The 264119-nt window shown below is 35.4% G+C and overlaps 20 protein-coding genes and 1 non-coding gene across 42 annotated transcripts; 8 read left to right on the forward strand and 13 right to left on the reverse strand.

Annotated features, from left to right (window-relative positions):
- Positions 1-33943: 33943 nt before the first annotated feature.
- Positions 33944-39960, forward strand: LOC104886042 (RNA polymerase sigma factor sigC). The gene is made up of 7 exons (XM_010670600.4): positions 33944-34264; positions 36021-36175; positions 36246-36794; positions 36905-37135; positions 37757-37897; positions 37977-38177; positions 39531-39960. Exons 1-7 carry the CDS (start codon positions 34165-34167, stop codon positions 39810-39812), a joined length of 1659 nt encoding a protein of 552 aa, XP_010668902.2. The 5' UTR covers positions 33944-34164; the 3' UTR covers positions 39813-39960.
- Positions 39961-56414: 16454 nt separating this feature from the next.
- On the forward strand, positions 56415-76823 carry LOC104886031 (uncharacterized). 2 transcript variants are annotated; one of them, XM_010670593.4, is made up of 22 exons: positions 56415-57866; positions 63168-63283; positions 64216-64424; positions 64813-64932; positions 66137-66265; positions 66351-66476; positions 67416-67471; positions 67559-67658; positions 67742-67859; positions 68185-68394; positions 68730-69063; positions 69765-69858; positions 72225-72333; positions 72548-72819; positions 72971-73098; positions 73508-73742; positions 74698-74886; positions 74995-75284; positions 75389-75593; positions 75716-75958; positions 76165-76250; positions 76354-76823. In XM_010670593.4, exons 1-22 carry the CDS (start codon positions 57040-57042, stop codon positions 76499-76501), a joined length of 4344 nt encoding a protein of 1447 aa, XP_010668895.2. In that variant the 5' UTR covers positions 56415-57039; the 3' UTR covers positions 76502-76823. The 2 variants fall into 2 exon arrangements, with proteins under 2 accessions (XP_010668895.2, XP_057248652.1); XM_057392669.1 differs by lacking the exon at positions 63168-63283 and having other exon boundaries at positions 57738-57866.
- A 1170-nt stretch (positions 76824-77993) lies between these two features.
- On the reverse strand, positions 77994-83043 carry LOC104886011 (glutamyl-tRNA(Gln) amidotransferase subunit C, chloroplastic/mitochondrial). Of its 3 annotated transcripts, none has more exons than XM_010670587.4 (6): positions 82901-83043; positions 80858-81085; positions 80697-80737; positions 80055-80110; positions 78477-78528; positions 77994-78384 (listed from the first exon to the last, which is right to left on the reverse strand). In XM_010670587.4, the coding sequence occupies exons 2-6, from the start codon at positions 81059-81061 to the stop codon at positions 78309-78311; spliced, it is 429 nt and encodes a 142-aa protein (XP_010668889.2). In that variant the 5' UTR covers positions 81062-81085; positions 82901-83043; the 3' UTR covers positions 77994-78308. The 3 variants fall into 3 exon arrangements, with proteins under 3 accessions (XP_010668889.2, XP_048495779.1, XP_048495778.1); XM_048639822.1 differs by having other exon boundaries at positions 80858-81088; positions 82901-83042; XM_048639821.2 differs by lacking the exon at positions 82901-83043 and adding an exon at positions 81730-82030.
- Positions 83044-87882: 4839 nt separating this feature from the next.
- LOC104885963 (photosystem II D1 precursor processing protein PSB27-H2, chloroplastic) lies at positions 87883-97483 on the forward strand. Of its 7 annotated transcripts, XM_057392671.1 has the most exons (5): positions 87883-88021; positions 89214-89283; positions 89845-90242; positions 91092-91263; positions 97092-97483. In XM_057392671.1, exons 1-4 carry the CDS (start codon positions 87935-87937, stop codon positions 91227-91229), a joined length of 693 nt encoding a protein of 230 aa, XP_057248654.1. In that variant the 5' UTR covers positions 87883-87934; the 3' UTR covers positions 91230-91263; positions 97092-97483. The 7 variants fall into 7 exon arrangements, with proteins under 7 accessions (XP_057248654.1, XP_010668850.2, XP_048495772.1 ...); XM_010670548.4 differs by lacking the exon at positions 97092-97483 and having other exon boundaries at positions 91092-91393; XM_048639815.2 differs by lacking the exon at positions 97092-97483 and having other exon boundaries at positions 90882-91232.
- LOC109134723 (uncharacterized) lies at positions 93338-94381 on the reverse strand. Its single transcript, XM_019248782.3, has one exon. The coding sequence runs from the start codon at positions 94379-94381 to the stop codon at positions 93338-93340; it is 1044 nt and encodes a 347-aa protein (XP_019104327.3).
- Positions 96905-116605, reverse strand: LOC104885994 (calcineurin-binding protein 1). Of its 2 annotated transcripts, none has more exons than XM_057392670.1 (19): positions 116407-116605; positions 116186-116260; positions 115032-115151; positions 114903-114943; positions 111152-111363; positions 109128-110980; positions 106988-107203; positions 106334-106900; positions 105988-106208; positions 105671-105881; positions 105360-105515; positions 104451-104608; positions 104154-104346; positions 103401-103786; positions 103018-103198; positions 99733-99965; positions 98896-99541; positions 97401-97479; positions 96905-97240 (listed from the first exon to the last, which is right to left on the reverse strand). In XM_057392670.1, exons 1-19 carry the CDS (start codon positions 116407-116409, stop codon positions 96990-96992), a joined length of 5802 nt encoding a protein of 1933 aa, XP_057248653.1. In that variant the 5' UTR covers positions 116410-116605; the 3' UTR covers positions 96905-96989. The 2 variants fall into 2 exon arrangements, with proteins under 2 accessions (XP_057248653.1, XP_010668870.2); XM_010670568.4 differs by having other exon boundaries at positions 96905-97243.
- Positions 116606-123508: 6903 nt separating this feature from the next.
- TRNAE-CUC (transfer RNA glutamic acid (anticodon CUC)) lies at positions 123509-123581 on the reverse strand. Its single transcript has one exon. It is a non-coding gene; the product is annotated as a tRNA-Glu (tRNA).
- Positions 123582-125593: 2012 nt separating this feature from the next.
- Positions 125594-126452, reverse strand: LOC104885955 (oleosin L). Its single transcript, XM_057393105.1, has one exon. It carries the CDS (start codon positions 126336-126338, stop codon positions 125811-125813), a length of 528 nt encoding a protein of 175 aa, XP_057249088.1. The 5' UTR covers positions 126339-126452; the 3' UTR covers positions 125594-125810.
- An 8092-nt stretch (positions 126453-134544) lies between these two features.
- LOC104885944 (serine/threonine-protein kinase Aurora-2) lies at positions 134545-137297 on the forward strand. The gene is made up of 9 exons (XM_010670526.4): positions 134545-134722; positions 135199-135315; positions 135696-135842; positions 135935-136030; positions 136127-136222; positions 136324-136420; positions 136520-136637; positions 136731-136803; positions 136890-137297. The coding sequence occupies exons 1-9, from the start codon at positions 134552-134554 to the stop codon at positions 136989-136991; spliced, it is 1017 nt and encodes a 338-aa protein (XP_010668828.2). The 5' UTR covers positions 134545-134551; the 3' UTR covers positions 136992-137297.
- Positions 137298-138093: 796 nt separating this feature from the next.
- On the reverse strand, positions 138094-142869 carry LOC104885936 (histone-lysine N-methyltransferase, H3 lysine-9 specific SUVH5). 4 transcript variants are annotated; one of them, XM_057392673.1, is made up of 2 exons: positions 140759-142869; positions 138094-138626 (listed from the first exon to the last, which is right to left on the reverse strand). In XM_057392673.1, exon 1 carries the CDS (start codon positions 142442-142444, stop codon positions 141377-141379), a length of 1068 nt encoding a protein of 355 aa, XP_057248656.1. In that variant the 5' UTR covers positions 142445-142869; the 3' UTR covers positions 138094-138626; positions 140759-141376. The 4 variants fall into 4 exon arrangements, with proteins under 4 accessions (XP_057248656.1, XP_048495756.1, XP_048495754.1 ...); XM_048639799.2 differs by lacking the exon at positions 138094-138626 and adding an exon at positions 138772-139408; XM_048639797.2 differs by lacking the exon at positions 138094-138626 and adding an exon at positions 138772-139475.
- Positions 138949-139374, reverse strand: LOC125494898 (AP2/ERF and B3 domain-containing transcription factor At1g51120-like). The gene has a single exon (XM_048638778.1). The coding sequence runs from the start codon at positions 139372-139374 to the stop codon at positions 138949-138951; it is 426 nt and encodes a 141-aa protein (XP_048494735.1).
- An 8028-nt stretch (positions 142870-150897) lies between the features above and the next one.
- On the reverse strand, positions 150898-151302 carry LOC125494899 (uncharacterized). The gene has a single exon (XM_048638779.1). It carries the CDS (start codon positions 151300-151302, stop codon positions 150898-150900), a length of 405 nt encoding a protein of 134 aa, XP_048494736.1.
- Positions 151303-154702: 3400 nt separating this feature from the next.
- On the reverse strand, positions 154703-165163 carry LOC104885917 (ATP-dependent 6-phosphofructokinase 6). The gene is made up of 13 exons (XM_010670508.4): positions 164827-165163; positions 162540-162586; positions 162408-162447; positions 162139-162201; positions 161910-162047; positions 160997-161155; positions 160838-160891; positions 160389-160457; positions 160135-160264; positions 157775-158031; positions 155845-155890; positions 155599-155753; positions 154703-155339 (listed from the first exon to the last, which is right to left on the reverse strand). Exons 1-13 carry the CDS (start codon positions 165034-165036, stop codon positions 155163-155165), a joined length of 1545 nt encoding a protein of 514 aa, XP_010668810.2. The 5' UTR covers positions 165037-165163; the 3' UTR covers positions 154703-155162.
- A 1592-nt stretch (positions 165164-166755) lies between these two features.
- Positions 166756-173500, reverse strand: LOC104885897 (NAC domain-containing protein 40). Of its 3 annotated transcripts, none has more exons than XM_048639792.2 (6): positions 173202-173500; positions 172195-172317; positions 170332-170581; positions 168065-168318; positions 167611-167877; positions 166756-167406 (listed from the first exon to the last, which is right to left on the reverse strand). In XM_048639792.2, exons 3-6 carry the CDS (start codon positions 170525-170527, stop codon positions 166966-166968), a joined length of 1158 nt encoding a protein of 385 aa, XP_048495749.1. In that variant the 5' UTR covers positions 170528-170581; positions 172195-172317; positions 173202-173500; the 3' UTR covers positions 166756-166965. The 3 variants fall into 3 exon arrangements, with proteins under 3 accessions (XP_048495749.1, XP_048495748.1, XP_010668790.2); XM_048639791.2 differs by having other exon boundaries at positions 167587-167877; positions 170332-170600; positions 173202-173497; XM_010670488.4 differs by having other exon boundaries at positions 167587-167877; positions 173202-173496.
- On the reverse strand, positions 172213-182678 carry LOC130590528 (uncharacterized). The gene is made up of 4 exons (XM_057393010.1): positions 182659-182678; positions 182480-182590; positions 182059-182347; positions 172213-172317 (listed from the first exon to the last, which is right to left on the reverse strand). Exons 1-4 carry the CDS (start codon positions 182676-182678, stop codon positions 172213-172215), a joined length of 525 nt encoding a protein of 174 aa, XP_057248993.1.
- Positions 182679-199225: 16547 nt separating this feature from the next.
- Positions 199226-202759, forward strand: LOC104885886 (profilin Sal k 4.0101). The gene is made up of 4 exons (XM_010670479.3): positions 199226-199676; positions 200294-200431; positions 201902-202044; positions 202323-202759. Exons 1-3 carry the CDS (start codon positions 199548-199550, stop codon positions 202034-202036), a joined length of 402 nt encoding a protein of 133 aa, XP_010668781.1. The 5' UTR covers positions 199226-199547; the 3' UTR covers positions 202037-202044; positions 202323-202759.
- A 4664-nt stretch (positions 202760-207423) lies between these two features.
- On the forward strand, positions 207424-210380 carry LOC104885874 (profilin Sal k 4.0101). The gene is made up of 4 exons (XM_010670472.4): positions 207424-207641; positions 208253-208390; positions 209394-209536; positions 210115-210380. The coding sequence occupies exons 1-3, from the start codon at positions 207513-207515 to the stop codon at positions 209526-209528; spliced, it is 402 nt and encodes a 133-aa protein (XP_010668774.1). The 5' UTR covers positions 207424-207512; the 3' UTR covers positions 209529-209536; positions 210115-210380.
- A 6418-nt stretch (positions 210381-216798) lies between these two features.
- LOC104885868 (early nodulin-93) lies at positions 216799-221152 on the forward strand. The gene is made up of 4 exons (XM_010670466.4): positions 216799-217120; positions 217282-217343; positions 220256-220331; positions 220659-221152. The coding sequence occupies exons 1-4, from the start codon at positions 217012-217014 to the stop codon at positions 220742-220744; spliced, it is 333 nt and encodes a 110-aa protein (XP_010668768.1). The 5' UTR covers positions 216799-217011; the 3' UTR covers positions 220745-221152.
- A 467-nt stretch (positions 221153-221619) lies between these two features.
- LOC104885860 (endoribonuclease YBEY, chloroplastic) lies at positions 221620-230033 on the reverse strand. Its single transcript, XM_048639760.2, has 12 exons — positions 229446-230033; positions 226564-226815; positions 226395-226490; positions 225909-226086; positions 225704-225772; positions 225517-225617; positions 224861-224953; positions 224065-224136; positions 223844-223963; positions 223632-223682; positions 222229-222417; positions 221620-222094 (listed from the first exon to the last, which is right to left on the reverse strand). The coding sequence occupies exons 1-12, from the start codon at positions 229860-229862 to the stop codon at positions 221927-221929; spliced, it is 1806 nt and encodes a 601-aa protein (XP_048495717.1). The 5' UTR covers positions 229863-230033; the 3' UTR covers positions 221620-221926.
- A 5365-nt stretch (positions 230034-235398) lies between these two features.
- Positions 235399-247566, forward strand: LOC104885839 (nuclear poly(A) polymerase 4). Of its 7 annotated transcripts, none has more exons than XM_010670440.4 (13): positions 235402-235967; positions 236061-236138; positions 238777-238884; positions 242709-242771; positions 242906-243067; positions 244036-244149; positions 244246-244308; positions 244382-244711; positions 244806-244970; positions 245109-246071; positions 246172-246267; positions 246786-246868; positions 246961-247566. In XM_010670440.4, the coding sequence occupies exons 1-13, from the start codon at positions 235833-235835 to the stop codon at positions 247067-247069; spliced, it is 2469 nt and encodes an 822-aa protein (XP_010668742.1). In that variant the 5' UTR covers positions 235402-235832; the 3' UTR covers positions 247070-247566. The 7 variants fall into 7 exon arrangements, with proteins under 7 accessions (XP_048495704.1, XP_048495706.1, XP_048495705.1 ...); XM_010670447.4 differs by having other exon boundaries at positions 235404-235967; positions 246786-246822; XM_048639747.2 differs by lacking the exon at positions 238777-238884 and having other exon boundaries at positions 235399-235967.
- Positions 247567-255681: 8115 nt separating this feature from the next.
- On the reverse strand, positions 255682-257058 carry LOC104886291 (uncharacterized). The gene has a single exon (XM_010670753.1). The coding sequence runs from the start codon at positions 257056-257058 to the stop codon at positions 255682-255684; it is 1377 nt and encodes a 458-aa protein (XP_010669055.1).
- Between the last annotated feature and the right edge of the window lie 7061 nt (positions 257059-264119).

A 264119-nucleotide genomic window follows, 5' to 3' on the forward strand; every position in this document is an offset into this window, starting at 1 on the left:
TACGATTCCCCTCACTACTAACCCTAGTAGTGACCCCCAACACTTAACTCTAAGTGTTGACACTCTTTATAATGTAAAAGTTACAAAAAGAACGATCCTCAAAGATGTGCTTCTTAGTCAAGCAAATAGAGGACAATTACAATTATGAAATAGTAACTTAAACCTAATTAGCTCAGTGCTATGCTCAGTGCCAAGGAAATAGTTTTCAGCTTTTTAATTAGACTCGATTATCTCTCTGAAAACGTAAGATCTAAAAGTGAATTATGAATCCCTTTTATAGAGTATGGACTGGACGAATATCCTTCCAAGGATATCTTCCAATTTCCTTAATTCAAGGGATTTAATTCTCTTTTAGAAAAACAATCTTTATCTTTTTCCTCTTTATCTTTAAAAAGATATGTTTTCCATAACAGATTTTCTATTCAACTCAAAAGATATTTTCCTAAACAAAATCTGATTTTATGAAACTCTTTACAAACACGTTTTGGAAAATCTGGTTTTATAAAAAATCTTTTTAACAACGTTTTAAGGAAACGTGATTTTTGTAAAATCTTTTTCCTTAAAACACGTTTTATAAAATTCTGTTTTTATAAAAAATCTTTTCTTTGAAAACACGTTTTTATAAAAACTTGTTTTATGAAAATCTTTTCTTTAGAAAAACACGTTTTTATCAAAAACTGATTTTTATTAAAATCTTTTTCTTAACTCGGTTTTACAAAATCTTTTTTACAAAATCTTTTTCTAAAAACTCATTTTCCTTAATCCCTTTTTATTTCTGATTTCGAAAATCTATTTCCCTTATTTTGAAAACTAATTTCCTTTTTATATAGACATATAACATTAACATAATTATTTATTTCCTTAACTCTAAGAAAATAATAATTATACTAATATCATATAATCTATATTTCGACACATAGCATATCACCAAGTTTGAGCATATTACATTTTAATCTAAAGTTACTATTCTAAGAAATTATAAACTAAAACTTCATTCTTGATTCTTCTTTGATTCTTCTTTTCTTCAAAGTCTTCGTTTATCAATTTCTTTCTTCATGCATCTGTTGCAACTGTTACATACTTTCATGCTACAACATATTATATTAATTTTCATCATCAAAACATAACATGTGCATAAAACATAACATGTACATGCACAACATTAGACTAGTTATAACGATGATGTTTGACATGGTGATAATCCTCTATAAATCTTCGATTTGATTGTAACGGATTTTCCATTTTGCGATATCTAATTTAAGTCTACCTTTCACGCACCTTCAAAATAGCATTTAAATTCAAATGTTAACTAAATGATCATTTATTTTTATTAGGAAAGATAATTGGTCCAAAAACCAACCCCTATTAGCTAGGCTACTATCCTGCAGGGTACACTAGTTCAGAGACTGGAGTACAAGGTTAAACAGCTCAGAATTAAATGTCCAACATATTGTTGGGATGAGGATTCAAACTCTAGACAATGCTCTAGAACTCAGGGTGATATTCCACTGAGCTACCACTATCTTCCTTCTAAATGATCAATTATGAAATGTCATAATCAATGAACTTGAGCTTTCAGTTTTGATAAAAAAAACTTGTGATCTTTTAGTTTGTTAATTTGACTTCTGGCTTGGAGAAATTATTTTCTAAGACCATGAAAAATATATTATAACTTTGACTATACCAATTGCAAGTTCAATGGATTCTAACCATAGTTTGAGATTTAGGACATAGATATCTCGTCCGACCATGACATTGAATTAGTTGGGGATTTGGCCAATCAGCTTCACTTATAAGTATATACTGCATATAAAAAAAATTCTTTCTTCATAAAGTTTCATATAGAAAATAGAATATACTATTCCCCTGGTATTAATGGATTATTTTTTCGGCGATTCTGTCCAATACCAGACTACTAAAATTTGACAGCTTCTACAATCTACATGGCAGCGCTGGCAAATAAATTGGCTGAAAAACTGAAAGTATTTTTGACGAGATATCATAGCAACCACAATTCTAGGTTGTAGCTTTGGTATTCACATCAAAATTTGAAATTATAATAATTTCAGTTGGTGTTGTAAGCCACAGTATACTTTTAATTTAAAAATAGGCGTGGTTCAAATCCAAAATTAAGAAGAGAATGAAACATCTTTTTTAATATAGTGACTACTTTAATCTATTTAGTAATTACTTTAATCTATATAGTGACTATTTTAATCTATTTAGTGACCAGCTTAATCTATTCAGTAATAACATTCTTTAATTCATTTAGTGTATGATTTAATCCATTTACTAATTAATTTAATCCATTTCGTAAGAATGTCAGACTATTTTTAATAATTGTTTGTTGTAATTCGAGATTCAAAGGGATAAACAAAGGAAGGAGAAAAGAATGGACGATTAGGATGGTGCAAGATACCGAGAAATAGTGTTAGGTTAAAGTGAAATGAAATGGACTTGTTAGGAGAATGTAAGCTTGGGTTGTCTAATTTTATATTAAAATTAGGCCGTCTATTATAATAATTTGTGATAATATTTTCAATCTATAATCTCTATTATATAAGGGAAGGGGGGAACAATGGTGTCCTCTTTTGAAACGCCTATTTTGCCCCCCTTTTCTTTCTAAATTACAAAAGGAATGTCAAAATCAAAATACCTAAAATAAATCTACAACACTCACTCATAAATCACTTAAAAGAAGAAACTTTACAAATCACCCATACAATTGAAAAAAATCACGTTATAAAAATCACGCAAATCACTCAAATAATCAGAAAATTTTATTAAAACTTAAAATTAATATACAAACTAAAACTAATAACCTAGTATGTTATGGTGTCCCCGAATGAAGAGACTATCTTACCCCCTTCCCATTCTAAATTACAAATTCACTTACAAATCAAAGAGGGCTTCAAACAAAAATATCAAAAATATAAATATAATAATCACTCACAAGTCAACTAAAATCATAAAATTGCATAATCTACGTTATGCAAATCACTGAAATGAGGAAACTTTAAAAAAAAACTTAAAAATTCACTTACAAACTACAACCTATGAAAAAATTGACTTGAAATCAAAGTGTCTACTTTCTTTACAATTTATGAAGTACTGTACTTAATTCAAAAATCAACTAAAAAATTATAATATTAGAAATCATAAATAAATTCAAATAAATTTCTATTTTATTCATAGAATTTAACTTTGAAAAGTAAAAAAAAAAACAAAAAGAATGGTGAGAGACTTAAGTGACAGATTCTAAATCAATCAAATTTCGCAACTAAAAACAATTATAATTCATATGTATAATGTTCAAATTTTGACTTTTATGTCGAAGAAAATTGAGTTTATGTTTGAAAAAAATTCAAGCACGCATCGCGTGCAAAAAATTCTAGTGTCTTCTAATGGAAAGCCAAAATCATTTTGATATTGGTATACCCTCTATGTTATGTTGAAAATAATTTTCAACCAAAGTTATGTGATTAAACATACAATCACGAATCAAACTTTCAAACTTTCCTTCTTTAAGAACCTATCGTTAAGGCGTTAACCATACATTCAATAAAAGATTTTTTTCAACAACATTTGTTAAAGTTTTCAAGAAAAGAAAAAATAAATTAAAATAAAACACTCTTTTCATTCATTCAAAGTAGTTTTTAGGTCTGGGTTATGCTCCAAGTACTTATATTTTTCATCTATTAATAATTTAATTTCAAAATGATTATCATATACCACTTGGTGTAGTGGTAAATGTATCTTAATTTTTATTAATATGTCATTTGATCTTTTGAATATCATCTCGTGATTCGTATTCTTGAACAACAACAATAGGATTTGATTAGCATCAAGAATAATTTATAACACTACCCCATTAATCTATGAAGTAGAGGACTCTAATGATCATGGTGAATTTCGAAAGGAGAGATGGATCAAAGGGATGATTGCAAAAAAGAAATCAAATAAGAAAAATAAACTTCATGGTTAGAAGTAGGCATTAACTGCCACATTACTAATTACAACACATATCTATAGTTTTGTGGAAACATGAATCACAAAAGATGTTAGATTAGATGGTAAATCTTTAGACATCCCTGCTTGAGGTCACGAGTTCGAGCCCATGCTTCAACATATATATCACTTGACTTATTGTTGGTTAAGACACGTGGCAAAATTCTAGTGGCAGGTTGAGGGTGCCACGTAGCTCATAGACATTGTCACGCACGACTTTTAATATATTTGTAGAGATATCAGTAGACAATAGTTAGTACCCAACACCTTTATGGGGCTTCACCAATACTACCCACCTTTACCACTCTTCACTCAAACAATCAAGACCACCCCTTCACTTCATTTAAAATTATAAGTAATACAAGATACCATTATATCAACACCATCGCCGTCACTTTATTTCACCATCATCGACGTTATTTACTTCTCTCTTTCATCTCTCACTATATCTAATCATGTTGGGATGGTTTTAATGAGCTACTTATGGAGATTTTTTACTTAAGTGGGTATGATTTCAAGTTGAATAGGACAATTTTTCTAGTGGTAAGGGCTATTTGGGGTGGTGGTGTTGGTTTTGGTGAGTTAGGTTGTGTCGTTTTGAGGGTTGGGGTTGGTTTCACGTTTCAAGGTGGTGGAGTGGTTTAATGGGTGTCTAAAATTGTTTTCGGGGTGGTATGGGTGGTTTTTGGTGGTGATTTGGGTGATTGTTGGGAGCGGTTAGTGGTTTATATATATAGTGGTTTTAGGGGTGGTTGTAGTAGGTTTTATGGTGGATGTTTACGACGATGATTGAAGGGTTTATAAAAGATGAATACTTTTTTTAACAATTACTAGTCGTGTATGCATGTCATGCGTGCGTCAAAAAACTTATCTATGAATGTACATTTTTTTTTTTTGATAAGTAATAATATTTGATTGCTTAAACACACATTACATCCTAACCTACCAAGAAAGCTACAAACCAACTAGGTTGGACCATAGCAAACCAAGGAGGCAAAACATCTACTCCACCCTTACAATTTCAGAAACCATTCATGGTCTTTGATTTCCTACTTATTTTCTTAGGCAACACACTGCCAATGCGAGCTCTAACCATAGTTCTAATCTGCTTAACTGTACACCCAATGCTAGGTATACATTGTAACCAATAGATTTCTCCCATGCCATAATATTTGATTGCTTAAACACACATAGTATACCACAACTGCAACTCCATCAAACATTACTTGTTTCATGAATTTTGAATATCTGCCGTTCATGATCCATCTGATTATGCCAGCCAATGATCTCTCTATTGTCTTAATTTATAGCCATTGATTAATATTTGCATAACATTCCCTGTTGTACCTACACAAGAAGAATAAATGGCCATGTGTTTCTGCTCCATTGTTCCAAATCAAGCACTGATTAGAGTTTGACACCCCAACTCTACGAATGTACATATTTTGTTTTAATCTAAAATTACAGTAATGTAAATTATTGAGGTTATTTTGTAAATGTTATTATCTTTTTAAATTGAATGTGTCCGATTTTTAACTTTTCAAAACCGTCATTGAAAATTTGGTTAATGATTTAACAATTCCTTGTCAGCGACTTTAGTATAGTTCTTTAAGGATTGTAAAATGTTAATAAACGATATTGTTTGAACTTTGTGGATACGAAATATTATGTTGTCAGGATATCACTAACTTTTTTTGATTGAAGATTCTAATTAATTTTACGAATTTATTGTGTCAATCTATTTTGTCAAGTTATTAAGTATCAAATATTTCATTTTTGAATTATTTCTTATGGCAAGTTGCATTAATTCACATTTTTTTTTAAAACATTGTTTTAATTTATTAGAGCGTATTCTAGTCATTTCAAAGGGGAATACAACACCTCCTCTCTTCCCTTATATACTAGAGATTAATTCTATTAATATTTTATTTTTTTTAAAAAAATCTTAACTCAAGAACCCACCCCGTTAACTTCACAATAGTAAAAAAGTAAGACTAGCCATGAGCTGCCCTCCTCTCTAAACCCTAGTTTCTCTCTAGCCTCCTCCTCTCCTCTCCTTCCCTTTCTTCACTAGTTAGGGGCTGCCATGAATGAAATCATCCATGGTAATCCCCTTTTTCTCTCTTATTTTTTATTTAATTTTCTTGTTTCGTTGAATAAATTAGTCTTTCTTTACGAGTTTCTTGAGCCCTTCTATGGAGATTTTAGTCTTTATTATGAAGATCTCCTTCTCCCCTATGGAAGTTGTGAGTCTAGTTTGTTTGTCTTTAGGTATGAAAAATTATTCTCATTGGTTGAAATTCAAGATGATCAACGTGAATATATTGCAAAAAACTCAAATGCAGTCAATAGGGCTCGATCAAGAATGTTCTTCCCCATTCTATGTTATGATATACTTTCTCATCAATAGCTGCTTAATTCAACAAATACAAGGGGGTTGCAATGTATTGCTCGATCTGGTTCATTTTGATTTTCTTTGAATACGAATTTGATTTGATCTTTTTTAATTGTATCTTGTTATTCTTTCATATTTATTATAAATTTCGGCTCGGTTGCCCGTGGTCCGAGATTTTTTGCCCAAAAAATCGGACGAATCGGACCCGGTCAACCGCGGGTTAAAAAAATCGTTCCCAAAACCCCCTCATTTTCGGCCGACCCGGACTCATCTTGATCACCTCTACTCTTAAGCCCAACAATGTCTATCAAAGTATCAAACTAATACTTTTATTTCTCCTATATAAAAGCTTCTAAGATTGCTTGATGGTAAATGAATTTTCAATCTTTTAGTTTGCTAAATTATTATAGGTTATACAAAACAATTGCAAATGTCATTATACTTATTGTTTTTTACCATCACTAGTAGAATAAATGTTATTTGCTGCGATAATATTGCTGCGGTTTTACCCATACGCAGCAACATATCACGTAAAAAGAAAAAAAAAAATATAAAATAACGATATTGCTGCGGTTTCGACCTAAAACCGCAGCAATATGTTGTTGGCAGGAATTTTTTTGAAAATAGTTGACTATTTGACCAGACATATTGCTGCGGTTCGTGACAAAAACCGCAGCAATATATTAAAGTAATATTAAAAAATAATATTTTAATATATTGCTGCGGTTTTTGATAAAAACCGCAGCAATATTATTAAAAATATATATATAAAGCGTGTTAGGGTTTTTCTGTCCTCTTTAATTTCATCTCTCCTTCATAACTCGCGCGCCTCTCCTTCTCTTTCCTCTCAGGCCTCAGCCGTTCTCTCACCATCACTCTCTCCTCTCTCATCCTCTCTCTCTCCTCCTCTCTTCCTCTCGATCAACGTTCGTCCACCAATGTTCGTCCGCCAGATCTTCAACAACCACGACAAACGCTCAGAGCTTCAACCACGACCAACGTTCGTCCGCCAAAGCTTCAACCACGACCAACATTCGTCCGCCAAATTCAACTGTGGTTTGTCGCTCGCAAACCGTTCTTCGTCGCTCGCAGACCCTTCGTCGTCGCTCGCAGATCCTTCGTGGTTCGCTTGAAGATCGTTGGACAACGTCGGCAACCGTTCGACAGCGTCGGCCGTTCGATCTCTGTTGTTCCTTTTTTATTTCATTTCCTTGTTTTTTCGTTTGGGGTTGTTACTCTGTTAGAGTGCTTGTTCTGGCTTGTAATTATGTTTTGATAATTTTCGTTTTAGTGCTTGTTCTGGCTTGTACCTTTGACGAGACCGTGGCTGTTCATGGCATTTGTAGTGGGTAGATTTCTATTTTGATAATTTTCGTTTTGTTTTGATAATTTTCGTTGTTAGATGTGTGTAGATTTTGTGTTTTAGTTTCTGTATATCAGTTTCTTATTTCTTTTTTTATATATTTATTGTTTTTATTATATTTTTTTTTGAAATGAATCAGTTAGTTCTTAGCTATATTGTATTTTTTTACGTTTTGGAATTTTGTATAATAATTTTTTGTCATTAATTTCAATCAGTAAGTTGTTTTATTTGCTTTAACCTTTTTGTCTTTCAAATTTGATGGCAAAATGCAAAAAAAAAAAAAAAAAAAAAAAAAAAATTTACCTGTACAGACCCTATTGCTGCGGTTTTACTTAAAAAACCGCAGCAATATGTCTATTTTTATTATTAAATATAGCAAATTGCTGCGGTTTTACCTAAAAACCGCAGCAATATTCTTTCTAAATCTGATTTTAAAAAAATATATTGATGCGGTTTGGCATAAAAACCGCAGCAATATTTGTCAATATTGCTGCGGTTTAAAACCGCAGCAATATAATTAATACCTATTGCTGCGCCCTTAATTGCTGCGCGCCCAAAACCGCAGCAATAGGGCACTTTTTAACCGCAGCAAATAACATTTATTCTACTAGTGCATTAATATATGGAATGTCATCTACCGCACTAGACAAAAATTGATATATCCACCCATTGAGTATATTACCCACTTAAAATAGACAATTATTATAAAATAATTATTTGTGCTGAGTTGTACTCTACTAATTATTAATGTATTTCGACTTACCCACTTGATAGACAAAGTTTTTCTACTATAAGCATACAATTCAATCAGGACCTTTGGCCTTTGATCTGAGACCTATTGTATAATTGAGAGTTATGGTCATATTTATTAGTTTGTACTTCCTCTCTTTGTTTTTAGTTAATTAACCCATTTTCTTAATCACATTTGCTAATCCAACGCTTTAATCTTTAATCCATCACTATTGGATTGAGAGTTCTTTTGTTTTTTATTAGTTTATAATTCCTCTTTATAATTAGATTCATCTTCTTAATCACATTTGTTAATGTAATGCTTAATCTTTAATAGTCTAGTTATTAAGAAGAAAAAATTATTAAAAAAATTAATATTTTGATAATATGTATTGAGAAATCTAATAAGATATCATATAACTATTGTTGTAGCCTAAAAAATAAACGGCTCTGGTACCGACACGTGGCCTCATCTGAGCCCAACATGTGGCATACATGCAGGGGAATAAAAGTACAAAAGGGCCTGAAGGTGACAGGCCTAAAAGTACGTTTCTCTGAAAACGTACTAAAAAGACCTTCTTCTGGCCCCAAAAACTGTACTTAGGCCCAGTAAGTCTGATTTACACCTTTATATGAAAGTGAGGTGTACTGACCAGTTAACAGCTGCCACGTGTCCCAAAACTTTGATTAGCCAATCAGATGCTCCCAAATTAGGGTGACATCAAGCACAGCAGTCATTTCAAACAGTATAAATAGTCCTTGATTTCAGGGTGAAAGGTACGTTTTTCAGAGCATAGTACTGTTACTCTGTCATAAATTCTTCTCTCTCTCTCTCTACTTTCTCTCTCTAAAAAGTTCCTTTACATTCCTGATATCTGACTTAAGCATCGGAGGGGGAAATACCACCCAAACCTCCAGGGTGGGTCCCTTTTTTGCAGGTTGCTGGTCAGGAGTTTGCTTCGGGATTTGAACCAATCTTGTTGCACAAGTCTCCAGTTCTAAGAACCCATCTTTGGGAGTTGTGATATAAATTGCTAGTTTTACACTACATAACATTTGGCGCCGTCTGTGGGGAGACGCAACAATGACGGACTGTCACTCTTCGAATGTGGCAAGGAACAGAAGTTTTAGAGTTCAGGTGGATGATACGTTGATGACGAGAGGCCACCTCGAGGCAGGGATCAGGGCCATGCTGCGTTCACCTCGAGGGTAGGACTGTAACTCCAGTCATCCAAGAAAATCTTGACCGTCCAGTGACTGCTGGTCATTTGGAAAATGTGTTAAATGACTTCCAGGCCAGGATGGCCGCTGTTATGGAAGAGCAGATTAAGAACAACATGCTATTTTTTCAGATGAGTCCGAGAGAAGAGGCAGCTGCGCCACTTAAAGGGCGATCCCAAGAGGGTCGTCCAGGACCTAGTCGGCCCTCGGCCAGAATTGACTAAGCCGCCTTCCAAAGGAAAGCAGCCGGCAGTCAGTGATTCTAGGAGGAAGATGGACTGGAAGCTGGTGGTCCGTCCAGCAGATAATATCCCTCCTACTGGTCACATGATGGAGACTGATGCTCGGGAGTACTTGGAGGCCAAGAGGGCGGCAGCGCAGCAGCGTTCAGCCTCTGGCTCCACGCCATATATGAAGGATCCGTCCTTAAGGCTCCCGTCCAGAACAGTGGTGCGAAGCCGTGGTCCATCGGCTTTCCAGCCCAGGCAAGAGAAGACAGTTCTGCAGCCTATGGTGTACAGGCGTCAAGCCTTAGCTAACACCTCATCTAATCCGGTTTTGAAAGAGTACCGTCAGGAGCACATACCCATTGAGGGGCAGGTGGCGGCACTCCAGATCAATTGGCCCACTCCTTTCTCGGTCAGGATCATGGAGTCCCCTCCTTTCCCAAAGGTTAAGCTCCCTACCATTGATCCTTTTGACGGAACTACTGATCCGGACGATCACCTATCAGCTTACAAGCATCAGATGTATGTCCAAGGGGTGGACGATGCTACTTGGTGTAAGAATTTCCCAGCTACTTTGAAAGGAGTAGCCAAAAATGGTTCAACAACTTACCGCCTAATTCAGTGAATAATTTTACTGAACTTAGATTCTGTTCACCAGTCACTTTGTGGCTAATCGGCAAGAACAGAAAACAAGCATGCACCTAGGTAAAGTCATCCAAGGTCCTAAGGAAGCCTTGAGAGGTTATGTGAAGAGGTTTAATCTGGAGGCGTTGCAGATCCAAGATTTGAATGCGGGTGTGGCTTTGACGCCTTCATCAGAGGTCTAAGACCAGGAAGTTTTAAGTTTGATTTGGTGAAGAAGAAAATCACTACTTTGACGGAAGCACTGAGGGAGGCTGAAGCATTCATTCATGCCACAGAGGTCTGTGCTGAGGCAAAACAGCCAGAAGTGAAGAAAGTGGAAGAGGCTGTTCAGCCAAAAAAGAATCCGCCCAAGAAGGCTGAGACTTGGGCCATGACTACTATGACCACTTCGTCCAAGAGAAGTAGGCGGTCAGAGCCGGCGGCCTCTGTTGAACCAATAGAGTTCAACAAAGATCAATATTCCATTTTGATGGAAATAAAAGATCAGCATGAACTAAAGGCGCCGGCCGAGATGAAGACGCCTTATCGTAACAGGGACAAGAGCAAGTATTGTCACTTTCACAAAGATTGTGGACATGAAACCAATGAATGCAAGCATTTGAAGCGAGCACTAGAAGAGTTGGCTCGAAAAGGAAAGATGAACAATTACCTACCCTCGTCAGGAAGGAAGTTTCAGAAAAGGGATAACCGTCAAGGAAGAAAAATGGACGGAGATAGCACGGATGATGATGTAGTGATGGTCATCTCAGGAGGATTTGCAGCTGGAGGTCCGACAAATGCGGCCACAAAAACTATTTGAGGGAACTCAGCCAGGTTATGCTCACCAACCAGGCCGAGTCTGATCCTTTTCCAAAAATAGTGGTCAGCGAGTTGGACCGGGGGAATATTAGGACGCCTCATGATGACCCGCTGGTTGTGGAAATGAAGATTGCCAATCTAAGGGTTAGGCGAATTTTGATTGATACCGGGAGCTCAACTGACATCATCAGTGCTGATTGTTTGTCTCGTTTAAAGTTTGACAAAAACGATTTGATGCCGGTAAATCATCCTATAATTGGTTTTGGCGGCGGGGTCATACACCCTATGGGAACCGTCACCTTGCCGTCAGAGTTGGAGAAAAAGATGCGGCCAGGACGCTTTTTGTGAAATTTTTGGTAGTACGAGACTTGACAGCTTATAATGTCATTCTCGGGCGACCTACCTTAAATCACATCAAGGCCGTCATTGTGACCCATTTAATGCTGATGAAGTTTGAGTGCGAGGTGGGAAGATTGGATCTCTTTATGGAGACCAGCAAGCTGCCAGAGAATGCTATCTCACCACACTCAAACCATCATCTTGGAAGGAAAAAGCAGAGTGTCCAAGGGCACAAGGAGATGATTCGGCCAAAAAAGTTAAAGGCCAGATTAGTGAGCTTAAGGAGGAAATTGAGAAGGTTCAGGAGTCGCCTTTCCTGAAAGCATCCGTCCATGCTTTTGCCTAGCAAGAAGAGAAAGTGTTTGGTATTAAGGAAGAAAACATTCATCTGAGATAATGGCTATAATGAGTCTGGGACTAGAACGTCCAGACCTGTGGAAAGTCCAGTAGAGATCTGCTTGTAATCCAAGCGTCCGGAAAGGACATTGAAAATTGGATCAGTTTTGAGGTCAGGAAATTCAGGACGCCTTAGTTGCGTTGCTGCGAGAATTTGAAGATGTGTTTGCCTATGCTGTAGAGGAGATGCCTGGGATAGACCCTGAGGTGGCTGTCCATAAGCTCAACATTGAGCCGGGGCAAAAGCCTATTCGGCAGAAGAAGAGGCATCTGGGGCCGGCCAGAAATAAGGCCGTTGACGAGGAAGTTCAAAAGCTGCTCAAATCTAAATTCATCCGGGAAACATACTACCCAGATTGGGTAGCAAATGTTGTGATGGTTCCAAAGCCGAATGGCACTTGGAGGATGTGCGTTGATTATACAGATTTGAACAAGGCTTGTCCTAAGGACAGCTTCCCGTTGCCAAAAATAGATCGTCTGGTTGATTCTACGGCCGGCCATGCCCTCTGAGCTTTATGGATGCCTACTCTGGCTTCCATCAGATTCCTATGTGGCCGGATGATCAAGATGACATCCTTCATTACTGAGAAAGGGCTGTATGGATGGCTCAGGATGCCTTTCGGCCTAAGAAACGCTCCGGCTACATTTCAGAGGCTCATTAATACAGTATTTCAGCCGCAGCTCGGCCGAAATATGGAAGCTTATATAGACGACATGATCGTCAAGAGTAAAGAGGAGAAAGATCATCTGGACGATCTGAGGGAAACCTTCCTCACCTTGAGAAAATTCAAGTTGAAGCTTAATCCGCAAAAATGTGTGTTCGGCGTAGTTGCTGGGAAATTTCTGGGATTTTTGGTTGATCAGAGAGGGATTGAGGCAAATCCCGACAAAATTCAGGCTATTATGAATATGTCTTCGCCGTCCAAAGTCAAAGAAGTTCAGAGGTTGACGGGCTGTTTGGCTGCTCTTGGACGGTTTCTCTCAAAATCAGGGGACAAATGTCACCATTTCTTTGCTACCATCAAGAAAAATGCCAAGTTTGAATGGTCAGATGAAGCTGAAGTAGCCCTTCAGCAAGAAAAGATCATCTTCGGCAGCTGCCTAGGCTGATCAGTCCGGCCGAAGGAGAGAGGTTGTATGTGTATCTGGCTGTATCACCCTTCGCGGTAAGTGCAGTCCTTTTGGCTGAAAGAGCCGCGGTGCAAATACCCGTCTATTTTGTGAGCCATGTGCTTAAAGATGCTGAGAACAGATATTCGTCCATCAAAAATTCGGCCTGGCTTGCTGATGGCCAGCCGGAAGTTAAGCCTTACTTCTTCCCATAGCATTCTTGTATATACAGATCAGCCGCTTAGGCAAGTGTTGCATAAGATGGATGCCTCTGGCCGAATTTAAAATGGGCTGTTGAGCTGAATATGTTTGATTTAACATTTGAGCCTAGAAAGGCAATCAAGGGCCAAGCTTTGGCTGATTTCATCGTAGAGCTTACACGGCCTACGATAGAAAGCGTCCAGGATCCAGCAGCAGGAAGGCGTCATTGGACCCTTATGGTGGACGGATCTCAACTGCCAACGGATGTGGGGCAGGAATCATTTTTCAATCTCCAGAAGGGGATAAGTTTGAATATGCTATGAAATTCAAGTTCCAGGCGTCCAATAATGAGCAGAGTATGAAGCTCTCTTAGCCGGCATAAAAATGTGTAAAGCGGGGGGCCTGGAAATGAGCTAAACGACTCTCTGCTGGTTGTCAGTCAGTCAATGGTGAGTTTGAATGCAAGGAACTGTCCATGAGCAAGTATATGAATTTGGTCAAGGACGAGATCAAGTCTTTAAAGAGGTTCGTCCTAGATCAGGTGCCCAGATCAGAAAACCATCAAGCTGATGCCCTCTCTAAACTGGCCAGCTCGGCGAAGGTAGTTCCTAGAACAGTCTTTTGGGAGGTGAAGGCGGCCAAGAGCATTGAGGCCGGAGAAGTGCTGTTTCTCAGCCGAGATGATGAGTGGATGAGTCCAATCATTGAGTTCAAGAAGACGGCCGTCTGCCTCTTGATCCCATTAAGGCCAAGTATGTGAAGCTAGGGACAAGTGGTTTGAGTTGTGGAATGAACCTTATACAAAAAGTCCTATAATCGGCCTCTTCTCAAATGCATCAGCCGAAAGGACGGTCTGGACGTTTTGAAGGAGTTGCAGAGGGAGCTTGTGCTTCTCACATTGGAGGAAGAGCTTTGGCGAAAGGGCTCTCAGGACGGGCTACTTTTGGCCGTCCTTAAAAGAAGATGCACTCCTCTATGCCAAGAAGTGTGATAGTTGCCAAAAGCATGGTAATATCCATCAAAAGCCGTCCAATTACTGACGCCCATTCTCTTTCCTCTTCCCTTTGCTAAATGGGGGATGGACATCTTGGGCCTTTTCCTATTGCTGCTGGCCAGAAGAAATTTGTAATAGTAGCTGTAGACTACTTTACAAAATGGGTTGAAGCTGAAGCATTAAGGGGCATCACCACCAATGATGTCAAAGGGTTCATCTGGAAGAACTTGATTACAAGGTTTGGCATGCCCCAGTCCATCGTCTTTGATAATGGGCCGCAATTTGAAACGCCCAAGCTTCGTCAATGGTTGGCCGATCAAGGAGTTAAGGCTCACTTTGCCGCAGTAGCTCATCCACAGGCTAATGGGCAAGTAGAGGCCTTTAACAAGATCCTTTCGGCCGGGATAAAAAAGAAGTTAGACAATGCAAAGGGGCTTTGGGTAGAAGAATTGCAGCTGGTCTTATGGTCAATTGGACGACGGCCAAGAATTCCACAGGAGAGACTCCTTTATGATGGTTTATGGTTCTGAGGCTGTCCTTCCTATTGAAGTTGAGGAACCCACCTTAAGAGTAATGATGTACTCAGAAGATGCTAACTGGGCAGCTCTTAGGACGGCTTTGGACTTAGTTCCTGAAGTCAGGGGCAATGCTCTGCTGAGGATGCAACTATATAAGTTAAGAATGGCTAGAGACTTCAACAAAAGAGTTGCTAGACGTCCACTAAAGATGGGAGACTCGTCCTAGAAAGATGGAAGCGGTCGGCCGAGCAAAGAGTTAGGCAAGCTTACTCCTAACTGGGAAGGACCCTATAAGATAATCGAAGTCGTTCAGAATGGTACCTTTCGTCTCGAAGGATTGGACGGACGTCCTATTCCTAGGACGTGGAATTCTGACACTTTGAAGAAATACTTTGTTTAGAGCACCCAGCTAAATTGTAATCTTTTCCTAATGCATTACAATGAAAAAGTAGAATGTAGACATGTACCTTGACTATCCGTCAAGCAAACTTCATATAATACAATTCTACTTCTCTATGACTTTGTTTTAATTGTTTGCTTAAGTTACATACTAACGTCAAAAGCTAACTAATTTTCCAAAGCAAAAAGACAATGCACCTTTCATTGGGATTCGGCTGAACATGTTATCATTCTTAAACGGATAAAACATGTCAGATTTGGCCGATTGTTTACTTAAAGAGTTAAACATCTCCTGAACAAGGTCGGCTGGAAATAAGACGCCTTAGTAAAGGATCTTACTGTCCGTCCAAAAGCCACAAAACTTCGAAATAACAACCTTAGTAAAGGAACAAGTTATTTTATGATTTCACAAAGATGGACGAGGTTTTCCAAAGAATCAGTTCGTCCAACTATCATTCAGACGAGTTGCTCTCCAAAGAGGCAGCCCGTCAGAATATTACCTGGACGAGTTGCTTCTGGCATAAACGCTCGTCCTAGTTGTTTAAAAATTATCTTCTAAACTCCTTCTTGAACAGGGAAAAGTTATAAAAACTCTTCGTCCAAGAAGGGGGGCATATAGGGACATAATTTATAAAATGACTAAGTCTTTGTCCAAGGACGAACGGCACCAAGGTCTGGCCGAGCAAACTTTTATACTTTTAAAATCCAAAAAGTAAAAGCAAGTCTTTGCTTGAGCATCTGGTTATGAACGTCCAGAAAAGAGCTACTGAGTCAGATCAGAATGATTGATGAGATACTTTTATACTTGGCTTTAATGATGGTACTAGAATGAAATCGGCCAAAAGAGTTGATTAGACCAGCCAAATATTAAGACGAATTACTTTTATACTTGTACTTGGTACTTGGTATAATCGGCCAAAATGTTATGACGAACTACTTTTGTACTTGGTATAATCATGGAATTGTAAGACAATGCGTCCAAAACAGTAAAGCATAGAACAACAGAGATTGAAAAAGTTAGCTTCCCATAAATATAAAAAGATGATTACAACCTAAATTCATCTAAGTACAAAAGGAGAAAAGTTACAAGTGGCTCACAGCCAAATACAACAAAAGAACTAGGCGGCAGGAGGATCGTTGTCCTCTTCGTCCTGGGCCTCTGCATTGTCCTCTCCCTCTTCATCCTCAGAGGATTCTTCAAAGACGGGAGGTTCTGCTTTAGTTATGGTGGCCTTATGCAAGGCTTCTTGGAATTCCAGCCGACGAGCATATCTGGGGATATCCTCCTCCTCGGCCATCATCTCAAAAGCCTTCACCGCCCATTCTTTTGAGGTATCTATGATGGTGTTCATAGCCTCTTTGGCGCCGGCAATTGTCTCTGCAACCTCAGTTCGAAGGGCTTGGTTTTTGACCTTCAGGACGAGGTTTTCCTTGAAAAATCGGCAGCCATAGTCATGCTGAATTCCTCTCGTCCGTCAGAACCGTTCCAACGAAGCCCGTTCGTCTATCATCTCCGTCAACCGAAGAAGATAGACTTTGATCTGAGATCCAGCTCAGCCGACCTTTTTTCCAAAGCAACTTTGGTTTGCTGGTGCAACACCTCTTGCTCGGAAATGACGAACTGAGCATGGTCGGCGGCCGCAGTTACGTCATGGACGAGCTTTTTATTCTTTTTCTGAGCTCCTTCGCCCAGTCTTCTGTTATCATGCTGCGAGCAAAAAGCTGAAAACATAAAAGGATAGGGCATGTCAGGACGGATAAAAAAAAGTAAATGAAGACCAAGTAAAAAGCATAAGCGTCCGAAGAGGAAAGAATGTACCTCGGCAGCAAGCTGAGACATGTAACCTACATGCCCAGACGATGCTCCCCTTAACCCCTTGATATAAGTTTCGGGAAAGCACTTGAACAGCTCCGTCTTGAGCTTCTCACGATCAGACGACGACATCTTTCCAAAGGCTGGAGAAGATTCATCGTCAGAGAGGCTAGGGGAGCCGACAACAGCAGGACCCTTCCCTTTATCTGAAAGGTTAGACTCGTCAGTACACCTGATGGGAATAACCACGGTCTGTTTGTTGGACGGACTCATCGGACGCCCGCCAACCCGTAGTGTTCTAACTACGTTGGAATAGTAGGACTCACCAGAAGAACGGGAAGCCGTCCTATAAGCGGCCGGCATCTGGCCTACCAGTTGGGCCACTGGCCCAGAAAAGGCGGATCCGTCCACAGCCGCGTCCGGCTTAGAAGATTGTTCAGCGTCGTCCAGAATGACAACCTCGTCAGGTTGCGAAGATCGGGTTGCTCAGCCGGACCAGTATAGGCCACCAGGGCTCGAGAGTCAACTTCAGCTGGCTCCTCTTTGTGCCTCCTCCTTGGCCGGAAGGTCGATCACGACCTTGGGAACCGGCCGAGTGGTCTTCTTCCTCTTAGCAGTAAACCCTTTGCCTTTTTGAGGGAGGGGCTTCACTGGTGCCTGCTGGCCGTTTCTTTGCAGCGGCTTTCTCGGCCAGAGCTTTTGAAGTTGGGGCATTTTTCTGAAAAAGATGGAATGTCGTCAAGATATCAATCAGGACGAATTGATCCTCAAATAAGCAACTCGTCCAACACTATTCTAGACGGACTGCCCCTCGAAGAGGCAAACCGTCAAGATATCAACCAGGACGGGTTGCTGTTCAGATGAGTAACTCGTCCTATGCTACACCAGACGGACTGTCCTCCTAAGAGGCAAGCCGTCAAGAATTCAACCTAGCCGAGTTGCTTCTTGGGAAGTTAGCTCGTCCTGTGTTTCTCTGGACGAATTGCCCCATGGGTAGACAAGTCGTCCAGGCACCATCTTGACGGGTTACCCTCCAAAGTAGCAGACCGGCCGGCAAAAAAAAAAAAAAAAAAAAAAAACAAACAAAAAATATAATACATATACAAAGCTCACCAAGGTGTCGGCCCTCTTTTCGGCACCTGACTTGCTGTACTCCTTCCATAGAGTGTCCGCAAATCTGGATGAGCTCATATCTCCTATCCAAGACTTCCTGAGTTTGCTCCTGGCTGAATCTGAAAGAGAGAAAACAAATGTTGGACGAATGATAAGTAAGTCTAGAAATTTGTACTTGGAAGATTCTCAGTTGATATACCTCTGTCCTCGTCCTGCCTTAAGCCGGCAGCGACCAGGAAGTTGTCATGGTAAAACATTTCCTTAAAAGGAATCCAATTGGACGGACCTTTGAAAGAAACATCTTCCATAGTATACTCCGAAACCGGAAGTACTCCACCATCTCTTCGGCAGAGTTACTCTCCAGTTCCAGGTATGAGGCCATCCGTCCAGTTTGTGGTTGTCCGGCTAAAATACCGAAGACGGTTTGCCACCGCTTTATGGCGCCTGGACAAGAGGAACTCGCCCTTCCATGAGTGCATCTTGGAAGTCTTATCCCAAGACGTCAAGAATCCTTGACGATTGCACACGCTCAGCCAGCTTCCTTCAATGGTCCTAGGGACCTTGGCAACATAGTGAATATGGGTGAAAGCGGCCAGAGAAGGGTCCTTTCCCTTTAAGTTGCAGACGGCCAGAAAGGTGAGGATATTTTGCCAAGAGTTAGGGGCAAGCTGGTTATGTCCTATGCCGTAATACTGAAGAAGTTGGCTGATGAAGGGTGAAGGGGAAAGCGCAGGCCGGCATCTAAGGCCAGCCGATAAACTGCAAAATGGCCTGGAGGAGCACTGAAAATAGTGTCCTCTCGGCCGGGAAGGACAAAGTGGTAGCCGGGCATGGGCATTGCCACCGAAAAAGGACTAAGGTCGAGCCTAATCGTCCTAGCCATGAGTTATCGGCCAGGATGAACCTAGGGTCAGAAAGGGGACCTAGCCGCCGTCTTATTTCAGACGAAGTGGTTGATGGCTCCTCTGAGCCACTAGCAGGGTCAGAAGAGCTAGCCGTCCTCGGCTCATCTGAGATCGTCCTATGTATGGACGGGCTGGCTTCTGGGAGCCCCTGACTTCTGGTTCCTCCTCGGCATGTTCAGGAGAAGGAGTGTGGTAGACAGGACGAGCGCTTTGGTCTCTCGTTCTCCTTCGGCCGGAATTCGCCCAGTGGATTCCTCCCTTTCAGAGCTAGAGGCCGGCATGGTTACCCCTCTTCTGATGCGAGCCGTTTGCTTGACGCGCGCCAGATTACCCTGCACAGGTAAAGACTGGGTCGTCTGACTTTGCCGTCCATGGCTAAAGATAAAGAATGCATGCCCGGCCAAGATAGGACCAACTCTAGAAGATGCCGAGGAAGTTAGGCCCTCTGTTCTAGGGTTAGCACCAACCCTGAGCGGCCGGAATTGTTCGAGGAAGAGGACGAATCCATTTTCTTAAAATATGTGTGCAATCAAGAAAAGAGTTGAGAATATACCTGTAGAAGAAAATTCGGACGAATGTGAAGATGACTTGAAACCTCGGACGAGCAAACAAACAATTGCAAGAGCTTGGACGGGTTGTTCTTCTCTCTAAAAAGTTCAGTAAAAATTTGCAGAGTCTCTCTCTCTAGAAAATTTCTCAGCAAAGTTAAAATGATTCCAGGAGCGACTAAGGCACATATTTATAGAGGGGTGAAAATGACCCCTCATCCGGTAAAAGTAACCGTTGTTCATAGGAAGTTGACCTGTGGAGACCGGCAAAATGGCGCCTCTTTTTTGAAAAAGAGAAGAGCAGTTCCAGGTCGGTTAAAAGAGGAAGATTAACCGTCTTGGCGCCCAAAAGATAATAACTCCCTCTTTTAAGGGGCAAATGTTGTAGCCTAAAAAATAAACGGCTCTGGTACTGACACGTGGCTCATCTGAGCCCAACATGTGGCATACATGCAGGGGAATAAAAGTACAAAAGGGCCTGAAGGTGACAGGCCTAAAAGTACGTTTCTCTGAAAACGTACTAAAAAGACCTTCTTCTGGCCCCAAAAACTGTACTTAGGCCCAGTAAGTCTGATTTACACCTTTATATGAAAGTGAGGTGTACTGACCAGTTAACAGCTGCCACGTGTCCCAAAACTTTGATTAGCCAATCAGATGCTCCCAAATTAGGGTGACATCAAGGCACAGCAGTCATTTCAAACAGTATAAATAGTCCTTGATTTCAGGGTGAAAGGTACGTTTTTCAGAGCATAGTACTGTTACTCTGTCATAAATTCTTCTCTCTCTCTCTCTACTTTCTCTCTCTAAAAGTTCCTTTACATCCTGATATCTGACTTAAGCATCGGAGGGGGAAATACCACCCAAACCTCCAGGGTGGGTCCCTTTTTTGCAGGTTGCTGGTCAGGAGTTTGCTTCGGGATTTGAACCAATCATTGTTGCACAAGTCTCCAGTTCTAAGAACCCATCTTTGGGAGTTGTGATATAAATTGCTAGTTTTACACTGCATAACAACTATGTTTTATCTTTACCACAAAAAATGCTCAAAGTAACATATGTGAATAGTATAAAGTCAAAATATTGGTTGAAAGAAACGAAAGAGGTAGGACTAAAGTCTAGGAAATGAACTTCAATTATTCTTCTACATTGTGTACCGGTTGTGTGGATCCCCATCGGAAAGTTGCTTTGACATTGATGTCAAATAGTTTTGGTTATTAAGATTATGACATAGTACTGGAGACAGGCATAAGTGAAGCTACTTATAGAATTTAAGTTAATATTTACATTGAAATTATATACTTCTTTCGTTTCATTTTAAATGTAATAAATGAATATTTTATATCTCACAAATAATACCCTTTCATTGCATTTAAAATGAAACAGAGGAAGTACTTGCTTTCCGATAGGGGAATATTATTATATAGTATCATCAACTCGTCGAGGTTATCTGTATTCAGCATCTAGTAGCTAACTTGGTAATATTATTGTTAGACCCTGTTCTTTTGATCAATTAATTAATTGTCATATGCAATAACCAACATTGGAGGGAATAAAGTTAAATTAAAAATTAATGATTATGTTTTGCTGCAATAATTGCAGGTAATTTGGGGCAGTTGAGTTTTGATGTTGCCCTTTACTACTATTAGAACTCCTAAATCAATTAAAGTGATACCTTTTTGGTCCATTAAAATGATAACTTTGTGACTTTTGTTGAGGATCACAATACTAAAGATAGGCCTCACTATGTATCCGTCAATCCACGGGAGTCGGAGTGTCAAGAAGATTAGCTTAAGATATCATGAAATAGGAGTCTTGATAAAACTATATTAGATATAGGCAATTTTACCTATATCACCAATATAAAATTGAAAAAGTAATGTTGTGAAAAGGCAGAAGTACAAAAATAATATATTAAATTCATAAAACATATTTTATTCAACTTTTTGAATGTGAGAAAGGGGATAGAAGGGGAATGGAAGGGAATGGGAAAAAGTAACCTCCCCTCTCTCTCTCCTCTCCTACAATTGACCTGACCAAACAGAAAGTCATTCTCAAAAATTCTTACAGTTAACTTTATTTTTATTATGGAGAGAAATAAAAACTAAATTAAGTGGAAAATTAAATGTTGTTGAATTGTGGAAAAAAGGCCTCGTCATTTTAGTTGTTTTGAAGATATTGTGGAAATTTGGAGAAGAAAATTGGGCTTTCATGGAGGTCGAGAGCTGGGAGAAGAATCAAAAATCAGATAATTTAGAGATGAAAAATGCAATACAAAAATCAGATAATTCAAAGATGAACAAAGCATACGTGGAAAATGTTCACATGAACATTATTTCTATCAATTATGACAATACATGACAATACAAAACACAATATGTTGCAATTATGAACACCATTCCTATCTATTAGTGTATAATCTTAATTTGTGTGACTTATCATCCAATAAAATCATATATATACTAATAAACCTTATAACAAGTATAAATAACCACATGAACATTATTTCTATCAATTATGACAATACATGACAATACAAAAACACAATATGTTGCAATTATGAACACCATTCCTATCTATTAGTGTATAATCTTAATTTGTGTGACTTATCATCCAATAAAATCATATATATACTAATAAACCTTATAACAAGTATAAATTACCCAAAACGAATATTATATTGAACGTTAATGGAAAAAAAGTTTACGCATTTCCTTTTTCCATCCGAGTGATTGACTACTAATAACACTATTTTAATGTCACATTAATAAGTAATTTACGATGTGGTTTATTAAGAAAAAAAGCATGCGTGAAAAATGTTCACATGAACACTATTTGTATCAATTATGACAATACATGACAATGCAGAAACACAATATGTTGCTTCGGTGGACAAAAGTTTTTTGAACTTACAATGTAATGCCACCTTAACATGACATTAAAAGGTTTTACGACGCCTTCATTAGTTAACAAACCGATACTAATTACACTAAACATATGAATGATAAACTTAATTATTGGTTGTCAGTTTTTTATACGCCAAAACCATCATTTCTTCAAGATAAACAATATCTATTAGTGTATAATCTTAATTTGTGTGACTTATCATCCAATAAAATCATATATATACTAATAAAACTTATAACATGTATAAATTACCCAAAACGAATATTATATTGAACGTTAATGGAAATAAGTTTACGCATATTAATTCTTTTTTCACATCTAAATGATTGACTACTAATAACACTATTTTATTGTCACAATAATAAGTAATTTACGACGTGGTTTATTAAGAAAAAAGGCATGCGTGGAAAATGTTCACATGAACACAATTTCTATCAATTATGATAATACATGACAATGCATAAACACAATATGTTGCAATTATGAACACCATTTCTATCAATTATGTAAACCCACGTAATTTTCAAGTAATTAAACATACCTTCAATTCACGAAAAACACAGTTAAGCCTCTTTCTGGCGAATTTTCCGGCGAATTCCGGCTTGAAACCTTCCGGTTGCGGTGGGTGGGTCTCCGGTGGGTGGTATGATGACTGAGGTTGAGGAGTTAGGTTGAGGAGAGAGATAAAATTATTATTAAACTAGCTTATGGAATGAGAGAGAATACCCCATTCCCATGCTTTTGCACTTCCATCCTACTAAATCACTTAAAATGACAAAATTGTCCCTGATATAGGCAAAGTTGCCTATATCTAATATAGTTTTATCATTACTCATGAAATAGGCCCCCAACGCAAATCTTTCAAATATAAAAATAATTCACAAATAAGGAAGAATTAGACTTCTGAATTCTTATATGTATCACATCAGAGTTAAGTTTTCTAATTTATTAAATATATTTTCTTTTTGAAAAATGCACCATATTTATTAAGTTTTATATCTAAACTATTTTAATGAGAATATTTATAGTACACCTGGGTGTACCATGCTCATGATGCACCCACAACTATTTTCTCCAAATAAGCAAAATGAGCGAATGAGCAAAATGAGCATAATGAGAAAATGAGCAAACATTTCTACTCATTTAAGAAAATAAGCAAACACTTTTATTACAAATGAGCAAAATGAACAAATGAGTAAATGAGCAGAATGCCCATATGACTAAATTTGGTGTCAAATGAACACCTAAAGCTCTAATTTATTACAAAAATACCCCTAGGTGTACCATGCTCTTGATACACCTGCAAAGTTATTAAAATCGCGATTCAAATCTTAAAATCTTACGATTTTACGATTCAAAATATGGTAGACGATTTGATTCGCGATTCTAGATGATTCTATACATTTATGTTGATTAGCGAAAACCTCGCAAGTTTAAATCATGCTAACAAAGAAAATAAGAGATATATATTGTTAACTATTGCCAATATAGTGGGTAAACAACTATTTTTTCCAATTTTTAGGTCTTTTAACTTATAATTTTAGCATGTTCAAGGAAGATTTAGTGCAATATCTTGATTATACATGTTTGTAGAATCTTACGATTCTAGGATTCGATTTTACGATTAGATTCTAAAGGTTGTTTTCGATTCAAACTAGAATCTCGATTTTAACAACATTGTACACCTGGGTGTACCATGAGTGAACTCTATTTGAATAATACAATATTCAATTGAAATTATAAATTATGAAAATATTGCATAAATAGTAACTACTTTTCATACTATTTGAACATTCCTCTTTACTATAAATATAAATATTTATGGGATATATGGTTATTAGTACTAAACAATTCCCATATATTACAACGTATTATATCTCCCTCCCAACCCACCCCAGACCAGCGCAGCCTCAAACCCCTACCACCGCATCACCTGCCGCCACACCAGACCCCACCACCGCACCAGATTAAACCGCCACCACTACATCACCACACCAACCTTCTTCTCTCTCATTTCCCCAAACCTCCCCCCTCTTCTCCACTCCACCGCCGCAACCCCTCTCCAACCCTCCCCCTCCACCACCGCTACCCGTCCCCCACTCCCCCCCATCGATTTTCCGCTCCCCTTCTCCGTCGAATTCCCCAGCCAACAACAACAACAATGATAACAGAGGGTCGACGTCCCAGCACCACCCTCGAAAAATAGAGGAGAGAGAGAGAGAGCGCAGCACCACCCTCGAAAAACAGAGGAGAGAGATAGCGCAACACCACCCTCGAAAAACAGAGGAGAGAGAGAGAGCGTAGCACCACCCTCGAAAAACAGAGGAGAGAGAGAGAGTAGCACCACCCTCGAAAAACAGAGGAGAGAGAGCGCATCACCACTCTAAAAAAACAGGAGAGAGAGAGAAAAAAAAAAGAGCGTAGCACCACCCTCGAAAAATAAAGGAGAGAGAGCATAATACCACCCTTGAAAAACATATTATAGATAGAGGGGTGGGGGTGCTGCGTTTTTTCGGCGAAATCAAGGGAGACTAGGAGGTGGAGCGGAGGGGGACGGGTGCTGCGCCTGTAGGAGGGAGGGGGACGGGTGCTGCGCCTGTAGGAGGAGGGGACGGGTGGGGGTGGGGTGGGGGTGGGTGGGGGGGAGGGTTAGGGTGGGTTAGGGTTTACATTAGGATCAAGGTTAGAGTTAGATTAGGATTAGGGTTTAGAGTTAATAATGGCAAAATGGTAAATAACGCTAACGGTGAGCTAACGGAAGTTAGAAAAAGGGCATCTGGTGCACATTTTCGAAAAGTCAAGGGTATATGGTGAATTTTTGAAACTGAGGGTATATGGTGAATCTTTTAATTTGTCGAGGGTATTTGGTGAAAAAACCGTATATTAAAAGGCGTATCTGACAACATATATACGTCAGATGACACATTGACACCTCTCATACTCCACTAGAATTGCCCAATGCGTACAAATGTCATGTCAACTATAAAAAGTAAATTGGCTCGCAACAACATTTGAACGCATGACATCTTGCTATTAACATAACACAATTATCATCTCAACCAACTTTTAATCATGATTTAAATGTCCATATCATTATATTTGTACCTTTTAAATGTTGATTTTTTTTTTATTGTAGTTTAATGTGAATGGAAAAAAATGCATATCAAGTTTGGAAAAAGTTTTCACCGGAGGCAATGCCGAGACCAAATACTAGTAAAATTATTGTATATTGTTCATAATCGAGATTATTCTTTAAAAAAAAATTAAACCTAGCAAAGTAAGTGGAATAGAGCATAAAAGTTGCTTATTTTATGATATCATCTTTCTTCATTCTCCAAATAATTGCGGATTTGGATTCTTCAAAGTCCATATTACAACTTTTACAATCAATCTCAACAATATATAAGAAAATACAAATCACGTGAGACTTCCTTAATTTGTTGTTTTCATGTGTATTATCAAAATATAAACTTTATTAATATTTTTATACAAAACTAAAAATATTAATGGTCAAAAATCTATACTAATACTCTATTTTCATGTCAAACCCCTCAACTAAAAAAAATATGTCGTGTGGTTAGAAGGTATCAAACACGTGACCTTTGATTTAGAAAGTGAAAGCTTAATCATTGATCCAACATAACATCATTGTTTAATATTTCAAAATAAAATATAATAATGTCTTGTAATTATATCTCATTAAAAGACTACACAAGTAGTTGGATACCTAACACATTAATGGTAATGATAGTAGACATTGTAGACATAAACTTTTACTCCAATTTCTTGTATTCTTCAAATTATGACGTCAAATTTTTTCCTCACAAGACAAAAAATTACGAAAAGAAACCATCCGGAGCATCGTCCAGGACACTCACTAGTGAATCTTGAAAACAAGATCAAATGTACAATAATTTCAGAGTTAGTAACTTTTTTTTTAAAATGATGTGATATTATGTAATTTAACCTTAACAATAATGATTACTTTTAAATGCAATATTCATTAAAGGCATGTTGCAATTTGAGTAACATACTCCGAAAGATAAAACCTCAAAATTGTTAAATTACAAACTAAAGAGACTCTTATCTAGTCAGATTGCATTTACAAAATTATTTCTAATATATATATATATATATATATATATATATATATATATATATATAAGTTATAAATGCTTATAACAACTGTGCAAATATTAATCGAAATATTATTTTCGCCCCTATAAAGTAACCCTTTCCCGTGTTATATATCATCACCCTTTTATTTTAAAGTCAAAATTTGTAAAATTTTAACTTTATTCTTATTTATATATGTAAAAGAGTATTATCACGTGATATATTGTTTAATTTGTTATAATATTAGCCTTTATTTTATAAATTGTTTAATTTATAATATGTTAGCATGAATCTAAATATATTGATGGGCGATGGTTGACGTACATAAGGAAAAATAAAATAAAGTGGGAGAATAATTTTGTAAACGGAAGATGACTAGGTAATTGGAACTTGGAAGATAAGAGACTCCTCGTACAATGATCTATGGGCTAGGCCCTAGGGTGGCCCAATGGTGAATTTGCTGTTTAGCAAAGAGGAAACACAGTGAAAGGGAAAAATGATTAAAAAAGAGAGATGCAACTACTTTTGAGTTTTGACCAAGCAACTTCACCTGATTTGTCATTTAGGACAAAATTTTCTGTTCATGGATGCCATGGAGCTACAATGTGCCAGATTTGATAATTATTGTTTTATTGTCCATCATAAATATTCATAACCATGGCCATTCATGAGGGAAATTAACTCTTTAACACTTTCTTCTTTATTTATTGGATTATGCTATATGCAGCGCTAATAATTTTATATAAGACATAAATATATCGATTTTTTTCCCAAATATCCTTGACAAATCGCGAAATTCACCATATACCCCTCATTATTTCAGATATTTACCATATACCCCTGACTTTTCAAAACTGTGCTCCATATACCATTTTTCCAACAGACGTTAAGTCGCCGTTAGCTTTATTTACGATATTGTCATTATTAACCTCTAACCCTGAAATCTTAATACTCTAATGCTAACCCTAATCCTACCCCCTAAATTTAACCTACCCATAACCCTAATCCCCTGCAAACCCCTCCCCCACCCCCTCTTCCTCCACCATCGATTTCTCTGTTTTGGTTTGCCCAAAATCGAACCACCGTGCTGCCACCCAACCTCCGACCACCTTGTGCACTCCCCAAACGCGTTCCCCTGCTCTCGCACCTTCTCTATCCTCTCACATAAACTCCATGAGAAATCATTGCGAAAATTCAAGGGGGGGGGGGGGTTTGGCAGGCTGGGGTAGCGGTTGCGGCGGAGGGGGAGGGGGGTTGCAGCGATGGAGGGGTGAGGGAGGGGGATGCGGCGGTGGAGAATAGGGAGAGGGTGGGGGTGGAGGGGATGGGAGGGGTGGTGGGCTGGGTGGTTTAGGGTTTGGGGAAGGGGAGGGTGGGTTAGGGTTTGGGGGAAGGTTAGGATTAGGGGTTAGGGGGTTAATGATGGCAATATTGTAAATAACGTTAACGACAACCTAACATTCGTTAGAAAAAAGGTGTTTGGTGAACATTTTCATAAACTTATGGGTATATGGTGAATATCTGAAACATTGAGGGTATATGGTGAATTTCGTGATATGTTGGGAATATTTGTTGAAAAAATCGTAAATACATTGCTTAAAATGGAAATTAGTTGTCAATTTATGACAAAAGTTTGCATTAATCTATGTAATAAATGATCAGTTAATGTCTTTTTTTTTCCTCATTTTTAGCTTTTTCCTTATTTATTAGTTACAACGATTTGACTCTCATACTTATTAATACAATACTTTTAACAAAAGGATCATAACTTGAGACTTTAAATTTTATATTGACATAAATTTAATAAAATCTTATATGATTAAATTTTTTCATTGTGTATAAATCACAAAATATGGTCAAACACTAGTGAAAAAATAAGGAAGGGTTGCGCTAAAAAAGACCCTTAGGATTGCGTATTTTGACAGCAGCGCTTTCCATAGCAGCCCTTCACTTTTTAAGTAGGAATGCGTTTTTCAAACGCAACCCTTTACAACGGAGGGCTGCGTTTTTAACAACAAACGCAACCCTTCATGCTTAAAAGGGCTGCATTTTTTTTACCTAAAAACGCAACCCTTTAGAAGGGCTGCGTTTTTAGGTAAAAAATGCAGCCCTTTTAAGCATGAAGGACTGCGTTTGTTGTTAAAAACGCAGCCCTTTTGAGCATGAAGGGCTGCTAAAAACACAGCCCTTTTGACCCAAAAAAAGTTTTAATTTTTTTTTTTTTTGCCTTTTTTTTATCAAACAGCATGATTATATGTATAAACAGCATGTTGATAACCCTCAAACCACTTTCATTCGAACAGATGAAACAAGACTAACATATTCCACAATAAACCAAAAACACTATACTTACCCTTCTGAAATTACATAAATTCAGCAAAACAAAGATGAGCAAAAATGAACAAAAATGAAAACAACGAACGAAAAACAAAAGAGAAAAATTATAGATCTGAAATTACATAAATTCATCAAAACAAAAATCAAGAAATTCTAGATCTGAAAAACGAAAAATCTACAACTTGTGGTTGTCGTACGATAAATTTCTCAGATCTATATAAAGACGACGAAAAATCTAAAATTTCTCAGATCTGAAATTCTAAATTCATCTATAACAAAAATTAAGAAATTCTCAGATCTATGAGCGAAGCTTCCTCGACGATAAATTTCTTCTGGAGTACATTGTAGGGTAGGATTCTTCTGGGTCACAGTTTGGTGGTGAAGTTGCTATGAGCCGAAATTATTGCTTTACCCTTGGTTATCCTACGATGCGCTCCCTCCCTCTTTCGTCATCTCATTCTTCAGCCAAGATTTTTCCGGTGGTGGTGGTGGTGGAGTCATTGCTCATAATCATGTGGTAACTTCCCATATAAAGGAATGGTTACGATACCCATAAACTCGGCTTGTCCTTCAAATGAAGGGCAGCAAGCCCTACCACTTTGGCAACGTACATTCGATCCACAAAGCAGAGTTATTATCAACTGGAATCGTTTTATGTTTGTCATTTTAATAATCAGATAGGAAGCTCTTTTTACTGATACAAGAGGGAGGGTGAGAGAGAAGAGGGAGGGTGAGAGAGAAGCGTGAGAGAGAGAGAGAGGTGTGAGACAGAGAAGAGAGAGGGTGAGAAGGAGGCATGAGAGAGAGGAGAGAGTTTAAATTGTGAGAATCCCTTAGCCCAATAATTTTTTAAAATTAAAGTTACTTAAAAAAAACCCATAAAGGGTTGCATTTTTTAAAAAACGCAGCCCTATAAGTCATAAAGGGTTGCGTTTTTTAAAAAACGTAGCCCTTCTAACTTTAAGAAGGGCTGCATTTTTTAGACAAGCGCGGATAAAGGGCTGCGCTTTTATTTAAAAACGCAGCCATACTGTAAAGAAGGGCTGCGTTTTATTTAAAACTGCAGCCCTACAATAAAGAAGGGTTGCGTTTTGAAGAAAGCGCAGCCCTTCCAGCGCAACCCTTTCTTTTTTCCCCCTAGTGAAAGTAAAATGTAAACAAAGCCATTCAAATGAAACTAAATAAGAAGAGAGAAAGTATAAAAGTGTTACTAGAAAGCCATTTTCTCTATATCTTTTTAAAGCCTTGTAATTTGGTAGGTGGGAAATGAGATAAGGGGTTAAAGTTAATATCTCAATTTTATTCATAAAGAAAGAAAAGTTCATATCTCAATTACTCACAAAATCTATATACAGTAAGGAAGAATGAAAAAAATATGGGCAAGACAAATATTGGGACTAGACCCCCTGAATTTCCTCGATTTTATTATCTGAGGGGTGGTTTTTGGAGAAGAGAATACGGGAAGAGGGTGAATGACAATATTGCCATTTATGAAAATGAAGGAAAGTGTTTGTGAAAATAATTGAACAAATTTTTGATTTATTTTTCACCTTATCTTCATTGAATTGAGGATAACATATTACATTGTAATTTATGTTATAAAAAAACCTCATACGTATTGAGTCCCGTAAATAATTACATGAATCTCATGTTATTTGCTCATTTAATTCATGTCATTTGAGTTTTTAAAGCAAAGAATCAGTAGCTTTGATTAGTTAGGACATGTTCTCCCCAACTTATTCTCAGGTCAGTTCAGTTTAATTCAGTTCAGTTCAACTTTAGATAATACTTTTACTCTTACATATCATTATTCATTTCAGTTCAGTTCAATTCAGTTCAATTCAATTCAGTTCAGTTCAATTCAATTCAATTCAGTTCAGTTCAGTTCAGTTCAGTTCAGTTCAATTCAATTCAGTTCAACTGTTTTATCCTGAAGAGAACATGCTCTTACTTATGTTGTAACATACGTAGGGCCTGTTCTCTTCGGCATAAAACAGCTGGACTGGACTGAACTGAACTGAACTAAACTGATATGAATTGAACCGAACTGAATTGAACTGAACTGAATTGAACTGAAATGAAATGAATAGTGATATGTGAGAGTAAAAGTATTGTCAAGAGCTGAACTGAACTGAACTGAACTGATCTGAATTGAACTGAACTGAACTGAATTGAACTGAAAATAAGTTGGGGAGAACATTCCCTAACTATTATTCTTACATCCAAAAATTTCTCATCTCCAATACTAACCAAACAAAGGATTCATATATCTATTCACTAATCATACATTCACATCCATTTTTTATAATTTCCTATTATAACATACCAAATGCCTTGTTATTTTATTCTATTAGATTTTTTCAAAATATACTCCTGTTTGCCAATGCAGTGAGATTTATGATTTTTCTAGGGTCCTTGTAACAATAATTTTTTTTGACGGGCCTTTTAAGTTTTAACTTTTAACAATAATTAGGGTCTGTTCTCCCCAGCTTATTTTCAGTTCAGTTCAGTTCAGCTCTTGACAATACTTTTACTCTCACATATCACTATTCATTTCAGTTCAGTTCAATTCAGTTCAGTTTAGATCAGTTCAGTTCAGTTCAATCCAGTTGTTTTATGCCGAAGAGAACAGATCCTTAGTCCTTGTCATGGCTGTCAAAAAAAGAAAAAATTAGTCGACTTGTATTTGATCACCTACTATTCTACAAACAATGCACGTAAACTGGTCTGATGGGTGTATCTGATTGATCAACTTACTGATATGGGCTGTATGCTCTGGAGGTGAGATTTCCTACAGAAAGTAGCCAACTTTTTCCTATGGGCTATCCCTTGAATTTTTAGGTTTCAAGGCCCCAAATGGTATTCTAGAACCAAAGAGTTGCCTGATCTATTGTAAACTTACTGACAAGATAAGTGTAGGCCCAATAAAACAAAAGAAGGGATAATGAAAGAGCCCACAGTGTAAAAACGGGCATGGGCTCCTGGCATATAGATAAAACTAGAATTTTTTGCACACGATGCGTGCTTGAATTTTTTTCGAAACAGAAACTCGATTTTCTTCGGCATAAGAGTCAAAATTTGATCATTAGACATACGAAGTATAATTGTTTTTAGTTGCAAAATTTAATTGGTTTTGTTTCTGCCACTTAAATCTCTCACCATTCTTTTTTTTTTTTTTTTTTTTTTACTTTTCAAAGTTCAATTCTATGAACAAAATAGAAATTTCATTGAATTTATTTATGATTTCTAATATTATAATTTTTAGTTGATTTTTGAATTAAGTACAATACTTCATAAATTGTAAAGAGATTGAAGACTTTGATTTCAAGTCAATTTTTTGATAGGTTGTAGTTTGTAAGTGAGTTTTTAAGTTTTTGTAAAGTTTTCTCATTTTAGGGCCTATTCTCTTCGGCATAAAATAGCTGAACTGAACTGAATTGAACTGAATTGAACTGAACTGATCTGAAATGAACTGATCTGAACTGAACTGAATTGAACCGAACTAAACCGAACTGAAAATAAGCTGGGGAGAATAGGCCCTTAGTGATTTGCATAACGTAAATTATGCAATTTTATGATTTTTGTTGACTTGTGAGTGATTGTTATAATTATATTTTCGATATTTTTGTTTGAAGCCCCCTTTGATTTGTAAGTGAATTTGTAATTTAGAATGGGAAGGGGATAACATAGTCTCTTCATTCCGGGACACCATAGCTCCCCCCTTCCCTTATGTAATAGAGATATGTTGTACTTTAATTATTGAATGATATTTTACATAAACCTTTTTACCTTGATAATTAATCGCTATTATATAATAGAAAAAGATAGGTCCAAATATATGTAAAAGTTTCATTATATATAGAAAACACTATAAAAAGTAATTTTTTTTTCCTTGTCTAACTTCTAAATTCTGATTTCACTACAAATACACCTCTATTTTTTATCATGGCCCACCATTAATTGTGAATGATTCTTGAGAATAGTGATTTGTAAGTAAATTTTTGTAAATGTTTTTGTATGTATTGACGTTCTAGGTTATTAGTTTTAGTTTGTATGTTAATTTTAAGTTTTAATAAAGTTTCCTGATTCTTTGAGTGATTTGCGTGATTTTTATAACGTGATTTTTTCAATTGTATGAGTGATTTGTAAAGTTTGTTCTTTTAAGTGATTTATGAGTGATTTGTGAGTGAGTGTTGAAAATTAATTTTTGGTAGTTTTCTTGAGTGTCGATTTTGATTTTGACATTCCTTTTGTAATTTAGAAAGGAAAGAGGGGCAAAATAGACATTTCAAAAGAGGACACTATTGCTTCCCCCTTCCCTTATATAACAAAGATTATATATGTAAATAACGGTTTTTCACCAAATACACTCAAGTTTTCAAAAAAATTCACCAGGTACCTCCATGTTTTTAAAATTCACAGGGTACCCAATTTTATGTAAACACACCAGATATCCTTAATGACTAACGACGGTTAACGCCTTTAATTTTAACCGTAATTAAACCCTAATAAACCTGTCTTGACCCTAATTTCTAAGCTTATCCTAACCCTAACCCTAACCCTAACCCTAACCCCTAACTCTCCCACCTCAATGTTAGGGTTTAATGATGGCAAAATCATAAATAACGTTAACTGTGAATTAACGGAAATTAGAAAAAGGGCATTTGGTGAACGTTTTTAAATAATCAATGGTATATGTTGAATTTTTGGAACATCGAAGATGTATGGTGAATTTTTAAATTTGTCGAGGTATTTAGTGAAAAGTCGTAATTTAAAAATAGACGGTCTCTTATAAGACAAACTCGAAACAAAAACAACAATTGTAACCAAAGAGGGTAATATACAATTACACGTGGGGCAATTTTACATGGAAATTCGTCAATCAAACTGTCACCAGTCACCAGTTCTCTTGCCTAAAGATGAAGAATCGGTGGTGGAGAGCTGTAGCACCCAAAATTTGTCCATTTAGGGCTCATCAAAATACCACTATCATATCACCCTTTTCCCCCTTTTGCTTCTTAATCTTTATAAAGATGATATTTTTTTTGATGGGTTAAAAAGATTTTTAAGTATTATTGTTGTTTTTTGATGGGTTTGGGTTGCAAATTGAATATGATCAGATGGGTTCTTCCTTCACTTCGCTCTCCTTTCACTACCAATTCTTCTCCTCCTTGCTGTTCGACTTCTTGTGAGTTCAAATTCTGTCTTTTTTGTTTCTTTTTAGTGTCTGATTTTGTTGATTAGTATATAGTAGTTCTTAATTTGTTGTTGTTCTTTGTAGCAAAAATTATGGGAAATATTTGGTCTTTGCATAACAAATTTGCATAATCTCATTTTAGTATAGTAAATTTTTGTGGGTATAGTTTTGGTTGTCCAATTTATAACACATATTGCTGGAATTGAACTACAGTTGCTTATATCTATAATTGCTACAAAGTTTGGTACTTTAGTGTAATGCAGAATATATTTTGTATAATGATTAACCCCTCCATGAAACTGAAGGGGCTTTTCTTGTTCTTTTGACATGTTTCTATGCTTATTAGTGCCTTGGTGTGTGATCTGATGTAATTATTTAAAGAAAACATAATTGCCCACAATATTTTCAAATATAATATATAAAATTGTGACGTGGGATGTGATATAATCCTAAGTCTCATTTAAGACCGTTTTACCATGATCGGTAACTTGCTGTCTTAGAGGGGTCACTTGTACTAAGACCCGGGGTGACCCGTTATCTCAAATTTACCCCCTTAATTCATAGAGTGACTCTTTTAACTTACAAAGGAATCCTTTTCGGAGATAAATTAAGGTGGACTCATACTAATTTATGTAAGGCGGTCTTACACAAGACTTACTAGTGATACAAAGCACAAGTTGATCCTTTTGTTAATATCAATGAGATAATAGACTAATCACTGAGATTTGTGTATACTATCATGTCTCAGTGGCATGACTCAAGAATCTTGAAGAGGTATAAAAAGAGGGGATGACAGGGATCTTTTTGGAGATATTCTGGGGTGTGATTTGTATTGTTCACAGATGTGAAAGATTAACTAAGGCTTCCTCTTGATATCATGCTAGTAGGTTAATCAATGGTATATTGAAGTGCTCGACTGAGGCCTGGGAGCCATAATTATCGGATACTATAAACATGGCAGACGATTCCTTAGCTGATAGATTAGTCCATGAGCTATTAGGGTTGGTTGATCGTAGTTGATTGTTGTTAGTTGCTTGAGTTGTGTTACTGACGTGCAAGGAAATTGACGTTATTACTGTTGATGCTCATTTATAGTAGCTTTTTATCCTTTATAGCAAAAAGCTCCTAAATCTAGCTGTTCGAAATTTCGGGTTTTGAACCCAAATTTCCTCTGAATAGTTGATTGTCGAATACAAGTATTAGAGGTTTGACTATATTAAACTTTAAGACAAAAAAAGATGCCAATTAACTAATATTTGGACAAACCTGTCTTTACATGGCAGGCCTATGAATAATGATGCTGCATTACTGCTATTGTTATCTATACTTTCACAAAAAATGTCACCTTTTATTTTAAGAAAGCTGAGAAAGAATACCCATTGGACCACATACTTATAATTGAGAAAAGTGTGTCTGGTGACTCTCCTTTTACACCCTCCGGAGCTTCTAGTAGTTATGTTGAAATACTTTTGCATATCCTTTCCGACCTTCTTATCACGGAGATCTTCACATAATTGTGACTGTTTGATACAGGGTACATGGCTACCCTTGCTTAACCCTTTCCAAATTCATCCATTTAATCTGTTTTCCTGCCTGGCGAAATGTTTGTTGAAAGTTGAAACTTAATATCGTATGAGCTGATAATTCCATTTCAAGATTTGAAGTTATGTCTATAAAGGTTAGACTAGGTTAGCTTCAGTTCCTAGCTATTGTGTTGATTCTTTTTTAATAATTCTGCAACTTACAGTTCGCGGTAAAGAGCTTGATTTTGGCTCAGCAAGGCTGTCCCTCTTGACTATTGGCTTTGATGAGAGTGAAATGCTGCATAAAGACACATTAAGACCAAATGCAAGCTCACCTTCAGCTCCACAAATCCTTGAGAATGACTACTCAAACTTGGAGGTATTAAGGTTTATAACTGACTCGATTTAACGATATTTCGAGCATGCCTAATTTTTTTTTCCTAATCCAGATGACTATCAGTAAATCATCCTGCAAAAGTTTGCATAATATGATCAATGATACTCAAGTAATATTTGACAGAGACACCTCTGTGTATGTTCGAAGTGTACAAGCGTGTAATGCTTCACATTTTCATCTACTAATGGAAAATATTAATGTACTTGAGGATAAAGTCTCTGATTCGGAGCTAATGAAGCTCGAAAGAGATATTTTAGTCCAGTTAGGAAGGCTGGGAGCGCTGCAGCTGTTTCATGCATGTTTATCTAGGACCATGGATATGTCAAACTTACAAGATCAGGTCACTGAACATAGCCGAGTGGCTGATAGAAAATACAATGATTTGACAAAAAATGTGGTCTTGTCAAAGAGAAAGGAAGAAAGAAAATTAAGACAAGAGAAGAGGTTACAAGCCACCAGCAAAAGATGTGCTTGTAGATCAGAAAGCTCCAGTGAAAGTTCCATGCATCATGTAGTTTCTTCTGCGGCAAAGAAGACAAGGGCAAGGGGGAGAAGAGCAATGATTGCCAAAAATGAAGCAGAAATGTCAAGGGGAATTAAGGTTCTCTCTTCTCGTTATTATGATATGATTGTTACCTTATATTATTTTTTTACTTTTGATGCGTAGCATACTCTAGGCTGATTGCTTATTATGAACCCTGATTGTTTAAGGTAGTTGCACAACTAGAAAAGGTAAAAGCAACCTTGGAAAAGGATTGTGGGAGGGCAGTGACTCTAAGTTGCTGGGCCGAAGCAGCTGGTATTGATGAAAAGGAGTTGCAGCATGATTTGCACTTTGGTTGGTATTGCAGGGACGAACTCCTTAAAAGTGGCCGGTCCTTGGTGGTGTACCTTGCAAGATATTATCGAGGACTAGGAGTGGCATATGAAGACTTAATTCAGGTAATTGAATATCTCTTTCCTATCTCTTAAAAGGACTTCAGTGGAGTGCCGGGGAATATAGACCTTTGAATTTTTTTTTCTTTGATTGCTTCGGTTTCTAATTTGCAACTGCATTAGCCTTAAAGTTTGAGTATTCACCAAAAACCACTTCTTTGGGTCAGTTTCTGCGACTTCAGAATAGGTGATGGCATCCTGCCTAAAAGATAGGCACAAGTAATAAAGAAAAAATTACAAGGAGTTGAGCCTTAAAATTCCTTAATTCTGACACAAGGTACTTATTACATCGACTAGTACATTAGATCTAATAGAACGATTTTGCTGTATCCTGACCAATAACAATCCAACCCATTTCAGGAATAGACAGATTAACCACCAAAATTACTTGTTACAGATAACTTCTTGTTGTTGCATTGAAACATAAAAAATGCTGACTATATGGATTAGTAGTAAGCTAGTTCTTTTTTTATGTTTGAACCTTTTTTGGGCTTTACACAAAGATAATTGTTTGTTAAATGGGTCTAATGACTGGATTAACATATCCAGGCTAACCTTTTGTTTTTGGAGTTGTGTGCTGGTTTTCATGACGATAGCTCATAGCTGTTTGTTGATATCTTTCTATAGGCGGGGAACATAGGAATATTGCAAGGTGCTGAAAGGTTTGACCACACAAGGGGATATAAATTCTCTACATATGTTCAGTACTGGATCAGAAAAGCAATGTCTCAATTGGTATCTCGACATGGAAGAGGGATAAAAGTTCCTGTATGTTTGTTGAATATTATGGCTATTTATTTGTTTTCAGCTTTGTTCTTGAGTTTTATACTTTTCCTATTTCATGTAGCTGACATTGAGCACTACAATAAACCGCGTACAAAAGGCTCGAAAGATGCTTAAAAGAAGTCGTGGAAAACACCCAGATGATGTTGAAGTTTCAAAATCCACAGGTCTTTCTTTGGATAAAATAAAATCTGCCAATAATTGCTTGAGGATCGTGGGCTCACTTGATCAGAAAATTGGAGAGTACATTAATGTTAAATATCTGGTAAGACGCTACTACTACCTAGCTTGGTCCTCTAAATGATTTGTTTGTGTGTGGTACTCCATAATAGTTAAAACTGGAGCCATGTTCCAAGCTGCGTTAGTTTTATTTAATGTATATGAAAAGTTTGGGTATTCATAATTACACTTTTAATTTCAAGGTAAGTATTCAATTGGTATTAATAAATCAAAATTTAATAGATTATGCAGATATATAATTGGTGCTTTATAGTATGACCTATAATTAGTTTTCCAAGACAAATATGTAGTATTGATTCTTGGTGTTTAGGTGGAAAATTTAGGAGGGAAAACCTGTTTTAATGGCTTCCCAATGTAAGTATATAACTAGGTAATACCCGAGCAATGATTAGTCTTCTCATTAAAACTTCTATCATAAGACAACCTGGCTATCAAAAAGTTGTCATTAAGTGGAAATAATGTACCTAGATGCCTTTATTGTAAAAACTTGGTGAGTTTAGGAGGGAACTTCAGTGGATTTGGAATGGAAGAGACTGGCTCCCATATTAGTACATAGCATAGATATTGATATTGTATTGCTTAGCCTGAAATATCTTGCACGTACGCTCCGTTCTTTTTCGTAGGAGTAAGTAATTGTCATCATATCTGAATTTTGATCTTAATTTCCAGATGATTGAAATATTAATCTCCATATGTCCACCTGCATGATTTGAAATTGTGTTCACTTCCGTGAATCTGAGAGTTTTGAAAACCATCCTTCGATTTTTTGTCTGATTGACTAATCAAAGGGAAAATTGCTGTAATTTTTTTTAAGATGGTAAATAATGTGATTTACTTTTTGCTAAAAACCGGGCCTTTGTAGGTCGGTTCGAGCATATTCCTCTACTCCCTCCTCGCCCAGAGCTTTGTCTATCTTTCTGTTTTGTGATGTCTTGAATACCTTACCCATTTTCATTTTGGAGTTAGCTCCACTATCTTCACTCACATCTAATATTTCTTTTTTCTTAATTTTAGATTATTCACTTTTTTTAATTTTACTTTGTTCCTCTCTTCTCGATCAATTAATATTACCGACTATTGTTACTTTTTCCTCAATATCAAGTTACTCGCTATATTTAATCACATCTACTTTTCCTTTCTGTCTTTAGTAAAATATTACTCTTCCTAAAACTATGCGCCCAAACTAAAAGGGTACAATTAATTAGTAACGATCTTATATAGCTTGATTGGAGAATGAAGGTGAGTAAATAGAATCGAACAACAATGATTTCTTCCTTTTTTTCCTCGGGATTTGTTGTCATTCTTGTCTATAATACTAAATTTGATTCATTTTGGTTAATAGAGTAGAATTTAACTCCATTTGCCATCCGCGACACAGGAATGCACTCCGGATACTTCACTAGAGGTGCCGGAAAAAATTATAATGAAGCAGCATATGAAGAGTGACATCCATAAGCTCCTACAAGGCCTCGATCCTAAAGAGAGACGGGTTTTGTCTCTAAGGTATGGTTTGGAAGGGCATAGTATGTCACTTCATGAAGTTGGAAAGATTTTTGATGTAAGCAAAGAATGGATCAGAAAAATGGAGAAGAGGGCTCTCACCAAACTAAAGAGCGAAGAGAATCGAACAAGTTTAAGGCATTATATGAATCTGTATTAGAAATGGAACTTGCACAAATCAGTTGCTTTTGTAGTTTTTCATCTCTTGTATCTTGTATTATACAAAATTCCTTTGTATAGAAGCCTCTAGATTATATATTGTATTACTTAATATCCTTCAGTTGGTTATAATATAAGAATATACTTCATATGCTTTTGATGAAGAAATGTGAATATAGGACTATAGGAGTATTGCACTTGTGTCAGTTTGTTACTGAGATCTCTTGAGGAGCAATAGAGCAATAGAGCAATAGAGCATAAAGCATTTGTCACCACGTAATTGTATACGCGCAATAGTTCAAGTTTTCCAAGTTGGTCTATAGGAATGCCTAAATTCTCTCATGGAGGATCATAACAGATAATGTCCCATCCATAGCATCTTTGTAAAAAAAAATGAAGTATTTTTATTAGAATGGAAAGATATAAATGTATAAGTATTTAACAAATGTAAATCTCGTATGTTACCTAATATACCAACAAAACACCAAGAACAAGAATTAAAATACTTAGCTAAATAAACAATATCATCTAAAATTAAATGAAAACAACTGGTTCCTTCTTCCTTGCAGTTGATGGCATCAATCACTCCCAAGCTATCGTTCTCAACTATGATATCCGAATAGTTGTACTCGAAAGCAAGCTTCATTCCAAACAAAATTGCATTGGCCTCTAACAACTAAAGAACCCCAGCACCCAAGCCTTGGTACGCCGCACACACCAGCAACACCCCTTCGCTACTACGATCGCCACACCAAGCCTCGCTGCCACCTCCTTTAGCACCCCACCATCGAAATTCACCTTCCCCATTGGAGGAGCAGCACCGCAACCCGACATAGACCTCGGCACCCCCTCATTCTCCTCCCCCATCTCCAGCATCAAGTTTGACACATACTCCACCACTTGCCGAGGTGATTCCCTCTAATTCTCAAAAATTATCCAGTTTCTAGCACTCCAAATGACCCGCCACAACACCATTACCCACTCTTTCATCTCCCAGCCAACTTACAAAAAACCTCCAACACCCAGTCAAGAAAAGTCGGTCCTCGATGCTCCACCAGCCAGGACAATCCCGCAGCTTCCCACACCCCCGCAACGAACACACAACCTAGAAATGCATGTTGCCCACATTCCATCGCATCCCCGCACAACCCGCACGTCTTGTCAATACTCGACACTCGAATATGCAGCCCAACCTTGGTGGGAAGGGCTTCATGGCACGCCATCTATAAAAAGAAACCTTTGTTCTAGGAAGAACCTTTGCACTTCACACAACATTCCACACACGTTTATCCACCCGATGAGAGAAGGAAGGGACAAGCTCAATGCAATATAATAGTCACCAAACATAGCATGATACGAGACCGAACCGAGCACATACCCTTTTGACTAAGTCCCAGCAGCGTTTATCCGGAGGTTTTCTAGCAGTTAGAGGAATAGCTAAAACACGCTCACTCTCAAAATGAAGAAAGAGCTCACGCACCTTCACTTCATCCCACACCGCATACCCCTCCACCATTAACTCACTGACTAACATATTCTCCACACCTTGAACTCTAGGGGATAGAATACACCTCGATTGAGTGGTTGGAATCCACGGGTGACCACACCTTAATATGTACGCCATCTCTGACTCTCCATCTTCAACCTCTTCGAACAACCCATTTAGCTTCACAAATACTCCGCCAAGTAGGGATGGGCAAGGGTCGGGTCTGGGTCGGGTCCATCTGGACCCTAGACACAGACCCTATTTTTTTTGCAAACCCGGACCCGGACCCTAAGGGTCTGAAAAAATTGGACCCTGACCCAGACCCTCAGGTTCTGGAGGGTCTAGAGGGTCTGGAGGGTCTAGGCCTAAAGAATTATTTTGCCAAATTTTTAGCATTATTAATATCAATAATCATCTGAAATTCGCATGAAACAAACACAAAAAATCGCATGAATCAAACGCAAGAATTCGTCTGAAACAAACACAAATATATAAATTGAAACAAACGCAAACTTATAAACTGAAAAAAAAAACGAAACAAACACAATTCCAAACATACAAAATGAAAAAAAAAAACGAAACAAACACAAACATACAAGCTGAAAAAAAAAGAAACAAACACAACTTACATAAGAGTTCATAATGGGTGTTTTAGTCATTTAGAAAATCAATTTGTTTTTTTTTTAAAGTTAAAATGTATATATTAAATAAGTTTAGGGTCTAAGGGTCGGGTCTGGGTCCAAAATTTTAAGACCCGGACCCTAAAAAATTCACTTGGACCCAGACCCGGACCCTTAGGGTCTGAAAAAGTTGGACCCAGACCCTTAAATTAGGGTCGGGTCCAACATGGTCCGGGTAGGGTCCTGGACCCATGCCCATCCCTACCGCCAAGTATATAACTAGGGTTATTACCCAACATCGCCTCATCAAAGGAGCAATTAGGAAAAATATTTACCTTTCAATACCAAACTTCTAGAAGATTACCTCCCCCTAAATCAATACTCTTGCGCGCAATTATTTCCCCATAAAATTTAACCCCATAATAATTCCTTGTATATACCAGGCGACCCTAAGGGTCTAGAAAAGCTGGACCCGGACCCTTAGGGCCTGCGGGGTCTAGGGTCTAGGATCTAGCCTATTTCCTTTATTTTTAATACTCTTGCAATTATTTCTTGACTTTAGATAATGCCTATCTATGGTCTGTGGGTCTAGGGATCTGGGTACAGGATTTAGGGTGCAAATGACAAAAGTTGGAATTTTAGAATAAATACGAAGTTTTTTTTGAAATACAAAAGGCAAACATAATATTATGACTTTAGGGTTCAACCGTAGGGTTTGAGTAGCGTGTGGGTCTAGAATATTAAGACTCGGACCCCCGATTCTAAGAAATTCACCAGGACTCGAACCTAGACCCTTAGGTTCCAAAAAAAAGTTGGACCTAAACCCTAAAATTAGGGTCGGGTCCTAGGGTTCGGTTATGGTCCTAGACCCATTTTCATCCCTGGGTAGTAGCATCTACATCATGGCTACAAGATGTAAATTTTCTCAATTCTTCTTTTAGGCCATGTTTTTGTTTCAATCTATTTTTGTTAGGTCTGTGTTGTGATTGCTTTTGTGTGCAATCCTCTGATACATTTTCAGAGTAGTTCTATGTTTAGTTGGTATTGCACTTAACTGATATATTTATCAACGGATTGATTAGAATACTTTGCTATATCTCTATTTTATGTATTCTGGAGTACTCACACAAATAAAAATACAAACTTCCATATTGTAAAGCCCTCATACAAATTATTCCGTCCTCTTTGTAATAAAATATCTCAAAGACCCTCATAATAGTGATATAGCCAAGTATCTGTATTGTATACAAAATGTAAATGTATTTATCCCTACCCCCTATCGTCTTCAATAAACATGCGCATGTAAGTATAATTAGTAGGAATTGGGATTGACTCAAGTGGTGAGCTTTTCCATCTTTCTTAGCAAGGTTTAGGGTTCAATTCCTACCCCAAACATTTGCTTGAGATTTAAGGAGGGGGGAGTTAGTTGGGGGTGTCTGGCTTGTAATGGGCCTCTGGATGGGGACGACCTGTGCGAGGACAGCCTAGAATAATTCTTATTACCAATTTTTTTTAAAAAAATAAAAAATTTAAGTGTAGTTAGTTAAACTCATACTCATAGAATCAGTTCAAAATTCCTAATCCAAATGACTCAATTTCTCATCTTCACTTAATCTTTCTCGGATTCCAAGTATGTGTCGGAGAGAAAGAAATGAAAATTATGTCGAAATCTGAGGAGGGTCTCATGAATTATGATACAAAATTTGAGTCGACATCACCCATGATGAAAGTTGGAACAAGAAATTTTTCATGTGTTTTCCCCCACTAGGCTACATGGTGTTTGACAAGGAAAGATGGGAGCCGTGTATGATACTAATATTCTTGTTTTATGCGTTTAGCTTGACATATATGTCTCCTTTTACCTTTTTAGGCTATAGTATTATAACAGCATGATTTTCCAAAAAAATACCAACACAAGTATTTCACCAAATATTTAAAGAAAATTGACAATAGAGGTTTGAACACTAGGCGATAATTTTTAAAAGGTTTGAAATTTGAACTATTGATTAACCTGTGTAGGTCCCAACTTTAGGGGTCTTAACTTTTAGCGGACCTCGGTGACTTAAAACTGACGATTTTTTTTTAAAATCTCACCTAGTTCCTACTTCCCTCCCTCAATTAACCCTTCTGATGTGATCCAAGTTTTACAAGTTATGACATATTAAGCCAGTTTCAAGTCATTAAGGCCCGCTAAAAGTTAATATCACTAAAGTTGAGACCTACACAGGTTAATCAATAGTTCAGACCTTTTAAAAATTATCACCCAAAGTTGAGACCTCTATCGTCAATTTTTCCAATATTTAATCAAAGTTGCCTCCAACAAAAGAAAAGAATTTGATCAAAGTTGCTAAGTTATTATCAGCGACAATTGACAAATCCATGTAATTCTTGGAAATTGTCCATTTCATCTACGTGTTTTGTGCTTTTTTGTGTGGCTGAATCAATTTCAAAAGATTGGCATAGGTTTTGAGTATGGAGTACATTATAAATTTGATGCTGATTTTGCGTTGCTGTAATTACGTTTGCCGCATTCCTACTGCTTCCCAAGTTGATGAGATTTTGTACTCTTCTATGAGTTGGAATGTTGGGGCATTATTTAATGCTACGTGCATTTGGGATCTTTCACTTCCTTGATTGCTTTGTTCATGTTAGTATGATAGTATCTCATGTGATGCAATATTAAACAACTTGGATTAGTCTATGACATGACACTTGTGTATGTGGGTTAAGTCAAACTTTGCAACACAAGTCAGGAAACATCTACACCATATTTAGGAATCATTAGAATGGGATATGAATCATAATAATGATTAAAATGTATTTTATAGCTTTGTGTGTACTATGCTCTTAGCATATAGTTGAGTTATATTGGTGTCAATTTGTTTGCTTATTTAAAGAGTTATGTAAAGAAGTACATAAATGTAAAGGAAGAGTTTTATATGAGCAAATGGACCAAATATAAATCTAGGTGTACTTAGTTTTACATATACACGTCCATTCTCAATTAGTTACATTTTGCTTGAAATCTAGCATCAGTTTGAAATTCATGTTAGAAATTATTTTATCTTATAATGATATATGAGAAATTATATGAGATATACCTTTTTTTTAGGCTATTTTTTTTGGTGATAAATGAGGACCAAAGAACCCAAGTAGCTAGCCAAAGGCATACAAAGAAACGAAAGCTAGCAAACTAACTAACTAAGACACGAAGAAAAAGAAATCAAAAGCACAACAAGATGTTAGAAATTATTTTATCTTATAATGATATATGAGAAATTATATGAGATATACCTTTTTTTTAGGCTATTTTTTTTGGTGATAAATGAGGACCAAAGAACCCAAGTAGCTAGCCAAAGGCATACAAAGAAACGAAAGCTAGCAAACTAACTAACTAAGACACGAAGAAAAAGAAATCAAAAGCACAACAAGACCAAGCAACACTAACACACTCTAAAAACAAACAAAGTCAAAGGAAAGATAAAGCTACAGACACTCGACTGACTCGACAATAAAAACTTTTATCACACCACACCATTTGCGGCCACGCCATCCCCCCCTAAATCCTCCAATAAAACAGCATGAAGGTCCTTAGGGACCGCCTTAATTAACCATTTTAAATTTTTGGATCAAAGGTACCCCAAAGTTAGCCAACCAATCTGCTACTGATCTATTGGCTTCGCGATAACAGTGGACAATAGATACCTGCCACTCTTCTCGCTTCATGAGGGCTAAACACTTACGAACAATATGGATATAAGCAGGGGAGTTGGAAGGGGACTCCCCTCCAACAAACGAACAACTATCTCAGAATCTACCACCACTTGAACCTGTTTATGCCCACCATTCCAAGCCACACTTAATCCGCGCAAGTCTGCTAGTAGTTCCGCTCTTTTACAAGTACAAATGCTGCAATTCATAGCAAACATCTGAAACGATTCCCCTCGATGACCTCGAATCACACCTCCACCTCCAGCTGGGACCGGGTTGCTCTTGGCCACCCCATCCGTATTTAACTTTACCCAACCTACACAAGGTACACCTAATGAAAGCTTCCGCTCGCTCTTTCTTCGGTTCGCGCAACATTACTATAGATCAATTCAAAGCATCTTTAATCTCCTTCACTCAAGCAAAGAGAAAGCTAACCTGGTTTGCGGGTATTTGTGAAGGGAGCTACGAGCATACCTCCAACGCCAAAGCCATCAGCATGTGATACTGAACAAACGAGTCCAATTCCCATTACACGTATTTTCAATAATCCATGAAGTCAAGGAAGAGTACCACGAAAAATTAGTCACATCCACTCCCAACTTGCGCCACAATTGAACCGCAATTGGACACTCTCTAAGGATATGGAATGTATGCTCCTCCACCTCTCCACAAGCGAATCATCGAGGATCATCCGTCATTTTACAGATGAAACGGTCATAATTCTATTTCGAATAGCCAACCAAAGAAAGAAGTGAGTTCTTTGTGGGACATTCAGTTGCCGTAATTCTTTCCATCTAATGCCTCCCTGCTCACTTCCTTCGCTTTCATTCAAAATTATCTTCAAAGCCGAAGCAATAGTGAATGCACCCGACGGTGATCCATTCCAAAACAACTCATCCACTGCATCCTCGTCCTCAATTAAATCATGTGCTGCGATTTTACAAAGAACCTCCGCACGCAAGAAGCTTGAAAACATTTCCAATTTCCACCTAAGCGAAGCGTTCCACATTTCTTTAATTGTAGAATCTTGGATGTGCAACGGGGGCTGCGTAATAACCAACTCAATAAACGGTTTATCAGTCGCCTATATATGGTTCCCAAAAAAAGTTTTGGTGCCATTTCCCACAGTCATGTTAATTCCTTTTCGAACTACATCATCACTGCTTATGATTCCCCTCCATACATTGGACGCATTATTACGAGCCTTGAACATGTCAAAGTCGTACCTATTGTCACAAAATTTGGCTTTAAGGACCTTCGACCATAGGGATGAAGGTTCAACAAGGACACGCCACCCTAACTTCGCAATAAAAGTCGAGTTGGCTTGTCTCATCGAACGCAACCCTTAACTTGAGATGATATTTCCTCTCGCTATAATATGGAGTAATACTCATGTTTGTACCATGTCTGATATGGCTCGAGCAACCCTTAACTTGTAAAACTTAATTAATCAAATTTTGTGGTTTTTGGAGACAATAATGTTACAAATGTAAAGAATATTATATAACTACTCACCACACCCCACATTTTCTTTTCGAATTTTTTATTAGTATAACCTTGGATTACAAATACAACATTTTTATGGAAAAAAAAATGAAGATAAGAAACTTTAATATGCATATGGAATTTTCAAAAGAAGATATGGGTTGCAGAGGGTACTTATGTAAGACTCTTTACCTGTGTAATGTCGTCTTCAAAATTGTTAAGTTTATTGAAAATTTACAAATCCAATATTACTTGAGACATACGTGCAAATGTGAAGGACATTCTATAAATAATGTCAGGGTTACCATATGATTTTCCATAATATATTAGTATGATGTGAATTATATATGATGTTTATAAAATAAATAAGTATCATTATTTTCACCAAAGGGATTTTGGGTAAACTTTTCACGTGCTCAAGCTAATTGCACAAAGAATAGAGTAAGTATAAATTAAGGTGCCATTTTTGCTACACATATTACTTGTTTGAAAAAATTTAATATTGATCACAACAAGTCAGATATGACTATATATAAAAATAAAAGAGGGAGTTTTCTCAAATTAGTTATAACATAGACGTTATTATAGTGAAAGTTCATCAACATTCAATAATAACTATAAATAGTAATTGTTATAGGACTTCTCACTTATACAAATTAGCAGCCTTGTGTGGCTAAATACTATAAATAGTAATCCTTGAATATATTCAAATGTTTTTAGAAGTAGATTTAGTATTTGGTGATTAATTGAGAGAGTTAATGGCAGTATCTAATTAGAGTACCATAAAGCTAAGATTTATAAATCATGAGAGTGAATTTTTTTTTTTTTTTTTTTTAAAGAATCATGAGAGTGAATTCATATAAGAGTATTATAGTCATTTCATATTAAGATGAAAATAAACTTGCCAAGAATGATAAACCGGGATTATTATTATTTTTTATGCTGAAGAGAGGGAAACATCGAGAAACAAGAAAGCAAAAGCAACAGAAAATAAAACTACAACCAAAGCAAAAAGAAACGTAAGGGGGATTAAGCATGGTAAAGCCACTCCTACAGCATCCTCATACAAAATACGACCTAAGTTTAAAGGGGGATTTCAATTAACTCTATCTTGTTGTTCTGATTGACTCCTTAATTGGCTAACCAATTTGCTACACGATCTCCTTCCTGATAGTAATGGTTAGTATCTATTTTCCAGCTTGAATCCAATATCATCTGTCGGCATCTATGGATAATATGAGTGAACATTCCTCCATAAGCTTCATCATCTTGCAGTGCTAAAATTGTAGCCTTGTTATCCATTTGAACTTGGAGTTTCGAAATTCCTATACGTTTGGCTAAAATCTAGCCCAAATTCAACAACTTTTACCTTAGCTATAAAAGCATGACAACAGCCCAAAATTAGAGAATAAGCATGTTGGAGTGCACCGAAACTATCTCGAATTATTCCTACCCTCCCTAGCTAGGCCTAGAAAGCCTTTTGCAACCCCATCCAAATTTAAAACCAACCAGCCAGGGGGAGAAGCTAACCATCTTATGTAGAACACGAACAGTAGGTTGGGAATCATGTTCAAGCACACTGCATCCCAGATTGCGCCAAGCCTCTTCAAAACGAGTCATAAAAAAAGCATTGATAAGTTATAATAGTTAAAGAATACTTGTAACATTGATTATAATAGCTAAAGAATACTTATGACATTGATAAGTCATTAACAACTATCATGAGCGAAACCAGAGAGGGCCGGCAAGGGATTGACCCTTATAGCCCTTCCCCACGGCCCATATACAGTGGTCCTATAAAGTTTTGTTTATAAATCAAAGGATTATTTGTGAGAAACCACCTTTATAACCACTTTTTTTATGAGAAACCTCCCTTTTTTAAAAAAAAAGGGAATGCAACCACCTTTTTTGTTCTTTTTTTTTTAAGCCACCACTTGTCGGAATCCGGTGATTAACCTCGATTTTCCGGCGTTGACCATCATAGAACTCAATTTTGTTCTAGATTTTTGGCATTTCATCCACCTTCACACCTTCTCCCTTCTTCTTCTAGCATCTTCCTCCCTCGATTTTTTTTTTGAAATTTCAGAGCAAGGGAGGAGGAATTAAGGGCGAAAGAGGAAGCAGAGGAAAGGGTGGACACGCTGCGCGGGGGGGGGGGGTTGCCGGAAGAGGGGGTTTGCTGAGGATGCGAGGGGGGTTGTTGGGGGATGCGAGGGGGGAGGGGGGTTGTCGGGGATGCGAGGAGGGAGGAGGTAGCTGAGGATGCGAGAGGGGAAAGGGGTTGCCGGAGGTTGCGAGGGGGGAGGGGGTGTTGCCAGGGATGCGGCGAGGGAGAGAGGATTGGGGTTAGGAGGGTGGGGATGGTCGGGGGAGGGGGTTGCGGGGGGATGGGGCTGCGGGTGGGATAAAGCTGGGAGGGTGGGGCTGGGCGGCGATGAGTGGGGAGGCCTGAGGTTAGGGGTGGTGGCAGTAGGGGAAAAGGATATATGGTCGTGGTGGCGGCAACAATGGTGGCTTGGTGGTGGTGATTTTCACAGAAGAAAGATAATTGAGTAATAATGGCGAAAATCTGAAAAAATAGTTTCTATGATGGTCAATGCGGAAAAAGTTAGGTCAACGACTTAATTCCGGTAAGTGGTGGTTTCCCGCAAAAAATAAAACCAAAAAGGTGGTTGGGTACCCTTTTTTTTAAAAGGTGGTTTCTCACAAAAAAAAAAAAGTGTTATAAAAGATGGATTCTGACAAATTTTCCTAAATCAAATGAGGCTTCTATGGACTTGAAGTAGATGGTCGACTTGGTGGCTAATGACTTGGTGAAAAATTTAAGTGGTTATGAGGGGAAGTGCTCTTGACAACAAAAAATATATTCACTCTATTTTTTAAATTTATTACATCCTCTATACTCCCTCTGTATGTTTTTATCGGTTATTTCACCAAATACCCTTGACAAAAAAATTTATTCACCAAATACCCCAGTTTTTTTCAAAATTCACCATATACACCTGACTTTTAACAAAATTCACCAGATACCCCAAATTTTTTAAAAAATGACAAACAATGCCCTTAATGACTAACGGTTGTTAACTCCGTTAGTCATTAGTGTTAACTAACCTAATTAACCCTAAAAAACTTTAATTAACCTAAAAAACCTAACTAACACTAACCCCTCTCTCTCCCCTAACCCACCACCCCCAACAACCCTATCCCCACCACCCCTCCCCCTCCACCTCCCACGCAACCCTAGACCCACCCTCCTCCTACCCCACAGCCCCCCCTCCCTCAGCCCGCAGCCGCACCCTCCCCCTCCCCCAGTCCGAGCCCGAATCCTCCCACGCAACCCCAGATTAATTAGGTTGATTTAGGATTAATTAGGTTGATTTAGGATTAATTAGGTTGATTTAGGATTAATTAGGTTGACTTAGGGTTAATTAGGTTGACTTAGGGCAAACTTGTAAATATATACTAACGGAGACTAATGTCCGTTAACTTTTGGGGTATCTGGTGAATTTTGTTAAAAGTCAGGGGTATATGGTGAATTTTGAAAAAAGTTAGGGTATTTGGTGAATAAATTTTTTTGTCAAGGGTATTTGGTGAAAAAGCCGTAAAAAAAAAAACTTTGCTCTCCTTCTCCATCTAATAGTATTCTACCTACTCATTTATTGTGAACTTTTACCCCCATCAATCGGTAATTATTTGTAAGTTTAGAAAATTGCTAATTAATTTCAATGGGTCTTCACCTCTTACGAATTTTCCCCATCAAAATATCTCTATTACATAAGAGAAGGGAGGGAGCAATAGTGTCCTCTTTTGAAATGTCTATTTTACATCCCATTCCTTTCTAAATTACAAAAGGAATGTCAATACCAAAATGGGGGTTCTAACAAAGCCACCGAAAATTAAATTTCAACATCTCTCAGAAATCACTTATATCAGGAAACTTTACAAATCACTCATAGAATTGAGAAAATCACGTTGAAAAAATCACGCAAATCACTCAAATGATCAGGAAACTTTACAAAAACTAAAAATTAACTTACAAACTAAAACTAATATACTAGGACGTCAATACATACAAAAACATTCACAAAATTCACTTACAAATCATTGTAATAAAAAACCATTCACAATTACATAGTCACAAAAATTACCTATAAACACAAATCTGAGAAAAATATAAGATTTTGACAGTCATATCACACATTCGTCCCGACGATTTTCGAACTTTCAAATAGGTACGTACATAATTCTTTTAATCTTCAAAGTTATTTCATATTAGTCGACTGTTATGTAGTTGAAAAAATAGAGATAATAACAATTAGTTGAGAAGGACTTTTATATAATTAGACTTAAATTTGATTCATTTTCATATAAAATCAAAAAACAAGATGTGTATGAAATTTGATTCATCTATGACACTGATAAAAAGTAATGATTTTAGTTCTTTTTTTTAAAATTCCAATATAAAATTTTTACCAAAAACTTTTGCAAAATATCCATGTTCAGAAATAAATTTTGACAAAACAACATCAAACCTTTTTGCGAACAACTTCTGCAAAAATCCATTTTCAGAAAAATAAAATTACTTTAATTTGCGAAATCAGACTGTGTACTAAAAAATTAAAATTTCATTTCAAATATAATTGAAACTCAAAGTGTTAAAATTTAGAAAAGGAGAAAAATTAAAAATGACCATTTCATGCGATATTAGATTGTGTATGAAAAACTTAAAATTTCATTTCAAATATAATTCAAATGGTGTTCAAATTTAGAAAAGGAGAAAAATTAAAATCATCATTTGATGCCGAATTAGATTGTGTATGCAAATTTTAAAATTTCATTTTAAATATAATTGAAACTCAAATTAAAATGATGAAAATTTTAAATATCAATTTGTGAAATCAGAATTTGGAAGTTAGACCAGGAAAAAAAACTAAAATTGTATTGTACTTTTCGGTTACAAAATTACTGAAATCCATGATTTAAGAAATTACCTTTCTTTGTTACAAAATCGACCCAATTAGATCTACTGCTTCATGAGACTTGAATTGAAATGCTTGATTTTTGTATGTTGTTCTTTGACGTTGACTTGAAAATCTACTGTTGCATGTATTTCTTTGATGTTGTTCGCAAATTAGATCTACTGCTTCAGACTTGAAACACCTGATTTTGTTATTGTATATTGCATACTTTGATGAATTGGGTTCCTTCAAATATGAACTAGGTTCCTTCAAAATATAGGTTGTAGATTTGTAGTGAGAGGAGAGAGAGAATAATAGTTAGAAATGTACTGAAATTTTTAGGTCGAGAGGATAGAGAGAATGAATAGTTGGAGCATTGTTTTTTTTTTTGGTCTAATGATCTTGAGTTCACTCTCTCTCTTCAGCGATTTAAGTAGCAAGTTCTAATGTGAGTTCCTAATGTGAAATAATAAAGTTGATGCCAAAATCATTCAACGGTCAATAATGAAGTTGATGAAGCCAATGCACTGTAAAAGTTGGCTTCAAAATATAGGCTTGGAAAAGTTGGCTTAATTAAGCAACAATATATGTACTCACTGTCTTCTATTGACAACAGCCTCAGTTTATATTTAAAGACATTGACTATTGACAAGGAAAAAAAAAGTTCAATTTGTCAATAGCCTCCATTTATATTTAAAGACATTGACTATTGACATTAATAAAAAAAAGGTTTTAGTTTGGTTGTTATATAACATTAGGATGTGATTTTTTTTAGCCATGAAAGATGGCTAATTAGTTCAAATTAATCTATTTTTTAAAAAGTAGTGCTTCATGTCTACTCTTATGTTTAGACTAAGTAGTGGAATTAGAAATTAGATGGGTATGTATCACTTTTGACAAAGTAGTGGAATTAGAAATTAGATGGGGTATGTATCACTTTTGACAAAGTAGTGGAATTATACAGTGAGAGAAAATAATCTGATGAGAAAATAAATGAACTTTCTCGAGAAAGAAGAAGGTTTTGATCCCCTCGAGTATCTGGTTTGAATTGGGGGAAATTGATGAAGATGATGTTCAATTGAATAGAGAGAGAAAAAATATTACGTGAAATGCAGAAATATAGGTATAGTAATTGGGGGAGTAGTGGTTTGATTTGGGGAAAATGTCGTCGCATGCATCGCGTGCATTAAAAGCTAGTTATGATATAGGCCATAAATCGCTGCGCGGGTTGTAAGTAAGTTTTTTTTTAATACAAAATCATAGATTTATAAGTCACATGCTAATAATTTCTAGATCTATCTAAAATTATTTTCATAGTGTTCTTAAAGATTGTAAACATTGACAATAGGCCATGATATTGATGGTTTCATTCATATGGAACAATTGAGTAAAAACTTCTTTTCGTTTTGAAATAAGAGTCTGTTCTCTTTGGCATGAAACAACTGAATTAAACTGATTGCAACTTGCCCTCAAAAAAAAAAAAAAAAAAACTAATTGCAACTGATTGAACTGAACCGAATTGAATTAAATTAAATTATAACTAATAGTAGTGATAATAATAGAATAGAATATTATTTAATTAATAATAAATTCATAATAATAATTTATTAATAATAATAAGTCATTAAATAAAATAATAATAAATTATTTTAATAAATTATTTTAATAAATTATTAAATAATAATAAATTATTGTGAGATAGATGGAGTAGTCCTTAATAAACAGATAAACTAATAACTTGACGAACAAAATTAGAATATCGAAGTATAGAATGTACTTTATCGCCCAACGCTTAAAAAGAATGTTACAAATTTAATAGGATGTGTACATTAGCAATACTAAAATAATAATATTATTATTTTTAATAAAAATAATATTAAAAGCAATAGTAATAGGAGTAATAATAATAATAATTGTAATTATGATATTAATATTTATAATAGTAATAGTAATAGTAGTAATAATAATTATATTGATAATAATTATTAATTTTATTATTAGAAAATTAAATGACTGAACCAAACTGAACTGAACTGATTGCAACTAAATTGAATTGAACTTAAAATAAGTTGTGGAGAACATGCCTTAAGTAAAGACTTGTCTCAAAAAGCTCTTACATGGAGTTAAAGAGTCCTGTAAAAAAACGTGGAGTAAAGATAAGTGTTTCATTTATTTTAGAACGAAAAAAGTATATAAATGAGAAATATTTTTTATTAAAATAATTAATAGTTATGTCACATTTTTTCTTGGCTAAAATGGATAACATATTCCCATTGTGCTACTATCTATATAAATACTTCCTCTGTTTCATAATAAGTGAAACACTTTCCTAATTTGGAATAATCACAATCAGTGAAATCAAACTCCAAATAGTAGAAAAAAGTTCATTCTTATTACAAATATACCACAAAAAAGTGAGAGGAGACCACAAACGGAGGAAGTATATTAAAAGACGTGCATGATAATGTATACATTAGAGATGGCAATGGGTAGGATCTGGACAGGGTCCTCTAAGATCCAGATCCGTTTTTTAGGCAAGAATCCATATTCTACCCGGATCCATTGGGTAATAAGAATGAGGATCCAGATCCAGATCCATATGGATCCTATAGATCCGGGTCCTAAACGGATCCAAAACGGATCCTTGCTTATTTTCTTCAAACTACCCTAATTTTCACAAAAATTAAAGATTTTAAACAATAAAGTCATCTAATATCAACCAAATACATTTAATTTTTGAAAAATAACCATTGCGTATACTTGCAACTATTCAATTATCAAACTGTATGTAGATTAGTTATCAACCCGATTTTCGAACTTAACTATCTAATATATTCGCACAAAAATCACACATTAATTAGAACAAATCCGAAATTCAAGCGAAAATCTGTTTTACATGTAATAACTAATATTAACAAAATATAATATTATATTATAATAATATGATTTAAAACGGGTAAACGGATCTGGATCTGGGTAATTATTTAAGACCGGGTCCAGATCCGTTTTTTTCAAGGAGGATCCAGATCCTACCCGGATCTATAGGGTCCAAAATATGAGGATCCAGATCCATTTTTTACGGATCTGGATCCACGGATCCGGGTAGGGTCCATTACCCACTGCCATCTCTAGTATACATGCTACATGTCACCTCTGTTACTCCAGTAGAATTGTCCAATGTGTATACAAGTCACTCATGTCAATTAAAAAAAGTAAAATTAACTTGCAATAAGGTTTGAACCCGTGACCTCTTGCTGTTATACATGACACAATTACCATCTCAACCAACTTTTAATCATGCTTTAAGTATCCACATTATTATATTTGTACAGTTTAAATGTTGAGTTTCTCTTAATATATTTTAATGGGAATGAAAAAAATGCATATCAAGTTCGAAAAACAATACCAACTCGAGACAACATTCGAGCCCAAATATTATTATTTATTTAAATATAGTACAATGTTGAAGGCTTATATCATCACCTAACTCTATGTCATTAATTTTTGATTAATTATTCTAAATATTTACACCAGGATTTTATGCGAAAATCATAAAGGAAAATCTTGAATCTATAAAACAAAATTTTTTTTGCAACTTACACAAGTCTAAAAGCTAGTAGAGTTTTATTCTACATTTATTTTATCAAGCATTAATTATCTGAGATCTTTATTATATAAGCCAAGGGAGGAGGTGTGGTGTCCTTTTTTGAAGTGACTAAAATACCCTTAATGATCTAATAAATGGAATGAAAAAAATTACAAAAGCAAATCATTTAAAAATTCTCATTCCAACTTGCCATTTAAAACAAGTTTAAAATGGTATATGCATCAAATACTTCAATCAAAAATTAAATGGACAAAATATTTATACTTTATAAAAAAAGATGGCATATACATAATGTACACATGAAAAGTCTGAACATTCACTACCTTTGATACTCTTTAATCCAGTTAAACCAACTCATTGTTTTTGTTCTTTTTGTTCAATATTCATTCACAAAAAATTAATGTTAACAATCACTCATGACATTTTTTTTTTTTACATTGGCGAATTAATATATCTAAATTCATCTAACTGTTGAATTTTTCACATTTAAGTTTAATCATAAATAAAGTACGAATGGAGTATCTAATAGAATAACAAATTTTGAAATTAACGCACGCATCGCGTGCATATGAAAGCTAGTTTTATATAAGCAAACAACTTTGCTAAAGCAACAAATTTAAAGTGAATAATGACAAAATTTATTGTTGGTAATAAATATACAATTAAGTAAGCTATTTGTACAAGCTATTCAATTTTATGACATAAGATTTTCAAGATTTATACATCCTATTACTTTTCTAAATCAAAATTTTTATTACACAAAACTCTACTATTCAATCATATCTCAAACCCTACAATTTTAAAAAAATTCTAGAGAAAACATCATACATCACTTTCATACTACTCTCGCAAAAAAGTAAAAAAAAAAACGCATCACTTTGAAACATGTCACACATTTTCAATTCCATTTCTTAAGTGGAAATTAACTGTAATAAGAAATTAAAATAACTTAACTCGTCTTTCTTCTTTCTCTCTCCTCTCCTCCTGTTTTCTCTCTCCAGAATCTCTCACTCCAGAATAGCAGCAGCATCACTCGCCCTAGATTTCTCACCATTTCTAGGGTTTTTTCCGATGCTCTAATTTCATCTCAATTTCCACCAATTTCTACCTTAATTTATCGTTTTTTCTTCTAATTCCATCGAAATTTCGTTAATTTTGATGAACAAGTTCGTGATTCAATTCGGTTCGATTTGGTTTCACTTTAATGGCGAATTTCAGCTTTTCGATGGTTCAATTTTTACTCTTCTTGCTCTTCTCAAACCCTAGATTTTTTCCTTGTCTAGCATCTTCATCGTTAAATGGTGGTGCTGAATCTAGCTTAGTTTAATTTATTATATATATACATATATATTGCTACTGTAATGTCGAGTTTTCGTTGTTGGATGATACTACTGTTGCTACTGTTTTTGTTAAACCCTGGATTTCTGTCTCCGGTAGTATATGCTTCTTTGTTTACGGATGATATTGATGTTGAATCGAGTTTATTGTTATTCCATCATGATTATTCGCCACCTTCGCCGCCTCCGCCTCCGCCGCATCCCCCCACAGTATCATGTGAGGGGGATCTAGAAGGTGTTGGTACTTTGGATACTACTTGTCAGATTATATCTGATTTGAATCTTACTGAGAGTGTGTATATACAAGGGATGGGCAATTTTTTCATCCTCCCTAATGTAAAAGTGAACTGTTCTACAGTTCCTGGGTGTGAGATTGCTATCAATATTACGGGTAATTTCAGCTTAGGGGAGAACTCTACTATTATTGCTGGTACTTTTGATTTAGCTTCCTGGAATGCAACATTTGGTGAGGGGTCAGTGATAAATACTACAGGATTAGCTGGTGATCCCCCGTCTCAGACGAGTGGCTCACCTGCTGATCTGGATGGGTCGGGTGGGGGCCATGGTGGGCGAGGTGCGGGTTGTGTGATGGATGATTCTAAGAGCCCCGAGGATGTTTGGGGTGGGGATACTTATTCTTGGTCGTCATTGGATCAGCCTTGGAGTTACGGGAGTAAGGGAGGGACTACGAGTAAGGAAACAGATTACGGTGGGGGAGGAGGTGGGAGGATTAGGCTTCATGTGAAGGAGTATCTTGTGGTCAATGCACAGGTTTTGGCTGATGGTGGCGAGGGAGGAAACAAAGGTGGTGGCGGTTCTGGTGGGAGCATCCACATCATGGCTTACAAGATGTAAATTTTCTCAACTCTTCTTTTAAGCCATATTTCCTTTCAATCATTTTTCTTGTTAGGTTTGTGTTGTGTGATTGCTTTTGAGTACGATCCTACGATACATTTTCCCAGTAGTTTCATCTATTTCTTGCAGATCATATTTCTTGTGTTTAGTTGGTATTGCACTTAACGTTTATATTTACCAACGAATTGATTAGGGATACTTGACGATATCCCTTTACATGTCTTCCTTTTTAGTTCTATTAGTAGCTATAATACAATAATACATACAAGTCTCATGCAACTTCAATCTCTTTATTCTATTTTATATAGCTGCTATGTAATTGTCTATGAGGATTGTGATGTTAAAAACAAACGGTTCAATCTATTATCAGTTATGGCATTAGTTTATGTTTGATTCAATCAGGTGAGTTGCTGTTGGCCTATATTTTTAAAGTCAAATTGGGCAGTGGTGTGTACTCCTATGAAAGATCTGCCTTTCGATTAGCAATAGTCCTGACTTACTAGTTAGTCCAAAATGTATGACTAAAATGTTAGGTATGCAGCTCTAGAATTTTCTTACTTTTATCTTAGGTGGTTCAAATTACTCTCTCAAAATATGATGCCTAAGGCATATGTTTGTTATTTGTTAATCCTTTATGCTTTCAATTTTTGCTACTTAATAAGTTCTTATATGCAAGAGATCTTTGCTCGAACGTGTGAGTCTAGCATATGTAGATTGTATGCAACGATGGACGATTTGGTAGGGGTAATAAATTGCGGGTGGTGGTAAAAAATTTACATGGAAGTTTGGGTAAGAAAGTCAAATGCGAATGTGAGAATGTCCATGGTTTGAAATACAAACCTCAAAGTGTGTTTTTCTTCATAAATCGCCCTTACCACTTTCTTGTCCTCATCTTACTTGTATTAGGCAAAACGAGTTCAAATAAATTCTAATAAGTTAGTTCAAGGCTACTAAGTTTTCAGAGGTTTAGTTTAGATCATTTAAATTCAGGTGATTTAAGTTCAAATTCAATAAGTTTAGTTTATGAGTGCTAAGAAGTTAAGACAAGGGGAATCAAGTGAAGGAGAATACACTCCGCCAACACTGTCCTTTGAAGTAGTGATAGATGGTAATGGAAAGTGAGATATTTGGGTTGACAGGCATTACCATAGACGTTGGCATGTGAATTTCCTTACAAGATAAAACACTAATTAATTTCCGTTACTGCCTTTTATCACCAGTTGTCAAATGGGCCTTAAGGTGGGATGAAGAATTACAAATAAGTCCTGCATGAATAGTCAAAGGAGATGTTCAGGGAACTATGACAGCACTAGTTCATTTGTGATTGTCTTTGCTTGGGAACCCTATCCGGTTAAACTTGCTCTTACCTTTTCTCTGGCCACACAATTTGTTAAGAAATCTATCAAATCAGGAGCGTTTTTCTGTTTGTGTATAGGTATAATGAACTTAATTTATTGCTAAAGGTATTTTGAGTGCAACCTTACAAGGATGTCTGGTGTTGTTCAATTATTGTTATAAGCATTCAAGAACATTAAACACCTTGAGCCGAATCACACTAGTCACATGCAAGAAAGGCTAGACTTTGGTGAGGACACATTTGAAAGAAGATAAGTTGAGTTGTACACAAGATGTTAAGGAAGATGATTAGGGGATATTAAAACAGAGATTGTGAGTTGGGAAACATTTATGCTAGGGAATTGTCAAGTAATAAATTAATGCTTGAGTGCCAATCAATCATACTCCAAGGAACTTGCTGCTCTGCACTTATAAGTCTACCAGGTCATGAGAAAGTCAATGCTAATTATATAATTTAGGAGTTTCAAACTTCTAAGGAGTTATAACTTCTAAATCTAGGTATTACGCTTGATGATTATCTGCTATGATAGTTCTGAACTAGATGATTGCTTTAGACAAGTGAATGAGTTTGATATTGGTGGAATCTATGGTGCAGTGAGATGATTTAGAGATAGAATTAAGGCAAATGTACAAGGACCTTAAATGATCTTATTGTTGTGGTTCTGGGTTTGTCCATGTTGACTTGCGCCAAATGACAAATTATGATTTGGATTTCTTCTATTGATCTCTTTTGTGTTTAAAGTGTTAAATACTATTGGTTTCTTATTAAGATATTTTCTTCATAGAGTTTAGATCGCAATGTTGAAGGCTAGGTGTAGAACTTGTGATCTTTTTACCAAATTGGCTTAAGGTTGATTCTTGTCCAATATGCCCAAATTTTCCTTTCAACAAGAAGGCTTGATTAATTTATGCAAATAATTCATTGCTCTTGAGTCTTGAACGTTCAAACGCTATAAAAGTTAAGCCTTAGATGCATCTTGTAATAATAGAAGATTTAATATTTAAGTTACTTAGCCACGTGACAAAATCATGTATATAAGAGATGGAGAAGAAAATGAGACGATCAAAGTTTCTACTTTTTATTCATCTTAAGTACTTAGCATTTGATACTGACTCTTGATCAAGGGTAGGAATCTGTACTTTTTTTTTTTTGCAAGAGGGTAGGAATTTGTACTTAGCACTTTAGTTTTCATCCAACTTCTATTATTTGGATCCACATATTTGTATAATAAAAGGACAATATAAAAAGGGGGAATTTGAAGAGAAAGATATGCGATATATGCTCAAGAATGGGCGTAGTGATAATTATTTCAATGAGATTTTGCTAACAAGTTAAGTTACAATGTGTGGTTGTGTCTTTGTAATGTGAAAGGACATGTAAGTCATTTAAGGAGCATTCTCTTTACCTGAAAAAAATTAAGTTTGAAGAAAAATATGGTGGGAAGTTCCAATAATTTCAGATTAGTTCAGGTAAGTTCCAATATGTCAAGAGATGTGTTCCAATAAGTTTGCATAAGTTTAAATAATTCAGGTAAGCTCTGTTTGGCAAAATGCGTACCCGCGTTTCCATGCTTAAGCAACATGTTCATCCATAAAAAATAAATGCCGAATTTGGTGTATAGATTTGTAGATACATATTGGAAGCTGTACATCTTTCTAGACATTTAATAGGGTATGAATTAAAAGAATCTATGTGTCGGTTTTATTGATATAGAAAAGGATATGGTTGCTTACCAAGTGAATTGCATAGTTAGAGGGTAAGACTGTTTTGAGAATGTTAAGCAAATGTGCATTTACATTTCATGTCGATTTTTCTGAAGGATTAGCTTTTAACCCCTTTCTTTTGGTCATCGTCGTGAATGAGCTCACAAAAAATACTTCTAGGGGACAATTTTGCACCAATAACATGGCAATCCTTCTTAATAGCAAAGTTAGATAAGAAAAAAGGTGTCAGTAGATGAGCTGTAAGAGATGCAAACTGTTTTGGTTTCTAAGCTGATAAGAACTGTTTTTTCCTATATTGAAGTTAGTGTTTCACATATGTGGGCCCAAGTGCTCCAAATAATGGGGAGATCAATGACGAAATTGTGCTTTGTGTCAGTGTGGGGTGTTTAAATAGACATGCGGCAAACAGTGGTGCTAAAAGTCATGAGTGAGTCTCTGAGTCCATTGTGTAATTATTAGGCTGGCTATCCCCTGTGGGGATAAGTGTTGACTACGATATTGTTCCTCCAAGTCAAATCTTTATTGCTTGTGTTTGGCAATTAGCGGATTGCAAGAGAGGTCTGTATCCTATTAGTTTCTAGAAGTTCAGAATTTAGAAAATTTGAGATTTAAATGACTAATTTTATCCAATAGTTGCCTGCTTCAATTTTCTTATTCAATATTTGTCAAAATATGTCCTTATATGTCATTTTTAGGCCATCAAATAAACAACTATTAGTTATCTTTTGAGTCTTACCAAATTTTATCACGAAAATTATGGGTTGAAAATCAGCTAGTAGAATCACCTCAAGAGCTAAGAACAATCCGCTAATTAGCTTATGGGTATGGTGGAGAAGCATATGCTTGTTAAGTGTGCAACCGCACCGGAAGAGATAAAATTAGAAATGCTACACAGGCAGTAAGAGACGATTTAGGGGTGGCTTTTATTGAGGATTGAATGTAAAGGAATGTTAAGATGTAGAAGCATGTTAGGAGATGGCATATGAACACGTGAGGAGAAGCGCGAAAATCATTATGAGGGATGTAATAGGATCGAGGTGTAGTCAGGAGTCAAGACCTAAACAACTACGGAATGCAAGTCTAGGAAACCATGGTGTGTTGGCAGGTTAGAAGTCTTATAGCCAATGGCAAAGACAGAGTTAGGTGATATGCAAGATTTTTTCTCTCCCTTTTCCTCTCTCGATGCATCTTTTTCCCATGCATCTTTTGCGTGTCATGTTACCCAAAATGGTATGGAGTTAGAAGTCTCTTTTGCTTTACCCTTACTATTTGTTTTCAATTTTATTCTTTTCATTTCCCCAACCAAGCTAAGTTGCCTGTATCTTTGATATTATTGCTGATTATTTTATGTATTAACACAATGACTACTGCTACTGTCATTATACTAATGCTTTATTAAAAATATTGACCGTTATCTATTTTTATTAATACCATTTTTCATGTTTTGCCTTGCTTATCTCCGAAAGAGAAAGAAAAGCTGTTCAGTTCATACCTAATATTTCTTGTGGGACTTTCGGTAACAACTTGTCAAATAGTCTTTGATGACTTGTAAGGCTTAGGCTGTATTTGTTTAGACCTTCCTAGACCCTACCTCAGTTTTAAGATAACTATTGATAGAAATGGAAAGAGATGGAATTGAGGTTCCTTTGCTAAAATTAAATTGTAATTTCGTATTTTTATAAGCAAAGGTGATACACGTACCCCAGGCTTCCTGCACTGCTCAGATTGACAGTCTCCCCTCCAGTCCCAAGAAATAGATGGAATAAGGAAAACTACTCAGCATATGATTTGTGGTTCAGAATCCGTTTCTAACATTAAGATTTATATGGATTGGTGTGTTGTATTTACTCATGCCTTTGGTTTTCTTCTCTTTCTTGTGATTGTTGGTGAAGCTGACCTAACATTGAAATCATAATTAACCTACAAGAGATATGTGGTTATCTGTGATGGAACTCATTTCTGGTTGTTGGATGGTACCAAATTTTGATTATAAGTAATATCAGGTGATGGTCCATATCGATCTCTTTTTGTGGTTTATGCATAAAGTTAGACATGGGTGGCACATGGTTGTCGTCCCCTTATTGGATTTCCTCTCATTTCTTCTATTCTGGTGGCTAGGAGTTATATTAATGTTAGTTATGTGCTTTCTGTATTGAAGTTGTATTATGTTGATTTGCAAATGTGTAATTTGTGGGGGTGCTTTTGCTGATAAGCAGGTCAGGAGATGGTATGGTAAGTGCATGTGGGGGTAATGGTTTTGGTGGTGGAGGCGGTGGGAGAGTTTCCATTGATGTTTTCAGTTGGCATGATGAGCCAAAAAGTTTTTCTCATGGTGAGAAGATCTGATACTTCCTTATCTCTATTTAACTCTTGTTTCATAGCAATTCATTTCCATCGTGTTGATTGATATCTTTTTTTGTTTCAGATCTTTATTAATTTTTTAAGTTCTAATCTATTCCCTGCTGAGGCTTTAGATCTATGTACCTTTTGTGCTTGCTGTTGCAATAGCTGTTTCAGTTAATCTTTACCTGCAAAATAGTAGCTGCTTCACATTAATTTAAGTTAAGGAATTGAGAATCCGGATTTGGAATTTTCTACCTGATTTAGAAATTGATGCACATGAGGCTCTGTGTTCTTGAACTCCCTTTTTCTTTTCTGTTCATGTGTGTTTGCTGGAAGACTGTAGTTGGAAGAAGATTTTTGCAAGGCAGGTTTAATCCCACTAAAACCCTCACAAAATGGGGTGTGAAATCAGTAAATTTGCTAAATTCTTGGTATATTCCAAGAGATAAGAAGACATTTGAACCCCTTTAAAGAAAAGGCAAAGGTAGAATTAGAGTATATAGCTTTCATATCATTAAATGAAATTAAGTCACCAATTCATCATCCTATTCCTATATGAAGCTCAGATAATATCCTTGTAAACCTCCAGATTCTAACTACATATTCAAACAAAATTGCAAAGTCTGTGGCTTTCCTATCATTATCCCAAAGTAATTTGTCCTGAAACAAATATCATTATCCTTATTCTTGTGCCAACAAACTCTAACAAGACAAGACTACACATTACAAGAAACTGACTCGATAGAGAAGAAGAGCAAAATAAACAAATCTTACCACCCTAAATTTATGCTTTCTGGTTGTACTGCAAAGATTTTCTTTTATAACATGAAGGTCACCTTTTATGTTCTTTCTGATGATATCTGTCATGCAAATGATTATTGAAAGTTGAAGTATTGATGCCTATGTTATTATTGCATGCAGGTGGAATTAGTTACGGATGCTCAGACAATGCAGGTGCTGCTGGGACTCTTTATGATGCCGTTCCTCGCAGCCTTATTATTAGTAATCACAATCGTTCTACACAAACAAACACCTTGCTAATGGATTTTCCTAATCAGCCTCTTTGGACCAATGTTTATGTGCGAAACCGTGCGAAGGCATCAGTTCCATTGCTTTGGAGTCGGGTGCAGGTCAGTTAGGTTTCTGGAAGTCTGAAGCACTAGTGTTTCAGATCTCCACCCTGGTCAATTTATTTATTCTAGTAACACCCCTATATACAGTTTTATAGATAGTAAAAAGAATGAATGAGAAGATAAAAGATGAACTAGGTGAACGTGAATCATGTTTGATAAATATAATGCTGTTAGTAGGATTGTTTCTTACTCAGTGTTTTCACTCCTGCTTTTGATTTCCACTTTTGGGGGATGAAGCAGTTTTCTCCAACCTGATCATGCTTTTTTTATGTAACAAAAGCTCTCGTTTGTTACCTCAGCCCTTAGATACATGTCATAGGGTCTTTCTCTTAGATTTCTGCTTGTGGTGTTAATGTGTGAAGAAATTTCATGTTATACTTTGTAGGTTCAAGGCCAAATTAAACTTGAGGCTGGTGGAGAATTGAGCTTTGGGCTGGCACATTTCGCTACGTCAGAGTTTGAACTATTGGCTGAGGAATTGTTGATGAGTGATTCTGTGATCAAGGTATTTGTTATTTCAGACTTTCTGGTTTCATCAAGGAGTTGATTCATTTAATGAAATGTCAAGTTATAAACATCGTGTCAAATTTATTGCCCAATCTAATAGCTGTTTCTTATGCTTTCTTAAGAGAAGCGTCAAACAGTACTCTTCAACAAGTCCAGAATGAACTTCTTTAGCTAGCTTTAGAAAATGGGTAATCTGATATAGCAAGTTTCTAAGTGCTTTCCATTGTGGTACACGGGTTGGTAGCTCATGCATGATAGAAAGAGGCTGTAATTTATAACCTTGTAGGGTAAAGTGACACGGTTTTTAGTTATATGAAGGCATGGACCTAGATGGTCAAACTCCTTGTCTTTTTGGATTGGGATTTGGGTTATTCGATGCGTGCTATACTAGATATTTTACCTATGTAGCTTGGAGACAGAAGATGGAAATGTGTAATCTTTTGAAACACTGTTTTCATACGATTAGCAAACTTTGGAATGCAAAATGTAGAGGATTAAATAACTATTGTTGCATAGAAATCTGTTGTAGTTTTGTTTATTACCGACAAAAGATGTATATAATTGGGCATAGACTATAGAGTTAGCTAAGAGATTTTTAGTTGGGAAAATATCATTTGTGACTGAAGATCATTGAGGCAGGAAACTCGCTGGTTTTTCAAAGAAATTTTTGTCCTCTCAAGTTTTGGAAATGGGAAACATGATCTTCATGAGAGTTTCCATGCTTTATAGATTTTAGATTTTTTTAGTGTTTATTGATTTACACATTCTTACTTCCACTTCTGTAGTTCTGTAAGTAAGGTTTTCTTTTTCCATAATGCAAAGCGATGGCCTTCGGGTTTATTTTTACCAAGAGAGTCGATTCTCTGGTTGCTTCTTATCGTATTATGTCTTTTCCTAGATGGTAGTTTAAATTCTTGCTACTTTTATGACCTCTCACTAGTTTTTTTAGGCTTCGTAACTTGGTTATTCAATTTTGCAAACGATTACTAGGTGAATGATCCATATTGATGTTGGATTTCCTTTTCCTAGAGTATAGATTTATGAATAGTTTGATGTCTCTGGCTTTTGAGTTCACTAATTATTGGCTGTGTCCTTTACGTGGTAGAGTGAATAACTTATTATTGTATTCTCGTTCATCTAATTTTCCTTTTGAATCATGTCATATGTTAATTGCATTTTGCTTGATGCTTAATTATGTACAGGTGTATGGCGCACTTCGTATGTCTGTGAAAATGTTTTTGATGTGGAATTCTCAATTACTAGTAGATGGTGGCGGAGATATCACAGTTGCGACATCCTTGCTGGAGGCCAGTAATCTACTGGTTCTAAGGGTATACTCTTGGCATGTTTTTTTTTTCCTGGTATTTGTCAATATTTATTCATTTATTGCATTTTTTACCCTTATTGATTTGCCAGGAATCATCCTCCATACACTCTAATGCGAACTTGGGAGTTCACGGACAAGGTCTGTTGAATTTGACAGGTCCTGGTGATGTGATTGAGGCACAGCGTCTGGTGCTTTCTTTATTTTATGGCATCCATGTAAGTGACAAGTTCCCCCAACGCGACCCTTCTATACCTTTAGGTGCATTTCTTAAAAGTCACTCCTTTTAAAACACTCATGCTGGGGAGTAGTCTAAGTTAGCATACATCTCTTGAAAGGTGTATAGTTGCTTCAAAAACATATATTTCTGTTGAAGTTTCGCATTATTGGTCAAGCTTTATGATTTACTTTTTGTAACCTTCTCCTGTGTTATCGGGACGAACCGGAATACAGATCCATTTGAACTTGGATATGAATATGGGTCTGATTCTTCCCTTCACTTGGTGATCTGGCTCAGCAAACTGTCCATATTCAATGGGTTACACTCTAATAGCATGAAAGGCACCAAAATTAAGGAACTTATTAGATCTTGGGTTTGTGGGGTGCATTCACAACGTGTCATTTGAATGCAAGATCTACTAGTTTAATTTTTCTTTGAGGGATTTTGGTTAGAGGATATAGCATTTTGGAAGGTGTATTTCCTGTCGTTGTCTGGGGTAAATTTCTGTTGCTGCAGTTTTCCCTGTTAACAGTTGCTGCAAGTTTGCTGTCTCTGTTTCTGTGGGTTGATGTCTTAGCTGGCTTTTGGTTTTGGGGGGCGGGAATTTGTCTTGTAGGTGTCATCTCTGAAATATTTCAAAGTTGTTGAATTTGCAAATGATAACGGTAGGCAAATTTGTCTGTTATTGTGCTTTTATAAATCTTGCAGCTTTAAAGGAACAGAGAAATTTGTGTTGTTTGCTGCTAGAGAGGAGTTCTGTTGAAATATTTATTGGTCTTCATCTTTTTTGCACTTAACAATACCATTGAAGAAATGCCACCTTTTAGCAAATTTTTCTGTACCTTAGGCTTATGGTCCATTGATATGTTAGATTTTATTTTGTTGTGCAATGAGTACTATCTCATTTATGGGGTTCTCGCTTTTTTTCATTTTGTAGATCGGGCCAGGATCAATTTTGCGTGGTCCATTGAAGAATGCAAAGAAAGATGACATGTATGTTTTGGTGAACATTATTGTTTCTGTTTAACATGTTACCGCATTATTATGGCATCAAAGAGGTTTATTCTTTTTGTCTTGCAGGACGCCGAGGCTTTATTGTCATCGCAATGACTGTCCTATGGAATTGCTGCATCCCCCTGAAGATTGCAATGTCAATTCATCGTTGTCCTTCACTCTCCAGGTCTGTTTTTTAAATGTAACCTATTGATAAGTACCAGAAATAATTAAATGTTTATTCTAACTCACTCTGAGGAGTTTTGACAGGTATGCAGAGTTGAAGACGTAAATGTTGAAGGCACAATTCAAGGATCAGTTATTCATTTTCATAGAGCCAGGACTATAGATGTAGGCGCATCTGGAATGATAAGTGCATCTGGCTTGGGTACGCATTTTTTTAATTTTTTTGGCTAGCTCAGATGTTACATTTATTTGTATCTGGCTGATAGTACCTTATAGAGATTAGAGATGGAGACGAGATCAACAAGCTATCGCCTTTAGTTGTATCTCTCGTTCCAGAATTTGTGGGTTCTTTGCTCACTCTATGGGAGGCTTTATCCTTTAAGCCTTATACCCCCCCTTTCCAGAAGTTTTGTATCATCCCTTCCCTGTATTTTGTTCTTGTCTATGCTGTAATGGGAGAATGTGTCATATACCCAGTCAAGTTTTATGTTTATTTTGCGTGATTTTTTTTTTCTGTAATTGTACAGGGTGCACAGGTGGAATTGGCCGGGGAAAGGTTCTTGGTGATGGGCTAAGTGGTGGTGGTGGTCATGGTGGCAATGGCGGGGTTGGATGTCATGGTGGTACTTGTGTTGAGGGTGGGACATCATATGGAAGCACTTATTTACCATGTGAACTTGGCAGTGGAAGCGGAAATGAGAGCTTAACTGGTTCGACTGCTGGTGGTGGTATTGTTGGTAAGTCGTACAAGCTCAGGGAAAAGCTTCTGACTTGCTTGATTCATTACCTAGAGCTTTTCTCCCCAGCTAGGGGCAACCAAAGCCTAATGCAACTGTTATCTTTACTTCTGTAATATTATCTTAGCATTGCACCAATTGTTTTGTTGTTGCTTGATATAAATTGACATCATCCTTCTAAATTCATATGATATGAACTTCCAATTGAGTTTAAAGCAAGTTGTATTTGTTTCCTCACTCTTTGAGTGGCATGGAAGATGGCTTATAGCTGAATGTCATTGCTATCTATGTACTTCTCGAAAATTCTCTTTAATCCAATTGTCCTTGTGTTGTAGTTATGGGTTCCATGGAGCATCCATTGTCAAGCCTTTCTGTTGAGGGCTCACTGAAAGCTGATGGAGGAAGCTATCAAGATGGCAGTAGCAAAGATTACACTGTTTTTGACAGCCTTGGTGGAGGCCTTGGAGGTGGATCTGGTGGCACTGTTCTTTTATTCTTGAGGACATTGACTATTGGCGATAATGCCACCCTTTCTAGTGTAGGTGGCGGTGGTGGTCCACTGGGTGGTGGTGGTGGTGCTGGTGGCAGGGTCCATTTTCACTGGTCTGAAATTCCTACAGGTGACCTTTATCAGCCGATTGCCAGTGTTAGAGGAAGAATAATCACTGGGTTTGTATTAACTTCGAACTTTGATTAATTTTATTTAGCATGCAGTGTTTTGTTATTGTATTGTCATGTCTTGTGAGTGCTGTGAGCCTGTGAATTAAAACTAGTGCATGTAATAATTAAATCCTCACTTGCTATTCATTGATGCACCTGATTCAAAAAGCAACAGCCCTGGTTTTGTAATCTGGCATTTTACTTTGTCATACTGTTTATTCATATCTGGTTTGATTTGTAGTTGGGATATTCCTCTGGGATGAGCTCTAACTTTTTGGCATGGATAGTATAAGTTTCTGAGTTTTTATGTCAAAATCATATGTTGAAACACCACATTTTCCCCTACTCCATTCCGCTTGGATGAGCTGTAACTTCTTGGCATGGATAGTAGAAGCTTCTGAGTTTTGATGTCAAATTCATATGTTGAAACACCGCAATCTCCCCTACTCCACACCCCACCCCCTCAAAACAAAAAAGAAATAATTTGTGGTAAAGAGTGTCAGTCTCAAATATGAGTATGTGTTTGCATAATGAGACTTTTTTGCTCCCTCCCTCTTTCTCTCTCTCTCTCTCTCTCGAGATGGGACTGCTGTCTCTTTTAGTTGGTGTTTATGTGTGTCACTGTGTGTAAAATGTATGAGAGTTCCATGAATTATAGTGCCCTTTTTTTGCTTTTCCAGTGACATTTTGATGTAATTGCTTTATGGCAGGGGAGGATCAGGTGGTAATGAAGGTGGGGCTGGAGAAAATGGAACAGTGACAGGAAAAGTTTGTCCAAGAGGCCTCTACGGCACCTTTTGCAAGGTGAGTAAGGATGTAACTTTTATTGCGATTTGTTTTTTATATCAATCTAATTGGTATTACTTTTATCTGTAAGATGCTTAGACAAGTGGCTGCTGGGTCACTCACCATCAATCTCGTATCGAAGGCTTATCACATTGCTAATAGAGAAGTAAATAAGAGATGCTCACAGTACTAGCTAAATATCATTGGACCCTTTTCCTGAACCTGGAGATGAAACTTCTAAGATGGATAGAATCGCTTCTATGGTGGAACTCTAGTTTCTGTTATTCTCTGCACTTTAATTTTTCTGATCTTAAATTAATGGGATAAAGGGAATCTCTAGCTAAGTTCAGCTCTAAAGTCACATGGTAGACGTACATATATATTTTTGATTTGATGTTCGATTGGGTAGCAAACCTTTTTTTTTGGAGCTTTAAGGACTGTTTATACTCTGAATTTTGCAGATGAAAAATTGGGTTCTTTTGGCCTGATAAAATAATGACATTTCTTATAAGCTGTCTGTTTATTTAAGGGAAACAACTGAAACTCTGGTCCTTCAAATTATCTTATGTTTCACCCATGGTATACATAAATTATTATGGCTGATATTCTTAGTTTTTTTGAGAAAACTATTGGATGCTTCAAAAGTTCGAACAGCAAACAACAATTGGATCCAAAGCATAGGTCGGCTGAATTCGAAATAGATTCTCTCTCTCCACTCAGCCTATCCGACTCCGTATTTTCCTCAATCCCAATAGACTCATATCACTCTTTATTATCCGCATCCAAGTTCTCTTAGGTCTTTCTGTACCCCTCGCAATCCCATGAATTCACCATTCTTCCAGCCTCTTAACCGGTACATTACTTCTATACAACACTTATCTTCCTCAATCCTAAATAGACTCCTATCACTCTAATCATCCCCATCCGAGTTCCTTAGGTCTTCCCTTACCCGTCACAATCCCAAGTTCCCAACATTTCACGACTCTCCAAGCCTCCTAACAGGTACATCACTTGGTCTCTGTATCACATGGCTAAAAAGATTCTCCCTCATCTTATTCTTAAGAAGTGTAACCCGCAGTTTCTCCTAATTGCCTAATTCCCCTCGTTCACCTTTCAATTACGACAACTACCTACCTGTTCTTTAACCTCCTTGCCACAAGAAAATACTGAGTTGCATTTACCCCACTACAGAATGTCCTTGAATGATATCCCACTTTAACCCTGTGTCATGCCAAAAATGAATTCATATGACTGGGGAAAAACTAGATGGTCTCTTGCTCTTCTTTCCAACTTCGGTAACCCAATCCTCCATGAACCCTATCAATATCATAGTGACTAGCCCTCACATGTGCATATAGGTCAACGTGCCCCCTTTTGTTAGTTCGTGCTTAAGTAGGGTTATATTCAGAGGATGGATTCAATTCAGGCTATCTACTCTTTCGGCTTCATGTCGTGTTCATCCATCCGTGTTGGGTTTGGACGTGTTATTTTCTGGTTCTGGTGATGTTTGGTTGGAGTCATTATTTGGCCCGAGCAAGTTTTGTTTGGATCAAACCTGGTTTGAGGATGGATTCAATTCAGGCTATCTATTCTTTCGGCTTCATGTCGTGTTCAGTTCCATCTGTGTTGGGTTTGGACGTGTTATTTTCTGGTTCTGGTGATGTTTGGTTGGAGTCATTATATGGCCCGAGCAAGTTTTGTTTGGATCAAACCTGGTTTGAGTCAATTCTCAATCATATCAAGTTTTGTTCTGTTTATTTCTGATCTGAGTCAAAGTCCGAGCCATATTCAGATCGAAATCAGAGTCTAAGTCATAGCAAGAGTTGTTTATTGTTTTGCATCTCTTTTTTGGTCCAATCGGGCCGGGTGACAGCTCTAAACATAACCTCCTTTATCCTGGCAGTAAGTGACTCAGTGGTGGAGTTTATTGGTTGCTTCGGCGACTGTGCTTGAGTTTTTTTGTTTTTGTTTCAATGTGCCATCTCTGTGTTTCTTAGTGAGACGTCTTACCATCTCCTCAAGCTAAATATATCATTGGTCTTGGTACTAGGCTGATATGGCACTTACACATTGTTTGGATAGGAAGTAATATAGAGAAAGGGAAAGAAGGAAAAGGGAGGGGAACAAGTTCCTTTATTTGGATAAGAGATTGGGGGAAGGGAGGAGAGGGAGAGAAAGGATCCATTTTCCCTCCCTCTTTAATAAACATCATCCCTCCCTAATGGGAGAGATTTGGAGGGAAAATATAGCTTCATCTTCCCCCTACCTTTTGTTTCCCTTCCCTTTCCTCTATCCCTCCCCTTCCTTTCCCTCATATATTGCTATCCAAACAATGTGTTAAGAAATGGAATTGCTTCTAGTCCATTTAACATTTTTATTTACAGGAATGCCCCCCTGGTACCTACAAAGATGTCATTGGATCTGATGAATCCCTGTGCCATCATTGTCCGACACTGGAGCTTTCCCACCGTGCCATTTACATTAGTGTCAGAGGTACTTTTAAGTTGTGCTTAAAATGTGTTGAGTTTTACAGTACCTGTGCTGAAAGGTCTGTGTATCATGGAATTTTCTATGTGATGTGTTCTTGTTTTTATTCAAGATATTTGTTAGGATTATTTCTCACTTTCAAGCCACTTGGTAAACACAATAGGGGATGTAAATGCTTAAGAGATGCTAGCATCTTTAATGAATGCTACGCTTCTTATAGGTGGCGTCACTGAAGCTCCGTGTCCATACAAGTGTATTTCAGACAGATATCATATGCCACACTGCTATACGGCCCTTGAGGAGCTGATCTATACATTTGGAGGACCTTGGTGGTTTGGTCTTATTCTAGTGGGCCTCTTAATCTTATTGGCTATTGTGCTCAGTGTGGCACGTATGAGGTTTGTTGGGGTTGATGAATTACCAGGTCCTGCTCCAACTCAACATGGCTCTCAGATAGACCACTCTTTCCCATTCTTGGAGTCACTTAATGAGGTGCGTACTCCTTCGTTTTTGTTTTATTTGTTAGAGGGGTGGGGATTGGGTGTAGCTCTCCTCTTTTATAGGACATGTTTCGGTATGAGACTTGATGGACGTGATCTTCAAGTTACCTCCAATAATCTATGCTTGCTGTTTCTTCTTGTAGGTCCTGGAAACAAATAGAGCTGAGGAGTCTCAGAGCCATGTTCACAGAATGCATTTAATGGGCCCAAACACATTTGCTGAACCTTGGCACCTCCCTCACTCACCACCAGAACAATTAAAAGAGATTGTGTAAGTACATTATTTCCAGCCATCAGATATTCTAAAGCTGGGGAAGGGCCATGTAAGGCCCAAGGAAAAGTGATGGCGTGGTGGGACCAGGCCAATTTTCTAGTTGGGCGTGTGTGTCTATGCATGCTTTTTTGGCAGGCCTGTTTGTGATTTTATGTCTATATCTTTTTTGTTTAAACACTAACGGGCCAAAACGTGTATGAGCCCCCCCTTGCTTGGGCTGTTTTTCAAAATGACGTCCATGCACGACCCGTGCCTCTGGTGCTGTACTTGTGTTAGGCCTTCCTATCATGTCCCATGCCCAGCTCTAAACTATTCATATCAGCTGATTATCCTAAGGTGCCTTACCTGTTTAATAGTACATAAACTTTAATGCAAATTATTAGCCTCTATTGTTATATGTCTGCAGGTATGAGGGTGCATTTAATAGATTTGTAGACGAGGTTAATCTTCTAGCAACATATCAATGGTGGGAGGGATCAGTGTATAGTATACTTGGTGTGTTAGCATATCCATTGGCATGGTCTTGGCTCCAATGGCGACGCAGGATCAAATTGCAGCGACTTCGTGAGTTTGTTCGATCAGAATATGATCATGCGTGCTTACGATCTTGTCGTTCACGTGCCCTTTATGAAGGAATCAAGGTTAAGATCTATACCCAATTCTACTTTTCTTTTTCTTTTGGAGGTTTAGGAATATTGTGTATTGTGTAGTTGCCTGTTTCACTTTTGTTCGCCAACTTATATTAGATCTTCCTGTATGAATGACACTTCTTCTTTAAGTACTGTGATCTGCTTGCTGATGTTAATGCTATCTTTTTCCCATGATGTTGTACGCAATTAAGATATTGATCTGTCAAAATAAAGGGACGATATACTGCATAGTTTTGTTGTTTAAGTTGCCAATAGATATTTGTAAACATGACTCTGAAGAAATCATTGACTGTTGTTTGAGTAAAGAATCAGAAGTGAGATTGGTATAGCTGCTTGCAAATCAATTGTCACTTTCAGATGTTATTTTTCTCCTTGTATGGGTATATGCATTAGGTTTGTACCTTGAGAAAACATGTCGCTCTCTGTGTTGATCTTGTAAAATTGAACGTTGGTTACCTGATCGGAATCACATGAACGAAACTGTACAAGAAAGAAATTACACTACTTGATTTTGATCTAAACTGAAAATGACCTGACCTGAAAGTTAAAGTGACTAATGTCTGATTAATCTATTTTATATAGTTAAATTGACAGTACACACGAATATAATCTGGAAGTTTTTTTTTAACGGTAAGATAAATATCCCTTGCAAGGGGTGGGGTGTTTTTTTTTTTTTTTTTTTTTGGGGGGGGGGGGTGGTTGGGGATCCCACTTTGCAAGGGGAAAGAATCGAACCCTTATCACAAGGGTGGAAAGAGGGCCTCCAACCAACTAGGCCAATCTTGATTCTTACAAATACTATCTGAAAGTAACCTGTGCTGCTATATGCTGGAACAGAACAACAGCATTCACCCGTTGGCAATTATTTTATTGATTTAAGCTGAATATTATGTGTATAAAGTTTGAGCTATTGCTTGTATCTTTTAACCCCTCATTCTAATAATAGGTTGCAGCTACTCCTGATCTGATGCTGGCGTATGTGGATTGTTTCCTTGGCGGTGATGAGAAAAGGAGTGATCTCCCTCCTCGTCTACATCAAAGATTTCCTTTGGCTATACATTTTGGTGGTGATGGAAGTTACATGGCACCCTTCACCCTTCACAGTGACAATATTCTTACTAGCCTCATGAGTCAGGTAAGCTGTTATACAATCAAGTCTGAGGATTAATTATTATTATTATGCTATGTTTTCCTTAATGTTGATTGTGTGTTTCTGTGGTCTTTTCGGGTGTATCCACTTCAGTCTGTGCCGCCAACCACTTGGTACCGTCTGGTGGCTGGTCTTAATGCGCATCTACGCTTGGTTCGTCGTGGATGCTTAAGGAAAACTTTCCGACCTGTTATCAGGTGGTTTGAAAGTCATGCTAACCCGGTGCTGAAGAATTATGGTTTACGTATTGACCTAGCTTGGTTTCAAGCCACAACTTGTGGTTATTGTCAGTATGGTCTCTTGGTGTATGCTGCTGATGAGAACATTGAGTCTCTATCCACTGAGTGCCAAGATGGGAGAATGCGAGCTGAGCAACCTCCAAGGTATTTTGCCGGTTTATTCCTTTTCTATTCTAATTTCCTTGTATATGCTTCTTGGTCTTTTTCGTTCTGGAGTTGGTCTTAATGAATTTTTCTGATCTCAACAGTATCTGTGGAGGGAATTCATCAATAAACCACTGGGAAGATGCCCTCTTGGACCATGTTAGTAAGAGGAGTGAATATTTGATAAGGCAGAAGAGGTCATATGGAGCAATTCTGGACAACAATAATATACGTGATCTGGAAGAAAAGAAAGATATTTTCTTTCCCTTCTCTCTCATTCTTCATAATACTAAGCCTGTGGGGCACCAGGTAATTGATTGTGCTGATTGGTTTTGAATTTAACTATGCCAATCCAAAGTATTTAATGGGATCCTCTGTGGACAACTTATTAACACACATTCACACTTTTGTTTCTATTGGCCCTCTTGCAGGATCTTGTTGGTTTGGTCATCTCCATATTACTGTTGGGGGATTTCAGTCTAGTGCTGCTTACTTTACTCCAGCTGTATTCAGTATCGATGGTGGATGTCTTTCTTGTTTTGTTCATTTTACCACTGGGTATTCTTCTTCCATTTCCCGCTGGAATTAATGCTCTGTTTAGTCATGGTCCTCGGCGTTCAGCTGGTCTTGCACGTCTGTATGCTCTGTGGAACATCACCTCTCTGGTCAACGTTGTAAGTGAAAATTATCCATCTCTTTTGCTTAATTTACAACTAGAGTTGAATTGCGACTTCCAAACTTCAATTTATTTATGCCTGGAAAAGTATAGGGTTAAGTTGATGCTTCAAAGTAGTAGAAGTTCATGTCTGGTCGGATCCTTTCCAGTGTGCAAATCAGCGGAATTGAGACTGAATTTTACCTTGTTTTGTTTTCAACTCAGGTGGTTGCATTTATTTGTGGTTATGTTCACTACAAGTCTCAAGCATCACGAAGCAAACTGATACCTTATCTGCAGCCATGGGGCATGTAAGTCTACCTTTGACCACTGGATAGTTTGTTCTCACTGGTCTTGTAATAGCAGGTAATTGTGGTTGCATGCCTATGCCTCATGATGTTTTCCGTTTTGCAGGGATGAAAGTGAATGGTGGATTTTTCCAGTGGGATTGCTTTTGTGTAAATGTCTTCAGTCCCGACTGATCAATTGGCATGTTGCAAATTTGGAGATACAGGATCGCTCATTGTATAGTTCTGACTTTGACGTATTTTGGCAGTCATAAGTCATAACATCAATTTTTCTGTCTCTTGCCCGAGTATTTAGATTTTTTGTATGTTGTTCTTGGGCGACGATGAGAGAAACAAAGAACTTATAAGGGAAAAGGAAAAAAAATAGAAAAAGAAAACAACAGGAGTAAAAGAAATTATTAGGCCTAGGGTAAATGCCATTCTTTTGTGTAGCTGATCTTTTGTGTAGTCTTTTGTATCTCATTTTGTATATAATAGGTACATATGTGCTTCGCTTTTTGGCCATGTATCATTCTTCCTGACATAAAATTGGATGTTTGACAAATGTACCATATTTAACAAAATACTTGTGATTCATCTTGTCTCGGTTTTAAGACTTGTTCAATAGATGGTGATCAGAATTTAGGATTGATCTCGTCTCAGGACTTTTTAACAATATGCACAATACGCTCACTGCTGTCTTATACTTTTAGTTCTGATAGTTGAGGATTTTGTACTACCAACAGGGATGGCCACGATTATGCATTTTGAGCAGTTATTTGCTTTAATATTCCCAAGAGCATTTGCACCAATAACAATGAAAAGGGCCAGTTTACCTGAGAGTAGGAATGACTTCTGAAATATCATGTAATCTTTAAATTTTGGGAAATTTGCGACTTAACATTTTATAATTGTCCTTTTTTTCAATAAACCATCTTATAGAACTTTTTTGGCATTAAATCGCCTTTTATTAACTATTTTTTTGCGATGTGGAAACACCTATTGGATTTCAATATTGATTTCACGTTTTTAATCATTGACGAGCACATACAAGTCATAACTCATTTAATGCCTCAAAGTCTTTCTTTTACCTTTCAAATTTCACTTCATTTTCGTTTTCGGTTCTCTTCGAAATCTCTGGAAAAAGTTAATGTGGGGAAACAAGGGAGAAATAAAACGAATTTAAGAGATTTACCAGGTTACGTGACTTGCACATCTAAAGTCTGTGCCAAAAAGGTGAAATCAATGTTAGAATCTGAATAATTATTTCATCTCATATTTTTTTTTTTTCCCGATAAAAGGTGAATTAGGGCCTATTTTTTTTATAAGGTGCTTTCTCACAATGGCACTTATAAGGTGATTGCCAAATTATCCTTAAATTTTAATCAGTCATATTCCGAGGCGTATTGTATACATGGTATGTTCTAGGCTATTTGCTTGCTTAATTGAAGCTCTCTAGCAAGTTGGTATTATGGAACATAAACCGAAGATAGCCATGGATGAACCTTGTGATAAATTGCAAATATTTGCTTAAAATTGCCCTAGTTTTGCTACCATTTTCGCTTAAACTTTAGCAAGTACTTCATTATTTCAGTTGAAAAGGAAAGGGCTGCATTCTATCTTCACAGAGAAAGAGAAGGATCTTCTACCCACTGCGCGGTAATGAACTCAATTTCAATGAAATGAAGTACACGCAACTGCACCGAAACTTGGCATAAGCAGATAAATTAGGGACAGTTAGCGTTTAACAGAAAGCAAGTTAACACGTGAAAGTAAATAAATTTGTGTATACCATGATGAAAGAAACGAGACCAAGTATATCATGATGAAAGAAACAAACCCAAGAATACCATGATGATTGACATCAAGGAAACAATCTAAGTACAAGATCTAGGATTTCATGGCTTTCTATTCTTGTGAAATAAATCAGAGCGAAATAACATGTTGTTCAAACAAGCAGACTGCTCATGCACCAGTAGCAACACCAGTAGCAACAAGTTCAGGCTACTCTTCCCGTGCATGTTTCTGCCTAGGTATCCTAGAACAGCTGCAGAGTATTTGGATACGAGAACCTAGGTGTTGTTACTCTTTGTTCAAGACTTTGGGCACCTTGATATATGGTTCCTCATAGCTCGGAATTGCAGCTATAATAGCTTCTCTATAAGAGGAGATAGGAAAATGATTTTACATAATAATCTGCAATTTAAGAGTGAGGTGATTCAGCATGGCCAAGAAAAGATGAAACTTTACCTATTCTCAAATGTTCGAGGCGTGTCTTCCCTCAAATTGTCACCATCAATATCTGTAAAATGATTTTTGTTCCTAGTAAGAAATGAGACTTGTACATATCTATAATCAAATATATTTTTATTTCACATATAGGAAATTTAAAGCATACCCAATAACCAAATTCTAGTTTTCATTACATGGAGACAGAACCAACTCTTGCAATAGTTTGCTGATGCGGTATTGCAGTCTAACAAGTCAGTGCAAGTAAAGGTGCCACAAGTTTCCTCGTGACGTGGCGAAATCTTTAACATGAGTTGCAGGAGAGTGCATTGTCAGCTCATAAATATTTGAATCATCCTAAATGCACTTTCAGAACTACAATGAATCTTCATCACAATAGTAGTCTGATCCGTCCCAAATTAGTTGCTACAAGTTCCTTTCTAGAATGTGGCGGTATAGTGGCAACACAACCTGTTTGGTGAACTTTTTTTATAAACTGAGGGCACTTCATATCCACCCCGTCTTTTATCTCAACTTTCTCACTTCTCGTAAATGTTCCAAAAATAAATGAACCAACTATAGTATAGAATGGATACTAGTATAGTTTTCAACTTCAATACTTCATCCTGTTCAGAGTTGTGGCAGAGAGATGCACCACTTGACTTAATTTTAATTATGTCCAATCCGTCTATGTAGCGCCTCATCTACATGACAAAATTGGTGGTTCCTATCTGTCATGAAATCTAGTTTGAAGCTTCTAGAATATATAAAACAGAAAGAACTGAGCAACATCTATGAAATATATTTCTTATTATATGCCATAGAGAACAGAAACAGGATTATGGTGGTGCACAAACACACAACACCGACAACAGAGGATTCTAAATGCTACCAAATTTACCTAAGCTCTATAACCTTTTGCTGATTCAGAAATTAGAAGAATCAAGGTCATTCATTTAAAAACTCTATAAGCACCTCAAAGTCCCATAGAAAAGAAATTCTAATTCAATCAATCAGAGCATCATCTGGCTGCAACAAGGGTAAGAATGAGTACAAGCGCACAGGCAGCACACAGGCAGCGCATAAAAATCATGAGGGGAAAGAACATCCACTAAAATCAATTTACTTTTTTGTGTTCCATTTACATATACCAAGGCAGGGGTACTACACTACTAGTAAGGTGCAATGCTTGCCAGCTATCCACAAAAATGGCAGCAGAGAAAGTGATTGCCTGATCTCTTATCTAAGTTGATAAATCAGTTCTTCTGTGAGATAAGGAACTGAAAACAATGCAGATCTATCAAACCTGATTGTAATTTCTTTCCAAATTGTCATTATTGCAAAAACACCGGAAGCAAATATTTCCTATCTGGAAATGATTTCCGATATATATGAAAAATACCCTTCTCCATAAATTTTACATTGCTAAGAAATAGAGATGATATTCTAGACATTGTTATATGACAACATTTTTTTCGTTTGACAAAGATTATATGACTCTATGACCATATATGCAGTAAAGAAAACAAAACAAAATTCTGATTTCACAGAATAGTATTGCAAAAGCTAAAGACAGTCAGTAGAGCATATTTCAAATACCTGAACGAAGGGCTGGCTCAACGCTTTCAAGATTTACAGCTTGAAGTTGTCCAAACCTGGAAATTTGACAGGGAAGGAGAAAACCAAAACTGAGACAAGAGCACCAGGATGTAGAATAAAAAAGATATGATAGACCAAGCTCTTCCTCATTTCAGATTAAGACCTCCCTTATTCTAAACCAGGGCGCAAAATACAATAACCAAGATAAGCAGATTCCCACTAGGTTATGGCTATCAAATGAGCCACAAGGCAGCATCAATCTAATTCATCAGCATGAAAGAAACTTATAAGTTGTTGCCCACAAGAGATATAAGATAGATCAAATAACATTTGTAACTGAACATGAAGAGAGAGACTATTTTCCATCTATTCATTTCACCTCAAATACCCGTGTAATTCTGGAAATTCCAACATGGGTATGGAGTATGGACACTTGACACTTCATTGCCAAATAAACAGAAAAGTTTGATAAAAGAACAGCCTGATACTTTTGATGTCCAGCATGAGTAACAGGAAAGCACACAAATCAATCATCGAAATTCAAAAATCCAAATCAGAAAAAAAAAAATTAGCAATCAATAACATAAGCTTAGGGTGCAACTGAAAAACAGGTTCTTTATTTGGCAAGAAGGCAAAGATTACCACTCAACAACTTGATGAATTTTTGGACCAAAATCCTGAACCTACAACCAGAAAACAAACAACTAAACACAACCCAACTCAAATCAAATCAAGGCAAATAGTTAAATAAATGGGTGTGACGAAACGGCTGAAAAGAATTGCCAATTTGTTTTTTGGTTTACCTCCTGAGGAGTCAGAGAGATACGGGCGGTTTCAGCCAAACGACCCACATCAGGAGGGTCAAGAGAAGACGATTTAATGGAGCAATTGCGTTTTTCTCTCTTCAATAAGAGCAAACTAGGGAAGGTGCTAGTTCTTGTACTACCAGCTAACATGGTTGTTCCTGCTCTTAATGTAACCATCGCTCTGCTGCCACAACTTGTCATCTGCTTGTTTTCTTTACGTCAACGCTGCTAGTTTGTGAGAAACCAATCAGGGTCGCAAAGATACCGCAAATTAGATGGTAGACAAGAGCTATGTTGCACGGATACGGGTACGGGGACGAAAAACGGCAAAATCAAAATTGCAAAAAACGGGTACGGCATGGATTCGGCAAAAAAAAAATTAACTAAATTAAACATTCATACATAAATAGTTCAAAGTTCAAAATACCACAAAACAACAACTAAATTTAATGTCTTAAAGTAGATAAAGCTTAGATAAGGCAACACATCAATCATCAAGGAGCAACTCATTTTCTAAATCCGGCTCATCTAGTTAGAGTTCGACAAACTCTAGAAACCCAACATCCTCCAAGGAATCAAATGCTTAGTACTTTGTTGTTGAGATTGGGATGACATATTTTTCCTAATAAAATGAAAAATAAACATATTCAACACAACAATTCAACACAGCAGTTCAACAACACAACAATTCAACACAACAACAATTCAACCCAACAATTCAACTTTCAACACTCAAGTAAATTAAATAAACTAACAACACTAACTTACCGCCTTTCTTCCTCAAAACAAAAACAGAAAAAAAAGCAACAAAAGAACCCAAACATTTTACATGCGAAAACCGTAGAATTCGAAAGTCGAGAGTTGCTCACCTAGGCTAGTTCATCCGGCGTTCCGGACTCCTATGAGAGATGAAAACCGGCGAGTCGAGCTTCCAAGGAGAAGAAACAATTGGGTTCTCTAGGATCTCTATTATATAAGGCAACTAGAGGGGAACACCAAAATATAAAAACCCCTATTTTACCCCCCACAAGTCCACAACAAAACAAAACTACAAAATCCACCACAATTTAAATTTAAAATGGAAAGTGAGATAAAAAAAAAAAAGAGGGGGAACAAAACCCTTAACAACTGCTTAGCAGTTACTAAAATAACAAAAAGAACAACACGGCGAAAAACACGAAACTCTTCTTCATCCTCTTCCTCTTTCCAACCTTCAATTAACTGTAAATCCTCAATTATTCCTCTGCAGTTCTTCCTCAATTAACCGCACATTTTAGAATTTTATCTTTACAACAAAAAAAACCAACAAAACACGATAGAAACAATATCTTCTTCCCATCTCTAATCCATAATATTTCTCCACTTCCATATTTTTCTTGCTCTTCTTTTACCAATGCATATAAGAGACATTAATTAAAAAACTCTTTGTCAAAACTAATCAGGTAAGTTCATTGATTTAATTTTTTTTGGTACAAGTAACTCTTCCTCCTCTGACATTGTTTGTTTGGTATGATTTCATCAAGGAAACAAGGAAAAAGAAGACAACATTGACAAACATGGTAAATAACCAAGAAAAAGTTAGGGATTTTGAGAGACATTTACCAAGAACAACAAAAAGCACATACATCAAGTATTTGTTTAGTGATATTAAATTGTAAATAGTTTGTTTGAGTTAGCTCAAAACCAAAAAAGTAATATTTATAAACGTTGTTTACCGGCCATATAATTTATTTATTTTTAACAATGCAATTCAGTCCAAGTGAAAGTAATCACATAATTTAGTGAATATGAAACTAAAAATTAAGAGTTGAGGAACTAACTCATCACCTCATATTTAATTAAATAAGAGAGTGAACATATAATTATGATTTCATATTAATTCTCATATTAGAACTTTTAAATTTCAGCTCAAACAAAATCAAAGATTTCAAGAACACCATTGCAAATGTAATTCTCATGTTCGATTTGTTCAATAAAAGAGTTGAAAAAATGCAATTAAAGAGATTTGGAGTAACTAAAGCAAAACAATGTCTAAATTACCGAGTGGAGGGGATTTTGAACTCGCGAGAACCCCGTGAAAGGAAGGAGCAGGCGGCGACACTAGCACTAAAACTGCCGCTGACGAAGTTGCCGTCGAGGATTAAGAAGATATGGGCAATGGGGTTTTGTGGTGGCGTTTGGGTTTTATGGTGGTGGTTTGAGTTGGTGATGGCTGATTGTGGCTTTTTTTGTAGCCTTATAGAATTGCATTATGAATATCCCCAATAGCCTAAATTGGTAATTAATATACAACTGGTCCTCATATGCATGCAACTAGCCTCATATGCACGCGATGCATGCGTTAATTTCAAAACTTGTTATTCTATTACATAACTATATTTATGATTAAACTTAAATATGAAAAGTTTAATAGTTAGATGAATTTAAATATATTAATTCGCTAATGTAAAAAACTAAAAAAAGGTTGTGAGTGATTGTTAACATTATTTTTGTGAATGAATATTGAGCAGAAAGAACAAAAATAATGAGTTGGTTTAACTGAATTAAAGGTATAGATATTTTGCACATTTAATTTTTTGATTGAAGTATTTGCTGCATATACCATTTAAAACTTGTTTAAAATGGCAAGTTAAAATGAGAAAGGAAATGATTTTTTTATGTAATTTTTTTCATTCCATTACTTAGATCATTAAGGATAATTTAGTAATTTCAAAGGTGGACACCATCTTCCTTCCTCCTTCCCTTATATAATAGAGATATGATGTTAATAAAATATGATAATGTTATATACAATATAATGTTAATGAAATGATTGATGAAAAAAGTTGAAATTATGAACCCAGTTGACAAATATAGGATGTGCAATGATATTAGTTTCATTACTATTCACTTCATCTTCCTCTACGATCCATTTCTATTGGTAAGGATATTGACATATAATGTGGGTTTTTAAGAAATCTAGATTTTATTTCTTCGATAATCTATGTTTAAGCAACGATTTTGATATTTTAACGTACTTTTCTTAGGTAGCTAATAGTAAGTGTGTTACCATTGTCATTTACAGTTTGATGGTCTTTATATATTATCATAGATGTGTTTTTTTTTATCGATTATGCTTTTTATGAGCCAATTTTTTTTTCATTTTTCATGAGTTTTTGTAATTTTAAGAAATTGTGTTTGTGATTGTTGTTCATATAACTAAATACATTTTGAAAATGCTAAAATCATCATATAAATGGATCATATGAATTTTAAAAAATTATTATTATAAACTTCATAATCGTATGTATCAAAAATAGATAATCATTTTGATAAAAAATGCAAAAAAGACACTAAATACTTAGGTGAAATGATATCATAAAGTTATGAAATTGCATTTATTTGGATAGAAACATAATAAAAGATATACAAGAATATAACTCCTAACGAAGATAGAATAAGAGACATCAAATCCCTATCAAAACCCATACAATAATTAGTAAACTTATTCGTTGTTGGAACGTAATAAAGCTCCTCAAGGAGATAGAATAAAGAACAATAAATTCCTATAAAAACCCATATAATAATGATTAGTAAAATTATTCGTCCTTATAATATATAGCTAAAATTGGGTCGCTATATTTATACAAAATCAAATAAGCCTACTAACCATCATTATATCTCTATCTCTATTATATAAGTCAAGGGAGGAGGTGTGGTGTCCTCTTTTGAAGTGACTAATATACCTTTAGGGTGCGTTCTTTTCAACTTAAAAAATTAAGTTTCAGGTCCAATAAGTTCAGATAAATTCAGATAAGTTCAGATAAGTTGCAATAAGGTCTAATAAGGTCAATAAGTTCCAATAAGGTCTAATAAGGTCCAATAAGTTTCAATCAGGTGCAATAAGTTCCAATCAGGTGCAATAAGTTCCAATCAGGTCTAATAAGGTCCAATAAGTTCCAATCAGGTCTAATAAGGTCCAATAAAGGTCCAAATAGTAATTATTATAATTACAATATTTTGCAATAATAATTATAATTACATTATTTTATTATTTCTTTGTATTATGTCTATTATTTTATTATTATTTGTATTATGTCTATTATTTTATTATTCATATTAAAATTTTTGCTTTTCTACTAGTGTTTTATAAAATCAAAACAAGACTATTAGATATATTAGTGGTGAAAGTTATGTATAGGCAAATATATAAATAGTAAATTTTTTTGTTAAATTAATTATCATAAGAGATAATTAATAATCATTATTTTTTTTAAGGACGAATTATAATAATTATTACTCCATGAAAATTTTGAGGGATAGTATTTACGTTAGTGGTAATATTTATGTTATTAATGATCAATTTTTTTGTCTAATAAGGTCAAATAAGTTTCAATCAGGTCCAATAAGGTCTAATAAGTTTCAATCAGGTCCAATAAGGTCTAATAAGTTTCAATCAGGGCCAATAAGGTCTAATAAGTTCAATAAGGTCAATAAGTTCCAATAAGGTCCAATAAGTTTCAATCAGGTCCAATAAGTTGAATCAGGCCTCCAATCAGGTTTAATAAGTTCAGTTCAGGTTCAATAAGTTCAGTTCAGATAAGGTCCAATAAGTTCAGGGCCAATAAGTTGAATAGAACGCACCCTTAATGATCTAATTAATGGAATGAAAAAATTACAAAAACAAATCATTTAAAAATTCTCATTTCAACTTGCCATTTAAAACAAGTTTAAAATGGTATATGCATCAAATACTTCAATCAAAAATTAAATGGACAAAATATTTATACCTTATAAAAAAGATGGCATACATAACGTGCAAATTTTTTCCTTGAATAATGCAAAAGTGGGTTTCAATTTCCAAAATATGCCCAAAAAGATAAAAATTCTCTGCGTACCGTCCACGTAGGACGGCATGCGAGAAACTATTTTTTTTTTGTTTTTGCCCACCAAAACCGCTACTCACAGTAGCGGTTTATACACATAAAACGCTATCTCAAGTAGCGGTTTTCCTTCTCGTCAAAAAAAAAAAAAAAGTAGCGGTTTTCCTTGGCAAAATGTTGCAAGCACATATCAAACTATGGAGTTGGGATTTCAGTAAACCGCTACTTGATTAATGAACAACTACGTGAAGTAGCGGTTTACAAAACAAAACAAAACAATTTTTTTTTTTTTTTGTAAACCGCTACTTCAATTAGCGGTTTTACTTAAGTAGAAAAAAAAATAAAAAATTCTCGCGTGTTGTCCTACGTGGACGGTACGCAGAGAATTTTTATATTGTTGGGAATCATTTGGGAATTAAAACCCACTTTTGCATTATTCAAGGAAAAAGTTTCATAACGTACACATGAAAAGTTTGAACATTCACTGCCTTTGATACTCTTTAATTCAGTTAAACCAACTCATAATTTTTGTTCTTTCTGTTCAATATTCATTCACAAAAAAATTAATTTTAACAATCACTCACAACCTTTTTAATTTTTTACATTAGCGAATTGATATATCTAAATTAATCTAACTGTTGAATTTTTCACATTTAAGTTTAATCATAAATAAAGTACGAATGGAGTATTTAATAAAATAACAAATTTTGAAATTAACGCACGCATCGCGTGCATATAAAGGCTAGTTTTATGTAAGTGAAGAAGTGAGGATTTGGAATTTACTCTCTTTTACAATTGTATCCTCAACTAAAAAAGCAATTACAACTTCTCTAATTTTTGGGTTATTTCAAAGATAAATAAAGTAGACTAAAGTAATGTGAATTTTTTCCTTGGATAATGCAAAATTGGGTTTTAATTCCCACAAAAACTAAAATTCCCTGCGTACCGTCCACGTAGGATGTCACGCGAGATTTTTTTTTTTTTATAGTAAAACCGCTACTTGCAGTAGCGGTTTACAAGTGCCGAGAATTTTTTTTTTTTTTTTTGTAAACCGCTACTCCGAGTAGCGGTTTATTATGAAAATAATATCTGCTTACCATATTTTGCGCAGGTAAACCGCTACTCAGAGTAGCGGTTTATATTTATAAACCGCTACTCAGAGTAGCGGTTTATTTTAAAATTAAACCGCTACTTTGAGTAGCGGTTTCCGTGGGTTAAAACAAAAAAAAATAATTTTCTCGCATGCCGTCCTACGTGGACGGTACGCAGGGAATTTTAATTTTTTTGGGCATATTTTGGGAATTAAAACCCACTTTTGCATTATTCAAGATAAAAATTCGGTTACATTTGCTTAAAATAATTGCAATTACAACTTTTACAATTATTTATGTTTTTCTTTTAAAAAATAAAAAATAGATGTAGTGAACTAAATATCTGTACGTCAATTGTTCTTTTACTTTACCAGTAGTTTAAAAAGAAAAAAATTAATTTTTTTGTATTCACTCTCGCACGCATCACGTGCATATAAAACTAGTTTTATAGAATAAAATTAAAAAGATAACTGATAAATATACATATGGTCATGGTTGCTAATGATTTTTTGGTTTGTTGGCAACTTGGCCCCATCATGGCATCACTATACTAGTATCTCAACTCATTATATTTTCAGACTGGGTTGGGTCGACCCATTTTCTTTTTCAGATTGAAAATCTCAACCCGAATTCAGAATTTTTAGGTTAGTTTCAGGTCGGGTTATTAGGTTGGACAGTTTTTCCAGCCTTAGTATCTCTATTATATATGTTAACTCATTACCTTTTGGTGTCCACCCTCTTTACCCATAATATCCCTAATAACCAGATAAAATTACTAATTGGATTCTCTCATTTTTTTTCTAAAAAAGTGAAAAAAAAGTCCCCCGCAGTGCAAAGCAGTTACATCTTACCTCTACATCTTTAAAACTAAAAACTAGTATTTGGGCCCGGTCGTTGCTTCGGGTTGGTACTGTTTTACAAATTTGATATGCATTTTCTCATTCCCATTAAAATATATTAAGAAAAACTCAACATTTAAAAGGTACAAATATAATAATGTGGATACTTAAAAAGTTAAAACATGATTAAAAGTTGGTTGAGAAGCTAATTTTATACATAGTCACGCAAACTTTTTAATATATTTGTATAGATAGAATAATATTACAACACTGAACACCCTCATGGTGACGGGCCCAACCCATATGCAAATTCCTCTAGAACCTCTCATACGCAAATTCCAAAGCTCGAATTGCAGAAGCTCGTTCCAGGTTCTTGTTTTGTTCCTTAGATGAATCTTTTTTTTTTTTGTTGCGGATTTTGGTGTGGAATTGTGATTTTTAAGATCTACTTCATGCGATTGGTTTTATGCGGTTGTTATTGTTTGTTTCATGAATTCAACTTATTTTTTCTTTATCTCATACATGTTATTTCATGTTTTAGGGATAATTTACATGTTATAAACATATGATTCGAAATTCTGGTATAATTTCTTAATTCATGTTTGTTTCATGGAACTAAATGATAAGAAAATTGTGTTACAATTTGTAGATGCGCATATTTGTGTTCATTTGTTCTTGTTTAATTTCATCAGATCAATTTTTCAAGTTTGTGCTGAAATCAGATGAATACCTTCATCCCCGGCCAGGCGGCCGCCCTCCTCTCTGCTCAGGGACGGGCCTGGTTCTCCCTGGTCTGGCAATAACAGTAGGGACTAAGGAGGTAGGGATAGGGCCATAGGGATATTAGAAAGGTAGTACTTCCTTCGTTTTGAAATACTCGCAACACTTCGACTTATGCACTATTCTATACAACTCAACCACAATTCTTTTACTAATATAAAAAATGTGTCATTTTGTAAGATGTTGGATTATAAAAGTTGCTGTCAGTATTTTTAATGACACCTGTGGTCCGTTGGGTTAGTAGTACTAATTACTAAATAATGTTAATGGTAATGCTTCTAGAGTAAGTTTGTGAAGACATGGCAATGTTAGCATCCATCGTAATGAAATTTGATGTCAAACATTTGTTTTTCTTCATAGATTTTCATTACCATTCAATAACACATTCTCAAGTGGTAATGGATGGTAATGAAATTTTAAGAAGAAAATAGGTGTTTTGTGATAAAGTAGCATTATCATGAATGTTGACATGAGAATATATTCGCAAATTTACACTATAAATCATTATCATTACCACCATTTACTACCACTAACCAAACAAGCCGCTAGTTCTCTGAGAAAAGGAATGGGTGGAGAAGGCTGTAATGTATCTTTGACTGAAAACTAGAAAGTGGCAGACACGTAGTAAGTAGTAAGACTAATTTTTGGCGATGCCATACCAGATACGACGATGAATCTTATAGCGAGGCATTTGTGATTTTAAGATAATTTTGAATCATTGTATTACAAAATGAAGTAAAAATTGTTAGTTATGCAGTTCACTTGAGAATTGTACATGCAGATAGCTCTACTTTCGAAGGGGCGACTGCCCACAAGTAGTTGCAAGGTGGTGGAAAAACTTGTCAAAGATTGTAAGAATACTTTTTTTTATGTTTGTTTTCACTTTCTTAATTTGTCAGAAATTGAATTTTTCGTTCTTTTTCTATGACTTCCTTTCGTCAAGGGTTGTTCTAGGCTCCTAGCTTACCTCTACTACTCTGTAAGACTCTGAGTCTGCATAACAATGTATAATTTTTTATCTATGCAAGCCAAAGGATGACATACATGAACGCAGATAGTTGCTGCAAAGATATAGATATTGTAAATGAAGAAACATAAATTTCATAGAATTTGGAAAGGTCTTAACACTAGAGCAATAAATCAGTAATCTTGCTTAGAGATAGTTGGGTGTGTGAATTCCTGGTAATTCAAAGAAAACTTCTCCCCATAAGTTTCTGACTATCCAGGTTTTAGAAACAGGAAACATGACCTTCGTGAGAGTTCCCGTACATCAAGGTGGCAACTTCTAAAGCACTAGGAGATCTTTCTTTTTGTTAAGCATATAATAATTATATATAGACCAATTTATAACTTTTAGTATGAGACTTGTTGCATCATCTTCTTACAAATTTAGTCCTTTTGACATGTAACAGGCAAATGGGAGTCTCACTTGGTATTATTTCCTCAGGAAACCCACTTCACCCGCAGACAGTTATGTACTACTACTTCATTGGTCGCGATTTTAACATTCCAGCAGGCCACAATATTAGAACCAGTTAATGCTGTGGATAAAGCCAATATTAAAGAGGATGATGAAGGCGTATTTGGCACAATTAACTCATTGTTTGATCCTAATGAAAAAACTAAGTCAGGCAAAGTGTTGCCTAAAGCCTACTTGAAGTCAGCTAGGGAGGTTTTGAAGACTCTACGAGAGTCGTTGAAGGAAAATCCAAAAGATATGGCTAAATTTAGACGAACTGCCGATGCTGCAAAGGAATCGATTCGAGATTATTTAAGTAACTGGAGGGGGCAACAAGCTGTGGCAAAAGAGGTAAATGCATTAAGATTTCATACCACATCATGGAATGCAGAACCAATTATGCCTATAGCCTTGAAATCTAAGACTGGAAAGTGCTTTACATGGATTGTGAACTGAACTTTTCTTTTGATACCTTGCTGCTTCAACTATTACCAGCTCTCCTTCCACTTAGAACCCATTTGGTAGGTGGTAATATATGGTGGTAATTTTAGTGAATTCATTGCTTATTTTGCGTTGAATTTTTTTGTGTGCCAATGTTCATTAATCATGATAATGTGTCCATCCCAAATATCTCTTTTCCTTTATAAACGTTTATCATCATCCAGTACCATTTAGAGGTGTTGAGTGATAATGGAAATTTATGGAGAGAAAATCACATGTTCTGGCCTTCTAGGTGAACTTTATCATCATGGCATTTGCATGAAACTTTCTTTACAAAATTACACTTCAATACTAAACTATTTTTACTATTTATTAGAGGCTAGAAAACAGACCATAAGATTCATCGTGAGAACAAGTCTAAGGATGAACTGTTCTTTTAGTACCATTAAGCTGTGATGTGATCAGTTTGTGAATGTCCAGTAGTTCTTCACTGTGATAAGAGAAGCTATACTATGGTTATTTGTATAATAATTTTGATTTTACTTCCAGGTGTAACACCCTTTCACGTCTCACGTGCAAAGCATGTGAGAAGGAGAATGTCAGATGGTGTAATTTACACCCAAATAAAAGATACACCTTGATTTTAAAGCATAACAAGTTGAAATCCAAGAAGTTTCTGATCTGTTTTGCAATTCCTCTCCTTTTCCGGGTTGGTAGAGGTGGCAGAGGGCTTTGGCTGAAAAAGTTTTGGTCTTGCAGGAATCTTATATGGAGTTGGAGAAGGTTTTTAGAACCCTTGCCAGCTTTTATGCAAAGGCAGGTCCGTCAGCTTCTCTCAGCGATGAAGTGAAGTCCAAAATCTTGCATGATTTAGATATTGTTGAAGAATTTCTGTAGCTGCACATACTTGCCTGTACAAGTTGCATTCCAGGTTATTCGTGTCTTAACACATTCTTCACTGAAAGAGTTGTAATACTTCCTCCGTTTCAAAATAGATGGGACATTGTCTATTTTGGGGTGTTTCAAAATAGATGGGACATTGTTATTTTTTTCCTTATTTAGTAACTTTTGCCTTCTAATTTTACCATTTTACCCTTACTAACTTGTGTTATGTTTTTTAATCTACATCTAATAATCTGATTAATCCTAACCTAAAACTAATGATTCCCACCATTTTTAGTGACCCACCAACTACCCCAATTGAATTCCCACCCACCTCTTCATCTAACCTAGGGTTCTTCATCATCATTCATCTCTCTCGTAACTTCTCATCTCCCTCATAACTGCTCATCTCCCTCACCCTCATTACTGCTCATCTCTCTATAACTTTTTCAGATCTACTCTCTCTCCCTCATTACTGCTCATCTCTCTATAACTTTTTCAGATCTATCTCTCTCCCCTCATAACTTCGTCTTCAGATATTCTTTCTCTCTCCTCATCTTCGTTTTTCTTTCTGTTCTTCGCAATTTTGCTTGAAAATCATTTTCTCTCTCCTAAAAAATGGTTTGTGATATCAATTTGGAACCTTTGATTGATGCGCATTTTGAAACTACGGATGAGGGAGAGGCGACGTTCATAATTGACGTCATTCGATCAATTGAAAATGGTTCTCCTTGGCCCCGTAGACTATACGATTCAGGGGCTGCTTCAAAGTGTATGGGTCCAACTGCTTGCAAAGCTCTGGGTGTTGTTCTTGAGGAAATTAAGGACATGAAGGAACCATGGTTTCCTGATGATTTATTTAGTGAGTCCTCTGAAGAAGAAGTAATTATAGATCTGGTGAGTTCCGAGGAAGATGTGAAAGAAAAAGTGGTTTTCAAAACTCCCACTTTACCCCCATTTTCTGTCTCAAAAAACCTAATTCTGAACGCGTTACTGTTTGTGCTCTTCCTTGTATGGGTTCTGAGATGAATTACTATTCATACAACCGAAAAGGAAAGGCTAAGGTGGGTTCTTTTAAAGAAAGTGGTGGTAGTGGGAGTAAATCGGTCATGAAATCTGGTTTAAAGAGGAAGGGGATAGTGATTGGTGGTACAGATTTGAACAAAAATTACAGTAAGGGAGGTTTGACTACTGTCCCATTGTTATCCTTATTTACTTGCGTTTTTTTTGCATGTTAATATTTTCTGTTGTTGGTTTGTGTTATTCTGTTTTAATGGTTATGTATATTTGCCTTGTGTTGGTGATCTTGAATCTGATTGGTGATGTTGAATGTTTCTATTGGTGATGTTCAATGTTTGGCTTGCTGTTGGATAAGCTTGGATTGTGTTTGATACTTGTGTTCTTGGGAGCTTTGGTTGTGTTGGCTGATTATTGGTTATGTTGAGCTTGACCTAGAGTTTAAGGGTGATGTCAAATTGATGAATGATGAGTTATGAATATAGAAAGCCTTTGTTGTGGGATTGGTTTGTTGTTGTATATTGAGTCCCCCTGTTTTTAAAATCACTCCCTAATCCATATGATGAAGGACTCACCAAAAACTTGAAGTGAGTCAATGATTTGCTCGGCATTGTGCCTTGAGGTGTTAATGATTTGAACTCCTTCATAAGTTAAAAGTCTCCCTGATGGATTATGAAGGTCAAATGATGTCTTTACATGAGTAATTGTGATTGTGGTTCTTTGCTAATTCATAGGTATGCCTCGGTCCCTATAACTAAAAAAACAATAACAATGGTGTAAATAAGAAACATAACTGTAAATAGAATAAGCATAATCATTGATATAAACTGCATTTACAAACCTACATTCCTCCACTACATGTACATAATTAGGTTTGGTGTGCAGTTTAACAAAAGTTCCTACTTCAATGGCATTGTTATGTATTTACCAAAAAAACATGTTCTTTGCAAAAACTATATTCTTCCCAAAATTCACCCACTTTTAATGTACTTCCAAAAAACTTATTCTTCACAAAAAAATGTCACATACCATTCATTTTAGTCTTCATCAATGACCCCTCACTGTCAAAGTACTCAATTGTTCACTTTCATTTGGTAACTTCTCATTCAAATAGTGCACAGCTTCATCCACAATAACTTGATCACATTTGACATTTTTGGGAGAAGACCCAACCTTTCTAATCTTGCCTTCCCATGATGAGGGTTCTTGTAATTATTACCTCCTCTAACCTGTAGAATCTCAACCATAATCCACTGTAATTGTAACCATGTGTATTTCATAACACTAGGATCAAATCTGTCATATGCATCTTGCACATTTGTTATGAGCTCATCTATGTTCTTAGGAAATGTTTGATACATTAAAGCTTGTATGGCTCTAAAAAAACCCAAATCAAGAACATTTAAATCTGGGGACTGAGGTGGCTGTTGAATGAGCATGATGTTGAACCCATTTTGAGTTGCTGCTGCCTTGAATGCCTCATCATTTCCTTGTATGTGAGGCCTAGCATTGTCCTGTTGGATGCATATATCCTTGGACATACCAGCAGGCCACTTACTCATTATAGATGGCAGTACATTCTGTATAATCATGTCTCTGATGACCTTCTGAGTGATCCTCTCAACAGCCTTTGTTTCAATAGTGCCCTTATCTCTGTTTTTGGTAGTGTATTTTGCTGCCACCCTCTCTACAAAAGGAAAGATGCCAAACTTGCCATCATGAATGAGATTACCTTGAGCATCATACATTGGTTTTGATACTACCCCCATAAACATAGCTTTAATTTTGAATCTCTTTGATTGGCAACATCTATATGGATCATCTTCTCTTGGCAATAAATAAAATCTCCTTGTATCTGGGTTCAAATAGAACCATTTCTCATCAATGTGTATGATGTTCTCCATGTGTATAAACTCTGCTTGTACAGTGGGTGTGCCAGGTAGAATGTGGGATAGAACCCACTTCATCCTCTCCAATTTGTGAGTCTCTGTCAAACTTGGATGGTTGCTACTTGTATGGCTTCTGAGCTTCCCCTTCTTGAGCAGTCTATAAATTGCTGAAGGAGACACTTTGAGTGCCCCAGCAAAGCATCTAACTGAAGTGCGTAAATTCAGTGGCACTGATTGGAGAAACTCCTCACTATATTCCATTGATTTCCTCCCCACAGTTCCCTTTTTCCTTGACCTGACATCAATGACATCACCCGTAACTCTTTGATTGCATGCTCTTTTCCATAATCTCTCTATTGTGTGTCTTGAAACACCATACTTATCTGCTGTCTTCTTTCAATGCACCATATGGTAATACTCCGTTCTCTTCCATAATTAACAATTCATCTACAGCTCTCCTTCTCTTTTCTTGCTTCATCTCAGGTTTAATTTTTCTGTTTTGGTATTGTGCAGCAGATTCTGGTTCAGAGGAGATTTGACTGTTGAAGTTGGGCACAATCTCATCAAGTAGTTGTAGATAGTACTCATCCAAGTCCTCTTCATCAACAACAGCATTGTACATTTCTTGTGCTGCATCCATTTTGTCCAGATGCAGCAAATGATGAAGAGATTAAAAACTGACTTTTTTTGCCTTAGAATTCTGTTGCTTAATCTAGTGCTGCGTGTGTGCAGTGAATGTGTAGGAGAGAATGTTCTCCTTAATTACATTTTGGTTGGTAGGAACACTTAATTTTTTGGGGAATGTTTGTAACCCTTAAATAGGGAAAACAAAAATCTGTACTAAACTTAAGTTAAATTTAAGTGGTTTGAAATTTTAGAGGGAACTTTAAATTTTCTGTTTTGGTTGTAGTGTATTGTGTAAAAGGTTAATGTACTTCCAAAAAAATGGAGGGAAAAAAAAAGTGGTCCCCTTTGTTCCAAAAGAGCTGGCGGCAAACAGCTTGTGGTCCCCAAGTAATATATTTTCTCCCTCCTTTTCACATGGGACCACTTCATTTAATCTACCTCCCTTAAACATACTTATGAATTTTTGCCTAGGAGTCCGTTTTAATCACAATGTCCCATCTATTTTGAAACGGAGGAAGTATAATTTTTCTGCTACACATCTGCATATTCTTATCGATTCAGCCATCGTTAGACCCTGTATGCTGAGGTGGATTCAGACAACTGCATCATCAAGTTGCCGCAGGATTTATGTTTTTGCTATGTACTTCATCAACAGATCCGGAAAAGGTTTACCAAAATTTATGAAAAATTGATATAGGAGACTAAAATTCATATTGGTACAAGATCTCATCCATGTATTCCGATCTGTAATGGTCTGTGCTATCAGCATCTTCAAGAAACAAGCATTCATAAGGGAGTTAAACACAATCATTTGTGAACGAAATGTGCATGCGTAGGAAGTACACACACTACCTCCTAAAATATATTCAACTTTTTTTAAAAGTTGGTAAAACGAAGGATCCTACCGAACTGAATTTATGCTGAAAAACAGGCAGTTGGAAAGCTCTAAAAATCTTGATGTAACTCGCCGATGAAAAATGAAACATTCCTTCGGGTAAGCATATTGATCCGTTACTTAATCATTATAAAGTAAATTATAATATTGATATTTTGAGACTAGATGTCGAGATCAATCTAATAAGATCTAACATGACTATATTATTTCTTATGTAGGATTCACAAAATACAATCAAAGTGAGTGTGTGAATAGTGTAAAAAGTCGAAACTTATCAAGTAATATGAAACGAAGGAAGTATATATGTCAATGATACTAAAAATATTAAAGTAGTTATATAAACGAAAAATACCTAATTTTCATGAAATATAAAAAAGCAAAAAAGTTAATAAAAAAGCCCAACTCAAACCTCCTATAACCCCATCCGTCTTCGACCCAATTCAATAATACACCGGACCCGTGTTTATCGTACTTGAATATTGCTTACGCCACTCTATAATATTTAGGCCTTGTTTGGTTCACATGGGAAGTAATTTTCCATGGAAATTTACATTTCATGGGAAATTTTTTCCCTTGTTAATTTCCTAGGAATTAGACAAAATTGTTTGGTTGACACCATAGGAAATTGCATTTCCTAGGAAATTACTCACCAAGGGGGGGCTTGGTGAGTGATTTCCCATGTTCCATGGGAAATTCTATTTCCCTTGGAATTTGTATTTCCTATGCTTCTCCCATTTCCCTCCAACCAAACACAACACCCATAATGTATTTCCTAGGAATTTGTATTTCCAAGGGAAATAGCTTCCAACCAAACAACACCTTAGTAAGTAGATAAAACCAGAATATGGTTATTGTTACTCTTGAGGAACAATTGAAACCAGAAAAACAGTTCCTTATCTTATTCAGGTACGTAAATGGCACCTCTGATCCAGCCAATTGGATCTGATTCTATCCACCAAGTCCCATTTTGGGGCAGTAATGGTAACAAAGTATCAGATTACCACACAATTAGATAAACCTGTCAGAAATTGCTTGACTTGCTGTGGCAGCAACCACCCTCTATCAAAATTACTCCAAATATTGTTTGTGTATGCCTTATTATGGTGTGATGCAGCCTTGTTGGCTGACTAAATATTGGTACAGCATCGCGTTGTAAGCTTACTTCGATAGCAAAACGAAAACCAAACAAGTTTGAAGGAGCAGGGTAATAGGGAGAGACGGTAGCAGTGACTAGATACACAACAGACAACATCAGTACCAAATACACACACAAGTAGCCATATTTCATGCATTAACCTGCCCAGTATAATCACATAACAGCATATAGGCGACGAGTTTTTTGTAGTGTCAAAAATTTTCAATTCGTTCTGGTTCTGCGTCATTATTAAGATCAAAAGTTCTCCTTTCTGGAACAGTGGTATTATTAATATTGTTATTACAATGGTGCAGTTTTTGAGATGTGGATAGAATCTTTTGGCCATCATTTGGAGGAGCAGTGTTCGTTGCAGGAGCTTCACCCGCTTCAGGCAAAGACTGCAGACCACTTAATGGAGCAATTCCACCATGACTTGTCACCCCGTCTTTACAACCACCAACAACTACTGTTGCAATCGGATGACGAAAATCAGTGATGAACAAATTCAGAAATACAAGAAACACGAACAAAAAACTTTTACACATTTGAAATAGAAAAAGTGACTCTTTAGTTTTGTACAGCCCAATACAGCCAAGTTCTACAAAATGCATTAAGAAGTGCACCTGACTGAGCAGTTGGAATGGTTGGCATGCCAGCAGTAGAAGCCGAGGAAAATGCAGCATTTGCTCTTTTGGTTTTCGTCTACGGAGAAAAACATAAAATTAGGCAAAAGAATTAGCAGTGAAACCCTGTGCCAGAGAGAACCGCATCGGTGCCGCAAAAATGACATTATACGGCTCTTCAGTTAAAAATATAATTAAATATATATCACAAAATTTTCATTACTCAATGAAGCTTGCATGAAAGAGATCCAGACCGCTCCAGAGACAAATGACCTAAACTGGATGCTAAAATACTGTGTTGAAATATGCCTTGCATTATCTGGCGCTAGGATTCCAGGGGTGAAACGCCATGGCGGGGGCGTGGGGGCAATTCCCCCGAAGTTTTCGGAGAATGTGGTTAGTAACCTTTTATATTTTGGTTTTGGGTTTAAGCCCCGTCTGTTTAGGTTAATTATAAAAGTACTATATAAACCTTTTAATTAAGGTCTGCCTCTCAATTATTTTGTAACTTGTACTCTCTATTCTAAACATAATAAAAAATCAGTTTTCCTTGTGTGGACGTAGCTGACACATTATTAGTGAACCACGTTGAATCTTTGTGTTAATTCTTATTTAATTCTTTTTTTCATTAATTGGATTTGTTATGAATATGTAGGAGATCTCCTCTTAGCCAGGCTTGGGTAAAATATGTAGGAAGGCCTAGTTTTTAATGTATGGTTAGCAAAAAAAAAAAAGGTTTTTAAGGCTCAAAAGGGCTAAACAAAGGGAAATATTATACTATATGAAAAGAACGCCTAAATCATTTCTTCATATGCATTTCCGTCACAAAGCTTCAAAGAGTACCAAATCAAGTTCAAGAGCCACAATTCATTGCGGCACTATCACACAAGAAAGAAAAGTAAGAGATTGATATGGATGTGTCAGTTTAATAGGCTCAAAAAACTCACTAATGTTTTGGACTATCTATCTAGCCAACTTATTATGAGAAGTGAGATGATTCTTGCGATGATATTATAAATCTCTTTCAAATCATATAAACATTCCCAAAATATTTATTTTAAGATACTTTTTTTAAAAGAAACAAACAAGTTCGTTAAGAGTTTCTTATCAACTTTCACTAATAGTCATTCCTTTGGAAATAAAGTGGAATCCTATACTTAAATGTAAATAAAGTCCTATAACTAATGAAAACAAAAGCACATAAACTTTATATGGATGAATGAAATAACAAAAAAAAAAAAAACTACTATGCAAATGCAATAGAAGGCAAACTCATACTAGCCTAAATCATAATTCAGTCCAAAAATTCGCCAGTACTTCCTTTAAAACAAGACATAATTTAGATTTTCACACAACGTCAAGATATCTTCCCTGTAATTTAAATAACTTCGCTAAATAATCTTCCTTTAGACTTACGTTGCTCGTACGAACTAAAAATGCAATGACTGAAAGTGAGAACATAATTGCAGAAGACAGCAAAAGAAAAATCAGGTACCTTCATATTTTCTTCGCAGTACTTGACAACAGCAGAGATGCCTGGGCAACGCCCATGCAGCAGTGTGTAAGCCCACATCAGAAGTTTCCGTGGTACACTCACGTCAACAATTTCAACCCCCTCTGTGCTCAGGTTAAACTTCCCAGTTGTGATCAGTCGAGCTGGAACCCAGAAGAGATTCACACCATCTAGGAGCACCATCGACGAACTATCACGATAGAAGCTGTAAGTAGATCTCAGCAGCGAATTTGCAGTTTCCAAATTTTCCTCTGAAGTTTTCTTGACTATAACATTCTCAACTTTTGATAACAACATATTCCATTTGGTTTGAAGAATTGCAAGGTGTGCTGGATTTCCAAACAAAGGATTCCAGAAATCATTGGTTTGCAGATCTAAACACAACAGCTGCTCATTTTCTGAATCAGCGATTGCCTCACCAGGGACACTAGAATGTAATGGTGTGATCATAATAAGATTGATTACAAGAGATCTGCACCAGGCAACAGAAGCATGCTTGAAAACCCCAGAACAGTTGCTATTCGACAATTTTGGATTTCTACAACGCTTTCGTATCTTCTCATTAATGCCTTCAAGGAATTCAAGCTTGACATCTTTCTCTAAGGAATATACATATTGGTGGAGATAACTGCATTTGGCAAAAAAACTAGAAAGTAATGCATCTGTCTAAGTCAGTTACCTTTGACTGCTAAAACCAGGCACACCCAAGTCTATAAACAATTTCATGATAATGGTAGAATATGATATAACACTCAAAGCAAGCAGTTGAAAAAGCAACATTTAGCTAGTAGAAAATGTGGGGGAAAAAGCATGAATTACCCATATAGTGTGCTTTCTGACAACTCCGGGCACTTGATTTCTGGCGAATTGCATATATCAGGCCACACGCTTGTCTGCTCCATGAACAAAGTAAACATCTTCTCGAGTATCTGCTCAGGAGAGCTTCTTGCAGCAGTCGAAGCAGCATCATTAGCTGACGACATTGATGAGATAAGTGTCTTTATGAACCTCCCAAGAGCCACAGGAGCCAGATCTTCCAGGCATAATGAGAACTGGATTCAAACACTTTGTTATATAGTATTTCCCTTCGTATCCAGATCAGTGAGCACCAAAAGCCCAAACAATGTCCACGTAGACGTCAACATAGGCACATATACACATAAATACAAAAGGAGGTACGGAAGATATACCACACAAGAACCCCAAATTTTTTTTCTCCATGCTGGTAGCACAAGTTCATGCTGATTGTGACAATAAAATGTGATATTGATTTCTGTTAAGTTATTCAAAGTGATAGTATCTAAGTGGAAAACTCGTCATATGAAGTGAAAAGGATTACAGGATCATAACATCACATATTACCCTCCCCGCAAAGAACAATGTGACTTACCGTCTACAATTAAAATTTAGGAAAATGAATAAGTCCCCAACAATGTCCATGAGGGCAGAGATTGGTTAGGCCATCAAACAAAGAGAAAGATTGAAAAAGTAATATAGAACCATATGTAGGAAGTTACTATGTTAAAAACATGTTCTGTGATGGTTTATAGAATAAAAATGGTGACATTTCCTTTAGGACCAGACTTAAAAAGGCTTCCCAAACAGTTAACGATAATACTACCTGACCTGGAATTGACAATTAAATGGACTTTTGAGGTCAAGGTCATATTTTACCATTTGTAATAATTGAATTGAAAGATGAAAGTAATGGGTATACTTGCACTATTGCACATAAATCAACATAATCATTCGATAATCATGGAGCAAAGTTCATATATTTGACTTCTAATTTAGTAATTACGTTGTATTGGATTTTTTTATAAATTTGACAACCATACCATCTTGACTTCGTCAACATTCTATACGAGTTCAACTTATATAGGCTATAGCTACCCCCCCCCCCCCTTGCACATTGTCGCTAACCAATGTAGTGACAGACTTCGCCTATTTGACTCCGGTTCCATCATTTGACATGAAAAATGTATTGCTAAGAGACAAAATTCAGATCAGCAGATTTGAAAAAACTCGAACCTTTTGTGACTAGGAAAATGAAATGAAGAAAAAACACACCCGGTTAGACATGTATAAAGTTCATATATCGATCCAAAAATCTGAAAAATTCACTAATATTGGCATCAAAATTCCAAAAGGGAAAAAGAAAGAAAGAGGGAGAATAAAAAAGTCACGATATTATCCTCGACAAATTCAAACCCGCAATTTCCTTTTCTTCCACAACCAAGGAGAAGAAGAGCAAAAGGGAAGTTGTGGAAAATATCTAACAAGCAATCTGAACTCTAAAGAAGGATCAACAATCCCCGCATAACAAGCGAATGTATAATGGATATAGCACCTAAAACCAAAATGATAAGGCGGAACAGAGAAGAAAGACACTAATAGAGAAGGAAGAAAAAAGCGTAGAATTACTTCAACTAGCATAAGAAGAAACCCGTAGAGTGCAGTGTAGAAGACCAAAGTCATTAACCACCTCTATCTCCTCCACCCCCCTCCCCCAACCGCCCCACCCAGCGGAAAGTATAGGTAAAAGAGGAAAATGAAAGAAGAATGAGAGTTATAGCTTTTACTCTAGCAAGATAGCTTAGAGTGAAAATAGAGATACATACAGCTGCTTGGATAGAAAAACACTACAGCCGTAAAAAGCTTAATAACGGCAGAGAATATATATTTTAAAATTTAAACGAGAAACTTAAACCTCTAGTTTACTGTTTAGCCTTTCATCTGCTTGACCAGAAACATAAGCGCTACCAAGAATACAAACAAATAACCAAATGATAAAAGGGTAATGAGATCCTAGATTAATTTTAGGACACCAGTCTGGGGTCATTTTTAAGCTGGATTTTTTCAGACAAGTTATACTAGGATCTGTAGTTGCTTCTTGTATGTGGAGAAGCAAGATTTCAGGCCTAGATGGAAAAGATGAATTCAGTGAAGGTTTTCTTAATTGTGTCTTTTGGTGCTAGTTAATAGTTGTCATCTGAGGTGGTTTAGGGATTTCTATGGATAAAAAAGTCTCCCTTTCTTGTTTACATTGGTGGTGCACGGGTTTTGAATGGTAGAAATGAGATCCTGCTTTCTCACTTGCAGCATGGCAATTGATTAAGTTTAACAATGCTTTGACTTTCCAGATCTTGAGTTAGTTTCAGTGATTGCTATTAGGATTACTTTGTCTAAATCTAGCATTGTGAAGATTAATGTGGAACCTGCCCTATTTTAAAGAGGTAGAAGAGAGCACACTCTTCCTTCTGGGGCAGAATTACTCTTCTCCAATCCTGCTTCCCTAGTAACCTTCGTATTTCCTTTCCATTTTTAAGGTCCTGATGTGAGTACCTGGGAGTTTGGATAATATTATGAAAGGATACCTTTTGGTGGCAGGTTGCAGAAGAAGTAGGTCCAAAGAAGTCTAGTTTTCAGTAATTTGGTTTTCGAAAATCTCTTTAGCTAAATATATGACTTTGGTTTTTCCGTAGAGTGCACTCCCTATAAAATATTGTGATCAAAAGCACGTACGGTCTCTAAAGAGACAGATGGGATAAGAGCTGAGGCTCACATACTAAAACAAAACCCTGGAAGTCCTCTCTATTTCTCGATTCCTTTGGTCATGTTTAAGGTTGATAAGTTCCTTATATCATGGAACAAGCTCTACAGTTTGATTGGGTGAGTAGTCTTACTGTCTTACTACAATTTTACATCGACTTCACTTTGCACATATCTTATGTGAGTTATGGCTGGAATAAAGAACTGGAATCTACAGCAGTTATAAAGTCTACCTTTATTTGCTTGGGGCAAGATAATTAAGATCTTCTGGAACATAACATATAGTAAGTTAGTAAATTCTCTTCATGGGAGAGAGTAATTAATCTAGTGCGCGTCTCGTCTCATTTCTTGAGGATATCTCAATTAGATATTCTACAAATTTGATTTCTGTCTTCTACATTGTCACATACTACAGGATCTCTGGTTTTGTATCCCAATAACTTCTCATATTTTGCTTTCGCAAAATACTCCTAATAAAAATAATAATTAAACACTAAATATCATAAACCACAGCACCACATGAGAGAATGTTAAGGTTTTATTCTGCATTACCCGCTTATCTGCTCGGATAGAAACATAAGCACGATCAAGGGTGCAAACATCTCCAGTCTCCTCCAAGAGTTTCAGATAGAATAGCAAGTACTTCCTTATACAAGTTATAAATTTTCTGGAACTTTCTGGTAAGTTAACTTCAAGAGCCTTTTTGCTCCCAGCAACCGCAGGTGCTTTGCGTCTGACACCAAAGATAAAGTAAGACAGGAAATACACTTTAAAATGATTTTATAGCTTAGAACCTAAAAGAAAAAGGTTTTGAAGAGGTCGCGAGATAGTGTATGGCCACTTATGCACCCCATGCTAGAACTTCAAGCCAATGAAAACATGAAAGACATCAAAGGAGCAAAAGTAGATTAATACAGAATGTTTTGAGTTTATACCTTCCTTTTTTGGCTGAACTATCAATCTCCCACATGTTAATCGTAAATGAAGAACGTGATGACTTGAAGCAGAAAGAGATCTCATCCCTTGCCTTCTGAAGATCGCCAATTTCACCTCTTCTGTAAAGACCTTGAGCAAGCATGTATCTAGCTTTGTGAAAATGTTTTAGATCCCCCTCCACACATATCTCAAGAGCAGAAAGGCAATCCTTGTACAGCATGCGCCAGACTTCGTCCAATTGGTGGATCCCATGTTTACGATCATCAGTATCAGATAGGATATGACCCTTCCTGTCGACTTCTGGAAACTCTGGTTTTTCCACTTTATCAAGGATATCCATAACTATCTCTTTAGTGCTTTGATTGAAGGAGTAAGCAGCAAACACCTAGATCAAACAGAATAGAGTTCAGATGCAGATGTATCAAAATATAATTCTGGAAATTGTTCAGAAAAGGCTGATCAGAGATACACGCCTAGAAATCCAACTCAAATAACAGTCACCCTTAACACTGTCATGGCAAAGCCTTTGAAGAGGTGGCATGATAGTCAAAACCTATTATAACAGCTTATCAGGATATGAGCTTACAGAAAGCAACAAGAGAATATATCAGCTTACAGAATGCAACAATAGAATATATCAGCTTACAGAATGCAACAGAAAACTCGCTTCTAAGCAATTTGTAAAAACCTATAACATGATTGGAAGTGAAGTAAGGGAATCATGGTTGCCATATAAGAGCATGAGATACCACCTTTAGATCTTCTAAATTCTGCTTCCGACATGTATATAGTAGCTTCAAGCGAGAAGCATGCATCCTATAAATTGCATCAACTGCTGATGGGTTTATTACAATAGCCTTGTCATAATATGAAAGTGATAGCTCCGATGGACATCCCAGCTTTTGACAAAGTTTCCCCAAATAAAATGCATGTGACCAATCCTGCCTAAAACCACAGGCCAAATCAATAGAGGCTCTAAAACAGATCAGAATTAGCAAACACAGGGCATACATAATGAGTAAACAAATAGAGAAGAATCCAGAAGGTACCTGTAGGCAAAGGCCTTCTCGAAATGTTTCTTTGAATTTTTACAGAACATCAACCATGTTGAATCCTTACTTGGCGCAACACCTCTTTGATCATAAAATGGTACTACATTCTGAAGTCCATCATAGTATACCAGCGCCAACATCTCATGTATCTCACTCTGTAGATTAATAAAGGATAACCAAAGATAAGAGAGCCACCCACGAATACAAATGCCTCTAAAAAAAAGAGAGAGAAAGAAACGCCACCCCCCCCCCCCTCCATCTCATTCAGATAAGAAGTTTAAAAAGAATTGGATTGAGCAACTCGATTCCAACATAGCAGAAATTCAACTCTTCAGTGTGCATTATGAACTCACTATTTCATTCCCTTAGGATGACTCTGACCCAAATCTTTAGAATCACGAGTTTCATGACCACTAGCTCCTCGAGAAAGGAAAGAAATGACTACTAGTGTACTCTCCGAAAATAAAGAGAGCATGAGTTGACCAAAAAATAAAAAGAATGAAAATGAAAATAGGGGTCAAATATGGAAGTACAAGGGGTAAAACTTAAAAGCACAAAATGTTCCAGAAATGTAAAAGTTGAATGTATAGAGGTTTCCAAAGACAGCCACCGAGATAAGAAAAAGAAACAAAAGAACAAAAAGTGAAATAACCAATATCAGAGGGGTAAATGCATGAATTTATCCAGTAGACCCTATTGAACATACAAAAATTGGATTATACCTGTTGCACATACAAAAAATGGATTACACCTGTTGAACATACAAAATTTGGATTATACCTGTTGACATGACCCAAATTCTTACACAAGAACACCAATAAGTACATCTTGCTCATACAAGTAACAAGAAAGGTTGTGAATTCAAGAAGCTGCCTCCACAAGGTCTAAGCCATGGCAAAGTAATACCTGCTGTTCTGAAGTCTTAGCCAAAGCCAAGCTCATTAATAGGCATCGTCGGCTTCTTCTCCTACTTGACTCAACTCGTCGAGGCAATGAGGCATTCTTTCTCCATCCAGTCACATTTATATTCTTGCTTCCATCATTTAACAACAGGTCTACTTCCTGTTTCAGCATATTTTAGTTGATAAAAAATAAAGCTACCGTCTTCTCTCCCTACCAAACCAATACTGTTTCATAGAATAAACAGGGTTGAGAATAACTTGTTAAAGAAGTCTTTCGTAGTCTTGACTCTTGACATTAGAGCAGATCCATCTTACCTCATCATAAATATTGGCAAGACGCTGCCAACTCTCAAAGCGCAAAGGATTGAACAACAAATCATATTTGGAAAGATTTGCACTCTGCTCAACATAGTCCTCCCCTTCCTTCGTGAGTACAAAGCCAGGCCACTTATCAGTAGCACTTGTTTCCTCAGACAAGGCCGAAAGATAGTACAGGTCTCTATAGACATCCATATAGGGCTCACAGCTGTGATTATGATATCGCCTGTAAAGACATTTTCCAAAGAAGAAAACAAGAGAACAAAGACTAAACAGGAAAAAAACAAGCTCATGGAGCAATGATATATTTTTACCTTCCTACTAATATCTTGTTCTGGTTGAGGATCCCCGTGACTTTAACTACCGAATCAAGAAAACCATCAGACCCAGCCTCTTCTGAGAATTTATCTTCACAGACATTTGGGTCATCTAGATATCTAGCAATTGGATTTTCATCAAGAACCACATCTGGTGGCTGTGGAAAATGTTTACGTATGGCTCTCAGCACTCTTCGGAGCTTGAGCAGACCTGTTTTCTGGGATGGAAGATAATGCAAGCAAGGAACACAGAAAAACAGAGAGTGAGAGTTAAGCAAGCAATGACAACTGTTCGAAATGAAACAATTGCTTTAACATAAGAGAAAATAAGAAAGAAACTGACAGTTGAAGCCTTCGCGTACGGCAATATATATTTGAACACATCAGCACATTGCTCTTTGGACTGATAATCTGCCTGACTAGTGTTTCTATGCACCGCCAAATCATCCTCAAAGGCTGTATCAGAACGAAGATTTAGGCCATACAGACAATAAAAACACTGATTCAATGCATTATCAATTGCAGATTCAAGTTCTTCTCTTTCATCTTCAGCAAGTTCGGATTCAGCACGAGAGACCTGCTTGTTCATTTCTTGCTGATTGCTCAATGTGTTGGTAGATCTATCTTCTAAACTTTCTCCCTGCTCACTTTCAACAGAGGAAATACTATCAGGAGCAAACAATTCACCAGATTCAGGTCCTGTACTCGGCCTGTCAGCAGATACCTTGGCATCATCATTAAATCCTTTTGATTCCTTGCTCATAGAATGGTGACTAGATTTAATCTTCATAGCCAACAAATGTTTTATAGCAAGTTTAAGAAATGTTCCATCCACCCCTATTCCATCTTCGCCAACACAGCACAACCCAAACTTGGCAAGCACATCATGAATTGCCGTAATTAAATCAACCTGAGGATTAGATTTTGTGTAAAGAACAGTTAAAACTGGGGGAACCGGAGAAAATGGTCTGGACAAAGATTTTCACGGCTAACTCACTTGAGTTTTAATGGGAATTGACAGATCCAGGTGTTGGAGTTTGCAGAATGCAATTGCTGCATTGACAAAGAAACATCTTTGCTTCTGTTCTCTATGATCTGAAGTTGAGACGCCGGCAGGTTTCTTGCCGAAGCACATTCTTGCTATGTTGCACATGAGTGCCAGCAACAAAATTTGAATATCAGCAATATTGCTTCGTGGGATATTGATATCATTCTGCAACAATATAACCAGTAGATATAAGTAGCAGTGAAGTAACCATATAAACAAGTAGAAGCATGCACAAATGCCGAAATGGGTAATATAAGATACCATTTCCATCATCCTATGTGATTCCAGTATTGGCATCAACAAAGAAAAGTGGGTGATGTTAGGATCTGAAAATTGTCACATCCTAAAATGATTTTAGACATTGAATCGTAAGCAGAAAGGAAAAGATAAAGCTTGCCAAAGCTGAAAAGGCATACGAAAAAACAAACCATGATATCAGACTATCAGCAAGTCAGCATCCAATTTCAGACGTAATATGGACCAAAAATGCCATTGAGGTATCTTATAAGTTGGGTGTATACCCACACAGTACTATCAACTTTGTGTTTAGATATTGAGGTACCCAAAGGTATACTAGCAAAGAGGTGCCTCGTAAATCAGCGACAACAATAATCAATCTTGGAAGATATGTTGTGTTCAATTTATAATAAACGACTACTTCAATGGTAAAATGACAGCAAGCAAAAGACAGGCCAGAAGAAAACACGAAAAAGACTTTGAGGATGTGGTGCATTTATTTTAGCTCCTCACATTCTGATTCTGTTTTCAAGTTGTAGTTTTCTTGTTGTCTTTTTGGTTTCTCTTTAAGGATGTTATTTGGTGTAGCTTCTGCGACTGTTTCAATAAAAGTTTCAAATCCTTTGAGGAAGAACTGTATTTCATCTTCCAAGAAAAATAAGAGAAGAGAAATTTTTTTGAAACTAAGATACACAACAGAACTGAAAACAAGATTTAGCACATACCCGTATATACCCTTGTAACAACAAATGAGCCAACATCAAAGTCAAGAAAAGGAAATTATGCATCTTTCACAGCACAAAAGCAAACAAGGATAGTTTATGATACTTTATAAAACTCTTAAGTAGCTAATCAATCCAAATGATTATCGTTATTAGGCAATTGATAATCAGAATATTCAATGTTTTTAAGTAATTGGTTAATTAGTATATTCAGCATCAAATTGTTCTACGATACTATGACAGTACAGCTCTTGTGGTTACAGAAAATTATCTAAAAGCATACCAACACTGTGAGTACCGAGCAATAGAATTGTACTTTCCCATACTAGCCTCATGGCCCATTTCATAACTTAAAACAAAAATCTATTCCCACTCACTAAATCACAAGTCAATGGTATTTATCCAGCTGCAAATTTCTAAAACTTCCTAGAAAAGCCTAAACTCCTTTCTGTTTATAAGGGGTGGGATCAGAGGGGTTTCGAGGAACAGAAAGAGCATACCTGGAAAACTACAGCATGAAAACTAACTTCACAAACTCTATTTACTATCTAACTATCAACTTGAGTTCAGCTCACACGAAATTCTCTTAGTAGTAGCGATGTATTACACATGTATGTATATTAGAGTAGACGGTATCTCACATTTGCCTCACTAAAAGATATGTCCTAAAAGAAGTCTCGACTTCCACAGACTCTTTCTTAAGCAGAAATTTTCCAGAATGAATTTGGTATCAAGTAAAGTCCTCTCAAGCCAAAGCAACAACTAAAGGACTTCCAACAATATTAACTTGTAAACACACAGCTAATTTCATGTAACACATAGTATCCTTATGGAGATGTGAAATATCCTAGCACTATCTACTTGAGTTCCTCGATGATATCTGTTCTTTGGCGTGATAATACCTGTTTTTGCTTTTTTCCTTCTCAAAGGTACTTGAAGCAAGTTCTTCAAAAAGGCCTCCTCCGCAAGTAATTTAAAAGGTAACATGTAAATCAAATAAAGATATTCTAGTCTTTTGCTCACGACAAAGTCATTGACACCCTTTTCTTTCTTTAGAACTACTGAACAGGAACGAGAAGTATACTAAAGAAACATTAACTCATAATAATAAGAAAGGATGAAGTCATTACCAGATCTTTGTGCTGATCAATATAATTCTTCACCCGAGATGAACATTCAGAAATGGACTTGACTTGTTCTGCAATTGAATCAAAATAGTTCCATCCTGAAGTATCATTTAATTCTGTTCCAAAAGTAGACATTACTTTTGGAGTCGACTTCTCACAGAATAATTCACATGAGACAACACAATCTTCCATCCCAGCCGTAACCATGAGTATTTGGAGTTTGCGCTTCTGACAATTCAGGCACACCTCCACATTCAGTGGGTCTACCTTTTCACAAGCTTTAATCAGAACATCTAATGCTGATAGTTCACCAGTCGTAACACCCTCATCTTGATCAGCTACAAGTGCTGCTTCCACATTAACACCTTTTGTGGGCAGTAAGAGTGGGGCGAGCAAGTCTATGCATTCTGAATACATTTCTTTCTTGAGCATTTCAGCAACATCATTCTTCAGCAGAAACTGAACTTCTAGTAGATTTATCTCATGACGAATTTTATTAGTGGTCAATTTTTTATTAACCTTGCAATGAGGCAATTGGATAGAACCAGGTATATCATTCAAATTCCTATAGTTTTCCAAAAGGGATAAAGAAACTGAAAATTCCTCATGAGCCCTCGTTCTGTTGCCCTCCCAGATTGAAACAAGACCACTTAACCAATAAAATCGGACCCAAAAAGAACTCTTCTCTGTCAAAATATATGCATCCAATGATGATTTTAGCCGTTCGGAACAGCTAGCAGAACTTTTAGAGCCAACTTCAGTAATCTCACCAACCTTAGAACAGCCTTTACCCCAATCGATAGCCAAATCCATAGGTGATTCCGAGGCAACGGATTCAATGATTTTTGAGAGATGGAAGGACGCCTCGTGCATTAACTCAGTCATACTTGATGCATCGTGCGAACATGATCCTAGATCATGATATAACTCAGCAAGAAAGAGACTGCATTCAGGTGTTCTCTCACATCCCCAAAGCCTTGTCAATTTTTCCAACTCTAGAAACTTCATAAATGCATCACGATGTACTAGGCCTTTTTTTGCAACCTCTTCCAAAAGCAGATGTCCCAATTGATAAGCACCATAACTTTTAGATGTTTGCATAACAAAATTTTGTACATCTTGCCATTCATTGTCCAAAGAATGACTTGAAGAATAACTAAAATCTTTGATCTCTTGTCTACTTACGATAAAAGGCTGTAGAGAATGAATCACGACTTTCTCCATGTCTTTATTCCCAGAAAATTCAGCATCTTCCTTACCTGTTTTCTGACTCCTAAGGCTTACTAAACGAGTGCTTCGTCTTTCATGTATCTGTTCTTCAGAATCATGCACTTCTTTTCTACTAATGTTACTTTCATCTCTTGTATAGCATTCGCTGTTTGAGATGTTTTCAGCAGAACTGATAGTAGACATTTCAGCATCTTCAAGTTTTGAAGGCAAGCATATTGCTACTCTCATATTTCCCGGCCAATTAGGTTTCTCAACTACTGTTTCAATGTTACATCTATCATGAGACAGCAGGATTCCCAAGACTATGTCCGCAAGAGCAGTCCATGAGAGTTCTCTCAACTGCAATTCAATGGTCTGATTCAACCTTTTTGGCACACTGTCCACGTCCACATCACTGTTAGATGATTTTCTCTTGTCAATAAATTTAAGTCTGGCATGCTCTGGTTCCAGTTTATCAATACCTCTTGGGGCAAACGGTACAGGCTCCGACTCTTCAATAGTTTTCTTGACGTGAAAAGCACGAGCATGAGATGGCCAGTGCCGCAAAATTAATTCTGCAACAGTAAAGCTTGCAACTTCATCTCCAATAGCAATAAGCACCTCTAAAAGTTTCTCCATACAGTTCCCTGCATATCATCAAACAGAAAAACTAACACTTCATAGTCGACCAAGAGAAAAATTAGAGCTACCTGAATACTCCTCTGACTAGTTCATAAAATACTTCCAAGTCAATAGTAGACAAGCAAATTTCTATAAACAGAGAACATCAGCAGTTAGAGAGACTGATTAGTGCTTACAATTGTTAGGACTGCAAACAAGCCCTTGCTCAAATGCCCATCGAGATATACTCAATAAACCCATGGAACAAGCCAGTGTACCCAGCTGATTCCAGACAACAGAATCCTTCGTATCAATCTCCACGGCTTGCAGATAACAGTGTAATGCACTTTCATAGTGTGCAGGACCTTGTTGCAAGAAAACAGTGGCAAGGTTCTTCAGTGCCAAAAACCTGTCAAAAATGAAATATAAAGCGAAGCAACATGCACCAAAACTCATGAAACTTCAAAACAACTACAAGACAATAACTATGATTGGCAGCAAAATAGATGAAAGCACTTTAGTGCTGTTGAAAGCTATACTTTGAAGCCATAAGTTTCAGGTAAGTGATCAGATTGGAGGATAATAAACTGCATATATACATATCATCACCTAAATCCATCATGAGTTGATCAATACATGGGACTATGCATGATACCAATATTTTAAGTTAGAAATTTCAAACCGTCAATACATTGAGAAAAATATGATGATGACCACTAAATGCATAAAGATGATTAGATGAACCTGAATATTTTTCTTTTTCTTTTGGCAGATGAATATTTTTCGTTGCCGAAAGAATAAAATTCAGCATCAAAATAAAACCAGCAACATCCCACAACTAACTACATCAGCCAAAAAAAAAACCCACGAACTTCAACCGCACCTTCTAAGTAGGGTGTGACTACAGAACCCTGTTGAAGCAACTATGAAACTAAACCCACCAGGCCACCATTACAGTAACTGTAACAAAATATTAGTTCAAAAGAGAATCTCTCATCTGCTCAGTACCTCTACTTGCAATACTAAATATTCTTTCAAAATGTAACTTCCCAAGACTATTAGATTGGCAGATCTTGGTTTGTTTCTCTGGATCCACATGCTGTAAATAGCTTCATTTAATATAACTCCTGGTGGACCTGAAGATTGTTTTCCATGTACATGCTTAATTATTTATGGAGTTCAATCTTTTGATGCGTGACTAGACTGCTTAGGCATAAGGCCAGGTATATCTGGATTCTGGAAATCTCTAGACCCTCCAATGCAATAACCCACAGCAATCACCAGACAGTCAGCCATGTATGCTATGAAATAACTAGCATTACTAAGTATGTTACCTGTAGGCTCTAACTCTCTAAGACATGCCTTGAAATACTAAGTTCTTGTTCACTTCAACTTTAGAAAAATAAGATTCAGTAAAAATCAGTCTTACTACGTAAAAATCATGTTAAATCAGCAAAATCAGTTATTATAGATCACTTTTGATCAGTAAAACTCAGTAAATTGTTTAAAGAGAAAAACACTAGAGATTCAGCAACAATAAATTTTAATCAGTCAACATCAGCTTTAATCTGTAAAAGTCGCTTTCATTTACTAAAAATCATTTAATCGGTAAAAATAATTTCATTTCAGTAAATGTCAGGTGAACAGTGAACTTAAGAGGCGTAAGACCATTTTGATTGACAGATTTCTAACCAAAATAGGAGAATGCAAAGAAATGGTTCCCTTCGGCTATCTTTTGATTCTCTTGTATTTGCATTCCCATACGCCTTCATGGATAATCAGACTACCCCAAATATGATGAACATTGATTGCCATCCCCAACTTAAAGTTTCAAATCCCCTTTCTGGAGAAGTTAAAAAAAAATAAGGAAAATTCATATTAGAAGAGAGTCCTTTACTTTTCACCATTGCAATTCAGACCTGATATCCTTGCTACCATAAAAACTATCATTGACCATGCATAGAGAAGGCTGGAGCTGACAACATGTCAAGATTTCACTTGTGAGAATAAAACTCAGGCCAACATGCCAACAATGGTCTAATCGCCAAAGTTGTGAAAGTTGCTGCATAATCCCAAAAATCAAGTCCAATTTCCCTTCTTCAATATCATTAACCTTAAACCTCAACTCTTTCACCACACCAAGCCCAAACATACCTCTTGGTCCACCAGCATGAAAGACTGGATGAGGTTCCATAGGCTACATGTGCGCAGACACGAGTATCCATCTTTTATAAACATTAGGAAAGGGGGAGGGGACTAGTGGACTACACAATGAATCAACCGCATATCTGATCATGCAGGGTGGTTTTCACATAGTACCTGTTAACCACCTTGTATACGGGCCACAGCCCACGTGGTGATATCTATGATGGATATTGGGAGGTGGGTGGTGGGTGGTGGGTGGTGGGTGGTGGATGAAAGAGGTTCAGACAGACAAAAGGAGAGTTTCATAAACACATAGGAGGACAGGAAAGAAACCAGATAATGGATTAATAAAATTTTCAACATTATTTCAGCCTTCTATTTCCAGCGTATACTAGTTGATTTCCAGTATGCTACAGACCCAAAAGTTGTGAAAACAAATGAGGGAAGAAATATTCAATATTTTACACCACATCGTAGGCCATTGCATATTTTAAAACAATAGGCCAGTACTTACCAGAATCCACTTTCTGAGGAAAATGACAGTCTGACAGATATATATTACTCTCTGTGTTCCCTAATTCGTGCAACAGTTGATATTTCAAGGTCAAATTTTATAAACTTCGACTACAAATTATTACCATCCTATAGGGGAAAAATAGTCATCTCAAACTTTGTTAAATTCATCTCAATGTGTAGTTCTCGAATATTAAATTTTATTAACTTTACTAGTACATAATTGAAGATATTATCCGATTCCAAGATCTCGGATCAAACCGGTATATCTTGTCAAAATACTGCATCGAAGACCATGATATGACAAGGTGTTGTATGAATTATGGAATGGAGATAGTATAATTTTCTGCTGCTATCTCAAAATTATCAGAATCCACTAATCCAATACTTGTACTTCTAGCACCAGAGTAGGCTGGATGAGTTGAAGTCTTACTATTTATTCTTCCTCGTTCTCCCAATTCCCTCACCTCTTCCCAGTGAGCTCTAAGCAAAATCACTATGTACTAAAACAAGCACTTGCTACAGCTTTCAGAAAAGCTACACGACCTTAATATATTTTAAAAAACTCAGATACAGTCTAGATATATTTTGTCGGTCCTCAAATGAATTTCATATCAAGCTTGGGCACGCTTTTCAATAATTTCGAGCAGGGCAATAACAAAAGTTGAAAACAGGTGCTTTGTTGGAACATTTAAATAGAAAACTGAATCTCCCATGGGTTTGTGGAGGTGATTTTCACTTGATGCTCACGTCAAACGAAAAGCAAGGTGGGAATGGCTTTAATATCAACGAAGCTGAAATTTTGAGAAAAGCTACTAATACATGTAATTTTATTGACTTGGGGTATCTTGGGCATCATTATACCTAGGCTTTTTGGTAAATCATGAAAAATTAAGAATATCCAATGATAGAGAGAGAGAGTTAAGGGAGGGCCCTACATCACAGGAGATAGAAGAGAGAGTGTTAGTGGAAGTTTATTTGTCGACTACCTAAAAAGGAAATGCAAGAAGTTTATTTGAGGACGGAGAATGTACATGCTAAAAAAAGTAAACTAAAATATAATAAAATAGGTCCATAGGTATACGAAAATGTATGACAATTATTCAGCAGATAACAAGGTATAATCATGAAGAAAGCCATACAAACCCAGAGGAAAAGAGGGGGAGACAATTTTGAACTGGAATCACCAAAGCATTAAGCATAACAAAAATAGGGTTAAGTTTGCACATTCTCAAACAGAGAGACCTCAAATGTAATTATGTATGAAACTAAGAGATTGCGAGAGCTCACTTGAGTTGTAAGAGATGGCCATCACTAGCTGTACTCTCCACCTAAAAATAACATCAAAACTATGGCTCATCTCCCAAGCTTATAAGAAGATATAATTTAGATCAAGACAACATAAAAGCAGGCAATCACCTGAGTAGTAGATACCAGAGGGTCTTTCACAACAGCTTCCAGAAGTTCACGTGCCTTTTTATATTCTTTAGACTGCAACTTCAAGAGTCCATCATGATAAGTTTGTGTAAGGTGGAACTCCTAAATGTAAAGAGAATTATATGAGAGAATATCAAAGTAAAAAGTAATATCTCATTCCCCATTGTCAGAAAACAAGAATACGAACACCTTAAGGATGGGGAGACTAGAAACAAATATAAGTACTTCCTCCATTCACAAAGCAGTTCAACAACTTCATTTTGGTAATCAAACTTCACAACTTTTACCATAAAACAAAACATTGTCATAAGGGATCTTGTTAGATTTGTTTCAACGTGTAATTTTTAAATATCAACTTTTCTTCTATATTTTTTATTAAATGCAATAAGAGATATTAAAGGTCAAAGATGTGCATTCGAGACCTTGGAAAAGTAAGTGTTATATTTATTTGTGAATTGGGGAAGCATAAGCCAACAGGAAAAACAACCGTGCTTACAATAACAAATCCCATATTATAAACTGACAAGGACCACAAGTCAATGAAGACTACATCTTCCTGCAAAACAATTCTTAAAGATACATAAATATCCAAAATCCAATTTACATCTATATGCAATACGCCGATGTGATAAATGAGACACAACTCCCTTCTATCAATTAAGAAATATTCACATAAGTGAAGCATTAACCAACGCCCAGCTTCAACCATCATCCCCAAATCACAGTCATACCAGCTTCTCTTTCCTTGGTCACATTGTCAACAACACATTTTAAAAATCCAAATTAGGGTTTCATTAGGGAAATCAATTCCAAAGCAACTTACCACATAACCTAAACCGTCACGGCCAAAATAAGGAGTCACTCAGAACCAGTATTAACAAGACAAATGCACCTCTACCCAATCAACCAAAATGCCAAATTAAAGTACATTGAATCGTTCACAGTATTCACAATAAGTTACAAATACCAGGCACAAATATGTGTAATATTCCTCCCATATATGTCTAACATGATCAAATTAAAATGCAAAAAAATAACAATAATTCGCATTAAAATTGAAAATGAATACAAAAGTCCAGGATAATACGAGAAAAAGTAACGAAATCGGAATAACAGAACATAAAAAAACTTAGTACCTGAGCTTCTTTGGTAGGAGCTAAAGGCTCCCATGGGCTTTTCGAATCTGTATCATTAATGGCGGAAATTGCAAACTGATAATAAAAAGGGGGAAAACCCAAAATTTAATCAGTTGTAAATTTGGTGTCTTGCAAAATTTCTGATTCAGGCGTTAATTGATAAACAGAAAGAAGAAATTGTAAAATTGATATGACAAATAGTAATATGGAACTGAAATTACCATATTTTATCCGTTTTGTTGTCGAAATTCTAGGGTTTATAGGTATCGAGTAGCCATTGTCGGAAGTTTGGTAGGTGCTAGATTTGCTCGCAATTTTTTTTGCAGTGGAGAGAATTTTAGGCGGGGAGTTTGGGTGCACAAAGAGTTGAGAAGTTGGAAGTTGATGCTTCGGAAACCGAGGTCTTCGTCCAAAATAAAAATAAAAATAAAAATAAATTACGGATTTTTCACCTGCAACAAGTTCGTTAATTCATCAATTATTTCAAATTTTACCATATACTCTTAGGCTATGTTCAGTTCACCTGAAATTTTCTGATCTGAACTTATCTGATCTGATCTGAACTTATTTTTTCTGATCTGATCTGATCTGAACTTATTTTTTCTGATCTGATCTGATCTGATCTGATCTGATCTGATCTGATCTGATCTGATCTGATCTGATCTGAACTTATTCTTTCAACAAGATCTTATCTTTTATAAAATATATTATACTATTATATTATTACTTTGTAAATCATTATTATGCAATACATTATAAGATATTCTTTATAGTGTTACTATTATTATCATTTTATTTCTATTACAACTTTTATACAACTTTTATTATTAATAAATATTATTATTATCATTATTATAAGAACAACAATAATAATTATAATCATAATTATTATTATTACTAAAAATAATTATATAACTCAAGTCATTATTTTATAAGAGCACTTATACAATGTTTCACACTTTCCCTTAAAAAAAAGTTTCACACTTGAGAAGTCGGCAAACTGAACTCTTTTTTTTCCATATAAAATAGAACAAGATATACAAACAACTATGACTTGAGCAAAAAATAAATAAATATCGTGCAACTTCAAATAGCTAGAGAGATTTGAAATTCGGTAGGAAGAGGTATACCGAATCTAAATTTATAATTTGTATCTCACACTTAGCTTATTTTGAAATGTAATCCGAACATAGTAGTTTCGTTATCATGAATTTGAGATATCATATTTTATATATTTCTTATTTTTGCGTCAATCTTATGTTCTTAACACGTGGCTTTTAATTTTCTATTATTTAATAACAACAAAATAACTTAATATAATAATAACAATGACATTTATAATGGTAACAATAAGATTAATAATAATTACCAATATTAATAATTAATAAGTACAACAACAACAATAATAATAATTCTTTTGAACAAATGTACTAGTAAATAATAATACCCCCTTTGTATTTTTTTATCTTTGTCACTTAGAATCTTGACACTATTCACAATAGAGATAATCTTTTAGATTTTTCTCAATATATAAGAAAAAATATAGTCATGTGGGGTCTTGTTTGATTCGTCTCAATGAGTACTTTATTAATATTCAATTATTATAATTTTTATTAATATGTAGTGAAAGATATTTAATAATAATAAGTTTTTAAATATAAGCATGATATGATCTGAACTGATCTGATCTGATCTGATCTGATCTGATCTGATCTGGTCTGATCTGATCTGATCTGATCTGATCTGATCTGAACTTATTTTTTCTGATCTGATCTGATCTGAACTTATTTTTTCTGATCTGATCTGATCTGATCTGATTAGATCTGAAATAAGCAAAAATAAGGTGAACTGAACATAGCCTTAATGTCAAAAAAATATATATAAAATTTCCTTAATGACTAATAATAATTAACTCCGTTAGTCGTTAGAGATAATTTTATTAATTATCCTTTAAATCCTACAACTAACCACTAACTAATTAATCTAATTGATCCTAATTTTTTAATAAAATATATATTTATTTTCTCCTCGCATCTCTTTGTGGCCCCGTTAGTGTGCGTTGCCTTGCGTCAGCAACAGTTGTCGATGCTCATACTGGTGTTGTCGTTGTCACGCTACTTCCTCTCGAATTACCTCTTTCTCTTTCCTCGTGCTTGTGTGTTGTTATCGGTGCTATGACGCCTTGGACGCGATGCATGAGTTGCCTTTGCCGCAATTTGATGTTGTTGATGTTGGAGACTACGGTTTCTGCTGCCCTATTGTTCTCTCTCCTCTACTCATGTCGTTGTTGCTTCTTCTTAATGTTCGGTGTTGCTGTCCTTTTTCTCTCTCCCCTCTACACGGTTGATGTTATTGTTTTTCTAATACTTCCGACGTGTTGCCGTCGTCGGTGATGGTGGTTGCTGGGATGGTTTTGGTTGGTGGAGGAGTTTGATTGGTTGACATAAACAAGAAAGATAATTATGGGGGGAAGGGTTAATCATGGTTAATTAGTTAACATAAGGTTTAATTAGGGACTAATAACTAACGGAATTCTAACTCCATTAGTCAAAAGGGAATTTTGTACATATTTGCATTACTCAGGGATATATGGTGAATTTTCAAAATATTGAGCGTATTTGGTGAATAAACGATTTTGTAAGAATTACGGTATTTTGTGTTTTTCTCTCCATATACACTCCTAGTCTTGTGGTCCGTGTTATACTATCATCTTTGTTTTTCTAATTTATACATTTTGACTTTTATGTTTGCCAAAGTAAACTATTAATAACTTTATCTACAAACAAATAGAAACTATAAAAAGTTGTTAACTTGAAGATACATGTGTGAGCCGAATCTCACAAAATTTGTCATTATATAATAAATCACAAATGATCGTCAAAGTGAATTATGTGAATATTGCCAAATAGGCCCTCTAAATTGGATCCTTTGTAGCTATTGAAAATACTTGCACTTACATCATGAAGGTGACAATCTGACATAATTAATGTTATACATGAAAAATATCAATGCATGTGGAATGATGGGAGCTATTCTTTTATGACATTTACTCGGCTTTTACAAATATCAATGCATGTAGAATGATGGGAGCTATTTGTTTAAAAAAAAAAAAAAAGTCATCATACTTACAAAAAAAAATCATAAATTTATTATATTCAAAATATTTGATTTTGTGTTTTAAGATATGAAAATGTCGTTTTGTATAATGTGATGTAATCGTGAATTTAGTATTTGTTTTCCAGTTAATGAATTCAATAATTGTGGGATTTATGTTATATTGTCTTTATATAATTTTTTGCCCACAAAGACCAATATTAGATTGTATATCAGTTGGCTAGTGTCGTTGTATCTTAAACGAGAGATTATGATTTCAAATCTTTCCACACATATTTTTATTATTTACTTTGTGTCATTTGTTTGGGAGGGAGGAGTCATGTGACAGGCCCGCATGTCAATATATTGCCTTGGGTTATAATACTAGCACTATATGCATGCGATGCATGCGACAATATATTAATATAAATAGTAAATCTAAAAGAGTTTAATTACTAACTTAAGAGTGTAATATTTATGGCGAATAAGCATTATGGTTTTTCATTTGCATTGCTCTATAAAGAATAATATTTTCCATTATCTTGTATTTGGTGGATAATTCAACAACTTTCCTTTTAAACAATGAAAAATTGATTCTAATAATCCAACATTTGGGTCGTTCGCTCAAAATAATCCTACCTTTTGATTATTATTTAATAATCTAATTTTTAATCCCAGTCCATTCATAATGCACCGTGATCTGTTCAAACAAGTTCATGACTAGAAAAATGGGTTAATTGCACACGTATCTTGCTTTGATTCGTTGTGATTTAATTAAACATTTTTTTACTACCCTTCCCTCCCCTTGCCCACCCACTGTCACCAACCCACCCCATCCCCCACCCAGTCTCACTGTCACCCCTCCCTTTCCTTGCCCACCCACTGCCACCCCCTCCTTCCCGTTTCCCTTCCCCACCCCTTCCCTCCCTTGCCCACCTACACCCACTGCCACGGCCACCCCCTCCCTCTTTTTCCTTGCTCACCCCTACCTCCTATTCCTAGCCACCAAAACCCGCTCCATTCCCCTGCACCCGCAACCCTACCCATTCACACGAATCTCTTTCTCTCTACTCGCCATCCCTGACCCACAACTCACCCCATCCCCTCCATCCCCGACTCCAGCCCCAACTCCCCCAACCTGAAAAACTCCCCCAACCTCGACTAACCATCACCAACCCGTGAAAAAAACATGTGTCTCGTCTCAGAGATTGCGAGTGGAAGACGATGAAAAGGGTGAATGCGAGTGGAGGCGGACGAAGGGGGTGAAGAGGAAGACAATGAGGATGTCAGTGACGAAGGCAGAGGAATGAGGAAGGATGGAGGGTGAGGGTGGGGGTGGGGTTGGGGGTGGGATAGGGGTTGTTCGCAAATGGCTGGGGGTAGGGCATGATTTGTTTGCAAAAGGGTGGGGCTAGGGCAAAGTTTGTTCGCAGGAGCAGGGAGTGGGGGTGGGGCAGGGGATCGTGAGCAGGGGTCGGGTTGGGGTGGTTCTTCATGACTAGTGACTGATGACTGGTGAGGCAGGGGAGGGATGGAAAAACAAAAGGAGGGAGATTAAAGGAGAAAATGGAAAAAAAAATCCATTCCAACAGGTTATCGGTCTCACGGTGCATTATGAACGGATTGGGATAAAAGGTCGGATTATTAGATAATAATCAAAAGGTTGGATTATTTTGAGCGAACGGCCCAAAGGTCGGATTATTTTGAGCAAACGACCCAAATATTGGATTATTAGAATAATCGATTTTTCCTTTAAACAATGATCTAGATTATGTTTTCTATTTATTTCTCTCTCTATATATATATATATATATATATATATATATATATATATATATTATAGGCGTATTTTATGTGTACTAGTAGTTCAATTTAATTTCACTAGGTAATTGAGGTTTTTACGTATACTATGGTGAGTAGTGCTTCAATAAAAAAAAAACTTATAAATTGATATTATCTACCTGGTGATGTATATTTATCTCTTTAATTCTTTATTATCCCAGCTGATTGTGAGCCGCAAAAATTAAAAAAAAGAATATTCTTTAAGTTTCTTATTTCTTTTAAAATGCTTTGTTAATGCATGTTATTTGAAATTGTTATTGAAACTGAGAGTTTAGATAGTAAGAATTTTTGTAAATCTTTGCTTTTATAATTGTTTGAAAATTGATTGAGTCATCAGTTTATATATTCAATTGTGGTTTCCTCTTTTTACACATTTTACAGATTTTTTTTTTTTGGTAATGTAGAACTTTCCTTATTACCCATATTTGTGAATGAGGAAAGAATTACGAAAAAAAATTCTTTATTATTTTTTGTGAGATTAATTAACTGATTAAGGCTATACAAGTTTCATAGGGGGACACCATAGCTCCCTCAAAATTATCTAGGCTGCTATCGCACAAGACTCCCCACCTCGAGGCTCCTTACATGCCAAACACCTCTAAACCCCCCCCCCCCTAATCCCAAGCAAATGCTAGAAATAATTGAACCTTTTAAAAATTACTGAAGAAGCTAAGATGATAAGACCCATCGCTTGAGCGACCCCAATTCCTATGTACTCTATGCTATATAACAATAGGAGAACATTAATGATGCTGAATTTTTTGCTATAGGATATACTTTGTAATTATTTTTATATGGGTGCTTTGCAATGATTTAATTTAGAAAGATATCATATTATTAAAAAAATGTTCTTTCATGCTTTTTTTCATAATTTACTTGGTTCATTCCCAAAGTGAAATATAACAGTTAATTCTAAACGTAGGGAGTATATTACATTGTCAATATAATCAATTAATTATACATGAATTTTGTCATTTTCAAATGGTTTTGTCACTTGTAAAACTCATAAGTGTGAAAAAAAAAAAATTTTAAGTTATACTATTCCACAATCCACCTTTAAAGTTTTATGTTTTTTTTAAGCTAAGATGAAATCCCTCACACACATTTAATTTCAACATAAGATTAGACATATTTCCATAAAAATTAGAATGTTAAGAGTTGCAGCAAACAATTTTGAAGACCCCGTAAAAAAAAACAGTTTTGAAATTATCTAAGCTGTTGTCGCACAAGACTCCCCATCTCGAGACTCCTTACATGCCAAACACCTCTAACCCCTCCCCTCCCCCCTAAATCCCAAGCAAATGCTAGAAATAATTAAACCTTTTCAAAATCACTGAAGAAGCTAAGATGATAAGACCCATCGCTTGAGCCGACCCCAACTCCTATATACTATATGCTATATAGCAATAGGAGAACATTAATGATGCGGAATTTTTTGCTATAGGATATATATACTTTGTAATTATTTTTTATATGGGTGCTTTGTAATGCTTTAATTTAGAAAGATATCATATTTTGAAAAAAATGTTTTATATTTTATGATATCCCTATTTTAACTTATATACTCTCTCCGTATTTTTTAATTAGTATGCTTTTTTTTATTTGTTTTTATTTAATTGTTATATATATATTTTTTTATATATGATAACTTACCACATCAACTTTTTATACTTTTCTACCTCATGTACCCCACCGGCCACCACCCATTTTATCAACCCACCCAAAACCTCCCCACCTACCTTATTTTTTCTTTCCCCTACAATATTTAATGGTTCTTTAATGGAGTATTTCCTTTTTTTTTGGTGAACCATACCCGATTTTCGAAATCCATTTTTGGATCCCGACTAATCCGGATTCAAGCCGGGTCAGTTCCCAATTGGGGATGCTATCCAACACACTCTGCTGCGTTCCCAGGGCTCGAACCTAGACTTCTAGTTAAGCTAGAACAACTCCCTTACCAGTTGATCTAAGCATGTGTTGGTGGAGTATTTCCTAATAAACAAATATTTTTTGGTTGTACTTCTGTCATGCTTTTTTTCCCCATAATTTACTTAGTTCTTTCCCAAAATAAAATGTAACAGTTAATTGTAAACGTAGGGACTATATTGTCATTGTCAATATAACCAATAAATTATACACGAATTTTGTCACTTAGGGAGTAGAACTCATAAGTGCGGAAGAATATATATAATTTTAAATTATACTATTCCACAATCCACCTTTAAAGTTTTATATTTTTTTAAGCTAAGATGAATTTCCTCACACAAGTTTAATTTTAACATAAGATTAGACAAATTTTTCCATAAAAATTAGAATGTTAAGAGTTGCAGCAAACAGTTTTGAAGACCCGTAAAAAAAAAAAAAAACACAGTTTTGAAGACAAAAAATTTCCGTTGCCGGGACTTGAACCCGGGTCTCTCGGGTGAGAGCCGAGTATCCTGACCAACTAGACTACAACGGATTTGTTAGTATAGGCAGCATAATTGTAGGTTCTTTATCGACCGCTTTTCTACTACTATTATATCCTAGAAAAAATTGCTTTTGTTTTGCAAATCAGGATCCTTTTTCAGCAATTTATCCAGGGCATGTTTTGCATATATTAACAAGTATCTAAAGTGTTGCAAGATTAGAAATTTCTCATTGTTTAGATACCTTTTGCTTAAAAAAAGAATTGTTTTTTAAATTCACCCTAAAGTTGTGTTCTTTTGAGCTGAACTAAACTAAATCGTGAGCGAAAAATAGTTGAATTAAAGTGAACAAACTGAACCGAAACGAAACTTATGGTGCAGGTGATAAATTTCAGTTCATCACAAACCAATTTTGAATTCAGCAATTACGTGATTTGGTCTAGATGCATGTATTATTGATGATTATAAGAATAATCTGCTCAATCACAAGCCTTGTCTTTAATTAAAGCCTTGGTGGTTGATTGTTCAAAGGGTCATCTCCGTTTGCTGTGTGTAATGTGAAGATATAATAGCTCCCTTATTTATTTTGCGTATCATGAAATGTCCACGAATCTTTTGTACTCTTTTTAATAACCATTTTTCAGGTTAGAAATTATCTCATGACCTCTACATTATTAGATTGAGATGAATAGAAAGATACAAGGGGTTGAGGGTTGGTTCTTTTGGCCGTTTTGGGTAGTTTTCAGAGGGGGAGTGATTGTTGAAAGAATTGTTGCTCCATTATTCTGAGTTTTCCTTGCATATCCACCATCTCTCTAACTATAATCGAAGTGCATGGACGTGGCCTATATATAGGATTATGTGGTAAATTAAATTATACGAATTGAAATTTTTTAATAAATAAGAGTGATTAATTTTTGAAGAATAAAACGAGAGTATGTAAAACACTAGTTAGAAATTAACTTTTTGAAATTGCATCCAAAATTACACTATGATAATTGGAAATCGCTTTTTTTTTTTTTTTTTTTTTCACTTTCTCACCTTCTATGTCCATCTCTCAATGTACATATTTAAATTTAGGAAAAATTGACAATAGAGATCTGAACTTTGAGTGATAATTTTTAAAAAATCTAAACTATTGATTAACCTGAATCGATCCCAATTTTAGGAGGTCTTAACTTTTAACGGGCCTTAGTGACTTAAAACTGACTTAATAGGTCACCACTTGTAAAAATTGGATCACATCAGAAGGGTTAATTGAGGAAGGAATGTAAGAACTAAGTAAAATTTAAAAAAAATCTTAAGTTTTAAGTCGTCGAAGCCCGCTAAAAGTTAAGACCTCCTAAAATTGAGACTTACACAAATTAATCAATAGTTCAGATCTTTTAAAAATTATCACCCAAAATTCAGACCTCCATAGTCAATTTTTCCTTAAATTTAAATATCTTTTATTATATATTAATAAATCGTATACAATTGAATATTAATAACATACTAATTGATAAAACACATATCAATTAAATATTAATAACATACTAATTGAAACATATCAAACAAAACCCCGTGTGATTATATTTTTTCTTATAAATTCAAAAAAATTCTCTTTAAATTTGAATAGTGTCAAAAATTCAAATAAAAAAAATAAAAAAAAATAATCTATAATTAAAATTAATTCTTTTTATTTATTTTAAATTAATAACTAATAAAATTAAACAATTTAATTTCATTAGTTATTCATTCAAAATAAATAGCAAGAATTAATCCTTCATACAATTGCTCACCCTACCCATGAACTTCTCGACTATCATTGAGTTTTGAACCCACTATTCATAGATTCGAATCCTTCCATCCAAAGCATATGCATTTACTAATATGTGTCGTGCTTATATTTATGGCTTGCGGTCATTTGCTTGTTTTATTTCTCTTATACATTTGATTTGCTGCTTACTGATTTTAGCTAACATAGGGTACAATCTTTTCTAAGAAATTGAAGGATTTTTTTCCCCTTAGCTAAGAGCCTAAGGCATTTAGAAATCAACCCAAAATCATAAAGAGAGAACATATATTGTCAATGCAAAAAAGCACTTATCATTTCTTACTTATATAATGTAAATTAATAGATATTTCACACGAAGTTCAATTTGCCTTAAGATAACTTAGCTCTTTCTTTAATAAAAACCAAAACAAAAAAAAAAAAGAGTACAACAATTAAATCATACACTTGCAACAAAATTAAATTACAGAAACCCAAAAAAAGGAAAATATATAACCCTGCAAAAATACTAAGAACTTTGTAGTTGATGATGAGTCTGATAACCAGTATGAGCATGTTGATCATAACTCTCTTGACCCTTATGTTGAACATAGTCCAAATTATCCTTAGCCTTCTCTTTAATTTCCCTAGCCACATTAGTAATCCTCATCCGAGCTCGGTCCAACTGATCAGCACCCATGGGGTGTTTACCCGTGGTATACTGATATATCCACGATAACGCCGAGACAGCCGCCACCCCACACCCACCTGAGAACACGAAACCGCTAGCAATTACAAATACAACCATAGTAGCCGGAACGAGTATAGGACTAAATAATACTAACACCGGCGTAGCCAACACCAGGGCTAAGACGGTGCCCGTTAACGTAAGGCCGGAGAGGATTAAGAGGACGGTGCCAATGGTGGAGGCGGTTAGGAACTTCACGGTTTGGCGGGAGGTTGGAGTAGATTGATAGAGTTTTTGGGTTAATGGTTGTTGTTGTTGTTGTTGGTGGTGGTGTTGATATTGTTGGTGTTGCCTTTGTTCATAAGACATATTGGCTTTCAATTGTTTTGGTTTGTTTGTGTGTAATATTTTTCTTCTTTGGTGTAATTTTGTGTGTGTTGGTATTGTTGTGAGTAAAAGAGTGGACAAAGGAGTAAATAAAGGGAAGAGAGGGATTTGAGGAAGGGTGTACGTGGAAGATAGAGTTAAATGAGAGAAGGGGTGAGTTTTGTAATGGGGTGGCAAGTGTTCATTTGCATGCATGAAGTAGGATGGTTATTTGACACGTTACTTGATTTCCTTTGAGGCTACATTCTACGTAAAACTACAAGTCTACAAGGGAAAAACAGATCTTGTTATTATGTTAATTTTTTTTCATAAACGACTTCGCACTCATAGGTGCATAGAAGGCTCGATGTTACACGTATATCGTACATATAAGATTAGTGTTTTTGCTATTGTTTGTTGTTACTTGTTACATAAAGTATGCAAATATCTCCTAATAAATAAAAGTATCCAAAAATCACTTTTTTTGTTTTCAATCGGTAACGAAGAGAAGCGAGAAATATAGGTTACCTTTCTAGTCAGTGTGAAATCTATTTTTTTTCAATTAAAATTTTGACATGAAAAAATTGGTTTGTTGGGTCGTCTCTGGGTGAGTGGCCTTGTGTGAGGGCATCCCATAGAAAATTTATCTTACCACGAATTTCAGAAAAGGGCCCCAAAAAAAATTGGCTTTACTATCAGTTTATTAAGTAATAAATTGAAAAGTTGCAAAGCTTTTGAACTTTAACGTTTGCAATTAAAACAAGATTGAAGCTATACATCAAGAAGTGCTCCCTTTGCTTTTTATCATTCTCATTTTCCTCATTGCATCTCCTAATGCACTTTTTTGAACTTAAATATCTTTCATTATACATTGATAAAAATTAGAACGGTTTAATATTAATGAAATATTAATTGAGACAAATCAAACAAGACCCCACATGACTATATCTATAAATTGAAAAAATTTGAGAAGATTCCCTCTAAATATGAAAAATGTCAAGATTCCAAATGAGAAAGATAAAGAAAACGCTGATCTCTATTATTGTTGGTGATCATGTTGATGCTCATGATCACCATTCTATTAATAACCATGCTGACATGTCAAACAGCTAGCTTAGCTAAGTTTGTTACAGAAAGTTTGTTACAAGAATGTTAGTTACAAGTTAGTTAGAAAGTGGTTATTACACCCTTTTTGTAAATAGTTGAGACACTATAAAGAGTGTCATTGAGTTCTCAGCAGCTCATTCATTCACTACTGAAATAAAATCTTCTCTCCCTCCTTCTCTCTATAATTCTCTCTGAATGAATCATCAAAAGTTCATTATGGTATCAGAGCAAGTTACGGTTCTGCTCAAATAATTCTGGTTTTCTTGTTACAATTACAGAAATCAGAAAATTCAAAGAAAAATGATCAAACATTTCCGCATTTCTTGATCATCATTCAAAAGATTGTAAGTGATTCTTCTCTCTAAATCTGAAGAATTTATTTCAATTCTTGAAATCGTCAAATTCTTGAAAGAGTTTGATCAGAATAAAATTCTTTTCTGAACTCTACAATTGATAGAGTTTCAGTTGTAAATCTGTGAAAATTTGTTTTTCACAAGAATTCTTAATCAAATCTGTAGAAAGTTGGATTTGATTTTCTTTCATCCTATTTCATCAGTTTCTTCAAATCAAATTGAAGCAATATGCCTGAAAATACTGAAATTCCTGTTACACAAGACCCTTCTAGTCCATACTTTATCAATTCCTCTAAAAATACTTCTCTGCCTATTGTATCTGAGAAGTTTAATGGTGATGCTTTTGGTGAATGGCAAAGAAGTATGATTATTGCACTTGCCACTAAGAATAAACTAGGTTTTGTGGATGGTACCATTAATCCACCACCTTCCACTGATCCTAAGTTTGCTGCCTGGAAAAGATGTGATGCTATCATCATATCTTACATATTGAGATCCCTTGATACATCTATAGCTAGAAGTGTTTTATTTCTGACTACTTCTAGAGAAATTTGGCTAGATCTAGAAGAAAGGTATGCACAAACCTCTGGTCCTCAATTGTCAAGGGGGAGCTATGGTGTCCCCCAATCAAATGTCTTTTTTATCCTTAGCTAAATATATATATTTAATTGGATATTCAGATTTTGTACAATTATATCCTTTCCTAAGTTAAAGATGGGTCAAAAATTCAAATAATAAACTAAATAAGCACTAACAAAGTAACTTGACATAATGAGAAAAAATGGTTACTCAATAAAAAACAATTACAAATTTAATTTAACTACAAAACTTTACATCTAAATGTTTATCTCAATTTCTAAAAACTTTATAGATTACAGTATTTAGTTTGTATAACAATAATTATAAATCACACTTCTATAATTATATTTTGATGAAATTTATTGAGAATAGACCCAAACAATCGACACACGCATCGCGTGCGTAGAAGACTAGTTTCATATGTTAGATGAAGCTGTTATAGAGCATAGAAAAGATCACCTAAAAAAGAGGGGAAAAGGTGCAATTTGATAAAAAAAAAAAAAGGTTTTTGATGTCATGAAAATCATTTTTTGACACACATATATTGTCGCCTTTTTTTTATACCCATCTGACTAACTGACCCTTATTTATAAGTGATTCATTAAAGGTGATCATGGGCTGGACGAGTTTGGGCTTTGGCAAAGTGGCCCGTTTTAGGCCAAAGCCTCGGGCCGAAATTCCCACTAATTTGGGACAGGTCATGCGTGCTTTTCAAACCATTTTCGATCCGCGCAAAAAAGTAGCCTAAATTTTCATATTTAAGTCGCACGTGTCCTATTTTTTTTGCGCAAAAAATATGACCGTACCCGGCTGGATCGCGGCAAAAAATCGTGCCCAAACCCGCCCATTTTAAAGTCAAACCCATGATGATCCCTTCTGCCATAAGTAAATCCAAAACGAAAACATGACATACTGCCACATGTACTCCCCCCGTCTCCCATACAGTCAGATGACATAAGTATATTAAAAGGCGTGCGAAAACAAGTATATTAAAAGGCGTGCGAAAACAAGAAACTGTGCTACGTGGCGCTCTCCATAGAGAGTTTTAGTTCATGTAATCCGTGCAGTACAATAAAAAAAATTAAGAAATTGCATAGTATAGGGTTTGATCCCAATACCTCAAGTACATATACTAAAGTTTTAACCACTAGGCTAAGTTGTATTTAGTGTTATTATAATAAAGTATTATATTAATAAATGAAAATTTTTTCTTACCCGGGACATAGCCCGCACCTAATAACTAGTTAAACAATAAAAATGTGTATAAAATGACATATCAAACAATAAAAATATGTGTTATATGTCTCGAAACCATAACCTCTCATTTGAGATATAAGTGCACTAACCAACTATTCTATAATTTGATGTTAGTCTTTATGAAAAAAAAAATTTAAGACAATATATTTTCTATTTTTAAGACATTTAAATACAAATGTATATATTAATACTCATTGAGTTAATGTTAATAATAGCATGTCCTACTCTTAACACTACTAGGAGTGTGCACCGGTTCAAGACCGGACCACAGCCGGCTGGATCGAAATCTGGAATTTTATTGGGCCAGGGTCGGAATTTTTTTTTTCCATAATTTTATTTTATTTTATTTAAATATATTTATAAATTATATATATTTAAAATTAATAATTTAAATAAAAATAATCCTAAAAGAGTAAATAATAGGTTTTTAAGTTTCTAACTTTTTACCTTTTAATTTTTTGTAAACATATAAACTTTTTTTTACTAAAATAAAAGAAATTTCGGTCCGATGGACCGGAATCCTGATATTCAATGGAGCGGTCCAAATTCTAGCCCAAACCAGTTTGTGCATACCCTTAACTACTACACCATTCATTGCATCGGTTGTATTCTTACACATAAACCTACGTTAAAAAAGATTGTATTCAAATGCGTATAACTTTTTTTTCCCCCACTTTTCTTAGGTGTTTGATTTAAGAATTCATATTTATATTATAAATTATTAAGGATATTGTCCGAGCTAACAACTAGTTGTCCAACCTTTATTAGTTCCAACGTTCAAATAAGCAGCAATCATATATAATATTAAAGCAAGAAAAAATTGTCCTACGTGGCAAGACCTCAACCTTCCTCTATTCTCCTTCACCGTCAACTTTTCGACCTAATGCTTACTTATGCCACGTGGCATTGCTAAAAATAATTTTAACAATAATCAATTAATTCCTCCGATTGTGTAACAATGAAGGAAATAATATCAACTACAATAACTAAAGGAATCAATCAACCAATTATCAATTAAGGAAACAAATCAAATATTATCTTTTTTTTTTAAACGAAAATCATATATTATCTTAGCGGTCATTCTTATTATTTTCACAAAAACCAGTTATGGAATTATTTTCAAGCTAAATACCAATTTAGAGGAGAGAGAAAATATACAATGAAAAAGATGAATTGATATAACAACTTTAAGTTTTTCACTAATACAAGATACTCAAAAAGTCAAAATATGAAATTTCAAATATAAAACAAATATTAGCTAAGTACAAGCCAATGGGTGCGTTGGTATAACAACTTTAAGTTTTTCATCACACCTATCAAACTTATATAATATATATAATTAATTTAAAAATTACCTAATTTCAAGCCAATGGGTACATTGGTCTAATAAGTTTTTTTTTTAATATTATTCACTTTTGGTAATGAATACCAACCATTATCATGAGATGCTAGCCCCTTCAAGAAAATATGCAAATGTAATAATAATAGTAATGCAAGTTTATTTTATTACCAAACAAGAAATAAAAAGATGATTTTGTTGAAAAAAATATAACACACCATGATTATGACTAGAGATTACATATAACAAAAACAATAATAACTCAAATATTCAATTTTTAGTCCCAAAGTGGTTTAGGTAAGCTAATATGATAATCATAAAAAAATCATATCCATGACCAATACATACTAAAAGTATTTTTTTTAAAAAAACAAAGTTAAAGTGAGAGAGGTAAAATAAGAGTTCATCTATATATATGTTCAAGAAATTGAATTAGGTAAAAAAAAATGAAAACCAATATATAAGCATCTGTCTACTTTAACTAATTTTGACATAACTATGATAATATAAGTTTGGAAAATTTAGATAAGATTAAACAAATTTAGATATAATAATTAAGTGTTTTTCAGACAACTTAAGGGAGAATTAAGAAAATGTCAGACAAGATAAGTTGTTTAAAGATAAAAATGGATATTTTTCTCACTACTAAAAAGTTAAGGTCAAGAGTACATTAAAACATTAATCTATATATGGCAATTCTCTCTCCAATTTATTGGATATATATTAATATATTATTCTATTATTGCGACTAAGAAGGTTGACAACCTTAGGCTTAGGGACTAGGGTCACTCAAATATTTTCCCACATTCTTACATTCAAATGAAACAAACGATATAAGTACATACATTAGAACTTACGCTTGATACTAATATCATTTTTAAAGAAAATTCACACACTTTGAATTTGGCCCATTCTATAAAAATTATAAAATAAAAGAGTAGGAGAGAGAGTGAAAACATGACACATGTGCTTAAATTATAAAATAAAGCTTTCTTTAATTTTTATAATAGTTTGCGAATTATTTTGCAAGTTTTATGAAATATCCCAAAAAAAATATGTTGCGTGTATTAAGAAACTAAGAATAGTAATTATTTTTCTTCAATATAATCCAATATTCTTTAACTAATTATTCTTGCAAAAAAAAAACTAATATAACTGTTCATAAATTTAACATCCTAAACTCAAATTATATATGAAAGTATGAGTGAATCATGAAGTAGTTGACATTATAGGATATCAATAATTATTTCTTATATGCATGATTAAATATAGTTTCCTTGCTAAAATAGATATTTCTCACTTATTCATCATTAAAGTTAAGCAGCGCCATGATTTTCTTATATAATTAATATTGTATAATACTCATTCAGTTAGATGAAATGGGGAATGATGTAAGATAAAATATATCATCAAAATTGTGGTCATTTTAGGGAACTACAAGTAAAATAATTATCTTATAATTTTATATAAAAGTAATGTTACAATTTTTAAACCATAAATCGTGTGGACGATATTAGACTGGAAAGAGAGATATCTAATGAGCATTGCGACACTAATTTAGAAGGTGAATCAACAAGATGAGTTAATTGTCAAGTTTATATGTAAAAAAAAAGGGGGATTTATAAGTATTCAAGTTTAATTGGTTTATAATAGAGTGAAACTGTTTTGAAAAGATCAAATAAAGTTATTGAATTGGAAAAGTTGTTAATTTATTTAACTTTGTTTTGGTTTTTTTTTTCTTTGATGTAGAAGATAATATTGAAATGTACATCTTATAAAGAACCTATAAAACACACATATATTATACAAGTAGTGCGTATTTATATTTGTTTACATTTTCTAAATTAGTCTTAATGAATATTAAAACTTTAGTTCGCTTAATATATTCGAAAATTGGTTTTAGGAAGAAATTAATGAATAAGGGTTAATTGTGGACCATTGAAGTCACTTGAGGTAGTCTTTGGGAGGTGAAAAGTAAATTGAGAAACCCTGTATTATACTCATTCCGTCAGATGGAATGGGAAATAAGGTATGATACAATATATCATCGAAATTGTGATCATTTCAAGTAGCAACGGGGAATAAGGTATTTAGGAAAAAAGTAGAGTGGGAAACCCTGTATGATACTCATTCCACCAGATGAAATGGGGAATAAAGTATGATACAATATATCATCGAAATTGTGGTCATTTTAGGTAGCAACGTGGAATAAGGTATTTATACCCCGTATGGTACTCATTCCGTCAGATGGAACAAATTTCCTCTGAGGTTTCAAAAAAGGCAATTTTAGTTGGTCTGTGTCAAAAGTCAAGGACAATCCCTATCGCATGGTGGGTTTGTATCTCCCGACCAGTTCTCAGTCATGGCCAATTTTATGTAGCCATTTCTCAGTCATTGGTAAAAATTGCCTAATAGTACTCCTATATCAGAAAGATAATGGGAAGTCTAATACTTTAAGGCCATTTCGAGGAAAAAATGAAGATGTAATGTAGAGAGAGTTTCTGAGACGATTGACCCCCCCACTGGTTACTGGGATGAAAACCAAGTTCGTGCAAATTTTCTCCCTGTTGAGGCGGTTGAGATCCTTAACCTTTACCATCTCAACCCTTAGATGATGGCTTTCTATGGGGCTACACCAAAATTGGTATGTTCTACTAAATAAGACCATCACTTTATTAATTTTTTTAAGAATTCCCATACAGTTGTTGGCGATTCTATTGTATCGGAAGTGTGGAAGAAAATCTGGAATTCCAATCTTCCTCCTAAGGTGTTGTTGGCTTTACTTATATGATATAATTGCTTCGACTATATTATACTTCCTCCGCTTTTTTTCTACTGCAGCAATTGGGTTTTCACGCTTGCCAATGCTCAATTTTTACTATTAATATCTTTATTTACTATTTAGTAAAATTATACACATTTGATATTTTGAAAGTATATATCAAGACGAATCTAACAATACCCACATGACTATATTTGTCTTTACATAAAAATAACAATATATAGTGAAAGGGTATGATAGTGAATGAATAGTGTAAAAATCTCATTATTATATTAGACTACGAACGGATGAAGTAGCTTCCTAAAACATTTTGTTTTGCTCTAAAAAGAAGTCTTCCAAAATATATGAATATCATGTATCTGTTAAACAACTTTATAATTAATATAAATGTGTATTTCTCTTAAACACAAAGTTTTTGATCAAGTAGACGTAAATAATCGTTTATATGTTTTCAATGTAGCAGATATATAAACATTTTTATTGTATTAAAGTTCCCGTGCATTATGCACGGGTCCAAAATCTAGTAAATGACTAAAAACGGCTAAATTCCCGGCTAAAACTTGGGGGAATTTATATTCATGCGCATCCACATCTTACTACGGCCTAAAAAACCCATGATCCAATCTCCGCCGTCTATTCGAATGTACGGACATCGCATCGACGGCCAGCATACGCTAAAATCAACATAAAGATTTATTCACCGATAAAAAAAGGCAAAACATAGAGATTCTCTCATAAACGCTCTCTTTTTCAAAAAGGAAATTTGAATTGCAGGACGCATCCCATTGGTCCACGTGTCATGCCAAAAAATTCGACCGTTGTGAAGAATCCTTCAATTTCCTTCCCTATCCCTCACTCTCTCTCTCCAGTTCAACATCATCGTCATCTTTCTCCCTCTCTTTCTCTCTCTTATTTCTCTCTCTATCACGCAAAAATGGCGATTGCTGCGGAGAACCAGGCCGAGCAAAAGGTGAGCAATAGATTACGAAATTTATTGTAATTGCAACTCATTTTTGTTCTTGGATTGTTTTAAAAAAATTAGGAATTTTGATAATGTCATAAGATTGATGAAAATCGAAATTAAATTTCAGGAGGCTAGGGTTTTAGAAATGTCGACGCTAATTCAAAAGTATAATTTTGATTTTATTTATTTTCGGCATTTTGTTTTCATTCATATCTTTGGTCCGGAAAATTCAAGATTGAATTGCTTCAATAAATATGGAAGATTTTATGCTTACATTGTAAATTTCCTCTTTTCCGATTTTGTTTGAAAATTTTGTGTTTTCTTCTCTGAAATTGAAGGTCTTTTTTTCGGTTTGATTCATTCGAATAACTCAAATTCGTGTTGCGTTCATTACGATCTGACTAATTTGAACCTAGATTGTTTGTGATATTTTGGAAAATTGAAGATTTTGACAAATTTTGATGCATATGTGTGTTTTTCAGGCATCTGAAGAGGTTCCTGCAGCCGAGAAGAAACGGTGGACTCTCAATGACTTCGACATCGGAAAACCTCTCGGCAGAGGAAAGTTTGGTCATGTCTACTTAGCGAGAGAGAAGAGAGTATGCCATCTTCTATTGTTGTTCTTTCTTTAGTTTCTCCAATGTGTCGATTTTGATTCAACATATATTGGCTTCTTTAACCTAGAGATATAATATGATCTACATTTAATTCATAGCAGTATTTGATAGAAACAAAGAGGGATAACTTATTATTAACTCAAAACTACGTACTCGTTTTACCTTATGTACTCGTGTTAGATACTTAACATTCTGATATGGGTATGGACACTTCGACAATTCATTTTGGACGAAAAGTAGGGATGGTTTTCAAAATGGTGGAGACGGATGCTTAGATATTACATGTGTACCCGAATCCAAGTAACATAGATGTAAAGGGGAATTTTGAGAATTTTGCTGAACTGTTGATTTTTCTGAATCAGAGCAATCATATTGTGGCACTTAAAGTACTATTCAAGAGCCAGCTGAAACAGTCTCAAGTGGAGCATCAGATACGGCGAGAAGTTGAAATACAAAGTCATCTTCGTCATCCTAACATACTACGTCTATATGGATACTTCTACGATCAGGTACTGATCTATGCAACATAGTTGCTAACACGGATGGACATAGCCTCGTTTTTTGTACGAAGGTGAAAGTGTAACCTGTCTTATATGTGCAGAAACGCGTGTATTTGATACTTGAATATGCACCCAAAGGGGAGCTGTACAAAGAGCTTCAAAAGTGCAAATTTTTCAGTGAAAAGCGCGCAGCAACTGTAAGTTTCATTCCAGAAATAAAAATCTGAGGTAGTTTTGGAGGCGAGCAAATAATGCTAACTAGTCTTTTTGTTCGCATATTCGTTTGGTTGCAGTATATTGCATCATTAGCTCGGGCACTTATTTACTGTCATGGTAAACACGTGATACACAGAGATATAAAGCCGGAGAACCTCCTAATAGGTGCACAGGTAACAAGCATGACTAAGCTACCAATTTTTCTGTTTTTCCTAAGCTTCCAAATATGTAAAAGATTGTCCTAATTACGAAATTTATGGGTTCACTTTGGCAGGGAGAACTTAAAATTGCAGACTTCGGTTGGGCAGTTCATACATTCAACCGCAGGAAGACAATGTGTGGTACACTTGACTATCTTCCTCCAGAGATGGGTATGCATTTCCTGTGAACAAAGTCCTTTATCATTAGAGTGTCTTAATTTGGATTGCTAGTTACATGATCTCCTTTTGAATGCTTCCTTTGGTTGACAGTCGAGAGTGTCGAACATGATGCAAGTGTCGACATATGGAGCCTCGGTGTCCTTTGTTACGAGTTTCTATATGGTTTTCCTCCTTTTGAGGCAAAGGAACATTCAGACACATATAGGAGGTGAGCAATTATGCGAGTTATGAGTTATTTGTTTGATATAACTCTTTGTATCAGCTTCAATTTACATCAGTAATATAACACATCTTCCTGCAGGATTGTGCAAGTTGATTTAAAATTCCCCTCCAAACCCATTGTATCTTCAGCTGCAAAGGACCTTGTTAGTAAGGTAAAGTTTGATTACTGAATCAGTAGCATATATTTCTGTAATGCTAATCACCACCTAATTTAGTCGCCGCCATTGTTAAACATCAGATGCTCGTTAAAGACTCGTCAGAACGTCTGCCATTGCACAAGCTTCTGGAACATCCATGGATTATACAAAATGTAGATCCTTCAGGTCTTTACAAGTTCTGATGTGATCTTGGGGTCTATAGTAGTGACACACCAATATAATATAACCAAGTACTTGTTGTAAAATTGTCATCCTAAGCATTTTCCCAAGGATGGCTAATTCTGTAAAACAACCATGCCCCCAAGTTTTAGAAGCTATCTATCTTCCTAGGGCTGTAGACTTTTCAAGTGAATATCGTTTGTCTCTAAATTCATTTAATGTAGTTATAAGAATTTTTTACCCAATGATCACAGATCTCTGTTCTTGGTTATACTTAAATAAAGGCAAAGGGTACTAATTTATATAATTATATCCTTTTCTAACAAAAAGTTATTCTCTTGCATTATTTGATGGGCAAATCCCTCACCATGTAGCCAAAGCATTAGTTTTCATGGTAATAATTAATAATGAGTAAAACAGTTTTTTGGCTTAAGATGAGCTATCTCTGGTTATTGTAACTCAGTGTGCATTTCAGTGAGTAGTTTACATCTAAAGAAATTTGAGAACAGTCTATGAATGAGGAAGTTTATGATCTGTTACCAAGACTCAATAATTTGTTTACAAGAGAGATGATTAAATAAAAAAGTAGTCACATTTTCTTGAATACTAAAAGTAACAGAGAAAGGATCAGATTTCTTAATACTCCCTCCATCCCAAGATATAATTCCCATTTTCATTTTGGGTGTCCTGAAATATAGTTCCCATTTCCATATTTAGTTTCACATTTTTCCGTAATTTGTCCAAAAAACCGTGTCCTATCATTTATTTGCTTCTTAAATTTTGTTTTTTCCTTTGTTTATTCAATCAAAATGTTACAATTAATACTCTTTCACCAATTATTCTCCATTTTCTCTCCTAAAATCATCTTTTCCCATACACCATTTGTTTAAATAAACAAAAAATCTTTACTATCTCTCTTAATTCTACCTGCATAAATTACCGTGAAAAAAAGGAAAATGGGAACTATATTTTGGGACGGAGGGAGTATGTTGTTTAATGATATTGAGAGGATAAAACTAACGTCATTATTATGAAAGGCGTTTTTCATCTTATATAGACATATGTTACGATAATGTGACTGTAAATCCGGAGAGGGAAGAATTATTTCACCAAATTCATGCATCACATTAACACTGGAAAAATATAAGATGAACCACGGTATAAGAGCTATAAGGGAGATCTTTAGGTAGCAAGTTTATGGAAAAAAGTTACAAATGAACAATGCAGGAATACTTCTGTCCCTCAGCTGGGTTTCACTATGTCGATTGCAGTCTTTTTGCTCTGTTGTAAGGCAGATGCAGCAGACTAACACCATAGATAAGGTGGCAAGTAGAGAACAATAGTGTGACCTTCGTACGCTGTAGCAAGATGCAGACAAGATACGGAACAATCACGAACTCCCAAGTAACGATTTTATTCTTTAAGTAGTACTATGTGGAAATAGCTCATGTATGACAACTTCTCCAACGACATCATTCCAGATGAAAAGCAGGCCATAAACAATAATCTACAGAGTCTAGATCAAAAGTACATATATATATATCGAAAAATTCCCTCACTGCAATGACTGGGAATGATCAATTGAGAGATCATGGATGGGTAAAGGGCCTATTCTAGTCAGCAGTATCTGCAGATGTTTGGACTTCACAATGCCCCTTCTAAGAAATTTGATAATAGAGATGTCAACCTGCTGTGCATACATTCCAAATCTATATGCAAACTTTTACTGATGCAGCTAAAATTAGTCGATGCAGGGAGTTTACTGGTTACTATCAAAGAGACTAACAAATACAAGACAGATGATTAAGCAGGAAGTCTTTCATTGGATAATTGTCATGAATGCAAACATTCATACATGGGAAAACATCTTATTCGACAATCTGACATATAAAACACCAAATATCATTAAAAGCATCATGACATAAGCTGGAAAAAAAAGATTTAGAGGATCGTTTTTGGACCAGGATTAGTTTGGGATCTTTAACCAATTCGAGCACCGAACAACATAACTGGTTCATGAACCTCATTGCGAGGGCCACCACCAATTCCAGCATTGACTATTCTCCGCTGACCACTTCTAACACCAGGAAGAAAACTTCTGGCAAGATTAGCCTTATATCCCAAGAAATACGCATAAGTTCCATTTTTTATCATGGATATGATTGTTTCAAAAGGATACATGCTTTGAAACTGCATCTCTAGAGGAGTTCTGACGGTGAATGGGAAATTAAGTGAGGAAAACCTAAGAAGCTTTAGACTGGCTCTGTCATAAGCAATGGCAGCATCTACCTCCGTTTCATAGGTTCCGAGCCACAATCGCTTTCTGTCCACAGTGATTTGAGCCTCCCATTTCCCAGTCCTCCTTGAAATAACACCTCTGAATCGAGAAGCCTGGCCTCCTTCCATGTGTTGCTGAAATTATTTAGTCCTCGCTGAGCAGCTTAATGTGATTGAAGAGGGAGAATTATGAGAAGACGTCAAGGGTAAGAGTTTGAAGAAGATTGATGCTGCGGCAGACAGAATTCAGGCTCCCACTATTAATACAAGAAAAGGGCTTGGAAACAATTAAGACTTTTCAAGTAAGACATCTCAAACAAAACAAAGTGTAGGATTTTTTTCTGATTACAGAGACATATTTGGTAACCTCAAATTTGCTTCTTTCTTTATCAGGTTGAACTCCCAATGATCCGTCTTACACGTGTCACACAGTTAGAGGTCACTGGCTACAGAAACCATCCACAAAGGGAACTTGTTCTTATCCAATTTGACATGAACACAGGCATGATTAGTGAAAAATGAAAAATGGATTATAGATCCAACAAATAAATTCTTACTCCAAGTGAAGATATAACCACTGATGCCTAAGACTGTCAAGTGGAATCTAATGGATCTTGAAATCTAGTTCCTAGATGAGATGAAGGATTTTGTAAACTAAAAGAAGTGAACAACTTTTAATATTTGGTTTCAACTAATCATGGAATTGAATGATAACGTTGAATTAATATAACCCTCAGAATTTTGAGAGTAACATCTATGAGGAGAAATTTAAGATAGAAAGGAGTAAAACTTGAATCCACCTATCATCTGCCAAATGGTTATCACACAGACCAATCTCTTAGAACTTGAGCACATTGGGTATCTTAACATGTCCATGAATAAGAATTTGGGTTATTCAACAAAGTAGTGACAATGAAATCTACTATTTATATCTTGAGAATATTTCAAAAACCTGAAGTATATCAGGAGTGCAAATGTGATGTGAATAAAACAGACACAAAATAGAGTAATCAAGAATTATTGAGGTAAGCAGGCATACAAGAAAAACTGCTCATTATAACCTCAACATCTCAGGACATGGAGCATCTTTCTTATTAATTACAATGAAACTAAAAGCAATCAGAGAAGGAGCGATAACCTGAAACCCAAATACAAAGAGAAGTAGGACCAAGTACAATCTCAAAAATCCATGGACAAAAGCAGGACATAGGTAAAAAAAATCAATCTAAGCATTTAGTTTGCCAGAAATCAATGTTTTTGACGTATAATATGGTTGCTGGAGCTTTTCTTCATGATATAAATCATCTTATCGTAATTGATATCTCAACATTTTCTCTATGATTCATAAGAAAAAACAATTTAAAATAAGTATAGCTGGGTGAACCTTGCAAGTATTCAAGTTATTATAGGCTTGTTGAAAGGATGTTCATTATTCCATCATTCTCCTTATGTTTCATCAAAGACAATGGTATAGTTCCATTCTAAAAAGCAAAAAAGACAATGGTATAGTTACCTTCCATCTGCACGATAGATGATGGCCAATATGATTCTTGCTAAAGCGCAGCCCATTTCTTATCCTATGCTTCCAAGTAACGTCGTTGCTTCCAAGTAACGTCGTTGCCTCCAAACCTATTCAAGCAAAAGCTATTTAGAAACCCTCCCCCCCCCCCTCCCCAAACCTTTCTCTTACCCTGCAATCCAAATAAATAATGAAAGGAACTGAAGTCTGAACAGCGAAAAGGATCCAAAGCTTACACATGGATCTCAGAAGTTGAAGAGTAGAAACAACAAATAGAGAACCAGCACCATGTATTCATTCATTGTATTGCAACTATCTCTACAAGTGACATATTTCAGTCTTCACATAAATCACATAACCTACTAGGCTACTAGCTTCCATATAAACCTATATCTATATGCGCTCTTACAAACAATCTTCAATTCAGCAAGTGTGAAAACTTAATCACTACAAAAATATTTCCCGAATCACACACTCTAGGCCATATTAAGCAACTACAAGCTAGAATCAGAGGAACTAACATCTTCCTAAATGAACTAAAGAAAGTAAAGAGACAATTAAAGCATAGCAAGACCTTATCTGCACAGGAAAAAGAACACATAATCCAAAACCTCAAAACTGATACCGCCTACACACTTGCCACGGAACTGCAGGCTGTCCAGTGCATCTTGTCAGCTGAAATTGGAAGATCATATTCCCTTGTGGCCCCTTTTTCTTCTCACAACTCTTCACCTCATACAACCCATCATACACATACAGTACCTTATGACCATAGAACCTCTCAGATGTGAGCCCCCTAACCACTCTAACTTCCTTTTTCTCCTTCATACTATTCCACAAAGCGCGATTTCCAGCCTTAAGCTCCTGATCAGGAGGAATCCCAACTTGATTTCTCTTGAGTGCACCTCCTTCCCCAATGTATATCAAGGCATTGGGATCATTCATCTTGTCCAAATGCCTTTCACTAGCTACAATACAAGTAGCCACCCTACTCCCACCCCACTCCATACTATCAATTCCACGCTCGAAATGCTTATGCAATCCGACAAACGACAACTCGATCCTGTAATGGAACTTATCCCCCACCTCTACCCCAGGCACAGACCCAAAAACCTCCGCAGACCGGCTCATTAGTTTTCCTTCTCTTTTCAATTCAGCATACGCTGTTGTATCAATCCTCCTAATTCCTCTACCACTTTGTGAGATTTCTCTACACCTTTTCCTAAACAAGTTCAGCATTTCAAGCACTTTGTCCCTCTCCCCAGAATTCTTCAATATTGGCTCCTTTTTCTTAACTGTCTGAACCTTGTTCATTTCAACCACATTTTCTCTCTCTCCTAGTTTTCTCTCACTAGATTCTTTGAAATTAGGCTCATTTTTCTTTACATTACTCACTACTATAGGAATCTTACCTTTCACAGCAGCAACATTGCGCCTCCAAGTAACAGAATCACTACTAAACCCAGAATTTTTCCTACTTTCTGACACATTTTCTAAGAAATTTTGGGTGGTTTTTTGCGCATTTGGACCACACCCAGGTGGAAAATCTCTTCTACAATAATGAAATGAGTTCATACCAGAAAAACCCTTATAAGATGAGTTTGAAATCCCACAATTCTCTGGAAAATCTAGAGAAAATGGAGGCCTAATAGTTTTACTGCCATGTTTTTCAGCCTCCATTGTTAGGTTTCTCAAGAACAAGAACGCAGTGTTGATATTTTTGAAAAAACAGGGGAAGGAAAGAATGGGTATGAATTTTAAGTAAAATGTGGGTAAGTTTATGAGAAATTTGAAGCCAGGAGTGAGAAAAAATGGCAAAGAAAAAAGAATTATAGCAAAAAGGTGATGATTAACCCCCAAAAGATTTCATGTTAAGTGGAAATGTGAGTTTGTTTAAGTTTCTGGGTTTTTGAGGATGTTCTTCTTGGAAATGATATGAAGATGGGTTTCAGTTTTTGAATAAGAAGTTAAGTTTTGGGAGGGAATTCTGGGGTTTTCATGGGGGTTGAGGTTGTTCGAGAGACCTCCATTGAAAAGAGTTTGGAGAGCAACAACGGAGGGAAATTAGAAGTGCAACTGCAAGCTCTCCTGTGGACGTCCACCCCACTGTAAACGAGTTTGGACGATTTTAACCCAAATTACTACATACACTGATACACATGTCCATATGATAAACATTATACGCAGGCTGAACATTAAACACTAGATTATGAACATAAAGACCAGTACCTAAATATGTATCCTATTCGCTATAAATTGCCCGTATTTACTATAAATCACTCGTAATTTTTTCATAAATTTCCTAAACTACCCCCTATGTATACTCACTCTCTCTCTTCCCTCCTCTCACTCTCATTCTCACTTCCTCGCACCTCACTTCAACCACCACCGGAACCACCATCATCCCAGAACCACCACCATCGAAACTACCACCACACCGGAACCACCACCACTGAAACCACCACCACATCGGAACCACCACTGAAACCACCACCGCGAAAGCGAATTTTAAAAAAAAAAACTGACACAGAGGAAACGAAACGTTTTCGTATGGAAGAAACGAAACGTTTTCGTTTCCTCCATAGATTTTCGTTTCCTCTGTGTCAGTTTTCAAAAAAAATCGCGGTGGTTCCGATGTTGGTGGTGGTCGCCGCTGTGGTAGTTTCGGTGGTGGTGGTCCCATGGTGGTGGTGGTTTAAGTGATGGTGGTTGTCCGTGGTGGTTGGGGTGAGGTGAGAGAAAGTGAGAATGAGAGTGAGAGGAGGAGAGAGAGAGTGTGAGTGAGGTAATTTAGGAAAATTTTGAAAAAAATACGAGCGATTTTAAGTAAATACGGGCGGTTTTAACTTTTAAGTAAATACGGGCGGTAAATAGTAATGTCCATATGTATATTCATTTGACTTATTAGCTATGTATGTGTACTCATTTGACTTATTATCTATGTGCATAAGCCATATACATATGCGTACCATGCTCTACGTACAAGCGTGTGCATCATCTAGGCGTTGCAATTTTAATTTACAATTGATTCACGGACCTTCACAATCTAAACTTAGGCCTGCTTAATTAACCATGAAAAAAATTAATGGTTGATGAGGATGAATAATTTTTTTTCTTTAAATAATCATGAACCGGATTCATTCATGAACCTTTCTCAATGATTTGGAAATCCAAACAGTTCATAAAATTAGTTCACGCATGAAATATTGCTAAGTTTTGTATTTGTACTAATCCTGAAAAAAGAAAATCTTTTCCATCTTTGAAATATTTATATCTCAAAAAAAATATTTTGAAAAAAGAATAAAATTATTAAATTCATAATTTCTCATTCTCTATATATAAACAATTATTATGGCATATGTTTCTCACATTTCTAATTTTCCAAAAAGTAGGGGAAAATGATGAGAGACACTGATGAACCTTTTATTAATACTTGTTTATGGTTAAAAAATAAAAATGGAAATGTTTCGTAAAAATGACACGAAGGAAAGAGAAAGGATTGGAGAAGAGTGTGAATCATTTTATATGGTTCATAAATAAGGATGCTCTTAGTCCAGTAAAATTATCGGACAAACAAAAAGGATGCCAAAATAAGGGTGACGTTACATTTAGTTCATTACAAATTGTAATCGTGCCTTTTTTAACATTCTTATTATCATATATTCACCCTCTCCTTTATATTTGTATTTCTATTACCTCTCTAGAACCACCACCACCAACATTGGACCACTACCACTAAGGGGGACAAATAGTCACATTTAGCCTTGCACAATACAGCACAGAAATTCCAGTGCCACCTAATGCGTTCAATGGTAGTTAACCGTCTCGAAACAATATTTGTTTATAAAAGTCGTTTATAACTTGTAAATTTAAAGATATATGCATATAAAATTTAGATTTTTTTTAAAATTGTCATTATGAAATTATTATCTTATAAAGATTTAAAAGAAGAGTTCAAATCAAAGTGCTTTTATAAACTAAAGTACTAGTTCTACATATTAAATGTTTTCAATTAGAATACTTACCCTGTTTCACAATACATGCACAATTTCTCAATTAGGCACTATGAATCAATCAATTTTGACAATCTTTCTCTCAAAATTATATAAGAAAAACATATTCAAGTAGGATCTTGTTAAATTCGTCGCGATACGAGGAATTTAAATGTCAACTTTTTAATTTTTTTACTTATATACAATTAATGATATTAATATCGAAATAAGAGCATTAGAGTGAGTAAAAAGCACATGGTGCATGTATTGTGAAATGGAGGTAGTACTTTGCTATAATTTATAAGAATAGACATAATTTTATATGCATAAAATTTAACCTCGTGAAATTGCCAATATTTAAAAGAAAATGAGATTTGCAAGACAGCCACTACCATAGTCTAGCAAATAGTTTATTATGCCATATAAGAGCATGTATAATGGTACATAGCTCTCCAACTAGCTTTCTAGTGTTTTTCATCTATTCTCTCCCTTCAAGCTACTCAAGAACTATATTTAAAAACGCCCAACAACAATAAAACTCTTAAAAGAGCTTTTCATTCAACTTTTTTTTGTTTTGTGGTCTCCATATCAATGAATGAAACTCATTTATACTATGATCAAAGATTTATAAACAATGTTATTCATGTAAACTAAATAATTACCAAAAAATTTCTTTTTCATAATTTATGTATTGTGGATTTTTTTAAAAAAATATTAATTTTTAATGCTAATATCTCTATTATATAAGGGAAGGGGGGAGCAATGGTGTCCTCTTTTGAAATGCCTATTTTGCCCCCCTTTCCTTTCTAAATTACAAAAGAATTGTCAAAATCAAATAGCACTCATATACAACACTCACTCACAAATCACTTAAAATAAGAAACTTTACAAATCACTCATACGAGAAAATCACGTAAATCACTCAAATAATCAGGAAACTTTATTAAAACTTAAAATTAACATACAAACTAAAACTAATAACCTAAAACGTTAATACATTAAAAAACATTTACAAAAATTACTAACAGATCACTATTCATAAAACCATTCACAATTAATGGTGGGTAATAAAAAATAGAGGTATCTGTAGTGAAATCAGAATTTAATTAGAAGTTAGACAAGGAAAAAAATTATTTAATTTTTTATAGTGTTTCCTATATATAAGAAAAATTTTACATATATTTGGACCTATCTTTTTCTATTATATAATAGCGATTAATTATCAAGGTAAAAAGGTTATGTAAATATCATTCAATAATTAAAGTACAACATATCTCTATTATATAAGAGAAGGGGGAGCTATGGTGTCCCCAAATGAAGAGACTATGTTACCCATTCCCATTCTAAATTACAAATTCACTTACAAATCAAATGGGGCTTCAAACAAAAATACCAAAAAATATAAATCTATACAAATCACTACTACCTATGAAAAAATTGACTTGAAATCAAAGTGTCCACTTTTTTTATAATTTATGAAGTACTGTACTTAATTCAAAAATCAACTAAAAAATTATAATATTAGAAATCATAAATAAATTCAATAAAAACTTTATTTTGTTCATAGAATTTAACTTTGAAAAGAAAAAAAAACAAAACAAAAAGAATGTTGAGAGACTTAAGTGACAGAAACTAAACCAATCAAATTTTGCAACTAAAAACAAGGATTTTTCGCAAAATGCAGCCTTTTATAATAGCGAGTTTGCTAATTGCAGCACTTTCATTTCAAACTCTCCAATTGCAGCCATTTAAATTGAATCTACATTTAAGTTGCAGCCCAATTTGGATTTGGGGCCAATGATGACGTCATGGTTAACCCTCCAACGGGAAATTTTTCCCAACATCTTGAAAAACCCTCGATTTTTTTGAAAAACCCTCGATTTTTCCTTCTCTCTCCTCTGACCTTCAGTTGCTCTCTCTCTCCTCTTTCTCCTCTTTGTCTCTCCTCTCTCTCCAGGACCACCATTTTCTATCTCTTCTCTCTCCTCTCTCCTTTCCGTGCTGGCATTTTCGAAAATACGTGGCAATGACTGAAAATTTTGCGGGAAGCTCCAACAAGCATCTTCTACTTCGAAATCTGGACCTGATATGCCTAAGTAAGCTTTCCTTTATCTTTTCCATTTGCAATTCTTTAATGGTGTAAATAATTGTTGTTTATTCACTTTGATTCCTGTGATTATTTAGATATATTTTATATTAATGTAAAACCTAAACTAACATAAGACATTGTTAATTAAGTTTATGGTTGCAAAGTTTTTATTTTTAACTTTATTTAATTTGAAATTGAACAGGGATTTTGGCATTAAACCCCTCCCTCCTGAAATTGGAATTAGGCTGTTGTATGGGGGGAATTTTGAGAAAAAGAACTTAATGGTCAATTGGGTTGGGGGGTCAATGTATTTGGATGGTCAAATTCTTGTGAGGAGATTCACCATCAACTATGTGAAACAGATTGTGAGGGACCAATTAAAATACACTGGTAGCTTTAAGATTTGGTATAGAAAGTTTGGGAAGAATCTACTCACTGGCAGGAAGGTTTTGTGTTCTGAAAGTGACATTGATGACATACATAGGACCATAGATAAGGCTGGGTATCCGACTTTATATGCAGTGTTTGATGATGGAAATGGGAATCTAATGTATGTGGACCCCTTACAGCTAAAACCCTTATCCCCCCTATCACCTGTCAAATACCAACCATATGTTAACATAATAAATAGCAAAAGCAACCCTAGAGATAGCTCCCCTTCCCAGCCAATAAAAAACATTAAGCCCCCTGTCACTAGACCTGAAAAGCTACCCTTAAAGAGAAAAAATCCTAACCCACCTGCAGTTGGTAGCCCAGAGAAGAGGAAAACTAGAAGTCAGGGAGAGGCTGTGATTATTGGCAAGAGTGAGTTTCTCAGAGGAGTTGAATCTAAGCAAAGTCAGTCTAAGCAAAGTCCTAAGAAGCCAAGTACAAGCCAAAAAAAAACAAAACCAAAGGCAAAACAGTCCTTGGGGAAGAGTCCTAGGAAGCCAAAGGGTGCTAAGAAAAAGAAACAGAGAAGTGTTTCTGATGAGGAAGATGGTGAAGGTGATAATGAAGGTGGTGATGGTGAAGGTGAGCCACAACTGAATGAGAAACATGATGGGTATGCATCTGATGTCCCAGTTCAGGAGGGGGACTTTGATAATATTGTGCAGGAGGATCTGTTTGCAGCTGGAGTAGGTGATGGGATTTTGCAAGGAGTTCATTCAAGTTTAGGTGTAGGACCAAAAACTAGGCAAGCTAGAAAGGGGGAATCTGAGAGGCAAGCAACTGAGGGTGGAACAGAGAAGGAAGCAGCTGAGGGTGAAGATGAGAGGCAAAATAGAAGGAGTGGAGATAGGTTAACTGCAGATCTAGAAGGTGGGTTTAGAATTGAAGATGAGCTTCAGTTTGAATCTGATGATAATGGGAGTTTATGTGGATCTGATGAAGAAAGAGATCTCATTTTCAACCCTAATGTAGATTTTAGCAAGCCTATTAATCTAAAACCTGGGCTTAGGTTTGCATTAGTGAGGATACTAAGGAAAGCATTGAGACAACATGCTATTGAGGGCCACTATGACTACTACTTCATCCATAACAACAACAGTAGGTTGACTGCCTACTGTGTCAACAGATGTCAATGCCCCTGGAATAGCAAAAGATCAAAGAGGGTTGGTTGTGTTTGTGGGAAAACTGTGTGTAGGTTTAAGGTTATTGCAAGGAGATTGAAGGAAGAGGAGACTATGTCTATTAGAAGCATTAGACTGAAGCATAATTGCACCTTTCAAAACTGGAATAGGAAGGTGACAGCTGAGTTTTTAGCAGAGAAGTACTTGGAGAGGTGGAGAGCAGATCCTGGGTGGCATCTTGTTAAGGGATTTGGGTCAGCTATTATGCAAGATTTGGGTGTTCAATGTGGGTATCATAAACTGTGGTATGCTAGGGCAAGGGCTAAATACATTTTGTATGGGGATGGGGCAGATCAATACAAGCTGGTATGGGATTATGTGAATGCCATAAGGCAGCATTGTCAAGGAAGCATGGCTATTTGCTGCACTGAGTCCATTGAAAGACCTCCTCCAGTGTTTCAGAGGATGTTTATTTGCCTGAAGCCCATATTGGATGGATTCAAGGCTGGTTGTAGACCTATTATAGGTTTAGATGGCTGCCATCTCACTGGAGCTTACCCTGGGATTTGCTTGGTGGCTGTTGGATCTGATGGAAACAATAACATATATCCATTAGCATGGGCTATAGTGGATGTGGAGAAGACATACACATGGACTTGGTTCATTGATTTGCTTGCCTCTTCACTTGGTACAGTTGATGGAGAGGGGTGGACTTTTATGTCTGACAGGCAAAAAGTAAGTGTCTCAATCCATCAACTATAATTGCTTAATTAGTTAACCACAATGTCATGATATGATCTAACCCTATTTACTTTTCAATGCCTATTACTACAGGGTTTATTAGAAGCTTTTGCTAATGTTGTGCCAAAAGCTGCTGTGAGGTATTGTTGGAGGCACATATGGTGCAATTTCAAAGAAAAATTTGGTGGTCAAGCATTTAAGGATGCATTATGGAGTTGTGCCACAGCAACAACAAAGGTATGACCTTATAATATGCAAATAATTTGTGTTTAGTCTCTCACTGATATTTTGTTGTTGTGTGCACAGTTTGAGTTTGATATACAAATGGATTATCTAAAAGGGTTGTCTGAGGCTGCATTCAATTGGGCTAATGCCATTCCACCTGAGTGTTGGGCTAGGTATGCTTTTAGTCCTATCCCTAAGTCAAAGATGCTGTTAAATAACATGTGTGAAAGCTTCAATAATGTATTGAAGCCAGCTAGGGATAAACCTATCTTAACCCACATGGAATAGATGAGGAAATATGTGATGCAAAGAAGCTGCACAAAGAGGGATGGAATCCATGCCATTGAGGGCAGGTTCATGCCCTATGTTGCAAAGCAGTTTGAGTGGGCTGAGAAACAAAGGAGATTTTGCTTACTAACCAAGAGTAGTGAGACCCTTTTTGAGGTGGAGAACAATGATGACAGATTCATTGTTGATTTGGGGGAGAAAACATGCAGTTGTTTTAGTTGGGAACTTTCAGGTATACCATGTCATCATGCATATTCTTGCATTTTATACATGAGGCTTAACCCTGAAGACTTTGTTTCTCACTGGTATTCAAAAGAGATGTATGAGAAGACTTATGCCCCTGTTGTCCCACCTATCCCTGGGCCTAAGCAATGGGTGAAAACACCTTACCCTCAACCTCTCCCTCCACCTTATAAGAGAATGCCTGGTAGGCCATCATTGAAGAAAAGGAAAATTGGAGCATCAGAACTACAAGAGGCTGCTCAGAAGAAAGGAAAGCAAGCAATGGAGGATATGCTTGTTGAGAAAGCAAGTAGAGTAAAAGGGAAGAAGAACATGTGCAGCAATTGCAAGAACATGGGTCACAACAGAAGAAGCTGCAACAACCAACCATATGTTTCCCCTACTGCTGATGAAGGCCCAAATACAGGGAAGCCCCCCTCCACTGATCCTTGGTGTAAGCACAGAAGAGAAAAAAGAGAACAAGACAAGGTACTAACCTTCTCTCATCCTAGTCATGTAATGCTTAAGAAGGCTACAAACTGATCCTTATTTTTTGTTTGTTACAAGGTTGCTAGAGCTGCTGCCAGAGATGCTGCACAAGCTTCACATGCTACAAACTTGGATATGGTGGGTTCACAAGCTTCTCAGCTAACCACAGCAAGTTCTTCTAGGCCACCACATAGTCCAAGTCACATGATGTCAGAATAGATAGTCTTCCAATGCTTAGACAATGTTATGTTGCTTTGGAACAAATTTGTGTAATAGTGTTTATTTAGAACAATATTATGTTGCATTTCTTAGTTTGGAGAACAATCATTTTTTTTGGACTTTGGAACAACTATGAATGCAAGTGAAATTTGGTTGAACAAACACAAAATGTTATTTCATTCCCATTTCATTGATTACATTACTAATCCACTTACTACAATCTTTGATAAAACCTTACATATTGCTAATACACTTAGATAATGAGCATTGGAAGCTCTTACAAAACATAACACTAACAATTCCCCCCATTACATCTCAAGTTAAGATGAAGTACCAAAACAACAATATGGCCAAAAGTGCACATATTACCCAAATCTCACATTTCAGTCCTGAACTGACCCTTGTCCTCTTCATCTTCAACATAATTTTTTCTGTCTCCTTCTTCCTTCCAAGTACAACTGATTCCATCAGCTTCCTCTTCATGACCTCAACTTCATTGCTTAGTTGTCTCTTGTCTTCCATTAGTCCTAATATTACATCTCTCTGCCAATCTGTTGGGTCTTCCTTATCAACCCACTTAAAATACTTGCATCCCCTTGTGTTGGTGTCAGCATCAAAGTTTGGGCATGCATAAAACCTTCGCCCCGGATTGTCCTTAGTCCAAGCTCTCGTTTTTGAAATGTACAGCCCACAATTACACCTCTTACCCTTCTTAAACATAATTCCTGCCACATAAGTATCAAATCATGATTACAATTGCACTTATTTAGGTTTTGAAATCAAAAGCCCTAATTTTTGAGATCAACAAACCCTAATTGTTTCACCCAAAAATTTTGAAATAAAAATTCCTAAAAATCCCCAACCCCAAAAAATGGGGAAAAACCAAGAATTTAGTTGTACTAACCTTGTCTTATGATGCGCAACACTCCAAATCAAATGAAAATGCACTGAATTGAAAGAGAGGAGAGAGAAAAAAAATCTCAGATGTGTTAATGGTTGAGAGAAGAAACAGAGAGAAAAAACGAGGGAAATAAACTTAAGCAACTGAAGTTCAGAGGAGAGAGTGAGAAAAATCGAGGGTTTTTCAAGATGTTGGGAAAAATTTCCCGTTGGAGGGTTAACCATGGTTAACCATGACGTCATCATTGGCCCCAAATCCAAATTGGGCTGCAACTTAAATGTAGATTCAATTTAAAAGGCTGCAATTGGAGAGTTTGAAATGAAAGTGTTGCAATTAGCAAACTCGCTATTATAAAAGGTTGCATTTGGCGAAAAATCCTAAAAACAATTATACTTTGTATGTCTAATTTTCAAATTTTGACTCTTATGCCGAAGAAAATCGAGTTTCTGTTTTGAAAAAAAAATTCAAGCACGCATCGCGTGCAAAAAAATTCTGGTTATTTCATAAATTAAAAGAATATAGTAGATTTTGTGTATGAAATATATCCAATATTAGGCTCATTTTATATATAAAGAAAAATTAAAGTTTTTGGGATAGTAATTATTACCATTTTTTTTTGTAGTTTTATAGACTAGATCAATAAATGGTTGCAAGAAAAAAAAAAAATTACACTAAGCTTCAAGCAAGTTTTTATCTCTTCTTCAACCTAAATGGTATCTCCTCCAAGAGCCACTTTGCAAAGTGTCTCCATGGAGAGACACCCAATATACACCTAAGAGCCCTATTGTTGGGTAAGAGGTGGCTCTTCATTTCTCTCTCCTTTAAGGGCTAGTTGGAAAACTAGTTGGAAAACCCAATTGTACATGCTTATGCAACTGGAAGTGGAAAGTACAACTGAGTACTGGCAAAACTAATTTGACAGTAATATTACACTAAGCTTCAAGCAAGTTTTTAGAAATGGAAAAAATATGAAAACGATAGAGAAAATCAAACTACTGACCGAGTCACCAATTACAACTTCATACATGAACTGGACGCTAAAGAAACAACTGAATCATGCTTCAATTCACAATTAGTAAGACACAAGCTTATTATTCTAAAGCTTTTTAATATTTTGGGTCCCTTCAAGGTCTGGGCAATGTTTGCCCCGTCCGCCACCCCTCAGGGTCGGGCCTGGTACTTTCTCTAATTCTAGTAACTTAGTTACAAATATTAGAATTAATAATGTAATTGTTGGAAGATGTTTCACAATAATTAAATAGAGAAAAAAATATTACGGTATTTCGACTGCTTTTATTGGTTTGGTAATCGTGTCGTTCACTCAAAAATCATAATCGTAACCATACAGTTCAACCGTTACTTTTATTGGTTCGGTAACCATACCGTTAAAACATTTTTTTATCTGTACGCTACAACCCATTTAGACTGATTTTTGTGTTTGAGCTTGTTATGAACACTCCTACACAATACAACCAAAAATTTTAGTGCCACCTAATGCACAAGGAATTTTTTCCTTGTATAATGCAAAAGTGGGTTTTAATTCCCAAAATATGCCCAAAAAAATAAAAATTCCCTGCGTACGGTCCACGTAGGACGGCACGCGAGATTTTTTTATTTTTCTAACCTAAGTGAAACCGCTACTTCAAGTAGCGGTTTATAAATGCCGAGAATTTTTTTTTTCAACTTAAGTAAAACCGCTACTTGAAGTAGCGGTTTACAAAGTAGCGGTTTATCTTTATAAACCGCTACTTTGAGTAGCGGTTTACCTGGGATAAAAAAAAAAAAAAAAAAAACAGTTTCTCGCGTGCCGTCCTACGTGGACGGTACGCAGGGAATTTTTATTTTTTTGGGCATATTTTGGGAATTAAAACCCACTTTTACATTATTCAAGGAAAAAATTCAATGCACAAGACAACCTAGAAATTCTAGTGCCACATCAGCTAGGCCCAAAACTCATAAGATACAATATGCCTCAAGGGCTTGCCTTGCCAGGTTGTATAATGTTTAAAACGATTACTACTCCTAAACTTTTGGAGAATATCTTGATCAATGTTTTTTCCAATATTGGTTATATAGGAGGAAGTCCAAATTAAAAGATTGGAAAATAAAACAATCTGATTTGATTTGTTCCTAATAGCCATGAGATGATCAACTTAATTAGGACGATCTTTTTGTTGGTAAATGTTCCTTTTATGCTCGTAGTCCTTGAAGGATGAGAATCCACTTTATAGTATCTACGTCAAGATTAAAGTATATGTAATTAGTCCAATCTCTTATAGAAATTATTAGTACTATCGAACTTGCAGAATGACATCGTAAAGAAAAGAGGTTCGTTGTTCCCAACCCTAAGCACGCCCATGGCCTACCACTTACAATATTGTGTCATGATGTTCTTGTTTCGTGTCCATGTCACGCCATGTTGTGCTTTTTTCATGCTCGATCGCATCGTGCTTCTGGTTAGGCCCAACCCAGTGCCATATTTAAGTACACCCAATGTGCGTTTCTAGGAAATGCGCCACTACGTGCAATACATAGGATTAGTGCATGCATGATATGAGATCGCATGACAGTTCGTGTACCATATGAAGTTAGGTTGTGTCTTGCAGGCGTGATACACAGACGCACATAGAGCATGTGCTATGTATATGTCATGTATGTGGTGTGGCGTATCATACAAGCCGTTGTGTGGTATATGGTCTAACAGAATCATAGCATAGAGAACTACATACAAGAGTTAGATGGAAAGTCCACTTCACATTTGGCTTCCCAAACTTGGTCTTGAATCATTGAGCTTGCAACATTTTCATTGTCTTATGTTTGTAGAGCAACTTCTAAACTCTGTGAACTATGAAGTGCTTAAAGACATGGTAATACTCATTCGTGTTCTTTCTTCAAATCATATTGCTCGGACTCTCCAATCATGTTTGATATGGCGCGGTATTGTGTTCCGATATTCATCCCCTTAACCACTTAAAGCTTGAATATACTGCTAAGATAACCTCAATTAGGCTTATGTGTTTTAACATCTATGTGTATAACTGTTTTCAATGAACAGTGACAACCAACTTTGTAGTGAAAATATAATAGTCTTTGAAAAGTTGCACCCAGCGAAGGACAAGATGTAGTATATTCGATCGTTTTATTTGCACTTCAAATATTTGTACAAATTCTCTGCCTTATAGCAAAGTTCAGCACTAACAAAATATAAACAATGATCAATGCTCCAATCCTGCAGCCTATACATTTCAAAATCCCAAACCCTTTCCAAATTATGCCAACTTAACTGTAACAGTGAAAAATTACAATTTTCGGATCGAAAAAGAAGGCCAAAGATACAGAATTGATGGAAGACACCAAATTTTCTTTTTTCTAGAAAACTAACAGTGGTACAAAAATAAAAAGATATATGCAAGCTAAGTTTACTGATCCTATAGGTAGTGGCACTGGTAGGAGAAACTGAATGCAACCTTCAGTAAATTGCCATTGAGAGCAAAAGGTCACCGGAGCAGGAAGAGAAAAGCAAATTATGAGGGATTTCGTTACTAGCCACTCCTTACCTACCAAATGGAAAATGAAGCAAAAACAAATATACTCAACCTAAGTGGCTCAAGGAATTGGGAGCGTACACAAGCTGAAGTACATGATTCTGTTATGTTTGTCATGCATCAGCATCAAGTAGTTATGCAGATTTGTTTTGAACATTCTCTCCCTCTGATGATGCCTGAGCCGCACTCTCCTCTTCCTTGGCTTTGGCAACTTCTTTGTCCCCGAGGAAGCTTGGCTGATTTGTTGATGAAAGAAGCCTCGCCCACATCCTATCAGTTATACAAACCTGATTCTGTTGCTCAGTAATGCGCTGCATATATATCAAGGTAACATATGTCATCCAAAGGAAGCTAAAGCTTGTATCTCAAACTTTATGGTTGTGTTGTAGTTCTTAGGTAAAGCCAAGATGGTCCCAATCCACTGAAGAAAAATCTATCCCCTTGCAATATTTTTAGAAAGAGAAAAGAAAAACGAAGAAAACAAACTGCAAATCGTATTTGCTTATACCCAAGTTTTTACTTTTTTGAAAAAACAAATGTAAGATGTTTGATGCTAGATACAGAACTCACTTCGAAAGGAATATACGTGTGTCTTCCATTTACAAGCCCAACAGTGGAGCCCGTAAATCCTGCCATAGCTCCATGAACAGCACTTTGAGCAAGAAGTGTGCAATATACATTATCAGATGCATTACTTGGAATAGCACGGATCATGTAGGTAGGATCTGCCAAACAGCAAGCCCATGTCATTCTTCTATCCACATTTCTTTCTTAATTAATCTACACAGTAAAGAATACAGGAAAGAGATGACTGACCTATGTATTTGAGATTTATGATCATACTTTTTCGCGCAAAATGTTCCTACAAACATGAAAAAGGTACATTAAGAATCTAGTAGAACCAGGGTACTCGTTTCATCATGACATCAAGGCAATACTTCATTACTTCTCCACAGACATTGAATATATATGTACATATATTATATATCTACATATATATATATAGAAATATACATATATTATATATATATATATATATAATATATGTATATGTATATATATAATATATTGTATATATATATATATGTATATATAGTTATATATATGTATATATATGTATATATATATGTATATATATGTATATAATAGTATATATATATATATATATTATATATATATATATATATATATATATATAATATATATATATATATATATAATATATATATATATATATATACTTCCTCCGTTTCTTTTAGATGTTACACTTTCTATTTTAAGGAAGTTTTAAATTAGATGTTACACTTTTATTTTGGGTAATAACTTCTCTCTATCTCTCTCCTATCACATGTTCACATGGGACCCTTTTATTTTTCATTCTCTCTATGTCTCTCCTCTCCAAAAATTACATAGGAGTCCGTGATTTGAAAAGTGTAACATCTAATAAAAAACGGAGGAAGTATATATATATATATATATATATATATATATATATATATATATATATATATATATATATATATAGGGGAAAGATCACATGAGAATGCTCCTTACATGAGAAATGAGAATAAATCTCAACCACACGATTGGATTAGAGTTACAATACTTGTTCATTAGAGTTATACCCACCTAAAAAATTTAGAGCCAAAAAAAAATTCAAATTTTGAATTTTGTTTTTCTAATATTCTTTTTTTTTTGGAGTTATATCACTCTTTCATTAGAGTTACATCACTTATTCATAAGAGTTATAAGTGTCAATATCATCTCATTTCTCATATAAGTGTGCATTCTCATATGAACTCACTTATATATATATATATAATATAATATATATATATATATATATTTATATTAATATATATATATATATATATATATATTCAATTCGGAAACAGTTATAGTAACATGATCTGCTAATATGAACCAATTATGCAAAGACCAGATGATGAATTTGTTGAGTAGTGGTGCAAAAGTATGAGTCAAAAGTGTCAAAATGAATAAAACAGACTATTAAGAAGCTTCCTCATCTCGCAAAGTATAGTAAACAACAATGTAATACATGACAAACAGACTATCGAGAATTTTTTATATATTCAAGTATTAGCAAAGAACTAATCCATGCACATGAATTGATTTAAAAGGTCTCATAATGTGATGCCAAACACCAAAGCCAGAAATAGCATCATCAATAAGATATTAAATAAATTCATATACAATTTATAAGGCATATCCCAAGTGAATATCCACAGCAATGCTAATGCATCTCAACCACCAGAGGCCCGAGTATGGGGTAGTAATGAAAAAAAAAAAAAAAGAGACGCATACTTTGGTAGTATATTTGCTTAAAAGACATATGGAATATCCAATACTGTCTTAAAACATAAACACAAACTCATCACCTTAATGTATAATCTTGTAGTAAACAATCCTTGGGCAGAACATGGTATCATGCAATGTGTATAATGATAATTATTCACATATTTGGAGGGTAAGAATATCACAGTGCCATGATATAAGTAGAAAAATAATCTTGAGCACTTGTGGGCATTGACATGCTCATGCCCATGACATATACATTGAAGTAAAAAAAAAAATTGATTATAAAACCTAACACTTCAATTTAGGTGTAAATCCTTTCTTACCAAAGAAAGAATGAAACGAGTGAACAATGATCTGATTTCTTGTTTTCTAACTTTTCCAGTCTATTTAAGAATTCCTATGGAAAGAAGAGTAGTTAGAAGGAAACCTTGATTTTATGTGACATCCACAAGCCAACATCTTTCAACAACTTGTTCCCTGAAGCATCTTTCTCATTCCGGTTTTCTGATAGCAGCTCCTGCCCAGCTCCTTCAGCCATTACGATTACCATATGCCCATTTTCCTTGAGTCTTTTTCCAATGTACTCAAAGAGCCCACCCTTACCTTCAAGATAAAAGGGTGACTCTGGAATCAAGCAACAATCAACATCTCGGCTAGCCAGAGTTGCATACATGGCAATAAAGCCTGCAATGGATATAAAAAATCAAAACAGCCACATAAAGATGAGCAAGATAGAGCAAAGATACAGAGAGCCGCTATCAACTACTGGTTTTAATGTCTGATGATATGGCACATACATGCTGCCAATTTGCTGCTAAGACGTGGAATACTTGGCCAGTATCCTCAGAATTCTAGGAAATACTGTAAGAGTATATTTAACAATTGGACATGAATGATTCCTAATTCATCCTCTTGATTGTAACAAAAGAAAACAGAAAGCAAGAGCCAAGAAAACTGATAAGTGAACCGGGATCACTCTGAAAATCATAAAGCACTCACTAAAAAGTTCGAGGACCTGAAGACAATCATGCTTTTACAAATATAAGAATTTTTTTTGTTACTGTCTAACGGGCAGTGTCCATGTTGAATATTTGATCATAAGGAGCTCAGATATTTTACTAGATTGTTCCTTGCTTTAGCCTACAATACACTTTTCTCAAAGAATTGGACGGAACCTCTCAAACAATCCAACCAGTATTTTATACCAAATTTGGCAAGAATGAAATACTTTCCGGCTAATCTAGCCTCTTAGGTCCCTCAGGAAGGATCCTGTGTCTCCGCATTCCTGGTCCATCAAGATCCAATCCATACCACGGTATAATCTCTTGTATGGAGGCCCTTTCCCATCTACTTAATAAGTTAAGAAAAGAAGATTGCTGCACAGGGACATGAATTGGTTGTCCTTGCGCCGCTTAGGAGTTAGGACAGAAGCAACTGAAATTGCTGATACTTTGATTTCTTGATTTTGGACGCACCTAGATACTTGGGACTTCCAGTCGAGAATGACTGTTCAAGCTTTACCTGTCTTATCCCGACTGGTGACTGCTCTTGCTGAAATTACTCCTCATTCTTCTGTGCTCCAACAATTGCACTTCTCGTATACGAAAAAACAAAGTTATTTCTTATGTTTGGTTCAGCTCGATGTGTTCTATTTAATAGAGAAACAAATCTATTCTACACCCGATAAGTAACAATATGAAAACGCGTTTTATATTCCTGAAAAGTAGGTGGACTGAAAAAGCAATGTTGCTTGTGGAGACCGGAGAATGCCTAAGGAATCTTGGAGATGATCATATCTGTATATTTTGGAGAACCTCCATGAGCTCAAGATGACTAATTTTGCATGTAAGAGAATCGACCACAACACACACACACACACACACACACACACACACACACACACACACACACACACACACACACACACATATAAAGTACTGATTTGAAAAGGGATAGTGGATACAAATGATGAAAACGAAGTGAGAGAACAACACTGCTCAGGAATCGGAACAAACTTACTGGAATGTCCTGGGTCACCATGACAATCGGTTTTCAATGATCCTCTCAAGACTCTTTTGTCTTTTCGTAACGACTCGTGCACCTTTTATTTCACCACTTGATACTATATTTTAATAAAGACCCAAATTCACCCAATCCTTCATCTATAATAAAAGTTGCCAAAGTTCAAAATTTTATCCCGTAAGAAACTCATATAAACATCTTATCAGGGTTTTCGATTATAACACCTTACATAGATGGTCTTTATTGTGAGATGAGTAGAGGACAATCTTGCATAATTAGTCAGTGAGGCACAAGACAGCAAAGATTCTAATCTATCCATCTCAAATTATTTGCTCTATTTTCCATTTTGGATGTCTCAAATTATTTACTCCATAGCCCCTCTACTTTTTTTTCTAAAGTTGGGAACACACTCACCTACCAACTTTTTTCTCTCTACTTTTTTCACTGTTCTAATAATGTAACTTTGCCGAGGAGCAAATATATAGAGACTGAGGGAGTATGAACTAGCAGAAGAAAGATGACCCCGCCAGAACATATAGCACCAAAAGTGATAATAGAAGCTTGACGAAACTAATAGGCTGAGAGGTGACAGAAAAAGAAATTACCCAATATTTTTTTTTTTTTTTTGGTGAAGATAGAAGCCAACTTAAATTACGTAATTAAAGATAGTTTTACAATCCGATAAAAGTTCAACCCAATATTATTTCAAGCACACAATTTTTGCCATTCTGAGTCAATTCATTTCAGCAGAAAGTGATAACTCACCGCTGTAGCGACCCATCAATTTCACTAGACCAATGCCATTCTCCATACTATCAGCTTCTACATGAGCAGCATTTATTGCACGTTGGGCCTCCTCTACAGCAGAATCAAAGCCAAATGACCTATCAATAACCTGGAAAAAATAAGCCATAAGCCAAAGCAATCATATTCAGTAACACAATAAAAGAAACATCTGGTAGTTAAGACACATGCAGCTGCAGAAAACAACAGAATTGATTCCAAATGCTGTTAAGTACCGAAATGTCGTTATCAATTGTTTTGGGGATTCCAGCTACTGCAATTTTAAGGCCTCGTCGTCTAATTTCCTGCATAATAACAAAAAAGAAGCATTTAAATTTCGGGAAAACAGCCATAGTATCATTAGGGCATATCGGTCAACTACAGAGAAACAAGCTGCTCAAAGGAATGAGCTAGGTCATCATACCATGACCATTTTGGAAGATCGTTAATGACAATCAAGAGATTACTTTCATGCCAGACTTTTCAAGTCACCATCTGGGTATCAAGTGCGGGTGACTGGAATTTGGCCCATAGAAGATCATCCTTATATAGTTATATCAATTGCTCAAAATGAGGTGGAGGAGCACACTTTTTTTTCAGTTCAAAGACCAGTCTTCTATCTATTATTTGATATACTTCATAGATTAAGTTCTTATTACTAAACCTTATTGCTAATAAACACTACCTCATAGACTGCAGCAGCTCCTTTCTGTGTCCCATCACCTCCAATTATATAAACCTGGATTGTTCAATGATACAAAAATTAGAACCACAAATTTCAGCACAAAGGGCTAGTAAATGAAAATGATGGTACACAAAAGGCATGTGAAGTGTCATTTATAACCTGATTTATTCCACGGTCTTGAATGCTATCAACTATTTTTTTTGTATCATGGCCACCTCGAGAAGTTCCAATTACTGTACCACCGCGCTTATGGATGTCATTGACAAACTTGGGGTCCAATTTAACAGTATTTTTAGCATAGAAACCTTTGTATCCTCCCTAAGTACATAGACAATCAGATGATAAGAGTGTTAACAAGTAGAACATCTGTAAACAAAGCTATAGTATATCAAGTTTTAATACGACGAGTGTACATTATTATCAGGATTTGATAAAGTAATACATAGAGTTGGAAATTCTAAAATATCAATTTATACTGATAGACGAAGTTTTAGCCTTTTACTACCAGTTCAAAAATGTCCCCAAACTTTAACAACAATCAATTTCCAATACTTCTGATAGAAGACTAACAAAAACATAAGGTAAAGGCACTGAATTATTAAAGCACTTGGTAAAACAAGAGTACATGTTCATCTCCAGATCACAAAAAAGATTCAGTTTGTCGCAAACATAAAAACATTCTGTATCAAAGTTTTACAATAAATGAATTATTATCCAAAAAACAGAAAGTTTTAGAACAAGACCATGCGTATTAGATCCACTTTCTTAGATAGATAGATAAATCATCACAAACAGCACTGATAGAAGAGTAACCTACTCTAGATATAATGAAGCAAATCCAGGGTTTCCAGAATTCTAGCTCATGAAGCAAGTATCATATGATCTATGATTAATTCAGATGCTTACACCAACAGTGTCTATAATCAAATCTTTCAATTTTTTTCTTGTTTGCAGAGAGTAGCTTTAAACTTTATACCATAAGATACAGAAGAATAATGACTGAAAACATGCTATGATGACATAAAGTCCTCTAAAAACATCATATATATATGCTAATGGCTAATGTACTTACGTCGATTCCAATAACTTTATCAACATCATACATGTGGTAAAGGGCACAAACAATTTCTCGAATCACAGTGTTAAGTCCTGGACAAAGTCCTCCACATGTTACAATGCACGCATTAACTTCACCAGAATCAAAGTACACCTGAGCTATGATATAAGATTATGATTAGTAATGTCATTCAGAAGAAAAAATTCTCACAGCATCTGTGACTAAAAGGCAGGAGAGAAAGTACCTTCTGCCTTGGTCCTGCACGCCTGAAATGAATACCTCTCGGTGAATCCTTATGAACTACAACCTAGAGGACAGGAGAAAAAAACTGAGCTTGTATTTCTTCCATTGCTAGATTTTGAAATCAAAAGAAAGTAATATTAGCTCTCAAGGTTCATCCTAACATAATCTTGTACAAATTACTCGAACTGCTGTCTAGAAGATATTATACCAGAACATACCCTAAGCAGTAGAAAAAGTAATATACGAAGTTATATATATCAAGCGAATTACCTTTTGTACCACTGTATCATCCTCATGAACAAAATATTGCCTGAGGGACAACATAAAGATATAAGTTCAACATCTTATCAACTCATGGGTGATAAGATAAATTCATTTGTCAAACAATGGAAGTGTACATACTTTACAACTGAATATGCAGGATTATCTTGTAAAGGGTTGGGGTAGGTCTGCGTACAAGAAGAAACATGTAAATAAAACAAGCAGATCAAATAGAAATTAGATCTGCAAATAATAGGATATGGTTATACAACGAAGTTTGAAACTTAACACTAAAATGACTGAGAGGTAGAGAAATCTCAACTGTCAAGGACTGATAATCAAGTGCCTCAAGGTAGTTCAGGCTAATGGCTAACCACACCAAAAGCTTTCCATATTGTTTGTTTGATTATTTTTTTTATATAGTTCTATGCGTAACACACCAATGTAAATTTCAAACGCTCTAAGGGACTCAATTCTTCATACAAGATAACACATACAATTGACCTCTAAGGCAATAGTTCCAAAGTATGATTAAATATAAATAAATAAAACATAAAAATAAAACACAGGCTCAATAAGTAAAGCGCAGCAGGATATGATTCAGAATTGCAATGATGAGTTAAGAGCAGCTAACTAATTGAAGCTCATGCAGCTTTTAGTCCACGACTAGGCTTTACAACATGTTCTAATGCACAGTAATACTGGTGATCATTAAGCTTTCCACGTTTCCCCTTGTGGAAAACTTGTGAACTCAAACTCAAAAGAAACTTGTAGGAAACCTCTTCTTACTTCTTAGTGACAAACAATTTCTTTGCATCTTGTGGGTCTTTAGGTATCAAAAAGACTTTATTTCTAATGATCTCCTCAATTAAACCTGAACTAACTCACTCTAGTATCTTTGACATTTATATCATTGTTAATAATAAACAAAGAAAATTTCATTTCTCGCCAAAAGGATAATTTACTATTTCAGTTTTTGTGTTTCTGCAATCCCTAGTAAACTGGAGTGTGGTTCCACATTTCCCTTTTTTTTCTGCAATGGCAATTTCCATTTCCAAATTTTAGCAACATAGACTGTAAGGTGATAAGTTAACAATTCGACAACTAAGTCACTTACAATAGTCTTTCCAATAACTCCAAATTGCCAAAGTTATAATTCCACAATATTTCATCCCATTCGATTATTCCTAGAAAAATCACTGCCTTTTGAAATTCAAGATTTTCTAAGCTATAAGGAAAACACAATTTATTGCTGCAACCCCGTGCAAGTGATATGGACCAATATGCAGGATAATGGAAAATAAATTTCAGGTTTAAAACTTGCTGATCTGATATTTCCCAAGTACCCACGTCAGATACTCGACACTCCAACATGGGTTGGGAGTTGGGACACTTCATATTCCTGAGTATGACACACAAAAAGGTAGCCAAGTCCGAGTAACATAGTACATAGGCTATCCTCTATACCAATACATCGGTTTGATTTACTACTTGTCAGGAAATTACAACACCATGCAGCAGGAAGAAAAATAATACATAAGGTAAAATGCAGAACGAGATTTTGTATGTGAATATTCCTCCTCATCTCTGCTGATGAATATTACACGATCCACCATATTGTATTATTGTGTTAAATCAAAATGTTAACTTTTATTATCCAAAGTTGCAAACCCTTTCACAAGCCAGTCTTTATATGAGCAAACCGTGGAGCCTCTCATCAACACCGGAACCTTTAAACTCACCCGATTATGAACTCTCACTAGCTTTGTAACAACCTCATATGCAGCTGAGGCACCCTTCTAACTTGAAAACACAGCCAAAAATCTCATCACAAGAACTCTCTCTAATTAGGATGTTTATCTTTCCCTAATCAAAATTCTCCCCACTCTCAACACCCGTCATCGTTCAAATCTTAGCATATCACCCATAAATAAAGCATGTCATGTTCAATTTCATCATATAATTGACCCATAAAGCAATTCAATCATTTGTTTTCGAATTTCATGAGAATATTATCTAAAAACATAAACTTAGAATCCATTATAAAAATAAAATAAATCATTCTCTTTATTCTATGAATCCATTAAAACAAAAAAGCCTGGCGAGGTACTGATCAGACTAGGCCGTGGGAATAATAATAATAAAAAAGACCCTTTCGGGTGACAAAGTATTTCTTTTTTTCTAAATTCCAATCAAAACAATCCACATTATCTCTCCTATGTTCCAAAATTCATCATACCTCCATTATCAAACACAATACCAACAATAAATTTCATAATCTTGACCTAATCAATCAAAAACAAAACATAATTAATCATAATCCAGCAAAAACTCCAAATGCTTGACCATAACAACAACAATAATCATAATCAAACAACAAAATCAAAATACACAAAATGAAAAACATATTGAATTATCGAAAACATACAGGAAGATTAGGGATGTAATCTGATAAATGAGGAACATCTTCGAGAACGTAACCATATTCGCCTTTGACAATTTTCATGTGTACCTGATTTTCTTTCTCCATTTTTTCTATTGAATTTTCGTTTTCTCTCTCTAAATCTTTGCAATTAATTGTATGTGATTTGAGAACCTTTAATTTGTTCTTCCGACGAAAATGGAGACAATGTCTCATCGAATGATCATATGTGTGCCATTATTTTAGGTGTTACTCGTATTATTTGAATTATGTAGTATTTGTGAAAGAGGAGAAATTGTGATTCCACAAAAGTCAAAAACGACGTTTTTATGATTTTAGGCGCGCCTTTCTTTATGCGATAAAACACTTGGACGTGTTGCTGGATTTTACCAAAGTGAGCAGTTAAATCTTGTCCATTTAATTTCATCGCCCTATTTTTTGGTGAAATTGTCATTTGTAACTCACTCCCAAGTCAACTACGCAACGTTGGTAAAGCATAAAATATTTTCAGAGTAAAATGATTTTCATGGAAAACCATTTACAATATAAAGCATAATTTCAAAATTAGTTTTCCGTTGTTTGGTTCCATGTAAGAAAAATGATGAAATGAAAGGGAAAGTAAGAAGGTAGTGAGAGGAATCTATAAGAGAGATAAGGGGAACAGTTTTCCCTTCATTTTGAAAAGAAAATGATTTTCCATCATTGTGAGAGTTATTTTACCCCAAGGGAAAATGGTTTTACACTCTTTTGCCAACCAAACAATGTAAAATTGAAAATAGAGGAAAACAACTTTTCAGGAAAACGTTTTACGCCCTACCAAACAGACTGTTTTATATTACTCACGTGACTCCTAGGTAATTTTTGGGGAAGAGAGAGGTAGAGAGTAAAAAGAAAAGGGACACATGTGAGAGGGGAGAGATGGAGAGAGTTTATTGCCCAAAAAGAAAGTGTAGCAAGTAATGTGAAACTTCCTACAATGGAAAGTGTAGCGAGTATTGTGAAACGCATGAAGTATTAGAAATTGCATAATATAGACTTTGATCCCGTAACCTCAAGTTCATATACTAAAGTCTCAACCACTAGACCAAGTGGTACTTACCACTAGTTTGGTTAGGCTTTTTTTAGGGCTTGGAAGCGGATTTAATAATCTAAATACATTGCTCATTGTTTGGTTTGGATGGTAAGTTAACCATTACCCTTACTTGAGGGTAACTCAAACCCCTAAAAAGTTACCCTCCAAATTAGAGGAGTAACAATATCTTTTTCATTCCCTTGCAAAAATTCCTTTCCATTATCTAATCCTGGTGGAATTTTTATCTTAGAAAGAAAATGTTGTATACAAACTTTACTTTTAAATTAGGGCGTTTTGCTGTTTAGGGGGTTCATAGGAGGATCCTTGGCTAAAGCGAAATTTTGTAATGTATTAGGACATCTCGTTAATAAGTTGGTTGGGCCGATTTATCCGATTCGGATATGCCCGACATAGAAGATCCGTTGAGAGTTTCTGTTGTCTCGGTAGGGAACTGTACGATCTTTTCCCCTATTGTATTGAATCAATAAAAAAAGAGGTCAGCGCTACGACCTTTCTGCCTTAGGAAGAGCCCATTTCAAATGGAAAGCTTTTGACTCGTTATATGCATTAGCTTTATGCATTCTTTGTGATTTCTCATAGTCATTGGCTGCAGGTTCATCTCTTTGTCTAAGGTCTTTTCAAGTGCAAAATCAAACACCCAATAAAAGTAACAATTATTGTTACCAATCCTTCCCCTTACTTGATTTCAATTTTCATTCCCTTTCTATTTCTCTATCTATACCAAACGCCCCCTTAGTGTTACCATTTAAAGTACAAAAATTTTCCTTATCCAGAACATAGCCCGAACCTTAACTAGTTAGTGATAAGAATGGAAGGCTAACACTTGGAACAGTGGGATCGGATAAAATAGAAGAGGTTATTCGATCCTAAGCTTCTTGCATTATATATATGTCGAATCTTTGGAGCTCAATGTGCTCTTAGGCACTTGCTCAAGGACACCAAACAGGCACACATTGAGTTTCTTTAATATGGAAACGCTCATCAAAATTAAGCTTCCAACTGCAAAGTGCTAATATTGAACTACAGTGACAATTTACCTACCCTATGATGTGTTAGTAACAGTAATTTGGAGCGGTGGCATAAGTCAGCAACAAAGTCACTGAAACTATAGTAATCACTACTACATACAAACGGAAACAACTTTTGAATAGCATGATCCATCCATTACGACCTTTTCCCAAGAGTTGCTTGGACTTGGAGTGAACCATATATTCTCGAGCACCTGCCTCTAACTCCTCCTTACGCGGGCTGAATCTCCTTAGTTTTCGAAGCCTTATTCTTCTATTTGCAGTTCCTTGAGAAGGACTTGCGCGTGGAGTAACAGGATGATGTGGAGGATCAGATGTACGTGGCACAATGGGCACAGTTGTGGTATTGGTTTCGCTAGGTTGAGCACCAAATGTTGAAGCTGGTGTAGAGGGTAGACATTCATCCAACTTAATGATACTATCGTTCAATATCTCAGCAAATAAGTCATCTTCGTTGGCGGCATGCTGCCATCATTCATTCAAAAGCAACAAGATCTTCAATATTCATTGAATGAACTAACAAAACACAAATATATTAATGGAAAGTCATGTGATCTTTACATAGTGAACTTTTTGGAAGTCAAAATAAATACAGCCTAAACGCATGCATATTAACCTGAAATAGCACAAGGATGAAGTGCATACATTCACAGGGCTCACAAATCTTGCCTCGTCTATTTCATCTTTGGTTTTCCAATCCGACTGAGATGGAGAATCTGTTTGCTCCACCGAATGAGAATCATGACTACTGCTGGATTTCTTGAAAGAACATTCAGCCATTTTGTCCTCGCGCGATGTACTAGTGAGCGGATCTATACCACACCCTAAGTATGTCCCGCTACTAGCTAATGAATCTGATAATTGAAAATCTCCATTTGTGCAATTCATGGCATGATAGTCATTTTTCCTCCGAAGGCGGCACACCACTAGTGCATCCTACATACATAAATGCACATGCTCAAACTTTTTTTATGATAATTGAAGCCAAGACTAATTGCCTAGTCATAAGCAAATCAACTAGACTTTCATAATTAAGGGGAGAGGCAGAATAACTTTAATAAGATTGATATTAATATAACAAAAATCATCATGTAGCAAAAAGTTAATCAAAGATAGAGTTTACCTGACCCTTTCCTGATACGCAATATTCATGCATTATCCACTCAGTCCTCTCCCCTTTTGGTGCACGACCAATGTGAAATACCAAAGTCCGCTTCGTACCAATAGCATTCAAACCAGATTTAACAGCACGTTCTTTCCCAGTAGCTTTCCAGTAACCAATTTCAGTTGCTCTTTTACTTTGTGAACCATTGGGATACTTTTTGCCGCGAGGGGAGAAGAAAAACCACTCCTGATCTGACTTGATAATAGCCTTGGCTGGTAAAATAATAAACTGGTGATTAATTACATGGAAGAAACACATTCCAAGTAGCAAACAACATATGACATTGCATAGCTTTTTAGTGTTTTTTGGTTGGCTTCCATTAGCAATTAACCACAACATACATGCTCAAAAGAGCAAATGTGTTGCAAAGAATGACATAGTATTAAACTAGTTAGTCGAAATGTTTTTAAACGAGCTCTCTTTAGAAATTAAATGGCAGGTCTTGCAATCTAAAACTTCAAAGAGTGTTTGGTTGGGACTTCAGATAAATTTTTATTTTATTTTCAGTTTGTAGTTGATGGAAAATAATATAGTTCTGTCGAGCATCCAAAAAACATTGCTATCAAAAGGAAGGAAAGCCACATGTTTCTCCATTTTTCTTACCTTCTTTCTTTTCTCCCACCTATCATCTCTACCCATATCTTATTTCTTTTCTTTCCAACTTCTCTTGAGAAGAACTAAAAAAAGGAAAACTAATTTACAATTGCATTGTTCCTTGAAATTTATTGTATTTAACGAAAATTGTTTTCTCGAAAGGTTTCCACCCATACTCCATAACAAAAAGAACCCTATAGAAGGCTTATATATGTAAAGAAGAAAAAGGCATCGTTTTTTTAAGTAGAAATGAAAAGCAATGATTGTGGCAAAATATTTCTATGTTTTTTAGTCAACATAATCTACTTAGTAAGAGGCGTCAGCAGAACTTGACGCCAAGTTGCGGTTATTCTCAAACCTCAATCAAACAACCAAAACCAAAAAAAGAACTGGAGTCCTAGTAGTCCTGCCTTAATAATTCTTCCAGGCTGGAGGAGTAAGTTAGCGACTGCAACTTCAATCTCAGTACTCTTTCTTTCTCTTGTTAGACAACTATTGTTAGAAATTTCGGGGAGGTTGCATGGAGTTTATGAGATTACAAGTATTATGAAAAGAGCCAACCAAACAGTGGAATGATATCAAGTCCATTCCATTTCATCCCAAAACAGCCCAACCAAACACTTCTTTAGTGAGAAGACTCAATAGAACTTGGAGCCAAAGTGTGTTTATTCTCAAACCTCAATCCAACGACCTTCAACTAGTACTAAACTACTACTTATACTCCATGATTATCTGAATAAAAGTATATATATGTTAACTTCCACATCAAACGGTCCATATTATACTAACATGCCAACTAATAATCATTACAATTGCTTTAGGCACTAGTATTTACTATTTAGACAAGAATCACAAACCATTTGGCAAGTGTTGAATAAATGACGATAATGACAATGACTCTAGGTGTGCTTTAGAGTGGGTGAGCTTGTCCAATGTCCACCACCAAAACATCTATTTTCTTCATACCATCCATTACTACGTTTGGAGGTGCTATTGGATATTAATGCAAATTTATGAAGTAAAACACATATTTGAGGATAAAGTTTCATTACCATGGGAAATAAATAAGTTTTTTCTTACAAAACCACAGTAAAATTCCTAGAGTCGTTAATTCTTAATGCCACATTAAGGTAAAGTTCACCCACTTGAAAAACTATAGTATCTATATATTTGCAAAAACTTTTTTTCTTTACTTGTGCCCTCTTCCACTTCCATATGGATAATACATATTTCCAAGATATTCCTTACTTGATGCATATCTTAACTTGTTTAGCTAAGTCATATCTTTCCCCTCGCCTACATCAAGAACAACCAGCTAACCCCAAACTAAAAAATAAATAAGATGCATATTTATGTGCATATGATTGTTTATTTACAACCTTAAATATGTTGCTATGACTCAAAAGTTTGCTTCTTCCCGTTTATGTATAGTAGTAGTAGATATGCCAATTAGATTCTGAAAAGCAGCTTAGTTGATAGTTATATGCTCAAAATAGAAACACCTATTCTAGTTTTCAATAACAGCTCAGTAATATATTTAAAATAGACATTGAACTAAATTCAAATTTGAGCACTAAAATGGTAGCAATATGATACAAATAAAAAAAATTAGCTAAGGAAGAAAAACATACAAGGCAGATCCCAAGGTTCGTATTTGCAGATGTCAACTTCAGGGATGATTTCAACGCACTTGTCATAGCCTTCCAGCTTCTTCTTGAGGTAATACAAAATTAGCTCTTCGTCTGTCGGGCTGAATCTAAACCCTGGGAACATCGAAGATGCTGCTATCGAACTTTCTGCCTCCTTTGATATCACATTCCCATCCATGTTTCTAGTTTGCCTTAAGTGCTCTCTATTTCTCTTGAATACTACTTCTATATACTAGTGGAGGAATAAAATACTTCAAAACAAAGGTGCAACATAAATTTTAACTTTATACCACAAATAAGTGCGAAAGAGTTATAATGTCACATATATAACCTAAAATAACAATCGATTTACTTCATTTAAAAAAAAATAACACAATAACAAATTTTACTCGTACTAATTACAAGCCAACTATATTCATTACACATTACTCCCTTTGTATTTTTTAGTTGCTTACTTAGAATCTTTAACAGTATTTTTTTTTTTGACGGGAAAATGCTAGTTTTATTCACTCATCCAGAAATGTCAGAAATGACCGAGCTTACAACTTCCGGCGGCACTTCTTCCAGCCATACCCTACAATCACCTCTAGAAAGACTTAACTTTGCAAGATTGTGGGCTACTACATTACCACTTCGCCGGACATGAGAAAAACTAACATTCAAACGGAGACTAGCATCTTCTAAATTCTAAATTAACACTATTTACATTTACATAGAATCTTCTAAATTCTTCTCAATACTCCACTCCCTACTTTCCTTTTAAATTTATACACTTCACTTTAGAGGAGAACCAATGAGGAAGTCCAAAAATATAGGGAGACAACTGAAAAGTGGTTTAAAGTATTAAAAAAGGGATGACATGGGTGGAAAAAGGGAGGAGAGTAGATGGGACATGTTACCAAGAATATAAAAAGCAACGGTGTGTAGATTAAAAAGAAAAGGACCAAAAATTAAAGTGTGTAGATTAAAAAGAAACGGAGTATATATAAGAAAAAAAAAATAGTCATGCGGGTCTTGTTTGATTTATCTTCATTAGTACTTTATTAATACTCAATCATTATAATTTTTACTAATATATGATTAAAGATATTTAAAATCAAAGAAGTACATTGTCAAAGGCGCACAATCAAAACATACAAACTAAAAAAATACACATAGAATACTATCTAAGTTATATACTCATATTATATTCAAATCAATCACGAATTCAGCACATAGTTATACTCTTTAGTCCCTGTAACTCACAAAATAAAATTAAATAGCACATGTTAAAATTGAAATCAACATACTTCAATTATCACAAATTCACAATATTAAATCATTTTTTTCAATTGCCCAATATTAAATCATTACTACTCTGTCGTTCAAAAATTACAAAGTGTTAAGGACTGAAAATTCCAAGCCCTAATTTAAATTAGATGCAAGTCTTCCACTCAAATTAAACTCACATATTGAAAATCAAAGTTAAATTCCCCAAATTGATATATTTTTTCTATTTCAAAATACTTGACACACTTCTTTCGAGTCCAACACGCTTGCGGAGGCATATTTTTAGAGAGTAACATCATTTTTTAAATAAAAATTATAAAAAGTTGATATTTTAAAAGTATACGTCTAGACAAATCTAACAAAATCCTACATGACTATATTTTTTCTTAGTACGAAAAACGAAATGGAGTCAAAGCAGAACATATGAATAGTGTAAAAGTCAAACCATAACAAGTATTTTGGAACAGATGAAGTATATAAAACATTTAAAAGTCACTCAAATACAAATTACACCAAATACATAATTAAAATTAAAAGCAGATGATGATTAAGTTGGAAGATGATATTAGTAGATACTTTGTGATTAAATTTAATTCAGACCACAACTGTCAACTGCCAACTTCGAACTTGCAAATTCCCAGCTTCGACAGCGTTGCACCGCTGCAGCACACCAGCGTGCCAGAGGTGAGAATCGAACCCCTGTCAAAAAGTAAAAGGACGATCTTACAACCACTAAGCCAACTTTGATCCTCACTACACGTGTAGTGTCTTTTACCATATCAAATATTCATAATTTTACTAATACATAACTAAAAAAATTAAAGGTTAAACTAGTGTATTATTTATTGACAGTGAAAATGCAAGTGTTACATATTGCATCAATATGGGAACCGAGGATTGTTCTCACCACTCACCAGAATTGTTCTCGGCAAGTTTTTTCCATTCATTGAAACCGAATTCTTTCAAAAAAATAAAATAAAACCGACTCATGACATCAACATACATCAATTAACACAACATTAAAATCATAAACAATTCCATTTATATTTACAATAATTGAAATATATAAACAAGGAACCTCTAGTTTAACTTGAATGCAATTGAACCACTCAAAAAAAAAATCTTAGTAGGGCATGTTCGGTATTATTGTGGTTTTCTGTTTTTTGGTTTTTTGATTTTCAAAGTCAGATAATATATGTCCTATAATGAATAAAAGATTAGTCAAATTTATTGGAAAACGTGATGATTTTGAGAACTGACAACTAAAAAGTGAAAACTACTTTTTCTGATTTTCTGTTTTTGGTTTTTAGTTTTCAAAAAACTGAAAACTAAAAAGAAAAAACGATAACGAACCGCCCCTACATAAATAAATAAACAAATTAGATAATTTAGTAAATAAACAAATTAGATAATTTAGTACGTATTTTAACTGCCCATTTGGTAGGTTGGTTATATATAAAAAGTTTTGAAATTGCTTCCTCCCATTGAGATGATTTTAAGGTGCTTCCCTCGTAACATTATTAAAACTCGTTCTTCATTACCACCATTTATAAACGACTATCAAATGGGCCGCTATGTCTTACCTAGTTATTTGATTATTGAAGACAGCAACAATTGACGGCTTCAAAATACAGTGCTACAGCTGGCCGGCAGCTTCACACGACGGCGGGGGGTGGCGTAAGGCGGTTAGCCGAAAGAGTAGAATGGGGTTTTTGTTGATTGAGGAGAGAGAATCAGGTTTGCGGGAGGAAGGAGAAGACTCACGTGGTACATCAAATAAAATTCCCAAGCAAGTAAACTTAACAAAGCTTTGACATCTGTTTCTTCACGTGAACATGCATAATAACTTGAAGTTTCTGCTTTCCGCAACTTTCCCTGTGGGCTGTAGAGGTATGGGCGTATCGGGGATATGTGGCCATGTGGGTTGTATACTTGTGCTGCACCTATATGTACAACGTGTACATCAGTGGATGGCTACAAGTAGGGTGTTTGTAGATGGTTAATTGTTCCGAAACGATATATCGGTTCGGTAATTGAAAGTTCCGGTTCATTCTTTTTACGAACTGTAATCATTTTGGCTGGTTAACACATCAGCAGTTAAGTAATTTTTTGATACGGTTTCCAAGTTAATCATACTTGTAATTCAAGTTATACTACTTCCTCCGTAACAATAAGAAAACGCAAAAATTACCATTTTGAGATGTAACACAAAAACCGTAACAATTTCATTCTTACTTTTTTAGGGAAGTTTTTTAGTATGAATTTGCCAAAATGCCTCATTTATGGAGATTGAAACATCATTAAACTAAACCTAATATTCATTAACAACTAAACTTAAAATCATTAACATTAATTATTTACCATAATTTAATAGCATCAACCTTTCTTCACCGCCGACCTCACCAACCACCACCTGCCACAAACCACCCACCGCCTACCTCACCACCAACTGTTGATCTCACCGCCAACCCTATTTCCACAACCACGACCACCAAATCGACCGCCACAAGCACCAAATCGATCGCCACAAGCACCTATTTCCACCACCGCAACCATACCACCAAATTGACCGTCGAACTCTCCATTCTTGATGGTTCGAAACTTCGAACTTCTGGTTTGATTGTGGTGCTCAATCTGGTTTCACGGAGACCCATTCATTTCTCTCTCCTAACACCGATTGTGGTTCGAAAATTAGGGTTTGATTGTGCTCGATCTGGTTTCACGGAGGATAACGCCGGCAACACGACCCATCTCTTTCACTCTCCTATTTTCTCTCTTCGATTAACATTGATAGTGGTTCGCAATATAGGGTTCGACTATGCTCGATTATGCTCGAAAAGTAGTGTTGTGTTTAATTTGGTGGTCGATTAGGGTAGAAATAAGGTGGAGGAAATTTGTGGGTTGCGAAAAAAAATGGCGGTTGTTGTAGTTGTGGTGGTTGTTGTGGTAGTTAATGTGGCAGTGGTGAAGGTGGTCCTGTGATCGCATTGGTGGTTGGTATGGTAGTTAATTTTTCCTCACTTTCTCTCTCCTATAAGCCTAATCATACTCCCAATACTCTAATCATACCCCTAATACTCCATTAGGAAAAATTCTATAGGAGTTTGTGCCCTCCAGGCCTCCACAATTGTTGCACTGATTTCGTTACAAAAGAAGTATTATATTTTAGTATGCATGTAATGTACATGTATATTTTCTATTTTTTGTACATATAATTTAACATTATATGTGATTAATCTAATATAAGATGTATTATAAAGTGGATAATAAATTCATTGGAAAACAAAACTAACAGTAAGAATTCACTCCATTCTCTAATTATAGTGTTTATATTAGCATTAAAGTTTTCAAAGAACTACATAATTCCTCTAATTATTGTTACTTAGTACTCCCTCCATTTCCTAAAGATCTTCCCACTTACTGTTCCTACAGATACCAAGGAAAATCAAGTTGTGTGGGGCATGGTGTGAGTAAAGTAGGAGAGAGAAAGGGGTTAAGATAAATAAACAAATAAAAAGGGTTAAAGTAGGAGAGAGAAAGGGAGTAAAATTGAATTAATAATGTAATGGTGGACCATATGATAGTGACATGAGAGGGTAAATAGGGAAATTTGTTTTGCCAAATAAGGAATAAAGCAAAAGTGGGAAGATCTTTTGGAAACACCCTTAAACAGAAAGTGGGAAGATCTTTAGGAAACGGAGGGAGTACTACTTTAATTCCTATTTAGGCTATGTTCAGTTCTCCTTATCTTTGCTTATTTCAGATCAGAAAAAATAAGTTCAGATCAGATCATGCTTATATTTAAAAACTCATTATTATTATTAATACTATTATTTACTATAGTACATTTGTTCAAAAGAATTATTATGTTGTTGTTGTACTTATTAATTATTAATATTGATAATTATTATTAATTTCGTTGTTATCATTATAAATGTCATTATTGTAACTGTTTAGAAATTGAGTATGTTTAAAGTATGTTGATTAGGTACCGGGTCAAAACTCACCGTCCTGAGTCAATTATCCGTACACTGGAATCTTGCAAAAGACGAGGTTAGACTGCCCCGGAAGTGGTTTCGGGATCGCCTCTCCGACGCTCAAGTCAGTTGATGATCAAGCTAGAGAGATAAAGTTTAGAGAGAGATGCTCTGGTTTTGTAGATAAGAATTCAATACCTGTTCATTGATGAGAGAACTAGTATTTACAGTGCTCCAAGACTCCCAGCTGTGAACCAGCTAGAAGGCACTTACAGCTAGAAGGAACCCTTTGGGTGGGTTTCTTGAGGCCAGGTGGCTAAATCACCTACCGGGCCTTTTCCTTCTCACAATTGGGCTATAGCTTAAAATAAGCCCAAACATACAGTAATCATTATTTTAAGTTATTATGTTGTTATTAATTTAAATAATAGAAAATTAAAAGCCACATGTTAAGAACATAAGATTGGCGTAAAAATAAGAAATATATATAATATGATAGCTCAAATTCATGACAACGAAGCTATTAAGTTCGGATTACATTTCAAAATAAGCTAAGTGCGAGATACAAATTATAAATTTAGATATGGTATACCTCTTCTTACTGAATTTCAAATTTAGATCTGGTATACCTCTCCCTACCCTACCCTATTTTTGCTGAAAGAATTATAAAAAAAAACTGAAAATATCAATGTTCACAGAGCAAATGAGGGGGCTAGCCGGCTAGGGGAGGTTGCGTGGTGTGCAACGTAAAAGAAAAATTAGTAGTAGTACTTAGGTAAAGTTTCATAGTTGTTTGTATATTTTATTTTATTTTATATAAAAAAAATGAGTTGAGTTTGTTGACTTCTCAAGTGTGAAATATTTTTTTTTAACGGAAAGTGTGAAACATTTTAGAAGTGCTCTTATAAATTAATGACTTGGGTTATAGAATTAATTTTAGTAATAATTATTATTATGATTATAATTATTGTTGTTGTTATTATAATAATGATAATAATAATTATTATTACTATTAATAAAAGTTGTGTAAAAGTTGTGATAGAAATAAACTGATAATAATAGTAATACTATAAATAAGATCTTATAATGTATTGCATAATAATGAATTACAAAGTATAATATAATAGTAATAATATACTCCCTCTGTTTCCTAAAGATCTTCCCTCTTTTGCTTTATTCCTTATTTGGCAAAACAAATTTTCCTATTTACCCTCTCATGTCACTATCATATGGTCCACCATTACATTATTAATTCAATTTTACTCCCTTTCTTTCTCCTACTTTAACCCCTTTTTATTTGTTTATTTATCTTAACCCCTTTCTCTCTCCTACTTTACTCACACCATGCCCCACACAACTTGATTTTTCTTGGTATCTGTAGGAACAGTAAGTGGGAAGATCTTTAGGAAACGAAGGGAGTATTTTATAAAAGATAAGATCTTGTAAATCAGATCAGAAAAAATAAGTTCAGATCAGAAAAAATAAGTTCAGATCAGATCAGATAAGTTCAGATCAGAAGATTTCAGGTGAACTAAACATAGCCTAAAAGATTTACAAGATCTTATCTTTCTCTTTTATAAAATATATTATTACTTTGTAAATCATTATTATGCAATACATTATAAGATCTTCTTTATAGTATTACTATTATTATCATTTTATTTCTATTACAACTTTTACACAACTTTTATTATTAATAATAATTATTATTATTATCATTATTATAAGAACAACAATAATTATTATAATCATAATAATAATTATTATTACTAAAAATAATTATATAACTCAAATCATTAATTTATAAGAGCACTATGTTTCACACTTTCCCTTTAAAAAAATGTTTCACACTTGAGAAATCGGCAAACTCAACTCTTTTTTTCCATATAAAATAAAATAAGATATAGAAACAACTATGACTTGAGCAAAAAAGAAATAAATATCGTGCAACTTCAAATAGCTAGAGAGATTTGGAATTCGGTAGGAAGAGGTATACCGAATCTAAATTTATAATTTGTATCTCACACTTAGCTTATTTTGAAATGTAATTCGAACTTAGTAGTTTCATTGTCATGAATTTGAGATATCATATTTTATATATTTTTTAATTTTGCGTCAATCTTATGTTCTTAACACGTGGCTTTTAATTTTCTATTATTTAATGACAACAAATAACTTTTTTTTTTGAATAGTAAAATTAATTCATTAATAAAAAGTCATACGACATCTACATAAGCAATCGAATCAAACAAATACATAAGTTGAATCAAACAAAATTTCCTTCATAAAAACTACGATCGTCAAACAAATCTTGCAATGTGGAACATCTCCCGCTTATATCGCTGGAAAATACAGTCTTGTTGGAGAGACAATCTAACGATCCCTTGTAGTCGTGAGGATGATTTCCGTCGGATTCATCTGACCGTATTCGAAAAATTGATAACCTTTGTGATCCCGCATAATTCTTCACCAACAAAATAATTTCACGGCAATCCATTAGATCTAGTATCCCAGATTGTAACCTGTAGAAATTCCCCCTTAAAAGAGGAGAAAAACCCTGTCTTTCGAAGGAGGTCGAAAAACCTTGTCTTTCGAAGGAGATCGAAAAACCTTTTCTTACGAAGGAGATCGAAAACCCTGTCTTTCGAGGGAGAAATCGTTATTGGAAACCTAAAATCAAATAAAAAAGCAAAGGTGGGGGCTTTCCAACGGTAAAAACCGATGGAAGCCCCTTTAAAAATCAACAATGGAGGCTAGGGTTTTTGAAAGTAGAGAGGAGAAAGGGGAGAGAGAAAAAAAAAAGATAAGATTTGAATTCCTTAAATGAAGTCGTTAACAACAAAATAACTTAATATAATGATAACAATGACATTTATAATGGTAACAATAAGATTAATAATAATTACCAATATTAATAATTAATAAGTACAACAACAACAATAATAATAATAATAATTCTTTTGAACAAATGTACTAGTAAATAATAATACTCCCTTTGTATTTTTTTATCTTTCTCACTTAGAATCTTGACACTATTCATAATTAGAGAGAATCTTTTAGATTTTTCTCAATATATAAGAAAAAATATAGTCATGTGGGGTCTTGTCTGATTCGTCTCAATGAGTACTTTATTAATATTCAATTATTATAATTTTTACTAATATGTAATGAAAGATATTTAATAATAATAATGAGTTTTCAAATATAAGCATGATCTAAACTGATCTGATCTGAACTTATTTTTTCTGATCTGATCTGATATGAACTTATTTTCTCTAATCTGATTAGATCTGAAATAAGCAAAAATAAGGTGAACTGAACATAGCCTTAATCTACACATTTAGTTTGCTTTTTACTGTAAGCAAGGAAAAAGTGAAAAAGTTGGAGAGAGATGAGAGGAATTATGAAAAGTGGGGAGCAAGAAATACAAAAGTAAATAAAAAATAGATGAGAGAGAAAAATGGGGTAGGTGTAGGTTTTAAGTGGATTTATTTGTTTGGTGAGTTACCATATGGGGGACAAAAGTGGAGAATAATGATTGGGCATTTTACCTTATATAGATAAAGTACTATTAAAACCTTTTTAATCGATAAGGTTACCACCTATTTAGACCGATTTTTGAGTTTTGTTTTTTGTGAACACTAGTGCACACGCTTGCAACAAGAGTATATTGCACACGAATCAAGCTACAAGAAAACTGTAACGAAATGCATGCTCGCTCTATTTCTACCTATCTTGCTTATTTTTTCTTCATACACACAAAAAAAAAAAAAAAAAAAAAAAACTTGTATTCTCCAACACTCTAGACACATCTCCTAAATTCTTTTGTCAAGATGGAATATAGCTTGTAAAAAGAGGACTGAAGGATTATCTAATCAGCCATATGACTTATGAATCCCAAATCTTTTTTGAAGAACAAAGAGCTTTTTTTTTTTTTTACAACAAGTACAAACATAAAATTACATCACTACATCCTTCCTAGCTTGAGTAGTTAGCACATGACTTTAGTCCATATTGTAACAACCCTGAATTTCCAATACTTCTAAAATCAACTTAATAAAAATAAACTCGGAAATCCAAAGGTGCTACGCCGCGATAATTATTAATAATAATCGCAAGGCTAATGGTTTTAACTAAACAATAACCAAAAGTTTTAACTAATTATTACAGACCAGCTAAATAGAATGTAAAATAATTATTACAAACCAGAACATAAATCTTATAGTCAAATAAATAACAGCGGAAGTCTTTTAAAGTCCTATTAAATCAAAAGGGATCCAACGCACTCTTCAACCCACTGGAGCTAACTATCTTCAAGTCCATGCACATAAAACACTGTAATATCAGCCAAAGGCTGAGCAAGATTTAATACTGAAATAAAACAAAACTATTCAATGTGCAGGTAAGATATATAGGAATATCTTACAAATTCATTTAAAAGGAGTACATATTATATATATAAAATTAACTTTCTAATAACCTCAAATACATTTCTTTCTTTCTGAACTATTCTGTAAAACTTTCAAATATAACCTTTCGTAATCTGTGAGTAGAAGTATATAAAAATCCAATGAGCTAGCTAGGCTCACTAGACAAGGTAAACACCAAAGTCCCTAGTATGCATACCCCTAACTTGATAACGTACCAAGAAGGAAGACTAATGGCAAGTGTATTGATCAACATACACCCAACTACTAAAATATATTGTTGAGACACTGTTAACTCAACATACTTCCAAACTCGGAGAATACCGCTTACCGGCAACCCCACAATAAAACTCTATAAACCCTCGTAAGGGTGAGGAACTTCCTCCTTTCAAAATCTCAACTTGGTAACATTGAGGAACTTCCTCCTTTTAATATAAATCTCATGAATAATCTCATAAACTCTTTCAATATAAATATCGGAAACCATTATAAATCTCAACGTATAAACTTCATAAAACAATCTCATTGTAAAAATAAATTTCCAAACATTATAAAACAGTTTCTCAACTCATATGTACAAGCATAGTAAGAAATCTTACCTTATCAGCAATAAAGTCAAACAACTCAACCTCAAGTCAGAAGGATTCTTCTATAAATCCGGAATCTACAATATAATAACATATGTAGTATAAGTTACTCGTGGTATACCTAGAGGTTTCTCACAAACTATTTTATCATTGCATAATTAGGACTTATTAGATATCCTAACTCTAAAATAATACAGCATTTTAGTCATATCGTATAGGAAAGTGGCAACATTTGTGGGTAAAGCAAAAATCTAAATACGTACTATATATATATGTTAATAGTATATGTGTAGTATACTAATGTATAACTAATTGGTATTTAAGACCAAAGAATAATGTCAGTATTAGAACTTTGTAAAACTAATTTAGAAGATCACTATTCACTACCCTATAAATATTACCGCCACCACCATAACACCAAAACAGCTAAACAGCAAGAACTTGCACAAGGCATAACTCCTAGTATACAACTCCAAATCACGCAATTTTTGAGCCTAAATTCATTAACTCTTCAAGCTCTACAACTTTCATGAAGGAAGCAAGGTCTAAAAACGACATAATCATTGAGAAAAATAGCCAAAACAGTAGCTGCGTGCAAAACAGAACAAACAATCCACATATAACAATAATTTTAGAGTAAACTTTAGAAACAATAATTTCACAAATCCAACTCGAAAATACATTAACTAAGTTGAATTAAACATGAAACACAAACCAATTATACCAATTTCGCATAGTAGGAATTATCCCCAATTCGATTTTGTTATGAACCCTAATTTACAAAAACCCCAAATTCATATAATCAACCAAATACGAAATTGAAATTAAGATTAGAACTTACTTGATTAGGAAAAGTAATAAAAGTGAATTTACACTATAAAGGACCCAACAATCTCAACCTCTTGACCCGTTTCTCGACCCGAAACCGCAAGTCCAAATAACCCAAAAGTTTCTCCTTTGAGAAACCACCAAGAAAAACAAGAACTATTAAACCCGGATGAGTGGCGATTGATGTCTGTGATGGTTGATAATCTTTTTGCAATTTTAGTGTAAGTCTTTTGTTGAACAAAAGGTAGAAGAAAGAGGATGAGAAAAAGAATAACGTGGAGTAAAAATACGGGGTGTTACAATCTACCCCCCTTAAAATAAGTTTCGCCCCGAAACTTAAGATATTCGCCTCGAAACTCAAAATATTACCCAAAGAACAAGCCTATACTCCTTTACATTAAGATAACACATTGACTCTATACTTTAGTCAACTATATACTTCAGTCAACTACTATCACTTGACGTATAAAACCTCAACTAGCATTTCACATATTAATAGATAAACTCAAATGACCAAACTCAGACTTACTAATATAGAAACCATCAATAATAATATGCACGAATTAGTATGAATTCTACCCCCTTAAAAAGGGAGTTACGTCCTCGTAACCAAAAATTTACCTGGGTGAAGAGATGGGGATACTTAAGACGCATCGCATCCTCAGCTTCCCAAGTAGACTCCTCCGAGTTGTGGTTTGACCACAAAACCTTCACGATCTTTGTCTCACCTTTGCGAGTCTTACGAATTTTGTGATCTAGGATCTGAACTGGAAACTCCTCATAAGTCATGTTATCATCTAACTGCAGAGACTCTGGCTGTAGCACATGCGAAGGGTCACTAATGTATCGCCGCAACTGAGAAACATGGAACACGTTATGCGCACGATCAACGCCTGGCGGCAATGCCAATCTATAAGCCACCTCTCCTATTCTCTACAGAATCTCATACGGGGCCAATGAACTTAGGGCTCAACTTGCCCTTCTTCCCAAATCTCATAACTCCTTTCATAGGAGAGACCCTAAGCAACACCTTCTCTCCCACCTGAAATCCTCATGGCGACGATGCTTATCACCATAGCTCTTCTGTCTATCTTGCGCCGCCTTCATTTTCTGCTGGATGAGCTTGACCTGCTCAACAGTTCCTGAATCATCTCTGGACCAATCACAACCGACTCACCAATATCACTCCAACACAAAGGAGTACGACAACGCCTACCATACAAAGCTTCAAATGGTGCCATCTGAATGGTAGAATGATAGCTTATTATATGAGAACTCAATCAAATCAAGCTTATCCTCCCAAGAGCCCTGAAACTCAAGGCACAAGCCTCAACATATCTCCAATGTTTGAATAGACGCTCCGTCTGACCATCTGTAGCAGGATGAAAAGCTGTACTCATCTTCAACTTAGTCCCCAAAGCTTCTTGAAGCTTCTGCCAAAAGTTAGACAAGAATCTGCGATCTCTGTCCGAAACAATATCACTCGGAACACCATGAAGTCTAATCACGTGCTCTCTGTAAGCAGTAGCCAATCGTTCATGCTTCCAAGTATCCTTCATGGGAACGAAATGAGCAGACTTGGTAAGACGATCCACAATAACCCAAATCATATTATTCCCCTTTGGTGTCCTCGGAAGTCCACAAACGAAATCCATTGAGATCGAGTCCCATTTCCATGTAGGAACCTCTAAAGGCTGAATCATCCCCTGAGGCCTCTTGTGCTCACTCTTGACCTTCTGACAAGTCAAGCATCTCGAGACATACTTAGCAACATCCGTCTTCATATGCGGCCACCAAAAGTCTGCTTAAGATCCTTGTACATCTTATCCCCTCCAGGATGAACTGATATGTGCTGAATGAGCTTCTTCTAAGATCTTTTCCTTCAACTCAGGAACATTAGGAACACACCATCCCCCTTGAATCTCACGCTACCATCCTCAACCACTGTGAAATTGACAGGCTCATTAGCTTGCTTGTCCTTTAAGAATTGATCATGTACTTGAGCTTTCTTGATCTCATCATACAAAGTGGACTGAATCATAAGAGAGTTAAGTGAGCTCCCAATTGCACTATCTCCACATCAAGATTTGAAACTCCTCTCGAAGACGATTCCTAGAACGCATGGTCTGCAAACAGTGAGAAGATTTCCTACTAAGTGCATCTGCAACAACATTAGCCTTACCCTCATGGTATTGAATCTCCATATCATAATCCTTGATCAGCTCTAACCATCTCCTCTGCCTCATGTTCAGCTCTCTCTGAGTGAAGATGTATTTCAGACTCGTGGTCTGAAAATATCTTGAATGATGGGCCAGGAAGATAATGACGCTAGATCTTAAGTGCAAAAACAACAGCTGCTAATTCTAGATCATGCGTCGGATAATTCAACTCATGGTTCTTCTCAGTTGCCTAGAAGCGTAAGCAACAACCTTTTTATCCTGCATAAGCACACAACCAAGACCATTCTTCGAAGCATCTGTGAACACTTCGTACTCAAGGTTCCATCAGGTAAGGTCAACACAGGAGCTGTGGTGAGACGCTCCTTCAAAATCTGGAATGCCTTCTCACAATCATCATCCCAACGATACCTAGTATCCTTCCTCATCAATGCAGTCAATAGGCCGAGCTATTTTCGAGAAGTCCTTCACAAACCTCCTATAATAACCGCCAAGCCAAGGAAACTGCGAATCTCAGTCACACTCTTTGGAGTAGGCCATTCTGAAACAGCTTGGATCTTTGATGGATCAACTGAGACACCCTCCCTAGAAATGATATGACCAAGAAAAGCAACTTTCTCCAGCCAGAATTCGCACTTGGAGAACTTAGCATACAACTTATTCTCCCTCAAGACCTGCAGAACAGTGCGAAGATGCTCTTCATGCTCACTAGCATCCTTTGAATAAATCAGTATATCATCTATGAACACCACCACAAACTTATCCAGGTACGGCCTGAAGACTCGATTCATCAAGTCCATGAACACTGCTGGAGCATTAGTCAACCCAAAGGGCATAACAGTAAACTCATAGTGCCCATAGCGAGTTCTGAAAGCTGTCTTAGGAATATCATTCTCTGCAATACGAAGTTGATGGTATCCAGATCTCAGATCAATCTTCGAGAAAACTCCAGCTCCCACCAACTGATCAAACAAATCATCTATTCTTGGCAAGGGGTACTTGTTTTTCACAGTAACATTGTTGAGCTCTCTATAATCAATACACAAACGAAGACTCCCATTTTTCTTCTTCACAAATAAAACAGGTGCACCCCATGGGGATACACTAGGCCGAATGTAGCCCTTATCAAGCAACTCTTCTAATTGAGCCTTAAGTTCTTTCATTTCAGCAGGAGCCATTCTATAAGGAGGCTTAGAAATAGGTCCAGTTCCAGGCATCAAGTCAACACTGAACTCAACATCACGTCTCGGAGGCATGCCAGGGATATCATCAGGAAAAACATCTACAAACTCATTAGCAATACGAACATCTTCAACACGTGGCTCTTCCTTACTAGTGTCGTGAACATGGCACAAGTACATAGGACAACCCTTCCTCAAATAGGATTTTAGAGTCAAAGCAGAAATGATTTTCAAAGAAGACCCTCTATAAAACTCATGGACTCCACTAGGACCAACTACAGACACCTTTTGTTTCTCACAATCTATCTTGGCTTTATGCCTACTAAGCCAATCCATCCCTAGAATTACATCAAAATCATGCAAAGGAAAAGCTATCAAATCAGCTACTAGGGTGGTACTACCACACATAATAGGGACATCTGGATACAAATTATTACAAGTTATGATCACACCAGAAGGAATAGAGATGTCTACATCACAAGTCCTAGAGTTCTCTAACCCTAACTTTTTCACAAGAAGTTCAGAACAAAAGAATGAGAAGCACCAGAATCAAATAGCACATAAACGGACATCGAATGAATAGAAAAAGTACCAGTGACCACGTTGCCCTTGGTGTTTGCCTCAGTCTGGTTCATCACATGAACCTGCCCAGTGTTCCTCCTCACATCACCTCTATCCCTGAGTAGCATTTGCAGTCCCTCCATTGCGATTAGGTGCAGCATTCCCTGGTGTAGAAAGAGCAGGGCGACTGTTGTTACCATTCTGGGGTCTCTTATCTGCTTGTGCCCCATTCCTCGAACTCATCTCAGGCTTGAAGTTCCTCGATCTAGGATTACTAAAACATTCATAAGCACGATGCCCTTTCCTCCCACAGTGATTACACTCCACTAAATTACCATCACAATCCTTGCCAGGGTGGTTCTCACTACAACGTTTGCAATAGAAAATCCGATCAGTCCTCTGAATTGACCTTGGGGCTGGCTACGGGAAGGAGTGGAGTTCTGGTTGTCCTTTGAATACTGCTGACTGGAACCTCCCTTGTTATAGTTACCACCAGAATCACGGTTCCCAAAGTTTCGATTTTTATTGAAACCCCCTCTGCCTTTGTTGTAACCAGTGGAACCAGATGTGTCACCTTTTCTGTCGCCTGAGTAGACCCTGCTGGAGTGGATTTCAACTTCTTTGCAGCTAGTCTCTTTTCCTCAATCCTCTCAGCATTACAAGCACGAGTGTACACCTCCTTCACTGTGGCATACTCACCAGCTCCCATCCTAGAATGAAGATCGGGTCTAACTTCTCCTCGAATTTCACCGCTCTCTCCTGCTCATCAGGAACTAACCCCTTAGCAAACGAGCCAACTCCTGAAATTTCACATAGAACTCATGAACGTCATATCTCCCTGCACGAGATCATTAAACTCCGTCCTCTTCTCTTCCTCATATGGGCTGGAAAGAACTCATCAGAATCGCCTTCTTGAACTCAGTCCAACCAAACTCTCTCTCTTCCATGAGCTCTTCTCCTTCCTCATCCACAGTCACCTTAGTAGTCAGATCAAACTTGTTATGAGTCCACCAAATATCAGCATCCTCAACCAGATAATAGGCAGCAGCATCAACCCTCATCTCATTGGGACTTGGAGAGTGGTAAAAATTTTGTCAAATTCTCTAATCCAGTTCTCCATCTTGTAGGGTCACCCTTTCCATCAAAAGAAGAAGGTTTCTTCTGGTCAATTGCCTTAGAAATCACAAGTTTTTGAACTACATTGCCAGCATAGGAGTAACAGGAGTATTAAGAGCAGCAGCTTGAGCCTCAGCAAGTTTCTCCATAGCATCAGTTAAGGCTCGAGTGGATTGAGCTACCCACGCATCATACGATTCGAGCTTGAGTTTCTGGCACGCGCGTGTCTACGCATCATCTTAAAAACACAATCGAGACAAAGATAAACCAAAAATGATTCACCCTTACCAAATTATTCTTAACAAAAGAAGGAAAAGAAAATAAATAAAAAATCAAGCAAGAACATGAAAAGAGAAGTATATATCATCAGCTCATAATAGTATATTCCTTGTCTTCCCATATCACTTCCTCACAACGGCTTTTCATTTTTAATAAATTTATTTACCTATTCTTGTTTAAAGTCGTCTTAAGGAAATCTTAGTAACCTAAAGCTCTGATACCAACTGTAACAACCTTGAATTTCCAATACTTCTAAAATCAACTTAATAAAATAAACTCGAAATCCAAAGGTGCTACGCCGCGATAATTATTAATAATAACCGCAAGGCTAATGGTTCTAACTAAAACAATAACCAAAAGTTTTAACTAATTATTACAGACCAACTAAATAGAATGTAAAATTAATTATTACAAACCAGAACATAAATCTTATAAATAAATAACAGCGGAAGTCTTTTAAAGTCCTATTAAATCAAAAGGATCCAACGCACTCTTTAACCCAACTGGAGCTAACTATCTTCAAGTCCCTGCACATTAAACACTGTAATATCAGCCAAAGGCTGAGCAAGATTTAATACTGAAATAAAACAAAACTATTCAATGTGCAGGTAAGATATATAGGAATATCTTACAAATTCATTTAAAAGAGTACAGATTATATATATAAAATTAACTTTCTAATAACCTCAAATACGATCTTTCTTTCTTTCTGAACTATTCTGTAAAACTTTCAAATATAACCTTTCGTAATCTGTGAGTAGGAAGTATATAAAATCCAATGAGCTAGCTAGGCTCACTAGACAAGGTAAACACCAAAGTCCCTAGTATGCATACCCCTAACTTGATAACGAACCAAGAAGGAAGACTAATGGCAAGTGTATTGATCAACATACACCCAACTACTAAAATATATTGTTGAGACACTGTTAACTCAACATACTTCCAAACTCGGAGAATACCGCTTACCGGCAACCCCACAATAAAACTCTATAAACCCTCGTAAGGGTGAGGAACTTCCTCCTTTCAAAATCTCAACTTGGTAACATTGAGGAACTTCCTCCTTTTAATATAAATCTCATGAATAATCTCATAAACTCTTTCAATATAAATATCGAAACCATTAAATCTCAACGTATAAACTTCATAAAACAATCTCATTGTAAAAATAAATTTCCAAACATTATAAAACAGTTTCTCAACTCATCTGTACAAGCACAGTAAGAAATCTTACCTTATCAGCATAAAGTCAAACAACTCAACCTCAAGTCAGAAGGATTCTTCTATAAATCCGGAATCTACAATATAATAACATATGTAGTATAAGTTACTCGTGGTATACCTAGAGGTTTCTCACAAACTATTTTATCATTGCATAATTAGGACTTATTAGATATCCTAACTCTAAAATAATACAGCATTTATAGTCATATCGTATAGGAAAGTGGCAACATTTGTGGGTAAAGCAAAAATCTAAACACGTACTATATATATGTTAATAGTATATGTGTAGTATACTAATATATAACTAATTGGTATTTAAGACCAAAGAATAATGTCAGTATTAGAACTTTGTAAAACTAACTTAGAAGATCACTATTCACTACCCTATAACATATTACCGCCACCACCATAACACCAAAACAGCTAAACAGCAAGAACTTGCACAAGGCATAACTCCTAGTATACAACTCCAAATCACGCAATTTTTGAGCCTAAATTCATCAACTCTTCAAGCTCTACAACTTTCATGAAGGAAGCAAGGTCTAAAAACGACATAATCATTGAGAAAAATAGCCAAAACAGTAGCTGCGTGCAAAACAGAACAAACAATCCACATATAACAATAATTTTAGAGTAAACTTTAGAACAATAATTTCACAAATCCAACTCAAAATACATTAACTAAGTTGAATTAAACATGAAACACAAACCAATTATACCAATTTCGCATAGTAGGAATTATCCCCAATTCGATTTTGTTATGAACCCTAATTTACAAAAACCCCAAATTCATATAATCAACCAAATACGAAATTGAAATTAAGATTAGAACTTACTTGATTAGGAAAAGTAATAAAAGTGAATTTACACTATAAAGGACCCAACAATCTCAACCTCTTGACCCGTTTCTCGACCCAAACCGCAAGTCCAAATAACCCAAAAGTTTCTCCTTTGAGAAACCACCAAGAAAAACAAGAACTATTAAACCCGGATGAGTGGCGATTGATGTCTGTGATGGTTGATAATCTTTTTGCAATTTTAGTGTAAGTCTTTTGTTGAACAAAAGGTAGAAGAAAGAGGATGAGAAAAAGAATAACGTGGAGTACTGCTGCTCCAAGGTTTTTCAAGGTTTTAATTTTTTTTTCTTTTTTTTTCTTCTCTTACTTTATTTTTTATAATAAGGTTAGCTAGGTTTTAACCTAGGAAATCTAGGAATCATTTTTTTTTTTTTAACCACTTCAAAGGTAAAGTCAAAGTTAGTAAAAAAAATACATTTTTAATAAAAGAAATATGAAATTATTTTCAGCAAATAATTTAATACAGATAATTACTAAACGGGTATAAAAATACGGGGTGTTACACATATCTACTTTAGAAATTTCACATAAATTAAATTTCTTACTTAACTCAAAGTATATCATGACAAATACTAACAAGTTGGAAGGGGACTAAATTCTTAACCAAAGTCTGCACAAGCACAAAGGAGTCATTGAAAATCTTAATACTTCCTATCCTGCGTTGATAAGCCTCCTCCATTCCCAGCAAGACCGCTAATCCTTCACATTGTAGCGCTTCATTTGCTTTAATCATGTCATTACCTCTGAAAGCAACCTCTTGGCCAATTTTCACCACCCAACCAATACCAGTAGTCGGGCAATCCTTCCTCACATCCTTCTTCCACGCACCATCCACAATAACTATCCAAGCTCTTTCATAATCTATTTAAGAAATTGGCAATCCACTTACTCAAAGGGATATAATCTGAGCTCTGTACTTATATGCCTAACCAAGATCCCATCCACACTCTTGAAGTTAGGATGTAGTCCCTGAATAAGTGCTCTTCATATTCCACCATATTCTGATAAAGGTAGCATTTAGAAGGAGATCAACTGGCGCCTCTTTTTTCCAAATTTGAATTTAATGCCAATGCTTTGTTTAGTAACCTCCAAATAAAGACTTTTCATTTTGGTTTCATTGGCATTGCACAAATTTTTCTGCAAAACTTCCTCCCATTAGACGATCGTTTTCTAGATCCTGAATTTTCCATTAACAAAGAATACACATCCTTTACATTAATACTATCAACATCATACCTACTCTAAGAAATGCGATCCTCAATATCATGTGTCCTTGTGGAATATACGTGCCTAGAAAGTTACTCGCTGATATTCTTTTAAAAACATTCCAAACAAGTGAGCTATTCCAAGGTGACTTATCCCCTACCATCAAATCTTCAACCTTTTGCAGATTCATAGAAGCGATGAAAACGTTATTCTTCACCTTTGAAGAGTATCCTTTTACCCACTGATCCTCCATGGTTCAAACATTCCCAATCACCTTACTAAATCCACGTCTGCACTCAAATACCACTTGACATATCCCTTTAAACCCCCATGTAGCACCATGGACTTTTTTTCCCTCGAAGCCCCAACTCAATTGGAGAGCCCTTGTATTTCGAGTTGAAAACTTTAGATACCAGCAGTTCCTTCTTCTCATGGATTCTAACATCTAGCCTGGTTAGTAGTGCCATGTCAAATGCTCGAACATTTCTTATACCTAAACCACCCATTCCATTGGGTATATCAATTATTTCCCTCCTCTTCCAAAAAATAGGTTGCTTATCACTACAACTACTCCACAAGAATCTAGCAAAAATCTTATTAATGATATCCGCGATTCTCTTTGGAATCAGATAAACTGAAAAAAACATGATGACACAATGACACCAAGATAACATTTATCAGCAAAATCCTACATGCATGAGACAAAGCCAAATTCTGCCACTCGCACACTTTCCTCTCAACTTTTTCAACTAGTAGTTGGAATCTTTCTGCATTCCTGCCATTTACCTCTATATTATTCCCCCAATACTTACCAAGCTCATTCGATGATGGGGGTGCCAATTACGATCCTCATAGATCTCTTAAAATTTTACAGTGTTCGAACTAAACATAATAACTGATTTAGCAAAATTAATAACCTCACCTGAATACTTGCTAAAACTATAAATTATGTCCCTCACTGCCACACAGGATTGCGGATTTGCTTTAAAAAACAACAGGAAATCATCTGCAAAAAATAAGTGGGAAATGGTTGGGCTCCTCCTCGATACTTGAATTCCTGTAATTCTACCATCCTCCTCAGCTTTAGAGATCAACCTTGAAAAGACTTCCATAACCAAGATAAAGAGATACGACGAGAGAGGATATCCCTGCCTAATCCCACAAGATGGCCTGAATTTTGTAACTTCACCATTTAAGTAGGAAACCGTAGAAACACATTGCATAATCCAATGCTTGCACTTTGCAGGGAAATCAAGTTTATCCAAAAGCCACTCCAGGAACTTCCAATTCACCTTGTCATATGCTTTATACATGTCAATTTTAAGTCCAACTAGGAACTCACCTCCCCTTTTTTCTCCTCTTTATTATGTTCACCATTCCATGAGCAATCAAGCAATTGTTCGAGAGTAATCTCTCGGGAATGAACGTGTTTTGAAATGGTGAGACCAATTGTTGAATAATCGGCTTCAACCTGTTTACCAGCACCTTTGAAGTCACTTTGTATACTACATTGCATAAGCTTATAGTTTTGAATTGACTGGCTTCCTCGGGCTTGTCAATTTTTGGAATTAAGCAAATAAGAATTGAGTTTCATTCCCGAATTAGATACCCTTGATCAAAGAAATGATGCACCGCTGCTGAAATATCAGGCCCCACTACTCCCCAATGTTTTTGATAGAACACAGCAGGAATGTCATCAGGTCCAGGTGCCTTGAGATGATCCATTTGAAGAACAACATTAGTAATTTTCTGTGTAGAGATTTCTTTCTGCAACTCTTCTCTTTAACTTTCTTTTATATATTATCTTTAAAGTTTTTAAGAGTTGTTTGAACATCTTGTTAATTTTTTAAAACTACTCTTTTTTTTCTTGATTTATACTTGTTTAATCTGAATCAATCTTATTTTTTTTCTAAAAATAGATGAAGAGAATAGACTCCTTATTGATCTAGTGGTTGTTTGGTACATACACGAATTTAATTCCTATGTGAAGTTACAATACCTGAAAATTTAATTCCCTCATGTAATTCTTAGGAATTTAATAAAATTGTTTGGTTGACATCAAGGAATTTGAAATTCTCAGGAATTTTTAGTGATCAGGGGGGTCAATAAATTCCCATGTTTTGTGGGAATTACAAATTCCCTTGAATTTTGGATTCTCCCATTTTTCTTACTTCTTGCTAACCAAACAACTAATCAATTTAGAAATTCATGAGAATTCCCATTGCATGTGTTTGTTCCCGCATACCAAACGACCACCTAGACTCATTTGGTTGTTAGCGGTTTGGACATAAATGAGCAAAATCAACTCATTTATAGAATATGACCACTATAATCCTCTAGATGAAGCAATTTGGTACACAATAATTGGGATAACACTAAGTGGTATATGCGTTCATTTTATATGTAAGGTTATTAATTACTTTTGATTTGAGGTTACAAATTAATATATTAGGGTTACTTATATATTTTTGGAGTGACTCCTGTCTTAATATAGTTATTTATCGTTTATGTAAGTTTCCATATAATTATTAATCGTGTGGCCAGCCACATAGAATACATGTTGTTTAGATAGCCGAGACTTGGGATCAAATTATTAGATCAGAAAACGCAGCTCACCTAAAAGTACGTTTTGGTATTAATCGATTCAGAGCTTACTACATAATTGCAAAACTACACATATGGCCAAACTAATAATTGACATAGGAGTAATCATCAAATGCTAATTGCTAATGCATTACTAAAAGGTGGAGTGTTAGAATTGATTTGAATTGTTGATTTCCATCACAACCTCCTGATGGATGGTTAGATAGGGATGAATTTTGAGAAGCTAAGAGATGGGATTAATCATTGATGAATGATGATGGAGTATGGTGGGTGTAACACTAATGGAGGGAGCTGATGAAATATGTCTTTTTAAAGAGTAAGAGGTAAATGACTGATGAGTCACGAGGGTTGACAGTGGGTTAAGGAAGGGTGGGGTGTTATTATAAAAAGAAAAGAATCCAAAATGATGAAGTTGCTTCTTATTGTGAAATATTGAAATATAGAGTGAGAACACAAGATTGTATCAGAAGATGTCACTATACACAATTGACGTTTTCTTTGCTTTTTGGTGGTAATTCAACTAAGTCTTGACCACTTTTGCCAACTCTCATGTCAATTAGTGAATTTTCATAAGTTTTCGATTATTTTTTCAAAAAAGATCACGCCCTCATGAAAACTTTCTCTTGCTAGACATTTTCATATGGCCCCAACCTCCAGCTTAGGTCGGTATTTAGGAATTTACTTCAACTCTTTTCAATCGACTACTGATGATTTTAAATGCATTCTTCAAAAGGCAAAGCAGAGAATGCATAACTGGGAAGCATGTTTCCTTCCTAAACCTGGTCGTCATACCCTTATCCAAAGCAACTTGGAGGCTCTCCCAGCCTATGTTTGCTCCTGTTCTCTTCCCCCTCATTCCATTGCCAAATCTGTTGACAGTATGCATCGTTCAATTTTTTGGAGACAACAAAAAGATAAAAATGTTATTCTTCTGATTTCATGGAACAATTTGTAAGCCAAAATCTAAAGGAGGGCTTGGTCTCCGTTAAAATATCCCACTTAATAAAGCCTTCCTAGCAAAATTGGGATGGAAAATTCTCACTAATTAAGAAGATAACTTTTGGGTAAAAATCATCAAACAGAAATATTTATCAAGCTCATGATTTTTCCAATGTAAACCTAAGCCAAGTGATTTTCAAATATGGAGACAGATTTTAGCTCAACGGGACATAATGAGGAAGGGATCCGATGGAAAATTGGAGACATAAAGTCCATCTCCTTCTAGGGTGATAATTGGCTATCTCATGCACCTCGTATCAGACGCTTAAAATCCCTTCTTGTCAGTGGACCTCAACCTAAAAGTTTCTGAATTCATTCTATCATCCATGGAATGGGATTTGCTAAAGGTACAACCTATTTGCCAAGCCATCTTATTAGCCTGGTCAAAGGGATACCTCTTCGCTCCGCACCTACAACCGAAACTTCTACTTGGGTTTGTACCTCCTCATGTGACTTCACCGTCAAATCAGCTACTTAGATAGCTTATGTCTCGATACCACTGAGGATCCTTGGATCTTTAAATGGATTTGGAAGCTTGACATACCACCTAAATTACAGATTTTTTTATGGCAAATTTGTCATAAAAGTATAAGTGTCTCCATCCCAATCAAACTAAATTTCGACGGCTCGGTCACAAATAACTCAGCTGTTGCGGGGGTTATTATTCGCAACAATAACGATGAGCTCATCCATGCAACCTCTTACGATCAAGGAAACGCTCCAGTGTTCGTGGCCCAGGCTACTACTCCTGAGAAGGGTCTTCTTTTGGCTTTGAATCATAGGATCCAGAATATCCACATTGAAGGTGATAATCTTCTTGTAATCAACGCGGTTAAAAAAACTATGGAAGATTCCTTGGCAGATACAACTTATCACAGATGATATACACACTCTACTCCAACAATTTCAATCCTATTAGATCCACCATGTCTATAGGGAAGCTAACAAAGTTGCAGATTCGATAGCTAATGTAGGACATTTAGTTTAGTCTAGTTTGTATTACTCCTTGTACTAACTCAGCTCTTCACTCCATTCTTGTAAATGATTTTTTTAGGAGTTCTCCTCGCAAGGAGGGTCTCCTAAAATCCTTTTTTCTTACCTTATAAAACAAAATATTTACAGTAGAACTTTCTAGTGTACAATAGCTTTTTAGGACTTTAAGTACAGCGTGGCTACTTCATGCACAAAGAAAAATGGTACATGCATTAAATGTTTAGGCATTCATCTTTGACTCATATAACATTTTCGTAACACCCCAAATTATTCGCTTTTAAATATGGGGTATTACAATTTCTCTTTTTTAAGCATTATTAGTTGCTTTTTTTGAATATCAACGTGCCCCTTTTAGATGTTTTTTTTGGCAACTAACGGTTAGGGACCTATCATTTCTCCATATTATGGCTTCAATTGCATATTGATCATATCCAAGTTTTTATAGCATGAGGTGTAAATTTGTATTATATTGTTAATTGGCATTATTGGAATGGAATAGGCGACAACACAGGTATTCTGCAAGCCTACTACTTTATAGGTTGCGGCTAGGGATGACAGTGGGTCCAAGACCTGACACATACCTTGTTGAATACGCCTCATTTTAAAGGGCCCGAGTCCAAGTCTTTCGGACTAATAATTTGGGCCGGGTCGGGTCCGTATCCAATAACGTCGAACTTAGACCCACCTTAGATCTGACACATTAACCCATTTTGTAAATTTTTTTAAAAAGAAAATGTTAAAATTGCAAAATGCAATTTATCAGCTCGCAATAATAAGTCTATATTCTCTATAAAAAAAATAGTGACAAAATTTTGAGTGGCAAATAAATTTTTTTTATATTATTGTTATATACTAAAGTATATGATACTTAGGCATCTTTGATATTATGAATTTTTAATAGTTGATATGTCATATTTAAATAGAGTTTTTAAGTGCATTTAGGTTGCATTTTAGAGCATTTAAAATCATTATTAGGTTCATTATTGCGTCATATTCTCAAATTCAGTATATGTTCGTGTTTTTAACGAGTTTTAGGTATTGTGAATGTATTTGGAGTATGATTAGATAAACTTGAGGATTGAAATCATTTTAAAGAAAGATACATTGCATAAGAATCGTTGGATATTTAATAGTACGAGTTTGAGCGAATACAAAGTGGAAAATTATTACAAATGTGAAAAAGGAGTCACGTCTACTATTCTGTTCAAAACTTTTGATGTGCTTCTGAGAATTGGATAATTCTAGCATATTTGGAAACTAGACTTGAAGATCTTTCCAACGATAGGTGGCACACCCAAGGAGACTTATAGTTTAGGAGTTATGCCTTTTGAAAGTTCAGACTGTTTTTGCTGGAATCTGCAAATCAATGTACACGCGGATCACTGATTCCACTCGTTAAATGATTTATTTGACTTCTCTTATCTTGTAATTTACGTTCGTAGTTATATTAGGTTACTTAGTACTTTATTAATTAGATGAAGACTCCTCTTTCTCTCTTAAGCTCACGTTATTTTTTTATTCATAGTTTTATTTTTCTTTTCGTTTTCTCTTTAGTTTTTTATGCAAACCCTAGATTTCTTATTGTTGATTCATGACTTCTATTAATTCATTATCTTTCTTTTATTGATTTCTTTGACTATGCTTTCCCTTCTAGATGTAGTTTTTATTTTTTATTTCATTATTGAGTAGTAGACTTTATTTATAGGGTTGAGAATCCTTTTTTAGATTCTATGAATCTTGATTGTTGTTATTGATATTTGGATCAATCATTGATATTTCTAATTGATTAAGTTTATTTTGTTAATTTTACAACCTAATCAATTTTCTGTTCAAATATTACTAATAACGAGTCAGAAATTGAGAGATAGTGTTCCTTACAGGCTTACCTACAATTAGCAAATTTGATTATGTTAGCGAGCGTACTACATATGTTGGTTTGAGAGCGTTAAAGACCCAACCATATGATTATCTTGTGCTCTAGATATCTGATTAATTGAACTATTGATGGTATTTTGATAGATTTTAAAGATGAACATGGTGAACCATAACTCTAGATCTTTTTAGTTTGATTTTCATATTTTTATTAGTTTAGAATTAATTCTCATATTTTTGATCTTGTTTAAAACTTAGAAGCTAGATAAAACAACCATCTCTCTGTTGATTTGACGCTACTTACCCTTCTACATTGTTACACTAGTGGAAAAACATTGAATTGCGGCGGTAACTAAATGGGGCATTGCTGCGACTTTAGCCGTGCCGCAATTAAAAGGGCAACAATAAATAATTCCTATTAACTGCAGGTCGCTAAAATAGAGCAACCTATTGCTGCGATTCCTTCCAAAAATCGCACCAATCTTAATTTTTTATTATTATTAAAGAACAAGTCTATTGTTGTAGTTTTGGGCTAAAATCAATAAATGAATAAAAAATTTTGGCAAAATTCTGAGTATAAGCTTCCTTTTTTATAATTCTCTAGAAACATCACAAATAACTTTATTGTAAGCAGAAGTGGATATCTATCTAACGGAGACCATGGATCGGATGTATAAATTCAATAAAAATATATTTTACAAGCCTTGAATAAAAATTCGAAAAAGAAAACCCACGAAAAAAATTAAAACAAAAACATACCTCCAAAATCCTAACATCACACTAATCAGAAAATTTAAAAACCCAAAAAGAAAACCAACCCAAGAACCAAGAAATACGAACAACAAACCCAAGAACTAAGCTCGATTTTTCTTCGCTAGAACTAAGCTCGCTGGCAAATCATAAAATTTGCGCCCTACACAACCGTTTCTACTCTCCAATCTTCGCGCCACCACTAAGTGCAACGAATCTCCGCGCCACAATGAGCGAGCGAAGAAGATCTCACGAAGATCCAGCAACGAATTCTCCTTGTGCAACGCCGGCGGCGAGTGAGGAGGAATACAAAAGAGCGAAAATTATGAGACGATAGGAGAGAGAAAGCTAGAAGAAAAGGCGCGGCGAGCAGAGAGATAGAAAGCAAAAAAAAATTGACTTTAATTTTCTCTCTCCTCTGCTTCTTCTACAGTGTTTGGTGCGTCAGGGTAATCGCAATTACGAAATTTTTGTTTTTTGACTAGGAGAAATGAAGGAAGAGGAGAAGCAATAGATTGAGAGGGAGCACAAATGGGTGAGCAGGTCGACGAGAGTGAGAGAGAAAGAACGGGTGAGTAAGCCTACAGGAGTGAGAGAGGAATAACAAGTGAGCAGTGAAGCAGATCTAGATAGGGAAAGGAGTGATAGAGGGTAAATGAGTTATAGAGGAAGATGAAGGGTGAACGAGGGAGAGGAGTGAGAGAGGGTCAATGAGTGAGAGTGAGAGGAGTGAACTGATGATATGAATGAGTAGTGGAGAGGAAGAAAACGACGCCCGCAAGGCCCAACCTAGAAAGAGAACTGAAAAATCCTGATGAGCCTAGTGTTGCGGTTTTTCTTAAAAACCGCAGTAATATATTAAAATATTAAATTTGTTTCCCTTCTCACATAGTTTGTTGCTGTGTATGGGTAAAATCGCATCAACTTGATAGTAGCAATAAGCATTTATTCTACTAGTATCAGAAGGTTTTGTTAGGAATTGTTTTTGAAAGGTATATGACAATCTATCAATAGTCTTGCTAAACTTTTAAATTGAAATATGCTCAAATAGTATTTTCTGAAGTTATAATTTTTTTGCTTCACTATTCATTAAGTATTAATAATCGACTTTAGCACTAACATCGTGTCACATATAAAGAAAAGTTTAGCGAAATTAATATATATTAAAGGATATTGAGAATAAAAAAATAATCTTAAGGACCTATTTCAGACCCACTTTGGACTTAGGATATGCTAGACACAATTGGTCTGAGTAAGGGTCTACATTTTTTAGACCCAATAAGTATGAGTCCACCCCGAAAAAATGGGTCATAATCTGGATATTAAAGGATTTGGGTCCGAACTCGTCCAAGACATGACCCATTGCTATTCCTATTTGGCTTTTATCTCTCATGTTTCACCATCACCAAAGTCTCCATCATTTTGTGACATTTATAAAACCAAATGTCAATCTCACCTCCTCCCACCGCCAAAAACAATATTGTAGGATCGTAAAAGAAACCCTTTACCTTTTTTTTTCTCCGACATGAAATGAACTTTTTAAAAATTAAATAATTATGCATTAATCCTAATATAATCCAATTTATAAATTTTCAAACAATAAATAAAGGGAAATTAAATATAGTTTCATTTCTATAATTCTATTATTCAACTTTAGACACACAACACATGGTCAATTACTTTCCCTTTTTTTTTTTTTTTTTTTGAAGGGAATCATGATTCCATGATTATTATGCAATATATAACCATAATTCTATTATTCCAAATTTTTAACAACAACAATATTGTTAACATAATTTAAAACTAAACAAAAATGATTGGTTATGGTTATACTCCATGATTCCATCTAATAATAATCACCAAAAATCACCAACACCACAAATTTTTCCCCTTTTTCTTTTTTGACCCAAAATTAATAATAACACCCATTTTTTCTCCATAACATTTAGTGCTACAATAACATCCACCCAAAAAAAACACCAAAAACTAAAAATAGGAAATTCCAATGAGCACCACATGAGGAGGGCCATGGAAGCAACAATATTCACGGCAAAGATTTGGGAATTTGTGACCCCATCATACTTCATCATCTTCCCCTGACACCCCGCTTCATTTTTACGCCAACTTTTTTTTTTTATTATTCGAATCTCATCTTCTCTATTTCTCTCCTTCCCATAATTATATTTCTTTCTCACACCAATCTTAATTTCTCTCATTCATTTTCTCTGTCATTTTTTTTTTCCTCCATTAACATAAAAGTTGAGTTCTTTTTTGTTTGATCAAAAAAGAAGAAAATGTCGTGGCAAACATATGTTGATGAGCACTTAATGTGTGAAATTGAGGGGACTAACAATCACCTCACAGCTGCTGCAATTCTTGGCATTGATGGAAGTGTTTGGGCTCAGAGTTCTGCCTTCCCTCAGGTTGATTTTTTTGGGTGTTTTGTAGATTGATTATGTGTTTTATTTTTTGTGGGTATGATTGATTTTGCTTGATTTGATGTTTTAATCATCTGGGTCATTTCTGTTTTGAGCAATTAGTTGTTGGGTTTTGTTCAATTCTACGTGAAGTATGTTTGTTTGATTGGTTTTTTAAGTTTTTATTATGTTATGTATTCGTTTTTATCATATGTTGCATGGTAACGAATAACGAGAACGGATACGGATGCGGATACGGAAACAGGAAACAAGCGTTTATAATGATATATATGTAGCCCATAGAGAATTTTTTTTTGGGGTTTCCATGCAAATCCAATTGCATGGATGATAATTGCATGGATGATGATGGATTAGAGAATTGTGATTGTTTATATAATTTGGAAAGGAATTGTATAATCTTGGATAAATTAATAAAGATTTTATGGAGTTGGGATTGAGGAATTGCTCTTAATTGTTGATTACTGACATATGTACTTGCAAATGTTGATATTAAATCGAACATATGGCTAGTTTATTCGTTGTTATTTTGCTTATGGTTGCATTATAATTCAGTGGCACTTGGATATACTTTGATATGCTTTATCTGTTTTCTGATATGACAGTTCAAGCCAGATGAGATAGCTGCTGTTGTGAAGGATTTCGATGAGCCCGGCACCCTTGCACCGACTGGCTTGCACCTTGGTGGCACAAAGTACATGGTTATTCAAGGTGAACCTGGGGCTGTTATTCGTGGAAAGAAGGTAAACAATTGGGATCGAATGTTTTTAAAATTGATTGATCTGGCTTGGTGTACAGGTTATAGTTGATGCTTTTAACAGTTGAGCCTGCACGAAATATGCATATCGCCTTCTTAGTTCTCATTATATAGACTGGAAAAGCAGTTTTGAACATACCGTTTAGTGCACGAGCTAGGGAGATAAAGTATTGTTCAGGGGTCTTGTTTTAAATCAAGAGGTGACAGGATTAGTTCCTAGCATCCTTAAATGGAGTGTATTCAGACCACTACGACCTTTTTGTTTGAATCTCTGCCTTCGTTGTGAAAACATTGTGGAGGCTTTAAGATCACAAACTTGACCATTCAACGCTTATTGGTTGCTTAGAACAGCTTAGTAATATTGTAGATGTGAAAGATAGAAATTCAAGAAAAGCACTTACCATCCTAAAATCTGGTAGATTGAAGCACTGACTTTTATAGTACAATTTCATGTTATGAACAATTTGAATGATGCTGTAAATAAAAGATTTTTAGTAAGCTGTATGTTTATTTTAATCTTTTTGTTAAAAGAAAGCAGTCCCAGAGCATTGGTCTTTGAGTGATCAGGTTTAATCAAATAATCTCCCCCAATTCCTTGCATAAAAGGGGATGGTTGAGTAGATGATTTTCATTGAAGCAAGATTTATGTTCTTAGAGTCTTTGTTTCTCCTTTGATATGAATTAATAGTTGTGAAATAGTTTTGTATTGCTGATTAAGCTACCACACCCACATTGAATCATAGTTTTTCTAGGAAGCAAGGAGAAATAAAACAAAAGTTGAGAAAAAAAATTCAGAAATAGAGTATTTGGCTTCCTAGCAACTTGAAATACAGTATAAATTTTGCAGAATTGTACATGTGTGCTCAATGTATGTTTACAGGCATAGTCACAACTCATATTATTAGGAAAGAGGAAAAGGAAGGACCTTCGTTTGTACTTAAAATATGGTTTTTGCTTTTGGCTTTGTTGGTTAATGTTGGAATGTACACAGATCAATTAATTGCTTTTACAGCTATGGTGCTTTAGTATGTCATGACAAATTTCCAGATTAATCAACCTGAATCAGATTTGATTTTTTGACCGATTTAAGTAGATTGAGAACTCTTCCATTGAGACTCAACAAAGATGTATACCCCACAATGTGCCATTGCATTAAAAGGCTTTGTGTACTGGTCGTGCTTAACTTAGCGTGTTAATCATGTCTCCAGTAAAAATTATGTAATAATTTTTTACCTTATTGCTAGTTGGATCACACTTTCTTGTGTTCCATTATCCATACTAAGCAACAACAAATTTTTTTTGTTCTATTGGCATTCAATTCTGCATTATATGGTTTACCTGAGGCTTATCTAACTATCGAGGGTTTGCACTTCGTACGTCAGCTACTCCCTTGAGAGAGAACGTTATTGCATTTCTTTTCGTGTTCCTAATTGTTATCCTTTCATGTATCCTTCAGGGCCCTGGTGGAATTTGTGTTAAAAAGACTGGTCAGGCTTTGGTTATCGGTCTCTATGACGAGCCTGTTACTCCTGGTCAGTGCAACATGATTGTTGAAAGGCTGGGCGATTATCTCATTGATCAGGGCCTCTAAATATTTCGGTATGTTTTCTCCTCCATCACTGAATTTTGTCCCCTCCGTCCCCCCTCTCCCAGAATCAAGGTGCACGAAACCATCTATCTTGGTATACATAAGCCATGTTTCAAGTTGCATAAATGGGCTCTGCTAAATAACCGAGGCAGGAAGGTTGATCCTCACAAGACTCTGTTTCTGTGGGAGCCCGTGCTTCTGGTGGTTCTTTACTGCTTCCTTTTTTTGAAGAAAATAAAAATGGATTTGGTAGTGAATCTTATTGACGCGAGTTTAAATTCTTTTGAAGGTTCATATTTACATATTTGACATACACAAGGAGCTTGGTGTGGATTTGCTGCTCTATAAAACCGGGAGATTGGCGTTCTATGTGAACTATTCTTCTTTTATGCTTTTTTTTTTTGGTCTTCTTCCCTTAGAAGGGGTTTAAGTTAGTTTCTTCTGGCATAAGATCTATGACAGGAAAAGGTTTTGGTATTTATTGTATGAATTGTTTGCTGTGATCATGATGTTTTTAATGCTTATGATTCTGCACACAATGTCTTACTATAAGTTTCTTAGGTACATACTGCTGTGCAGAGTGGAAAATTAATGTCATGAACTGGGTAATTTTTATCATTTTTTTTGTCAAGACTCAAGAGTATGGTCAAGGCAGATTTGATCAAAACAGCAGCTCGTGTGTGGAATAATATAATTGCAAATGGCATATGGTTCAATGATTGAGTACTTTTCTGGTCATAAGATTGATTAGTTGAATAATTATTGCAAGCATCCTATAACAAAGTTTAGATGTAGTAGATCTGCCTCTTGGCAGAAAAGATACTAGTTGGCTACCATTTATGAACATGGGGAATGAGAACACATCTCCATTCTATTTATGAAACATGCTCAAGTGGTTAGTTTTCTCATCTGTTTTGGTAAAGTATATGGTCTTATATTCCAAGCAATTTGCTTAGGATTTACGTTTTGGGAGGGGATTGGATGGTGTCTGGCTTGTAATAGGCGTTTGGAGGCATTTGGGTGGGGCCCTATGTGATGGTAGCTAGAAGATTTCTTCTTACCTATTAAATAATAATAATAATAATAATAATAATATATACAAATATATGAACATGCTAAAAAAAAATAGGTGGATGTATAAGGCAGTGGTGTAAAGGATGAGGAGTTAGCTCATGTGGTAGAGCACTCCCCTCTGGTCTCAGAGGTCAGGGGTTCGATTCTTACCCCTAGCATTATGTTGGGGTATTTTTTTTAGCATGTTTTGCATGCATTACCAGCCAATGTACTGGTAGTTCCTACAAGGCTAGTAGTCTTGGTAGGGGTTAGCTCTTGGGCTGACTTAATTTCCCAATCAAAAAAAAAAAAAAAAAAAAAAGGCAGTGGTGTAAATTCGTTATAGAAGGGAATAAGGGATACAGAAAAAGGAAAAAGTAGGAGTTACCAACTAATGTCTACAAGGGCTTCTTCTCTTTTACCTTAAAAAAAGTTCCAGGTTTAATTATGGTTGATTAAGATCAATCTGATGTAAATCAGTAAATGTAAGATTTAAGAAATGGCAATGGGTAGGATCTGGATAGGGTTCTTTAGGATTCAGATCTAAATCCGTTTTTTAGGCAAGGATCCATATCCTACTCAGATCTACAAGAATGGGGATCCAGATCCAGATTCGTATGGATCATATGGATTCGGGCCCTAAACGGATCTTTGCCTGTTGTCTTCAAACTAACCTAATTTTCACAATAATTAAAGATTTTAAGTAATAAAGTCATCTAATATCAACCGAAAAATACAATTAATTTTTTGAAAAATAACCATTGCAACTACTTATAGCTATTCAAGTATCAAACTGTGGATTAGTTATCAACCCAGTTTTCGAACTTAACCTATAAATTCGAACAAAAATCACACATTAATTAGAACAATAATCTGAAATTCAAGCGAAAATCTGTTTTACATGTAATAACTAATATTATAATATTATCAAAATATAATATTAAATTATAATAATATATATAAAAACGGGTAAACGGTTCTGGATCCGGGTAATAATTTAGGACCCGGTCCAGATCCTTTTTTTCAAGGGGGATCAAGATCCTACCTAGATCCATAGGGTCCAAAATTTGAGGATCTAGATCCGTAAAAAATGGATCTGGATCAACAGATCCGGGTAGGGTCCATTACCCACTTCCATCTCACTGTAAACATATAGTAGAATAAAGATCGATCGGGTTCAAATATTGCCAATTAGGCTTAATAAGTTCAATTTATATAAGTTTAGGTGAAGAAAATGCACGCTGAAAGTTCAAAAATCTTACATGAATCTTTTAAATGGATAAGTTGAAAATGATCATATTCAAAAGGACTAATCCAAATTGATCTTGAGCTAAATTATAGATACGTGGGTGAAGTATATGGACCACGTCATGAGACTCGGTTGCTTGTATTGTAGCTAGGGGTGTCGGTCTGAAACCGGCTGGATTGGTGGACCAAAATCCGGTATTTCCTAAGACCGGGACCGAACCACAATTTGTAGCCTTTACTCAAATAGCAAATCTGCAAATGTATAAACTAAAGGGGTTTCACAAAGGCTTTGGGTGAAGTGCCTTGAAATGGAGTTAAACAATCCTTGTAAGGTTAGAAGCTATCTCACTTCGTTTCGTTTTCCATACCACCTAGTTTTTAGTCTCGGATGATGATCCAAGTTATTTTTTAATATTTTCATGTTAACAAATATCTTTTAATATTACATAACTTATTGGTTAGAACTTTTGTATATTAACTCGAGGTCATGTGATCGAATCTTATACGTTACATTTCTACTTTATTTTAATATATAATGATGACATGAAACGAAATAACTAAAGGGAAAGTGCCACATGGTGCGTAGACTTCCTGAAAAATGCTTTTTAATATATTAGTATAGATGTCATGGGAGCATAGCTCATTGAGAAATATTGAAAGTTCATAATAGGTTGTATTAGAGTCTTGTTAGAGGGCGCTGATGGAACGCAATGGTGATTGAATAGTCGGAGTCATTGTGAGGGACTTTAGTGAAGGGGTATTTTTGACATTTCATAGCATGTTAATTAGAGGGAACAAATAATAGTGACCCCACGACTACACCTGATAACTTCATTAGTGAAAAAAAAAAACATTCCAATCACATGGAGAAAAGTAGAAAACATGCTAACAACTATCTTGAACACGGATCTGAATTAAACAAGCACATACGAAGTCCCCATGTAAATTCAATTTACCAAGATTTACTCAAGTTATATACTACCTCCGTTTCTTTTTAATTGTTACACTTTGTTTTTCATTAGAATCAAGGCAAAAGGTGAAAAGTAGGAGAGAGGGGCTAAAAATTCTGAAAAGTAGAAAAAGACAAGTACAAAAGAACAATAAAAAATTATGGAGGAGAGAGAAAAAGGTGAAAAGTAGGAGAGAGGGGGGGTAATGTTGGGATTAAGGCTATGTTCAGTTCACCTTATTTTTGCTTATTTCAGATCTAATCAGATCAGATCAGATCAGATCAGAAAAAATAAGTTCAGATCAGATCAGTTCAGATTATGCTTATATTTAAAAACCATTATATCTTTCATTACATATTAGTAAAAATTATAATAATTGAATATTAATAAAGTACTCATTGAGACGAATCAAACAAGACCCCACATGACTATATTTTTTCTTATATATTGAGAAGAATCTAAAAGATAAGATCTTGTAATCAGAAAAAATAAGTTCAGATCAGATCAGATAAGTTCAGATCAGAAAATTTCAGGTGAACTAAACATAGCCTAAGGCTATGTTCAGTTCACCTTATTTTTGCTTATTTCAGATCTAATCAGATCAGATCAGAAAAGATAAGTTCAGATCAGATCAGTTCAGATCATGCTTATATTTAAAAATCATTATATCTTTCATTACATATTAGTAAAAATTTAATAATTGAATATTAATAAAGTACTCATTGAGACGAATCAAACAAGATCCCACATGACTATATTTTTTCTCATGTATTGAGAAAAATCTAAAAGATAAGATCTTGTAATCAGATCAGTTCATATCAGATCAAATCAGATCAGAAAAAATAAGTTCAGATCAGATCAGATAAGTTCAGATCAGAAAATTTCAGGTGAACTAAACATAGGCTATGTTTAGTTCACCTGAAATTTTCTGATCTGAACTTATCTGATCTGATCTGAACTTATTTTTTCTGATATGATCTGATCTGAACTTATTTTTTCTGATTACAAGATGTTATCTTTTAGATTTTTCTCAATATATAAGAAAAAATATAGTCATGTGGGGTCTTGTTTGATTCGTCTCAATGAGTACTTTATTAATATTCAATTATTGTAATTTTTACTAATATGTAATGAAAGATATAATAATTTTTAAATATAAGCATGATCTGAACTGATCTGATCTGAACTTATTTTTTCTGATCTGATCTGATTAGATCTGAAATAAGCAAAAATAAGGTGAACTGAACATAGCCATAGCCTAAATGTTAGGTTGGGATTAAAGGTTGGGGACCACAAGGAGACCAATAATGGGTAACAATGATTGCAAACTTACCTTATGTAGAAAAAGTAAGAGTGTAACAATTAAAAAGAAACGGTCTAAAAAGGAAACCGTAACAATTAAAAAGAAACGGAGGTAGTATTTCTTTGACGAAACTTAGAATAAGTATTTTAAATTTGTCTTTTGTCAGACAAAAAAGTAAATGTCATTAACACCCCATTTATAAAAATATATTTCCTCCGTTTCAAATTACTTGTTACACTTCCTATATATGGATGTTTCATATTACTTGGTATACCTCTTTCTTCTTCCTTATATGGTAACTTTAAAAGTGTTATTTTACCAAACTACCCTTATTTAGAAAAATAAAATCCACCTATTAACAACTAACAATAATTAAGTTTAAGATGATCTCTCCCTCTTTTTTTTCACCACATATGCACCTCACTTAATAAAAGCGTAGTACAACCTTCTAAACAATTTGCCTAATTAAAACACACGACATCAGATGATCTAAATTATTTAAATAATACAAATTCTCATATAATATCGTCTTATAATGATTCACGATAAAACAATAATAACTTTTTACCCAAAAAAATTATTAAAAAAAGATGAAATAAAGCAACACATTTACTCATTTAGAGAAATTGAACTTGATTGAACAAATCGAAGAGAAATTAACTTGAATTTGGCTAATACTAACTTGGAAATATTGGGATTTTTTAGGGTTTCTTAAATCTTTCCTTTTTTTCTTCTCTTCTCTCTAATTTCTCTCGCATCTATTTGTTTTTTTTTTTTTAATTTTTTCCATAAGGTATCTTTTTACTACTTCTCAATTGCTATATGTCATCTTTTTCTCCATCTCTCCTTCACTCGCATCTCTATTACAAACAAAACTCAAAAGTTTTTATTTTTCTCCGAAGAACAAGAAAAAAAAAATTAAAAAATGTCGTGGCAAACTTACGTCGATGAGCACTTGATGTGCGAGATCGAAGGGACCGCCAACCACCTCTCCGCCGCCGCTATTCTTGGCCTTGATGGCAGCGTCTGGGCTCAGAGTTCCTCTTTTCCTCAGGTCTTTTTTTTTTTTTTTTTTTTTGAGTTTTTTGTTGTTGAGTTTATCTACTTTATAGATCTAAAAAGTGTTTAATTTTCATGTGGGTATGATTGATTTTGCCTGATCTGATGTTTTAAACTTGTGGGTCATTTTTGTTTTATTGATTTCAGTAGTGAATCTACTTGTTTGATTGTTTAGGACTGTTGTTTTTACTTAATAAAAGTTGATTTTTGTTGTTGTTCTTTGTTTGAGGTGAATTTCGCTTGATGATATTTTGAAATTAAATGATTGATATTGTTTAGAAGATTAGCGTGGATTTGGTGAAATTTGAAAATTGGGTGGGATGAGGATTGATATCATTATTCTTTGGATTTGTAGTTATGAAAGAAATGTGTGATTTATTGGGGTAAGTGAAATGATGAGATCTTGTCATTTTGTTAGTAGTTTTAGTAGATTATAGTGAAGAAGAGTATATCTGTAAGACTGTAACTAGGAATTGTGCTTGATTTATTGAGTTGCGAAATTGGATATGAAAGTGATGATAGTGTGTTTTTCCTCATATCTTTCTCTTTGATTTCCTTGCTAAATTATTGATGTTTTTATATGTTTTGTGTTTACTGATGCTGCAGTTCAAGCCAGAAGAAATAGCTGCTATTGTGAAGGATTTTGATGAGCCTGGAAGCCTTGCACCAACCGGGCTGTTCCTCGGTGGCACCAAGTACATGGTTATTCAAGGTGAACCTGGGGCTGTTATTCGTGGAAAGAAGGTAAAGATCCATTGTTTTCGAATCAAATACGACTTCATGTTTTGTCTTGTTGATTGATTTCCCTTTTTACGCTGTTATATCTTTTCATCTTGTTAAACAAAGTGAAAGGGGTAAAAGTTGAAGTAATCGTTATATCTGCAGGCTATGAATCTTATTTTAGCTGGTTACTGTCTCTTGATCCTAGTGCCTTCTTGCTCTGCTACAGGTTTTGGCATCTGTTGAAATCAGTTCAATAACCTTCTGCAGCTTTTAAGGAACCTCTGTGTCTGTGTGTTGTATTTTCTTTTAACCTTAGTAATGTAGGTGATGGCATATATATTTTGGTTTTCTGACCGCGGATTATACAGAATTATCAACGTATTTCAGAATGATTTCAGATGTTACTCATGGGTGAATGAGATCTTTTGTGAGACCCTGCTTTTCTTTTCTCTCTTTCCTTCTCTGAGACAGACACGGTTCTGCTGCATATAAGGAACAGGAATTAATGACCCGTGTTTAAAGACACTTTGAACAACCTAAATCTCTTGTGATCTTTAGGGTATGTTTTCAGTCCAATGTAGCATGCAAGAAGGAACAACCGAGTCAGCTGTCTGGTGTCATGAAGGCCATGTCACGTGACTTGATTTCTTGACTGTAATCCTATCTTTGGCGAGTATTCTATGTCTAAGAGTTGGATTAGTTAATCTGCACTTACCAATAGTGAGAATATGTCACATTGGTTTGTGTAATCTTTGATTTTTTTGATTTGTTTCCTTTCTTCAAGCCTCAAAAAACTCTTTCCCTATGAAAACTGGCATGATACCCTCCTTGTTCAAGTTCCTTATTTGTGGATAACCAGGTTTTATTCAAGAACACCCAATAAATTGATACCCTTTCCTCTTCGACAATACGATTTACACTTTTCTGTGCTCTTGTGAGGAGACGTCAAGCTCTTAATACTTCAAGTAAATGCTGTCTCATTGCTATGCTCGTACTGATTGTTTTCCTGTCATGTATCGTACAGGGACCTGGTGGTATTTGTGTGAAGAAGACTGGACAGGCATTGGTTATTGGTTTATATGATGAACCTGTGACTCCTGGTCAGTGCAACATGATTGTTGAAAGGCTGGGTGATTATCTCATTGAGCAGGGTCTCTAAATAGTTTGGTACGTTCTGTCCTTGTTTCCTCAAATTGTGCTCAGCTTTTATATAGACATATAGTAGTGTCTATCTACCTCTGAAAATTACTTTTAATGAGATTTTTGGTGTGTTGAACCCATCTTCATCAAATGCTGTTTTGGTATGAGGGATGGAGTAATTGTTTCAGCGTAACCATTTCCACCTTGTTATTACCCTCCTCATCCCTGTGGTAATACATTACGTTACCCTTCTCAATCCCACACTTTCAAGTGTTTTATTTCCATAGTGGAAAACAAACGCCCAATAAAGGTAATATGTTGTTGCCATTCCTCCACTCTATTTGATTCTATTTCCTTTCCATCATTCCTTGAGTTGAACCAGACATACACTAAACCTTTTCCTCTCATTCTCGTAACATCTTATGTTACTCTTATTTCCCTCTTCTTTGATTATCAATTACTTTATTTACATATAATTACTCTTATCAATCGTGTTGAAGTCAACATGGAACGTCTTTATGAGATGGAGGGAATATTGTAGTAATCAACATTTTTTTTATCTCATTATGTTTCTTTCTAATGGAGGTCGAATATTTGATGTGTAGGTTAATATTTACATATTTGACGTACACAAGGGAGCATGGTGTGAATTTGATGCTCTATAAACTGGGGATTGGCTTTCTATTGTGAACTATTTATCCTTTGTGCTTGTTCCCTTAAAAGGGTTTATGTAAAATTTTTCTGGCATCAGATCAGAAGCTTTTTGATGTCTTTTGTATGAATTGTTTGCTTTGATCGTGGAGATTAGTTGATCCATACAGCGGCTTATGTTTTCGAATATGGAATAATATTTCTGCAAATCGTTATTTAATTCGTGGTTATAAAGCTGTTGATATTGTGAAGATTTGTAAATTGAACCAATTAATGAGGATGATCATGGAGCTCCTAACAAGATCGACGCTTCACAAGCTTTGCAGAGAAGTTGTGAAATGATAATTCTCTGAATTTCAATGGAATTGGCTAGCAAATTACTTGTCATCAAGTTAATGAAAAATCTGGAAATAGTAAAGTAATATTTCAATTTGGAAAAACTGTTACTTTCTCTAAAGGCCTTATCTGTTCAAATTACTTAGTGTTATTATCAAAAAGATTTCAATTTTTACTTGGAGAAAGTTCAAAATATTGAGGAAAGGTCAGGAAAAGATATAGAGAAGTTAAATAGTTCAGATTCATTAAGAATGTAAGTTTGAGAAAAACAAGATGAATGGAACATAGCATATATGTATAAGTTGGTTCATGACATAGCAATGCAAATTAGAAAATAAAATTGCAAAATAAAATATGTTTGTGTGACTTAAGATTTGCTTTATATAATTTGGTGGAAAGAGAGAGGGGAGGTGAGAATAACTTCAACGGTTGAACCTCAATGTTGGGAGGTTGGATGTTTGACCAGTAAGGGTGTTTATGATAACAGTTTTTGGAGTAGTTTTGAGAGGTATTAGACCTGTTTAATGGGTCGGGTCGACAAAAAAAGCCCTTTGATCCGACTTTATATTATATGGTCATATGGTAAATTAACATATTATGCCGCGTAGCGCAGCGAGTTACTACACTTAATGTGCCATTCAAGTAGTGCACGGTTCGAATCTCCTGCATGATTTTTTGTTAAAATGCAAAACTACTTCCGTTCTAAATATTAGCTGCCTTTTCATCTTTCGTTTATTTTTCTTTTTACCTTTTTATTCATGCAATTTATAATTAGGTACACCAATTAATTTATTGTATCTTTTAGTTAGTTTAACACTCCCGATACAAAAAAAAAGCTTTGTGCAATTAGTAATATATCATCACCATAAATTCTTTTCTTTTTCGATATTAGTTGAATTCTTAATTTGAACATAATATGACCTCAACATGTTTTTTCCCCTAAATTTAGACATGAACTTAATTTTACATCCTTTATTTTTAATTATTTATAACACTTTTAATTGTTCAAATAAGTAATAACACTTTGAATCATACTTGCAACATACGATATTGACCATTTATATGTGAAAATAAATCAAAAATCATCTTAGTTAATATTATATATATATGTATATACATATATATATGTATATGTATATATATATATATATATATATATATATATACACACACACACACACAAATGATAAAGCGTTATAATTAATAAACATATAAGTAAAAAGAACATCCAGGTTATCAAGTTTGATTTGATATGAGATAAATTTGTGCGTGTTACCAAACTTAATTTGGTCCATCCAATGAATTTTTTTTAGATCGCTGTAGAATTTCAATCTGATCTTGTTCTTCAAATATATATTTGTGTTTATATTTTCTTGATTATGAATCTAATATAGGTCAGTCTGATTTTCGACCTGCATTGTGTTTAGTATGTGCATCTGATGGTTAGGATTTAGCTTTACGAGAAGTCGAGTTTCCTGTAATTGGAAAACATTGCTTTAACCATGACCTTAGTTAAATTCCTTGGTGTTTGTAATTTATGCTTTCTGGCCGACATGATGAAAGGAAAGAAACTCGAAGAGATAAGAGAGAAATTCCACATTCTGAATAGATGATCTTAGCAAGTATTGAGTAGCATTCTACAAAAGTTTCTATAATGATCTTTTTGTAGTTTGTAACTTTTGCGCTTATTTTACTCTAAAAATAGGGTCAGTGTCGGACCAAATCAGTCTAGTCCTTGCCTCGGTCTGTTAACAACGACTTCGGGCCCAACCCTTATACAACACGGCTCGACCCAACCCATTGAACATGTCTAGTAGGTATTAGAGTGTGGTTTGGATCATAATGTAGTTTGGATATCTCCAAAACACACCTCTATATATGTTTGAGGATTGTGACCAAACTGCAATTTGTGGTTTAGGTCTACTTTGAATATTTTCCCAATCAAACTGCACCACAAACTACAATATTAATGCACTTTCTAATTTAAATTGTAGAATAAAACGTTTTAGGGTGAAGTAAAGAATTTTTGAAATAGAGTGACAACTCACAAGTATAGCTGTTTTTGTGTCATGTTACTTGGATTTTGTTATCTTAGTTGAGGACCAAGGTAGTGTTAGTTGATTTTTGTAGATTTTTTTTTTTTTCGCAAAGAGACCCTTATCACATATGTAAAATACGGTTTAGCGATGCCATACCAAACTTTGTGTTGTGTGGTTTAGTTAGGTATCAAAAAGTGACGAACTTTTTTTTTGTTCTTCCCAATTTGATTTAAGTTATGTCTCAAGTCATACTAAATTAACCGCACACACTCCTTTACTCTATCGAGATGAGTAGTGAAGTCCTTTTTCCTATGGTAGAGAAAAAACCTGCTTTTCAATCCGACTGCAATCCCTGAGTCCGTTGGAGTGCCATATAGCTAAGTGCAACCAACAAGCAAGCTTGTGTGTAGTCTTTCCCAAGCAGAGGTATCTACTTTCTGAAGTTAAATCTCGACTCCAAAGCAGAGGAGAGAAAGTCACTTGCTTAATGGGCGAGTCAGTCACAAACCGAGGATCGGAGTTGTCCCATTCGATTGATCGATTCAGAGTCCCGACAAAGAAAGAGAACAAGCAGCCAACAACTCTGACCGGCTTAACCCTAAGGTGGAAAGCACTTTGGGCGCTGGTTTTTCGAAACCGATATCTCGCTTTCAGGTACTCCTTTCGTTTTTTTAATTGTTACATTGATGTATGCATTAGGTAATGTCACTTTCAAATTTTTTGGATGATACTTCTTGGCCTATTTAATGTACACCTTCCGGTTTTTATTAATTTACTCCTTTCTTTTGCACAGAGTTTTTGGAGAAATAATGTTGTGGGTCATAGAAAGAAAGAGAAACTATTATTTTATATTAAAGTTGAATGTATGTGTGATGAAAAATTAGTGATCCCATTTAAAAAATGGAAAAAAAGAAAGGGGCAAACTAATAAGGGAGATCCCGAAAAGGAATACGAGTAAACTAATAAAGAATGGAGGGAGTAGTATAATAGGAAAAAGTGAGAAAGTAGTATTTTTGGTAGAAAAAGAGAAAAAATAGTATAGTATTACTTTATGGTGGGCCAAGTACCCAAAATATAACAATTAAAAAACAAGCATGAATATCTCTATTATATAAGCCAAGGGAGGAGGTGTGGTGTCCTCTTTTGAAGTGACTAAAATACCCTTAATGATCTAATTAATGGAATGAAAAAAATTACAAAAGCAAATCATTTAAAATCTCATTCCAACTTGCCATTTAAAACAAGTTTAAAATGTATATGCATCAAATACTTCAATCAAAAATTAAATGGACAAAATATTTATACTTATAAAAAAGATGGCATACATAACGTGCACATGAAAAGTCTGAACATCCACTACCTTAATATCTTTAATCCAGTTAAACCAACTCATTATTTTGTTCTTTCTGTTCAATATTCATTCACAAAAAATTAATGTTAACATCACTCACAACCTTTTTATTTTTTTACATTAGCAAATTAATATATATAATTCATCTAACTGTTGAATTTTTCACATTTAAGTTTAATCATAAATAAAGTATGAATGGAGTATCTAATAGGATAACAAATTTTGAAATTAACGCACGCATCGCGTGCATATGAAGGCTAGTGGATAAATAAAAAAAGGATAGGAGTTAGCTCAAGTGGGTAGATCGCTCCCCAATCCTTACTCCCAGCATTATGTTGAGGTATTTCTTTAGCATGCTATGCATGCCTTACCAGCAAATGTGTTGGTGTTTCCTACAGGTTAGTAGCCTTGTAGGGATTAGCCCTTGGGCTAACTTAATTTTCTAATAAAAAAAAAAGGATAAATAAAAAAAGTTTAAGAAAAATATATCAATTAAAAAAAACAGAAGAAGTAGAAGGTAAAAGTAGTCATGATGGTAACTTTTCACTTTTCAAATTGTGATTGACAAATACAAAACATAGGTACTAAATGCAAACACTAATTTCTTAGATGCAACAAACTTGAACGTCATCTCAATATAAAAATATTATACTTTTTCTAGTTAAAGGTAACTTAAATAGACATTTTAGAGATGTATATTTCCCTACGAGTTTTGCCTCTTCAAAATTGTTCTATAAATTTTTTTTCTAGATCATCAAGAAATGTTTTATATCCATTAAAAAAAATAGTGTAGTACATTTAATCAATAAAGTAGCACTATTTTATTGGAACCAAAAGTATCACACTAATAATGTACATATGATCAAGTCATATATTAAGTTTCTATATATGTATTTTTTTTCATAAACTACTTTTTATACTAAATACTCCATGATTTTTGGTGAATATACCACCAAAAATTATTACAAACAAAAAAAATCAGTTTGAATATTGATTTACAATTTTCTCATTTTTTTACTCCCAAAAAGCTCTACTACAATGCTACTCCCTCCGGTCTTTATTAGTTTACCCGTTTCTTTTTCAAAAAGTTTTAGGAGAAACAATGTTGTGTGACATAAAAAGAAAGATAAACTATTATTTTATATTAACGATTTTTTCACCAGGTACCCCTGTGATTTTTCAATTCGTGGAGTACCCCTGTTTTTTAAAAAAATGCACCAAGTACCCTTACTATTTTCACAAATTGCATGAAATGCCCTTAATGACTAACGGTTTTAAGTTTTCGTTAGTCATTAATTCTAATTTTTGTATTTTAAACCCTAATCTTAACACCTACCCCTAACCTTAAGCCTAACCACCAGTCCACCACCCCTCCACCACCCACCCAGCAGCCCCCTCCCCCACCCCTTCGATTTCCGTCGATCTCTCCCCACTCCCGTCGATTTCTGTCGAACTCCCCCACCCCCGTCGAATCCCGTTGAATTCCCCCCACCCTCTTCAAATCCCGTTGAATTCCCCCACCCTATCTTCTTCTCGCGGTTGTTGCTCTCTTCTCGGCCAAAACAAAATACACACACACACTCACACGAAGGAGGGAGGATGATTGGGCTGATGTGCTGCTGTTTCGCGGCGGCAACAGGCGAGGAGACCAATTGATGATGCAGTGGTTCACGAAAAGGAGAGCAACTGAGGGTGAAAAGGAAAAATGAGGAGGAAGCAACGAGATGAGAGAAGGGGAAAAGGGGTGGGTGGGCTACGAGGGGTGCAGGGGATGGGCTGCGACGGATGCGGGAGGGGGTGGCGTGGGGGGTGGGCGGGCTACGAGGGGTGGGGGTGGGTAGGGGAAGGGGTGGTTGGGTGATTATGGTTAGGGTTTAGGGTGGGGATTAGGTGTTAGGGGGTTAGGGTGTTAGAGGTTAGGTTTAGGGTTTTGGGGATAGGATTAAAGGGGTTAATTAGGGTTCAAAGGGTTAATTATGGTTAATGATTAACAGAAATTTGACACCGTTAGTCATTAAGGGTATTTCATGCATTTCGTGGAATTAGTAATGGTACCTGGTGTATTTTTTAAAAAATAGGAGTACTCCATGAATTTTGAAAAACCACATGGGTACCTGGTGAAAAAACCATTATATTAAAATTGAATCTATGTATGATGGAAAGTTAGTAGTCTTATCCCTGATTGGTACTTTTTGTCGAGCTTTACCGATTATGATTTGTGGTGTGGTTGGATTCGATCTATCGTCATCTCAAAAAATTTATGATGGGGTGAAACCACTATTAATGCCTTGAACTCTTGATTTTCAGACAGGTTTTGCTTAGGGACAAGCAAAAGTCTAGCTTGGGGGAGTTTGATGTGTCTATTTTATATAGAATTTTACCCCCGTCCCTCCTGAATTATTGGTGTTAATTGCGCTCTTCGGAGCCCTTTTTAGTACTAATGTGTGTCTTGTAGTGTGTTTGTGTTTTCAGACTGATTATTGTAGGCATAAGCATATTTTGGTGCATTTCTTACCCTTTGGTACCACTACAAGAGACGGGAAGTTATGACGTGTTGAAAATCGAGCATAAACTCAAAACCTGGTAACCGCCCGACCGGGTGAAATCCACCTGGGCTGGTCGGGCGAGTTTTACTTAGCCAAAAATCAGAAGCAAAGGAGCCAAAAGAATCTCACTTGCTGGCCCGATCGGGCGAAATCCGCCCAGGCCAGCCGAGTGAGGCGAAGTAAGTCAGAATTTGCTGTTTGAAGACGCCCGATCAGGCGCAACGAAGGAATTCTAATACCTGACGATCGTCCGGTTCGGTCACAAGAAACATGTCAAAAAGAAATACGAATAAATTAATAAAGCCTCGAGATAGTAATCTATAAAGAATTTATCATCTTACCAATCTATTATTTTATTTAAAAAAAGTCCTACTTAGAACATGGTTTGGTGATACCGTAATACAAGCCCACCGAAATTGGCCATGGAGAGAGGATGAACAAATACAACTCACTTTCTCCACCACCACCGTCGCTCCTTCCAAAAGAGAGAGAAAATTAACATTATTATTATTTAACACCACCCATTCTTGCACTTTACAACAACAAAAACTAAGTTAAAAAAGAGAGAAAATTAGAGAAATGGGATTTTTAAGTTCAATTATAGATCAAAATAACAGTACAAAGATGTCATCTTTCTTGATTCCTGCTCCTCTTGAAGCCAAGAAATCTCGTGATGATTGCACTCGAGGTATTATTCGATCTCATTGCATTCTTTTTTTCTAGAATGGGGATGTTTTTTTTCAAGATTTTGACTTATGTTGATGTTTAGGTTTTCTTCAATATGAGTTTTGTTGTGCTAAAATATTTGGATGAAAATGTTAGTGTTAATGTTTTGTGCAATTTTGATAGAGGGAGCTATAGCAGGAGCTAAAGCGGCAGCAATTGCTGGTGTTGTTACCGCTGTTCCCACTGTATGTGTGTTCAATTTCATAATCATTCTTTTTGTTATTATTAAGAATTAGTAAGATGGTGAAACTCTCAAGTTTTTGAATTCATTGCCATTATCGCTATTTAGTACTGCCTCTGTTTCATTTTAATTTACTCACTTCATTTGGGGAGAAGCAAGGATGAAGTACAAAAGTATGAGAGAGAAACGGAAAAGGTGGAGAGAAACTGAGAAGTGAGAGGAAACAAAAGAGTGGGTTAAAATATTAAAAAGTAAATGATACGTATGGAAAAGGAGGAGGAAGTAGATGTGATATGTTACCAAAAATAGAAAAAGCAACGGTGTGTAGATTAAAAAGAAACGGACTAAAAAGGAAAGTGTGTAGATTATAAAGAAACGGAGGGAGTAAAGGGGCGTTTATGTATTTGGTTTCTATGGGAGTAAAGGTTGTGGGTTGTGTTTGGTTGGATGGAAAGGGAAAGGTCGATTTTATATTAGTTTTCCTTTGTTTGGTTTCTTACACAAGAAAATTTAGGGAGAAATGAAGGTGGATAATGGAGGGGAGAGGATGTATGGGAGAAGAGAAAGAGAAATGTCAGGAATATGGAAGAAAATGTAGCAATACTTTAGCTAAGAATATAATTTTTTCAAACTTGGGGAAACATTTCTTCCCAGGATACTATTAAGTGTGTGAGTGTACTTGAAAATCGAGAAACATTGCAACAATTTTTGCAGGAGGGAAGCCATGATGGAGTGCTATGAAACCTAAAGAGATTTTTGAGGATAAAATTGTCTCATGCCTGTACAAACCACTAGTTGTGATACTGATATGAGTTCCGTATTTTATAAGTATTCCTCTCTTTGGCCATACTTATTATCCAAGTCGGATCATGAGTATAGTTGCCCTTAGTGATTCTTGTGATAATGCGCTGGAATGGTGTTTGGGGGGGGGGGGGATTTTTTAGCTTATAATTCAGGACTAGTTGGATGACATATTTATTGAATGGTGTGATTGTTGAATAATTGTGAGAAATCTTGTCTTTGCAGTCTTGTTAACCAACCTAAGATCATGTCTCGTTGGAGGATGTATGTGAAATGAGCATTGAAATATAAGATGGAGAATTGTTTTCTATAGAATAGGTAGTAGGGTAATAGCTATTCCATTTTTGTTTTTCAGTTTTCACCCAGAAACTTAAACAGCAAGAATCCTGACTCCGCGCAAAGCAGTTCAACTGTTGCATTTACTTGAGTCTTTTCATCCATTTAGTTTGCTGGAGACCGAATTCTTGGTGTTACTGCACCACCAGTAGTAATTCAAGGGGAAATGTGATAACCATTAAACAAAGAATAAATTAGGCTGCGCTTCAGAAATCATCTATTGTTAATTTTTTGCAACTTTGGCTAGAGAATCTGACATCAAGTTGTACTAGCCAGTAAAAAAACATGCTCATGAGTTAAAGATGCTAGTTACTGTAGCTTGTGAACTTCTGTGAGGTTGTACTAGGGCTTGAGTTCGAATTCTACTTTCATGCAAGTCCCTTCTAAATATGGAGTTGCTAAATGCATTAAATCATTGCCAACTGCAAAATAGATAAGGTATAAAAACTTTAAGATGCAAAAGGATTGAAAAAAAATATATAAAAAAAGACTCCTTGACCCACAACCTCAACCAGCAAAGAATATCAAACCACCACCTGCTATTCTTCTTCTTATTCCCCAGATATGTACAAGTCTAGTGGAAATTCCATAAGAGATATTTAGAACTTAGAAAAAGGCTTTGGTGGTGCTATAGTTATTGATGACATAGCCCCATGGTGGTGGTGGCTAATCAGATGCACTCACTGGCTGGTGGAACAATATTTCAGCAGTGAGGTGGAAGATATGAGGCTTTTGAGTTGAGGGGTTTGAATAAGCCAACTTGTTTTTGTGTCTGCATACTCCCCCCCCCCCCTTCATTCCATGGCTGGTTACTGAAAAGAGAATGAAGATGATAACTGAATATGCAGCTTTTCTAACCTATAAAGAAATTGATGAAGGTTTTCAAATAGTCTGCCCAGATACCAGAGAGATCGGATAGGGAAGGGGAAGAGAGGAAAGGACAGGCCGACAGGGTGAGAACTTTCTGATATTGTAGAGGGTATTTTGGTCCTTCCATATTGTCCATTTACCAACTGCGCTCAGAATGAAGTATACATGAAGAAATTGTATTGATAATAAAGTGATAAAAGGAGTCGACTCTTAATGGGAAGTCTTCTCTTGAAAGCAATTGCAAAGTCTATGATAAATCACTGAAGCCTTTGTATCAAAATGCATTCTCATTCTGTCGGTTAATCGTGATTATGAGAACTGGGGTAAATGGCCATGATTGACAATCATATTTACTTACCTCTTTCCTTTTAATAATAATAGGAAATACTTCTTTTAGTTCGCAATCTTCGATAGATTTGCTAGCAGAATTTAATTCCATCCAGAAATGATACACATTTTCTTTTCTTTTTTTTGGACAAGGATAGTAGTCACATTTTCACTCTGTCACAATTATAGATGTAACATTAATATTTCTAAAGAAGTTCCAAAATAGTAATTTCTGGACAGAGAAGATCTCAGGCCTGGTTAAAAAGCTAGTTTCATAGCTGAATGCTCTTGATTTGTTAAAATGAATTTTCTCAACTGGTTATGACTTATGAAGCACAAATTGTTTTGGTTATGTCACAATTGGACCTGAAATCTGCATGGCATGTTTATCTTTTCTAAATAGAGGTCCACTTGATGAACATTATCCAACACATCCGTATGAGCATTGGTACTTGGGCAATGGATACTGGATACCTCACAGCTCAAAATGGCGATACATATAGATACTTGTGGATATTTGTTTCTGCTAATCTTCTTTTGGCGAGACTACAGGCTAATATTGTCTCTATTCCAATACTGCAGCTAGTTGGTTGCCGTGTCATTCCATGGGCGAAGTCCAACCTTAACTATACTGCTCAAGCTCTCATCATTTCTGGAGGTAATACCTATATCATGTTAATTAATTGCTCAAAGGTCTTTTGCTTTATCTCTCATATATCTTGACATTTGAAAAAATTTATTTATGGTCTGTTCAGTTTTGAAATGCAATCTAGTCCACCGCTTTAGACTTTTAGTAGATTTCTTAGTCCCTTTAAATTAAACACTTCACAGTGACTTCATTAGCATTTGTGAGCTTCTGTTAGGGAAATCTATATTATTAATCTAGCACCATAACCTAAAGGATTGATGCAATTCCTCGTACTATATAGTTATATCTGCTTATGCACTATGGCACAACATGTGATGACAAAATTGTTTTGTGCAGCATCCATTGCTGCGTACTTCATTACTGCTGATAAAACTATACTGGAGTGTGCACGAAGAAATGCAGAATATAGTAAAAGAGCTTGAGTTACAAGATTGAATCAGATGCTGTATGTGCAAAAATTCTTGCATGAAGTGATCTGATCAACATGCTTGTGATGTTATGATGGCACACTACCATCAAGCCAGATATTTATGGTGATGAACAATTTTGGGATTCCAATTCCCGATTTGTTGTAAAGTTTAAGTTGAATAAGAAATAGAATAGTCTTTTGATACTATCCAAGTATCCCTTAGGCTTTTTTGCAATGCCTTCTATTTTTGCTGGGATGGCCACTGTAATTGTAATTTATTTTGACAATCAGAAGCATGTACACGCAAATCATGATCACTCAAGACATGATGTAATTTCAATGTAATTCTTCCTGGAACTTTTTGAAATTTTGTGAATGCTACAATTTAGGTGCATTGCTATCCTAATTACCTTTCTTTAGAGATTGATGAGAGTCTGATTCTGGTCCAGTTATGACACTTGTAACTTGCACCCTAGTTGGTCATATTTACCCGAGCTGGATCTTGGTTTTCAAGCCTAAAATTGGTCTTACCAAAGTAGTACTGACTCCCTTTTTTTAATTGCTATATTTCTCTGAAGTGGTTGATTTTTTTTAATTGCTATATTATTTAAACTTACCTTATTTAGGATATTTGCCTACTTGGCTCACCAAAAATAATATTATTATAATTGTTTTTCTCTTTTTCCAACAAAAAATACTAATTTTTCACTTTTTTCCGTCATTTTACATAGAGTCAAAAAGTACTATCCGAAAAGCCTGAACGTGATGTTGTCTAAACTCTTGTGCATAACACAATGTAGCAACTAAAAAGAAACGGCAATAATTGAAATTCCGTGAAGAACATCTAGCAGACATTTATGGTTGAGAGAACGTGTTTCAACTTTCAGGTACAATGCAAAGAGCAACTCTGCCAGATAACTTTCATTGGGGAAAACATATTGCCTTTCATTCTCAGAACACATAAAAATGTTAACAGAATGAAATCAATTGAGACATTACAAAATTTTGGTAACTTGATTATGAAACTATATATTGCTGCTTTAAACTAGCAGGTAAATTTAATGGATTATTGCTTGTTGGAATCAGGAATGAATGCGATAAATATTAATTAGGAGAGAAAATTGAAAAATGGCTACATTGTGCATCATCAGAAAATGGCTGCACATCCTCTCAAATTGATCAAGAAGCTCAGGTCTCAAAATGCATATCGATAGATGGCATCAGCCACTCCGTCTTCATCGTTGCTTAGACCGATCACATCAGCAACATCTTTTGTCTTCTCTGATCCATTACTAAGAGCGATTCCAAAATTAGCTAACTCGAGCATTTCAATGTCGTTTTCCCCGTCACCAATCGCCATAATCTATTGAAATAATAAGAGGCATCTAAGTTAATAAGAAAAAAAATTGGACGACTCAAATAGTCATATTATAGGTCCCTCAGGAACTTATATAAAGATGGTATAGTACAAACTAGAAGGGACAGATGATGACGAACCTCATTTGAAGTAACTCCCAAATGATCAAGCAACAATTTTACACCATTTCCTTTTGAAGTCCCATCGGGAACAAGTTCGAGCATGTCTGGAACAGTTTGTACAACACTAGCATGATCTCCAGATGCTTCTGACCAATACGGCCTTAAAGAGGTTGTCACTCTCTCAGCAGTGTCTAAGAAAACCAGTTTCTGCAGAAGCGAAACAGGTCAAAACCTATACTGCGTGTGTATAAGAAAAGGAAATCGAAGGAAATTTCTTCTAAGCTAGGTTAAGTTGCATTCAAAAGACTACTATTAAATGCCAGACTTGTATTCCACTGCAGCAACAAATGATATACAAGGCTCATTCAGATCTCTGATAATTCCAAGCCAAAATCCACTTAGCTTCTTATTTTCCTGGGGAGAAGGGGTGCTAGTCAAGTAAGACTAACATTCCAATACAGTAGTAGCGAGTCTACCAACTTTTTTTCACAGGATAACCAATGCTGGCTTCTCATCATGCCCAATCGAGAAGAATTTCAGCAATTGTGCTCCATTCTGTGGGTCTTTTCTTGGAGTTGAATATGTCAGCCCAAAAAAGAAAATATTTTGAGCCTTTTGAGGGACGAATGCATATATCTCCACCTACGTCTTAGTTCGAGAAGTGTGGAGCATTGAAGGGAGTTGAGCAAGTCACATGCAGATAGCCTAGGTTCATGTCTCATACTCAAACTCCAAAAGTGAGACTATAATTCAAAATACAGACGGAAAAAATTGGCTTTCCCATAGATCTAGTTATAGTAATCATGACGAACATTGTGTCAATTTCATGGGTTAGAAAAGGACAATTGTTAGCTCTACTATTGAAACTAGAATATCATACACCACATGACTGCTATATATCATACTCCATCATTCATCAATATTTGCAACATTATCCCGGCCACCTATGGTTAAGAACATAACATGATTTTACTGAAAGACCCTTTATAGTAGTTGAGCCATTGCCACTCTCTGACACACCTAATTTAAGTAGGAATCTTAGGTAACTCCAGTTATGAACTATTGTATTTCAGGAAAGGTCAATACTTCTTTCAGACTTCCCCAAATATGAACGTGATCCGTGTATCATTTTTCTATTTCAAAAGACTGTTTTGTTTAAGTTACCCTGATGCCTAAATGTACCTTTATATAACGTTGCTTCTTTCGCATCATCCCAAGGCATAAAACCACCTATAGCCCCACTACTGCCACGTGCATATACAGTTATAGACAGATAAACCTGTCACATTATTTACACCAGATTCATTGCGAAGATTTTCTTGTTTGGTTAATCCTAACAAGGATTCTGAGGAGGCCATTTTAATGCAGATCTTTAATAGATACTATTAAATATCTTTTATATGTAAGCTCAAGTGTCGTACCTGTACTTCAGCTGCAGCCAATAGTTGCCCAACTGATGGAATAGTTTCTGCCTGCAAAAATTCCATTTACATATTATCAACAAAAATACTAGCTACACTAACAAATGTTTTCTTTATACAATTGCTTTTCCTTTTTATTGTTTTTTTTTTTATTTGGGTTGGGGGGGGGGGGGGTTGTGATAGCGGTACAGCATTGTCACATACTCACATACCTTAGGCTCATGATATATATCATGGAGCGAGTCTACGAGAGGGTGATCAAACAATGTTAAGCAGCGATCGCCACAGAATGCAACAAGTGGGATATGGTGCTCCTGAGAATAGGCGAAGGCCTGCAATTTGAAAAAATAAAATATCATATTTCATTATTTGCAAATTCTTTCAACAGTTATAACATAATCTATATGGAACCTTCAAAAAAGATACCCCATACCTCTCTGCAAACATTTGGGTCCAAACTCCTCCTGAATATTTCCCGGCCTTGTATTCCGTAAACAAGCAACCCCTGTGGTTAAGGATAACAAACTTATGAAGTTACACCGGTGTCAGCAACAACAAAAATTCTGACTTATTTGTACAGGTGAGCCTAAATTTAAAACACAAACTCCTAATATCCCTCTCTAAATGATAAGTGAGTGTGATTACTGATAAGTAAAGAAGTTCTGTAGCTAAAGAATTAATTAAGTTGTAATGATAGTTAAGATTAGTTTGTACTTTAACATCACCATTAACTCCATGATGAAAAAGATGCAAAAAGACTATATATCGTTCACAGGTGCATATGAGGATGAACGCGGTTGAAATTGGATAGCAAAGAGGCAACTAGTACAATGATAGATTCGATGGGCCTATTTGATTACTCATTAAATGATAAAAGAAAAATGCTATTCAGAATCAACTCCTAGCCCAATATCCAACCTCTCATTGTTTGCACCACCTGAGCAGAGCTAAAAAAGGTGTGCTGAGCAATTGTAATCATCAGAGTCATTAATATATTCTTGGTATAGAAATGAGAAATACTGCACATATCATTATACTGTATGGAAAAATCTGGAGATACAAGAGAAAATGGAAGCTCATTCTATTCATATCGTCCGTGATTCTTATATCCTGGAACTGAAACAGGTCGATGTGCAGTAATGACAAAATTGGCAATTACTTTCACAAAAAAATAAGAAAAAGAGGCACTGAAGGAGCACTATAAAATCAAGACAAGTTCTGAGGAATACCTGTAAGAAAACACCAGGTGATGATTCAGAGACAACACCATCCCTTCCAACCAAATCAACGGTCTTCAATACATTTATGGCACCAGGACGAGCCTACAAGCATAAAATCACATGTCATCATTAAAACACATTGTATACAAGAAAAGCCATTTAGAATAGTAGAAGAGAAATGTGAAGTACTCAGTCAGAAATAAATGTTGCAATGCTTAGCAAGCCAGATGCAGTCAGCATGTTGAATGGCTTAAAGATCGTACTTGCTTAAATGTGAATTCATCTCAAACATTGAATCTGCATTGCTCCATCAGTTACAGGGATTGAGTTTTGCTCATACTAACAAGATAAATAAGTAGCAACACCTATTTTAAAACAAAATTTCCCTCAGTGCAAAGAGATTTCAAACGTCAACAACATATTAAAAGCTGAAGATTGGCAAGCATACGCTCCTCCAAATTATAGGTTCCACCTTAACTATTTATTATACTTCTAATATTTTGTAACAATTATCACAAGAACTCCATAATCTTATTGTAGACATGCAATTATAAGAAACTAGTTACTGAATAAAAGCCTAAAGATGGCATGATGGAGAGAACCACCACCCCAAACCCCAAGAGGAGGGGAGAAGAGGAATGAAATAAGCAGACAAGTATTCTCACTTTTCCTGTGGCAATGACCACTTGGACACCCCTTGACAATGCCTCTCTTAGAGCATTTGCATTTGCTGAAGAAATCTGACTCTTGCTATTCAGCAAAGTACCTTACATCAGAAATTGAAGGAAAAAATATAAGCCATGTCCAACTAAGAAAGAGATTTAACATGTAGACTCTCAATTTAAATCTCACCATCCATGTCACAGAAGATATATTTGAACTTCGGCCTGTAGAATCGAAGACTGCCTTCTTTCTTCCTGTCTTTTAGCAATCAGCGTGTAAGATTCTCATCACTGCAGACTAGTACAAAAAAAATCATATATGAACAAGGCACGCATTCATGCAGAGTGATGTATACATAATTTTTAGAGAAAGGATAGCAATAGATTAGAATTACCATCAGGATCTTTAACATGCAGACTCCCATCATTTACTGCATCACATGCACTTCTAATTAACCCTTTTCCTTGCCAGCCAAGATTATTCAGAAGTAACTCTTCCTCCTTTTCCATTTCTGCCTCAGCTTCTTCACTTAGCTCATGATCAAAACCCAAAAGATGAAGTAGGCCATGAACCTGGAAACTGTCCCAGTTAAAATCATAATTGAAGAAATATGCAGTACACTGAACAACGGAGGGGAGATCCATAAAGCGTACTAGAAATTCCTATATGAATTAACCAACAGAGTAACAGGTCAAAATATCTGGCAGATTCGAGATAGCTATTGCTCATTAACATTTTCAATATGATTCCATTACATATAATATGAAGAAATTAAGAAGCCGGAAACTTTATCAAGCATGAACATGTTCAGAATACAACACTAATAAAGCAAAAGAATCACAGCTGAAATCATGGAGAGAACACTAGAAGTGGAACCAACCAGAAGAATGCGTATCTCATCAAGTAGCGTATGGCCACGTTCTTCTGCTTGTCTAGCAGCTGTTTCGATAGAGATAACAATATCACCTAACATAAGCTGTAAAGAAGATATTAGTCAGCTCTTTTTCCCATAACAATGTTACACCAAGAGCTAGATTTTCATCACTTACAATTGGTAACTTAAGTTCTGGAATATGTTGGGACATCGACAAAACATCAGTTGCATGGTCTTCATCCCTCCATTCTTTGTTAAGTTTTCGAATAAACTCATCATTACATAGAAGTAATGATAATTCAATCGTTTCAAAACAAGCAACATCATTTATTGTTGTATCTCTAGTTTTATGCTCTGGATTCTTCAGTCCGTCAAATGCCAACTTCATTGCCATTGGAGCATTTAGTCGGAGCATTTCAGCTATGCTCTGCAAAATGAAATTATTATTAGGAGAAACAGCCAACAAAACAGAAAAGCATCAACCATGATAAACATGAACCTCCTCTTGATCATTTTGTCAGCTCTAATTCTGTAAATTTCATTTTATGCAGCATTTTCTTAATATATTTTTTTTTGCGCAGACACCTCCTCCTTGTTTTCTACCACATTTTCCACTTCCTCAGCTTGCATAATTTTTCTATTGATGTTGTTCCTCACAACCATCTGCTCCTCTAAGTCACATGAAATTGAGGACGAAAATACCATTAGTAGACCAACTCCCTATTAATCACGCAGATCTTTCATTCTTTGAGAAAGTGTTTCACTTGTCCAGTGTTTGATAAAGGGTTTTGATGTAGGAAAAGGCTCTCTAACTTGCACCTTCTGGAGGTATGCAATTAGAAATGCATATTAACATTCATTAATGGACTTCCTTTTCGACCTCTTAAATGGATGCATAATGTGCGATAACAAGCCTGACCAGTAGTAATTCTTCATTTAAAGCCTTGTCTCAAATCGAGCAAGAAGTTGTAACTAAATAAGAAGAAATAGTTTGTTGAAGTCATTGCTACCATATTTCAATTCGTTGAACTTCTGTAAGAGCTTCTCATATTTGACATACTCAATTTATTCTATTTAATCTGGGTTGGGGCCTCACAGCTCATTTATAAAAGAGGTATGAGCCTCTTTTTATATGGGCAAAAAGATGAATCCGTTCATTAAGAAATAGTAGGCTGTTGAACATTTGTAACTGATAAGATGGTACTCAATACGTAACCTAAAGTAAGAAATTCAATAAAGCTCTTGACCGTTTTAACCAACGTTCTTATAACATAAACTAAGCCGGATCTAGAGGACTTGTGAGCATTTCGTCACTATGATGTGGGAACTAACAACATCCACAATTCTAAAGCAACATCTCCAACAATCCCCTACTTGGTCCAAACTTGTTAAGACAATCTACAATTTACTTCAAAACAATTAGGTGAACTAGATATTGAACCTAACATTTAAGAGAAACAATGATGGTCTTGGGAAACAAGTTGGCCCCATCATACTCTGGCCTCATGGTCGCTTTATATAGTGAGCCCACACATACTCTCATATGAGTGAGCAATTCCCCCACAATCATGTAAGTTAGTCAATCAAGTGCATTTGCTTACACCACCCAGACTTGGGCTATGGAAATCATTAGGGATGCAACATCAAACCTGAACCGCAATAATTATTATGCTAAAGAACAGATTCTCAATTGATACTGGTCATGTTATATACTTATATCAAAGTTAGAAGTAGTCACCACATGACCTCCTTTGACCCTGTAAACTTGGTGTGCCAAATTTGGGATCCAGCAATAGGCTTTTACATGAGGGGCTCAAGCCTCAACGTCATCCCTTCCTTAAAACTCCAATCAGATACGGTGAATTTCTCCCAAATTTCATATAGTAATCCCGAGCAGTCCCCAATATAGAGAGAACACCATGCAAGCAAACTGGAGACAGTATAATGTTCAAGTTCAAAGTGCCTACTCTTGCCATACAATATCTTATACTTAGTTGTGTGAATAGCAGCCTACCTATCAATATATCGATATGCCTACTTTTAATATAGCAGGTCTTACACTTAGTTGTGCGGATAACAGCCTATGATTTAAGATGCCTATTCTTGGTATTGAATCTCATGTATGGATTTCACAATATGAGTCTAGGACTCTACGTGGCATAATGAAGAATAGGTTTTATATTTTTCCAAATAGGTATGTCAAGTAGCAAAATAATTTTTAGATACACAGCTTCTAGTTCTGCAAGCTCTAAAGGTATATAGCAATAAAATTAGAACAACTAATCTATACACATGATAAACAATTGAGGTGCCCTGTCAAAGTCTAAGTCAGAAATTCCCACTATATAGGGGCTGGACTATGAGCTCTGACACTAGACACCTCCGCCATCAGCTACGTTGCACCCAATAGGTCGGTGTGGATATTGCATCTATACTTTGGTAAAACCAAAATTACTAAACTAGATGAAACTGTTTATTTAGTACTACTAGGAAGATGGATATTTGTAATTGCAGAAACATGATTCTCAATATATAACCGGGCCAACAGTATTCATATGAATAGAAACATAACTCATGGGGTAATACAACCACAAAGAATGCTTGGTCAAAGTAAGTAATACGATAACCATTGTAACCAATGTTACTAAAACATAAGAACCAACTAGGATCCTAAGGACTACCACTCACTACTTTCATGTCAAAAGTGGGAGCTACCTATTCCCACAAGTTTAAAGCAACATGTCCAACAAGCAATTAAAAAGAAATAATACTACTACATTTACATCATTAATTAAAAACCTTCTCCAGCATATAACTATATCTATACTAGTCAATAAAAGCACAACCCCTAAGAAACATACCAATCTTTCCTTTTACATTTCACATTGTCACTATGTTTTTCAGCATTACTCCATGTCTGTTTTTATACTACCATTATCATCACCACCATTACAAAAACAAGTCAATAACAAACCTCGGCGTCACGAAGATTAAATAACTAATTACAATCAATATACATTCACAAAATATAAGAGAAACATAGGAAAAGAAGATTACCAAAACTTCAGGGTCATTAGGCAAACCCTCCTCAATAAGAATCTTAACACTTAACTCCAAGTCCTTAACTTTCCTTTTACTTTTCACAAACTTCTTCCTGACTTTTCTATACCCTCTTTCTCCTCCTCCAAAACCACCACCACCACAACAAACCCTCATCCCCAAACCTCCCAAAACCCTAAAATCACCCCCATTTCCAAATTCATTACCAACCCACAACCCAGAAATTAGTGAAGGTTTAAAAGAAGGATTAACTCTCATATGGGTGGGTGAAAAGGAGAGAAAACGGGGCTTTGAGAAGGTGGGTTTCAGAGAAAGAGGGAGTGCGCGTGTCATGGCACGCGCCATGGGAGATGAAGGGGAAATAGGGTGAAATTTGAGAAGACAATGGAGATGATGAGTGGTAGATGAGAGCATTCAGGTGTAGTGTAGTGCTTAATAGTTTACGGAAGATTTGGTTGGTCTTGGAAGGGTGTGTAATTGTATTGGTGAAGAAGTAATTGCAAGTTTGGTACTTCGGTAGTTTGGTTGAGTGGTTCGACTCTTCCAGAGTTCCAGGGTTTGCTTTGAAGACCTTGCCACCTTGGGGTTAGGGTGGCGCATTGGCGCTCACAAGCATCAAAACATGTGAGGTTGGATTAGGATGGGTTAAGTTGGCTTTAAGTTATTGTGTTGAATCGACTCTTAAATAAGCTCTAAGTTAGGGTATAAGTTTTTTTTCTTTCTTCTTGATAGTTTTTATTCTAATGAGAAAATTTGTTACTTAACCATTTCTTTCTGTTGAGCCAATATGGTTTTGATGACAAACTAAAGTAATAACTAACAAGGTTTACAAGTTTTATGTGTGCAAGGTTCATGAATTAACAATGGTGCTTTATAAAGATAATAAGTGAAGTTTCTGATTGGAACTCCAAGAGAAGAATGAAGTTCCTGTGTTGGAACTCCAAGAGAAGAAGAGCTTTTTTACATAAGGGTGTAATTAGGTTTCTTATGTAAGAAACAAAGATCTTCATAAGGTAATGAATTGGAACTATGGAGTTGTTCCTGTAAATAAAGGAATTATTGTTCCTATGGAACTATGTTAGTGGAACTAGTATAGGAAACATGTGTCTAAAACGATGAACTGACTAAAATTATAAGATAGTGTTTATCAGTTCCTTTGTAAGGAACTGATGAACTGGCACTGTTAAGGAACTAACGAAATCAAAGAAACTAGACAAGTATTATATGGTGCAACAGTCATAATGTGTCAGTTGAATTGTTAAAGGCTAAAATTTAGGAATCTGTTTTGTGTTTTTTAAAATTCTGATTTTAAGGAAAATATTTTTAAAGGAAATATTTTATCTTTATTGAAAATAAAATCTTTTTCGGTTTTTGGATAAAATATTTTAAAAGATATTATTTTGATAAAAAGATTTAATTTTGGTTTTATTAATTAAAATACTTTTTAATTAAATCAGATTTTTGGTACGTAGATCATGGAGATCATGGGTGTCAAAAGGAACGTGTTCCTCTGGTTAAGGAACATCATGGGAAAATATTTTTACCCACTAACACATGATCTAAACCACGTTCGTTAAACTTACTACTATTTAAGACAAGCACTTAACTGAGTTCAATGTGTGTCTGACAAAGTGATAATTAATCTACAAAGGTATTAACTTAATATCACTTCTATTGAGTCAGTACCACCAAAGTTCAAAGTTTCAAGTTCCAAGTTTCATTACCATATGAGTTCATTGTTTCATTAGTACTTTCTAACATTCTACTATTTTGTATTTCGAGTTGAGAAAAGAGTTGAGAAGAACTCTTATTGTTTGAGTTTGGGGAAAGGGTTTGAGTGAATCCTGTAAAGTGTGAGGCTTTGAGTGAAGCAAAGAAAGAGAAAGGAACTTCGAGAGGAACAACAGTTAGAGGGAACTGTTGTTGGGACTTGAGTTTGTAGAGGAACTCAAGGAGTGGCTCGAGAGATAATAGGTTTGTAACAAAGGTGTTTTGGCCTATTATAGTGAAAGAGTTGAGTTTAAAATCCCTAGTGGTCAAGGTTGTTTCTTCTTGTTGGGCCCAAGAAGTTTTTCCTTGTAAAATCTCTTGTGTCTTTCTCTTGTTCGTTTCATTGTTTTATAATTCCGCGAAAAGTTCCGTTTATTTCTCACACATACAATTCACCCCCTTTTGTAGTGCTCGTCTAGAAATAACACTTTCAATATTAAAAATTGTTGGTGTTGTATGCTTATATAAATGTAAATGAAAAGTATCTACTATTGAATGGACTAAATAATATTCAAAATATACTACAACGAATAAATAATATTTTTTGGATATCCAAAAAAACCAATAAATAATTGGGAAGTTAGTTTCTTATCAAAAGCAAATCGTCATACAATGATTCAAACCAATCTTGAAGCACTTGCAGCTTATATTTGTTCTTCTTGATAGTTTTTATTCTAATGAGAATAAATAACGACTGTTTTAAACGGTCATTGATAAATAACGACTGTTTATCTGTCGCTAACCACTCTAAAAGCAGTCGTGGCGACGACCGTTTGAAACAGTCGCTGACTGCAAGAATAACGACCGTTTTTGGAACCGTCGCAGAGAAGTCGTCGTTGTTTTGGCCTTTTCTTGTAGTGTCTTTTACACCATGACTTTAGAATGACTTTTTCCCTTAATAAATAAACGCTCTCGATGTAGTAGGTGTAAGTGAGGAACTTAGTACTCCGTGTTTACTAATGTTGTAATAAAATAAATGCTATGATATCTAGTCAAAATGGAGCCAAGTATTTTAGTAATGATAGGGGAAGATACTGCGATAGATGTGATGAGCGCATCACTAGTGGAAAAAAACGGAAGGGCTGCGCTGCAAGGGCTGCGTTTTTTGAAAAACGCAGCCTTTCTTAGTGAGGGGATGCGGTTAGCCCAAAAATCACAGCCCTTCACTTACGAAGGGTTGCGGTCAATGCAAAAATCGCAATCCTTTTAGTGAAAGGTTGCGGTTTTTAAAAACCCGCAACCTTATAAGTAATAAAGGGCTGCATTTTTTAAAAAATGCAGCCCTTTATAGGCTTTTTTTAAAAACAATTTTGAAAGGAATTAATCGTCGGCTTAACATATTAAACAGGCTCATTCTCCTTCCTTCTCCTCTCCCTCATTCTCTCTCCTCTCTCACGTCCTTCCTTCTCCCTTCTCTCTCACCCAGTCACCCTCCTTACTCCTCCCTCCTTCCACAACAACAAATATTCGTTCTCTCTCACCCTCCGACGGCAGCGAATATTCGTTCCTTCTCCTCTCAATGAGGGTTTGTCGTTCGTTGACCTGCGTCGCTTTGCCGCGCCGCACTGTTCCTCGTCGTTCCTCCTTTTCTCTGTCGGTCGAATTCCGACCATCTTTTCGTTGTCGTCGATCTCCACTTAAGCAACGATAGCAACAAGTGATGATTTTTCTTTTTTCAGATCTATAATTTCTTGATCTTTGTTTTCATTAATGTTCATGTAGTTTCAGATCTATAATTTTTTTCTTTTGTATTTTCGTTCGTTTTTATTCATTTTGTTCATTTTTTTTTCACTTTCGGTCCTTTTTTTTTTTCATTTCCGTTCGTTTTTTTAATTTTTGTTCCTTTTTTCATTTTTGTTTTGATAGTGGGACTTTCGGTTGGGAGGGTTTGCGTTTCACTGGCTCAGATTTATGTTTTTCATGTATGGATTAAAGTTAATCATGCTATTTAGCATAAGCTTTTCATAGTGGGGCAATGTATGTTCCAAAATTGTGTTCTATATATACTTCAAGACCTTTACTGTTTAGCAATGCAAGAGTATCATTGGAAAGCATGACTTCCATTATTTTCGTTTTGTCGGAAACCATGATTCTAGTTTTTTTTGTGCTTATTAATACGCTGTATAATTAAGAGTTAAAGACTTGATACTAATCTTAATAAACAATATCAACATGAAGTAGATATATTTAGGAGTAAAAAGATGCAAAAAAAAAAAGGTTTTTTAATTTTTTTTGGGTCAAAATGGATGTTGGCCAAAAACGCATCCCTTAGGGTTGTTTTCACCGCAACCTTTCCGTTTTTTCCACTAGTGCATTGTAGTGTGTACGTCTAAGTGAATGATGGGACATGTCATGGATTAAGTCTTGCAAGCTGTACATAAATTGTTTTGGGAAGACGTTCTCATGAGTATAGAGATGATAGATCGACCACTCTATTCTCGAGAGCATGAAGGTTCTGGGTCAACTTACACATTTAGGTATTAGAAGATACATGTAACTAAATAATGGATTTTTCTTCCTTTTATACAAGCACGGGAGTCAAGAACCCCTCCTATGTAAATAAAAACATGAGAACTAGAGAATTTGTGTACCAGCTTGCTGATTTGGTTGTTATTATCATTCCTAACTGTCCTTCAGGACAGTGACGGAATTGCATGGATAGGTGAGGAGTAGGAATGACAATGGGTCAGACTCGGGGCGGATGTAGCTAGATCCGATTCCGGCCCACTTCATAACCGGACGTCCATTTAGGATCCAAAACCGCATTCGACTCCGAATACACAAAGTCCACATCCAACCCGACCAAAATTTATAACACCCGCCTCCGATGTCCGAATATCTGGACCTCCGAACTTTCAATCCGAGTACGACCCGATTGGTGCACATCGGAGTCCGACCTACTAAATTTCACTTTTTTAGAAAATAAAAACAGATTCATTTTTCTGAATTAAGGAGTAAGTATTGTAGTTAAGAAGGTAGACGCAAAATTTAGTCAGAAATGTGAAACTGAAATTCTCATCTTAAATTCGAAAAATTCTCATGTTTAAATTCGAAAAAGTTTAGACAGAAATGTGAAGGTGCGTCAGGTGACTCACGGCTGAAGAATAAAGACCGTAGGTTGTAGCACTAGAGACTAGAGAGTGAGAATGAAGATTGGAGAATGAAGGCTGTAGTAGTAAAGATTAGGGTTCACAATTTGAATTTTTAATCTTTTTTTTTACTGTTGGGCGTGGGAGTGTGGGACTTGGGAGTGATGGGTTGTATTGGACCATGGCCATTGGGCTTTGGTTTTCGATACTAACTACTAACTCCCAAGTGTTAGAAACTTAGAAAAGGTTTAAATTTAAAGGTGGATATTTATCGAATTTAGATCGGACTCGGATCGGATCATAAGTCGGGTCAGATGCGAGTCGGACTCAATCGGATTCAGACTTTTTAAATCGGACTCGGATTCGGACTATTTCTAATCGGACTTGGGTCAGATTTTTTTTCATCGGATGTAGTCGGAGTTGGATCGGATTCAGACCCAATTGCCATTCATAGTGAGGAGGATGTTTGAAATATGAGAAGCGCATGCCACCGTGTGGCTAAACCTAATTGTTTTGTTATTTCGCTGTGTTCATAATACTTGAAATGTAATATGATTATGGGTATCATAATATGTATTTTGGTATGTTTTATATGTAACTATTTTTTGAAAAATATGATTTGTAATAGTTATTAATAGTATATTAAAAGAAAAAGGTGGTAAGATACTTCCAAGTCTTGGGGTTCCCTTAGAAAGGGAAACTGCAAGGTTGGATAACGTCACCTAATTAGCTATAATTCATTTACGTTTTTAGGTAAGGAGAAGGCGCCCTAATCAGACCGAAACCTCGCTCAGATCAACCTGATCCGGGTTTGCAAGCAACGCTCCCTTGAAAATAGGGGGGAATAGATAATAAAAAAAATGATATGCAATTAACAAAGTCGTCACTTTAAAAAATTACATTGTCAAAAAATACATATTTTTTACCCTAGTTAATCCAACTCTTATTTATTATTTTTTGGGAAGGTGAAGGTCGGTGAATTGGTGATTTTATTATAGAATTAGACCACTTTGGTTGATTAAATTTATTATTGGTGGGTGATCTAATCTGCCTAGTGGCATGTTGTACACTTCCAACGTGCTCTCTGGACTCTTGGGGGATAGTCCTAAACCACTCTTATACCAAACTCCCCCAACTCTGTCTCTCTCCCACCTTCTTTTTCCCTTCCCCCAGATTCTTCTCCTCCTACTCTTTAGATCTCTCTTTCTCTCTCCTCATTCTTTCTCTCACCTGTCTTTTTCTCTCCTCCCCCCCCCCCCCCAAAAAAAATAAAAATTCCCTTCCATTTTTGGCAAATCTTGTTTCTTACTACCCTTTTAACTCTTCTTTTTTCCCTGATCTTCAATTTTTTTTTTCTTCTCTCCCTTTTTTTGGGGAGGGAGGATGCTCAATTTCGCAAGAAAATGAGCTTGTTTTTTTAATTTTTTTTTGTTCATAAGAAGATTTTCAATTTCAGCTGAATTATTTGGGTATTTTAGGGTTAGGGTTAGGGTTTTTTGTTTGTGAATTATTTATTGGTTTTTCAATGGGTGGGGGTTCTGAGCAGCTGCTTAATAATAGTAGTTCTTCTTCGGTGGCGAAAAAACATGGGATTAATAAGCCGATTTCACTTGCGGGTCCTACTGAGGCTGATCTTATGCGTAATGCTGAGTTGGGAAAGGTGATTTTTTTTTGTTCAAGTTTGTGTTTTTGGGAATTATTGATTCTTTTGTTGTTTAATTGTTTTTTTTTTTTGATTGTTTTGTGTTTGTAGTTTTTGATTGATTCAGGGCTTTATGAGAGTGAGGAAGAAGGTGAGAAGCGAGAAGAGGTTCTTAATCGAATTCGCGAGGTAATTGTAGAAATGATTGTTTCTTCTGATCCAAATTGAGTATTATTTATGTTTTCCAAGGTCCAATTTTGATTTTTGGTTACTTTCAGTGTATGTAAATTTATAATATTGATTAGTTATATCATAAAGGATTTTCATATTATTAATATTTGTTGATATCTTTCTAGCATTGTATTTTGATTTTGATGTACATTAATGGTCAAAACCCTAGCACAAATCTGGCATTTTTTGTGATCTTATGGACCTGAACTTTGAAATGTAAGACTTAAGACCCCTGCTGCATGAATCTATAATCTATGCTTGGTTGATGTTAGTGTAGATTAGTAGGTATGTGGTGTTAGATCTTGGGTAGTGTGTAAAAGTTAGAAGATACTCACTTGTCTCCTGCTTTTGTTATTTTCCTTCAACCTAGTTATGTGTTAGAGAAATTGGCTCAATTCTCCATTAGCGTAGAAGTTACAATAAATGAAATTAGACAGTGTAGCTTGAAACATAAAGTAGAAGGTAATTTGTTCATGTCTATTACTAGAATTTTGGAATTCAGTAGGTGGGTGAAAGAAAAATGTTAGTGGAGAAAATGACAAGGGTCTGAGAGAAAGTGAGAATATATTCCATTATATATATGATGAGAATGCGATAATCCATAGTTTGAAGGAATGCAGCTTGTGGTGTGCACTATCAGTAAGTTAGTTGCTCTATAACATGACGAAGAGTTGCTCATTCAATATTTTTGAATCTATGGAAACTGTTGACATTGGAATCATCCTAGTTATACTCTTTAGGATCTTTGTTGCTCTAACTCTTTCCTATCGGAGAAACAAATACTTCCTCCGTCATGAAATAAATGCAACATGGGGGAGGCACAACAACAAAGGAGAGGAGAGAGCTAGAGAGAAATAAAAAGAGGAACCCATGTGATGAAGAGAGAGATAGAGTGAATTTAATGCCAAATAGAGTAATGTTGCATTTATCTTGAAACTTCTGGATATGTTAAATGTTGCACTTGCACTTATTGTTAATGGGGATTATTTTGAACTAGTTGTTTATTAAGGCTCATTTATTATGAAAAGTGTTATTTTTAGGCAAACGTTTCTTAATTAAATGTCATACCTTTGTCTAAAGTGATCTGGGCTTTTGTGCATGTGAGAAATTTATTAAATAAGTCTGTTAGAGGAAGATGCACTTTTGAACTAGTTAGGATAGTGAGTGCCTGAGTGGAACATTGTAATTAGATAGATGACAATAGCTTTGAGTTTTTTACCTGGGCGGAATATGGTGCTCAAATGTAGTGGATACAGGGTGTATGTGTATCACTAAAAGAATTCAACAGTTCTTAATGATTAGAATCTGTCTGAGTTAGAGAGGTTAGCAATGTGCTCTGCACTCACTTTATGTGTTATTACAAGCAGTTATCCCAAATGTCAAAAGGCCTTTTTATTGCTTTATGTAATTCGATTCGATATGAGGTACATGAACGGATACATGGATACTACCTTTGGTGAATCTGGTACGATTAGGTACGATATACACACACATTGGGCATACATTAATGGGATGACGGCTACAAGCCTACAACATATACAAGTTGAAGTGCATTTTTATCAAATAACAGATGAGTGCTTGTAGTACACCATTAAAAGGGTACAATCTATCAGGAAAGACAATCATAAAGTAGACACGTGCCCGTAAAAGTTCCATATGCTATTCCTTGATGAATAGAGCTTTGAGCACAAAAGAAGAGGAAACCTAGGGGTAGTAGCTGTTCCATTTCACAACTCATCCCGTTCTCTTTTCTCCAACCCTTGATTCTCTCCAGGAAACTTGGTAACAACTGGCTTCTCTCCCAGAAGCATATTGTGGGCTCACCAGTTGTGTTGAAACTAACAAGTGGTGATTGGTGATGTTGAAGCAAATGTCAACCAACTTAATGGTCTATTTTAAAATCCTTTTACAGATATGGTTGGATGATGAAAATCTCAAATAGCCTTTTACCAGATTGCTAGGCTTAATTGTTCTTTTGATTGCTTGTTTTTCACATTTTTTTAGCAAGTTACCTAGCTTCTGTTTCTTTTTCCAGCCTCTTGCTCCCTTTTGAAGTTTGCTTCACTGCTAGGATTCTGACATAAACCACATGCACTGTTTTAAAAGCCTCTTTATTACCTCTTTGGGAAATGGGTCTATGCTGACTTTTGTCTTTGCTTACATTGCATCATGCAGTTTAGTTCACTTGGTTATCTGGAGAATTCTATGTAAAAATAGTTTTCTTCATCAAAATGGCTTCTCTAATTTGTTGCTATATTTATAGAAATACTTTGAAGTTTCAAGAGTGAAAATTTTAGTTGCTTCTTTTTTAAATGTTGTTGAAGATTTAGATTATGAGCCTGGTAAATTATCATTTCTATAGGCCGAGTTCATGGCGGTCTTGTTTTTTTATAGGCCCTCACATGGTGGGCATTGGTTTAAAACAATAATCATCACATATCTCATGGTAGGCTAAGCATTATTCTTCAAATTAGCAACTTGATGCCGAAAAATTCCCGTTATGCTGCATTACTTACTTTTTTCAATTTGGAATGTACATGTGGATATCATTATTCAAGAGCAAACAAACGAATAATTGTTGTAACTTGTGATGTAGATCGTGAAAGGGTGGGTAAAGCAACTGACTCGCCAAAGAGGTTACACAGATCAAATGGTGGAAGACGCGAATGCTCTCATATTTACTTTTGGATCTTATAGACTAGGGGTAAGTCAGCATTAGTTTATTCTTTTCAAATTATTATTTCTGTGTCGTGGCAAGAGATTTGCTGAGATCTCTTTTTTTTTTTTTTTTTTTTTTTTGTCTTTTTAGAGCGATACATATGCTAATTGATTCCATGTAAAGAGGAAAATGATCATCTTTCATTGCCTAGCTTCCTCTACAAAAAATTGTTCAATATATCCATATATTTCTCTAGGAGCAAGTAATCCTCAGATTACTATGAGGAATTCACAATGTTATTTTATTTATTTATTTTGGAGTTTATTTGGGTGTGCCTATGTTTCTTCTTTCGGTGTGGCACTGGACTTCTCATTTTGACTCACGTAATATTCTTGTCACACGTGTTGGTCAAGCTTTTAACATAGGCGACATCTTTTATAACTTTTAATCTCAAAAATTTGTGGAATGCCGCCCCAATGGGCTATGGCATCACTCTTTCCCAAATTAACCCTGCTTAATAGCCATCTCAAACATAAATGGAGTCTTCTTATCCAAAGAAGTGGGGATGGAGTGGGTCGCAGGGGCTGCATATTATGATTCCATTGATTATAAAGAACAGAGTTCTATTAAGAATTTGTTAGATTAAGTAAGAAAGTTTTTCAGAGTCCTCTTTGTACTTTTACTTCTCTAATGTTCTACAAAAAATTGATTTCACTTTATGTCTTTCAGAAACAACCACCGTTGTTTGTTGATTGATTAGGGGGAAGGGTACCATGTTCTGTTTCTTGACCTTGTCAAAATTGCCCGTAGATGCTGTTGTTGATGAAGTGATGATTGTTTGTGTGGGTGTGCTAAAAGAGAATCTATGCAGTTTACTGTTTCGAATTTGTTTCGAGGAAACCTTGGTATATTACTGTATTAGATTATCAGGACAACGATGAGATGATAGAAGATGGGAGTGGGTGAGTATTTTAAGATTGATTATTGTGTCTAGGTGCTAATGGTAGAGGACAACTCTTTGAAGGAGGAAACATTGTTATTAGGTTCACTTGAAAAGGACTGGTTCGACATTTGGTATCTGTATATAATAATTGTTGAGACCAAATAGGCCATTAGGAACTCACCGTCTAGAGATTCCTTTATTGAAGGTGTAAGTTACGGAATCAAAACGTCAACGGTTGGGGCTGTTGTTGAGGAGGGTGTGGCGAGTTGTTTGGTCTGGTCGTTGAGTAATGTGATGCAGGCAAGATTTTCCGGCGGAGGTTTCTGGTCATCTTCAGTTGTTTTGTTTGTGAGTAGGTAGTTGATTTTGCTAATACGAACTGTTTGAAAAGCTAAGTAGGTAGATATTTTGTTTTATTGTTCATTGTTCCTAATTATGCGTGTTACTTTCCTATGCATTGAGATTCCATGGAAGCTAATTTTAAAATTGGTGGGTTTTGTGCGCCTAGTTTTGGTGTAGCAGCTATATTTCAATGCTCTGTAAAAATTTGAATCAGTAACAACTAGAGTGCATAATTAGAGGCTGTGTCTTTTAGGTACGCTGTGGTGACAGATGGAATTATGTTGGATGATTTAGAAAACTTATGTGAGCTGGATGCAGAGCGCTCAATGGTGAATCAAGTTGTCATGGATATTGAAGGGATTAATTTAAAAAAAAAAAATGAGTTTATCACTTCTTTCTCATGCTCGTTACTGATTTACTGGAAAATCTGAGGATTATTTTCTTTGCAGATCTGTTTCTTCAATTTTCTTACTTATTCTCCATGTCAATAGTCAATAATAGATGGGAGTAAACTTTGGGTTATGTAGACAAAAAATCTACTAATCACTTCACAGTTCACAGTATCATCTTCATATGGTTTCTGCTGTATGTTACTCCCAAAAATGTTCAGGGTTATGTTTGCTTGACATTGTGGGGGTGATGTAACTTGAAAGCTTTTAGTGTTCATCCAGTTGCCTACCATTCTCTATAACCTTGTTTTAAATGGTTTAAATAGTCTTTCTCTTTTCTTACCATGGAGTCTTCAGTTTTAAACCTATTGTTGTGTCTGCCCTCGTGTGACAAATGTTATTTTCCCACTGTTTTGTCCTGCTTGTGTCTCTTCTATCCTCTGGCTCTTGGTGAACGTCGACATTTAAAGTGAGCACGTGGTTGACCATATAACTCTGCAGTACTCATTTACTGTATTAGAATTGTTGCTGGCCTGAATTTGAGCTCTGAATAATCTAGTGTGTCTCGTTTTCGGTTTACCTAGAATAAGGTAGAAAAGTGTGCTTTTTTATTTCTTCATCTCTAGTAAATTGTTTATTTTGGGGCGAAGACTGTCACTCATCTTCTCTCAGTTATTTGGAAATCAGAAGTAGATTTTTGGAGAAGTTTGTTCATGGTCTTCATTCTCATTTCGTGCTTCTTCTTTTTGTTACCGCATGAACGAGGTTCATAGATGATAACTTTTGGTAGCTTGAACTGGTGCTTACTTTGTCAGCATTATGATCTTCTTTGTAGCACAAAACTTGGCTTGGACCTACGTAGAAGTGGGTAATTTCTTTGGTGTGTTTGATAGCCTTAGTGGAAATGTACTAAAACCTCCATGGAGGACACGTGTATGCAGCTATTAGGGCATTGAATCTCTTCTAAGCTAAAGTTTAGTTTGCTTGAGTGAGTACAAGTCTACAAGATCAAGTTTTTCATTTTCTAGGAAGTCTATGTATTGCACTTCAACCCACTGGGGAGTGGCAATAGGTGTAGTGTATAAGGAGGATTTCACTTTAGAGCCTTAACTTTTTTTTTTCTGTCTTGAATTTTTGCCGGGGTCTGAAAACAGTGTAATTTAACCGTCTTCCACCTATGTTATATTGGAACATCAGATAATCCACAGAAGGCAGCTACCTGGATCTATGATATGCTAGATCCAACATTCCATGAAGAATAAGCCTATTTTTTGTGGGACTTGGTTTGCAATATGTGGTGAGAAAGGATTGTTTGATTCTCTGAAAGCTCAATCACATCCATCAAAGTGAAAACATTCACGGCCTTCGGCATGGTTATGAGAGAGTGAATAACAAAGTAATATTATTGATGAGAAAGTAGATACAAAGATGTAAGCTGTTGGTGGACCAATTCTTAGAGTTGCCCATGGTCATCTTATGGTGCTGGAAGAAGAAGCAACACAGGTGGGTTGTAGAATATGGGTAGGGCTAGTGAAAGGTAGTTACTAGAGGAGAGAAAAATGCTGGTAGAATTGGGTATAAATTAGGATAGGCAATGGGATGAAGACCACCTTTATAGTGATCAATTGGTCATATAAATTTGTGGGTAGTTAGTCATGGATTGTCCTAGAAAGACCAGATTGGTCACTGGAGACTAGGAAGTGATGGAAACTAATACTCGCTCCAATCTTAAATGAATGTAACTCTCACCGATTTTGGAAGTTTCAAAATGAATGCAACATTACTTTATTTGGCATTTGGGTCCTGTCTATCTCTTTCTTTATCACATGGTATCCTTTTTTTCTCTCTCTCTCTCCTCTACTTGGTTTTTGTACCTCCCCTGGTGTTGCATTTAGTTCAGGTGGTACTTGATTTCATGACCACCTTATAAAATGCAATGAATATGTGCAATCTGAGAACATCATTGACAACAACTTTCTTTGCTGCAGCTGGACAGCAAAAATAAGAGTGAGTCAGATATTTTAATTACGTTGCTTTCCTTACCCTGGTATACCATTCTGTACCTTTTCCATGGTTGTGTGCATATGCTTTTTCTGAGGGATCATAAAGCAATAAAATCATATATTCTGGTGACAGGAGTTTTTTGTATGTATAGTGATGACAAGTATTATAATAAGACTTGTGACTCTTGACAGGTACATGGACCTGGGGCTGACATTGATACCTTGTGCGTTGGGCCTTCTTATGTAAATCGTGATGTAAGTTATAGCGGTCTTGGTTGAGAAATTGTCTTCCAAAAATGCAGTTCAATTTGTTCCTACATTTTCTGTTAGATGATGTTCTTTAAGACACATATAAGAGAGACTCAAGTTTTTGATGTTTCGTCATCCAGGAAGACTTCTTCATAGTATTGCATGACATTCTGGCTGAAATTGAAGAAGTTACTGAGCTTCAGCCAGTCCCAGATGCTCATGTTCCTGTGATGAAATTCAAATTTCAAGGAGTTTCTGTTGACCTACTCTATGCAAGTGTGTCAATGCTGCTTGTTCCTGATGTAAGCAGCATGCATTGCCATCTTTGTTTTGAGTTATTGATCAGTACAGCTATCTTTACTTTTTTGTTTGCCCTCTTTGGTTCTATGATTAAGAATTGTGTATAATGTATACTTTGTTTTTCCTTGTTTGTTATTCTTGAGTAGGCTGTCCAAAAAGAAATAATTTTCTCATCTATATTATGTCATTTGGCTGAGTTACTATGTTTACTTCATCTTTTGATTTTCCCTTCTCATGTGGTTGAGGGGATTGGAGTTTTCTATACATGACACAAAATTACCGGGGAGTGAGTTGCTGTACATATTATTTTTCCCATAATTGTTTTATTTTGTATTCTGTTGGCTATGGTTTCAATTTCCTGTGCTTATTGGCATCATTCATGATCTGTTGGCAACCAAAGAAATGAGTAGATCTTGTTGCTTGGGGAGACTTACTTGGAACAAAATGTTACATTGCATAGTGTGTCTGGACTCATGGTGGTCTGTTATCCCATTCTTTTGACTGTTGTCATATGTTGAGGACTTTTTCTGTTTACCTATATGTATCATTTCATTCACTCACAAAGGTATAATGCATCAGCTCTAGTAACCCGTATGAATTCACTAGCAGAAGGTGGGCATATCAGTGGAGGAACCTTTTGCAGGTTTTTGTGTACTCTTGTTACCGGCATGCTTAAATACAGTATATACGCTATATGTCATACTAGTTGGAGATTTTGAGGTCCGAAAACAGGTCTAATTATCTTTTTTGTTGGTTATTTTGAGAAGCAGTGTGCTAATACAGTATATGTTATAGATACATGACTTTGTTGTCTGTCTGCTTCATTTATGTGTTAGTCACTAGAATACGCCCTCCTTCATGATTGTGACCGACATAAATTTTGGTAGAATCATTCTAATTACATCAAGTAAAAGCTTTCATATTTTGTTGGTGGTTGCTTTACTCTTCTACTAATGCAAAGATGTTTCAGGATTTGGATATATCACAGGGCTCCATACTTTACAATGTTGATGAACAAACAGTACGTAGTTTGAATGGATGTCGAGTTGCAGACCAAATTCTTAAGCTGGTTCCTAATGTTGAGGTGAATGCTTGATGTATCTTTAGCGTCTTCTACTTTTGGCCAACTTCATTCTACTATATTTGATGATCCATCTTGACCTTTCTGCAACTGCTATAGCACTTCAGGACAACACTAAGATGTCTCAAGTTTTGGGCTAAGCGACGGGGCGTGTACTCTAATGTAAGATGTGTGTTGCGCATCATTTAAAAATTTCTTTTGTGGTGTGTTGATTCTCATCTCCCTTTGTATGTAGGTGACTGGATTCCTCGGTGGTGTGAACTGGGCTCTTTTAGTCGCTAGAGTATGCCAACTTTACCCAAATGCTATTCCTAGCATGTTGCTTTCCCGGTTTTTTAGAGTTTATACACAATGGCGTTGGCCAAATCCTGTAATGTTGTGTTCAATTGAAGAGGAGGATCTTGGTTTCCCTGTGTGGGATCCTCGTAAAAATCCACGGGATCGTACACACCATATGCCAATTATTACCCCTGCATACCCGTGCATGAACTCTAGCTACAATGTCTCTACAAGTACACTCCGTGTTATGATGGAGCAGTTTGACCACGGTAATAAAATTTGCCAGGTAAGAACATCTGTGATTTTTTTTACTCTCATCATCTATCTCTTCTATTACTTGTTAACAATTGGTTTTTGTTGTGGGTTTTGTTTCTGTCCAGGAGATTGAGCTGAACAAGGCCCAATGGAGTACCCTTTTTGAACCATATCTTTTCTTTGAGTTGTATAAAAATTACTTGCAAGTAGATATTGTTGCAGAAGATGCAGATGATTTGCTGGCTTGGAAAGGTTGGGTAGAATCTCGACTTCGCCAGCTTACTTTGAAGGTACTAGATGTTTATAGACTGGTCCTTCAATTAGGACATGGTATCCTTTGGTTTTACTTCTCATTGTAAAGAGTTAGACAAGCAGTAGCTGGCAGATAGTAATAATGTTTTATTTTTGTTATTGTTTGTGATCTACAGATAGAGAGAGATACATTTGGGATGCTGCAGTGCCATCCTTACCCATATGAGTTTGTAGACACATCTAAGCAGTGTTCCCATAGCGCTTTCTTTATGGGTTTGCAGAGGAAACAAGGGGTGAAAGTCAAAGAAGGTCAGCAATTTGATATTCGGGGAACTGTTGATGAGTTCAGGCAGGAGGTAAATATGTATATGTATTGGAAACCTGGCATGGATATGTATGTGTCACATGTTCGTAGAAAGCAGCTTCCACCATATGTGTTTCCTGAAGGGTATAAACGACCTCGTAGACACATGAGTCAGCAGGCTGACAAGATGTGTGATGAAACTGAAGGGGATAGCGGTGCGTCCATTGATAGATCGCTCAAGCGGCGTACAGATTATGAGATGGGGAATCTGACACCTTCTCGTCTTGAGAAGAGGGCATCTATCAGTCCACAAAGGCTGGAAACTCTTTCTCCAGAGTTCAGTTCTAGATATTACACTCCATCACCATTGAGCTGTGGAGAACTGGTGAAGCCAAACCATACCGCGGATGTGCTTAGCCACTCGCAAGATGCGTTGTATGATGATAGAAGTCTAAGCCCTCACAATCCGCTGCTAGACAAGGCCGCTCCTGATACTGTTTTGTTGGCAAAGCAGGATACTGCGGATAGTATCTCTATAGTTGGAGTTGAAGCAAGTACACTGGAGGCAATGCCAAGTGACGTCTCCAGCCAGGAGACTCTTGCTTCATTTGATATCTGTAATCGAATTAAGGATGCTTGTCTGGTTAGAAAGGATGAAGAAATGTCTAGCTTTGAGAATTTCGAGACCAAATCTTTCCGAAGAGCAAAGGATCTTATAGAGAGGGCCGCAAAGGAGGATATTGATGAAGTTATGGCTCATTCTGAGCAGATTAAGGGAATTGAAAATGGTATCCATTTGGATCCCAGTGCTGCCATTCAGACTCTAAATCATGAGGTGAGTTATTCTGTCATGAGGACTTTGGGTTAAGAAACTGTGGCAGATGACAATGAATAATAAAAGTTTCGAAGTTAGTGAGGGAAAGGGGTCTTTGCAGGATGATATATGTGGGGAAGATCCTGGTTTGCTTCCGGACAACGATTACCTCAATGAGACTGGTGTCTTCCAGGGTGGATCTACGGAAGAGCTAGAGGTTTGACCTCTTTATTATACCCTCTTGCTTGTACTGTATTAGTTGTTAGTGTTTCGATGTGGTTTTGTTGTCTGTCATTTGTCTATGTTCTCATTCTTTACAAACTCTTTGCAGTGATTTGACCAATTACTTTTGCCTTCAAATGTTTATGGGTTCTTCGGTATATTGATGTCGTCTCTCCCCTCTCCCTGATTCCATTTCTGTTCCTTCATTCAGAGAGAAAGGATCTTGTAGAATTGATCTTGTCTTAGCTGCTGAATTTCTCGTTCATAGATTGATGTGTGATGTTCTGAATTAGCTTTATACCTAGGAATCCAAATGATATCCAGATTGGTCAAAAAATAATTTCGCATTTATGGGTTCCCTTCAACTTTCTCTAGCTATGAATGTTTTATGATAGGGTCAGCAACATAAATGTGTCTGCTTCTATCTTGGTTTCGAGATTGTCAGATGTCTTTCAATATTTTCCATGTTGGTCAATCTAACGTCCATTTCTTACTCTTGTCACTGTTTTGTAGTCAAATACTGCTGGCGGAATGGCCATAGAAACTCGAGGTAGAACTACAAATACTGCAAAATTTGTGCAGAAGCCAATCACAAGGCATGATTTAAACCTCATTTTTTTTATTGTGAAATTTAGTGACTGTATCATGCTGTTCTTTTGTTTCTCTGGCTTTTCCTTTCTACTAACAGGCTGAATCTGAGATCGATGGCAGAGAATTCAGAAGTTCCATGCGATGAAGCATTTGTATATAGAAGTTCAGCAGCTTCGGTAAGTTCAAAAAATTTACTGCTGGGTTAAGTTGTGCTTTTCCAGGTGCACTGTGCTCCAATCTTGTCATGCGAGAGCAAGCAGCAGCACAGCAGTATTGTTCGGAGTTCACGTATGCCCATGTTGTGTGAGATATGTATAATTATGGATGTGATGTAGTTCGTGCAATCGGAGCAGTCCTCGCAGCAGGTCTCTCGACACCGTTTCTTGCTTGTACAGAAGCTGCTTCGCACCCGCTGCTTTGCACCTGCGGACCCTTCATTGGGATCATTAGCAGGAGAAAATTGAGATTAGACTAAAACGGGATTTTCGCCACATCTTCGAGGGAGTATTTCTGTATTGCATAAACAAGAAAAAAAAATGGCCAAAAAAAAAAAGAAAAAGTAAAAGAGAAAAAATAGAATTGACTAACAATTGTAATTTATCGTTGCAAAGCCTTTTTTTAATATCAAATTCTTGAATGTAGTTTGGAAACTTGGGTTAATGTTGAAGCTCTGAGGGATTATATAATGCTGACTTAATATTCACATCCTCTCTTTTCACTTCATCTGCTGTACTGTCTGACTTTGCTGTGCAATATAGACTGGACAACAATATATGTGATACTACCTATATTTCTTTTTAATTGTTACGCTTTCTTATTTTGGTTGTTTTTATTTAACTGTTGTACTTTCATTTTTTGATATGGTAATATATTATGTCGATTTTTTACACTTTTTTTACCTCATATGTACCACTAATATTCTGATAATCCATCCAAAAACATCCCACATGTCCGATTTTTCTCTCTTGTAATATTTTAATGTTTGTTTTACATTTCTCAAGACCAAAATATTCTTTTTTTTTTCAAAAAAAAAGAAATTGATTCTCCCTCTGAGTGAAATGTAATAATAATAAAAAAAACGGAGGGAATATGATATGTTTAGTTGGTTGCAACTTGAAATATGGTCTTAGTGCTCGTTTGGTTGAGATTGTTTAACATAGGAAGTTAGAATTTCTAGGAATTGAAATTGTTTGATGTTGTTTGGTTGACAAATTCATATAAAGTAGAAATTCTTAGGAAGTTTTACTTCCCACAAAATGAAGGAAATTACTTATCTAGAGGGATCTAGGTAAGTGGAAATTTCCATAAAAATATTCATTTTTCATGAATCATCAAACACATTTACCAGATCGTAGAAAATACAATTACATTGAAAAACAAACTTTTAAGAAATTCATACTTCCTACATTCAACCAAACAAGCACTTGGAATAGAATGCCATATGCCAAATCTAGCAATTCACTTGAAATGGAATGCCATATGCCAAATCTAGCAATTGATAAAACGTGAATTGGTAGTTTGAGATAACTTATTTTACATACAATTTGTAAGTATTTAAATTGTCAGTGTTGTGTGAGATTGCTTAACAATAAAGTTACGTTTTTGTGTAAGGATTGCTTTTCCAATTCACAATGTTCACTTTTGAAATAAATTTTTCCTCCGCACTCTTTGTTCTTTCCTTCATCAATCGGTAACCTTCGGGGATCTTGCCACGACGCTCCTGGGCGTCCGACAAGCTATCCTTGTCTGGTTGGAATTTCTATAAGTAAAATCCATTCTTATTTCTCATGTAAGTGTACATTCTCATATGAACTCACTTATATATATATATAAATTAGTTTAGTATATACTACGGATATCCCAAAGCGTTGGCACATAATATCATATTACAAAGTACTTTTGATGTGAAACACCACATAGTTTGGAGTACATATAGATTTTTTATCCATAATTATTGATTGATCTAGCAAGATAGCTTGAATATGAAAGATGGTTGATTTTCTTCTTTCTTTTTGTCAAAGCAATTTTAAATTGACTAATCTTTAATGTCGAATTAAGGGTTGCATTCTCTTCACTAGATTTTTCACAATCGAATTTGACATGATTGGACCTGATCCAACTTATATTTAATTCTAAATGGACTTAAAACATGTTCTTTTCGGCATAAAACAATCGAACTGAACTGAAATGAATGTGAGAGTAAAAATATTGTCCAAAACTGAATTGATCTGAACTGAAAATAAGTTGGAGAGAACAGACCCTTAATTAAACTTGAAACTTATTCATGTAAGATGATAACACATCTAAGAAAGACGTGTAATTCCCTTGGAAAAAAATCATAGACAATATGCATCACTCCCTTTGATCAATTAGGTTAAAAAAGAAAAGCAACGTTTGCTAGTTGATGCATTTTAAAACAGTTTATATTATAAGCGCCAACAACCACATAATATATTTAATTGAGATCATAATGTGCTAGGAAGCTAGTGGGCTCATAATAAAATATCCTTATTATGGAGTTTAATCGTCCTTGAAAATTTTGAAAGAAGGAAACTAGAAGTCGTCTTTCTTAATCTGCTATTAATAGAACATGTTGCTATTAATAGAACATGTAACACATATAGGGTAAACATAGATTTGTACATGAAAGATACCAATAAAGAAAGAAATATATTGCTAATTAAACATATTATTGTCTGTTTACATTGAGTAAATAATTTAAACCAATAAATGTCAATACAATATAATCTCTATTTTTAGCACCAAAAAAATATAATTTCTATTTTAGTTCATAATCACTTTCATAATAGAATGTGTGATAGCAAAGACTAGCAATTCAATATAGAAAACTTAGGCACATAGAATATAGGAGGACAAAAACCCGAAGTTACTACATCACCTTGGTAAATTTGGCTTATCTTCTTAGACTCCATGTCATAGACCCCCATGCCATGCCCCAAAAGATCGATTTCAACATCAACATAATATATGCAATTTCGTTTCCAATTAATCGATGATGAAGTAATAGGTATAGATATATTACAACCAAGTCCCAGAAATATTATAAAGTTACCCAAATCTTTAACTTCCACCCACTTTTTGGACTCGTAGTTAAGCCTAAATACCTTAAAACACTCGCTATAATAATTGCGAATATACACAGACCCATTTAAATCTTGTATAAGGGTCTTATGTCGTATGATCACAAGAAGTTCACCACCCAATTCTACCAAATAACTCCTATCGATATGATAATATTTGTTACGAAAAAGGCCGCGCAAAGGAGGAGGAGGAAAATACTGCATTACCTTCACAGCATCAAAGTCCTGAATCTGTTTAATATCACAGTATCTAAGCGAAAAATCAAGTCCCAGAATAAAAATTAAGTCATTCGAACATACGATACTTGCAACGTACTTATCTATCATTACCCATGCCTGATCACCAGGGCGAGCAAGAGCCAAGAAATCTCGTTCATCACCATATATTGCTGCAACAACTAAGTTACTACCATCATTATGAATAGAAGGCAATTTTAGAACAAAAATATTTTGCACAAAATATTTCCAAATCCATTCATCTTTTTCATCTTTATCTTCATCTTCGGAGTCAGATTCTAGTTGATATGGCATGGTTCGTACAGATGGTAACGTAGTTATTCGATCATTAGTTAATGGATTGTATAGCTCTATCTCTAAATCACGAGTTTGTACGACAACCCAACCATAGTGCGAACCCCAACATCGCACCCCAAACATATGAGGAAGTTTTGATGGGTAACACTTATTGTTGGTGAGATTGAGATTATTCCTAATATAATGAGGGTTATTTTTTGTGTTCTCTGGTAGTAGAACCCATGGGATCGTTGTTATGGGATTAAACATGGGTTTAACAAGCGAAGAAGAATGATTCCATGAACGACATACTGCAGAGAAATATATAAAATCTTCAATTGTGTTCAACTTCAGCGCAATTTCGCCAAGGACGTCATATGGAAGCGTCGACCAACCAACCATCTGAACATATTAACAAGTACATCGTTAATTATCAAGAGGATATAACTAAATCAATTAGGCATGTTCTCTTCGGCATAAAACAACTGAACTGAACTGAATAGTTAAGTTTGGTAGAACAGACCCTTAGTCATTATAATTCTAGTTTAAGAATAAAACAAAAGTCATATACTAATATTTGTTATGAAGAAAGATGAAACAAAAGGTTTACCTTTTTTTCTTTGTGATGCCGACGATGATGGAGAATTTCAGCACTGTAAATTAAAAATTTCACCTTTAAGTTTTGATTGGCATCGAAACATTATAGGGAATGTGTATATATAATAAAGGATTTCTTAAAACCTAGTACTTCTATCATTAGGGTTCTTACAGTTTAAGAATTAATAGAGTTGTAAGTAGTTTATGATTCTTTCTAACAAAATTTTAGCAATATTGTAATTATCACCTAATTGCTAAACATGTTCGGATTGGGTTGGACTAAAACAAAAAAAAAACCCAACTCTTGACTTTTTTTTAAAAAAGATAAATTTAACCGTATTATTTTTTTGGAGTACAAACAAGTTCGAATAAAAGTTACCATAAAAATTATTCAAAATACAAACGGCAAGCTATGAATTTTGTTGGGTATTTTAGACATTCATCAATTTAACAGTGCTATTAACCAATTTTCATCTAAAAGATTCATGATAATTTATAAAACAGATTGGCATCATTAATTAACTTGCATAAAAATATACAAAAATAATAACAAAAATGATTAAGAGAGACGATCTAATTTTAACATAAAAGTAAATTTAGTCTCTAAATAAATTAAACTATTCACCGAAAGACTATCTTAACTTATTCACTTGTTGGACCTCCATAATTCTACACTCTCTCACAATCTCAATTTCTATCCTATCTAAATAGACAAAAAAATTCACTTATTACACACCTCTCCTTTTCTTGTCTTAGTTTATGTTACTACAATATATATGAAGATCCTTAAAAAACGGAGAGTAATATTATAATATCTTATTTTATACACAACAAAATCAAATACTGCTAAAACAATATTCTTATCACGAAAAAAGTGAAACTGTGCTAGTAACAAATTGAATACGATTCTAAATCTAACAAGGGCATATAGAGCAATTCAATTTACAAAGGATTTTATTGTCATATATGAGAATACCTAAGATACATTATTAAAAAAAAAATAGTAGGTCTTTCGTAGGGATAGGCCTTATTTTCTAAGCATCCTCTAAATCATTACTAGCAACCCTGTTGAAACTAATTACCTATACTAAGACTCTATTCTTACGTAATAGTAGTATTACATAGTATCTGACAGTAAATATTTAATTAGCACTACTTAATCCCAAATTAAATACACATTTTCTAAACTACTAGATCGACAATAAGGACATGTTTTTTTCTTTGGGAGCCATTTGAATATGCACTCGCCATGAAACCTATGTTTACATCGACTCATCTTGATGTTGTCCCCTTCACTTGACATCTTCTCAAAGCAAATTGAACAAATAGTATCTTCATTTAACTCCTCTAATATTACTAATTCTATTGTTGGTTTGATCTCTAATAAACTCTTTAGTATTAATTGATCTTGTTTAAGCTCAATACCATGCTCGGCTTCTATTCGAATGTGCAACGACCTTAATATGCTAAGAACATGGTCCATTTTGTCTTCAGTTTTATCATCAACATGCGGCAGTTGCAGGCGGTCTCCCGGCATCGCATGAAAAAATTCATGCGGCCTCGTCCTTATACGATGAACTCCATGCGGCAGTTGCCGACGACTTTGTAGTGTACCCTGAAAACGTTCAAGCGGCAGTAGTGGGCGTCTTCGCGGCATCGGATGAAAATATTCATGCGGCATTAGTAGGCGAGGCCTCTCAAAAGGAAGATCATTGGACACATCTGCCACAAGAACCACTGTAGGACTTTTAGCATTAACCCCAAGAGGTGTCGAATGAAAACGGAAGCAACTCATTATATAATCCGACACTTGTTGAGCAAGCAATTCTTTTGTTTTAGCTCCAAAAACCTCAGCATCATCAAGAACTTGTTTGGATAAATCACGTAAGTTACTTTCTGTGAGATAATGTAGCTTAAATTTGACAACAACATGATAATGGTTGATTGTTTGTTCTTCAAGAGAAGATATGATGAAGACAAACAAACCTTCATCAAAAGGTACAATATTGTTCATGTCTTTCCAAAAATAAAGGGTTAAATTTGTGAGCTTTGTTTGTGGCTGAATCTTTGACATGTTTGTTGAAGAATTTCTTTCTTCGATCGGGTGATTTTGGGCGACTGTTTGTGAGGGATTGAAGAGAGGGAAGGGTATATGTGAGTAAGGCGTTGTACCGATATATTGAATGTGAGTTCTTTATAACCTGCGTCAGATTGTATAGAATCCAACAAATCCTAATTGCAACAGAATTAGGAAACCTTAACCGAATAATGTTAGAAGAAATAACAATATAAGGAAGTTCCCTTATTTACTACAACTCTACAAGTGATATATTTTGCTCGAGAGTCGTGAGATACAAGGCTGTATATCATTAGTGACTATATAATGCAAGGATATTAATTTTGTTTCAAACATTATGTAAAACTTTTTTTTATGGCACCGTACTACCGTGTTCGGGTGAAAAAACTTTTTTAGAACGACTAATGAGAATTTATTATAACTGATCTGAACTTATTGAAGCAATTAAATTAAAATCTATTTATCTATCTATCTCTATTATATAAGGAAAAGAGGGAGCTATGGTGTCCCCAATAAATTTACTTAATTATCCCTTAGTAAATCAACTACTCTACTAAAAAAGATGAAAGAAAATCAAACTCAAATATAGCATAAAAAAATTAACAAAGAAAATTATATCAATCAAATATTTGATCCATCAATACACAATCAAGTAGTAGATCAAAAAGATAAATATAATCAATTAACAAAGTGAAATGATTTAATTAAAATAAAATACTTTGTTGATAAAAATATAATACTCCCTCCGTCCCATAATATAAGTCTCCTTTCCTTATGTGGTGTCCCAAATTATAAGTCCTATTGCTAAGTAAAGCCATAAATTATTCCCATTATATCCTCATGAAAAAAAAATCCAAAATGCCCCTCATATTTTAGGAATCCAATGCATCAGGTTTAATGAGAAATGGGATCTTTGACCCCATTTACTTCCCTATTTATTGCGTACATCACGCATCAACACACTCATTTTTTTCTTTCTCCTCTACTTTCCTCTTTTCCACTTTTCCTCTCTGCATTTTAGGGTTCAAAGTCCCTTGTTTATATAATACCCTAGAAGTGTATTGCATCAATTTCTTCAGATGCGTGAATTTCTTCAACGATTGTTTGAATTCTTCAACTTTATGTTTTTAATGTTTTCATATATGGATTGCGTCTCCAATTAAAGATTTCTTTGAATATTTTTGACTTCATTACTGTAACCTTATTTAAGTTCATGCATAGATTTCTTATTTTGAAAATTGTTCCTAAATATTTAATTTAAACGCAACAATGTGTTTGATTTTTCATAAATCCACTTCTGATTTAGTAGTTCTCCTTTTCTTCTTCGACTTTTTACTTGATCTTTGTATTTTCTCTGTTTTCTTATCATGAGTCATGGATTTTCGCATAACTCTGTTGATGATCTATCAAATGGTACATATTCATGCTCTGAATATCCCTATTATGAATTGGGGCCAAATTGTGAAGGGATCCATTGCTATAGTGACAGATCTGATGAATCAAAAACAGTTGAGTTTGTTGGTGACAAAGAAAGTGACGGAAAAAAAGTTGAATCATTGACCGAGGTGATTGTGATAAGTGATGATGATGATGATCTGCAAGCAAAGGGTAAATTGAAAAAAACGGCATCTGGTAAACCCTCATCTTCTTTAATTTTCAAGAAAAAGGAAAAAAAATTTGATGATGATGTTAGTGATGCCGAGTCTTGTTCTTAGTGATGATGAGTCTGGTTGTTGATGATTTGGGTTTCGTTTAGTTTTTGCTTCAAGTTGATGTTGATCTGTTATGCTGTTGGATGTTTGTGATTTGATGTTTTTGGGGTTCATTTTGCCTTGTTGTTCCTACTGTTGTTGTTGGTTTATGTTGAGTAACGCTTGAATTTTCAAGAATAATGAAGCTGAATTTGGTTGTTTACGAATCATGATTGTGTTTATTGATGTAAGCCTAATTTGTGTTGGAGTAATGTGTTGGGTTAAAAACTTGGCCTCTGACTACCCCTACTGTCAGTTCATAACTTTGGTTGTCTATGAATCATCTTTGTGGTTATTTATGTGGGTTCAAAGTGTAATCAATGATGGAAATTTTATAAAACTTGAAACATTCTAAGGTGAAGAATTGCTCTCTCTTTGCCCTCTATGCCACCAGTCCAACTTTGTTGACTGAATGAGGCAATTGTGGCTTAGATTGAAGAGCTACTTCACCTTAGTTTATGAAAATTGGGACTTCTGAGATTACAACTTCACTTGCTGTTTTTTGTTAGCCATGAATTGGTAAGTTTTTAAACTAAGTTTTCAAGCATAAACATGGTTCATAGACAACCAACTTAATTGAAACAAAGGACATAATCATTTCCATTAATCAACTTGCTTCATTAACTCGCTTCATTAACATTACAAAGAGAAAATAGACAACCAACTTAATTGAAACTAAAACAACATACACATTTGCCTAGTTCACTAAAACAAAAAAAAAACAACTTGATACATTAACATCGCTAGTCCATCAAAATAAAATATCCTGCTGATTGTATCTACTCTCCTTGTGCATTGGAGCTTGAAGCCCCATTAACCACCCTTTCCCATGCATCAGCAACTGCCCACATTGGTGTAGTTACTTGTTCTTCTAAAATGCCATTTTTCTCCAGTTTTTTCTTGTTTACATGAGGAACATTATAATTGTTCCCCCCACCAACTTTCAATATCTCATTCATAACATATTGAAGAGATAACCAAACATTACTTAATGTGGTATGGTCTAGCTCATTATAAGCTTGGTTGACAGCCTCTAACAAACTGTCAATAGACTTTGGTATCTTTTTGTGCATGAGTGATTGAATGGATCTGAAAAATCCAAGGTCTAGGATGTTCAAGTCTGGACTGTTGGGTGGTTGTTGGATTAAAATGATAGTGAACCCATCTTGTTCACATACTGTTTGCCATTGTGGATCTTCTTGTGATATGTGAGCTTTGGCATTGTCCTGTTGGATGTATATTGTTTTTGGCCCCCCATCATACTGTGGCCATTTTGCTATGATATCTGGTACGATTTGTTCAATAAGCATGGTTCTAGTGACCCTCTGGTTCACTGATTCCACCACCTTGGTGTCCATAGTTCCCCTTGCTCTGTTTTTTGATGATCTCTTTGCTGTCTCTTGGTAAGTGAATGGGAAAATGCCAATTTTCCCATCAAAAGTGCACTGGTCTTCTTCATTGTATCTTGGCCTCCCCACCACTGCTGTGAACATTACCTTGGGTATGAACTTACTGCTGCTGGCTGCTCTGTACTGACTCTCTTCATTTTTGGCTAAATACACTCTTTGAGATTTGTTACTCAAGTAAAACCATTTCTCATCCAAGTGCACAAAGTCATACATTGGGAAATATTTTCTCTTTGTAAGAAGATTATCTCCCATTAGTAACTTCAAGATCCATTCTAACCTGGTTAATTTGTTGGCTTCCTTCAACCCAGGGTGCAATGGGTTTGTGTGTGGCCTAATTAGTCCCCTTTGAACCATTCTATGGATTTTGCTCTTTGAAACACCAATCAATGTGGCGAGATCTCTTATGCAAGATCTTTGCCCCATTGATAGTTTTGTTATGTCACTTGACTGGATTTGTATCCTCTTCCTACCACATAAATGCAATTTTCCCTCAACACTCCACCTTAACATGGTTTCTGTAAAATGTTCTGCTGTATTCCATATGCGACTAACAGTTTTTGTTGCAACATTAAACTGAATTGCAGCTAATTTCATACTGCCATATTGCAACTTACCTTCTTTTGCTCTGTTGAGAAGGAATAACAAGACTTGTAACTTGTTGTCACTGCTGAGCTTGTTCCTCAGCTTGTGATGAGTTGTGGCAGCTTCTTCATTGTTTCCTGGTGATGCTGGTTGTGCCTCATTCATGTCCAGTTGGAACCCAACTGCTCCATGTCCCCACCCTCTAATTCTGGTGCAATATCATTGTCACTATCATCACAGTCACTTGGAGACCAAGCATCATTCAAGTTCCACTCTGAAGCCATGAAGGAACAGGCGATGATGCTGCTGAGTTTTTTTTTTGTTTTTTTATATTTTAAGTTTGGTACTCTGTCTTTGTAATGAGGAAGTGAAAAAACAAAACTGAAGTCCCCTATATTTATACTGCATCCATGGCGCCATTATGATTACTTTTAACATATCCTTAAGTAAATTTATGAGATTTATTTACAGCCATTGGATTTGGCTATACAAAAGTTGAACTGTGTGATGGTCTTTCTTGTGATTTTATTGGTTGAGAGAAATAAATAAAGTGATTTCATTGGTTGATATTGTTAAGGATGGATTTGTCAATATTTGATTTACTGAAAACTGCATTAATTAATTAAACCTTTGAGCTTCCATTATGATTACTTTCTGCACGCTTTACTTATATGAGAAGCTTCTTTTTATTTTTTTTTAAAACAAAAGTTAGGTGCTTCCCAATACAAGTGAATCCATGTATAATATCTAAAGAAGATTCCATCTGCCTTAATTCCCGCGTAAAAACGGAATCAAGACTTATATTACAGGACGGAGGGAGTAAATCTTTAATAAATCTGCTAACATTCTTCTATCGCTCATGAATTTTAATTTAAAAAATCTTAATGAAAGTATAAATAAAATAAATAATAAAAAACGATTTGGTTAAGTGATATAGGCTAAATCAACAAAATTAGCTAGCCCAAAGAACATGTCTAATGTTCAAATTTTACCTTTGTTTATGCCCAAAAAAGTTATAAATTATGTTATAAAAAAGTAAAGCACACATCGCGTGCATAAATTGTTATACTACATAAGGGAAGGGAGGAGGCTATGGGGTGTCCTCTATTAAATTACTAAATTATCCTTATAATGTTGAAGTTTTAAAATCTGTCCTTCAATATTCATACATACATAAATAATTAGTTTTTTCTACAAACCCAATTCAAAAGTCAAAAAATTACACAAATATAGGCAACATGTCACAAGTATAACTGACAAAAATATTTATAATAAATTTAAATTTGTAATAAAAATAAAGAAATATAGAGTGAATAATTAACCAAATTGAAAAATTAGACGATAAATCCGGTAAAAGATAAAAAAAAGTTAAACAAGATAAAAGAAAATAAAACTCAAAAAAATGAGTGACTAAAATACTAGACGTATTGCGATCATATGAAATTAGATAGCAGCTTAAAATTACGAAAGTTCGCCTAACTAAAAACATGTTACCGCACGCATCGCGTGCAAAAATGCTAGTACTAATATATTCAAAAGTGTTAATAAGAAAGTTAATGGTTATTATTGTTGTAGTTGGAGTCGTTATACTCGAAGGTAAGTTTAGAAGTTATATAGAATTAGTTAGTTTCTATTTGGGAGATTTAGTTTAAATTAGTTCTTATTTGGTGAGGATCCTATTGACTATCGTTATTGTTGTGAGGTGATATATTATTGGAGGATGATTTTGGAGTGGAGTATCATTTGGAGTTATGAAGCTAAGGAAATTGTGTTGTTGGAACTGGATTGCATTTCAGGTAACTTTTACGTTTAGTAAATTAATTCACTCATGCCATAGATATGAATGTGATGATGAAATGTCATTGATTGATTATGAATAAGCAACTGTTTTGCAGGCTTAGTTTATAAACTGAAAATAGAAAGTGGGCAAGGTATGGGTGGAGGACGGTTACTCTTTCCATAACGAACCTTAGGGTAGTATTGCTGGGCTCCATAACGAACCTTGGAGGCAGCGTTTTCCCAAAGCCCGTACTTGCCACAGATTTGTTTAAGAGAGTGAGCTATGCCAGCGTTGTAAAGGAAAGAAATGATTTGACAAATAAAATGTTTATAACGGGCTGAAGTAAAGGTTATGAGTTTTCCACTCATTTTGGAATTTTTTTTATTTTGTATTTTCTCCCGGAATTTGCAGGTTTGGTGTTGTGAGCTCGGAATTGGAAGTGGAGCAAAATTATGATGTTGTCCTAGATTAAGGATTGAGTTGCATTTGTGGATAAGGATTGACTTTGTATTTTAGATAAATTGGTTTGAGAATAGTTATTTATATTTCGTTGTATATAATATTTTGGGAATTTTAGTAGAGTTATTGGTGTAATTAAGGATATTTTTCCGTTGCGATTTTATTAATTAAGATTTGAATTCTAGTTTATGGTTGTTGAGTGTGTTTCGCTAGCAGCTCGGAAGAGCGGGCTGTTACACTCCTCCCCCTCCCTTACTCGATCTCGCCGTCCCCTCCCCTTCCCTTACTTGATCTTGCCGGCCCCTCCCCCTCCCTTACTCGATCTCGTCGGTACCTCCCCTCCCTCACTCGATCTCGTACTCAATCCACCGTTAGTGTTTGAGAAATTCGAGTGAGTCATTACGAGGTTCCAGACTCGAAGATTTGAGGTGAGATTTTTGTTAGGGTTTTCTGGTTCTAATTTAGTTGGTGGTCGATTTATGGATTGAAAATTTGAGGTTATATTTAAGAGTGGGAGGGGAGAGAGGAAAGGAGACGATGAACGAAGATCTGAAATATGGTGAACTAAGTTCGTGGGTGAAGGTGGAGGCATGGCTGCACGGGGGAACGCGACTGCACAGGAGAGGCGCGACTGCACAGGGGAGGGGGAAGCTACAAGGGAGGGGGAGGGGGGCTGCGTTGGAGGGGGAAGGGGGCTGGTGGGGATGGGGTTGTTGGGGGGTGGTGGCTGGGGGGTGGTGGCTCAGGGGAAAGAGAGGGGGTTAGGGTTAGTTAGGGTTTTAGAGTTAATTAGATTTTTTAGAGTTAATTAGGGTTTTAAGGGTTAATTAACGCTAATGACTAATGGAGTTAATCGTCGTTAGTCATTAAGGGCATTTTGTGTCTTTTTTTAAAATTAGGGGTTTCTGGTGAATTTTTTAAAAAGTCGGGGGTATCTAGTGAATATATTTTTTTGTCAGGGGTATTTGGTGAAATAACCGTAAATATTATTATAATCATGGCTTCTAATTATGAGAAAAATCAATAGCAAAAACCACTCAAAATACCAAATGCCTAAACAAACCACTCAAAATACCAAATGCCAAAACAACTAAACTGCCAAAATGTTCCTCAAAATCACTCAATATTATTCTTCTCAATATGATAAACTTTCATATTCTCAACACAGTGAATATCTATCTCAATATCATTAATCTAAATCTGATTATAGATTTTCACAATATAATACCGTACCATAAAGATCCATATCCAAACCACGAGGTGGATGGGGATGATGAAGATGTTCAATACCAAGATGATGATGAATTGATTATGAAGAGTTTGTTCAGCCAACTCACTCATTTTTGCAATTACTATCACATTCTCTCTCACAACAACCACCACCTCTCTTACAACCACCACCTCTCTTACAACCACCACCCATAATCACCAATCCAACCTACCCCAAAAATAAATTGTAGAGGTTAAAGAGTTTGGGGTCAAGTTGAGGATGAAAGTATTATCTGAGCATTTATCAACACTTATATATATAAGGTGGCTGAGATGAGTCAAAAGAAAGACGTCTTATGGAGAAATTGTAATACCCCATATATTTAGTATTTATTTTATATTTATTTTCTAAAATAAATATTTTAGTATTTTAGTATTCACTAGTTTTAAATTATTTTGGCGGGAATATGGTGTCAAAATTGGATTTGTTAAACTTTTGATATTAAATCCTAGTCAGAATAAAAATTTCAGAAAACCAAAAAAATATATTTTTGGGCCATATTTTCTACGGGATTTATGGTGATTGGAGGGAGTTTTGTTTTCCTTTAGCTTCCAAATTTATGATGGAGGTTACAAATCTTGGTTTAATCTCCTAATTTATAATGAAGGTTACAAACTATTTAATTTTAGAAATTAAGTACTACTTATTCTACTCCTATAAATACCCCATACCTTAAGCCATATTTTCCACACAAAAACTTTGAAGAATTCATACTCTCTTACTTCAAATTTCTTCTTTCTCTTCCTATCTATTCTAGTTTTATATTTCTATTCAAGTTCCAATTTTCTTTGGTTTAAGAAAAATATTTTCATATTTCCTACTCAAAATTATTATGCTCATGAAAGGTCATTCATGTTTAAATTCATGATTAAGTTCATGTGATAAATTAATTATTGATTTGTTATAAAAAAAGCTCAAGCATAAGAATAAGTGAAGATACTAGTATACTTTTTGTGCAAGATCAAGGTACGTTATGTAGCTAGATCTTTTGAAATGTGGTTTTATGTGATAAAGTTGTTTATTGATTTAATGGTTGGATTGGTTTAGAAATTTGGTTTAAAATGGTTACAATATTTTATTATTCACTCTTGGAAGTGAAAAGAATGAATGATTTTATCAATCATTTTTATATATAAAAGTTTTGTTATCATTTTTGGAAAATTAAAGTATTTTACAAGGAAAGATTGATGGGTTTTTATGAACTTTGAATATTCAAAAAATTAGGATAGGAGGTTTATTCATGACTTAAAAGTCATATTATTATTACTTCCGCTTGATTAATATCAAGAGCTTCAAAGTCCACTTGTTGGCAATTATAGTTACCCCTTGATATAACTCTGTGATGGGATGACTAACTTGAGGTGTGTGCACACTTAGCAAAATAGAAGGGGAGATAAGAAGAGGAATTTTTTCAGGATTATTTTTAATCCAAGTTGTTTGGAAAGAGTTTGTTCTTAAAAGGTTATTCTTGAATTATTATTCAAGTGTTTGGAAAGAGTTTGTTCTTAAAAGGTTATTCTTGAATTATTATTCAAGTGTTTGGAAAGAGTTTGTTCTTAAAATGTTATTCTTGAATTATTATTAAGTGTTTGAAAATAGTTTATTCTTAAAGAGTTATTCTTGAATTATTGTGATGGAGTTTTCGAAATGAAAAATATTGCGAACTAACAAATATGTTACTTATCTGGTACATTTCTACTCAGTTTTATACTGAAGTGTATTCCTTTTTCCTATTTGGCTTTGCGCTGTTTACCTTTTTGGTAAACAGTTTTGCAGGTGAATTTTGGATGTGGATGGGAGCATACTAAGGGTGCGTTCTCTTCACCTTAATAAATTAAGTTTCAGGTCCAATCAATTTAGTTCAGATAAGTTCAGTTCAGTTCAAATAAGTTCAGTTCAGTTTAGATAAGTTTCAATCAGGTCCAATCAGGGTAATGAGTTCCAATCAGGTCTAATAAGTTCCAATCAGGTGCAATAAGTTTCAATTAGATCTAATAAAGTCCAGTAAGTTTCAATCAGGTGCAATAAGGTCTAATCAGGTCCAATAAGGTCCAAATAGTCAATGACCAATAAATATTTGTATTATTGTCTATTATTTTATTATTCATATCACTATTAGCTGATTATGTTATTATTAAAATTTTAATTAAAGTACCAAAATGATTATATCGTATTATACTTGTATTATTGTCTATTATTTTATTAGATGTTTGTATTATTATCTATTATTTTATTATTCATATTACTATTAGCTGATTATGTTATTATTAAAAAATTAAATTAAATTACCACAATGTATAGTATTATATTTGTATTATTGTCTATTATTTTATTATTCATATTACTATCAACAAGACTATTAGATACATTAGTGGTGAAAGTGGTGTATAGGAAAGTATATAAGTTGTACATATTTTTTGGTTAAATTGTTTATCATAAGAAATAATTAATAATTATTATTTTTTTAAAGGGCAAATTTTAATGATTATTATTTCATAATAAATTTTGAGAGGTAGTATTTACGTTAGGGGTTATATTTATGTTATAACTCATCAAATTGTTTGCCTAATAAGGTCAAATAAGTTCCAATTAGGTCCAATAAAGGTCTAATAAGTTTCAATCAGGTCCAATAAGGTCTAATAAGTTCCAATCAGGTCAATAAATTTCAATCAGGTCCAATAAGTTACAATAAGGTTCAATTAGGTCCAATAAGTTGAATCAAGTCCAATCAGGTCTAATAAGTTCAGTTGAGGTCCAATAAGTTCAGTTGAGATAAGTTCAGGGTTATTCAGGTGAAGAGAACACACCCTTAAAGGGGATCTTCACCAAGATTAGGGTGTTTTAATATATTGAGTTTTGAGACAATATTTACTTTTATTAATAAAGAAGTATTATTATTTTTGGTTAAAGTCTTCCACTGCAAGTTATTTTGTTTGTTAGTAGTTGGTTGTCGAAAGCGTGTTAGTCACGTGGCGGTAATACTCCTAAATTACTCAAATATTATTTACTAAATTATTTATTTAAAAGCGAGTAATTTGATGGTGTTACAGAAAAGTTTGAGAAGTTTTCGAGAAGGATTGGCCAACTTTGCCAACAGAAATTGCTCCAAGAAGTACAGATATAGGAAAAAATCGTTGGAGTAGAGTTGCTCCATCGATTTTAAGGTGGGTTGCATTTTATGATGAAGCGCTTACAAGAAAAATAAGTGGTCAAAAGCAATGGAGTAGAGAAGCTCATTAATTGCATCAAAGGAATTAAACATGGTAGGTTCCTTCTCAAACATGTTTGGAAGATTTTGAAAAAAAAAAAATCCTGAATGGAGACCGTATTACAAAGTCGCTTGAAAATCCACGAGGTTGTCCTAAAGTTCCACGAGAAAATATTAGCTCAAATGGAAGCGAGCTTAGAGGTAAAAGGCCGAAGTTGATGGAAGTGACTTAGTGCATGACACATTTAATATCAGTGGTAAAGGACGTGAGGTGTGTGGAAAACCACTTGAATGTGTGAAGTGGGCAAAGTCTAGGCTCAAAGGAGTGGCCGGTGAAACGATTGAGTGTTTTGATTCATTTGATGAAAGACTTCGACTCCATTCAGAGTGTAGGAGTTGAGATGCTGAAAGAGGAAGGGAAATGTCGGAGATCCAACAAGAAAAATGAAAATCACCGAAAATAAGGATAGAATATCAAGTTTACGAGTAACTTGACACACTCCAAAGTT

Source organism: Beta vulgaris, chromosome 2, assembly GCF_026745355.1.
Source record: "Beta vulgaris subsp. vulgaris cultivar EL10 chromosome 2, EL10.2, whole genome shotgun sequence".
NCBI lineage: Eukaryota > Viridiplantae > Streptophyta > Magnoliopsida > Caryophyllales > Amaranthaceae > Beta > Beta vulgaris.

Bases quoted from the DNA above. Each gene is read 5' to 3' on its own strand.
- LOC104886042 (XM_010670600.4), top strand. From the start codon at position 34,165: ATGGGTTTGGGTTGCAAATTGAATATGATCAGATGGGTTCTTCCTTCA. The intron at 36,176-36,245 runs GTATTAAGGTTT...TTCCTAATCCAG, and splicing joins ATGACTACTCAAACTTGGAG to ATGACTATCAGTAAATCATC. The intron at 38,178-39,530 runs GTAAGACGCTAC...TCCGCGACACAG, and splicing joins ACATTAATGTTAAATATCTG to GAATGCACTCCGGATACTTC.
- LOC104886031 (XM_010670593.4), top strand. From the start codon at position 57,040: ATGTCGAGTTTTCGTTGTTGGATGATACTACTGTTGCTACTGTTTTTG. The intron at 67,860-68,184 runs GTACGCATTTTT...GTAATTGTACAG, and splicing joins GATAAGTGCATCTGGCTTGG to GGTGCACAGGTGGAATTGGC. The intron at 74,887-74,994 runs GTAAGCTGTTAT...TATCCACTTCAG, and splicing joins TTACTAGCCTCATGAGTCAG to TCTGTGCCGCCAACCACTTG.
- LOC104886011 (XM_010670587.4), bottom strand. From the start codon at position 81,061: ATGACAAGTTGTGGCAGCAGAGCGATGGTTACATTAAGAGCAGGAACA. The intron at 80,111-80,696 runs GTAATCTTTGCC...TCAAATTTCCAG, and splicing joins ATTCATCAAGTTGTTGAGTG to GTTTGGACAACTTCAAGCTG. The intron at 78,385-78,476 runs GTAAAGTTTCAT...CTCCTCTTATAG, and splicing joins CCTCGAACATTTGAGAATAG to AGAAGCTATTATAGCTGCAA.
- LOC104885963 (XM_057392671.1), top strand. From the start codon at position 87,935: ATGGTGACGGGCCCAACCCATATGCAAATTCCTCTAGAACCTCTCATA. The intron at 88,022-89,213 runs GTTCTTGTTTTG...TTGTACATGCAG, and splicing joins ATTGCAGAAGCTCGTTCCAG to ATAGCTCTACTTTCGAAGGG. The intron at 89,284-89,844 runs GTAAGAATACTT...GACATGTAACAG, and splicing joins GGAAAAACTTGTCAAAGATT to GCAAATGGGAGTCTCACTTG.
- LOC109134723 (XM_019248782.3), bottom strand. From the start codon at position 94,381: ATGGAATATAGTGAGGAGTTTCTCCAATCAGTGCCACTGAATTTACGC.
- LOC104885994 (XM_010670568.4), bottom strand. The intron at 111,364-114,902 runs GTGAGCTCTCGC...CATTTTTGACAG, and splicing joins GGCCATCTCTTACAACTCAA to GTTTTTGGCACTGAAGAACC. The intron at 97,480-98,895 runs GTACCTGATTTT...TTTTCTCCGTAG, and splicing joins ACTGCGAAGAAAATATGAAG to ACGAAAACCAAAAGAGCAAA.
- LOC104885955 (XM_057393105.1), bottom strand. From the start codon at position 126,338: ATGTCTTATGAACAAAGGCAACACCAACAATATCAACACCACCACCAA.
- LOC104885944 (XM_010670526.4), top strand. From the start codon at position 134,552: ATGCCAAAAAATTCGACCGTTGTGAAGAATCCTTCAATTTCCTTCCCT. The intron at 136,421-136,519 runs GTATGCATTTCC...TTTGGTTGACAG, and splicing joins CTATCTTCCTCCAGAGATGG to TCGAGAGTGTCGAACATGAT. The intron at 136,804-136,889 runs GTAAAGTTTGAT...GTTAAACATCAG, and splicing joins CAAAGGACCTTGTTAGTAAG to ATGCTCGTTAAAGACTCGTC.
- LOC125494898 (XM_048638778.1), bottom strand. From the start codon at position 139,374: ATGGAAGGAGGCCAGGCTTCTCGATTCAGAGGTGTTATTTCAAGGAGG.
- LOC104885936 (XM_057392673.1), bottom strand. From the start codon at position 142,444: ATGGAGGCTGAAAAACATGGCAGTAAAACTATTAGGCCTCCATTTTCT.
- LOC125494899 (XM_048638779.1), bottom strand. From the start codon at position 151,302: ATGTTTAAGAAGGGTAAGAGGTGTAATTGTGGGCTGTACATTTCAAAA.
- LOC104885917 (XM_010670508.4), bottom strand. From the start codon at position 165,036: ATGAGACATTGTCTCCATTTTCGTCGGAAGAACAAATTAAAGGTTCTC. The intron at 162,587-164,826 runs GTATGTTTTCGA...TCTTGTACGCAG, and splicing joins ATTACATCCCTAATCTTCCT to ACCTACCCCAACCCTTTACA. The intron at 162,202-162,407 runs GTAATTCGCTTG...CCTGTCCTCTAG, and splicing joins ATGATACAGTGGTACAAAAG to GTTGTAGTTCATAAGGATTC.
- LOC104885897 (XM_048639791.2), bottom strand. From the start codon at position 170,527: ATGGATGGGAATGTGATATCAAAGGAGGCAGAAAGTTCGATAGCAGCA. The intron at 168,319-170,331 runs GTATGTTTTTCT...TTATTTTACCAG, and splicing joins CGAACCTTGGGATCTGCCTT to CCAAGGCTATTATCAAGTCA. The intron at 167,407-167,586 runs GTATGCACTTCA...GAATGATGGCAG, and splicing joins GATTTGTGAGCCCTGTGAAT to CATGCCGCCAACGAAGATGA.
- LOC130590528 (XM_057393010.1), bottom strand. From the start codon at position 182,678: ATGGCACCATTTGAAGCTTT. The intron at 182,591-182,658 runs GTATGGTAGGCG...TGATTGGTCCAG, and splicing joins ATGGCACCATTTGAAGCTTT to AGATGATTCAGGAACTGTTG. The intron at 172,318-182,058 runs GTAAATTTTTGG...ACTTTTTGACAG, and splicing joins ATCCCCATCTCTTCACCCAG to GGGTTCGATTCTCACCTCTG.
- LOC104885886 (XM_010670479.3), top strand. From the start codon at position 199,548: ATGTCGTGGCAAACATATGTTGATGAGCACTTAATGTGTGAAATTGAG. The intron at 199,677-200,293 runs GTTGATTTTTTT...CTGATATGACAG, and splicing joins AGAGTTCTGCCTTCCCTCAG to TTCAAGCCAGATGAGATAGC. The intron at 200,432-201,901 runs GTAAACAATTGG...TGTATCCTTCAG, and splicing joins CTGTTATTCGTGGAAAGAAG to GGCCCTGGTGGAATTTGTGT.
- LOC104885874 (XM_010670472.4), top strand. From the start codon at position 207,513: ATGTCGTGGCAAACTTACGTCGATGAGCACTTGATGTGCGAGATCGAA. The intron at 207,642-208,252 runs GTCTTTTTTTTT...CTGATGCTGCAG, and splicing joins AGAGTTCCTCTTTTCCTCAG to TTCAAGCCAGAAGAAATAGC. The intron at 208,391-209,393 runs GTAAAGATCCAT...TGTATCGTACAG, and splicing joins CTGTTATTCGTGGAAAGAAG to GGACCTGGTGGTATTTGTGT.
- LOC104885868 (XM_010670466.4), top strand. From the start codon at position 217,012: ATGGGATTTTTAAGTTCAATTATAGATCAAAATAACAGTACAAAGATG. The intron at 217,344-220,255 runs GTATGTGTGTTC...CCAATACTGCAG, and splicing joins TTGTTACCGCTGTTCCCACT to CTAGTTGGTTGCCGTGTCAT. The intron at 220,332-220,658 runs GTAATACCTATA...TGTTTTGTGCAG, and splicing joins AGCTCTCATCATTTCTGGAG to CATCCATTGCTGCGTACTTC.
- LOC104885860 (XM_048639760.2), bottom strand. From the start codon at position 229,862: ATGCTCTCATCTACCACTCATCATCTCCATTGTCTTCTCAAATTTCAC. The intron at 226,816-229,445 runs GTAATCTTCTTT...TTCATTTTGCAG, and splicing joins CTAATGACCCTGAAGTTTTG to AGCATAGCTGAAATGCTCCG. The intron at 222,095-222,228 runs GTTCGTCATCAT...TTATTTCAATAG, and splicing joins TGGGAGTTACTTCAAATGAG to ATTATGGCGATTGGTGACGG.
- LOC104885839 (XM_010670440.4), top strand. From the start codon at position 235,833: ATGGGTGGGGGTTCTGAGCAGCTGCTTAATAATAGTAGTTCTTCTTCG. The intron at 236,139-238,776 runs GTAATTGTAGAA...CTTGTGATGTAG, and splicing joins TTCTTAATCGAATTCGCGAG to ATCGTGAAAGGGTGGGTAAA. The intron at 238,885-242,708 runs GTAAGTCAGCAT...GACTCTTGACAG, and splicing joins TTGGATCTTATAGACTAGGG to GTACATGGACCTGGGGCTGA.
- LOC104886291 (XM_010670753.1), bottom strand. From the start codon at position 257,058: ATGAATGAGGCACAACCAGCATCACCAGGAAACAATGAAGAAGCTGCC.